Source organism: Falco biarmicus, chromosome Z (genome assembly GCF_023638135.1).
Source record: "Falco biarmicus isolate bFalBia1 chromosome Z, bFalBia1.pri, whole genome shotgun sequence".
In the NCBI taxonomy this organism is placed as follows: Eukaryota; Metazoa; Chordata; class Aves; order Falconiformes; family Falconidae; genus Falco; species Falco biarmicus.
This window is the reverse complement of record NC_079311.1, coordinates 27,842,065-28,130,422: the sequence shown is the minus strand read 5'-3', so window position 1 is coordinate 28,130,422 and position 288,358 is coordinate 27,842,065. Positions and strand designations below refer to the sequence as shown.

The 288,358-nt window shown below is 38.9% G+C and overlaps 3 protein-coding genes across 32 annotated transcripts; 2 read left to right on the top strand and 1 right to left on the bottom strand.

Annotated features, from left to right (window-relative positions):
* The first annotated feature begins 56,267 nt into the window (after positions 1-56,267).
* Positions 56,268-208,826, top strand: PAM (peptidylglycine alpha-amidating monooxygenase). Of its 5 annotated transcripts, none has more exons than XM_056324481.1 (26): positions 56,268-56,407; positions 125,361-125,882; positions 126,960-127,080; positions 137,573-137,630; positions 144,274-144,361; positions 151,696-151,781; positions 153,491-153,574; positions 163,948-163,996; positions 164,477-164,544; positions 166,119-166,199; positions 166,315-166,391; positions 166,720-166,823; positions 171,342-171,529; positions 172,196-172,267; positions 184,605-184,910; positions 190,172-190,301; positions 195,683-195,799; positions 196,305-196,377; positions 196,957-197,164; positions 197,834-198,034; positions 200,760-200,878; positions 201,864-201,963; positions 203,336-203,389; positions 205,698-205,901; positions 207,419-207,475; positions 208,010-208,826. In XM_056324481.1, the coding sequence occupies exons 2-26, from the start codon at positions 125,791-125,793 to the stop codon at positions 208,183-208,185; spliced, it is 2,913 nt and encodes a 970-aa protein (XP_056180456.1). In that variant the 5' UTR covers positions 56,268-56,407; positions 125,361-125,790; the 3' UTR covers positions 208,186-208,826. The 5 variants fall into 5 exon arrangements, with proteins under 5 accessions (XP_056180456.1, XP_056180457.1, XP_056180455.1 ...); XM_056324480.1 differs by having other exon boundaries at positions 56,269-56,407; positions 196,957-197,170; XM_056324482.1 differs by lacking the exon at positions 203,336-203,389 and having other exon boundaries at positions 196,957-197,170.
* A 9,701-nt stretch (positions 208,827-218,527) lies between these two features.
* Positions 218,528-231,675, bottom strand: GIN1 (gypsy retrotransposon integrase 1). Of its 17 annotated transcripts, none has more exons than XM_056325683.1 (9): positions 231,174-231,376; positions 228,834-228,908; positions 227,582-227,727; positions 226,519-226,712; positions 225,159-225,464; positions 224,280-224,468; positions 224,017-224,184; positions 223,267-223,555; positions 218,528-220,281 (listed from the first exon to the last, which is right to left on the bottom strand). In XM_056325683.1, exons 3-9 carry the CDS (start codon positions 227,718-227,720, stop codon positions 219,983-219,985), a joined length of 1,584 nt encoding a protein of 527 aa, XP_056181658.1. In that variant the 5' UTR covers positions 227,721-227,727; positions 228,834-228,908; positions 231,174-231,376; the 3' UTR covers positions 218,528-219,982. The 17 variants fall into 17 exon arrangements, with proteins under 17 accessions (XP_056181658.1, XP_056181660.1, XP_056181663.1 ...); XM_056325685.1 differs by having other exon boundaries at positions 227,582-227,722; XM_056325688.1 differs by having other exon boundaries at positions 231,248-231,372.
* Positions 231,676-242,486: 10,811 nt separating this feature from the next.
* On the top strand, positions 242,487-284,880 carry PPIP5K2 (diphosphoinositol pentakisphosphate kinase 2). Of its 10 annotated transcripts, none has more exons than XM_056325666.1 (30): positions 242,487-242,877; positions 244,992-245,187; positions 245,897-245,987; positions 246,870-246,955; positions 248,376-248,530; positions 248,932-249,033; positions 250,765-250,926; positions 252,052-252,173; positions 253,648-253,749; positions 254,301-254,387; positions 255,275-255,350; positions 255,436-255,545; positions 256,574-256,659; positions 257,319-257,444; positions 257,539-257,660; positions 261,085-261,267; positions 263,869-264,010; positions 265,091-265,314; positions 266,863-266,990; positions 267,180-267,294; positions 268,606-268,713; positions 268,800-268,916; positions 269,622-269,795; positions 272,163-272,336; positions 273,572-273,641; positions 275,660-275,779; positions 276,663-276,725; positions 280,625-280,756; positions 282,299-282,427; positions 283,089-284,880. In XM_056325666.1, exons 1-30 carry the CDS (start codon positions 242,734-242,736, stop codon positions 283,184-283,186), a joined length of 3,744 nt encoding a protein of 1,247 aa, XP_056181641.1. In that variant the 5' UTR covers positions 242,487-242,733; the 3' UTR covers positions 283,187-284,880. The 10 variants fall into 10 exon arrangements, with proteins under 10 accessions (XP_056181641.1, XP_056181645.1, XP_056181647.1 ...); XM_056325670.1 differs by having other exon boundaries at positions 280,625-280,772; XM_056325672.1 differs by lacking the exon at positions 272,163-272,336.
* The last annotated feature ends 3,478 nt before the right edge of the window (positions 284,881-288,358 follow it).

The following is a 288,358-nucleotide window of genomic DNA, read 5'->3' as shown; positions in this document are numbered from 1 at the left end:
TGTTGTGTGTTGCATGCAATTTCAGATCATAGATTCACACTGTGCCGCTTGTCTGTCTTTACAGAGAGTGGAAACCAAGAGGAGCAGTTACTTTCACAGAGACAGAATGGTCCACAGAATTACAGAAGGAAGAGATCTTGTACCTTACGGAGCCTCATGAGACGCAGAGCATGCTGAGCTTGGCAGTGGGGAGGATTCTGTGTTATTCCCCGTGCCCCTGCCTTGGACCCTTGACTGAAGAAAAGCTTTTCCACTGATTTTCTCTGTGGAGGTGCTGGTATTAGAAAAATATTGAGAGCAGCCGGAGGCCTGTATATTACCCCCATGTCACAACACCCCTACAAGAGTTTATAAAAGAAAGAGCATGATGCAGAGCTTGTCTTTTCTACTGCTACTCTGGAATAGCAGGGTGCATCTTTAAAGGGATTTCCTGGGAACAGCTAGGCGATTATTTGATACTGAAATTTGATTAAAGGGAAACACTCAAGATTAAAAAGCTGAAAATACATAACCAAAGAGTGTCACAAGCCTGCCCCCAGAAGGTCCAGGCTTTCTGTATTACATACAGATATTCGGGTGTGGGAATTTTACTTGCAACTATCCCATAGATAATCCTCAATACGATATTGTCCCATAGATTTACTATGGAAAGAAATAGTGTAGCCTAGGATAAGGGTCTTCATGACATTTCTGAGTCTTGCAAGCTCCCAGAAATTCCTTAAAAGAAACATAAATTCTTTTACTACCTATTTATTATTTTACTAGTTACCTCATTACAAGAATATCACCAAAAGGATGGACAATGAAAAGCATCAGGGTGGAATTCTGACAATGTGATGACACAGGGGCACTCAACTCCATTTTGGAATGCCTGTGAATCACAGATGAAAAGTAGATTTCACTGCATTCTAGAAATGTTTCTAATCAGTTCAGGGTGGCAGTTGGGGAGCACTGCAAACTGCAGTGATGAAACCATGTCATAGCTGGGATGGCCAGTGACATAAGAATTCTAAGGAAAAAAGTTCTCAACCTCATCTTGATATGAAGCTGGAAGTCAAAGATCACTAGAAATGCCAATTAATATCAAAGTACTTCCACTGAAAATCTAGCATGTGTCTCTGGGCCAAGTGTGTTAGCACAGTGATGCCTACATCAAACGGAACCTTTGCATAATTTTGCTTTTAGCTTACAAGTGTCAACGAAGCAAGCTACAGCTCAGCCTAGTTTCATAAACTTAACTGTTTTCTCTGTATTTCCCTGATTTTAATTTTATCATTATAGATATTGCAGATTGTTCTTTTTCTGTATTTGCTTAAATTATGGTTTTAATGTAACGTTTTTCAACTGTATCAGTATTTCTTGAGAGCTGAAGTAGACTTTGAACTGTAGCAAAATGGCATACACGGAGAGGTAGAGAAAAAGCAAGAGAAGAAAAAAGGAATATCTGACGCACGATTATACAGGATGTGACAAAGAATGCGGGTTGGTTTTGTATTTTCTTCACTTACCACAAGATGGCATCAAGTAGTTTTTACTAGCTAGAAACTCAACAAAGAATTTTGCGGTCCACAGGTTTGGGGAATGTATTAAAAGGGGGAAGTTGTGTGTGTTTTCCTGATAAAGTGCAAAAACTCCCAAAATATATTTTATATTTAACAATGTAATATGAAGAAAATTATTAAACAAACTACTTTGAAAGCTCTTGTATGTAAACTGGTTCCAAAAATGTGAGTACAAGAACCCTGATGTTAAAGGTTTTCAGGTTTGTACTGCTTCAGGTATCAGTACTGCCTTAAGTGTTACGTTACTGGATATGGCTAAACTTTTAAATGACACTCAGGAGCAAAAGGTGTTATATTATCTTGCTTCACAACAAGGTGACCAAAATTTTAGACATATTATGTGTATGCATGTGTGTATGTATGTGTATATATATATATATATGTATTTCTCTGGCTTATCTTCACGTAGTTTTCATTTAAAAGTGTAAATTTCTTTCAGTACACCTTGCTTAGCCTAGAGGTACACACCTATAACTTAACGAACTCTCACAGACCACGAGCAATGGATATAGAGGAAAGATTTTCAGAGTAATATCTACCTGAAAGGTCTTTTCTTTGAGGGCTGTATTAGGAAAGCATAAATCTTGATGTAAGCATAAAAGAAATAAATAGCAAGAAAACTATTAGAAGTCAAGGAGCAGGAAGGAAATGCAAACAAAGAAAGGAGAAGTGAAAGGAGTCTCTGAGCAACAGAAACTATTTCAGTTGGTTTAAGTAACTGTATTGAAATTTCATAGTTTATCCAAACCTCAAGACTTGGGACTGCCCCCATATAACACTCAAATTGTATTGTCCAAACTGTTGCAAAATGTTAGCAGGGACTGACCATCAACGAAACTCTTGGTTTTTACTCTGCCTACAAACATGTAACAGAGGTGAAGAAACTATTCTGTTAACACAGAAGTAACATGTGGAATCGTTACTCCCATTATGAAAGGGAATGATAAGGGAACTCCCCTAGAAATATCTTTATAAACTTTAAATAGCAGGGTTCTTTTGGAGGGGGAAGGACAGTTATTAATAAATCAGGCATCTAAAAGCAGATATCTGGACATTGTAAGCTGCATTAGCTGGTCCTGGAACAGGCTTTATCATCTCATATCTTTTACAACTGCTAGAGCTACTATAATTGTACAATATTGGGATGCTGTGCTTCTCCTTAACTGTGTGAGACAGTGATTCTGGTCTCTTTGTCTTGTCAACTGCATTAATGAAAAATGTGAATATCTCACTTGAAGTCAGTATTGTTGTAGTGATACAGAAGTGAAAGGAAACTTTGGACTATTAACAGCCAGTATCTGAGAGCTCTTCAGTACCTCTTCTTAGACAAAACAAGGATTTACCAATAATTGCCCCATGATTATTTTAGATGCTTCCATACTTTATGAGTATAATCTTTATGAAGACTTAGAAGTATTATTATTATTTTGGGAATAAGAGAACTTTGTTTAATCTCAGGTTAAACCTTTGGACAGCACCAACTGCTGTAAACTGGCTCCAGTTTGAGAAGCCTGCCTGTAGTTCTGAAATCCAGCACCACCTCTTCTATTGAATATTACAGATTAAGGACAGGAGAGGCTTCAAATAACAGATCCATCTGCTGCACAGTATCTCAGAAGAAGCCCTCAAAATTGGTATCTTGGATTAGAGAATGAAATGGCTCATGCTGCAAAAAATATTTCTGGCTGATTCTTTGGATATCTACTGAAGAACAAAAGGCTCAGCATGAGAAGTAGGAGAAAAGAAGAAAATCCAGGAGACTGACAGAAGATTCAGGAGGCTTCTGATGCCTGTGACTAACATAACTGTGTAATTTTCAGTTGAACTAATGCACATATCTTCTATTTTTAGACAGCCTTATATACTAAATGGCATCACAGAATTACATTTATTTACTGACTATCAGTGCACTTACAAGTATCTCTGCATGACTAAGCAAATGTCTTTCTCAAAATTGCTTAAATCTTTGGAGAAATATAACTACAGCATTTCACCACTGGAATTTACGTTTCTTTCAGCAAGGAAGAAGGGATTCTAAGTGGGAAACAGAGACAGAACGAGAGAGGGAAATTAATGTCTGACATTTATACCTAACTTTTGAATGAAAATCACCTTCAGCTGTAGGTCTATTCTGAAGTTAATCAGTGTTAAAGATTCTGTAAAATGTTTTTCTGAAAATTTCAGAATATTCTGAAAATATTTTCCCTTGCTCTTGGATGGTAACATGTTGCATAACTAGCCTTAGATTTAGAACAAGTAGGGAAATCTATACTACAAATAAAGACCATTTTTATCTCATGGGTCAAAGTAAATGATGCAGCTAGTTAGATCATGCGAACTCCCATATCACCGAATGTGTAATAAATATTGTGTTACCTGGTTTGTTTAATATGACAAGAACATAACTGTCAGTTAAAGTCCCAATGAAAATAGAAAAGCTAACTGCAATTCTTTTAATCAAATCGTTGGCAGAATGCAATGCCTTTGTTCTTTATAGATGAGTGAGATCAATAGATTGCTATTGTTCTGGCAAAATGTATTATCAAAAGCAATATAAAATGAAAAACAAGCGCAAAACATGGTCACTCTATTTGTACAGAGTATTCAGTTCCTGTATATTGGATTTGGCTCTTTTCCTTGTAAAGCTGGAAGAAGTATTTCCACTGCTTTTGGTAAAACCAGGACGGGGTCCACAGTGATAGTCAATGACAACATGCCAAGAGAAAAGCAGATATTTTTGACATGCAGAGGCTGCCACTTTGAATTACAGGGTCATTCATGCAGTTTAGCTTGAAAATAGGACAGACATTTACCATTAGAGTCCATGCAATATTTTAATTAAGGGATAATGTAATTTGCATACAATTCGGTCCCAGGATAACAGTCTCCTGTTGCTGGATGGAAGCCAAGAAACCAAGACAGTTACTGAACATAAACATTGAGATGGAAATATTTCTAAAGGGTAGACATTTATCCTTGGGATATCATTTCATTTCAACTATTTCTGTTATAGCAGGTGGTTAAAAAATGAAATAGATCAGTGAACATGACTACATCAGAATGACAATTGTTTACTGCTAACCAGACTATGCCCACAGAAAGGAGATTCCTCCATATTATTTGTTGCAGAGAGAGGCTTTTCTTCTTCAAATAGAGCTAACAGGTTCTGACCCTAGGCCTCCAGATGTCCTGAAGACTGCCTTGCTTTGACAAAAGCTTCTGTCATTTTCTTAGGGCTATTTGCAGCTCTGATCTACAGCCTCACAACATAGCTGCATACTGCATCTCTCCGTCGGCTTTAACCATTTAAAATGACACCACACGGGCCTGCTTGATTATTTACATCGCTCTGACACTTAGGCTCCAGTGTAAACAGGAGCCCAACTGCATTACAATTACATTGCAGTAAGTTTCCAGAGTTTGTTCTCTATGTAACGTAACTGTTTGCTAAATGTCTGTACGTTTCCATATGATTTATAGTTTGTATTGCTATGTCTCTACTGAAACCTAGATCTCAAATTTATAAATAGGTAAGCCTGATATTCAAGAATCTGGGCATTAGTTATGAATTACATTACTAAATCTCCTTGCTTGAATAATGAATTTTGAAAACTGCCATGAAAGCAAACTATAGAGCTGAAGACATACTTCTTCATAGGCATATGAAGAAGCAATAAAAATGTTTGTTTCAAAGCATATAAATAGGAAGTGGGTATCTAGATCTTTCAGGCTTTCTTCAAAAAATCTCTGAGACTTCATATTTCTGTAAATAATCAGTAACAATAGCCTGGCATTAAACAATCCCTTAAAAGGACTGGAAGTTAAATATTTTAATGTGGCTGTAAGTAAAACATAGGCTGTCTCATTGGAAAAAATTTCCTTGTCAGAAGACTTGCAAGACTGTGGAACAATATCTCCATATGAAAGTGATGCAACATTATTTTATGTTAGATGCCTCCAGTTAAACTGAACAGATGTCTGATAAATATAACTACATGAAACAAGCTTTGTTTGGAAGAAGTGCTTGTAATCTGGTTATGAATTCAGTGGAAGATTTGCACAGTTTTCAGTGGACCCAGGTTCACATCTTTAGTGTAGTCAACTTACCAATCACAATTGTAAGGATAAGAGGTTATTTTTATACACTAAAACAAGGGATTTCCTTTTTGTACCCATTTTCACTGCATAAACTGTTCCTAGTGCCAGAAATTCATGTGCAACATGAGTAAAGTGGAAAGCTGAACTATGAAATTTTTACTTGACATAATTACAGATGCTTTTTAAAGGATGTCATTCAGTTTGAAAACACTGAAAGTGTTTTTAATAGCTTTGAAAACACATTTTTATAGCCTTCTTTTAGAATTCTTATAAAATATGAGATTTGATATTTGGAAAGAAAAAGTAACTGATGAGAACATTTTCCCCTTCTTATTTATGATTGCTTTGAAAGATACAAACAAGATGTCTAGAAACCCCACTGGCTTTGAGTTTTCAATTGCATACGACCTTTTCCATCATACTGACAGTGCACAAGCCCTTTAAAATGGAAATAAGTTAACAGACTGGCTCAAAAGGTTCTTGATGTAAATGAAAATCAGGTTTACTAAGTTCAAAGAAAGCTGAGGAAAATTAACCCTGGAATAAAAAAAGCTAAATGCATTCTCCTGGAATAAATGGTAATTACACAGAGGAGAGAAGGTTTAAATGAGACCCTGATTCTCAATGCACAGGAAGCCAAACGCGGGCACAGGCAAGTATCACTGCAACATAGAGGTTACTCTAAAACAGACAAGCAGTCCCCAGTCCCCTAGCTATGTCTATTGATTTTACTGCAACAGATTTTTGGTTGTTGTTGTACCATATTTTGGTGCTTTTTTCATTTCATAGAAATTATCAAAATTTTCTTCTGAATCCTATCTACTATCCTAAGAGTATTCAACTCACTGAGGCATTAAATGCATTCCTGACTGCATTGTTCAGAAAATTGTAACCTTACCAGACAATCTTAACAGGGGAAGCATACACTAAGTTCAAGATGACACTTCTTTTTTCTTTCTGTGAAAGTGCAAGTGGTAAGTGTTATTAGTTCTCTGAGTGTTCATTGACTCTTGGGGAAGAAATACAGTCCAGGATTATGGAGAATTTATTGAGAACTTTACCACTAGACCAAATAATAATCAGCAAGTGTCCAAGAAACACAGTACAAAAACAGACACAATTTTCAAGAATTTCTTAAGGAAATGTTACAGAGGTTGACAGGCATATTATTTGTTGCAAATAAATTGACTGTCTTACCTCTGAATTTGGACTGCCCTTTTCACTTAAGCTGATATGCTTCAAGTATCAGAAGGAAGAAATATTAGATAGTAATTAAAAGTAAAATATTATCAATAACTGTGGGAGAAACTAAAAATATTAAAAAACTCAGTAAGCTTGACCTAAAACCAAACCATCAAGATTTATTAACATACTTTTTTTTTTTCTCCTTTATAAAAGTTATATATACAAATATAACTTAAACCTCTATAAAGCCCCTGGAAATAGACCCAAAAAATCACTGAACTATACTTTGGCAGACCTTAGCTTTCCAAATAAACAACAATTAGAGCATTATCATTGGAAGTTTGATTTCTGCTGTGTGATTTAACTGCATACATTCATATAGATGTGTGGCTGGGAAAGGTCTACCAAGAGTAATAGCAAAGACATTCAGAACCGTTTATTCAAGGAAATTTTTCCAACCATTTCAAAAAGTACTTCATATTCCTAGCAACAGCATTCTGTATTTCTGGAAACATCTTGGACTCTGCTCCCCACTTAGGAAATCAGAGCAGGAGTCCTTTTTGAGGCCTATGGTATGCATTCTCAAACAGGTAACAGGATTTTATTACTAATTTGTTTTTACCACCTCCTTGGTGATGCTAAGCTATGTAATAAGCTATTCAGTACTTGCCAGGAGTTAAATAAATCATTCATGCTCTCAAAATTAATTTTGATGGTATAAAAATAGTAGTTTAGTAATATCAGAGCTGAAATGAAAGGCATGTTTCAGTATTACAATCTGCCTGTCTTAAAGGGGCGCCACCTGTGTATGTATTTGTAACAGGAAAAGAGAATTTAAGATTAAAGTTTAAAGAGAAATCTCAGAATAATCACCTGAAAGTTCCCTGATCAGACAGATGATTTAAGTAGTAATACAGTACAAAAAGATACAATATTATACGGCATTTTGTGGGGGACCCTGTCAGTATTTACTACAAGACCGGGCTAATATTAAGGAACTGGTTCTCTCAAGGAGAGGAGGGACCCAACAAATAGAGTTCATCAATTGAGCAGTCAGCTATTGTGAAGTTCAAAATAAAGTTCTGTGCTATGGAAGGTGTTAATTGCTGTGATAACTAAATCCGTGTTTGTGTAGGAACACACCCTTATGACTCTACAGCTTTGCTGTGAGCTCTGTGATACTTACTGCTTACTGAAGTGAAAAGAAAAATCCTCTCAGTAATCCAGGATGAGAAGACTCTATTTCACTTCTGGTTTGAATCAAGCAGTCTACAAAATGAAGTCACTTATAAGACTGTAATTGTTCCATCAGTGACAGATGACAATAGCTTTTCCTATAACAGCCTTTCTTCTTTGAAGCTCGTTACACAAGATTTAACATAATGAGTGGCAGCATACTCATTAAGAAGTAGAGGTGTTGGGAAGACTTAGTCCAGATGAGGAAAGTCTGCAGCCATTAACATTCTTGTACAAAATGTTGCAATGCAAATCCCCACAGGAGCCTTAGATTCAGATTTGTTGTCTCTGCTGGGTTATTAATGAATGTGTGTGACTGGTGCAAATGAGTCATGCAGAGCTGCAGCAAGATTCCTGTTTTCTAAAATATCTCATTACAGTATGTGTCAACAGCAAGGTTACAACTGCTAGGCACACAGAGACACCGACAGACAGTAACATCTGAATTTCAGCAGTAATTTTTAAAGCCCTAAATATTAATCAGTGTTTTCCACACAGAAATGAAACAGAATCTGAGCAGCATGCTTTATTGCAGTGTAAAGTGTTTCACTATGTAAGATTCAATATTTAGAAGACAGTTGTTCAAATTGAACTGGGATTTTTTTAAGATTTCCAGAATAAATAATAAAAACTAAGGCTTTGAGTGCCTAGAAAAGCACTCACTTTACTGCTTTCAAAATGTTGTTTTTTAAGATACTTGCATTTTCATAAAGGGTCACATTTTGTTCACATGCATTATGAAATCATTAAATAATCTTTTCAACATAAAATAAAACTGAAATGTAGCTCTTTCAAAGTACCGTTTCAGCATTAGTCCTATGAGAAGTGTACTGTACTACAGAAACCATAAGGAATGAAATATGAAAGAACTACCTGTATCAGAAGGTTAAACGATGGAATTTTTTAAAAATGTCAATAGTGTTATGCAAAACAGTCATTGACATTCTCCTGCTCTGAGGAACCCTACACAATGCTGTACAACACAAGCTATTCTTTTTCATTAGACATATAAGAGGATAGATTAGGCTGTGAGAGACTGAATTTACAAATATCAAGAGAAAAAATAATTTTGTTATACCTGCTGGAACAATCCATACCTCTCTTACCACATGCGCTTAACCTCTTTTCTTACCTCTCTTTAGGACCACGGGTATCCCAAGGGTTCTCACACATGATATGCTCTTTTTCCCTTAAATATATACATAGCTGTGTTTTACAGATTTTTTTCATAAAGGATAATGGAATAAAATTAGACCTAAGTTAGCCGTTTTCATGGAAGCGTGACAACACTGCAAAAGAACTAGGAAATCTGAAGAAATCATGAATACTAACATTTCACTCGGTTAGCCCAACATGCAGATTTGAAAGCATTGAAACTATAACCTGAAAGCACAAGAATTCAAAGCATAGAATGGTTAAAATGGGTCATTTATATTATTTGGAAAGTATAGTTCCACAAGAAATGGAGGAACAATTTTCCATACATATATTATTTAAGTTCAATTTATTGAATTCTGCAAGTAAAACTAGTAATTAGCTGAATATCAATGCATTTTTAATGCTATTTCAAATATAGCTTTTTTTTTACCACAATAAATCCAAGGAAAAGAAAGATTTTTTTAAAGAGAATAAAATGTTTCAAGATGCTATGACTTTAAATTAATTTATGTTGAACACAGTGGGTACCAGAGCCAATTCCTGTTGCCATGGCAACAGACACTGAAAATTTAAACATCCAGTGACAGGCTGAATTCCCTGCAAAGAAGCTATTCTGCATTAAAATGTTATCCTAGTGAAACATTAAACAGATCTACATGCAAACTATTTATTTTAAGCAGACAGTTTGATTATAGGTTATAAAAAATAGTTATTCAGACACTAAGTTTATTATTTCAGCTTAAATTTCTCTAAGATTTAAATAGTGACCTGAAGACCAGTAGGTAAAAAGATCAAGTAGCTGATTAATGAAGACCCTTGAAGGAAGACAATTTTTTTTTTTTTTAGGAATGCAATTCCTTTATCTGTCTGTCATATACATTTGATTAAATCATCTCTGCAATATATCTCATTCTACACACAAAATGAAGCCTATACATACAGCAGGCTGTACTTTGCGTATTCACTGTATGTACAGCACTTGGAAGCCTGATAATGCATAGCTATTTCTCAGAAGGTTCTTTAACAAGTTATAAAATTGCTGGATTTGAGAGTGAATATGCTCTACTTACACCCACTAGAGTTTTTATATTAACCAGGCTCATGTATTCTAAATGCAGCAGAATTTTTTATATCTGAGCAGAAAGTTTCAAGCTATAGGTATAAGCTAAATGGAGGGGAAAGCATTTTACTATCTACCAAACTTTCTAATAAAATGATCCAGGAAAAAAAGCACAACATGAAAACACTACAATTTAAACTCTGAAAAAATCACAATTTGACAGTATATGGAGCAGAAGAGGCTGCTTCTGAGCTGGTGGGTAGAACCCCTCCCAGAGTATGACATCTTCCTTTAAGTGGCTGTCCTTAAAAGAATCACATTAGTGCAGGTCACTATCAGAGCTGCATCTGTTTTTGTAAAAAAAACCAAATTGGAAGTAGCTCTAACCTAAAAGGATTTTATTAACTGTTCCTGCTTCGTGGTGTATTTACTTCATACATTAATGCTATGAAAATGTTAGCATTATTTATGTCTGATTTTTAATTTCGTTCTTAGCATTCCTCAAATAGTCCTTTTTAGTTCATGACACTCCCAGTCTTCTGCCATCTGTGAGACTGGACAGGACGTTCAGACCTTTGATAAATCCATCTTAGAGAATTCCAAACATTTATGAAAATGATGATGTAATCCTTCTAAATATCAATGTATTAAGACATTCATAAATGGACTCCTTGCATACTACCTTCGTCATTGCTGAAGCACAACATGTGGAGAAACACTAATGCTCACTTGTTGGCCTCCAGTGCACCAACAGGGTCTGCAACCTCCTTTTACCCATCCATCTCCTGTCCTCCATGTCTGCTAAGACCAGCTCTGACATTGTGCAGTTTGCTCATGCAGCTCTGCTCTCAGCATGAGGAGCTTAAGGAAGCCTCATGGGGGACTGTCCCTGCTTCCCCTGGGAGCTGCATCAAGCTCTAGCTCAAGACCCTGGCCCTGGCTTAAGCTATGCCACACAGATATCCCTGTGCTCCTGTACCCAACCCTGACCCACCAGTTTAACTTCCCAGCTTCAACTGGGACCTGCCTCATCACCATGTGACTATCAGACTTCCTGGCTGTCACCAGCTACTGTCACAGCACCTTGCTTTCCCCTACCCCGGCACCATGGGGATGTGCCCAGCCCCCTGCCTGCTTCACTGCCACCTGTTATGGCACAAACAAACTAGTAGGCTGCAACTAGGCTTTACTGTTGGTCAGATTCTACTGTCTGTGCTGTTCCTCCTTCCTCCAGAAATCAGACCACACTGCTCCCCCTGCATCCAACCCCCTCTCCCACACTCCTCAGGGCTATTTAACCACTTAGCAGGAACGAGCTAGAGCTGCACATTGTCCATGTCAATCAACCCACTGCCGTCTAAGCAAGGCCACAGCTGCATGTTATCAATGCCAATCAACCCACTGCCTTCATTCCTCTACAGCCACCCTCAGCACCAGGCTCTCCAGCCCTTGTACAGCCACCCCCTCCTACTTCTCCCTTATAACACCCTTATAACTGCTGAACTGAGCTTTTGCTGCTTAAGTTTCTTGCGTTGCTTAAAGAAGAAAACACTGTTTTTTATTGACATGGGCTTCTGTAGGAGCACAAGGAAGAAATGAAGCATGAACAAAAACATTGCACAGTTACTAGATTCAGTTATCCAGCTGAATCTTGCACATGCCAGCACATGCTTAGCCGAGGTGTCTTCCTAATGCTCATGAAGGACTCTGGGTGCTGTGCCCAGTAACGGCACAGTAACACCACTTCACTGCTATGAAAAATCCAGAATAATATGCTTTCCCAGTTGTAACAGAGATTTGGGGTTTGCAGCTTCTTTCACAAGTCAGTCAAACTTCTGATTGCCTTGTGGACTGCTTTCCTGGATGGTGTGAGCAAGGTCTTTGAGGAAAGGCCATCTTTGTTACCTTGCTGTGCTGCTGCTGGTACAATATAGTGGGGTTTTTTCCAATAATTCATCCCTAGTTATGCAGCATGGACAAGGTGGTAGCCAACTACCTCTTCAGGGCTTTCAGCAAACAGAACTTGAAGAGAGAGATATGCCTGTGCAGAACCACTATGTGTTAGTGGTGACCTTTTGGGAACACATTGAGCAGATGAGAAAATGGAAGCATTTTAGCAGCAAAACGGTGCAGCTCTGTGCAGAAGCAAAGTAAGGCAGCAGATCGCCTGGCGTAGGAAAACATCTGGTGCCCTTCGGTGCTCCTGCCAAAGGAGAGGTCAAGACTGGTAGGGTACCCATGGGGATATGAAACAGGAGCTAGAGCGCCCATTCTCAGAAACAGACGCTCTGATTGTTCTTTAGAAACTACTTCAGGAATGGCAGTGAAATTAAGTTCCATTTCCTACCATTCTGCTGGCCAGTTCCACCTCTTCTAACTACTGTCTCCTGCCCCACCTCCAGGACAGAAATGCACCATTGAGAAGCCTTCAGCAGGCAGAGCCTTCAGAAGATAAGGACCTGTCTTCACCTCCTCTGACCTGCTGTGGAGAGGAAATTGACAACACAGGGTGTTCCGACTTAACCTTATCAAATGACTCTCCCTTTTTTCCCGAAAACGAAAGACACCTTAAAATACAGACCCTGCCAATATATCTGTTTGACCTGCTGGAGCAGCACATGGATGGGTGGCTCCCGGGAGGCTGCGGGCCGGGAGCACCGGGGGCTGCCCTGGCAGCCAGGGCCGGTGCCATGGCCCCCGCCAGCGGTGGGGCGGGCGGCCCGCAGGGGCAGCCCCAGCCCTGGGCGCCGAGCACCTCCCTGGGAACAGGCCGAGGCTGGGCCAGGGTAGGCCCATGGGCGGACGGACCCAGCTCGGTGGGGTGCATGGGCCATCAGGGCAGGGCTGCAGGGAGCTGGGGATGGGCCCGGCTGGGGCGTTGCTGGAGCAGGGGCTGACACCCTCCGCGGGGCTCAGATGGGGTCCTGGGCTGTGGGCAAGTGAGGGATGTCCCAGGGGCGCTGGGTAAGGACAGTCAGGGCTGTCAGTGCCCTCAGGGCCGTGGCAGCAGTGACTAGCATAGCCTGCCATTTCTGAACAAACTTGTCTGCTATACGTTCTTGCCGAGGAAAAGCAAGGTTGTCCAATGAATTTTACACCAGTTTCCTACTTATATTTAGACACAACATTTTTTTTGTCATTAACAGTTCAAATTTTCCTGAAGACAATTCGTGCCATTCAAAAAATCTTAAAGTTATAGTGTCCTCAGCAAAAAACACCAGTCCTGCTGCTCCTTTTCTAGACTGCTCATCAAAGGTATAATGACTGACAAATACAAGCCTTCTTTTCATATGGGTCATGCCTGAAATTTCATTCAGGGTTTACTGTGGCAAAAATCTAGTCTGCCAATGCTTTTTATTTTTTAATTACCCTACAAACATTGCTATATAACTCTCTTAATAGTGTAGTGACATCAAGTTCTTTAGCAAGCTCGCACATTCTTATGTCTTTAAAAAACCTGTTTACTAAGCCAGTAAATCAACATCGATATTCTTCCTTTGCTTTCAGATGATGAACAAGGCTGCCATTTACCATGACAGTTACTTATGCCATGAAATATCTCATAATAACATTGGATGGCACACAAAGAACAGCAGGGATGACTTTTAATTAAGATAAAAAGATGAGTTGTGTAATGCGGTAATAAAAGTTGTATCTCAGAAATTAAACATCCGTCAGCCAGTGTTGCTGTAAGTTTTCAAGGCTGTTGTAGGAATACTAAGTTAAATAAATTCTCTCTTACAGTAAGTACATTAACCTTAAAGACTTCAGGAGATTTTGGGACCCTTATTGGCTACTTTAACCAGCAAAGTTTTGGATTATTTCCTGTTCTGAAGCTGGCACAATCTTTCAGAACTGCTGAGTAATACAGCAAAGTACACATTGATAAAACGCTTTTCCTGAAGTTAGATTTTTAAGAGTCTTCAACATAAAACGGTCCAAATTCATGAATTCCAGTAACTGTAAAATTAACCCAATAGTTTTAAAATTGAATATATTTTTTCTTCTGATTTCGTGGAAGAGTTCCGTATTTTCTGCATTACAAAGGAATGAATCCATCCGATGACTAAGAGATGAAACACCAGCTTTGGTGATTCATTCTAGCTCCAGAATAAGCATGAGCAAAAGAAAACAACAACAAAAATAGAGCATTTTCTCAGTACAGATTTCTGGAGATCTACTTTATAGCAACAAAAGCATGTCACTCAGGATAGGCCTGCGTCAAAGCACAAGTAATAACAGCATTGCCTATTTTTTACCTTTCCTATGACTAAAGTAATGTGCATTTTTCAGGGATTACTTACTCTCTACTGAAACGTAGCTGCTTCAGGGACATAGCATATTATTGCAATGTCCCTTGGTGCAACAGCAAAAGTAAAAAGTTTTTCAAAAGTAAAAGTGCTTTCAATGAAACAAAAATAAAATAGTGAAAAATCACAGAATCACAGAATCACAGAATAGTCAGGGCTGGAAGGGACTTCTGGAGATCATCCAGTCCAACCCCATGCTAAAGCAGGTTCACCTACAGCAGGTTGCACAGAGTCACATCCAGGCAGGTTTTGAATGTCTCCAGAGAAGGAGACCCCACAACCTCCCTGGGCAGCCTGTTCCAGTGCTCTCTCACCCTCAAAGGAGAGTTTTTCCTCATGTTCAGGCAGAACTCCCTGTGTTGCAGTTTGTGCGTGTTGCCCCTTGTCCTTTCTCTGGGCACCACTGAAAAGAGCCTGGCCCCATCCTCTTGACACTTGCCCTTAATATATTTGTAGGCACTGATAAGATCCCCTCTCAGTCATCTCTTCTCCAGGCTAAACAGGCCCAACTCACTCAGCCTTCCCTCATAAGGGTGATGCTCCAGTCCCCTCATCATTTTCATAATATTACAATGCAGACAGAAAATATGAAATTACTGCTCCACTGGTGTAGTGGAAGGTGAAGTCATATATTTTCTCAAAATCAAATGTAATCTACATTTATGTAGATTTTTGGGGAAACGACTCAATTTCTATATAAAATCAAAGTTTGATATTTTTCTCTATTTTATACTTTTGCCTAATGCCATCCTGCCAATACTGTGGACAGCTACAGAGATATCTAAGATGGCCTTCAGAAATTCTTTTATTAAGACATGGAAGATGGCATCAAAAACCAGTGTCAAATTTTGTGACCCTTATACTAAAATACCTCACCAACAGAGGCTTCCTTTGTATTCATGTCTTTCTATATGCAGCATTGCACTTTGACCTATGACTGAGAGCAAATGCCTCAGACAATAATGTTTCTTAATCAGCCAGAAAGCTTGCAATTAACCCAAGAATGACACTCCCTCCCCTGCTTTTCCTAGGGCTGTATGCACTGCATCTGATGAACTACCAATCTGCAGCTCACACAGTTTTCTTCTATACTGTTAAAAATGGCTATTGGCATAGACTGTTTTCACAGGATGATTCAAAGTATTTCTGAGCAATGTTTGTAGGAAGGCAAGTCAAGATGCTGCTGTCTAAGCTGCAGACGCTGAGGGTATGACAATTTTCAATTGCATTTTTGGATCATGGAGGTAGAACATGCATTTCTTTGTACTTGCTGAAATGAACATTTATTATGGGGATCCATGCAGAATTTAATAGTCATAGTGTTGATCTAAATCTTTGTAAACCATGTAGAAACTAAATATATTCTTGTCATTTTGTAAACTGTGCTCATTGTGGGATCACTCTGATTTTCTTTTTAATGTGTATTTCTATTATAGTATAGATAAATTATGGTAGGGTGCTAAACGTGAAATAAATGGTGTGAACAGGACACCAGACTGTTAAATTAAATAAGTGGTGCTAGCCAACCTCATAAAATTCCTGACTTACCCAATATGCATCTGACAATATATGTTCATCCACTGCGTTTTAGGCATGCATGCCTGTAGAACACAGCAGACAGAAAACCAATGCCAAAGTGAACTAAAACGACATCTATTACTCTACCACAGAGAGGCAGCATTTTATGTATACATCTTCAAGTTCTCTGCTATAGTAACTTAGCATTATAAATCTCACTGGCATAACAAGTTTGGAAATTTTGATTAATTTATATGAAGGCACTGTGTTCCAGAGGAGAGCACATGGCCTGACACACCAGAGAAGCACCTTTTGATGCAGGGGGCATCACAAGCACATTCAACATGAATCAAGGCTTCTACCACTTGAGCTAACATGAGATAGCACCATAGAATGTCACAGGACCTCACAGAATGGGCAGGATCTGTGTTTTAAAGACATAGTCCAGAATTTTGGCCACAAGCTACAAAATACTATACACAAGTTTTGAATGTGCGACAGTGAGTGAATGAAAGAGCCATGTGTCTTACCTTGGAAACAGAAATAAGACTAGAATTCTTCCATAATCACTGTTAATTCATTGTGACTATGTTAAATACTAATTTTATCACCTAGCCTTTTTGGATTTTTACTTGTCAGAATAGAAAGAGACACTAGCTGAAGTTACTCTCAGCATGTCATGAGTAATAGGAATGCAGCAATTTGGAGCTGTCCACAGATTAACTTGTCAAAAGAAGAAAAAAATAGAAAGCAGAGGCTAGAATGTAAATTTTTCATTTGTTCTTCTGCAGAAAGAGAAAAAAAATGGTGAAGGCAATTCTCCTAGCTAAGGATGTTTTTCTTTAAAAATACCTTAGCTGGGTAGAAGGCTTGAGGTGGTTAGTTTTCATAATATTACAATGCAGACAGAAAATATGAAATTACTGTTCCACTGGTGTAGTGGCAGCCTTTAGCAATTTATATATATTAGCACTAATTTGAACAGATCTCTAGAAACCTCAGCTACAGCTAGACACTAGAATCAGAATCTTACTGGTAGTTTTAAATCTTTTCAGATACACGTAACAATGACAATGTTGATCCTTAATACAGAAACACCAAATGCTAAAAGAAATGTAGTGGTAGGGATAGATGTAGGCATGGAAATCCCTAAGACCAGTTCCTCTTTTTTCCTTATCAGACAGTCCAGCGATGGTCCACGATGTATGTCATCCTTGTACTGATGAACCACCTCTCCAGGCTAAAAGATAATTCACTTTCCATACTGTATTATCAAAAAGAAGCTGACAAGTTGTTCAAAGTCAGATCTGGATCAGGTTTTAAGCTGAAGCTTAGTGTATGGGCTTAAGGACAGATCATGCTATGGTTCATATTCAGAGACAGGAATCTGATGAGCTCTTCTCCTGAGGTATCAGCTAAGAATGACATCCATTTGAAATAATGGAAAACTCACAATATCTGCCAGTTCTGCTGCATGTGGGTTATATTCCTACCCTCAGAACAACACAGAGGTTGAAGCTCATGGATAGAACTTTGGCCCCAGCTCAGCAAAATACATTTAGTACAGGCTATCCCTAATCAAAAAAGCATAAACTGAAGCACATGTTTATACTTAGACATTTCTAAAGTACTTTCCTGAACCAGGGCCTGATTCTGGGAAATAAGGTTCTGGCAGAACCACTTCATTTGCTTTGTCTATTTCAGTCAAAATATTGCTTTTTTAACAGAGGATTTGGATTATGAACAACAAATAATTATCACAACAATTTATGCAAGGAAATTGAGTGCATGTATAACAGGTTAATTTTAACAATATCTAACAACAAAGCAAACTGAAAGAACTGTGTACAGTATAAAGCTTGTATTTTAGCTTGTGGCTAATACTGATATTATTTCCAATATAATCTCTTAGCATATGGTGTATGCTCTTTACAGCATATGATGGCTATTTACATTTTCTCTGAAGTTGCTGCTACCATTTCAGAAGAATGGGTAACACTCATGCCACCAGATTTAAAGACTCAGCTGGATGAGGGAAAGTAATACTCCATGACTCCAGTCACAATATTTGTGTATTAATGATTTGCTAATTTAACATCTAGAACTCATATTTCAGTTCCAAACTTATTCAAAACCAAGGAGTGTTTAGATCTAGTGCTTTAGATTAGCTCATTATCTATTTGTATTTGTGTCTTTACTGTTGAAGATCTGTCCTTGATTAAATTTTAGTTTCTTCTCTAGTTTAAAAGTCAGTCACCTTCTTGTTTGGGGTATATATATATAGAGAGAGAGAGAGAGAGAGAGAGAGAGAGAGAGAGTATATATATATATGTATATATACTGTACAGTATGCTCTATAAGTTTATCCTGCGAAAGAGATTAATTATTCTTGTGTTTCATAGATGCAGTAGCAACAAAGTCTCATACCTCACTTCTATGGAAAGTAAAGAAAGAAGAAATAGAGAAAGCAGGGGCCAAGAGTAAGTTATATTTTTAACAGCAAGGAAAAGGCATGGTCATGGCTGTATATGATTTCTTCAAAGTAATACAAGGACATACACTTCTGTAGAACAATTGGAAAAAAATACTTTAAATACAGTAAAAACGTTACTTAGGGGACTTTCATACAGAACAAATTATGTTGAATATGGGAGAGGAAAAATGAAGAACTGTCATGGCAGGGGGCTGTGCTGATTAGGAAGTGGGCAATTTAATTTCTTCAGAAGCATGAAACTCCAGCATGAATTAATTTGCTTCATGCAGAGTCCTGCTGTTTTCTCTTCTTTCCTCAATCACTGTTTACTACATACAGTCACACCTCGCCTATCTTCTTTGATTGTTTAATTTTAGCAGGATTTTCTTTTATTGGCACTGTTTGTAGAGCTAAGCTTTACTCTGCATGTAATACATAAACACATTACTTTGGGCCACAGGATCACTGAGGCTATTTCAAGTTTGAAAAAATATTGTTCCAATATTTTGCTTTCAGCAAATCATTTCACTGAATTTTATAAGGTATCAAAGGCATAATCCAATGTTACTTTTGCAACAACTCCTACCTTCTTTAGTGGATGTCCTGGATTTCTAATGAATAAATTAACTCCAAAAGAAAGGCAGGCAGATCAGTTCAGTAAGAAAGATTCACCTCCACTGAGCTAGTAGGACTATGTTTAGGATGTAACTGGAGAAATCCAATAGGACTGATCATGTTTATAGGAATAGAACAACAGAGAGATTTAGAAAGGCTTTGGAAATGTTTGAAGAATACAAATTACTTAGTGAAAAGTGATGAGCTTTTGAACGGTAGGCACCCAGAGGGTTAATAAGTTTTGACCATGTATTCAAAAGTTAATAATTTTTCCTGTTTTGGACCATTTACAGGAAGATCTATAAGAACAGACCTATAGTCTGCCAGAATAGAGTGACCTTTCCTACAGAGCCCAAATAGCCAAAAGTTTACACATTTGCTGCTTTCATTAGTTTATTAACTTAACTAAATATATAAGCAAAAGTATAAAACACAATACATTCTTGACAAATTAAATGAGAAATTACTTATGGTCAATCAAAATTAAACTAATTAGTAGGATTATTATACTTTTTATTAGGCTAGATTTCATAAATTAAAAATTCCTTTAAAAGCTGTTGTCATGACAGCAGTTTACATATCAGTCCACAAAGTACCACAGAATTTTCTTCCCAAAGTATTAAAAGAAAGTGAGCCCTAGATATATGGAGTTTGGCCCTACATTACTGAAAGATGCTTGTAAATTCCCCTTTTCTGTCACCAAATAGTTCCAACACAGCCCAAACTGTGGGAAGGCTGGCCTTCAAACTGGTCAAGTAGAAATTCCCCTTCACAATATTGGGATCATTTTTTTTATACAAAGCCCTGTCTCAGAGATGCCTGTCATTGCAAGAAGACCTTACGTGCCTTTTCCCAGACCACTAGCTGTAAAACGACTGTTATCCTTGCATAGTTTTAACTTAGCATCTGAGAGGATTTCCACTGTATGCCTGCTTAAAATAGGTCTCAGTCAGTCCTGTCATTAGTAATGTTAAAAAAAAATACTGTGCTTGGCCTCTGAAGAAAATGAAGTTACTTGTTTCCTTCACCTTTCTGAATAGCCACCCTCACCAGTAATGGAAAATGACCAGATATAAGCATCCATTTCTTCCCTTGCAATCTGGCATCAACATTCTGAAGGTGGGAGATGCTATTAATGAGTGGAGGTAGAGAGGAAATTATATTCATGAACAAACAGGAAAATTGTAAGAGGAACTCCCAAGAACACAGTCTGATTTCTATCTGCAGAAGTTTGGCCTCCTAATTCCTCCTAACAGAGAGAGGAAAACCAGCAGGAAGTTTCTACAGTAGGTTTATCTGATAGTCTGGGAGTAGCTGTAAATGTAATACCATGTTCAACTCAGTCACCTGGGCTAGGATGCAACAAGGTAACTTTGCCAAATCCTGCATTTTGCTATCTCTCAAGTGACAAATGTTCCCCTGGGAGCAACATATCACTCACATATTCACAGCAGTCTCTGGGCTCCTGGAAAGGCTGGATTTATTCTGAAGATTAGCACTGATGAGAGAATCATTGAAGCAGGTTTCTGGAAGCTTTCAACTTCATTACCACTGGACACTACAAAAACATCTGGCCTGAAGCACTTTATGTCTGATTTGTGAATGAATGACAAGATATTTTCAGACTAACCTCTGAACTGATGTGAAGGACAATGCCTGCTGGAACAGAAGTTGAGCACAACCATCGTGGCACCTTCTAGTGTGGCATCTTATCATAATTTTCATTTATTCCCCAAAGAGAATCAGCAATTCCTGAGGTTAGTGGAGAGAAGTGGTAAAAAACATATTTCTACAAAAGGGCCAACCATACTCTGGGGTGCATTAAGCACAGTGTAGCTTAATGTGCATGTAAGCACAGTCACAAGTGATTGTCCCACTACACCCGCTGCGGTCATGGTCTCACCTCAAGTACTGTGTGCAGTTTTGGGCGCCACAAAATAAGAAGGATATAAAAATATTAGAATGTGTCCCTTTAAAGGAGTGCAACAAAGATGGTGAAAGGTCTAGAGAGCATGGCTTATGAGAATCGGCTGAGTGTACTAGGTTTGTTCAGCTTAGAGGAGACTGAGGGATCACCTATTGCTAATCATACCTTCCTCATGAGGGGGAGTGGGAAGGGAGATGATCTTTTCTTTCTGGTGTCCGATGACAGGACACAAAAGAATGATTTAAAGCTGTGTCAGGGAAGGTTCAGATTGGGTATTATGGAAAAAGTTCTTTACTGAGAGGGTGGCCAAGCACTCAAACAAGCTCCCCAGGAAAGTGATCGTGGCCCCAAGACTGTTGTTCAAGAATCATTTGGACACCACATGGTTTAATTTTTAGGTTACCATGTGTGGCGTCAGGAGTTGGACTTGATGATCTTTATGAGTTCGTTCCAATTCAGGACATTCCATGATAAGATGATTCTAAGAGCTCTCCCACTCTTCAAAGAAAAGAAAGATCCATATAAGTGCAAAATAGCTGTGTTCCTACCACTCTAAGTAAGAGTATCTCTGTTGTTTTCCAACATTTTTCCATGTGCGTAAGTAAATCTGGTCACGTCAGTAAAAACAGTATCACAGTGAATATACCAAAAATAATCTAATTCTGATATTTCCTACATTTCCAGTGATTCAAGTGAAAACTCATTCCTGTTAAATGAATCACCTTTTTCTATACTGGGTTTTTTTCAATAATTGTTTAGTATAATAGACATTAGCATTTTAAATATTCATATATTTGAGGAAAAATTAATTATCTGCTAGGACCACTTTTGATTCTCTGCAGGGAAGTTTATTTTCGAGTTCAAAATACTTTCCCTGCAAACAACTGTAGCCCTTATGATGGATGCCCTTTCTGAACACATAAAATGAGGTTTACGTATCAGACGCTCACTCTGAAACTATGACATCAGCCCAGACGTATTCTTGTTCTTTGATCACCTTGCTTGCTGCAATCTTAGCATAGAAAGGGAAGGAAATTATTTGTATGGCAATGATTTGCAGCCTTTAAAAGATGTAGAGCAGGCACTCAAAAAGGATTGACAAATGACTATGAATTATTTCTATCTGTTTGAAAGAGTCCTTATAGAAGCAACACATGATGTTCCTGACTGATTCTGAAGAGCTGGTGGGCTTCTTCCTGCCATCTGCTTTATTTCTAGGTCAAGAGCCCTTGAGGCAGTCACTAGTGCAACAGTAGGCTAATGAACAATTATGGACATTAATCAAGAATTGCATGAGGAGACATGAATTATTTTGCACAGGTTTATGGTGTGCAATCTGTTTTGTGGCTTCAGAGTGTCAGGCCTTACCTGCTGTAGAGTAGAGACCTGCTAGCTGAGTAACATTTTTTTCTGTTTGCTTTGCAAAGTAAGTATTTAGCAGTTATGTCTTCATTTCAACAGGTGTTTAATGTTCAAGCCAAGGGAAAAAAAAGAGCACATTAGGACTTACTTCCTCTTTTGTATTAGAATTGACTGAAAAAGGGCAGGAAGGATGAGTTTCAGCTTAACTGATGCAACTGCCAGAAACTTTTTTTCATGTAGTAACCAGAATTTCAAATATGCCCATCTTGGGTAAAACAGAAGATAAGTTGCATGTTTTTTTCAAGAGTGGACCTGGTCTGTTCTTTGTGACAGATATGGTCCTTTTGTTCCTTCCTCTGAATCACTGCAGGGAGATCTGCAAAGGAGAGAAGGGATACTCAGAAGGCACTAGTGACTGGCTTATCATCTATCTCCTTATGCTTCACGGCTCCTGCAAAGACTTAAGGCAGGATACTGCCCCAGATAGCTGTGTTCCCAAATTGCTCTTACATCCTAATTTACTCCTGAAGTGCATCTGATTTCTAGAGAACTCAGTGAAATACACTGAACATGTATCAGAATCATTATTCTCATATGCAGATGAGTGGTTTACAGCTGCCTGCAGTAGCTGGCATGGTAATAGACTTCTGACATGAATTGCCTTTAATAAAAAATACAGAATTCAACACAGAACTCATCAAATTTTCAGTAATGCCCAAGGGAAAAAATATCTTAGTTCTGACCAGAACTTTGTAAGCTAGAGAATATGGACAGCTAATATATCAGCCTTGGAGAGAAGAAGATTAGAACAATATTATTTTAATCCCACATATCCTGGGACAAACAGTTTAATGACCTCCATTTGCATTGCCTGTGAAATGGGGATAAATAATACTTACTTTACAAAGCCACTGAGGTATATTAAAGTACCTTTACTGGAAATTATTTATGCAAAATCATACTTCACTAGCATTTGCCTATTAGCATGAAATTGGTTCTCAAGCTGTTCTTGGCTTTTGCGTGAACTTGTTTTTGAGCCAAAGAAACATATTGTTTTTTCTTCTGTTTGATTTGCCTTTGCCTATTTACTTTAAGGCTTGCTCTTCTGGATGAAGTTTTAGTCGGGAGCTGCATGAAAATGCATATGTTTCTTATTTGCTGTCTGTGATACAGTTAGCTGTGCAAACTGAATGTTATGCCAGTAGGCACTTTGCCACTCAGTGTGGCTGGATGCTATGTATTTGGCTTCATTTATTTAGTGTGGATGTTGTCTTTCTCCTTACAACACTATCACATTAAAGCATAAACATCACAGACAGAAATACAGAATTTCAAAGAACGACAGTCAAATTTTTAGTTCTGTGTAATTTAGCATGTGCTTTTATCTGTAATCCCTATAGTTACTCTTCTAGCACATTTCAAGAACATGATATATTAAGGAAATAAATTCCTCAGACTGACCTCACTCTCCTGAGTAGGGCATTGGGACGAAGATATTTCAAATATTGGGCTTATGCATAGGCCTGACTTGCTCTGAGTTTAATCTAGACTATCAAAAGAAAATGTTACCCTGGGAGAGACTCCGAGTATCCAGAGCTGGAAGAGCACTTACACGAACATACCCTTTTATAAATCATCAAGCTTTTACAATGGCTTGATATGCTCCTGGCATGTATTTGTGATGGAAGCTAGGACAGTACAGAGGAGACCCATTTATGTATTCTGCCTAGCATTACACTTCAGAGATGTTTCTAATGAATGTACTAGCCTTCTGAACCTGTCTGTTTCACTGAAATTCATTAAATAGAGTCCAGAGCTGATGTTTTAAAATCCTGCTCAGCCCTTTTTTACATCATTACTTTTTTGCTCTTTCACTATCACTGTGGGAGTTTTTGTACATAGACCTAGTCATGTTACTGTATTTGTTGAGACAGTAGCTCTTGGAAAAAGATTTTGAAATTAGCATTTAAATGCTATCAAAGTAAACAAAACCACTTCAGAATTATACAGTTGTAACCAAGGACAAAATTGTCCTTATCTAAGTAATATTTAAACTCTTCTACCAGATTAGGCATCCACTGCAACATATGCAGTTTATGAAGTAGAATCACTGTGATGCTAAAAATATACAGATGTCAAAAATATGTATTGTGTACTACATATGCATAGCACTCAAATTCAAGTATATTTGAAATAGTGAGCTTACAGATTTAATGAAAATGGTAATTCTCAAGTATGCAGTCCTGCAAAACATTAGCATTAATTTACCTTTAAATTAGGCATTGAATTTACCTTTAAATGTCATGTGATGACCAATTTGCAGCATAGTGGCCTAAAAATATCTGCATTGAGTTCTAAAGACAGGAAGAATTCATTTTTAATTATTTGTAAAATAAATCCTGAAATCAGTGTTTTTTTCATTTCTAATTTAAATGTTAAGAAGTGATTAAATCCTTAATGCTATCTTAGCCTTTTTCTTTTGTTGCTCATGAAGGAGAGGAAGCAGTGAGGTTAGATGAAGCTGATATTACATGTGATCTTCCAGTTATCTTGCAGATGTATGTCAAAGCATCTTAGGGATGATTTATGCTCACTGCTGCCCTAGGCTTGAGAAAGGATTAGCAGTCATGCTAGCCTACATAGTGGTTTTCTTTTACTGACAAGTCTCCATTAGGTATTAAATTAAAATGCTCATTTATTTCATTTGCTGGCCTGAGGAAGTATTGAATTATGGTTACTGCTACCACTGTGTCAGAGGACAGACTTCTCATCACAGTTCTCTTTATGCCACACTCAGTAATGTAGCCAGCCGTTTTAGTCAGGTGTGGATACAACATAATATTATTTTGTCAACCACAAAGAACTGTTGCAAAGTATAATTATTTATAACTATATTTTTAAAGATACCTTTTTAACCATAGTGTGTTGTTGCAGAATGGCTGTGTGATCATGGCCACGACTCCCTTAAAGATCTTTGTGAAACAAAGTTAGCGTAAGTTAGCTGAAGCAGGCCTTGCAGCTGTGCTGAGGCATGCTGATAAGGAAACTGAGAAAAACACTGACCTTGTGCCTAATGTTGTAAATAACTTTGAGGAATTCGCGTAGACAAGAGAGGAAAAAAAAATATGTAGCTAGCTATCTGCAGAAACCGCAAGTAGGAGGACGTATGAAAATGTAACCCTTTAGAGCTTAGCCAATCAGCAGATGACTAGTAGGCATAATTAACTGGAACTGTATATAAGACATAATCGCGCCGTAATAAATCGAAGCTTGCTTTATCACTCATATTGAGTCGGCCGCGTGCTTCCCCTCGCTCGTCAGTGTGTAAACGTGGGTTTCTCAGAACACAGAAACATTTGTAATATTTAGATATAAAATCTGGAGGGCTGGGTGTGGAGAGGTGTGTGGGGGAGATGCATTCACTCTGTATGGAGACACTTTCTGCTGCCTGACTAGCTGCCATAAAAAGGTTTTTCTCACATTGTTTGTATGTTCTTATCCTAGACAACTACCACCAAAACTTGTATTGCTCTTGAAAAGAAATCCTAATTATAGAATGAAAAGAGTTTTGTTTAAATTATGTCACAGACTACTCCCTTCTAAGGTTTCATCTTTAAAAAAGCATTTCATTCAGATTGACCTACATTGTTACTGCATGAGTGTGTCGTCTCGATGCAGCTAAAATTCTTGCATCAGTGTCTGTGATTCAGTACATAAAGCAGTCTCCACTAAACTTTCCTACACTTTGTTTTCTTTTTGGCAGGTAGAAAAATGGAGAACAGACAACAGGTGAGATAAACTTGTGTTTCTTCTAGTGTGGCAAAACTGTTTGTTGCTAGACAACAAATTTCAGCTCAAGGCAGGAGAAGGAAGCTGCCCAGCCACAGCATCAGGATTCCAAACTCTTCGAAGGCTGTAAACAAATCACCATGCAGAGGAATGATCAGTTATGAGGGGAAAATACCCCAAACACCTCAACCTTCCTTTACCCAGGATCCTGTGACATTCAGAAAAAAGAAGACAAAATAAAAAAGGTGGGGGGTGGGGAAGAGATGTTTTAACAAGGCTTACACACCACACCTTTGACCACAATTAGGAGAACAGAGATATAAACATAAATTTCTCTGCCTGCTTACCCCATTACCCCATAGTCATCTCATCCTTCCTTGAGACTGAATACCCAAAGATAAGCATGTGCACAGTAAAAGTGTACCTATTCACCTGTTTTGAAAATCCCTGTCTGTGTCCCCAGCCAGCTCTCTACCTGATTATTTATCTTCAGATAAGCTTTTGAAAATGTTGCCCTTAATCTTTGTGAAATAATTCCATATTTTGGACACAAGTACTTACTGTCTAAGTGCTTACCTGCACAGTATTTGAACCAAGGTTGGTTGTTTGTTTTTTTGAACCAGATGTTGTCAAATGTTGCTGGTCCTTTATATTTTCTAACCTCTAACAAAAACACTCTCCTGAAATGGAAGTGTCAAAACCAGGTCCCTGCCTTAAAGTGTTGATCCCTGAAAAACGTGGTGGATAATAGATTTCATAACATATCCCCCTAAGCAGAGATCTGCTACTAGGTATCTATAGAATAGCCTCTGTTGGGTGAAATTATCAAACCAATGCCACTGGACCTCTACTCATTTGCACTCAGTAGTTTTGCTGCTTCATTACATCCCAATCCCTCCATCAGCTGAGTGATCTTCTGTTTCAAACATTAGATGTTCGTATTTGTGCTACTGGTTTCTGTAAATGCCAGGAAGGAGAAACATGAGCACAGTCCTATTTTATTTGCAGATTTACCTCAAGAAATCCCCTGTGATTTGTGCTGCAGAGCCTGGGACTGCTGTGATTTATCCTTGTGTACAGGTGGCTTTTACAGTAGCTGTAGGTGATATAGTATGTATTTAAATGGGGGGTGGGGGGGTGGGTTGGGGACTCTTACGGGTAAGGAGACAACTTGTAATCCTGAAGCACATAGCTGAATGCCAGACTTTCATTTGTCTAATCTTCTTACATAGCCTATTCACTGTGATTCTTCTGTTTCTGCCTCCTTTATGTGACATGACAGCCATAATGGGTTTGGAGTAGTAAATACGTGCTATCAATGCTTAAGGAATTTTTTTCCTGTTATCATCATATTTATCAGTCTAAATGTGATGCCAGATATATTCCTCTTCCTAGGCAGATAACATTAGCGCAGCAGCACAAATGTCACATGCCATCCCCTCTGTCTCCAGGGACAATCCTGTAGTAGATTTGGCATTTTAAAAATTTGCTTCATATGGCTCAATGAGTTCAAGTGCGTTCTATAATGTGAAGCAGTGGCTTGGGTAACAGCTGCAGTATATGGCTTACATACAGGAGCAGTATTCTCTGATGTTTTTTGTATTGAACTGAAAAGAAAAATAGCTCTTTTTCTTCACTTGCTACTACTAAGTAAGCTCATTGTAGGAATTAAACTAGGCAGGTTTGTTGAGTGCAGACTGTATGAGAAAGCAGCTTCTCTTCCCCTGGAGACATAAAAAGCAAATGCAAGAGAAAGGAGCAATTCCATGGACTGGAAAGCAGTTCCGGACAGAACTTTCCTAATTTCAACAAGAAAAATAGTAATTGTTAAAAATAGTGATAATTTCTCCCCTTTGTTGTATAAAATCACCTACCTGATATTCTGGATTAATATAAATTGCTGACCACTGCATTTACATTGCCTTTCACAAAGTTCTGCTTCTGGTATTGCAAAATAAAAGTATAGCCCTGAAGACATAGGACAAGTCTTACTGGAGGACTAAAATTCCTGCTCAGGGTCACACAGTTATTTAGTAGATCTAGAAAGAGAAAGTCCAGTGCCTTTACCACAAAACAATGCTTCCTTCCTTAAACGTATTGCCTAAGTTCACCACATTACAAATTGCCGTGTTGGTCACCAAGATAACGGCATTTCAGAAACTGTGAATTAAATAATTAATGTGTTGTGTGAATTTAATAAGAAAAAAATAGAATTGTATCATTTCTACAGAAGTGGAAACATGATCATATTTCACACATTCTCATTAATTCTGCCTTCCAGCGTGGCTCATTTCTGTGGCTTCTCCCCCCAAAAAGGCACAAACCCACTCACACCATTGTCTGAGTGAGCCTGGGGCTGTTTGCATTTGCTCGGGTGTTCTGATGTAGGGATGTGACTGCTTGTGAGCCTGGAGCTCTACCATCTCCTGGGAGCACTGGGCTGCTGTGGCTGGTTTGGGCACCAGTGAAGCCTGGCACAGCCTTGCAGCAATACCTGTTCCAAACCCCTAAAACTGGAAAAACATACAGTCATTCACATATCTCCAACCTTCTCCTTTATCTCCATCTCAGTGTATAGCTGTATTTTTTTTATTCTACTTTATCTGCTTTAAAAAGCAGAAGTCCAATTTTGCATTACATAAATATCGACATTTTGTAATCCCTTTTCTTGAGCAGAAGAAAAACTGTGGAAAGAAACCGCAGATGAGGTCTTAACTTCCATCTAACAGCTTTTATTTCAACATAGATGCTTTTATGAGTGCAATGTGTACTGGAAAGCAAGGTTCTGTGCAGGGTAGCTAGAACTCAGCATTTTCTGCACTTGCCTGCCAGAGGCTGCCAGGAATAGCAAACAAAAAGAGGTGTTTCCAGGGCAGCTGAGCTCCTGAAGGTTGTTTTCAATGATCTGCTTTAAAATATTTATTTCACTGAAATAGGAATGTGACTACAGTGTCTGTCTGCTGCAATACTATTACTTAATTTTTCATTATTTCTTTGAAAGTACTTTGCAAAATACTTGAATTTGCAGTCAGTGTCCTGCTGATATATTCATCTGCAAGACTCATGTCTTTTCCTCCTTTCCTTTCATCTCAGCTCTTTAAATTCAATCCTCTGCATCCTCTGGTACCATCGCCGATTTTTTCTACACTGCAGAGACAGCCAGATGGTGTTTTGGGCTTGCTCCTAGAACACAGATCTCATTAAGCCAGGAGTCAGCAGCTTAACAGGTCTTTATCCATGTTACCTTACGATAAAGACAGCAAAGCCAGATCAAATATCTTAACCCAGTCAGAAGCTGCTCTTCAAGAAAGCTTTGCAATTTTGCCTCATTTCTTCAGATAATAATGTAATACATCTGATACGTGTGTCTGTATGCTTGTGCACATATGCCTGCTTTCATGCCTTTTTCCTTGTGAATGCAATTTTAACTTTCCGTTTATTCTATTGAGGTACAAACCGCTTTAGCCAGCTGTCATATTACTTGCTCAGATGGAAAATACAGATGAGTGAATTATATAACAATGTATATCAAATTTTTTTTGGTTTTCTGAATATTACTAAATTAATTATAGACTGTAGGTACCAACATCACCCTTTCCTAATTTTTTTTCAGCACATACAAAGTAACAACAAGAAGGCAGGCAAATAACTCAAAACATTATTCTTAGTGGTAACTAAATTTGGTCTACTTATTTTTACTGCTCTAAAAATTCTTGAAAAAATTGGGAGTATGCTCTTTTATTCTTTAGTGTTTTCTACTTGAGGCATAAGGTTTAAAAAAGAGCTAGGTTTCACATGTAAAATAATAGTTTTCAAACATGGTTGAAAATCTAACACAGAATTTTTATTAATCTGTGCCCCTGTGGATCATTTCTTTAGTCTGTAATATACGATGACACTCGTGTTGCTGTCCAAAGCTAAATTGTGCCTTAACATAAGCAGTCAGTCTCCTGCTCGTAGAGGCAAGAAAGCAAAAAACAAACAAAAAAAAACCCACAAAAAAAAGAAGAGGTCTGTCTCCACTGATGTAGCATTTGTCTGCAACAAACTCCTACTATGTATTTGATGAGGAGTTGCAACAATGAAAAGACAATGGATGAGAATGTTCCCCATATTAGTAACGACATCATAAACCACAGAATAAATAATTATCCCCCTTCCCCCAAAAAAAGTGTTTTACCCTTTATTTTCACCCTTTATACCATAGCATAAATTGTCTTTAGTAAGACATGGCTGCATAGACACCATTTTTTTTCAAGATCATGGAGTAAGATACTGCATTCTGCATCAGTGTATTATTAAAACAATTTTCATGTATTCAACAACCATCTGGTGAAGGGAGCTAGATCAACAGGAGTCAGTTTTTTGCATTTGCATAGCATCCACTTGCAGAGGAAAGCTTAAAGGGCTGTGGACATACATGCCTATTTCAATCCATCATACTGCAGTGAGCACTTTACGATGACATTGCAGTAGAGGAGGGAAAGCAATGCAAGGAAAGGAAGAAAATAAGAAGTGAAACAGGACATAGCAGAATATATTGCTAACTTACTGCATCTCCTTCTTAGGACTCTTATTCAGCATCCTGAATCATGTAATTAATATACAACTATGCAACAGTTTCAGTAACATGGCTGTTGTACCGTTGTAGTCAAAGTGGTAGGACAGAACTGCAAGTCTATGAAAGACCTCCAGCATGTATCTAATGTGGTACCAGATGATACCATTCAAGACATCCATGCTGGCATACACTAGCAAGAGCCATGTGGACTTGGGGGAAGTGTGAACTCATTCTGCTCATGACCTGCACTACACATGGGAAAGGGAGTAGACGTGACTGAGGAAGGATGAGGAGAGAGGAAGGGCTCCAGAGAAGTAAGCAAGGCTGAAAGTGAACAAAAAAATGTAATCTTGCTGGTTTTGGCCCAGTGTGTCTCTTTACCCATGTGTTTATGCGAGGTGCCTCCATGCAGAACAAACCTAGGACTGTGATGTAAATATAAAATAGGCTCCTCCTTCAGCATCCATCATGAGTGATTTTTGCATTAGCCTTTTTGACTAGACTAAATGGATGACCTAACGATTCAGTCAAATATCATGTTTCATCAACCCAGAGATAATGGCCTTTAGATATTTCCCTAGATTGTTTAAAAATAAGTAAATTCTGGAAGTGGGTGAAATGGTCCACTTTTTCCCTGCTGTTCTGAAACTGAACAGAACAACTTGGAAGTGAATCACATACTGGATAGGAACAGACCAACTCATGCATTCATAGCACTCCTGAGTCATTTCCCCCTCAATTTCAGAAAAGCATCAGGGCATCAGAACAAAACATACAGAATGCAACTGTGACAATAAAATTAAAATGAGAACATAATAACAGCAGGTAAGAATGCACACATGCAGCCTGGTCATTTAACGAGAAATGTGCTTTCCCTCATGACTCATTCACCTGTGTCTCCAAATGACTTTGAAATAGATGGGCTAGTTAGCTCTGTGCTTTGTACCACATGTCTTGTAGGACCAGCAGACTAGCTGCAAATCTGTTGTGATTGCAGGGAGATGTATGCCTGCACCAGACTTCTTCATCCACAGATTCAAATATCTGCTCCTTTCTGATGCAAAGGAAGCCAGCACTAAGGTTCTTAATTTTACATTGTAATCAATTTTTGAAAATGTTAAAAACGGATTATCCTTTCTGCAGGAGACTTCCTCCCCATCACTGCCAGCGTAATGTCATAAACACCTGATCTCATATGATGGACACCAGGATGGCCTCTCAAAAAAGGACTGGCAGCTGGCACATCAGGTAGTGGGTCCACTGATGCTGCACAGAGGGTGGACATCTATTTACACAGAGTAAGTAGGAAACTTGAAAAGTCAGATTTCCTTTTATTTATCTGCGGTCTATCATGCTCATTGAAGCTGAAATACTTGGCAGGTATTTTATCACATTCAAAGTAGTGTAGTCAGTATTTAAGTTAAACTTCTCTCCATAATTTTTGATGGTTGTTTCCCCTTCTTACCTCCTGTCTTTTCTTTGGATTCCTTAAGATAGTACCCAGAACTCCCCAAAAAGGAAACAAATCACTCTTAAGTTAATTCTTACGTTTTGCATTCTTTTCAAACAATTAAAACAATTAGATCTGTTGTTCCACCTTTCAATACCCTAAAACAAATCCCAAAGCAAAAGAAACAAGTCAGCTACAGCTTTTCTCATTTCCTCGCTTATAGCCACTAAGACTTACGGAATCATGCCATCAGGGCAGCATGCTTTGTCTGCATTAAGTGGATTTAAGCTTTTTCTTATTCTCTAATCTGTACATGATCTAGTTCATTCTTTGTCCTTACTTGTAAACTGATCTCTGGCTTGAACTGATCTCTGTGTTTCTCTGTAAAGAGAGATGCTGAGTAAGTGTTTAACAATGCTGCCACTGTTACAGTTTCTCCTGCTTATAAACTGTCCAGTATCAATTTGAAGTGGCCCAGCGTTTTGTTTAATCCTTTCATTAGATCTTTCCAGGATAACATTTCAAAAGGTAGCAAAGGTCATATCATTTACTTAGAGGTACATGTGCTGTGCAATGTTTGTTCTTGCTCCAGCCCAACATAAAAAGCAGGCAGCTTCATGTACAAATGGATGCATGCAAAATACCTTGTTCCGCAGAACTGATGCTGTTTTCCTGCACATTGATTTTACTGCTGTGTAAGCCTCAGACATCCATTTTGAAATATTATGAGAGTATTTGAGAGCTGCAACAGGCAACATCTCAAAACCTTTTTTTCTTAAAAACTACTGCTTTAGTTGTATGCATACATCACGGATTTTTTTGAAAAGGAATATTGGATTCAAATTTAAAATTTTAAAAAATGCTACTACAACACATTACGTACTTGTCATACAGGGTTGTCTCACATGGATGGGAGAGGCTGCACAGCTGCTCTGCTGAGGTGTAATCGGGTACACTTAGTGCACCAGGAGGCAGGGCAGACAAAACAATAGCATCATTAATACCTTGGATAAATCTAGTTCTGCTTGTTCTTCATGCCCTTTTGGTTGTACAGGGGGTAGAGAAGAGATTCAGACTGATGTCTGTGTTTTTAAGAGGGATTTGACTTGCTGTGCTTGACCTGCAGATGACTTGATTGTCCTGCCAAGAAAATCACAGTGACTGTAACCAAAGCTCTGAAAGAATGAAGGAAAGAAATATCAAACTTTCCATTTATTTCTCAAACAGAATTGATACTGCTTAAGAGGTAATCATAAAAGTCAGAGTACTTCATTTTTTAATGTTTTTTATTAACTAAGTAGCAGCAATTTTCTCTGAGCTTGTATGAAACAAACACCAAGATCTCAAAAAGGTAATATATAGATGACATGCACAAGAGTAAATATACTGTGAGAACAAGAGGATCAAGCTGCTTTAGACATGGAATTTTCACTGAGTCATATGCTTGTGAAAGAGACTCATTTTCTTCATTCACTACCTTCACTATGGAGTAAGCTGGATCAAATGTTTCTCTTCTCTGTTTAGAAGCTTCTCTTGGACTAAAATGAACATGTATGAGTTTTCAATAGACAACCTGTCTGCTGGAAAGTGTCTGAATCCCTAAGTCTTCTCAATGAGCATAGCTATGAAGCAGTTTCAAAACCTGATCGTGTTTAATTCCAGTTGGTATTTAATATGCTTTTCTGATTTTTAAGTCTTTTCCTTGGGTTTTTAAAAAGTACATGCTTTCTGTTCTTCTTCATCAGCTATTTTGTGCCTACTGGGTGCCTGGTATTTTACAAGTTTCTTCGATAGCTCTGCCACTGAGAAGGAAAAACTGGAATATTTGTGTTATAATATTTTTTTCTAAAGCAGAGTGACATTGTTGTAGATATGCTGTTAAATTCCTTGCTGGTCACTGGCTTTATGTCTTGAAATTGGCATGTAGAGTGGTTTTAGTAAAATGTTATCTTCTTGTATTGCAAACAACTAATTTAATGTTTAAGTTCTACACTTCTGCTGTTCTTGCTATACTTTTGTATATTATTTCTAATACATGCCAGATTTGCTTTCTGCATATTATAAAGCTGAGATCTCGTATTTGCTTCTGTATCATATAGCATGTTCCCCTGTAAACCATGTGTCAAAATACAGGAAATATTTCATTGTGTTATAATTTAGTAGAGTGAGTAGTATTTAATATTGTCTTATAAACCACTGTGTCACTTTACTGAAACAACTCTTACTAGCATTTACAGGTAACAGTCCTATGTTTCTCAAGTTTACACGAGGTTTCTACATGTCTTGTCTCATCCAGGTTCTGTGCTCCATTATGACATCCTATGCGAAATATAGCAAGAGTGGTAGAAGAAAATCAGCTTTCAAGGATTCAGATTCTCTTTATCTAGTCTAGTCTGCTTCAAGTCAAATGTCTACCCTTGTAAAGCAGTCCAAAAGGCATGTGTTTAGGATGGATGTTTGAATGTTTGAGAACAGAAGGTAAAAAAGATTCTTTGTATCTGCCAACAAATGAAGACCCACATTCAACATAATACTGAGGGTGAGTCAAACCTGAACCTTCATGGAGTGTCCTAGAAGTGGACTATGAAGGAACATGATTCAGCTTACATGAGGAAGTTTATGAAAGGATAAGGTGATGTGGTTGCTTTTGATAGCAGTTGTTTTTGAAGCATCTTTAAATGAAGAAAACCCTTCTAAATTTAAAGACAACCTGTGGAATAAACTACTAAACTGCTTAGGAAAAAAAAAAAAGCAGACTAATAGAAACAAATTGTGATTATGGGGAAAGATTCTAGAACAAATGAGCTCAGTTTCTTGAATAGCATGCAGAAACTCTTACATGCTGAGGCAGAGGTAAGAGGTACATTTCTGCTGCAGAAAAGAACCAGCAATGGGAACACTACAAATTAAGTAAGTTAAATAACAGCAGGATGATTAAGGTGCTTGTGGATTCTTGTTTCAAAGAGGAAAAACTGCAGCTCTGTCCTCTGGAGTCATAACACAAAGTAACTGAGTAATGTAAATTAGAAAGGGATTGGTAGAAAGAATTTCACAAGACTGAAAGTCTGCCTCTCAAAATTCTTCTCCCTCATGTCCACATACACCAGTACAATGAATTGGTTCTAGCAAATTCTGCACACTTAGCACATGAAGAAAAAGCTGATCAGTTTGATGTGCTGTAACTACCTACAGTCCTCCTTTTTCTTTTTACATGCTCTTCCTTTCCTTTAACCCACACAACCCAATCAGAGTGTCAAGTCACAAATTAATCCCGACTCCAAGCAGTGCTAGAAATGTTGAGCTTAAATGGCATATCAATCATGCAAGGTCTCAGCTCATATTTCAGCCTTAAAATAAGCTGTTTTAATACAGTTAATAAATGCTATACAGGCATTTTATAAGAAGTCACTGTTGCAGTCTCCAGTCCCATCTTAATTCTTTCTCTCTCTTCCTCCTAAATTGCAGCAATTCAGATTGCAAATGAGACCAAATAAGGGATGAATGTGGAACACCAGCAGGAAATGGGGCAATGTATTCCTTTATTGCCATGAGGAATTACTGCAATGCTTAGTGATGATTATTTAAACATCATCATTACCAGCTATTGCACTGTGGGTTTTTTCCTGGTGACCAATGCTTCACTCTGGTGGAAGTAGCTGGGTTTTGGGGAGGAATGCTATCATGTTTCCACTCCCTACACAAAAAGAAGCACTTTGCAACACTGGACATAGGAATAGAAGTAACTCGAAGGAAAAGCAAGTTGATGTAGTGCACGAAGTCCATAGTACACAAACAGCTATAGCTGCCCTATATCCTCCAAGTTCAAGCATTTTCTTATTTTTGGCAACTCATTCAGACAGATTACTGTGCAGAACCTGAAAAAGTTCTACACTTTCCCCACCAGTCTCACCCAAACCTCTTTCCATTTCTTCTGTAGAAGCAGTTTGAATTTGGATAGAAACTGATGAGTTTTTTGCTGTCTTTGGGAAAAGTCTATACCCTTCCTCTTCAAGGGTCTTCTTTAAGCTCTTACAAGCCCTTTTTAGAGGAAGTAAATACATATAGACAAACTGCATTGAGAGAAAAGCTGTGAGCACTGCAAACAATTTGAAAGCTCTTACTCATTGTTTAACTCTGGCCATCTGGAAAAAAGTATATTTTTCATTAGTTAACACATGTTGTTAAGAACCCTTTATAGCCAACACCTTAGCATAAGTGAGATGTTATTGCAACCTCATGACACAGCCTTGCAATTTCCTTGGTATTTCCACTGTACAACAACTAAATATGGTAACTGATGTTCCAGAAGATGCTGCCACCACACATACAGTTCCTGACACTGACCAACGAGCATTATTAAATGCAAACTGGAAACAAGAGGCTATTGTCAAAAACAATCCAGTGAAGATTAATTCACATACACATACTTCTTTCTGCCTACATCAGCATTGTAGCAGTAAATAAAACAGAAAGAACTGACTAGCACAAAAGTCTACATGAGATGAATTTACTGTAAAATAATTTTGACCTTTAACAAAAGGATTCACAGTGTCGTTTGCTGTGTTCTTTTCAGTAACTGAAACAATCCTAAGAATCAAAATAGAAGAAAATGTGTCTGGCCAGAAAAACCTAATCTACGCTATAATAAATCTCAATGATTCTTGGAAATGCTTTTCATATGTTTCAAGCTACAGTCTTCCGTTAGTGCTCAGACATGAGAAAAATACTGAACTCTTATGTGGATCCTAGACAAATCTTGTGGATTTCTGGAAACAGAGCTACAGGAGAGGGTGTGCATGGAAGAGTGGCTTTCTGTTTTGGAAGTAGGGAAAAATGCTGATATTCACTATCAAGACATATGTGGGGAATAAAGCAGTACCTCCTTAATTAAACAGAAAAAATGAGGGTAGATTATAAAGCAGAAGTCAGGGAGGATGAGCTGGAAAACAAGCTCAAAAAACTAAACTTAGAATGGTTTCCTTAATTTAGTTTGAAATGTTGGTAAAACTGCATGGAGAATAATGTAACTGTGATTCTATGCAGCAATATGTTATTTTTAGGTCACTCAAGCTGTGAACAAAGCAAGAACCCCTGGGGAGACCTTTCATTTGTAGACCTGGCCTTCTGCTAAAATATTTTAGTTCATCTGTGGTGACATGGGCTTTCTACAGGCCTCTGTATTAGTTCCATTTACTCTCTCAGAAAATAATTCATTTTAAATACGGATATGGGAGTAGACACAGTGCTTACAGCATCTCAGGGAAAGAGAGAGAATGAGCTGAAGACTGGGCAAAATCCTGTTCTGGAAGTGACCAATTAAAAATATTCTAAGTCATAAAAGGGAAAATCTGTCTTATCTCTGATCTTGCAGCACTTTTAGTTTTGGTGAAATATCATACACATTGCGTGTATAACTAGCATGATGTCCAGCTGTATTATCCTTGAATTTTTTTCACAATGGTAGTTGATGGTCTAATTTTTTCCTACTTGTGGAATTTTCCTTTAACTTCAATTTTGCAAACCAAGCAAGATTTTACTGTTGTTATTATTATTAAAATGGAGGGGATAACTGTAAGGTTAATTTATCTGCCTTATCCACAGCTGTATTTCAAAAAATGTTCAAATTAGGACAGGACAGGACAGGACAGGACAGGACTGAATACAAAGCTAGAAAATTAAGATGCTAGAATTGCTTGCCTCCTCTGCCCCAAACACCTAAGATGTGAGAACGCTCAGCAGTACATGTTTGCGTATAGGCTGGGCAAAAATAACTGGGGAGGACAGCTACATAAGGGGTTTGACCAAAAGGGAGTTTTTTGATGCCAATTTATGAAGCCTGCAGGCAGATTTGTATGAAATGCTTGAACAAAGTAACTCCATTTTTGAGACAATGAAATCCACACTTTGTTGGCCAGCTAACTAGTTTTAGAGTTAATGCTCAATCTACACACAGGAATATAATTTATTCTCTGAATGTATGTTTTGCTTGCTATACCTGGCAGCACACACAATTGCAGGTTGCTAGGAGAAACCTTCTTCAACCCTGGAATTATTGACACAACTGAACAGATTTTTTTTAAGTTTTTAATTTAGGTACATTTTATTCATACACACACATACACAGAGATGCATACACATACAATGAGATGCAGAGCATCAGAAGTATTTCCGTAGAAAATCTCATCCACCTGATTTTCTGTGTCCACCATTTATCCAGGAATATCCCCAATATGCCAACATCAACCCACCTAGGATCTAATACATGAACAAACCAGCTCGCACAAACCCCTTGCACTTAAAAGAATGGGATTTAGGATGTTTTCTTCTCTTAGGTCATTTATTTTGAAACAGGTTGAGATGAGGAGGAAGAAGGAAAGAAAGAGATAGAAATATGAATGTGGTCTCCCTAGAACATTGCTCTCCCCTCTTGAAAGCACTGCTGCAAGTCAGAATCCCCATGGCACGAACCAGGCATGCAGTGCCCTGCAGAGGTCAGAGGTGGGCCCTGCCCCTGTCCCCAGTGACTGGGCAGGTTCACCATTCCAGCTGCATCTCCCCGGGGTATGGGCAATCATCAGGCATCAGTGATAGGGCATCTTCCTCAGCTCCTGTTGGCATGACACAGTCCTGCACTGCAGTCTAGTCACAGCAGAGACACTGCACTACACCAGTTTATGTGCAGGGAGTGGCAAAAAGCAAAACAGCACCAACTCCACAACCCTGAGAACAAACTCATGACATGACTGCCAGCTGACACTGTACTCTCCATTTCATCCCTGTACCATAAGCACTCCTACCTAATTCTCATTCCTTTTATCAAAGCTTCACTTCTGTGTTATTATTCTTCATGCTTTATGTCCTTTACTTCCCCTCCTTTCTTCCCTTTTGAAGAATCTGTGCTTTGTTCATAACAGCATGTGGTTAAGCCTGATCCCTGGAAGCAATGTACCAGTATGAGTCTCACCGACAGTTTCCAAAAGGAAGAAGGATGCCTTATTGCTCGGTGGAGGGATATTTGCAATGCTCTTGAGGGCACACTTTCTCATTTTGGCCATAATCTCTAGCTTTGTTGCCATCGTGGGCTATGCCCCTCCAAGAGTAAGTCTATTTGACGGATGAAGCGAGGAATTAGTTTGCTCTTCAGCATCAGCCTATACAGGGTGAGTTTAACGGCAAGGTTGAATTTAGCTCTCAATCACAGAGACTGAGAGGGTATCAGAGATTTTTATGATGTTCAGTCGTTTTTCATGCATAAGCATGCCAGCAATATAACAGACATAATTACATGGAAGTGTTTGTTACACAAGACACTTTTCTAGACTATTAGTTATATTCCCACTACAAAAGTCTCTTAAACAAATATGAAATAAAAACAATTAAATTTTTATATAACTAGAAGCCTCATGTAGTAAATTATGTAATATAATTACTGAACTAGTGCCTAATCTGTTAAATGAACCAAAATCCTAAATGAGTAAATCTGCTGGGTATTTATATATTCCAAGGCAAATAACTTGTGATTATATCATTAAAGTTGAGAATACATTGTCCTTAAATTGGTGTTAACAGAATGTTTGTTAAGTTGCACTACAAATTTCCAAGGCATCAAGAATCACATTACTATGCCAGTGTCAATTTTAAATGCATCCTCATGTTCTCTTCTGCCTTACATCATCAGGAAACCCACGGCATGCACATCTGCAAGACAGACGAACAATGGTAGTGTTGTTCCTGACCTGCCATTTTCTCCTGAGCTGGAAATTGTGTGCTATACATCAAGGATGTAAACAGCTATGGCAAAATTCTGTTGATTTGATGCAGTCTGCCTAACCACACCATGAAACAAGCTACAAGTGCTCAGAGAGGTAGCTATGGAATATAGCTTTCCTGTCAGCTTTCCCTGGGAAATCTGGCACACTTTGTAAGTCAGGTAACTCACTTCCCTCAGTCTTCATTGTGGAAGAAGAAGGATTCATACAAGCACTATGCTGCTGCCCGTATAAACACAGGACATTTCTGGCGGTACTAAAATCTCTGAATTTTCCAAATATGTCTAAATAATCTATAATATAACATGAAATGTGATGAAGACTCAGTTACTACTCTTCAAAACTACAAAACACTGGTTATGATTCAGTTTATGAAGTTCAAAAAGATGTAGTATATTTTGAGTACAGTGGATAGACAGCTGTGGCATTAAGTAATTTTATAGATCTTCAAACATGTCCCGCTATTCTGCATCAGGTTATGAAGGAAGAACACCTTTCTCTGTTTTGCCCATGTAAGTTACCATAACTGAGTACTACAGTTCCAGTAAAACTGTACTTCCAACAAATATTTTACATTAAGGAAAAATCACTACTGGTGGCTGCACAATTAGGATGTTTCAATTTCAGCTATATGCCCTTTGCTAAAGGGAAGGCCACATCTAACTGTGGTCCTTACACTTGGAACAGGAGCTGGAACCGTATCAGGCATCAGAGATAAACACAGGAACCTTATCATGTGGATCATTAGTAAACAAATCCAGTTAACCTGCATTTAGAAACATGGTATGTGATTTTCAGTATCCTAATCAAAGTCAAAAAAGTGCAAAGGGCTGTCTTAGTGCCTCATTTGCTATCACCTATCAGTGAAAAAAAATAAGAAAAGTATATATAATGTTCAGGCTTCAACATTGCAGTTCTACACCAATATAGAATACAGCGGTATACTTCTAGCCGCTGAGATGTAAAAAAAAATAATAATAAAAAAAAATGGAACATTTTCATATTGCCTGTTGGTACACTGTCAACAAAAAAGTTAATGGAATGATTAATAAATGTGTATTACAGTCATAGTAATTTAAAAAAATGGCTTTTTTCCAAAATCACTTATTTTGAAGGAAGATGATAATGGCTATTTTGATATTCTGATAGTTGCTAGATGTAGGTTACAGAAGATAAACATGGGCCTTTCAAAAATAAATGTGCATGATTTCCAATAGATATACATGTCAACTACAACTGCTGTAAGCTGGAAAATCACTAAAAAAACTACAAAAAGTTTTGTACAGCTACTCACCCACTAACACCCTGCATAGTAGAAATTACTTCTTGGCTAACAGAGCTGTTTGTGTGAAACTGGCAGAGCACTTAAAAGCAGAAACATTCGCAGTTTTTAAGTTGCATAGTTCATATTCCCAACTAGTTTAAATTTTGGTCTTGTACTTTAAATATTCTGCCTGAATCAAGGTACATTCCTTTTCTTAAATGCTGCAGTGAATCTAACCAGCCACTGAAGCTTCCAGCTATGTTCTTTTTAATGATTTGGTCTTTTTTTGACTTTTCTAGCAAACTCAGCTTCCCAAATATAAATATATATGTATATTGAACAGTAGATAATAGATTATAATTTCTAGCTGTGCAAACAGGATTGGAAATGGTGGTCTTTCTTCATGCAGTGGTCTGTCTTTGTGCAGTGGTCTTTATCACTAATGTTGCTTTCACACTTCAGCTGATCAAGCCAGACTTCAAAGCCTTTGGGACAAGGTAGAAGGGAGGTCCAGGTTTGCTGCAGCTCATTTGCTGTAGCTTGTTTCTTTCCCCTAAGAACAGTTACTGCCCTTTTCTGTCCCTGTCAGCTACTGCGACCTGGCAATTGTTTAAGTTTTTCCTCTTTTCAGGCAGTCAAGCCTCTGACTTCCTACACCTGCATATTAGGAATTGTGTTAGTGTTGCAGCCTGTCAGTAGACAGGGATGACAAAATCTGTTTCAGTCAGTCTTTCCTCTTATGAATTAAAATAAATAAATAAAGTTGTAACTAGCAGACAAAACTGCCTGAAATTCTCCTATATGTCTCCTAAATTGTCTCAGAGTAGGACCTCAGGCTAAGGCTGATGATACCCGAAAGAACAGACAGAAAAAATCATATTTAAAAAGAAAACACCTTGGAAAATAAGAAGCAGATACAAAGTACCTCCAAAAGGTTCATTTTTCTCTGCTAACAAAGATTATGGCAGAGGTCTCCTTTTTTTCTTTTGAAAAATCATGTGGTTTTGAGATTTTTATCACTTTTAATGAATTTACTAGGGATTTCATCACCTAATTAAACTTTTAAAATAATCCTAATTTTTCATTGCTGTATGTTTCTACAGCAATCCACACATTAAGCAGCCTGGAATTGCTTCCTGATTTTTGATCTAGAAGCTTAGCTTTGTGCACAACTTCCCACACATTATGTTTGTTTTGATATAAGATCTACCACTGGGAATGTGGCGCTGCAGACAGGTCTCCAGTCTAGGCGATCACAGGCGAATCTTGGGATGCACCACAAGGCTCCTCAGCAGGTTATCTGGACACCAGTGTTCTGCACTATTTCAGGTATGAACATTCATTCAAGGCATAGTTGGTGGTTTCATTCTTTCCCATCAGTGAAGAGAAGCCAATCTAATGAACTGAAAATTATATTTTTGTTTGTCTAGGCCCCTGCCAGCTGCTGTTTCTAAGTATTGAAATTTTGTATTTGTTTTTCTTTCTTTGTCTATGGCAAAACAAAGTATCTTCTGATAGATTGTGATGTACATCTGTTAAGATCACTTATTAATATGCCATTTTATATCTGGTGAGGATTATCCTAAATCATGAAAGTTTTATCAGTTGCAAATTCTTTTGTGAAGTTCAGAGCATTAAAGCAGGATGTTTGAACACTATTTACTTACAATTTATAAATAATATTGAGTATTTACTTAACTACCAGTTAAAATCTTCAGAAGTATTGAAATGAAAAAGTATTCATTTCAGGCATAGTCACCCCACCCTGAGGCAGTGTAATGGAACAGGTGACTTTCTGGGCTGTCTTTCACTCCACAATTCTACATGAATAAAGGTTTCACAACCAAGACATTAAGATTTTACTGAGGAATTACTATTCCTGCTACTAATTTTGTTATCTTTGTACTACCTTATGTCTGTACTGACAGATGTGTCTCTAGGATATACATAAACTCAGGACCCTCTGCTCAATATTTCAGCTACAAATGCCAAAAAATATGGAAAGAAGATGGTTTAAAAATACATTTGGAATCTGATGGATTTTCTTTTTGTTGACTGTCTTCATCCCATGATATCAGAGGGATGCTTGAAGAAATCTGTCCAGCTGATATCCAGAGAAAGTAAAAAGTATAATTTAAAATCCATATAGCACAGCAGTATAACCACATAGGTTCACACAGAATTTTGTGATAGGATTCTGGAATCAAATTCTCCAGCATGGGTTATACCCATATATACCCATATATATGACGACATAGCAAAAACTGAGTGACAATGGGCATACGTATTTTAGATATGTCGGTAACCTTATAAGTTTGATCCAAAGCCTGTACTAGTGAATCCTCTTGTCCCAGCAATATTTCCTCTCAAGACAGTTTGCTCCAGCTAAGTGTAGCTGACCTTGTGGATAACTCACTAATGGTAGTCTGAGCTGGCCTCAGCCACCCTTCAGCCCCTTCTAAGCTTAAAGAAAACCTGGCTGTTTATCCTGCACATTCATTAGTCCATTAATGTTACTTAATTAAAAGAGTTTCAATTTACTTTCATGAAAGGACCTGGCTATGAACAAATACGAGACATCCCACTTATCTTTAACAAGGTAATGCTACAGTGCTCCAAGGAACTTCTAAGGAAGAGCAATGCTATTGAAATGAGACACATTTCTAACAACTTTTAATTTCATAAAAGCAAATATCAACAAATTTTTTTTTTTGCAAAAATTAATAGAAGCCAGCACTGACAGTGTTAGTACAGTCTAGGAGACACAGACATGGAAGTGAATGGACAGTTATCTGCAAAATCATGGCATTCATTGGCATTCATAGTGTTGAAATCAGATATGTTATCACAAACTCTTTTTCTCTGTTTCAAGAGTCTTTACCACAGAAGGCTTGTTGGCAGAAATAAGTCCGGGTTCATAACACGTCAAGTGCAATGCTTGTGTGTTTTCAGGGAGTAAGACTAGGTTTACTTCAAATCTTTTTAATGTGTGAACAGAACTACTTATTTCACTTTAAGGAAAATCCATTACAATAAAACAGAAAGACATAAATTCTTCAGGAGTTTTTTTCTTCCAGAACAGTGGGGAAAAAATAAGTGGCCACCCATTAGGGAACACTTAGAAGTCTTCAAATGCATTTTCAGAGTATTTGATGAAATGTTAAAGCATTTCTGAGTTCTTACAGAGTTTCATCTGTGTTTGGCTTGTTTGGGTTGATGTTTTTGAGAAATCAATCAGCAATTTTATCAATAGGAATGCTGCTTCAGAAAATGAGTATTTGCTTTCTTATTCAATGAAGCCTGCACGTTATGTACTATATATACTATACTATACTATACACTTCTCTTGTGACACTTTTATTTCTTATACAAAGGCCATACTAATAGCCACACTAATTCACAGTTAGGAATAAAATAACTTTCTACAGTGTTATTTCCACTGCCCTCTCCCCTATGTTTAAAATGAAGTATTTAATGGTAGGTTGTCTGAATTACACAACCCAACCCCTGCTGTTGATAGAGTTTAATGATAATGTAGCTACTTCATTTTATGACCTACAGTATAAAGTTCACAGAGACTGTGTTAGTGTTTTGTCACTCTGCCATCCTAAACAAGAGGTCCACTATTAGAAACTGTGGTTTAATAGAACTAATATTTTCTTTCCTAAAAATGTGATTACACCTGTAGTATAAAGGGAAGTTCAAGTAAGGGAAGGCTGGCTGAAAATAGCCTGTACAAATGTAGTATTTTACAGGTTTAGGACTAGATCAAGCAGTTAAGTGCAGCACTTCACTTAATGGAATTAAAAACTCAGGATTAGGGTTAGCTTCCTGAGCTCCATATATAACGTGGTGAAAGAGTCAAGTGTCCTAAAAAAACTATAGTGAAATAATGACCTGAAACATATACATACTGAACACAAAATTCTCTAAATTTAACCTACAGGAAATACAAGGAAAGGAGGAAAGAAGGGCAGACATCTTGAACCTTGAAGTTCTTCAAGGCTTATATACCAGAATCAGGGCTGAAGGCCCATCTTTATACTTAAGGATACAGAGGTGGGAATCTTCTCAAAAGGATAGTGTATCTTTTTTTTTTTTTTCTTTTTTTTTTCTTTAATTAATAAATCATGACACAACTTTCTATCAAACATACATGCTGGGATGTTGTTGTCATATTCAGTGGTAATACAACTTCCCCAAAGACCTCTGACCTGGAGATCATTACTACAGCATCACCTGGACATAGAGAAGCTTCAATTGTACCATACTTTGATCAGAAGACAGATGCTACATAAGCGTTTCACTGAACTTCTACTTTAACTGTCAGCTCCTGAATGGAAGAAAAATAGTAGAACAGCAGTTTTCATCCACAGGCATTTTTTTCTCCCCCTCACTTGCTTCCATAAGAACCAAAAGATCTTCTTAAGCACATGTAATTCTTCCACTGATCAACTTGCATGATTCACTAACCTTGCACTTAGTGCTATTGGCCTTGCTCTGTCTCCTCTGTTATTTTTCTGGGGTGTCTGAGCAAGTATCACTGTAGCTTCTATACTCAGAGCAGTCCAGAACCATGGCAGACTCATCCCCCAGCACACTTTCCAATGCCTCAGTAAAAACACTACAATCAGCAAAAGAGGACTGACTTGGATGGCTGCAGAGGAACTATCTAGGTTCCTTCTAAAACAGTTCATGACATGGAAGAGATTTAATAAGACTGTGACAAGTATTTCTCACCTACCTTTGAAAAAAAAGACGAAGCTACAAGAATTACTTAGTTGTTCTGACAGCTCAGGCAATTATAGCCTGTCATCAGCGGTCTACCTCCACTTGATGACTGTGGCTCCTGCTTGAACTTTACATCCATAATAATTAGCTGCCATGATGGAAGTTTTGAAATCTCTGCTGCATTAGGTTGACTTAAGATGTGTTTTGTTTGAAAGCAAGCCAATACCATTTTGACACGGAGACTGAAGAACTTAGTACAAACATTTATACAAACATCTGCTCTGAATGCACAGAATATTTACATATAAAAGCACTGCTTAAACATTCCCACATTTACATTGTTTGTTCACTTTTAGGAATTTGTACCAAATGCACAAGGAAATTCAAGTAACTGACATAATATGGTACTTCAAATAGCAGTTTTGTTTGGATAGATGTTCCAGGTCTTCATTGCCATGTGAATGTGCTCATACAATACAGCAGATTTTTCACCAGTCTGTTAATGAATTGGATATAATTTCTCAATTTATAAAATGTAAGGAAGGTAATTTGATAGCAAATCTTGCAAAAAAGAAACAGTACTATTTCCAAGATGACTAGAAAAAAACAGAGACGAAAATACTGAAATCTACAAGACAAGGATAGGGTCAAGGGATAGGTATCTTGATTTCATGTCATTAAAAAAAACAACAAAACACCAAAACCAAAACCTCAGTTTGATTATGGTTGAAAAATGATATTGTATGTTTGACCATGACAGGCATTAAAAGCACTAACTGCATTTTTGTTGATATTTAGTCTAGTATTTCCCAATGGAAACAGGCAATTTATAATCAGGTTTATGTTTACATTAGAGTTAAAATGGATTGCAAAATGGAGTTAAACCTCTTTGTTTATGGTTAGAGGACTCCAGATACATAATATGAATGGCTACATCTGCCACAATGTTAGAAACTAAAACTGATGAAAAACAACTTAGTTGGCTTTAGCAATCCTATGTTCAATTATTTCGGAAGAATCATGTATCAAGGTAAAAATGTAGTCTCATATGTTATTATCTGCTCTGTTGCAGGATCAAGAGAAAGGATTCCATTTCTGGAAACCTGGGTTCACTGACCACAGAAACAAGCACACCATGCATGAGGGAATCTCAAGTAATCTCACCTCCCTTGCTTAACTTTCTGCATGTGAGCCAGCAGTAAAAAAATGGTTTTGGTGGCATGCTGTTGGAGTCATATCCCTGGCATATTCCAGATTCACTCAGTGGCTTGCTGTCTCTCTCTGTAGGTGATCATTGTTCACTTGAGGGACAATGACCTCTGCAAAGAAATATCTAATCATTAACCTAAATGCCAGATCTCAGCACTTTCTGCTGCTGCTTTCTTAAGCTGGTTGGAGGACTTCCAGGAGGAATCCTATGGCAAGTAAATAGCAATCAGATATAAATGAAGTGAACTGAAAAAAGAGCAAATAGATTACAAGAAAGTGAAAGATGGTTCATGTTTTAAGGAATAAATGCATTTCTAAGGCTCTGTTTAGAGAGAATGGAGTAAATCCATCTGAAAAAATGGTTAGTTATCTTTCTTTAGAGAACTCAACCTCAAACAACCAATGGATGTGTTTCCTCGTTAGATTTCAGAGTGAAAATGGATGTCTAAACTGGTTGCTCTCTTTCAAGAAAGAGCAATTTCACATCATCTTCAAACATTTCATGTTGGTGGGATCCTGCCTCCTTCATTCTGGAAAAAGGTGATAATTTAATTTGAGACCTGTGCTTTCTGACATGTTTCATAGTGACTCTTTTGATCTCTAAGGGACAAATAAATTGTGGGTTAATGAGGAATAAGACAAGTAAGTTAATAAAGTCTTAAAATAATCAAATCATAAAATCCTGGAATCATAGAATCACAAAATGGTTTGGCTTGGAAGGAACCTTTAAAGGTCATCTAGTCAACTACCACCACCATCCTGTCATGGGCAGGGACATGTTCCACTAGATCAGGTTGCTCAAAGACCAATCCATCTTAACTTTTAACACTTTCCTGCGTTAAAACATCCACAACTTCCCTGGGAAACCTGTTCCATTATCTCACCACCCTCATCATAAAGAATTTTGTCCTTGTATCTGATCTAACTTGTCTCTCTTTCAGTTTAAAACAGTTTCCCCTTGACCTGTCACTACAGGCCCTGGTAAAAAAGGCCTTTGTCTTTCTTATAAGCCCCCTTTAAATACTGAAAGGCCACAATAAAGTCTGCTTGGAGCCTTTTCTTCCTCCAGGCTGAACAAACACAACTTTCCCAGCCTTTCTTTGTAGGAGAGGTGTTCCAGCCCTCTGACTATTTTTCATGGCCTTGCTCTGGACCTATTCAACAACCTCCATGTCTTTCTTGTACTGGGGACCACAGAGCTGGGCTTAGCATTCCAGGTGGGGTCTCATAAGAATGGAGTAGAGGGGGAGAATCACCTCCCTTGATCTGCCAGCCACACTTCTCTTATACAGCCCAGGATTCAGTTGGCTTTCTGGGCTGCAAGCGCACATCATCAGCTCTTGTCCAGTTTTTCATCCATCAGTATCCCCAAGTCCTTCTCTGCAAGGATGCTCTCAATCCATTCATTCCCTAGTCTGTATCAATATTGGGGGTTGCCGTGAACCACCTGCAGGACCTTGCAATTGGTCTTGTTGAACTTCATGAGGTTCACATAGGCCCACTTCTCAAGTCAGTCAAGGTGCTGGATGGCCTCCCATCCCTCAGACATGTCAACTGCACCACTCAGCTTTCTGTCAGCCGCAAACCTGCTGAGGGTACATTCAATCCCACTATGTTGTTGATGAAGATATTAAAAACTATTGGTCCCAGTACAGACCCTTGAGTGACACCATTCCCTATGGGTTTCCACTTGGGCATTGAGCTATTGATTGTAACTCTTCAGATGCAGCCATACAGCCAATTCCTTATCCATAAAATCTGTATCTCCAGTTTAGAGGTAAGAATGTTGTTGGGGACAGTATCAAAAGCCTTAGAGAAGTCCAGGTAGATACATGGATACGTGGGCTCTTCCCTTGCCCACTGATGCAGTCACTCCATTGCAGAAGGCTACCAGATTAGTCTGACATGATTTGCCCTTGGTGAAGCCATGTTGATTGTCTCAGCATCAACCCCTGTCTTCCGTACGCTTCAACATAATTTTCAGGAGGATCTGTTCCTTGTCTTACTGGGCACTGAGGTGAGGCTGACTGGTTGGTAGTTCCCAGGGTCCTCCTTTTCACCCTTTTTAAAAATGGATGTGACATTTCCTTTTCTCCAGTCACTGGGGACTTCACCTGGCTGCCATGACTGTTCAAATATGATGGAGACTGGCTTAGCAACTATGTCTGCAAATTTTCTAAGGACCCTAGGATGCATTTCATTGAATCCCATAGACTTGTATATCTTCAGGTTCCTCAGGTGGTTTCAAACCTGATCTTCTCTTAAGATGGGAAGGACTTTGTTCGCCCAGTCCCTGTGAACTTTGAGGTTCAGGGACTTAAGAGATGTAGGAATAATGATTGTCAGTGAAAAATGAGGCAAAAAATCTGAATACCTCAGCCTTCTCCCTGTCACCTGTCACTTGTTCTCCTGTCTTATTTTGCACAGTGGGGGGTGGGTAGTTTCTTTATATTCTTTCTGAACAATGTACCTATAGAAGTCCTTCTTATTGTTCATCATATTCCTTGCCAAATAGTGTTCCCGATCCCGCCCACACACTTCCATGCAGTGTTCCTACATTATTCCCAGGTTACATGTCCCTGGTTCCACTGCTCAAGCATTTCATTCTTACACTTTGACCAGGAGGTTCTCACTCAGCCATGCTGGTTTACTGCTTTCCTTGCCTGATGTCTTACACATGGAAATCAAAACCACTTGTGCTCTAAGAAAGACATAGCTGCCAGCTCTGTCCTGCTCTTGTATCCCTGAAGGCAATTTCCCAGGGGTCTCATCCACTAATTCCTTGAAGAACTGAAAGTTCACTCCTCTAAAATTCAGCGTCTTATTGAGTGATAATTCAATAAAGGTGCAATACTATGGTGAATTTGGCAGATTATCTAATTAGTTCTATATCCACAATTGGATATCTTTATTTTTAGTCTTAGAGAAATAAAGAGTTTACCAGATTCCATGGAACATGGTAGAAATAGGGGGGAAATGCCTTATTTTCTTTACACTGCTGTTGCAAAGCTCAGTTAGTTAGTATTTAAATACTTTGTAATAAACCTAAAGTACTAAGTAAATATTAAATAGAACCATTTCATTTCTCTCACTGACTCTCTTACCAGTTCTGTAACTTCATTCTTTTTCTTTAATTTTGAACAGATGATTGATTTTACTGAGTGAAGCAAAGCAAGAGCTGTTTGTTGCGGCACACACACTCTTGGTCATGCTATATATTTGTGGCTGAATAATCTCCACCAACGTTCATTCTAAGGCTACAGTCTTGTCCAGAATATTAAATTTTGTGATATTTTGCACTGCCTGTGTGTAATAATCATCTTGTAAGGAACCCACCATGAGTTAGCCCATGACAAATCCAGCTATCTGGATTTTCAAAAGGTGTGGATACATGACTCAACCTTTAAAAAAGTGCTTTAAGCAGGGCACAACACTGGCAAATTTACCTCTCGATAAATGATGGCTAAATGTTGCCACTTTTTCAACTAGTTATTTTTCAGTGTTTGTTTCCCACACTTTAAAACATAAATCTGCTTATTTATACACAGCTGCTACAGCATGATTTGCTCTGGCTCAAAATGTTACTTGATGCATTTACCCTTAAAAGTCAATGTTAGCATAGAACAAATGGCCTCTAAAAGTTAGTTAAACAATTGTTCTTTGTTCAGTAGAATTTCCTGGCAGATTTTGTCTTGTTCTAGGCAAACAATCATTTATATGTATAGTCAATTAGGGATGTATATGCAAAGGACAATTTGGCATTGCTACTCTTCTCCCTTTCTCTTCTTTCATCTCCGCTGTCTACAGCTATTCTTCTTTAAAGGTTTCATAATGCAAAAAAACACCTGCTTTCCCTTCTTTTCAGTGTGCCTATGGTTAGTTTTCTGAAATCTGGGATTATTTTGTAGTTTTGTTTTGAAATCGAGTCATGGAAGTACTTCTTAAATACTTATAATGCAATGCAGCAACAGCCCACCCCTCCACAAAGCTGAAAGAACTACTGTAGACTTTCCCAAAACATTTTAAAACTGAGTTATTTTTCTGTAAACAAGTATTCTTGCCCTAGGGAAAAAATAACCTTTTAGAGTGATGTATCTGACTAGAGACCACATATGAAGCTTACTCATCAGGTCTCTCAGTAAATATAGCAGAATTTAGTGGTGAACCAGGACATACCCTCAGTCACTGCTAATACAATTAAGTTCAAACAGTGAATGTCAAACCACTGTTTTCCTACACCAAATTTTTAGAAGACAATTTAAAAATTAAGTCTATGCTCTAGTTCAAATCTACTTAACATTTTTTGCAAGTCTCCTTTCATTATTACCATGGACATCTGATAATTTTTTTCTCAGAACAAATAAAAAATGGCAAGTACATGAAAAAACCCAACCTTTTGGTGAGACCTACACAGACATCCCAGAGGCAAAGGGGCAAGAGTAGTGTTATTTAAAGACAAACAAAAGGCCCTAGGAGAAACACAGATAATTTTCCAAGGATGGTTATTTAAGTTGGCATATGCAGATTAATGACAACTGACTGAATTACTTGCACCAGAGCACCAGTAATGACTCGTACATGTATTCAGCCATATCAGACTTCTCTTAACGATCTAAAAGCTAGTGTATACGTAGGATCACAACACACAAATAGATGAGATATAGGTACAACAATAAATATTCTCTGTTCTGAAACTGTATCTTATTAGAAACCATTCTTAATGGTATGTAAAATATAGCAACACTCTAGGTAATACAGTGTTATGAATAATTAGTCTTCAAAACATTGATATGATTTATTGGTTTATTCTTTAAGTAGCAGAGCTCAAGATTAACATCTTTTGTTCATGGAAAAGGCATTATATAAGCAGCAGTGCCCCAAAAAGCTTACCTTACCTGCAGTCTGCAGGGATCATTTATTGCACACAGGAGTTAAAATTTTAAGTGTGGTAGCTGAAATAACAGGTTCTGTGGCATATTTCTGTTCATATGGATAAAATTAAGCCTTCAACATAAAGGTTGAAGTTCTCTAGTATTTTTGCATTATACTGAGGTATAAAAAGTGCATCAACTATAGCTATGTTACATATCTATATCATATATATCCAGCTAACTGGCACTCTCTTTCAAATTGGAATTCATCTTTGTGAGCATTTGACAAAAAAATCTTGGAAATACGAGATTCCAGCCTGAAGGGGATCATGGGCTGATTTCTATCCTCAAAAGAGCCCTTCAAAGACTTTCATCCTTTACGCTGCCAGCATGCTGCTCCATTTGCAAAGCAAAATCTCCATACAGCTCTCCAGTGTCTGATGCAGTCTTGTGCTAGACAATAGAAGGACGAGCGATATTTTGTTTTGACTAACAGAAAAAAGGAAGTAAGTATCTGTGGCAAAAAGAGAGTAAATGGTGCTCAAAGCAAGGAGCTCAAAACCTGGCATTAATCAATCTATCTAAAATACTTCATCGTGCTACTGAACTTTATGATTTAATATTTATTATAGCTGTTTTCCAGTAACAATATTACTGTGTTACGGAAGTATAAGCAAGCGGACTGCATGACTCAAAAGCTTTCTGGACACATTCAAACCGTACTTTCTCATGTATCTATAAATGGCAGGTAATAATTGCCTGCATAGCTGAGGCACAGATAGTGAAAATCTTCAAGATATGTTTGCCACAATGCAAGAACTCAGGACATTAAAATAAGTTTATTCCTGCACACAAGGAAACCCAAGTACATTATCATGAGATCATAACCACAGATCAAACAAATATTTTGATGCAACTTTTATGTCAAAGGTCTAAATTTAGTTGCTTTATCATGTACGCGATTTCCAAATGCTTAAAGTCCTTGCTGAATTGGGACCAAATGCACAAATCTGTAGATTCAAAGAAAGGATTTTCAAGGCAAAGAAAATGCCACAGTTTTATTTCCCACAAAAATGTCAAAATTACAGTGATCTTTCATTAAAAAAGAACATTCAGAATATCTTTGCTTTAATCAGGAAGTCATTAAACCAAAAGTAGACACCCAATCACGCAAGATGAGAAATACTTTTTCAGCTCAGTGAAGTCAGTCTTACAGGAAAGCCTAGTTAGTGCTTCGGAGGATCTACTGTGTTGTTTATTTTTCTGCACTTCACACTAGGAGGCTACAACATAAGTCACAAAATAAAGTTTAAAAGTAATTTCATTTTCCTATGATAATAAATCTCATATTGGAAAAAAAGGACAATGTAAGTCTAGCCTCAGATTTCAGAAGAGGAGGAGGCAAAAGTTAAACACCACATTTTAATGTATTCATTTGCGTTCGTGAAGCAATATGAAATCACTTGGCACAGAGATGAGCAGGTGGGTAATATAAATGAAATTAAAGTTAAAAAGCATTCAAACAACACTGAAAGTAATGAAAGCAGTATGAGCAAATGGAGGAAAATAAAGTAGAATTATTTAAAGAGCCATTAAATGTGAAGTCCAAAGTAGATTGCCTTATGTTTATGATAATGAAAAATAAGATTTTACTCAGGTTAATGACTTCAATACAAAGTACTTGGAGAATGATGAAAATACCTTTTATTTAATTTTGAAGAAAAAACTTCTAAAAATCAGAAACACCACTTCAAAGAGTATTCTCTTAGTAGGCCCCGTTTGCTGTATTTCCCAATTACTTTTCAAAGAGTTAATAATTCCTCAATGCTTTTCTCTTTTTTTTTAATACTTTGATTTGTTTTATTAATACCTGTAAGCCAGATGTTGTACACTTACAAAAAAGACTGTCTTTGTAAGACTCCCCTATTCTCATAGAACAGGACCTTCTAATTCAGGGAACATTCACATGCTGAGGAATATTTTGAGCTCGTTCTCCAAATTCTTTTCCATAGGTTCCTTTACAAAGATTGCTTTCAGACTATAAATTAACCTACACCAGTTAAAGAATTTGCATAAAAGCAGCTAGATGTAGCCTAGCTAGCATGTAGCAAGTAAGAAACTGTGAAGTTGCACGCTTCTGTATGCCACACCACCCCAGCTAGAATGAAAGGTGAGGGCAGTCCTTTGGGATGCTTCTGCCTAGGGACATCAGCTTGTCCTTTCACAAAAGCACCACTGAATCGCTTTGCTCAGGGTAAGGTCTGAAATCCTTAGGCCAGGCCTTTGCAATTACTCTGTTCAGTTTCACGAGACAGATCAATAATGTAAGGGAAGCCTGGCACAAAGTTGCATGAGTGCTTGGTAGGACAAAGAGCTCTAGAAAGAAATGCTGGCGTGACTCTGCAAATCAACTGCAGCCGGTAAGTCACCATTTCTGTTCAACAGCTAATATTTCCTGTCATCAAAGAACGAAAACATCTTTGGGACACATTAATCACTAATCGCTTGCTATGCACTATACCCCCACAAAACCAGGTTTTCACTTTCTGAGGAAAATGGACCAGGCATCTAAAACCAAACCAAAAATCCACTGATGTGTTTTAATTGGGAAACGTTAATTGGCTTCCAAAGAATTAATTCATTAAGTCTGTGTATCTTGCATTTTATATGAACAAGGAAAATCCTTCATCATGATAATACATCTAGTCTTTGCAGAAACACTGAAACATCCAGCAAAGGTCCAATTACCCGAATTTGTTTTCATAAAGTCTGTAGATCTACATGTAAAACAAGGTATTACTTCAACCTGAAGGTGGCACAATCGTGTCTTACCATACATGTTTTTGTATTTTAGAGCAGCGTCAAGACAGCCCCATTTAACAAAGGAATGCTTAATTACAACACCCCTGAAATACAGTACAGATCTGGGTCCCAATTCTTCCAGCTGACCTATGCAGATGGATGTCCTGAACGCCTCCTGCACAACCAGTTCAGCCGGAGATGCCGAGCCATGCTCTCACGCGGTGGGTATGTGCTGTAAGGTACAGCTCAGTGTCAGACATGCCCAAGCTTCAGCTTGCTATTATGTTACGAATTCCACGGAAATCATCATCTCACTCAAGTACAGTAGAGTTCAACAAGCTTCTAACAACAACCAGCATGTCTGCCTTTCGTTACAGTAACTGGCTGTGCCGCTCCCGGCACCCACCCTCGGAGGCTGCCCTTCTTCTGGCTCCCCGTCGCCCTGAGTCAGTGACTCCCGGGGGTCAGCCGGGGGCTGTCGCAGCTCCTCTGCCGAAACCGCCTCGGCTCTAGACGGGGCGAACTTTCTCACCCGAAGCAAAGGCCCGAGCTCGCCCCGGTTCCTGCCGCTGCTCCCGCCGGGCTCCGTTACTGCCCGCCGAAGGCACCCGGCGCACAAGCCCCGCGTCCCTGGGCCTTGCGGGTCGCCTTTGAACCCCTCCGGTGTGGCAGTGGGCGTTTGCTGAGCGCTCCCCCCGCCGCGCCTGACACGGCCTGCGGCCCCGCGGCCCCCGCCTCCTCGGCCCGGCGCGACGGGACGGCGCTGCTCCGGGACCGACGGCTGGTGGGCCCACGGGCCCCTGACCCACAGGCGCGGCCCCTGCGAGCGCGGCCAGCCCCGAACGCCCCGGGCTGCCCCGGCCCGCAGAGGGATCCCCGCTCGCCCCTGCGACCCACCCGCAGGGAAACCAGTGGCTTTCCGGCAAGAGCCGCGACTCTTCCCCGGTCGTCTGAGCCCAGACCGGCGGCCAGGCGGGGTCGGCGCCGCCGCCAAGTCGGGCGGCCAGCCGAGCCTCCCGCACCGCCAGGGGACGGTGCGGTTCGTTCCCTCCGCCCTGGGCTCGCACAGCGAGGACCCTGCCAGGCTGACCCCAAGACCCTTCCCGGCGTCACCCCGCCGCGCCGTCGGACGGGAGCGCCCCGTCGCCCCCGCCCGCGCCGAACGGAGCCGCTGAGGGGACGCGCAGCGCCCCCCGCGCCGCTTCCCCGGAGAAATGCGCAGGCAGACGTGAGCGGCGCCGCGTCCCCCGCGCCGGGCGGGGTGGGGCGGGGCCGCGGCCGAGGGGCGGGGCGCCAGGGGCGGGCGGTCCCGTGGGGGCGGGGCAGGCGAGGCGGCAGGAAGGGGGGTCGCGGCGACGGCGCTTGGCAGACCCCGGTGCTGGCGGTGCCGCCGGTGCTGGCAGCGCGGAGGCGGCTCGGCCGGGAGCTGGTGGCGCGGCGCGGCTCGCCTTTCTCCCGTGAGTTTCACGCGCTCCGCGGTAGCCCTGGGGCGGGGGGAGATGGAGTTGGAGTTGTGGTGCTTTGCCGTAGCCCCGTACCCGGAGCCGGTCTCTTCTCGGGTGGAGGGGCCCTGCGCTCCGGCTGGCGCCCTGCTGCTCGCCTCCCCGGGCTGCGATGCCCCTTCCCGGGCACACGTGTGGCGGCACCGCGCTGCTCCGGGCGGCCCGCCCTGCTCGCGGGAGGGCGCCTCCCCGCGGGCGCCTGAGGGAGGGCACCTGGCCGCGGCGCGGGGGGGGCGGCCCGGGGGCCGCTGGAACCCGCCGGGGCCCGCGGCTGTCGCGCTGCCGGGTGCGGCTCTCCCGCGGCGGGCTGCGGGCCTGCGGCGGGGGGAGCACGGTCCTGCCCGCTGCGGGCTCGGGGGCGGCGGGGCTCCGCTGCTGCCTGACAGGGTGGGCGCGTCGAGGTCTCCGGGCGCCCCCCCCGCCCCCCGCCGGGGCGCCGTGCCGCCTGTGAGGCGGGCGGGGGGAGCCCACCGGAGGGGGCGGCCGGCGCGCGGCGCGCTCCCCTCCCGCCAAAGTTTCCTGCGGCGCTGGGCGCCGCCGGCCCTTGCAGCGCCGGGCGGGGGGAGCGGGGCGGCCGCCCGGGGGCCGGTTCCTCCCGCTGGTCATGGGCTGCGGCTTAAAGGGACAGCGCAGCTCGGGAGCGGTGCGCCGGGGTGGCATCCCGGCCGCCTGCCGCGGTGATGGGGAAGATGGCTGAACGCGGGAGAGCCGGAGCTCCCTCGGACTTCGGCGCGGTTCTGTTGGCGCCGTCATTTCCTCACCTGTAGGTGTCCCGCCGTGGAAGGCAGTCAGGTGTTGGCGTTTTAAGTCTCGACGTCCAGCTGGTTGGAGCTGCGGTGGTGTGGTTTCCATTAGTCCCTGGGAGTGGCTTTTTTTTTTTTTTTTTCTTTGTAAGCCTCCGCTGCTTATGCATAGTTTTGAAAGGTGCAAGTGTTGTGTGTCAGTATCTCACAGTTTCGATTTACTCGTCTTTTGAGTATCTGATAACTGTTCACTTGCCAGCCTGCTTGCCACAGGCTGTGCTGTGAGAAGTGGTGTACGAACGAGTGGATCCCAGGCCCTTCTGGGACTGTAAACCGACTGTCAGTTTTCAGACTTTGTTGTGGACCACCAGCAGGGAGGTGTGGCATTGGCAAGTTGGTATGTTTTACCTTAGACTGTTTTCCAATTCCCTACTGTAGGCTTGCAGATGCGTGTTCTTAACAGGTTCCAATAAAAAAGAAGAATCACTGTCATTAATTAGAATTTTTAAGTTACTTATTAAAGACTAAATGTTTGGCACAGAAAAAGACAGGCATTTTAATATTCAGAGTCTCTTTGTGATATGCCCCTTGATATGAATAAGGCCTTTCGTTTCCTTTTTGATTTGAGGTGCTCCTTCTCTGTCTTTACAGGTTCCAGCATTAAAAGCATCAGTAATAATTCTAGCTTTCAGAAAATTACAGTTTAATCCCAAAATCTTAACCAAACTTAATTTTTTTTAGATGATTTATGTGTTAGACTCTTATGTTTCTGTCTTGTACTGTAGGTCTGAAATCAGGAGTCTGTCTTGTACTGTAGATCTGAAACCAGGAGATAGTTTTTAAAAATAACCTTATGGGAAGAGTGATGCATGTTTGCCAGCTAGTGCTGATAGAAAAAATGGAAAGGAGGTTGAATTTAATCCTTATGTCCTCAGCTGGTATCTTTTTTATAGTGATGCCATCACTGGTGCAGGTGAAAATAAGAAGTGTAGGAAGTAAGAGCTAACAAGTTAGCCAGAAGCAGATACAGAACGCACAACCCTTCCTTTAACAAATGGAGGTAGAGGTCTGCACAGGCGTGTATGCAAGCAGGCTCAAAATTATCTCGGAGATCTAATCCAAAATACAAACCCACCATTTCAATTCCTGCTTCCATGTCAAGTGAGATAACCTTCAGGCTGCTTGGTGTCAAATAAAAAAAGATATAATTGAATTTGCTCTTCTGGAAGTTACTTCCCTCCATGTAGCTGATACCACAAAATACTTGCTTTGAGAGGAGTTTTCTTCTTTATTCCTTACATACAAATCCTAAGGAACTGTGGTGCAAAATGCATACATGTTGAAGACAAACTTACTCCGTTTTACGTGTAGTCATGGCTCAAAGGCAGCCAAGAGCTTGGGATTTGTTCTGCCATCCTCATTTTACAGAAGTATCAGTGTTGCTTACTCAAGAACGACATCACGAACAATGAAATGAAAAGTATATTTAAAAGTCACTTTATAACTTTCCATTTAACACAGCTGGATTTCACCATTACTGATGATGTTTGAGATGAATAAATCTCCTGGGGTGCTCATACATGTAATAGTACTATCCAAAATTACAGCTGTTAGTGCAAACAAAGATTTGAAAAGTATCACAAATCAAGCCAAACAAGCTAGAAAAATTATCTTTTGTTGGACGTTCTCTGACTAGTAAGCCTAGTTGAAGTTCTAGTTGTTCATGCTGCAGAACTTGAATACAGGGTGGGTTTTTTTCCCAAGGCACAACTAAATATTTTCTGACTAGATAAAACTGTAGTTTGGAAGGAGGTGGAAACATTGAGACATGCAATATTTGAAGGATACTGCATGGTAGCTTTACTACCTCCCTGCCAAAGAACAGTAAGTTTCAAAAGCCAGCACAAGCCATGAATTTTGCTTCCCGTTTATATCTACACTACTTTTCTTTGTCAGTACTAGCATAATCTTAACATACCAAAGGGTGGGGGCAAGCAGGGGAAAACAAAATTCATGGTTAGTGCTGGCTTTTGAAACTTACTGCTCCTCGGATGTGCATTTCAATTTTTGCTTTTATTATTATATTTGAGAAACAGGTTGCATAGGGAATTTTATTCATCTCTATGTGAGAATGTAAATGAAATGTAAAAGTAGCTTTTGAAAGGATACACGCAGATTATATATGAAGAAATGCCAAAAGAAAGCAAGCAAGCTTTTCTGATTTAGTTAATAGAAACAAGCTACCCGACCTCTAAGGAAGACACTTTGCAGTCGTGAGTTGGAAGAGTTCTGTTGTAGCAGCACTCCATGCACTGTGAACGCTTACCGTACTTTGTAAGTAACAGGTTTTCTTGCTTTCTTCTACCCATCAATGTGTTGTATTATTTTTATTGAAACCACTGAAATTAGAGGAATCTGTAATTTTACACAAAGGAAAAAAAAAAGTCTTTTGCTGAAACTGAAAGACCGTAAACAATAACCTAGGCTGTTACCGCTGCGGTGATGAACTAGCTACATTTTATGCAACAGATGTCACTTGGCAAATGGTCTGTTTTAAGATACTGTGGTTCTGCAACAGCCAAACAGGATGTGTAAACAGATGAACTGAAAGAGTTTAAAGTGCAGCAGCTCACAATGGATCACTGGATAAAAGGAAAAACTACTTTTATTTTGGACAAAACAAGTTTCAGTAACTTGTTATCTCACAGATTTCGTTCATCCTTCATATCCATGCTTTTGCAGTCCTACGTTGATGAAGACCAGGACAGATGTGTATCTCATCAGTCTGGCCAGGTTTACGTGCAGTTACAAGTAGAGCAAGGGATGCTGGCTATCAAGTCCTCATCATGTCTTTTGGGTTATTCTTGAGTATTAATGATGTTGCATGATCTTTGCTGTGTTTATGTTCCCTTTTGGCAAAGAGTGCCAAGAGTCATGTTGAGTCTTACAGCATATTTGTGGTTCCATGTATGTGATACAGTCTCACACACCACCAGTGCCTGCCAGTTCCTTTCTGTTACCAGTATTCTTTCTTTCATGTTTCATGATTCCACTTGATTCCACTTGATCTCTTTATTTGCAGCAGGTGTGCCATTGTTCCCACTCCTGCTCTGCTGTTTTAATCTGTGCTGTTGTACATTCATTGTCCTGGTGTACTAATACAATATTTAGTCTATAAATCTCTACAGAGGAAGGGTATCTCAAAAGTTTATAATTTTTTTTTTAATCATCTCTTTCTCTGTCATGGTCCCTAGTGTGTAGGTTTAATTGAGGCTTAAATAACTTCTAAAAAAAAAAAAAAAGCTTGCTTCTAACACTCCCATTGGATGTTGCAGGTAGCCTACTCCTTTTCAGTCTTCTGTGGTAGTGTATGCCTCAGGTCTTTCATACTGAGGAACAAAAAGGGATTATTAGTCTTTCATACTTGGGAACAAAAGGGGATTATGAAGAAATGTTCACGTTGAACTTTATTGGCTGTATGTTTGCTTTCTGTTGCAGGCTTATAAATAATGTCTTTCAATCCATGTGACAAAACAATTATTCATCTTAAAATTGGTGATCCACAGCATACCCTCTCTGGCTTGTTTCAAAAATGTCCTTCTAATTTCCAGCCTAAATTATACACAGCCTTCATATACTCATTTGTTCTCATTTAGTATCATTCAGTAGCTTAATTCTTAGTTCTTTTCCTGTGGTTGGTATATACTTGGGTTTATTTATAGCGAGCAATCATGTTTACTTTTAGACTTTACGTTGCTAGGCTGAACAATCCAGGCTGGCTTTGTTTCATTACATACTGGGAAAATTAAGAGCTTGTTGGGCTTAGCTTAGAGAAGAGAAGGCTACAGGGTGACCTCATTGCAGTCTACAGCTTCTTCAGGAGGGGCAGTGGAGGAGGAGGTGCTGATCTCTTTCCAGTGACCAGCAACAGGACACAGAGAAATAGAATGAAGCTGTGTTGGGGGAAGCTCAGACTGGACATTAGGAAAAGGTTCTTCACTGAATGGGTGGTTGGTCCCTGGAACAGGCTCCCCAGGGAACTGGATATGGCACCAAGCCTGTCAGAGTTCAAGGAGCATCTGGGTGACTCTCTTAGTTGTATGGTCTTAGTTTTAGGTAGTCCTATGAGGAGCAGGGAGTTGGACTTAGTGATTCTTATAGGTCCCTTCCAACTTGAAGGTATTCTGTAATTCTGTGATTCCAGTATCCCTTTTTCCTACTGCCTACAATTTGAATACATCTTTCTTGTGTGTATTGACTGGGACTGCACTTGATTAAGACAGTAACTCTAGTATAAGCAGATCTGCAATGGAGAGAAGTTTAAATTACAAAATACCCCTTAAAGTTGCTTTTTATTGTTGCTGTTCATTACTTGTGAGAACATCATAGTAGCTGTGATCATTAATCACCTGGTACACCTGTTCTTTCCAGCTGATAAACTGGTGGGTAAGAGTAGACAGTCCTGAAGTGTTTGACATAAAAGCAGATGTTAAAAAAAAGATACTTTTGTTGTTTTCATTCTCAAAATTACCCATTTATTTTTTTATGGTACTCTGATCTCCCTGTGAATGAGTAGTACCTCCTCAGCCCTGCTTCAGCAGGTCCTCTATGTTCTCTCCTATATTTTGTGCCAGTTTCCTTTATGCAAATACTAAGGCTATAGTTTAGAAACACTTCTAGTTAATGAAACGCTATCACTTCACGCTTGTTCTGATGCTAGTTTCAGTTGTCTTTGTTTAACTAGTCATACTGATTTTTAATCTATTTATTTTATTTTATTATTACATCTACTAATCCAGTTTCTTCGTGTTTACTAATTTTCCATGTTGTGGTATGGATGAAAATATTCTGAATTCCCCCCTGTCCCTCAGACCAGCTCTACTGCATTTTCTTTTATCTGGGGGAAGGATCTTGTATTTCATCAGAGAGATGGTATAATCTGCCAAGATAATGTGAGTAAGTTCATATTTCATTTCTTCTGACACTCCATTTTTCATTTCCCTCTGTCTCTGTTCTTTATGTCAGAATCTGTTCCATTTCGCCACCTCTCTGATTCTGTTTTATTAAGAGCACTTTTAGTGAAACTAATTCATCTACAGGTACATAGATGTTAAATAGAAGTAGCTTCAAGGTGCATTTCTAAACTGCAGGATGATGGTCAGCCTTGTATACTTAAAAAGGCTGTCTGATGCTTCCCACAAGTTTCTGAGGTCTGTATCTTATAATATTGACAACTTAAGTATTGGTGGTGAAGTCTTCAATGTCAGGGTTGAGGTGTTGCTTTGCTGTGAAGAGAATAGAGAATCAAGAAGCTGGTATTAGAAGAGAGCTTGAGGAGAAGTAGGTGGACTGAGGAGAAGAGGAGGAGTTGAGAGGAAGGTAAGTCTGTTGAAGCAAGCCCGTGTGGAGAGAAAAGTAGCATCTGTAGATACTGTTGGGCCCGTGACCCAGTGGGGATGTACAGCCAGGAGAAGGAGAAATCCTGTGAAGTCTGGGGATGGGCTAACAAGGATGTGCATCAGGTGAGGAACTGGAAGGCTGGAATAGGAGGAGAGCTTATATGAACTATTGACCAAAACAATTGAGGTGAAAAATTGGAAGATTGAAGATTAGGGTAATGTGAAGCGGGGTAGAGAAGGAGAAGAGAGGAGACAGGAAAGATGGACTGAACTGGGTCATCTCTATAGCCTGTGTTGCAGCAAATGTGTTACTCCTCATGTCTTTGTTAACAGGCATTTTAAAGATTACATCAGTAATTATTGAATATAGCTGGGTGCTTTGTTCTGTGAGGTTCATTAATGTGCGTTCATAATCCAGCATCAGTGATACACAGTTATACTTACCTTCTTCATCCACATCTTTCTAGGAAGCTATAGCCTTTTTTTTTTAGAAGCAGATAACTGTGTGTGTCATCTATGATTCCTCCCTGTACCCCTTGCCAGTTAAGTCAACTCTTTGTGAAACCACACTTTTACATCTGTTCAGGTACTGAGGTTGGTTATAATCCAGTGTTTTGTCCACAACAACAGTGCTTATTGCTTTGGGACTATTTTTGATTCTGGAATGCCAGTGTTTATTTTGCTTTACAAGTCATCTTCTTTTAATGGAGTTCTTTTCTCCTTGAACCTCATTTGTGGGCCTTTAAGGTGGGTATTTTCAGCAGCGAAGAAAAGGAACTTGAAAACTGATGAAGTTAGCCATGCATGCTTACAGCAGTCCATTTAAAGAGGAGAAAAAAAATTATGAAAACTACTGTTCATTTTAAGTTAGCAGTGCTCCTTTGTAGTCTTCTATCTATATTCTTTAGTTTTCCATGGATTATTTATATTCAGACTGACTACATTCGGTTGGTTGTAATTCCTTTCACAAGCATGTTGTACCCTGTACTCAAGTTAAGGAGCTGGATTGCATGGTACTAAGAATACAGATCTCATTATAGAAGAGATTAAGGATTTCTGGTGGATTTTAATGTATCTTTTTTATCCTGACTTAAAACAGCTTTTGCTTTCTGCTTGTTTACTGGTGTTTGTATTGAAACAGTGTTAATGCATTTTGATCACAAAATTATTAGTTTAAGTATGTTAAATTAATGTAGTTCTTTCAGAAGAACTTTCTGTGATACATAGCCGTTCCTGTAAAAGCTATTTGTATATAACAACTTTTATTTATTTTATTTATTACATGTGAAAGTGATTTCTAGTTTTGTTTCTTTTTGACAGCGAAAATGCCCTTGCTAACCCTTTTTTAATATTTTTTTTTCTTTGACTGTCTCTCTTGTCTTTCTTCCTGTGAGATTAATACAGAATCACAGGATGGTTGAGGTGGGAAGGAGCCTTTGGCGATCACACAGTGTAACACACAACCCCACCCACCCCCAGTTAGGCAGGGTCAGCTAGATCAGGTTGCCCAGGACTGTGTTCAGCCAGGTTTTGAGCCATGAATGGAGGCTCCACAGCTTTTCTGGGCAGCTTTTCCCCATGTTTGACCACCCTTGTAGTAAGCAGGTGTTTTCTTTTGTTCAGACAGAATTTCTTGCGATTCAGTTTATGGCCATTGCCTCGTCGTGTCAGTGGGCACCACTGAGAAAAGTCTGGCACTCTTTTTTTGCTTTCACCCCATGCTGATAAATCTGGTATTTATATGTAATGATAAAGTTTCAGCCCCTCCCCAGCAAGCCTCTTTCTCTTCAGGCTATGAACAGTCCCACCTCTCCTCACACGGCAGATGCTCTAATCCCACAGTCATCTTTGTGGCCCTTTTCTGGACTTGTGTCAGTATGTCTATGTCTCTTTTGTGTTGGGTTGTCCACAACTGGACACAGCACTTCAGGTGTGGCCTCACCATTGCTGACTGAAGGCTGAGGGATCGCCTGTCTCAACCTGCTGGCGATGCTGTTAATCGAGCTGCCCAGGATGCCCCTGGCTGCCTTTTCCATGAGTGCGTATTGCTGGCTCCTATTCACCTTGTCTTGCATGGCCTTTACTGCAAAACCGCTTGCCAGCTGGTCACCCTCCAGCCTGTACTAGTGCATGGGCTTGCCCCTGCCATATGCAGAACTTCACGTTTTCCTTGCTTGAATTTCATGAGGTTCATGTTGGCGCCTTTCTCCAGCCTGTCCAGGCCCTTCTGAATGGCTGCATGACCCTCTGCTGTATTGGCCACTCCTCCCCACTTGGAGTTATCTGCAAACTTGCCGAGGGTGGACTTTACCCCACCACCCAGATCATTAATGGAAATGTTGAACAGGATTGGAGCCAGCATTTACTCCTGGGATACACTACTAGTGACTGGCCTCCACGTGGACTTTGTGCCACTGCTTGCTACAGTTCAGCCAGTCCACCTGATTGTTTTTCTAGACCGTATTTCACCAGTTTCTCTGTAAGGATGTTACAAGAGACTGTAAAATACACATACTTGGATCACTAAGTCTGTTTAGTTAAAGTAACAGTTCTCCAAACTTGTGTTAAATGAGTGTTCTGGAGATTCACAGAGAAGAGAAGAGAAAAGCTCCTCTGGGGGTTCTGAGTCAACCTGTTGATACATGGTAAGGGTCCAACTCTAGCAATGGCTTGAGGCTGTTTTTGCTGACAGTAGCATTGCAGGCCTGAAAATGTGTTTCTTCAGGATGTGATCTCAAAATCTAGAGTAGGCTTAAATTCTTAGTTAATAAGACGGAGTGATTTGTTTGAAAATACCTTTTAATTCCCATAAGAAATTGCCTTTATAATTTACTTGGGAAGGACAATTATCTACCATATTTTCCATGTGTCACAAGCTGTGATGGTAGTGACAGTGAATTATTATGGTCTTTCTTTTGTGGAATGGACCTTAATAACTCTATCACGCCAAAGATGTTTTAACATAGTAGTTTGTATGAAAGAAAGATAGTTGCTCTTACTGGTGAGAATAATCTGTATTTCTCTCTGTAAGAGGTAGCAGTACATAGCATTAGTTAATAAAGTGATCTGCAAGGATCATCAAGGCGTGGGGTTTTCACAAACACACACATTTCCAAGGCTCCCTTTCTTGGCATCCTTGGATGTTGACCAGCACAGACATTTCATAAAATGGGCCTTTTGATTCCCAGCAGAGTGTCCATTGTGCCCAGAAATACACTGGGCAGGTGGGACTTGCATCATCCCTGTAACCCGCAGGGTGCCAACAGGTAGTGCTGCAGGCTAGTGCAGTGCTGAAACTTCCTGGGAGGCATATCTGTATCTGCTTTCTGCAAAACACAAGGGATGTACAACTTTTTTATGAGATGTATGTTGCAGATCATATTAAAGGAGTATAGGTTGAGTGTTCTGACATTGAGAATGTAGCCCCCAGCACCCGGGCTGGTGTCTTGGCAGGGATCACTATAAGCAGGATTGTCTATCTAGTGCCAAGATACAGCCCTCTTCAGTTTCGGACAGGAACCTGATGTGCATTGCTGCATGGTGATGGCCTAATGATAGTTTGTAAGTGTTGTAGCCTGGGACTCCTGCCCTGTTACTTGGATTTATTAATGCTTGTGCTAACACTCTTGGCTAATTCCGCCAGAGTGTGGGTGGGTGGGTGGAAGGAGTCAGTTATTGGGTTTTTTTTGGTAAGGCGTTAGTATGCTTTACTAAACTGGCTTCACAAGGTTGACGGGATATCTGATAGACCAGGGGTCCTCAGACTACGGCCCGCGGGCTGGATACGGCCCCCCAGCGTCCTCAATCCGGCCCCTGGTATTTACAGAGCCCCCTGCTCCCACCACCGGGGCTTGGGGGGGGAAACCAAGCAGCCGCAGATGGCTGCCTGCCACTGCATCCGCGCCGGCCCCTGGTTAAAAAGTGTGAGGACCCCTGTGATAGACCATGCTACCTCGTTTTCACCACCCCACTGCTGGACCATTGGTTCTGGAAATGACAACCATTATGATTTAATACAAGTAGGAATACCTGACCATTGGCTTAAAAAGTGAAGGCCTTTCATAGTGGCCTTCTGGTTGGCCTGGGAAGAAGGCAGTACAGCCAGGTGATTGTACATGTATCAGCCATCACCACTTGATTACAAAGCCTGGCCTTTTGGACATGGCCCAATGTAATGTCCTTTAGCGTGTGCTCTGTCTTTCCATAAGGCTGTTGTGGTGGTTTTCTTGCTTCTGTTAATATGCCCACCTGCTATTCTTGAAAGGCATTTTGAATGGCCTCTCTGGTGCAAGGAAAGCCTATGTTTTGTCCCCATTTGTAGGTAGCAGCTATCCCTTAATGACCTGACTTTTTATGAGCCTGCTCAGCTAGTGCTTCCTCACTGGGGGGATATTGCAGAAGTATGTACCTTAGATGCCTGATCAGCAACAGCACTGTGTTTCTACTCTGGCTCACCATGATGTGAAGTGTAGGCATCTACATGTCTTACCCAGAGAGCAATGGTTTTGCATTGCTCTCTAGTCTTAACGAAATTCTGCCACCAAGGAAGTTTACCGTGTATCATCCAGTCATCTGGTTGTCATTTACTAGCCCACAGTTTGAGACCTTTACGTACTGCCTGAGTCAGTATAAATGTTTCTGAACCTGGTGGTTCTTCCAGCGCCATAGTTGCACCCATCAGTTCAACCTGCTGGCTGCTGCCCCCTTCCCTTGATGGATTAGGAAGGTTTGCCCGGCCATTTCAAAGGCTGCTGCTTTCCACTGCATTGTCTTTCTTGTATCTTGCTGATCCATTGGTGAGCCATATATTCTGCTCTTGGGTTAATTGCTTCTCTGGTGGGGCCTTCTGTGCCCAAGATAGAGGCAGTCCATGTGGTAGAGGCACACCATCATTGTCCATGCTAATTTGTGTCGTTTTCTCCTGTAAGGCACTTACCTCTCCCAGCCCAAACAAAGTTAAGTGTAGAAATGGATCACTTCCATTTCACAATGCTAGTCTGTTGTGTCTTCCCGCTTTACTGACTGGAGTAATTTTACAGTATCCACTGTAAAATAGGGAGCCCTGCTGTCAGTAACCTTTGTCTCTTGGGTGATTGTTTCTGTTCCAGCTGGCGCTGAACAAGCAGCCCAAAGTTGTAGTTTTGCACAGATGGGGGCAACCTCTGAGACAAAAAGCCTGGCAGTATGTGTCACCTGTCCCCATGCTGCCAGAGACTTCAGTAAGCCATGTCCTCATCCAATACTAGGGCTTTATGCTTGAAAGGCTTATTAGTAGTTTTAGCCTAAAACTGCTGCATGGGAAACTACTTTTTTTGCTTGTTCAGAAATGGCTCTTATCTTTTCTTCTGGAAAGAACAGGTATCTTTTTTTGCCGCCCCACCCCCTTCTTACTGTATTATATAATGAACTCGGTATCTGGGCCAGATATAGTATAAATTGTCTTTGAAACCCATAAAGACCAATAATCTTCTGTGTTTCTACTTTGCTCTGCATTTCTACCATATAAAGTATGATTTGTTTAGCTGATTCAGGCATCGCTTTGTGAAGTCCCTGCCAAGTTTTTCTGCCAAATTTTACTTCTGTGGCAGCTCTCTAATTTTCTTGGGATTAGTTTCCCGACCGTGATTTTGCATTGCCTTTTGCAATGCCTACATTACTTGACGCTTTTCCCACTTCTTGATCAATGGGACCAGCGGTCCCCTCAGTGATACGGATAACGTCATCCGCGTAGCTGAGTGATTTACAGTGTGGGGAAGTAACATAAGCCATTTCCTCATCCAATACTAGGGCTTTGAGCTTGAAAGGCTTATAAGTAGCTTTTAGCCTAAAAATACCGCATGGGACAGCCCATGGCAAATCATGGGGCTGTGTGGATACATCTGAGGCAGTACTGTGAAGGTGTACTGCTGACCCCAGCATGAGCATGCAGGTTGCTTCTGTGGTTCATAAGCAGCTGGAATGCCAAAGAAAGCCTTCACTGGATCCCATGCAACATGCCGCAGCTCCACATACATCTTGCTGGAGGAGTCATAATACTGGGTACTGCAGCTCTGACTGTGGGGCAGCCTTGTTCAGTAATCGTTAACCAGCTGTCATTCCCTGGGACCTGTCAGGCATTTTCGCTGACCAGATGGGGCTGTTGAAGGGGGGAATGGGTTCTCTGAATAACTCCAGCCTCTAAAAGCTGTAATCATCTGGGTGATCTCTATGTCACCTCTAGGCAGCCTGTACTGTTTGCATGCAACTCATTTTGAAGCAGTGATAGTATGAACCCCAAAAGAATATTTTTCCCGTGTTATCATCAGAGTTTTGCTTGTCAATAAGTCATACCCAGAGATGTAGTCATGTACTGTAACTACCTGCACTTTTGCCATAAAAGCAGGTAGGAGCTCAGTTGTAATAAGCAAAGAGATTTAACAAGCAGGTGGTTCTACCTCCCACCCCACCCCCCCCCCCCAAAGATTAATTTTAATCAGTTTATTTTTCAGATATAAGGATAGGTCACTGTGATCTCAGGCCTGTAACCATTAGAGCGGTCAACTGCTGCTGTTTATGACTGCTCCAGTGTTTTGTCGGTGGAAGATAATAAGGTTTGTTACCTCCCTATGGGACCCAGTCCCTGATGTGTCTTGAGGGGGGAAGATCCAAATCTAGTCAATTGATAGGGGTTTTGTATGTGAGCCACCAGACTGGGGTAACTAATTGGTCCTGGTATACTCTCCCTTTCACCGGTTGAATGGGGGAGCAGAGCATGTAACGAGTCTACCCACTGTCTTGATTTTTTTATTTTTTTTGTGGTCTATTTTTTCCTTTCACTTGTTTATATTCTTCCCTTAAATAGATGGTGGTTTCCTATTAGTTTTGTTTTTTAGGACTCTGGACCACAGTAAAAGTAAAAATGTCTTCTTTTGGGTAACTTTTTTTTATTGCAGAGGATATATCCATGGAATGTATACCATATACCTTCCACTGACAAGCAGGTTGTGTTGTTGGTGATACCCACCAGTGTGCAGGACAAGCCAGCACGGGGCATTCCAGCAGTTTTCCTTCAGCAGCAGCCCATACCAACATACAGGCTTCCCATGCCTTAAGTACAGGGCCTGATAGAGCAGATGTGGTTTGCCCAAGATGACTAACTCAAATGCAGTGTCTTCCACAGGGCTACAAATACACCTCATGGTTTGTTGAATTTGAAATGATTGGGCCAGAATTTGGAGAGGGGGTAATGAACAGAACATTTCAGAGCAGGCTTCTTTTTAGTGTAAAAAAAAAAAAAAAAAAGTCTTTTTCAGGCATATAGCCATATCGCTTTTGAAAGCAGAAGTGCGCATAACGAGTGTTTGTACATTGATGTTCTATGGTGATAAAGCTGAGACTTTATCTGACCTGAAACAAAATCAGGAATGAAGAAATATCGTGAAAAAGAGCATGTTGCAGTGAAACTATCTCACCTTTCTTTCTGAAAAGAGTTGATCAAACCAAAGGACACTGTATTTGTCTGTCTCGGGTTTGGACCATGTTCTGCTTCAATTCCGGAAAGTTTGATAGTGGCTTTTTTCCCCCAGGGAATATAGAGTGCTCGTTGCTTCTTTTTAACTGCGTTTATCTAATGTGATCCATTTCATCTTCAGGAGAAATAGAATTGAACAAAAAGAATAACTACCACATCTTGTGTTTTGCTTGTGGCAAAGAAAAAAAAATAATATTCAGAGCTGCATTTAGAGACTCATTACTGGTTTTATGTGGTCTTCAAAAGACATCTCTGATTTGGAGTTTGGTTTTCTGGCAGAGATGCAGTGTCATGTGATACTTGGCTTTTTATTCCTGAGGGGGTGTGAGGATAATACAGATAGAAAACAGATACAATAATATAGATAACATAGTATTGTGTTAATGTACTGTTGTTGCACTCAGGATACTTATCAGTAGAAATGTTGGGCATGCATAGAGAATTGGTGGCGACTGCAGTTCTTCCACTTGCCTTAGTTGGCTTTTGAATCCAGTCGGACTGTGAGCAAAATTGTGTACTTTTTTTTTTTTTTTTTTTAATGGACATCAGAGCTAGCAACATGTTGAGTTGGAGTGGGGTTTGGCCACTTGCAGTAGTTACATCAGCTTGTTGGATATACTTCTACCATTGTGATAACCTTGTGGGTCTTGTTTGTTTATTGTAACAATGATCCTTTTTGATACTGTGTGTTTACTGTCTTTTCTCATGGTAAATGTATTTCATAGTAAGCTAATTAGCATGGAGTTGTCTGTTCATTTGATTACTTATGACTATTTCTTGCAGTAGCTGCTGGTTCAGAAATGAATTGCAAGCATGCTTTTGATTGATCAGAAGCAATCTATTTTGGAAAACTTGTTTTGAAGTGATGTAGCTTTCTTCAGATGTCTGTGCTTAGTGTCAGACAACTGCTTCATCGTGGGAAAGGATCTTTGATCTGCAGAGATGTTGATCTTTTTTGTTTTCCCAGGGCTATACTCTGGCTTGTACTGAGGTTTGTCTTTATCCAGGTTTTGCTGCTTGGGACTAAATAATTAGCTTCTAGCACCAGTTCTCTTACTTTTTAGATAATAAAGTAGTAGAAAACTTGCTGGTATTCTTAGTGGATTCATTATGCAAATGTTTTATTCTTACCATATTGTGTTTTGTGGCCTTGAGGCTCAGGAAGATGCCTAAAACGTTGACTTTCATTTGCTGCTTTTCCATAAGTGTCTAAATACAAATAAATATTTCTATGTAACTAATCTTTGGCTTTACTGGAAATACCCTTTTACTTTAAGAGAGGATTTCTTTGCATTGCTGGTGATGTAAAACTTACTAACTGTGCAACACTTGGAGGTGAGCTCATAACTGTAGTGTTAGAGTGCATTGTTGTTGGGAGGTTTGGTAGTGTATTTTGAGCAAGTATGTCATCAAGGCTGTGTGAACTGGTTTTTTTTAAGCTCACATGGGATTTAAATGATTATCAGGGCTTAAAAAGAAGCATATCTGTATGTTATAACATGTAGAACTGTCAGTCTGTAAGTTCTGTTTAAAATGTATTTAAATTGAACTAAAAGTTCGTGTAAATATAAGGGGGTTTTTTGTTTGCAACTTTTTTTTTTTCTTGTTTCAGGGTAGTGTTGTTGTAGTTGTCCAGCACTGTCCTGCCCTTCCCCCTGTCCCCCAATTTTAATTTATTTTTGAAGTGGCCTTGCTCTAGATCCTACATAGCCACAGTTTCTGGAAATGGATTAACAGACCCAAGTATGACTGTCCTTTAGGGAAGTCAATTTTCAATTAGAAGTGATTCCTTTGTTGCCATCTCTGATACTTGAATTATATAAAATTAAAATTGGAAACATATACCACTAAGAACAGTGGCACTGGTGTTCCATCTCAAAGATAAAGTGAAATAAAGCTTCAGCATAGTGTAGCAATATTAAGCAAGTGCCCTCAGGTCAACATTGGTGCTGAAGACGTCTTAGAAAATCTGCACTGGGCCTTTTACAGTCGCCATGTCAACACTCCCCACTGAGAACTGGAAGATTGTTTTTGCATGAGGAAAGTACCTCTAGGTGAGGTTAGCAGTAGTTTGTAGCATCTAGTGTTACAGACTAACAGTCTGAATCAAAAGCCGCTGGCCTTGGGCAAGCATACTCCATTGGTTATTAGTTTTGGGAGACCTTCCTCCTAGTGCTTTGTAGGCTAACACCTTTTGCTTTTTTCAGGATCCTGTATGAAAGTAAGGAGTTAAAGGTGATGTCAAGGTTTTAAAATGAGTTCACATTGGAAAGTAAGCTTTTACAAAAAAAATCAAAAAAAAGCTTCAGAAACTGCAAACTAAGTATTTTTCTTCTGAATACAGAAACAATGTCAAAGTTTTGAAGGTGGCTTGTATAAAATATTGCACATACAGTACTATCCTAATGTCAAGCTGAAGTGTTTTCTGAAAATAACTTGGAAACACAAAGGATTAATGATTTAATTAATCTCAAACCCAACTGTCTTTATTTGCATAAGTGCAGTTTCCTGTCGTCTTCAGGCAATTCACAGGTTTTCACTGCTGAAGTGTTCTCATTATTTAATTACTCTATTTGACCTCTTCTATTCAGATTCTGTTTGACTATCCATTTAGTGGACATGTTTGTACTAAATACATTTGCAAAATAGACTATAATTTATGATCTTGTTATACTTAAGTGCTTTTTTGAAGAATTTGTATTCGCTGTGAAATAACATACAAAAATTTTTCAAGGTTCATGTTTCTTGAGATGTTGGCAGTTTCAGCTATGAGATACCATCTGTAGTGAATGAGGCTTGCCAGTAATCTTTATGGGTAAATATGTGCCAGAAAAAAGGGGTAACCATGGATTAAAGCCACCTTTGTCATTGTATTTCTTGATGCTGCCAAGATTTTCTGTACACAAGTTAATGGACACTTCTGGCTGTGGGCAGATCTGCTTGCCACTCCTGAAGCCATGGGGACAGGAAGTAACAGGCAGATCCCCACTGTTCCCATTAATTTCTTTGTCCCTTGCTCTGGTCAGGCAGTCTCTGATTTGAAATTTTTGCATTTATCGTTTGTTACAATAGCAAGGAAGTTGGGAAAGAGGGGAAATTCATGGAAAGGTAGTTTTCCTGCTTTTAGTTCTGGTAACTGGATCTGTAACCTGGCCTTGTCTTGTCAAAACCCTTTATGTCTGGGCCGGGGAGGAGTGCTATTTTGACAATATTGTCCACAACTATGAAAATGTTAGAGCTGTTATGGTTGGTGCTTGCAGTCTTCTTGGCTTGTTTTGCCTCTTTCTACCAGTCCCATTTAGAACATGTGCTTATCAACAAATACTATTAGTGGAGGATAATCTCATGCATTTGCCACATTTCTGAGAGCTTTCTCTTTCCCTCTTTTTTTGTTCCACCAGCATTTATTTTTTGAGACTCTCAGCTCTATAGTTATGTCTTCAAAATATGAATTCCAAACAGTTTTTTACCTATAATTGGCTTTTCGAAATTAGACTGATTTTCTGTAGTTGTTTTGTATATCTGTTCTGTTTATATTTCATTAGTTTTGTGCTCTCTTTGGAATTTGATTTACTTCTGTCATGTGGGATTTTCATCTAACACTGAGTGCCTTTTTCCTTGAACAGCTGACCTGAGGAAACCAATACAGAGTTACTACTTCATTGAAATTTAGAAGGCCACTGTTGAAAACTTCTTTATTCAGACTGACCTTAACTTTTGAACTTGTGTTCTTATTAGATACTTTCAGGAGCAAATATTTCCAAAGAATGGAATATGTTTTCTAGCAATATGTGAGATTTTTTTTCTGTCGGTCAGTGTTAAAAACCTGTATGTTTGCAACAGGGCTCTGTCTCCCTGTAGTTACTGTGGTTTTCAGTAAGCACTAGTTTTTCTTTGGATGATGTTCAAATCATGAATGTCTCCTGTGTCTTATTTAATCTTTCATCCCTGTCAAGACAACTTGTCCTACATACAACTACAGCAGTTTGCTTAGGAAAAGTTTTTGAGTTACAGTGTATGTGATCATATATTAATTGAATATATAATCTCTTTTCAATTGTAATAACATATATTAAGTTATTAATAATGAACTGACACTTAGACCATGTCCTTGAAATTTATCTTTGAAGTAAGGTCTTTGTCAAGCATTTCAATATCTGGATATTAGCTTTATTTGAAGTTGAGGGGGTGTTTTGTTGGTGGTGTTTTGGTTTGGTTTTTTTTGTTTTAAATGAATGGGTAGTAGTTGTCAAGGGCAGAAATTATCGCTTGCTGACTTTATTCAGCACTGCAAGTTGAAATTTTACTTGGGGCTAGATTGGCATAGTCACATCTAAAAGTGACTTGCTTTGTTTCACAGCTGCATTACTACTTCAGTGAAATCAGTCTGAACAGTTGTGTCCATCACTTATTGTGAGTCTGGCCTGTTTCTTTTAAATCTTCATTCCTTAAGTCCTTGAGCATCTCTCCCGTGATTGATGAAAGATTATCAAGAGTGGTCTTGCAGTGACATCAGCCAGCTCCTTCAGCCCTCATAAGGGCATCCCGTAAGGGCCCATGGACTTATATATGTCCAATTGGCTTAAGTGTTCCCTGATGTGGTCTTCCTTGCTCTAGAGTTTCCTTGTGGTGTCCTTGACTGGGATGAGATAATGAGGTGATGTGTATGACATTTCCCCTCATTTTCTAACATTAAAAGAGGCTAAGAGACTGATTCAAGTAAGGTCCATTATTCATCTCTATGTGGACATTTTATGCAGTAATTCAATAGGGGTTTTTTATTTTGGTGGTGGTTGTTCCTGCTGTTAGCAGTATCAGCTCCTGCTCTGGGTTAGCTTTCATCTAGTATGTGAGAGAATATAGCTGCAGTCAGCTCTCTGCCTTGGAGCAGTCTTGTCTGTCTGTCAGCCCGGTGTTGAAAGCAAAGGATGTGCTCTTAATGAAAATGTAGTTACTTAGGCCAAGGCACATGCATTAGACAGGTGAATGGGCACTTACTTCAACCCCTGCAGTTCTTGTCAGCTGCACTTTTACACAGGTAACTGAGGTGCTCCTTGCCTGCTCTTTGATTTCAAACATGAGCTTTGGTTTTGTGTACTCACAGAATGTCTTCTGGGGCCAATAAGAACAAATATTATTACAGTCAGGATTTTTGTCTTTGATGTAACATAGCTGCCCAAAAAAGGAGGTACCACAGACTTTGTAAAGAGCAAACTAGTTCTCATCTTAAAAGCAATTCTAGTATCTTGCAAATCTGAATATTCTAAGGTAGTTTCCCTTGCTATGTGTGAGCTATCAGGTAGATGTTTTGGGTGGGTTTTGGTTTTTTTTTTTCTTACTGTTAATCTTTGAGGTGTCTGTAGCAGATCTTGAATATACATGGTCCTAACTTTCAATGAACTATACCCTGGTTATTTCCTTCTTTGAAGGGAGAATTAGGGAAAATTAGATTGTTTCAGCTTGGTTGCACAATATCAGGTGAAATTAGGTCTGGCATATCCAGGTATGTGACTCCTAACTCATTTGGCACAACTTTCTTTCAGAAGTTATGCCTATCATGGATCCACATTTAGAAAAATAACTTATTGATTGGTAATACAATGAAACTTCAACAGTTACGTAAAATACAAAACAATTATGCTGCGTTGTGGATGAAGAATGACACACCTAGTAGGTGAATACTGTGATGGTATTTTGACATGAATCTTTCATTTCTGTCAAATTCTTAAGTCAGTTTGTCCTCTGGAAGTTCTTGTGAGCTGTGTCAAACTGTCTTTTCTTTGATTTTATCTATCTATCAGATTTATCTATCTATCTAGTCTTTCTTGAGGTTCATTTTGTAGATGTTTTGTACAGCAGCTGCATGGGAGGTATCCTATGGTTTTGGGCCTCCCTTAAGTGCTGTGTTGACATGGCAGCGTAAGTCATAAATACAAATGCGGAGACTTCTGGGGGTGAGATTTTGGGTGTTGGTGTGGTGCATGCTGCTTGAAGGAATGCCTCAAGCATCCTCCTCCTTTTCATTCTGGGAGCTAGTGAGAGCACGTTTTGTGAAGTTCTGTCTCTGCTGCCGGCAGTAGTTCGTGGTACTACCTGACAGTACTACTCTTCTCTAAAACAAAACCAAAATATCATTTACTTGATTAGCTCTGCTGGCTTATGTTGTATGTTTTGTTAGCTCATTGTGTTGCTTTCCAAACAGTCTGTGATTCCTGATAATTTTTAGGAGTGTTAGCATCATATCCTTTGTTTCTATTTTTGTTAGAGCTGTTTGGCCTTTGAAATTCAAACTGATTGTTACAGGAAGTATTTGTATTTTTTTTTAATTGTTGTTAAGGACAAGAATTGCGTATGTTACCAGTCGATATGGGTTTAGAATTATAATAGTGTGTGGGTTTTGTTGTGTTTGAAGGAGAGCTAATACATTGGAGGGATCTTTTAACAGACTTGCTTACATGCAAGTCAACGAAAAGGTGCTTTGTTTGAAGGTCTTTTAAAGTCACTCTTTTCTTAGCCTGCTCTGTCTTTCCAATTTACTTTAAAGAAAATGTTTTCTCTGTTTACTTAGTTTTCTGCACATTGCCAAAGCAAGTTCCAGTTAAATAACGAATCCTCATCAAAAACAATTTTCTGCACATTTTGTACTCTGACAAGGAATTAGAAATTTGCATTCTTTATGCCTTTGTAGGAGTATTATGCATAGGACAAAGAAATAAATTAGTAATAAAACATGATGCAGTAGCCATGCATTCTGTTTTCTTTCTATATCTGTGCTTTTCTTGTTTATATGTGAAACCTTCTTGGAGAAAACATTATAACTCTAGATATTGTTGTGACTGTTTTGTGGAAATTATCACCGTAAGTCACATTTCACTATCCATGGTAAAAATCCTTTATTGTAATTGACTAAATCGGGCATGTCTGTTTCTTGCAATAAATATGGCCACATTGAGTCATCTCTAAATAAAAAAAAAAAGCTTTCCATCAAAATTTGTATTTGCTCATCTGTAGGGCCAAGATAAAAAAACCAAAAACTAGCAGTGTAAGGTGCTCATTTCACTGTAAAGGCTGTCTCAGCTGAGCTAATTCAGTGAGTGTGGTTTGCCTTACTCCACTTGCTTACCAGATGTTCTGCAAGGCATTCTCTTGTCCCAGTTAAATATTAAAGGTTCCTTGACCAAAATTTACCTTTTATATTTCTGTATAAAAGCTAGACAGGAGCTACTGGAAGAAACAGAAGACACATTGTATGTAAAATATCCAGTGTAGAGATTATGTGTTGTAAAGCAATATGAAACTGTAAATCACTTCAGCATGAAAACAAAGTGTGATAATCTAATCCTTCTGGAACGTTCCACTCTTGGACTTTTTCATGGTTACATGAGAGGGATTGTAGCCACAATGTTAAATTACATCATTTTTCTGTTCAGATGGAAGTTGCTTATCTGGGGGCGGTGGGTCTTTTATTCGTCTAATAGTGGTAGATTTAAAGGCTTGAAACATATATGGCAAGTAATTTACTTTTGTGCCATAAGGAAGGTCAGGTCTTTTCATTACTCATTTTGCTATAATAAAAGCTAGGGGCATCATAAAGTGTGGTACTGTGGTAAACTCCTTCTAGAGATGAATTTCTGACTGGGGAAAACAAGGTATCCACGTATCCCTGAGAACTTTTGAAGATCTGGAAGCAGTGTAAACACCTTACCAGCTTTGTTGCCCTTCTTTGGGCACTCCATCACCTCTGTGTCCCTCTTGAAGCGAGGAGCCCAAAACTGAATCACCAGGGCCAAGTACAGGCAAACAGGGGAACAACCACTTCCATGGTCCTGCTGGCCACACTGCTTCTGATACAGGCCAGGGTGCTGCTGGCCACCTGGGCCCCCTGGCCACACTGCTGGCTCCTGCCCAGCCGGGCCGTCACCCAGCACCCCCAGGCCCTTTCCCACCAGTCCCTTTCCAGCCGCTCTGCCCCAGCCTGTAGCGCTGCGTGGGGCTGGTGTGACCCAAGGGCAGGACCCGGCACTGAGCCCTGCTGAACCTCATACAACTGGCCTGGGCCCATCGGTCCAGCCTGCCCAGATCCCTCTGCAGAGCCTCCTGTCCTCAGGCAGATCAACACTCTTGCCCAACTTGGTGTGGTCTGCAAACTCACCGAGAGCACAGTCAATCCCGTCATCCAGACCACTGATTAAAGACATTAAACAGAACTGGCCCCAGTACCGAGCCCTGGGGAACACCACTTGTGACCAGCCACCAACCGGATTTAACTCTGCTCACCACCTCTCTTAGGACTCGGCCAACCAGCCAGTTTTTTATCCTGCAAAGAGTATGGCCGTCCAAGCCATGAGCAGCCAATTTCTCCAGGAGAAGGCTGTGGGAGACTGTCCAAGGTCAGGTAGACAACAGCCACAGCTCCACTAAGTGGGTCACCCTGTCATAGAAGATCACATTAGTCAAGCAGAACCTGCCTTTCATCAGCCCATGATGACCGGGCCTGATCGCCTGGTTGTCAGCCAGGACTGCTGACAAACGATGGAGAGTGGCCTGGTGAGAGCACTTCCACCAGCTCCCTCAGTACCCTCGGGTGGATCCCATCTGGCCCCATAAACTTGTGCCCGTCTAAGTAGTGTAGCAGGTCACTGACCATTTCTCCTTGGATTACGGGGGCGTTGTTCTGCTCCCTGTCCCTGTCTTCCAGCTCAGGGCACTGGGTACCTTGAGAACAACTGGTTTTACCATTAAAGACCAAGGCAAAGAAAGCACAAAGTACCTCAGTCTATTCCTCATCCTTTGTCACTAGGTTTTCCCCCCACAGCCAATAGAGGATGGAGATTCTCCTTAGCCCTCCTTTTGTTGGGAATGCATTTACAGAACCATTTTGAATTGTCTTGTTATGGCAGTGGCTACGTGAAGGTCTAGCAGGGCTTTGCCCCTACTAATTTTCTCTCTGCATAACCTCACAACATCCTTGTAGTCCTCCAGAGTTGCCTGACACTTCTTCCAAAAGTGCTAAGTTCTGTCTTACCCCCTCCACAAGTTCCAGCAAAAGCTCTCTGTTTAGCCAGGCCAGTCTTCCTCCCACCAGTTGATCTTTCAGCATTTGGGCACAAACTGCTCCTGCAACTTTAAGATTTCTTTCTTTAAGAATGTGCAACTTCCTGAATTCCTTGGCCCTTCACTACTGACTCCCAAGTACTCTGTCAGCCTGGGTCCTAAACAGGCTAAAGTAAGTTGTACTAGCAAGTACAAGGTAGCCGTTCTGCTAACTGCCCCTCATTACTTCTCCAAGAATCAAAAACTCTTATCGATAATTCATGATTGCTATGTTCAAGACAGCCTCCCACCATCCCATCATCCCACAAGTCTTTGGACACTTCTTCCAAAAGTGCTATGTTCTATCCCTGCCCCCACCCCCCGCCCTGAGTTCCAGCAAAAGCTCTCTCTTTAGTCAGTAGAGAAATAGTGGCAGTCAATGACTGAAGGATAACCCTGTTTTATGGCAAAGCAGGAAATTTTCCTGTAAGAACTGAATGAAAACCTGTGTGGTTGTTCCATTGGCAGAGCTGCAGAAGGTATCTGGTAATTTAATGTTCGTCTAAAAGCAAAGGGGGTGGAAGGAGGTTAATGTCTATTTCTTTTTCAGTGTCTCTGTGATGAGCAGCTGGACAGAGTAAGGCTAATGTATTTTTCGATGATGGGAAGTTGAGTTTTACTTCAGAATTACTGTCTGCAGTGCTGAAATGTGGCATGAAATGAAGTTTGAACCATAGAGACAGGAGTCTTGGCAAGTGCCTCATTTTTTGCTCTCAAACAGGATGTGAAATGCTCTGCCCTTATAAATAAAAGTACCAACTATTGTGCGTAGATATTCCTTTTAAAGAAATGTGTCAAGAGTTATGAGAAGTTTTGTTTTCTACAAAAAAAACCTGCTTGCGTGTTTCAAGGATACATGTTTATAAGCATTAATTGCATGTGGGTGCATTGTGGTACATTGTTATGTGTAGACGTTAACCTTCAGAGCTATGCTTGAACTGTAGGAAAGACCTGCAGAGCCTTTTTACATTTTTTTCAAATGTGAACATATCAATACAAGTGCCTAGGTACATGCTGTTTGTAAATACATTACACTGTAAGCATTTCAGAAATGGTAGCATAGTGCCTGTGTATCATATATGGTAAAACTTGCTCAGATTTTCTGTTCAGAACTCTAATTAAAGGGGTGTATAGACTTAGAGAAAGAGGGTGTGTTTCATGCGCTTAAGTGGAAAAGTGATGTTTAGATAGAGACAGACAGAATCACCTGTTTACAACAGTTGTGCTGCTGCCTCCTCCCAGCCCTTCCCTCGAAGAGTGTCCTTGAAGAGATTGGTTGTGGTGATCTTTCCAGAAGTATGTGCACATGTTGGTCCCCTCCACCAGCATTACAGCACTGGAAAAGATGTTTGTTGTGAAGATACGTGCAGGAATAAACAACATCTGCAAAAACAAAGTTGTGTTAATGCTGCTTCTGTGAAAGCCTTCTAGGACTGTCTGGTCTATGATACGCTTGCAGTGGGGACTGGTGCCAAGTAAGAGCCAGATCTGCATAGGTTTGGTAATAGAACCGCATGAAGTATTTAAAATACTTTGCTTGGCCTGTAACAGCTGTATATTTATGTGTGTGTGCTCTGTGATATGACCAAGTTCAGGAATTGATGCTATAGAGTAAGGAGCTGATACTTTTCCCTTTTTTTTGCCGCTAGAGTTGGTGGCATAAGAATTGTAGCTCTGTTTTGGCAACATAGTACATAGAAAATTGGAGAAACTCTTCAGCTGGAGATGTACATATATGAAATAAAACACAGTGATCTCCTAATTCAAAATGTTTTCTAATTGAATTTGGTACTCATAATCCCTTACATTCCATCATACTAACAGTATATTTTTTGTGTGTAATACCAGCTACTATTTCCTGCTTTGATAATTAATCATCTGATTATTTTCAGCTATATTCTAACATGTGGTAAATGTTCACCACTTTATAAGGTGGTACTCTTATAGCTTGTCCTGTATCTACCTGTTTAACAGTTACTGATTTATGCCCAAATTTCAATATGAATGAGGGATAAAAGTTGCTGAAAATGTGCTGGGAAGCAGCGGTAAAATTTGTGTGTGTATTCTTGATCTCTTCCCCACCCAGAATTTCTGTGAAAGAGATCTGCGAAAGAAATGTGAATAAGTAGTTTGGAATGTCTCTTATTAAGAACAGAACTTCAAAACATGCTGTCATGATTGCTTGAGCTACTCTCATTCTTTCTGTTGCTGTAGGAGTTAGATTCTCAGAAGATTACGGAGTCTTAGTCTAATAGCCTTAGAAGCTTAGGCATATGAGGCAACCGTTACATGTGCCTGCAAAAACAAATTCGATATTGTTCTTCTCCATACCCACATTAATATTTTCAGTAGTTGACTTTTTGACCTTAAGACGAACTTTGTGCACTGTTTGCATCTTTATTTGCAATCCCATTCCAATCTATGCTGATATCCTAACCTTGTGCTTGTCTACAGTCATTAAACAATAACATCACTGGGTTTTTTCCGCCTCTTGGAACCCACACTTTATTCAGCTCAAATGGAAACCCTAAGAAGAATGCAAAACTGCCATTTGTCATTCCCACCCACCACCCTGCCTTTTTCATTGATGCTTGTATCGCACCTAAATTGGTTGGGTTTCTGTGAGGGATTCCCAAAGGGGCATGGTATATACGGACCCTCTTGGCTGACAGTATTAACTTTCCATACCAAATTAAGTTACTGTTCAAGGAATGAACAAGGTAGTCTTTTATTTTTACTTAGTTTTTAAAGCAGTCGAGGGAGCTTGAGATGGAAGAGGAAGTTGTATAATTTGCCCAGAGAAATACTTCCACATGATATTCTAGTTTGAAAAAAACTGAGACAGTCACTTAGCTACTAAATCTACATCTCTGTGGTGATGGATTTATTGGATTTATTTATTATTACATCCTCTGAAGGGCTGGATGTAATTTACTAGATGGGCCAGAATACTGTCTGTTCCTCCTCATCCCAAAACAGAAAGGAGATTGTGGAAAAGGTGTTTTGGATAAATGCCACTTTAAAAGCTGTATGTGTCACCTAGTAACTTAAGATTCTTTACATTTTCATTTTTACCCTTTGTAACTACATTTTCGATTTAGTGCTTCAATTCTAAATGAAGCTTTTATATTTGGCTTCAGACTGCTCTATTTAGGTTTAGGGGTTTTTGGTTTGTTTTGTTTTTAATTATTCACTTGAGAATTAATTGGAGATGCTTAAACACGTTTGTATCTTTTGGAAAAGATTGCTTTAGAAGTATTATTGTTCATATTGCTATGGTCCTTCTGGCTTTTGGGCTTCCTAACAAGTGCTAACTAGCTTGTGTCCATCTCTGAAGGTGGAGTTGGAGGGAATAGAGTGGATAAACTTTTCTGCTTTTGTTGAGCTACTATTTTGAGCTGCTGTTTGTCTCTGTATCTATGAATTTGCATAGATGAGTGCTGTTAGTATCCTTTAGGGAATTAATACATGTCTCAACAGAGCATCAACAAAAAAATGTTAGTTGTGGTTTTTTCATTGCTGCTGTTAGAGGGAACTTACTTTGTTGTGTATGCAACTTAGGATAAATACAATTCTCCAACTGTTTTTGACTTATGTTCTCTACCTTTTTGCTGAAGTGTCCATAGTGTTACATGCATAAAGCGAAAGAAACTCTGGTGGGAGACCAGTATACTTCTTTGTACCTTACTTAGATCGATGCTTTTGAAACGAGGAGTGTGTGCAGAAAGTTTGCTATGAAAAGCATTCTATATATGTGAACTGTCTGAAGCATTTTGCACTTGTATTTGAAAATGGGTCCACAAAGTGTGCTTTAAAAAAAAAAAAAAAAAAAGATGCAAAATTTAGTCTGCAAGATTTGTCATGTTGAATGACAACTAACGTGGAAGTGGTTAGCCCAGTAGCATTCTTAATCTATAACCTCCTGATCAGAATTTTAATCTAATTGTTTGAGGCACAGCTTCTTTGCAAGGATTTGATTGATGTTAGAATTGGAACAATGATATACATATAAAAAACAGTTTACAGCAGCTCTTCCAGATACTCAGAGTGGGAGAGTCCTATTATGTGTTGAGAATCCCTGTGCGTTGGTAGGAAGCTGACGTCAGCCTCCTGCATAGGTGTGTTGATGTCCTTAGAAAGAAATAGATGTTTTTGCATTGGCAGGCTGCAGTTCAAACACAACTATGCACACTTTAGTCAGGTTGCACACAACTGTGCACACAAGGAGGTCAGGTTGCAGGCTGTGCAGTTCAGCATAATACACTGTGTTCTTGTCCCACAGATAGAGTATGAACTGACTGTCTCAGCTATGATGTTAAAGAACTTGTATAATGAATCATCCTATGAACTATCTTTTTTCTTTGGAATGGGTTTTCTGATGACTTTTTAGACTTCTAAGTATCATAGAAATTAATGAAAGCACTGTAGCGTTACTCTTGTAAAATTTAATCTAGTGATACATTGACAAACACCTTTGGTTTTTAGTTGGCTTGGGGTTTTTTTGGTTGGTTTGTTGTTTATTTTTGTTGGGGTTTTTTAAGTAACAGTTGGGGGGGGTGTTAGGATGAGATTGGAATAGAAACTGTCAAAGATTACCCAATAATCTGATCTTTAAAGGAAAAATAAAACTAATTTCAGGATTCCAACTTGCAGCTTTGAGCCAAACCTGACAGATAAAGAGATCGATTCTGTCTTTTCTGGGGAATAGTACGCTTTCTAAAGGAAGAACTGTTAACATATTGTACTGCTCAGACAGAGCAGGAGCTGGGGGAATGACCAGTAAGGGGAACCTGAGTGCCTAGAGAATTCAAAACTGGAGTGTTTGCATCATTGTTCTCTAACTTGTACCGTATTCGTATTAAAGCAGTGAACCTGATTTCACAATAACCCTGTCATAGTTAAGCCAGACGTACAGACAGCAGTTTCCTCCCCCACATACCCTTAAGAATTGAGAACCAGATTTTGGATCTAAAAACTAACACCAATGTGACTTGGAAGTTTCTTTTGTCCTTTTTTTCCCTCCATCCCCTATGCTTCCATTTTGGTTTTGTGTAATCATTAGTCACATAGTAATTCTTTTAATTTTGAAAAACTGGGTAAAACCTCACTGAGCTATTTGTATGCAAAATGAAGAGGTAATACTGTAGTTTTCTGGAAAGCTTAGCCAAAACTTCTTATTCAGCTCTCTGTTGGCTGTATCATGTCACCGCTGGTAATATTTACTAGAGCTTTGTCCTTCATAGATGATAGATTGGCAGATGGTCACTGAAGTTGAGAGACGTGATAGCAGGGTAAATACTTCATTTGACGGCATATCTGTCTGTACCTGAGCCTTAGTATTAGAACTTTAAGTTCTGTGATTAGTCTTTGACCCTCTGGTACAGAAGAACACTATGCTGGGACTTGAAGAAGAGAATGTCTCAATGTGATGCTATCAATGTGTGCATATAGAGAAAAAAACACAAATGCTTGTAAAATTGCTACCTGACAGTATTACTTGACCTGTGACTCCTGGCAGATCTTGCAGACATCAGAAAATTTCAGTGATGGATTCAGGCTATGACACTTGTCATTTAAAAAGTCACATCACAATTAATAGATTCAGGATTCAGTGGGGTTTTTTTTCTGTGCAGTGTCACACTCATTGCCTCTGTGACAACCTTCATTTCCTTCTGAGCAAATGGAAACCCAGTAGCATGAGCCTCAGGAAATCGTTAAAGCAATTAAAGGCTTCTCTTTTTCATCACATTGCATGGTTACCATAGTATCCTTTGCCTCCAAGTCTTCACTGATGATGTCAGTATGCATACAGGGGGCTATTCACAGCATCTACATGAAGATGATTCAGCCCTTGCTAAAGATCTTAAGCATTTCTCTATATGCTCTGTTATGTAGTGTAATTTTAGGAATTCATGGTACTGGAAGGTAAGTGGCTTTTACTTCATATTGCATAATTTTTATGTATCCTTACACAGTGAGGTGTCAGTATTCTCTGTTGCATTGTTCACTAAATGCACAAAGTGTGTTTTAGCTGAACCAGTTGAATAGCTTGTGTAATTTAAACTTGGCAAAGTCTAGCTAATCTTCATAAATATGAAAAAAAAAAAGGTAAATTAATAAACCAGTTTTTAACTTCAGAAATGTTTAAGTAATTAGAGGGTTTTTAACAATTAAAATTGCCAGAGTTTTATTTTAATCATAAGAAGAGAACACAAATAATGCAATGGGAGCATAACCTAAAAAATGTTCAAGCTTTTTTTATTAAAATAAACTACCACCAACAAAAACCAACTCCCAAGTCACATTACCTTTTCTTTTTTTCTTGTCATTTATGCAAATATTCTAACAGTGATGAACAGAGTCTCATGCAACTATTCTGCGTGCAATTTTGTTTGTATAAGGGAATGTGAATTGTTACTGAAACCTACTGTTAATCTTCAGGAAAGCAGAGGTTCTGTTGTTTTATCTTGAACAGTGGAAAAATATAATAAAACACTGAAGGAGTTGATTTTTTGAAAAACTGAGAGGACTTCTGCACATTTGGACTTGCAAGCTAAGTTATTTGTAAACATGAGATGCTAAGCTGTTAACTGTTTGGTTTCATAGTTGGAATTTTTTCTGTCTCCCAGTCCACTTTCTGCATTGCTTTAGATTATCGTGATTGCAAACGGCCATGCCCACTATGTAAATTGTCTGATTCTGTCTTTTACCAAAAACCAGTACCCTACCTCAAAACAAAAACCCCAACCCTGCAGGAGCTAAGCTGCAGAGTTATAGTAAATGTAGGGTTTTTTTTTTAAAAACTCTTCTTTTAATACCTTTGAACTTTGTTTTGGATTTATTGTATTTTTATTTCTGTGCCCTGAAAACTGTGGGGTTTTACTTATGAAACAGTGTATGTATTCAATACTTAAAAGCAGAAGAATTTTGGGATGAGGGTGGGGTGTGGGGAAGGAAAGTGGAAAGGATCTTGTAAAAATGGAGTTTGGTGTTGCAGGAAGTTATACATTAAGTTTATATGTTTAATGCAAGCCTACCAATTTACCCCTCCCCCCTCCTATTAAGTTTACAATATGTGTATTTTTCTTTCCCCTCTACCTGTTTTGTTTTATGTTTTATAATTATAGCATCCATTGATTTATTCAGACAATAAGTCTTTTTTGAGAATGGGGTCATCTACTGACATTTCTTAAAGTGCTTACAATGCATAAACTAATGGGACAGCCAATCTAATGCTACACAAAAGATTAAATGTGGAAATACTATTAATCACAATAGATGTGGTGCATTAGAAGAAAGAGAAAGATAGTGCAGTGGCAGTATTACAGAGTTTTGTGGATATTTTTAAGTGCATGTAGACTGAGGATTTTTTGCTTTCTAGCACAAAGATATGTGCTATTTTTTTTCCTCTACTTGACTGCCCAGCTCTTGGTTTCAATATGAATATAGAGAAGATTATTTTAGGTAAACCGAAGAAGTCAGCTCCCCTTCAAATGCTGATAACTATCAACTTTCATATTTGATATTTAAAAAGAAAAAATGTATTTGTATATTAAAAGCAATCAGTGTACTCGTTATTTTATGGCTTTAGGTGTTATGCATCTTTTCTAGTTTAATCTGTAAGGTTACGTAGTAAGCAAAGACAACAAGATGCATACAGTCTTCAGGAATAGAGTATTTAGCTATAATAACCCTATTAAACTATTAGAATTTGAATTATTTTAAAGTTGATTTCCAAGATTTTTGAGGAAAATAACGCCAACTTGGAGGGTTCTATATCAGAGCTTTGAAACTGCTTTGGTTAAATGTCAAAAGTTTTATGTAATTGTGCAGAAGAAATTAAGACTAAAGATTCATTCGTAATTTCCCCTCCTGAAATCTCTGGAAAAAGAGCTGATTCTGGGGATTCTTGTCATCTTTCTATTGAACTTCATTTGAGCAGTTCTATATTATGTGAGTAAGGAAACGCGTTTCAAGTTGCATATATATGTTGGTTGTCTCATGTAGCTTCTCATGAAGTTGAGAAGGTTGATGCTGGGTGTAAATACAAATAAGAGTATGATCCCAAATATTAGGAACAGTATTTTTTTAAGCCAGAAACTGTTGAAGACAACAGGTGAAGATTTCAGTTAGGAAAAAACCCGCATATCTAGAATATGTAAATGGTGCAGACTGTGTATACAGGTGTATGGTTTTCATGTATTTGTAAATTGTTAAACAATTATCTGTGTACTTCTAGCTTGTTTTTTCCAATGAGCCAAAGTGAACCTATACATACAGAGGTGATTTGCAAGTGAGCTTACATATATGGACAAATGAAATGCTTTGAGAAGATTAAATTCTTATTCTTCAAAACAAAATCATATTCTAAATTTATTGTAAGGCAGTATAATTGTCACTTTGAAGGTAAAAATTAATATGGTCTTTTATCATAGGAAGTATAACTCATTCATCTTTCTTGAATAAGCACTTTAAATTTGCAAAAAGAAAGAAAAGCTTTACATACAAACATAAATACTTGATCATTGGTAGTGCAGTTACTAACATTGAATACTAGCTATATTTAAATGTAAATGGGTCCTGTTCCAGCCAGAATTGGAAGTTGAATATAATAACATTTTGGAAAGTTATTAGAATGAGTTATTACTTCAAAATAACTTACTCTGATATAAATGGAATTTTTAATTCTACCCTATTGAATCCAGATATTAATAATTACTGTTGTAGCATATTTGACCCCTGAAATGCAATTAGCAGTTTCAGGTGTTGTGGGTGTTTTTTCTTGTAGTATGTGCTAGCAGCAATGACTTTTTAATAAACTTTAGGATTGTATTTCTTGTCCTAGAAAATACAATCATAAAAAAGGTAAGTTAATACAATGTTGTCTTCTATCAAGCATGTGCATTTGATTTTAGCTATTGTCACAGTTAAAAGCAGCATACTACAAATCTTCTTAAAAGTTGTTAAAATGACAGTTAGCTATTGATTTCTGCCTCCTAAGTTTGCTTTTAAACTGGTTTTGTTGTTATTTTGTGGATGCAAACAATGTTACATGGTTATCACTGAAGGGAAACAAAGGTGGTGGTTTTATTAAAAAAAAAAAAAAAAGTACTAATTTGGGCATTGTAGAGAAATTGGTTAAGAATGTTATCCTGAAGGCTAATGATCTGACTGCAGATCATGTTGACAGTTTGCTGATGATTTGCATATATAGATGGAGATTAAGTTTCAGTTCTAGTTCATTTTAGTTCTGCATAATTGTGTACTGAGCAGTTCTTTAAGTAACTTTAAAAAAACAAGGAAAAGTAAGCTGTGTTCAACTGGTGGCAGACACCTTGCAGTTCCTGTATGGGAGGAAGCCAGGGTTTGTTGTTTTTTCGGTTTTTTTTAAGTAATTATTTTTCTCTTCAGCAGTTCTTCCTGCTTTGTATCCTGGCATATGAAGAAGAATGAAATTCTGTATCCAGTGAAATCTATTTAGTATTGGTTTGGGGGAGCAGTTGTAAGAATTTTTTTTTGTTGTTGTTACTTTGGCGGGTCAGACACAACCATCCAGTAAGTAATACACATAGCAAAGGAAAAGCATTTGTCCAAGGTTTCTTTAGTGACTCTTTCTGTGTAATGATATAGCAGTAGTTTGGCGTTGGGGGCTTTTTCTTCTTTGTTTACAGGTGGTGTTTTCTCCCACCAGAGTTTTTTGACCCTGTGTTCAGATGTCACATTCTAAGAGTTCATTACAGAAAAAAGACTTCTGTTTGTTCTTCCACTACAATTCTGTTAGGTCATTTATAGGGGTGCATGTTTTGGCATACTCTGATTGTGTTGTAATACTTGTAGAAGTACTTGAGATCTTCTGTTACAGTGGTGTCATTAATCATTGGCATGTTTTCTGCAGTCTGAGCAGGAAACAAGTGGGATTATAGCAGGACTGAGAGAAAGAATAAAGACTACTTTAAGAAACTTTTTTTTCAAATCTGTAGTACTGGCCATACAGATGGACAGTACAGAATTAGAGGGAGTTTCAAAAGGATATTGAGAATGAAGGGGTGGGTGTAATTACCTTAAAAATGGACTGAAGGAGACATTCGTAAAGAAAAAAAAAGGCTTGAACAGGGTAAGTTGGGAACCCTTGGTGTTTCTGTTACATAATAAGAGAACAAGATTATTTAAACTGATGCTAATAAATTCTGATGATGTTAAGTCAATTCAGTGTCTGGCTACCGCTGAGAAGAGTAGTTTAGCTCTTATTTTCCTTGGCCTCACTCTCCTGGTGCTCTTCTCTCCCTACAGCAGTTGTAGGATGTGTTCATCAAGCTGGCTGAGGTGACAGAAACCTAATCTGTAACAAAACAAATGGATTTTCCACCAAATTAGTCATATGAACCTATTCCACTTGAAGCTATGGACTCACAAAGTCTGTCACAGTATAGAAGACATGAATAACTGCCCCATGCAGCATGAGCTTTGAGCACACCCTGCTTTATTACCTCAGCCATAAAGTAGAACCATAATCCAAAATTACAGTCAGGTTTTATGGTTTGAAAATCTCTCTGTAAATGCAACTGTGAAATAGAAGAGCTGTTTGGCACAGGAGATTTCAGTTGACTTAGTTAATTTAAATTGACAGTTTCTGAATGTTTTCCCTAAAATTTAGGAAGGTTACTGTTCAGATAGAAATCTTAGAGACATTTTTGACCTTGTTTGAGCAAGAGATTTCATTTCAAGCTCTGACAGGAGGAGTGTGCCATTTTTAAACGGTAACACACACACCCCACCAACAATTCAAGCAAGGGTGAGGTAGAAGATCACTGTAGCAAGATTAACACTAATATGTAATTTCTGTTAAATTAAATTTAAAATCTGAAGTGTTAGGTAATGTGATAAAAGCTGGTCTGCAGACCCGCAAAGGAGCAGAGAGACAGTGCTAGGTGGGGGAACCCAAATAACATTCTGCCCTGGCTGTGCCCAGGCCCTTTGAAGGAGCCATTAGCACATTGAAGGCCTGGTCTCCACAAACCAGAAGAGCACAAAGGTAGCCCCTGGGGGGGACCTCAAATTAGGAATTCACAGGAGGGTTACAACCTGTCTGGGACCCTCCCAGGATTGTCCTGGCAGTCTCAGCTTGTGCCCAGCCATGAAGCCCATCAAGGTGAATGGACATGGGAACACCTTTTGGACTGAGGGGAGTTGCTGCCCAGTAGTATGGGACACAGTATGGGACGCAGGCATTTCGGGTTTGCACAAGACTGCTTATGGGATGTGTGTGGGAGGAACTGAAGGCAGGGAAACGGATGGAGTGAGGTGATCTGAGGATGAACAAGAGTGGGAAAATAGAGGGGTGAGTAGTTAAAAAAGGGCCAGTCACGTGCAGATAGCGTGCTGGTCAATATGCTTGTCTGGCCATGACCCCCACCTGGTCAGTGCACTCTGTCCTGTCTACTTGTTAAATTCCTTTCTAGCACTTTCCCCAGTGTGGGCTCTGTTCTGTGTGCATGGAGTCCAAGTGCAGCCATTGTGAGGGTCTCACTGTGGGTTGGAGTTACTCTGTGTTGATGGTGCAGTGACTGCAGACACCAGAGTGAGTGGCTTTAAGTGGCAGTAACTGGCGCGGGACCTTGGGTCATGGGGGCCTGTATGTCTGTGGCACCAGCAACTGGAGCAAGTATGGGTATGCAAGTGGCTAATGAAGGTAAAGCCAGACTAGCTGGTGAGTAGGTGAAGTCTTTTAAAGTGGGCTTTATAGTCCATCAGAACAAACGCGACCATTCAAAGTTTCCTTGAGGTTCCCCTAGAGTATCCTAACCCAGATCTGAAGAGTTGTGAAGTACTCTGTTAGAGGTATGCCATCCCTCTGTTTCCTACTTGGAAACAGGGACACTTGGGTTCATTGGCTGACAGCTTTGAGATTGGCCTCACTGCCATCTCAGAGTAATCACTGCTATAGACATTTTGGATATGATGACTGTTTAGTGAATGACCAGAGTGGGATGGGCTGCTATTTTACGCTCCCTGGCTCCCCTTGCAGCTGAATTTACTAAATAATCTTGAAACAGCTCATTTGGCTGAGTATGAAGGTATATCGGTGCAGATTTGCAAAACTGATAATAACCGTACCTGGTTCACTCTTCTAAATTGACCAGTTTCTTAAGGAGCATTGGCCTTACAGAGGAGGTAGAAGGCTGACTCAGTTCCCTCTTCAGTCTGAAGGTCATCTGGCATCCTCGAAGAAAAATGGGAACCCAAACAGCAAAGCATGCCATCAGTTCTGTAACAGACACAACGGGAGAAAGACAGTTTGTCCCTAATTTGTGATGTCAGGAAATCTTGGGAAGATGACTGTCTCGTATCATAGAATCATTTAGGTTGGAAAAGACCTTTGAGATCATAGAGTCCAACTGTTAACCCAGGATTGTCAAATCCATCACTAAACCATGTTCCTAGGCACCACATCTATGCATTTCTTAAATACCTCCAGGGATGGCGATTCCACCGCCTCCCTGGGCAGCCTGTTCCAATGCTTCACAACCTTTTCAGTGAAGAAATTTTTCCTAATGTCTAATCTAAACCTCCCCTGGCGCAACTTGAGGGGATTTCCTCTTGTCCTGTCACTTGTTATCTTGGGGAAGAGACCTACCCTCACCAGCCATAACCTCTTTTCAAGCAGTTGTAGAGAGCAGTAAGATTCCCCCCTGAGTTTTCTTTTCTCCAGACAAAGCAACCCCAGCTCCCTCAGCTGCTTCTCATAAGACTAGTGCTCCAGACCCTTCACCACTGTCGTTGCCTTTCTCTGGACACACTCCAGCACCTCTACATCCCTCTTGAAGTGAGTGGTCCAAAATTGAAGACACTGTTTGAGGTGCAGCCTCACCGGTGCCGAGTACAGGGGGACAATCACTTCCATGGTCCTGCTGGCCACACTGTTTCTGATACAGGCCAGGATGTTATTTAGCCGTCTTGGCCCCCTGGGCACACTGCTGGCTCCTGCCCAGCTGGCCGTCACCCAGCACCCCCAGGCCCTTTCCCACCAGGCACTTTCCAGCCGCTCTGCCCCAGCCTGTAGCGCTGCGTGGGGCTGGTGTGACCCAAGGGCAGGACCCGGCACTGAGCCCTGCTGAACCTCATACAACTGGCCTGGGCCCATCGCTCCAGCCTGCCCAGGTCCCTCTGCAGAGCTGTCTTGCCCTCAGGCAGATCAACACTCTTGCCCAACTTGGTGTGGTCTGCAAACTCACCGAGAGCACAGTCAATCCCGTCATCCAGACCACTGATTAAAGACATTAAACAGAACTGGCCCCAGTACCGAGCCCTGGGGAACACCACTTGTGACCAGCCACCAACCGGATTTAACTCTGCTCACCACCTCTCTTAGGACTCGGCCAACCAGCCAGTTTTTTATCCTGCAAAGAGTATGGCCGTCCAAGCCATGAGCAGCCAATTTCTCCAGGAGAAGGCTGTGGGAGACTGTGTCAAAAGCTTAGTAAAGTTCAGCCTTTCCCTCATCTGCTGAGCAGGTCATCTTTTCATAAGAAGATGATTGGTTTTGTCAAACAAGACAATTTCATGTGTGTTTGTGTCAAACAGAAAATTCTGTGTCCTGGAAGATGAGAGTTGCAAGGTCACGAACTTGTTCGTAGAAGAATTTGAGTCTGCTTTTTTCACCCCAAGATGGGGATACTTGGCAATTTCCTTTCTTTGGAAAAAAACTTGAATTTGATTTGATGCAAAACTGTCTTTGTTTTTCAATTCATCAACCTAAAAAGCAGAATCGCTTTAAGATTTCTTTTATGAGATCTAATGAGGTTTTCTAAATCTATACTCTTTCAAGGAATTAAGCATGCAGTGTGCATTTTATTTTATTTGTTGATTACAGTAGCTCACCAGTAATAGAAGTTCCCATGTAAAAATTATGAATGGTAAGTATTTTATTTCTGTTTGTTTGTAATGAAAATGTGACACTGTAATAGGAAAATGCTGTACCTGCCACTCAACTCCAATATAAACTTTTAAAAATGTCCCATTTAATTGTGCCATACACTAGCTTTGGTGAGTTTTAATGAGGGCAGCCTGACTTAACAAGAACTGGTGTCATGATTTGTTGTGAACAGTGTTCTGGCATGGGTGGACTTGATTTTAGCTCTTGGCTTGGTCCCAAGGTGCCTTGCATGAATTTATGCTTCAGTTCCCAGTCTGCGTAGTGAATTAGCTACTTCCTCGTATTATGGAAGTACTAGGAGCAGAATTTAGTAACACTCGTGTATTAGTCTCTTAGGTAAACCTGTTGAGATATCCACACACATACAGAAGTACCAAAAGAAATAGTTTTTGTGACCATTTCATACTCTTCATCCTCAGTATTCTTTAAGAATGATTTTGTGACTCAGTAGTATAATTTTTTTTCTTGGCATTATTTGCTGTTTCAGTGTTCCATAGTATATGTGCTTTACTTCTCCAAAATGAATTTAACAGACATAGGCTACATCTTCTATGTTTTACTTTTTTGTTCTGTTTATGTGGAACAACAGAGTATGAAATTCTTTGGTGTTAATGTAGTCTTAAAAGCTTTATGGTGGATTTTAGATAAGAATATTGCAAAAATGAAAAGGAAAGCAAATACCCAAACATGTTATTTTCTTCTGTACCTGAGTGCAAACTAAAGTGTAAAACTTGCATTTTTATTTTGTGAGTGAATGAGAGTTTATTTAAGTACATATTTTCAACATACACTTTAACAGAAAACTGTTTTCAGGAAGTTGTTAAGCTTTAGGTATATTACAATATTTTAACCTTTTTTCTCTGCAAATAGTGTGCAGTGGCTACTCATGGGTAACGTCCTTTAGTTAAAAGGGTTTATCGTCTAATGTTACCAAACTGTGAAGCTGTTGGAGATGTAATGTATATTCTTGCTGCAGGAATTGAAACACAGATGGAGTTCATAGGTGGTGTGTTTGAGTGGCAGTCAGCATTACTTGGTGCTTGAACGGTGTGCCTATGAGAATCTTTTTGTGATTATCATGAGGTAATTTTAACTTCTGTGCTTAGCAAAATGTCTGTGTCCTGCCTGAAGATACTAAAGATATTTGGAAAATAAACCTACGCTGTTGAGTAAGACAGAAATTTTAGGTTTGTAATATTTACTAAAGTGACAATTATTAATTGATGTCAGTGATCAGTAACTTGTTTTGAGCATTTAGTGTCCACTGTTCCATCTAGTAAATGGAGAGTTTGTAATACGATAAATTAGCAACAAGAGTGTTACCAGTTTTAAGCAACACCGTGGACCACTTCTTGTAGACTTTTCTTTAACAGCTTTTTTTGTTTTGCAGATAATATATCGTAACATTCAGAATCTATCTGCAGAAGAGAAACTTTTCTGGGTTTTTGAGATAATTTAAGATCAAGTGAAGACCGATGAAAAAAATCTGTATAAACATTTATTTGGTTTTTGTTGGTGTTGTGTCCCCCCCCTCCCGGTAGGGAACTGTTAGTTTTCTTTAAACTTACCCCTTGACAGGTTTTTTTCTTAATTTCTCATGTAGTCAAATCTCAAGTTTTGTTTTATTTTGTAATATAAAACCTTTCTGCCCCTCTTGTGTTTTTCTGGGTATCCTTAAGAACAGGTGTCAAGTAGAAACAGTTCAGTCATCTACTAGAGCTGACAGCCTGAGACAAAAGATCAAAGACAACAGTGAAGTGTTCATGCCTTTCAGTTCAAGGAAATACTGAATTAACTCTGAAGTACAGTGTTTTAAACTTCAAGAGTAACAATGTCCTTGCCGATCAAAGCGGATGCAAACTAGTTGCTGTAGACAAAGTTTCAAACAGTTGGGCTGCAGTTTCCCATCTGAAATGCAGTTCGTTGTATGGTTTTTAGCTTGTAAGAGTTGTCTGCTCTATGGGCTGAGAAGCCAGACCTGTCTGCTCAGGCAGCTGGATTTTCTTAATTCAAAGAATGTTCATTACCATCACAAGCTGTGGAAATTAAAGCAGCTTTTACTGTTACTAGTCTTCATTTTTACAGTGTAGTTCGGTTTTCAAAATGGGCTGAACTTAAAGTAGTGATGTACTTAACTAGAAAAATCCTTCACTCTGTGCTATAAAGATCAGGTGACTTCTTAAAATTGCTACTTGGAGTTTTTGGCAAGTTTTAGTTTGGGCTTGTTGAGTCTGCTGACAGATTGCATTTAGATGCAATCTATGTTTTCTCATTTCAGTCACTGCTTTATTGGAATTTACCTCTTTCCTGTGCTGCCAAGGTAGATTAAGAGCTCTGTAGAACTGCGAAAAAACTTGCCAGAGTCTGAACAAACTACTGCTTAAAAACAGACAAATGAAAACAACCAAATAACCGCTTCAGTGAATGCAACAGGCTTTAACAAAGATGAAGATGTTCTCGTTATGCATTATCTCAGAGGTGCCATACACAAACATTTAATTTGTTATTGGTGAAGTACTACAGGGCATGGAAATGTGAGATTTCTGTGTTCTCTGACTTCTAGTGGGAATAGTTATGGCTATCAGTGAAATACACTTTTGAAAAAGTTTATTCTGGTAAGATTGTTTTGAACAAGAAAAGAACTTTGCCCTTTATATTTTAGAAAGAGGTCTTTGCATCACTTGTTTAAATAGGTAAACTTTTATGAATAACTGGCAGATTTGCATTATAAATCTGTGCTTTAAAAGGAAAAGAGTTGTCAGTTTTTAATTTGTCAATTTACTTTTATGGGCTTTAGTATTTATTTTCTGATTCTTAGTTTGTACAGCATTATCACTGACAAAACTGGAGTTATGTCTGCTATGAATACCTGGTTTCCCACTGTGTTTAATAATGGATTTTTAGGACTACTTTATTTCCTGTCTTTAAAACCAACAAGTGCTGTTAACAGGAAAGCAAGCTTCAGATACAGACTGCATCTATTTTCAGAGCAGTATCTTGGAAGGGCAGTGGTAGTTGATGGCTTTTTGCTTAACTCTAAAACTGCATGGTAGGAAAGCACATGGTACAGGTATTCTTCAATGTAAATCTGTTGTCTGCAGCATGTCAGCAATAGCTGCTGAAGCCTCCTGGAGAGAGCTGTCAGGCTTTCTGTTTGGTACTGCCAGTGTTGTGGTGAAAGAGAGCAGTACTGGGTTTTATTTGTGCAGTGCTAAATATAGCTTGTATTAACACAGCTGTAAGTTTTGGGGTTTGGGGTTTTTGGCTTTTTTCCTCCCCAAAAGCAGCACAAAGATCATCAAATTGTCAGGCCTCTAACTGCTAAATAACTTAAAAATATAGAAAATGCTTTTCTTTGTAGCCTGATGCAGAATCTGATTTTATTCTCTTAAGTCAAAGTACAGCACCAAGACTGATAAATGATGCAGCTGTTTAGTCATCTGATACAAAACACCTATAGAAGTACTTGATAAATAATTAGAGATTAAATGGAATTGCGTGTTTTGGGAAAGGGATGAACAGGAAAATACAAACCTGTGGGAAAGCAAGAAGCAACATCGGAACCAATTGTACCTGTTCTTACTAGAGAATGTTTGCAGCATCCTGTTTCTGTCTTCACCTTTAAAATGGCAATTTCTTCAAAAGTATTAAAATCTGTTAAAACTGAAAACAAATTTGTTCTGTAAAGTTTTTCCATGTGGTGGGAATGTGGCAAGGAAACGAGGATCACCTTCCATCTAGCAGTGATGCTAAAGAAGTGTGAAGAGTACGTGTAAACTAAATAGCATTAGGTTTGGGGTTTTTTTGCTGTGCCACATTTATTCTGCCTACATGTTCTTCCTCTGCACTGCTCATCTCCTTCACTTCTGTAGAAGCTAAGTTCTGTTTGCAGCTGTCTCCTTGTTTAACTGCCTTTAAAAGGAGATGGAGGCTGAGTAAATAATAAAGCAGTCAAAGCAGTCTGTGGCCTTTGTGAGGACTCTGGTTGCAGATGTAATAGTGATGCTGGTGCCTGCTGCTTCAAAATTGCTTTTTTCCACTTGGTCGGGGTAGTTTGTTATACTTCAGCAGGTTGCCTGTGGGAAGCTATAGCTGGGTGACACATTGTGAGATTTTGTTGATCTATTTTATACAGTTACAGCACTAATAAATAAAGTCTTTAGCTGTGATTGAAATCCATGCAAATACAGCGCAACTGTCTAGCTTGGGCTTCCTGGCAGCCTACTGCAGTTTGTCTCATGGTGCTTGTGTAGCTTGCATGCACACTGCTGTTAGAAAACAAACTTTATCATTCCTGTTGCTTCAGGTAGCTTAAGTGGAAGAGGCAAGCACTGCCTGCATACAGTCCCAACCTGAGAGTTAAACTTCTAGGTATGCTATGATGGGCTTACTCAGGGTGTGGCACTATGCACTTGAGTGGTAAAGACAGTTGTGTTTTTCCGTGAGTGAGTATTCAGTTCATTTACTATTTCTGCAGACTTCCTCAAGGAATAAATAAGGTGTGCAGACTTTAAGGCAATTAATTTCCAGCAGGAGCTTTACTCATTTGTATAGCTGTCTTCAAGAGAAGAGTAACATCACTGTTTTTGTTAAAGCAATTACTTTTATTGTCCTGGGAAGGAAGAAGATTTTGGAACTGTTAACTTATCTACACAGTGCATCTACCACCTCAGAGAAAAACTAGCATGCATTAGATTACTCTTTGTAAAGCAATGACCCAGTTGATACTCAAACCACCATATAGTTTCATCTTTAATGATGTTGCAGTTCATCTTGCTTATTTTCAGGTTAGGGTACCAAACATGTCTGTAGTGGGTTTTCTTGGTGTTTGGTTTTGTTTGTTTGCTTCTAATTAATATTTTAAAATGGCAGTTTCAGCTTCATATGTTTAAGGTGGCTTTTACCTTCACAATAATGGAATCCATCTACATAAAACTCTATAAATCTGACTAAAAACTTTTAGTCTTTCTTTGTTTGGTAGTGACATGTAGTCGTTGCAGAATGCAATAAAGTTTTAAGGATAGTACCATACAAAAAGAAAAGCTTAGGTTATTTGTTAGCAAGGCACTGCTAGCAATATAAGAACATTCAGTTGCTACATGCTGGGAAACTGAAAAACCCAAACAGATTGCACCAGGTAACCATTTGATGCAATATGTCACAGGTTTCCAAAGACTTGTGAGATGATGGGATGGTGGGAGGCTGTCTTGAACATAGCGATCATGAATTATCGATAAGAGTTTTTGATTCTTGGAGAAGTAATGAGGGGCAGTTAGCAGAACGGCTACCTTGTACTTGCTAGTACAACTTACTTTAGCCTGTTTAGGACCCAGGCTGACAGAGTACTTGGGAGTCAGTAGTGAAGGGCCAAGGAATTCAGGAAGTTGCACATTCTTAAAGAAAGAAGTCTTAAAGTTGCAGGAGCAGTTTGTGCCCAAATGCTGAAAGATCAACTGGTGGGAGGAAGACTGGCCTGGCTAAACAGAGAGCTTTTGCTGGAACTTGTGGAGGGGGTAAGACAGAACTTAGCACTTTTGGAAGAAGTGTCAGGCAACTCTGGAGGACTACAAGGATGTTGTGAGGTTATGCAGAGAGAAAATTAGTAGGGGCAAAGCCCTGCTAGACCTTCACGTAGCCACTGCCATAACAAGACAATTCAAAATGGTTCTGTAAATGCATTCCCAACAAAAGGAGGGCTAAGGAGAATCTCCATCCTCTATTGGCTGTGGGGGGAAAACCTAGTGACAAAGGATGAGGAATAGACTGAGGTACTTTGTGCTTTCTTTGCCTTGGTCTTTAATGGTAAAACCAGTTGTTCTCAAGGTACCCAGTGCCCTGAGCTGGAAGACAGGGACAGGGAGCAGAACAACGCCCCCGTAATCCAAGGAGAAATGGTCAGTGACCTGCTACACTACTTAGACGGGCACAAGTTTATGGGGCCAGATGGGATCCACCCGAGGGTACTGAGGGAGCTGGTGGAAGTGCTCTCACCAGGCCACTCTCCATCGTTTGTCAGCAGTCCTGGCTGACAACCAGGCGATCAGGCCCGGTCATCATGGGCTGATGAAAGGCAGGTTCTGCTTGACTAATGTGATCTTCTATGACAGGGTGACCCACTTAGTGGAGCTGTGGCTGTTGTCTACCTGACCTTGGACAGTCTCCCACAGCCTTCTCCTGGAGAAATTGGCTGCTCATGGCTTGGACGGCCATACTCTTTGCAGGATAAAAAGCTGGCTGGTTGGCCGAGTCCTAAGAGAGGTGGTGAGTGGAGTTAAATCTGGTTGGTGGCTGGTCACAAGTGGTGTTCCCCAGGGCTCGGTACTGGGGCCAGTTCTGTTTAATGTCTTTAATCAGTGGTCTGGATGACGGGATTGACTGTGCTCTCAGTGAGTTTGCAGACCACACCAAGTTGGGCAAGAGTGTTGATCTGCCTGAGGACAGGAAGGCTCTGCAGAGGGACCTGGGCAGGCTGGACCGATGCCAACTGTATGAGGTTCCACAAGAAGTGCTGGATCCTGCCCTTGGGTCACACCAGCCCCACGCAGCGCTACAGGCTGGGGCAGAGCGGCCGGAAAGGGCCTGGTGGGAAAGGGCCTGGGGGTGCTGGGTGACGGCCGGCTGGGCAGGAGCCAGCAGTGTGCCCAGGGGGCCCAGGTGGCCAGCAGCACCCTGGCCTGTATCAGAAGCAGTGTGGCCAGCAGGACCATGGAAGTGGTTGTTCCCCTGTTCGCCTGTACTTGGCCCTGGTGATTCAGTTTTGGGCTTCTCACTTCAAGAGGGACACAGAGGTGATGGAGTGCCCAAAGAAGGGCAACAAAGCTGGTAAGAGGTCTAGAGAAAAGTCCTGTAGGGAGCAGCTGAGGGAACTGGGGTTGTTTAGCCTGAAGAAAATGAGGCTGAGGGGAGATGTTATCGCTTTCCACAATGACCTGAGAGGAAGCTGTAGGCAGGTGGGGGTCGGTCTCTTCTCTTACACAACAAGCGCCAAACAAGATGAAACAGCCTCAAGTTGTACCAGGGGAGATTTAGATTGGATATTAAGAAAATTTTCTTCACTGAAAGGGTGGTGAAGCATTGGAACCAGCTGCCCAGAGAAGTAGTTGAGTTACCATCCCTGGAGGTATTTAAGATATACGTAGATATATACTGGAGGCCATGGCTTAGTGGTGGCCTTGGTAGTGTTAGGTTGACACTTGGACTCAATGATCTTACAGGGGTGTTTTTCCAACCTGAATGATTCTGTGATTCTATGATTTTGTTTGCCACTTCCTAATGTCTGTTTCTGTCTGGTGCCTGCACATGACTCTTTAAGTTGAGGGGGTTGGTAATACCTGCGTTGGGAGATAGTTATGGCAGTAACTTAGACTGAATGTGGGAAGGAAGAGGCATAACATTGAAGAAAGTTACTAGGTCCATTACAGGGCTGGTTTTTCCCACTCCTTTCAGTATTTTCTTGCTAATTAATAGTTTTATTTCATTATATAAACATCATACATAAGCATCTCCTAAACTTCTTTGTTCGACAAGTTCACAAAAGAAGTCAACTATCAGGTTTTCTGATGAGATGCCAAGCTTTTACAAAATGGTTGAGTCACCTCTACTTAATTCTTACTTCAGGTGGTAGATGTGAGCTCTTTGCTCATCAAACAGCAAACTATTTTTCCCTTGAAGGCGTTAGCTAGAATTTGCATTTATTCACTGCGGAGAGTCAGTGTTCTGTGATAAATCTGTATTCATCACAAACAATTTGAATTTCAATAAACCATTACACAGCCCAACAAAGTTGGTTGTAAAAAGTGTATTACTAAAGGAAACGGAGTGCTTACTGGGCTAGCCTGAGTAGCTGTTACCATAATCAAGTTTTGAGTAGAGAAAATTGACATTGAGTTCTGAAGCCTAATTTCAAAAGACTGTGTATATCTAAAATTAATAGTCTTAATTCACAAACAGTTTGCAATGGCCCAATCATTGGATACAAAGTGCAGTTTAGACCACAGAGTTTCAGTGGTGAAGTCTCCTGTGCCCCACTTGCCAGCTTCCCCTCTAGTATCTCGGACACATATTTGTAGTTTGTCATCACACAGCAATTACCGCTCCAACTTTCTTTTTCTTAGCTTTATAACATCCAAATCTGTGTTTTTCTTGACCTCAGTGAATCGTTGAGACAGAAGAATGTGAACCTCAATACTCATGATGCTGTGCGTGCAACCCTCTTGAACAGGCATGTTGCCGGTGTACACTGGCACTTTATGGATGCCATGCCAGGTTACATCTTTATGCAGAGATGCCCCTGGTATTACAAAAAAATCTGCTGAGATTTTTGAAAGGCAGCCTAAAAGCCAGGTTTGTCATCTGGCTTTTTGTGACAGTAAGGTTTTACTGATTCGATTAAAAAGTAAGAAAGATAATTCTGCTTTTGATGCAAAGTAGAAAATGTAACAACTTTACAGGTGCTACCAAAACCCTACCAAAATTGCTCTGAATAACAAAAGTATTGCTTTTATCCTTTTCCACTGCTAAAGTTTGAATTGGAAGATAGAAGCCCACTTCTGGAGAATAAGGGAAGACAGAAATACAAAGTTAGAGCATTGGAGTCACTAAGGCTGTCATCTTTGATGAGAGCAAACAGACGTATTTGAAAAGAGCTGCACGTCATCAGACCTGCAGTGCTTCTTCTGGAAGAGTCATGAAGTCATGCCAACATTCCTACAATGAGTGAGCCTTCTCATGAGTAATCCAGCTGAGTTCATGGGATTAGACTTGCACTCATGTGGACAAACCATGTCTCTGCTGTTTTAGTCTCAACAGGCTATATTTTTAAGAATATTCAGTATTCAATATGATGATTGCCTTGGAGAATCTGGCATAAAGGAATTGTGAGCCTTCCTGAAACTTGGCGTGTCAATATTTGTGCAGACAGCTTAAATCTCCTTCTGCATACTGGTTAGTTTGAACAACAAGCAGACTGTCAATCTTATGTTTCCTTTTTTGGCTAACTGAAAAACTTGCACAAAGAACAAAGCATCTCATCTGTAAATAAGAGATGTTTGTGATACTTCATGGGTTTTTTACATCGGAGCAATGAGTCTATGTGCTGCAGTAGCTCTGATACCCTTTCATGGGTTGTGATTACATTGTTGGGTTTTTTATTTTTTAGAAGGCACTCAGTTGGTCTTAATCTTGTTAGTTTGTCCCTGTCATCTCTTGACAAGCCCAGAAACGTGGTGGATCTGATTGCTTCTTACGTAGGACTTATGACCAGTAGTACCCGTTGGTTCCCTCTGTTCTGTTTTGGCTAGGAATTTATGTTCTGGCCATAAGGCCAAGCATTTCTGCCACATCTAAAAATGTCTTGCGTGTCAGGGTAAATTGTTTTTTATATAGGAGATTAAAAATCAATAGGACTGAAGACATTCTGATTAGAAATAACCCTGTAAATGGTGAAGAAAAAAATAGGCTGAATGGTTTTCCTCTCATGATTAGTTTTATTTAAAACTTGAACAGGTAAGACCTGCAAAATAGTGCAAGTGGATGTCCAGGTAAAGGAGTGCTACCTTTCCTTCTGACACTTGTCAGACTCTGACACTGTCCTCAGGATTCTGTTAGAGCTAACTAATGGAAGCAAAACCAGAAAAAAAACAAACCAAAACAAAAATTACGGTATTTCATTACTACTTTCTAGGCAGATTACCTTCTTCTTCAGGAAAAAATGATGATTTTAACTAAGCAGCAGTGCTGCTCAACGGAAAACTTGAGAACTGTTGGAACATTTTTCAGACAGTCTTTGGAAAAGCTTGCACGTGGCTTGTTCACCAGCTTTCATGTCCCTGTTTTGTGAATGCCTCTTGTTTCCTGTTAGTATGTGTCCAGAACTTTTAAGCCAGGTCTATAGCTGTGAACATCAGAATAACATGCCCTCGCTTCCTCTGACTTTGTATCTGTCCTTACCTAACACTAGACAGACCTTGATCACCTGCCTGCTCAGGGCCTTCATTTTCCTTGCCCCAAAAAACTTCCCATCAGTGTCCCAGAGCTCATGAGACTGTCCCCTCACCGCTGCCTGTGTGAGAGTCAGGACCTGGTAATCACAGGGCTCAACTGGCAGAAGGGTTTGAGCTGGAGGCCAGGCAGAGCAGTTCTGCAGCCCATCCCTCGGTGGGGCAAAGGACCGAGTTGTCCTCTCCTGGTCATTGGCCATACTGGAGAATTTTGAAGCTACTTACAGTTTGTCTTAATTTCAGACAAACTTGGAGTGGGTTGATAAAATGATGCACAATGCCACTGCATCAACCTTTCTCTTAACCAGGTTAAAAATTTTCACTGTTGCAATCTCATGGTAGTAAGCATAAGAATTATATGGTTTCAGTTCCTGTATTTAAAATTCTAGCTTTATATTAGTTTTCAGCAGGCAGAATTCCTCTAAGGGGAAAGAGTCATCTGTGGCTATGTATGGGTAACTTGTCTGACTTCAGGTATGAGTTGTTAGCAGGTTCTAAGTTTAGCTTCTTGGAGTGTTGGCAGTATCACTGAGGCTGTAAAATTTAGCCTTCAAAATGGGGAAAATGCTGAAATAAAATACGTAAATTGGTTCTTTCTATCCATTGCACTCCTTTTCAATTTTCAATTAACTGCTGTTCTTGCCCTAGTTTTATTATTGCTCTGTGTCTGAGTCAGAGTTGAACTTTTACTCTAGAGTTCTTTTGTAATGCTGGACAATTACCTGATCAAACAGTCTTTGTTGTCTCTAATGAGCTTTTCCTAGCTGCAAACATTATGTTCTGATATTTGGAAGTGCTGAACACCATTTTTAGTCCTAAGAAACTATGCTTTAAATTCATACAATATTCTAAAAGGGGGGGTGGGGAGTCGGGGGGGGGGGGGGGGGGGGGAGGTGTGGTGTGAAAATCATCTGTTCTTTTTTATTCCCACCTCTGCTTTTAGAGCATGGTGTTCCTGATTGACAGGTGGTAAATATTCAGAATTAATTATATTTGGGAAGAGGTTTGGCACGTTTTTTATCAGCCGCCTTTTCATCATGTAGAATTGTTTACTTCAAATTAGTAGAGTAGTATTATTACAGCTCCGACATATGTCTTGTGGTTGAGTTGGTATATTAATAGTTGCTGTTTTGATCTGTTGCTCTGTGCACTGGCAATTTATTGTGTGCTGAACAATTTCAACCTAAATATGTTGCTGCAAGATAGACTCATTAAACAATTTGTAATTACTCTGTCATTCATTCTCCTTAAGGGTAAAGACTAACTTAACTGTTGTGAGATTTTTATACACATAAGTATTTATTAATTTTAGAGATTTTATGAATCACATCTATCTTGTTCAATTATCAGAGTAAATATTAAATGCCTCTTATTAAAATGAGTTGTTCATTTCTAGACTCTTACTCTGTTTTACAAAAGGCACTGCATTTGAAGTTTTGTTCTAGTTGTGTATTAATTGACACTTTATTTGGATCATTAGAAAAATAAAGCCGTAACATGTGGAACAGCAATAAGTGTGGCTTTGGAGAGCGTGGCTCAGGAAATCATCTATGGGATTTGAAGGAATTGATGAAGGATGGATGAGGAACAGGGTAGGCTTTTGTTTAAAAGTACAAAGCTGTTTCCCTGAGGTGTGTTTTTTGCGGGGGTTTGTACTGTGAAGTCTGCTCTGCACTACAAAACCAGGAATAATTTGTTTGCATTTATGAGATTATTCTGTGGTTTTGTTACTTCAGTAAACTGGAAAAGGGGTGTGTTTTAAAGCATATGTGGAAAAATGAGTTACAGTAAGTCTGCAAGCAAATGTTCTTCCCCTCACACCCTACTTTTTTGAAGTATTTGACCTTGTAATCTTAATATTTTACTAAAAGCCTGACTCAACACCAATATTGGCTTTCTTACATTGTGACCTTTCTAATTAGATACAAACAGGGAAATTTTACTCTTCAGTGTCTGATGGCTTGCAGTTGCTCTTGATTCTCTGGAATCTGTTTTGGAGAGAGAGTTGAGAGTTAAAAGTTTCTTGGTCTGTCCCTGCCCTGCTTCAGGTAGGGGATTCAAGTATACTTTGTCATCTGTCTCAACAAGCTTTTTGTTACTACTTTTAGAATTTGTTGGGAGTAGCAAAATAACTTGGGTACAATAAAAGATCTTGAAAATTTGGAGCTCAAAAGATATTTTTTTAAATTAGTGCTATTTTGGAGAGGTGAGTTTTCTCTTAGTGTCATTTTTCTTAGAGGTTAGTATATGGTGTATCTGTTTGGATTAAGTTATTATTGTTAAATAAATACTAGAATACTGTTAAGTAAACTAATAGAAAGATTGGGAAAAGATCCTGAAAGTATAGATTTCTGTCTTGCTACTTTTATTCTGGATTTGATTACTGACAAAGGACAATAAAATATGTCCAGTTAGAAGAGTAGACTATTCTGGGGAAAGGTAAAATGGACAAGTGAAGGTGCATCATAAAAATTTATTGTAGCCTGTAAGCTGTATTGTCTGGGCTGTTCTTAACTTTTTTCCCTAAAATCAATTTTCTAAATAGAATGCTATCAGAGAAAACGTTGTAGGGTTTCTGTTCAAGACGTGGCCTGTAGTTAAAATGACCTTTGAAACTTTAAAGACTTGCTTCCTGTGATGTTTAGTTTGTTGCCATTGTCCGTCCAACCACCCTGTCCCCTGCTCCAATAGTGGATTGATTTCTGATAAATTCTGTGTTTCAAAGTCAGTTTTGGGTCATTTGCATCTTTTATAGGAGCTGTTACTTAACAAACACCATTCAGAGCAGTATAAATCTGTTACATGGTGCTTAACAGAAGATTGTTTTGGCATGACAAGTCACTGATAAAAACAGCCTTTTTAATTGTTGCCCTTTCAGAGAATCAAAGTAGTCACCTGACAGATGGACTAGGACAGGAGAGAGACTGTGTTATGAAAAAAAAGGCAAACAATGCAAAATACGTAAAATAATTAGCACTTACATCTTTTACTTAATTACAGACACACACACACCCAATTGATTAAACTTTGCACTAAAATACCTACCTACGCTTTTACCACTGTTGCATTGAGTGTGGGGAGGTGGGGGAAAATCACTTGCAATACCAAGTACTCTGTAACAGTGGTCATAAGCAATGAGTCAAATACGGAACCAAAGAACTGAGTCCTTTCTTTAAAACTGAAGAGATCGCATAACAGCTCTTGAGTTACCTTCCATTTCCGTCCCCGTAGTAGAATTTGAAGGTCCAGAGGTCAGTGGGACTCAGTGTACTCAGATTAGGAAAAGTAACCAATTTTTGCTGTTTCCTAAGGGATGTTTCTGGTACATCTTAATTTATTTTAATTTTCAGTAAGCAGTGATTGTACTTTGACAGCAAAGAAAGCCTGACTGTGTCCCACCATATTTCATTTTCTCTTGCCAGGTGTCTGCAGATCTTAGCAAGGGAGCTTCTGTAGTAAAATGTAAAGCTTACATTTTTTGCTTTCAGATATACAGGGAAGGGATTAGATCAGAATTCTTAGGTTCTGTCCAAACTAAGTATTCCACAAATGCTTTTCAACTAATTTGTTGAATTTAGTTAACCTAAGGACAGGCTAAGTCCTGTCCTTAGTTTTCATTTTATCAGAGGAGATTAAGGTTCTTCCTTATTCTTAAATCACAGCCATCATGCAGGATCATGCAGGAATCAGAAAACATAAAGTTTGGGAATTTTGTAGAGTGGTGTAGGAAGGGCAGTATGATGACCAGTTTTATATCCATATCTGTCAGCGTTTTGTGGAAAATAGTGATAAACCAGTATCAAGCACAGCTGTTGTTGTTGCTTCATGTATTAAGGTTCTCATACATTTTGTGCAAGGTTCTCTATAAAGCAAAAAAAAAACCCCAACCCTTAGCAGACATAGTTGGGATATCACATACATATATACTTTTTCAGTTACTTTGCAATTTTTTTAAAAAAAACTAAGATGTAGGAAATATTTGCCTGAAAAGATGTTCTTTTCATCGAGCGCAGCTGTTATGAGGCATGCAGGTGCCTATTCATATTTGTATTCAAAGCAAGATAAAAAAGTAGTCTCGGTGAATGCTATTCCCAAGTTCAGTACAGAAGTGAGTGGTTGAGGTATACTGCTGTGCTAGGAATGGGAACAGGCGAGCTTGCGTATCTTTATGACCTGATGTAGTAGCCACATACAAGCTATGTTTTGTATGTGTATGCTTTAAATTATATCATTATAGAGCTGACATGAGATCTGATTCTACCTAGTCCTGAAGAACTTTTTTAACAAGTTTCACTGCACACAAAACTTCATTGTTGTTTCATTGGTTTTGTTGGTGCTCTTAACTTTTGTGTGTATAAATATATTAAAGTTGAATTGTAAGTGTATGTGAAATTAAATCAGTCTTGAACATTTCAAACAGGAGTGCACGATACAGCTGGGTGTGTGCAATCTGCATTGTTCCCTCTTTACTGCAGTTTCTGTGTTCTCAAACATGTGTAGTTGTCTGTCACATACTCTTAGCATTTATCCATTGGGAGTTGAATTTGGATAGCCATGATAATTTTTTTATGGTTTATAATTTAACAGAATGAATGTGTATCAACAGGTTTCTTATAAAAAATGTTTTAATTTTGCAATAAGGAAAGTAGTACAGCTTTTAAACTTAGGGTATTTTCTTACATAGCGCTTCCACAGTTTATCTGTCTAATACAGGTCAGATCTTTAAAAGACAGAGTACATATTTAACGTTGGCACTTGTAAAGACCTCCTTTTGTAGCATAAAATTGTTACTTCAGTGATAACCTCTCATTCCTTCTCTTCTGTTCAAAGTTACCTGATTTCTGTTCATTTCGTTCATGGATAGGTCAGATTTTAAACTGTGTGCTCTTGAGTATTGCTGACAATAATGAATTTACTTAAGGTAACCTAAAATTAAGGTAACTTGTAAACTTTGAAACTACTGAACAAAGTCTGGAAGAGGAAAAAATGTGTATCACAGAATGGTCAGGGCTGGAAGGGACCTCTGGAAACCATCCAGTCCAACCCCCTGCTAAAGCAGGGTCACCTACAGCAGGTTACACAGAGTTGCATCCAGGCAGGTTTTGAATGTCTCCAGAGAAGGAGACTCCGCAACCTGGGCAGCCTGTTCCAGCGCTCTCTCACTCTCAAAGGAGAGAAGTTTTTCCTCATGTTCAGGCAGAACACCCTGTGTTGCAGTTTGTGCCTGTTGCCCCTTGTCCTTTCTCTGGGCACCACTGAAAAGAGCCTGGCCCCATCCTTGACACTTGCCCTTAAGATACTTGTAGACATTGATAAGGTCCCTTCTCAGTTGTCTGTTCTCCAGGCCAAACAGCCCCAGCTCTCTCAGTCTTTCCTCATCAGGGAGATGCTCCAGTTCCCTCAACATTTTTGTAGCCCTCAGCTGGACCCTCTCCAGCAGTTCCCTGTCTCTCCTGAACTGGGGAGCCCAGCATGGACACAGCACTCCAGATGTGCCCCACCAGGGCAGAGCAGAGGGGGAGGATCACCTCCCTCGACCTGGTGGCCATGCTCCTCCTAATGCCCCCCAGGATCCCACTGGTCTTCGTGGCCACCAGGGCACTCTGCTGGCCCATGGGCAACTTGCTGCCCACCAGCACTCCCAGGTCCTTCTCCGCAGAGCTGCCTTCCAGCAGGTCACCCCAGCCTGTGCTGGTGCCTGGGGCTGTCCCTCCCCAGGGGCAGGACCCTGCACTTGCCTTTGTTGAGCTCCGTGAGGTCCCTCTCCCCCAGCTCTCCTGTCCAGGTCTTGCTGAATGGCAGCGCAGCCTCTGGTGCATCAGCCGCTCCTCCCGGTTCTGCACCATCAGCAACGTGCTGAGGGGACACCCTGCCCCTTCACCCAGGTCACTGGTGAACAAGCTGAACAGGACTGGGCCCAGCACTGACCCCTGGGGAGCACCGTGAGCCACAGGCCTCCAGCCAGGCTCTGCAGCGCTGATCACAACCCTCTGAGCTCTGCTACCAGCCAGTTCTCAGTCCACCCCCCATCCACTCACCTGACCCACACTGCCTGAGCTCACCTGTGAGGGTGTTACAGGAGATAGTGTCAACAGCCTTGCTGAGGTCAAGGTAGACACATCCACTGCTCTCCCTTTTTCTACCCAGCCAGTCATTCCATCACAGAGGGCTATTGGATTGGCATGATTTCCCATTGGTGAATCCATGTTGACTACTCCCAATAACCTTTTCTTCCACATGCTTTGAGATGACCTCCAGGATGACCTGTTCCACCACCTTTCCAGGGATGGAGGTGAGGCTGACCAGATTGTGGTTTCCTGAGTCCTTGTTTGCCCTTTTTGATGATTGGAGTGACACTGGCTTTTCTCTGGAGTCCTCGGGCACCTCTCCTGTCCTCCATGACCTTTCAAAGATGAGGCAGAATGGCTTAGCAATAACATCTGCCAGCTCCTTCGGCACTCTGGGGTGCATCCTGTAGGGTCCCATGGATTTGTGGCTGTCAGGCTTGCTTAAATGATCTCCAACATGATCCTCGTAGAACTAAGGTCTTCCTTCCTTCAGACCTCCTCTCTTGCCTCCAGGGTCTGGGAAACTGGAGGGCCAGTCTTGACAGTAAAGACTGCCTCCTGCCGCTTCCCAGCAGGAGTGAGGGAGGACTGACTCAGATTTGCTAACTTTCTTGGTTGGAATAGGGTATACACAAGACCAGAGGTCCATAGGTAAACAAAGACTTTTATTTCATAGTTACGCTCATTGGTAATAATTGGGTAGCAGAAATGCTTATTACTTGCCATGTGTATACGATTTTATGCCTTGGATTACTTGCTAGAAAAAGGTAAAAGAGTAAGCAAAAAACAGTGAGGGGCGGGAAGAGAAAAAAAAAGAGAGATCACCAGTTCTAGATCCCAGCGTTGGGCCTGCTGATGCGGGGGTTGCTTGTAGGAGCGCTCATCCAGAAGTCCATTCTTCTTTTATTCTTGTTCCCCCCCTAAAATGGCATTTGCGTTCCTCTTTTATTCTTATCCTTCAGTATGGACCACCTCTTATTAAAATCAGCCTTGCTTGCCCTGTACATTAGCATGCGTGCTCCTTACAAGCATAGGGGGGCAAGTCTTCTTGGTCTTGAATTGAGTCTGCGCTTGCAATGTCCCCCTGCCACATTTACCTTTCCCCCAGTTACTGCAGATTCCGGCTGACTCTGCTGCTTCTTGGGCCCTTATTCACCCATTGGCAGGTTGTTCCCTCTTACCAGTCTTCAGTTTATACAAATTAATGTTTTGTTTGGTCTTGTAAGTGTTTGAGACCTTACTCAGACAGGCTCAGGGGATCTCCACCCCCTGTCCCGGTTATGAGTTTCATGTGCTTTTGTTTGCAGCTGCCAAGCTTTCCTTGGTGTTAGATTGGTTGTTTTTCCAGTTAGTCTCCTACATCTTCTCTGTATCCTTTGTCACCAGGGCACCCACCCCATTCAGCAGTGGGCCCACATTTTCCCCGGTCATTCTTTTTGTACTGATGTACTTGAAGAAGCTCTTCTTGTTGTCCTTGAGCTCCCTCGCCAGATTTAATTCCAAGTGGACCTTAGCCTTCCTTGTTGCTTCCCTGTGTGTTCTGACAACATTCCTATATTCTTCCCAAGTGGCCTATTCCTTTTTCATATCCCATAAATTTCCTTCTGTTTGAGGTTTGCCAGAAGCTCATTGGTTATCTGTGCAGTTCTCCTGCTCCCACCACTTGATTTCTTAATGGAAATCAATCTTAATGCATTGATCTTGAGCTTGTAGGAAGTGATGCTTGAACATTAGCCAGCTCTGTTGGACACCCCCACCCCCGTTCTAGAGCCCTAACCCATGGGATTCCTCCTGGTAGGTTCTTGAAAGGGCCAGGTTAGCTCTCCTGAAGTCCAGGGTTGCAATCCTACTTATTGCCCTGCTCCTTCCACATGAGGCCCTGAACTCCACCATCTCATGGTTACTGAAGCCAAGGCTTCCCCCAGCCTTCAAACCCCCAACTAGTCCTTCATTGTGAGTACAAGGTCTAGCAGCATGCCTCACCTCGTTGGTCCCTCCACCACCTGCATCAAAAAGTTATCATCAGTGCTTTTCAGGAACCTCCTGGACTGTGTGAGCCTAGCTGTATTGTCTTTTCAGCAGGTACCAGGGAGGTTGAAGTCCTCGATGAAAACCAGGGCCTGTGATTGTGAGGCTGCCTCCAGCTGTCTGTAGAAGGCCTCATCAACTTCCTCTTCCTGATCAGGTGGCCTGTAGCAAGGACCCACAACAGTGTCCCCCATGTTGGCCTGCCCCTTAATTCTTGCCCATAAACTCTTGACTCCTTCTGCGTCCACCTTCAGGTGAGTAGGGAGAACTCAATACGTTCCAGCTGCTCCCTCACATAAAGAGCACATCCACCACCTCTCCTTGCTGGCCTGCCTCTCATAAAATGTACGTAGCCATCCATGACAGCATTCGGGACATGTGAGCTGTCCCATTGTGTGTCTCTAATTACAATGAGATCATGGCACACAGATCTCTGATTCTTCCTGTTTATTCCCCATGCTACATGTGCTGGGCTACCAGCATTTCAGAGAGGTGGCTGCACGCAGATGTTTCCCGGGAGGGATGCAAGAGGATCCACCATGGTAATGCACACCCTTGAGGTGGCTGGCCTTCTGGTACTTGTCTTGGGACATGTATCGTTGCTCTGGTTGGCCTGACTTATTCCCCAGTTGGATTTGATGGCATGGGCATTGCCACATTGGACCCTCCCCCCCAAGTCCTTCAGTTTAAAGGTCACCTCACCAAGCTGGCCAGCCCACTGCCAGAGATTCCCTTTTCTAGACAGATGGTTCCCATCTATCCCTTACAGGCTATAGTCAAAGAATGTCCCATTGTGAGGGGAAGCCAAACCCCTCACAATGGCACCACCTGCAAAGCTGGAAGTTGATGTACATTACATGTCCATTTCTGGCTGCCTCTCCTCTTACTGGTAAAATGGAAAAATTCCCTAACTTGGGCACCAAAATTTGTCACCTGTGACCCATGGCTGTTGGCCAAAGTTCTAACTTTTTAATGTCAGCCAAGATTTTCAGAATGAATAAAACCTAACATTAGTGATGAACAAGAGCAACCAGGATTTTGGTATTTTAAAATGTGCCATATATCTCACAAGTGTATGATAACTAATTGTTTAAATAGTTTTATTGTGCTGAGGAAGAAGGTATTGTAGATTTTATACATATCTCCCCTGTTACTCATATATCTTTTTGTCTGAACGGGTAAAGGAAATAAAAGAAATGTGAAGTTAAGATGTCCTTCTTCATAAGTCAAACATGGGTTATGTTTGCCTGCGGGAGCCAAAACAGACAGTAGAGTTACTGGAAGTCTTGGATTTAAAGGTTTTTCTGCCCCTGCAGTTTGTGGAGAAGGAGGTTAATCATCATTTGAACTGCCTAAATTTGGAAAACAACTTTGCCAACCTTGGACAGATCCAATTTCATATCCTTTTCCCTACAAATATTGTATTTTTTGTCAGTAATACCATTTATTTGGGCACTGAGTCTAAAATTCATATGTGGGGGTGGAGCTGGAAACCCTATTTTCATATATCATCCTTCTAGGCCTACTGGTGTATAGTTGAGTAGCATTTTCCAGGCAAGAATGTTTGATTAGCTCTACTCTGGAAATGAACAAGCTTAAGTGAATTGGAAATGCTTTACAGACGTGTCCCGGAATCACCCATCATAACTCCAGGGACCAGGGTAAGGCACATTTCTACAAGGAAGTTTTATTTGGAGACTGGAGCTGGCAGTTGTAGAAGGGAGGGGACATGTCCAGAGTAGTTTAGATACTAATCCTGATTATTTGTTTTCCCTGTCATGCTTATTTCTTTTCTGGCTTGCTTTGCTTTACAGACATTGCAAATGTAACAGAACTAATTGTGGAGTGCAGGTGGGCAGTGCAGTGCCACACAGCCCCTCTCCTACCACCCCCCCAGGGGGATGGAGAAGACAGTTGCGAGGCTGAAGATGAGAAAAGTTGTGGGTTGAGATAAAAACCAGTTAACAGGTAAAGCGAAAGCTGCATGCACAAACAAAGCAAGATAAGGAGTTTATTCACTCCTTCCGATCTGCAGGAGGGTGTTCAGCCATCTCCAGGAAGGCAGGGCTCCTGGAGATAACACATAACGATGCTGCATAGCAGGGATTGCTCAAAGGCGGCTCACTTAAGCTGTCATATTTATGAAATAAAGTGGTTGACTTTTAGTCAGACTACATGGGATGGGAAAGGTATGCAGGAGACTCCTTGTACCCACAACTTCATAGGTAAATGAGTATTGGAAAAGCCACCAGCTAATCATGTGTTAATTGCATAATCAGTGTTCCAAGCTCATGTATCAATGCTTACTGTGTCACTCTGCTCCTTTGTGCAGAGAGCAGATTGAAAATGGAGTTCTTGGTCCATTAATGGCTCAGGTCTTTAACTCCTTTGAAGCCTCTACCAAACTATCACTAGTTTGCTTAAGGGGTTGAGTGTATCCATCACAATGGGTACCTCTCCACAGGCCACAGCTCCTACCAGGAGCCTGGGCTGCTGTAGGATCTCCAAGGGCTGCAGCTTCCTTCCAGCACATTGACCTGCTCTGGTGTGGGGTTCTTCCTACTGACTTCTGACATGGGGTTGCACGTTTTGTACAGAGTAGTAGGTTGTAGTGTGTTCTTAGCATTTGTTTCTTGTATTGGTTTTGGTTTCTGCTTTTTTTCCCCTACTCTTCCTTTTCCAGTGTGCTCTGGTTTTCTTCCATTTTCTCCTGTAAACTACTCTTATTTTTCCGTATGTAACAGACTTCTAGGAAAGAAACTTCAGCTGCTTCTTGATTATCTATCTATGTCCTATATACTCCATATATGTAAACACTTTTCTAGAAAACCTAGTGCCAGTGTAATCACAGGCAATTGTGTTGTACTTATCCTTTTACTTTGTAAAAATTCCACTTAAGACTTGTTCTGCTGAAATACTGGTCTGTTATGTTGTGTTTGGCTACTTGAGTATTAGCATTGTTGCATTTTGTGATTTGAACATATGGATCTCTTTCTAGAGATGTTAGACTTCTAGCATATTTTTTTTTATGTTTATAGAATCATTACTTTCATGGATACTAGTTTTGAAAAAGTACAATATTCAACTAGAAGAAAGTTTTTCATAAAAAGAGCTATAATAGCTGAATTCATTTATCTGCTTTTAGTATGGGTTTTATATGGCTCAATTGTTAACTAACACTAAATTCAATTAGAATCAATGACTTAGTTTTCATCAACTCATTATCTTTTCTTTAATTGAGAAGTGTTGTCTGAAACATTTAGAACAAGAAAAGACTGCAACATAAATTTTGTAATGAACTCTGACAAACCTGTTGAATTATTTTCATCTAGTGAAGTTGTTTGTGATTTTATGAAGCTACAATACTGTAAATCTCAGTTGAACTACATCACTTAGGCTGAATCTGTGGGAGGATATTTCCAATTTTAATCTGGAATGGCTCTTAAGAGTGTCCCAGTTAAGAGTGTTGTACTACATACATACAACTCAAGGAAAAAAAAAGTTCGGGTTTGTGGAGTTTTTTTCTGTGTGTGCATGTGAGGTAGAATACCAACAATCCTCTCCTTTACCTTTCTCTCAAAATCTTCTGCTAGAAGATTGACCACTTGTAACAAAATTGTAACATAAGCATTTTTCTTATTTTTTTTTTCTGGCACCCATACCTTTTTTTATTTGATAAGGTTAAGTTATTTTCAAAGTATATTCCCAGATAATAGTAATCCTGTTTACTGACAATAGTTCCCTTTATCTCATTCATCTAATGGTATGCTCCTCTTGAAGAAAATGTGTTTAGGTGGGTTTTTCCAGGGTGTGTATGTGGGATGCGTGTGTCTTGGATAGTGTTTGGATTGACAGGACATTCCAGCATCCTATTCAGGTGTTAAGCAAATAGGAACTGTGGAAGTAATTACAGCAGTGTACTCAGAAATAAGTTGTTCTAAACCAGGAATCTTGCACCATGCTTAAAGGTGCATTACAATCACATGACCAAGCAGAGCTAGAAGCTTGCTAGCATTAGAAGTTGTTCCCACACCTGCTGCTGTCCTCACTCCTAGCTACATATTGCTGTTTCTTTCTTTTTTCCAGCGCTTACGTTCATCCAGTACCTTTGTGAACCAGCTCACTAACCTGACAGAAAACTAGCCTAGGTTAAACCCCCCTGTGGTGGCCAGGGACAGGAAAAAAGAAAAGAAAGGAATGTCCTGTTTGATGAAAGTGAGCAACTTGCATGGCTCCGCAGTCTCACCAGCAGTGTAGTAGGGCTGTGCTCACAGGTACTCTGAGCAGTAGCTGTGCTACATCTCCTGTTGCCTGTGCTCTGTGAATTCGGCTGCTCACCCAGTCACTCCCAGATGCATTTTCTTTTGAATTAACCAGTCTAAAATAGCCATATGTGGTGGGTTGACCTTGACAGGCCACCAAGAGCCCACCAAGCTCCTCTATCACTCCTCCTCCATCAACAAGGACATGGGTCAAGATAAGGACAGGGACATTACTTGCCAGCTACTGTCACTAGCTTTAGGGAAATCAGTTTACTTTATTGCCAATTAAACAGAGTAGGATAATGAGAAATAAGAACAAATCTACAAATACCTATCCCTCTGCCCCTTTTTCCCAGGCTCAACTTCAGTCCCAACTCCTTTATCATCCCTCTGAGCAGTGCAGAGGGATGGGGAATGGAGGTTGCAGTCACTTCATAACACTTTTATCTGCTGCTCCTTCCTCCTCAGGTCCCTGCTGTATCATGGGATCCCATCCGTGGGAGACAGTTCTTCACAAACTGCTCCAGCATGGGTCCTCTTCCAGGGTTCAGTCCTTCAGGAATGGAGTGCTCCAGCATGGGCTCCTCTTCATGGGCTGCAGCTCCTCATAGGAACTTGCTCCAGTGTGGGCTCCGCACGAACTGCAGCTTCCTTCAGGGTACATCCACCTGCTCCAGTTTGGTGTCCTCCACAGGCTGCAGGGTGGATGTTTGCTCCACTGTGGTCCTCCAGGGGCTGCAGGGGGACAAACTGCTTCACCGTGGTCTTCTCCATGGGCTGCAGATGTATCTCTTCTCCCAGCACGTGGAGCATCTCCTCTCTCTCCTTCTCTGACTTTGGTGTCTGCAGAGTTGTTTCTGTCATGTTTTTCTCACGCATGGCTTCCAGCTGCTGTTAGTGTTTTGTCATTTCTTAAATACCTTAGTCATGGAGGCACCACCAGTGTTGCTGATGGGCTCAGCTTTGGGCAGCAGTAGATCCATCTTGGAGCCAGCTGAAACTGGCTCTCTCCCACATGGGGGCAGCTTCTGGTGTCTTCATAAGGAAGCCACCCCTGCAGCAGGACCCTTGCTACCAAAACCTTGCCATGTGAAGGCAGTACACCATATTAATAAAGTTCTACACATTGTGACTGGAAAAAAAAAAAAAGTGCTTTGCTCTTGTATGTGTATGTACCTTGGTGCATAAGGAATTCAGGGAGCCTGATTCAAAAGTCCTTCTCAGTGAAGGAACATGTGATGAATTTAATTCATAGATCATATGTAATGTGTAATTGAACTTAAATGTTTTAAATTATCTCGCATTTGCTTTATCCTTGGAGACTAATCCTCACTCTATAATACAGCTTCCCTTTATTATTTTCTGCTTTTGCATAACAAAGGGAAAAACAAAGGGCATCCTTATTACCTTGTGCCAGATTACTAATTACCAGATAGTGATCTGGATATTAAAATGAAAGTGGAGGCTTCTCATGTGTTTTCCCTTTTAAGCAAGTAATTGGTACCATCCAACTTGTTCATTTTCTCAGAATACAAATTAGCAGTTTGGTAAGATGTTGTCTTCAGTGAAAAGTGTTGATCTTCCCTGACAAGAGAATTTTACCTGTTTTGATACCTGGTCAAAGCAGAAGGATAACAAGGTGATGTGAATAAAATGTTTTTCAAATGCTATTAAAATGCAGAATGCAAGAACTAACACATGCTCTCTCTGGTCTTCAGACTTCTGAAAACTCTGTGACTCCCACAAGAAGAAAAAGAGATTTGGCACTTTACTGTTTTAATAGGGAGTGTTTTCAAGCAGTTTCATGAGTTTGTTTCATAATTATAAAAGATTGGATGTACACAAATGAAAAATCAGGTTATAAAAGTGATTTTCTGCTTGAAATATTCTGATGTTTTAGTAACACAAGCACATTGATACGGGAGCAGGAAATGATTTTTTGTGGTAGCCTGCATATTTCTGTTCTGTCAAAAGAAGTACAATCCTCATTCTTAAACAAGTTTATACCTGGTAGTTTACAGTACAATGATGGAGAAAATGAATAAAATTCTTACCTGGAATTGTAAAAATTTGAATATTGAAAATCTTAGCTTAGAATTCAGAAATTTATTTAACTTCCAGAATTTCCAAGATTAGTTTTAATTTGGTCTGAATCATACCAGCATGTATCTCTAGTTTATGTAGTATTCAATTTCCATCTTTTTCAGATACTTCTTTGTCTCACAGCTGAGTGTGCATTATTTTGAGAGTGGTATTTGTAATACTTCCTTTAGTAAAGGGGAGAAAATACAACTGAAGAGATAGTCCTAGGACAGCTCTACTTGTTAAATAAGCCAGTCTTAACATAGGCTACTTGGTAAGATCGCAGTGCAAGGCAGCAGTTAAAACTTTTTGCATCATTTTTCTTGTACGTTTTCTTCTCTTTTCACTGGTTAGAAAATTAACTGTCCTAGAAGTTGATCTGACAAAATCAGGTCTGCTTAGGCTTTGAAGTTTGCCCCTTTCAGTCATCTTGGAGGCGCTGAGGACAACAGCTATGGGCAGAGATTGGAGCCTGGGGTGACAGTGATTCTGGCACCTTGAGTTGTGCTTTTTGTGCTTCTGTTGGTTCTTCTGTTTTCCTTATGCATTTCCTGATGTGCACAAAAGAACTCTGAGGCTGATTTTAATTTCTATTTATTCTATAAATTAGGAGAGGATAATAAAATTCTTTTTTGTGTAATGCCTCTATAAATAATATCTTTGTTCTGTCTTTGCATAAACACATGTCATAATCTGTTTTCTTGCATCCTTTTGTTTCTGATTTCCATGACGGCTATTGCTGTATGAGTTGCCTACTAAGTATGATTCAAATGTTTCCTTTACTGTTCAGTGAACAGGGTTTGTTTATGGCTTGGGGTGATAGGGTTTATGATCTCTTTGCAATTCTCACTCCTTATCGCAGTTAGGAACCTGCAAGTCATGTTGTGAACCTGTTGATCTCAAAGAGGAAAAGGCAGAGTGTAAATGACAGCTCTTCATCCTCTTTGTCTTTGCTGTATAAAACTTGAGTTGAATTCAAAAGAAAGCTGTCTAGTAGGTAAAACTCTCCGTACCTGCTGAACTGGCAGAGTGTTCGAAGGATTTTGCTTTATTGATTTTTCTAGGTACAGATAGTCTGTCTTCACATAGGAAGCAGAATTCACTTTCCCGGTAGGACACCCATAAAAACTGCTTCATCTAACAAGGAGCACATACATTGTTAACAGGTCAGCAAAGTCCTTCAAAGTAAGTTTAGATATTCAGCTGTGCAGCTTTTTTCATAAATTGTGTTGCCCTTATAAACCATCCTTTTAAGCACTGCTTAATGTGAATTTTCATTTACTACTTCTAGTCAAATAGGAAATAAGTACACATTGTCCAACTTGAATATATTTGGAAAGCATGCAAAGAGTAAATCCATTTAGAAAGTATTCAATTTCACTGCTGTAATACACACAAGAAAATTAAAGAAGTTTGTAATTCAGTGCATAAATACTGTGCTTCCTCTGATGGAGTGGACAATAGGTTTCTTGTCATGAAATATTTCTTTTAAAAATATGCAGTGTACTTATGCTCAGCAGATCAAATTCTAGAGAAGGTTGTTCATGAAAACAGCAACAAGAGCAATCTTATTTTTGTTTTTTTCCTTTGGTATCCATATCTGGAAGAGTAGCAGAAGATAAAAATTTGTGAAATCTAAATTAAACCAAGAGGCAAACTATATTTGACAACTTAAAATTCTCATTTTAAAATAGTATCCTTTACTATTACACCATATCCACTGTGGATTGCTACCAAAACAGGGGATTCCTTTCAGCCCCAGGTGGATGCTCACACCACTTCTGTTGTGATAGAAGTACAGCAGCTGCCTGCTGGCATACTGACCAGTTGATCTGATGGAAATTTAACACATTGCTGCAGTGAGCAGGGAGGAGGGTGTCATTTCACAGAGCAAAAGGAGGAAAATACAAGACAGCCTACAATTTACAGTGGGTTTGGTATATGGAGAAAATTTTTCATTTTGGAGTAACAGTCCACGGAAGTCTAGTTCAAGGCAACTTCTTCTACTCTAAAAAAAACCTCATTAGTTCTGGGGTGACTTATAATCATGTTCTAAGTGTTTTTCTGTAAAACTATGCAAAAAAAAAAAAAAATTGCTTCAAGTAAAGTAAAGAGTTCTCCACAAACAATGTAACAAAGCTTTAAGGAAGAATTTTCTAAAATGATAAATCTATTATTTAATACAAAAAGTTTGGTAAAAACATGACACAGAAGTCAGGATGTTTTTTGATACTTAGTTAAAAATAAAAACCAGATCTCTAAATACTGGGTTGCATTTGTTTGACCATACGTTGCATTAAAAGTTGTGTAGGCCCTGTGTTTTCTGTGATCATGGTTTCATTGGTGTCCAAACGATGTTAAGCTGTAAAGGAGCTTACCGGAGGAGAATTTTCTTGGCTTTCCTGGCATTTTCTTATCCATTCGTTGTCCTGCATGGGTAGTGGAGTTGTAAAAGTAGCCAACAAACCTAACTTGGGAAACAAAGTTTTCATCATCTGCTCACACAATACAAAGGGAAAATCCTTTGTATCATCTGTCCTTGGTGCCTTTTAGCTTCTCCATATCATGGGGAATGCTAGAACTTGCATGGTTGTAACCCCTGATCCACATCATCTGGCATCAGTTTCTCTGAGATTGGTTTGCTACTTTTAAATGACATACTGAAGTGGTCATATATAGATAACTTCTAAAGGTTGAAAGATTTTATTGCCACAGACTTAGAGAATGCTTGAGGTTGGAAGGGGACCTCTGGAGGTCTTCTGGTCCAACACACTGTTCAGACAAGGCCACCTAAAGCCAAGGGCCCATGACCATGGCCAGGTGGGTCCTGAGTACTTCTAAGGATGGAGACTCTGTGACCTCTCTGGTCAACCCATGCCAGTGCTCAGTCACCATCAAAATGAAAAAGTCTTTCCTGGTGCCTGGAGGAAGCCTCCAGTATTTCAATTTGTGCCCATTGACTCTGGTCCTATTATAGTATAGAAGAGAATCACAGAATCATTCAGGTTGGAAAAAGAAAACCTGTAAGATCATTGAGTCCAAGTGTTAACCTAACACTACCAAGGCCACCGCTAAGCCATGGCCCTCAGAACCATATCTACGTATATCCCTCCAGGGATGGTAACTCAACTACTTCTCTGGGCAGCTGGTTCCAATGCTTCACCACCCTTTCGGTGAAAAAATTTTTCTTAATATCCAATCTAAATCTCCCCTGGTACAACTTGAGGCTGTTTCATCTTGTTTGGCGCTTGTTGTGTAAGAGAAGAGACCGACCCCCACCTGCCTACAGCTTCCTCTCAGGTCATTGTGGAAAGCGATAACATCTCCCCTCAGCCTCATTTTCTTCAGGCTAAACAACCCCAGTTCCCTCAGCTGCTTCCCTACAGGACTTTTCTCTAGACCTCTTACCAGCTTTGTTGCCCTTCTTTGGGCACTCCATCACCTCTGTGTCCCTCTTGAAGCGAGGAGCCCAAAACTGAATCACCAGGGCCAAGTACAGGCGAACAGGGGAACAACCACTTCCATGGTCCTGCTGGCCACACTGCTTCTGATACAGGCCAGGGTGCTGCTGGCCACCTGGGCCCCCTGGGCACACTGCTGGCTCCTGCCCAGCCGGCCGTCACCCAGCACCCCCAGGCCCTTTCCCACCAGGCACTTTCCAGCCGCTCTGCCCCAGCCTGTAGCGCTGCGTGGGGCTGGTGTGACCCAAGGGCAGGACCCAGCACTTCTCCTTGTTGAACCTCATACAGTTGGCCTTGGCCCATCAGTGCAGCCTGTCCAGATCCCTCTGCAGAGCCTTCCTGTCCTCAAGCAGATCAACACTCCCTGCCCGCGCCCCCCCCCCCCAAGCTTGGTGTCATCTGGGTGGCCTCAATTTCCTCAGCCAGATCGTTGACAAAGATATTGAACGAGCTGTCAACTGGCTTCATACCTTTTGCACACTACCTTCAAGTATTTATATATGTTGAGCTTTTCCTTCTCTAGGCTCAACTGTCCAAGCTTATTCAGCCTTTCCTCAGAGGAGAGGTGCTGCAGTCCCTTCATGGCTATTCCTTGGACCCTCGCCAGTATGTCCATGTCTCTCTCGTACTGGGAAGCCCAGCACTGGACACAGGACTTGAGGTGTGGTCTCACCAGGGCTGAGTAGAGGGGAAGGATCGTCTCTCCTGACCTGCTGGCAATACTTTGGCTAATGCAGCCAAGGATACCATTAGCCTTCTTTGCAGCAAGGGCACATTGATGGCTCATGTTCAGTTTGGTGTCTACAAGGACCCCCAAGGCCTTTTCTGCCAAGCTGCTTTCCAGCTGCTTTCCTCCAGCACGTACTGGTGGCTGCAGTTGTTCCTTCTCAGGTGCAGGACTTTGCACTTTCTCCTCCTTGTTGAACTTCAGGAGGTTGCTGTCAGCCCATTTCTCCAGCCTGTCAAGGTCTCTCTGCGTGGCAGCAAGCCCGCATGTCCTATCAGCTATTCCTTCCAGTCCGGTAGCATCACTGTTATACATCTGTGTTTCTGATAACTGTTCTCCCAACCTTTAGATACCTAGCTGTTTTGTGAGATGTTTTTTATTGATGTTGAGACTTAAGAGGTTGTCTAGTTTGACAGCTTCTTGCCAAAAGCTTTTTGTGTTTATCTTTGACCAAAGTGTCATAAGTAGCTATATTTAGCGTGTTAATGAATCCCTAAGCTGATCCCACAACATATTGATTTTCCTGTGTTATTAAGAAGCAAAGTGCTTCAACTTGGAGGCCTAGCTGCAGTTCATATGTTGAACTGGCTATTGTTTATATACCTGATCGTTGCTTAAGCTTAAAGTTTTGTCCAAGATGACCTGTGGACTCTCTGCTCTAGCTGAAGACAGAGCTCAAGTAATCCTTGATTTCAATGTATGAGAAACAACAAAAAAGAGATTAAACTATGATAAATTATAATTTGTGATAGACTTTCATATGAGTCTGTAAGCTTTGACCATCTTATTTGTTTTTTCTTTGAAGGTAGTAGTGGTTGAAGGTGAGGTACATGCTTCTGGCTTGTTCACTTGGTAATGTATATAAAATGTTCTAGTGACTAAACTGAAAACAAGAAATTATTACAATTATTACTTTATGAACTTGTGGTTAATACAAGTAGTTTGGAAAATGATCATTTAATTGCTACTCTTTTAAAAGACTCACTGTTTAATTTGTATCACATCATATTGAAATATTTTTTACTTTATGTTACATGCCACTTTGAACTGTATTTTGAATTTCAGCTTCTTGGCCACTTTTTTTCTTTTTTTTTTTTTTTTCCTCTTGTCCTGTTCAGTAAGAATCTTTGTGCTAGTTGTTGTTGGCTGTTTTGTTTTTCTTTACTCCCTTGTTTTATATATTTGTTTTCTCCTGTGTCTGGGTGGGGCATGTGATATAAACTAACATGTTTACGTTGCCCAATGTAATTTTCATCTCCCTTTCTCACCTTTTACTCTAGTCTTTGTCATTAATTACATCTTTTTCACTTCACTTCTTCTGTTCCCTTGGGATCTCCTACCCCAAATTGAAAGCAAAACAGTAGTATCAAGATGTCCACATAATGAACTAAGTAACTGTGTAATCTTATTATTGAATCTCCCATGCTCACATTTTTCCCTTGTTATCTGGTATTCTTGTATATTGCATCACATCTAAAATTACATTGAAATCTCTTCAGGATAGTGCTGCCCTTGTTTGTTTTCCTTCTTCTCTCCCATGTGTAAAATTTGGTGCAGCGATCTAATCTTAAGTACCAGGTGAATTAAACTTTTATCCGTTTCATATCCACGCGTCTGGTAAAACTGTAGTAAAAAAAAAGCTTGTGGATGAAATTGGCCCATTTTTTCAGTAGAATGTACAGATGTTAGGCATACATGTATTGATCTTACTACAAATTTGATTTCTTTGCTTTTTTAGATAATTTCAGTTTATTATTCTTTGGGTTTTTTCCTCTTTTTTTCTGGTCAGCATTCTAAAAGCCATGAATCTTCAGGCAGTTGTCAGTAACATTAGGAGGTGTCCTGGTGATTTTTACTATCACCATGCTTAACTCGACAGTGAGAACTGAAAGCTGCTGTAAATAAACTGTTATATTTCAAATTGGGAGGGACTACTAATGATGGGGTTTCTCAGTGGCTTTCTTTTATTAATTTGTATACCAGGTAGATATTTTGAACAGGCTTTGTGTAACTAACCTCAGACTTCAGGTGGCTTACAAAGATGCTGAACAGTTACTGTCACATAATTGTACCTTAAAGAGTAAAAGTAATGAAGCTTTCTGGTTTTGTAGTTGTCTCAACTTTTTCATGAATCATATTACACTTGTGGGGTTATTTTTAATGATTTTTAGTTTTCATCATAGTACAGTCTTTCATATGTGTTGCAGCTTTCCATAGTTCACTAGTGAAGACAATTTAAATCACAGATGTGAAGCCATGCTATTTTATATTTAAAAAAAAAAAAAAAAAAAAGAATTAGACTTGTATCATTGCTTGCATGAATGGACAGCTTAGGTATGTTTTGGGCAAGCTGAAAACTAAGATGAAGTCTAATTTTAGTTGTTTGTGACTGAATCACTTATTTCATCCTTCAATGAATAAAATGTGCATGTTTAATGATGATTTATATAGTCAGTTTTTTTAATAGTTCAGTGCAAACCTAGCATAATGGCTAAACAACAAGCAGGTTGCTAACATGGTTTCCTAGTCTATGCATAAGCATTTTGTTTCATAAGAGGCCTTTTCGATACATGTGCCCTGAGATGGAAGTGATTTTTCGTAAAACCCATGAATTTTAATTGTGTTTCATGTTAGAATCCTTCTTTTCTATATCATCCTTATAGCAGTATTTTAACTATATCTTCCAGGGGCTGGGAGATAGTTGGTTTGGGTGGGTTTTGCCTATTAATATTTATCTTAAAAGCATTACTCCAGTATTAATTTTAAAGATCTGATTTTTATTATGACTTGAAATTTTTTTGTCTGCCAGAATTGGAATGCTCAATAAAAATACTAGTATATGTCTTCAGTAATACACAGTGTGATTTTCTAGCATAGTTGTAAAAACACTTAAAATTTTGAAATTAAAATGTTGCATCAACTAAAATGGGAAAGTAAGAACAGTTAAAGCAATAAGGAGAGTAATGGTTTATGCTGATACAGCCTTGATATATGAAAGGGTAGAAAACTGTTCAACTAATACAGTTTGATCTCAATAGTTCTTGATGCAGTATTTCCAAAAATAATTTCTAAGTATCAGTTTTCTGAAATGGATATAAAAAGTAGCAAGAGTACATAAGAAACAAATACCTTAATGACATTATGGTGTATTACAGGTTGTATTAGAAGTAAAATGTTCTCCCAGCCTGCAGTATGTGTAAAAATATTTAACAATAGTAGCTAAAATTTACAAACCTTGATTCTTGCCGTGTCAGCATTTGGCTTTTTTTTGCTGCTTGTAGAACACATTACAGTAGTGTTTCTGTGTGTAAAATACTCCATGTTTTACATTTTCCATATTGAAGTTTTTTTTCTATTTCTTCCTATCATGTGAAATGTGTTCGAGGGTGTGTTTTGTGTATCAATATGAAATGTGTTGATTTCTGACCCTGTATCGATGGGAGAGGAGGAAAAGGAGGAATCAACAGACTTCATGCAATCTTCACTGGGCTGGGCTAGAGCTTGTGAAAGAATTTACTAATGTATTAAAATGCCTCAACAGGGATTTGCTGAGAACTAATGCTGTAATGTGTTAGTCATCCTTTATCTGCTTCTGTTTTTACAGGTTCTGAAGGATGACTGACGCTGGTTTCAGCGATGCCGCTTGGAGTCTCCAGCACTGTGGATTGATAAGTAACATGCAGATTTAACTGCACAACCTGGGGAGAAAGCATAAGGAGTGCTACTGCTTTTCAGGTCCTTAAGTGGACAGAAGCACGGTGTCATCTATCTGCAAGGGAAAATTCTTCAACAGATTTTTACAGCTAATAATAAAGACGACATAGCATCATCCACCTTCTTGATTTACAGCACATCACCTTCCAAGACAGATGGTCTGTCAGAAGCTGGGGGATGCCTGTGGAGCACATAATAATGAAGTCGTGAATTGATGCTGCTGCTGCTGCTGCTGCCGCCTAATTGTCAGGATCACAGCCGATAGAACTGCCCTGCCCTTTTTCTGCTCGCTTAATCAGGCCAGGAACAGCAGGGTGGACATGGCTGGCCTCATTAACAACCTGCTAATACTATTTCTTGTTTTTCAAAACATCTGTTTGGGTTTTAGAAGCCCACTTTCTGTCTTTAAGAGGTGGGTTATGTGGGAAGATCTTATGTGTTGAATGCATGCAGTATGAAGTATGAAAAAGCATGTCCTAGATAAAAACATGTGTGGTATTTGTTCAGTTTTGCTCACTTGCTCTAAACTATCTTACTGCAATTTTGAAATGGTGCTCTTGTCACGTTGAAGACAGAAACTCTTGTTTTATCCATAGGTTGCTCTATAAAATGTGAGGTTAGAATGATAAAACAAATTAATAGATTTTTTTAGGTAACGCCACAGATATGTTTGAGACTACACAGGGAGTAAATATATTTCAGCTGCTCAAGTTAGCTTGCAGTATAACATAGTGTTTTAACAAGAAAGTATCAATTAGCTTGAAACGGGGCAATTGTGGAAACCTGGAGGGGATTTGGATGCAAAATTGCATAAGTAAACTTTATTGTGGACAAGGGAAGTAGCCTCTTAATTCTCAAAAGAAGTGTTCTATTGTTTGTCAGGTATGTTGGGCACTGGAGTTGTTACCACATCACTTTATATTTATATATATACATGAGTATACATACTCAAAGTCTGTATCAGTGTAGTAGCATGTTTCAGATGTCTCATCATTTAGTTCTTTACAGTGCTCTACATTTTTTTTTACAATTTGCTTATATATTGCATTCAATACAGACTTTGATATTTACATGAAGTTGTAAAACCATTTTACTTCATTACTTATAATGGGAGTTGCTGTAAATGTTGTGATGTTGGAATTAAAAGTTCCCCCGTTACCATTGTGAATGATTAACAGTACTTGACATTTTCTAGTGAATTATTTTTCTATCTGCACGTCATGTACCTCAGATAATTGTTTAGATGAGTTGACAGGTTACGTTTTCAGGAATATTTTTCCAAACCAGTCAGCCTGATTGCTCAAAGGAACTACTTCAGTATCTTGGTAACTAAGAGGTTTTCATCGGCTCATGAAGGACTGAAATTTCCAGATCAATCCTGGAGCTATTCAGCATTGTTAAACGTCTTTACTAGTTCTGAAAACCTTTCTATTTAGAAAGACAGAACAAAAATGAGGTTTTTTTAAAATCTTTCTCCTTCTTTTTAAAGGTATAAAGATACCACCAGATCTCTTTCCAGTGAATGCCTTGGAAGTGACCAGACAGTGATTTCACTTGGTCTGTCAGATTTTGCATTGGACATTCGCATGCCTGGTGTGACACCTAAGCAGGTGAGAGAAATGTAGTTTTTCTTTTTGCCACTTACTTTTTTTTTTTTATAAGCTAGGAAAATAAAGCCTTGCCTACAATATCACTCCCATAAAGTGAACAAAAAAAAAGGGTAACAGGTACATGTATGTCCAAAGAAAAGTAGGAAACAGAAAAATATTCTTAAATGAGAGAAAAATCTTTTCATTCGATTAATTTTGTTTGTAAATTCTTGGTTTCACAAACTGAATTGCTGAAGTTGGAGAAATAGGAGTTGTATTAAAGTGAAATATTTACAGCTGTGCTAGTAAGACATACATTTATTTAGAGCTGCAGTTTACACCAAATCTCAGATGATGCTACAGTGACTTCAGTTACTTTAAGTTGAATATTGCTGCAAGTTTAGCAGTTGTTGAGAGGAAACAACCAAAAAGCATTTTATAAGGGTAATCCCTTTGAGTCATTATTTTAAACCCTTAAAATACTACAGGAGAACTACTGTAAACAAGTTACAATGGTATATACTCTTTCAGGTTTGAAGTTGTTTGTCTTCTACTGAGCCAAGTGAGTAAAAATGAAGACAAAAGTAAAGATTTTTAGCATTAGCATTTTTAAGATTCACATAGAAGAGATTCTGCATTCATCTTCACACGTAGTTTCATTAAGCAGGATAAACAATGATTAATGGGGTCTTTTTGAAGTGAGGCAACATGATTTATATATGCCATTAAAAGACCCTACGTCTCTTTTAGAGGTCTGCAGATGCTTGGAAAGAGCAGGATGTTGTGCTGCAGTAGATGATGACTCATTGTTGCAGATAGCACTTTCTAAAAATACTGAAGGGAAATGACATTTTCAGTTATTGAGGAGCACCTCTTTCAAACATGTAGTTTAGAGCAAGTGGTTTCATTCCAGTGAGTGCAAAATAAATACAGTTCCTGCTAGATCTTATTTGTCTGCAACAAAATATTAAACTTTTCTTTTAGGAGTGAAAAATAGTCTCATTTCATCCAGGTGCACATTTGAAATTATGTTTCATTGATTTTTACCTGAGGAGCCATTAGTTGAAGAGCTAGGGAACCCATATGAAGGGGTCAGTCACTTCAGATTCCTATTAAAAAAAAAAACCCAACCAAACCCCAACACAAACAACAAAAGGTGTGACAATTAATAGAGAGGACATTATACTTTTCATATTTGTGTGTACCTATACCAAACAGCCTTTATGTACACAATAAACTGAAATGCTACAGTCTAGTGTATATTTGGGGGAAGGATGGGGGGAAAACAGCAACAGAAAGCAACTTACCACATTAATTCCTGAAAAGGTAAGTGAAAATAATCAATAACTAGCCTTACGTATTTTTAAGTCTAGCTTTTATTTTCCTTTCTCAGTCTTGCCTACCCTTCTCATTTCACTTCCTTCTTCCACAGTGTCCCACACTAACTGTACAGGAAATGTGGTTCCCATTTAGAGCAACTTAAACACCGATACGCTCAGCAAGAAGCAATGGCAGAAAAGACAATCTTCATTTTCTTGCAGTTCACAGAAGGAGATACCCAACAGGTTCATAGTTCTAGTGCTGTTAGTTCATTTTTGTGGCAGAAAGAACATGAAATGGAAGGATCCTCTTTAGAAAGTAAATTCTTCTGTAGTGGCTTCCTTGTACCTCACTATCTTCTTCACGTGCCTCTTGGCCCTAAATGTGGGCAGATGTTTTTAGTGACCCTGGATCTGCTATGAGTTGAAGTTGTCCATGCTGATTTATATATAAGAGCATAAGTTGGCAGTTGAACTCAGTGATCCTTGTGGGTCCCTTCCAACTTGATATATTCTATGATTGTATGGTATACAGGTTTCTGCTTTCAGGGTCTATCTGCAAGTTTATCTCTACTCATGAAAGGTGCAAAAATAAACCAAAGAGCAAGAATCATAGAATGGTTTGGGTTGGAAGGGACCTAAAACTTCATCTAGTTTCAACACCCCTGCCATGAGCAGGGACACCTGCCTCTAGACCAGGTTGCTCAAGGCCCCATCCAACCTGGCCTTGAACACTCCCAGGGACAGGACATCCACAACTTCTCTGGGTAACCTGTTCCAGGGTCTCACCACCCTCACAGTAAGTAATTTCTTCCTAATATGTACTCCAAATATACCCTCTTTTAGTTTAAAACCATTACTCGCTGTTCGATCGCTACAGGCGCTGCTAAACAAGTCTGTCCCCATCTTTCTTTATAAGCCAATGTTAAGTATTGAAAGGCTGCTATAAGGTCTCCCTGAAGCCTTCTCTTCTTCAGGCTGAACACCACCAACCTTCTCAGCCTGTCCTCATAGGAGAGGTGTTCCAGCCCTCCGACCATCTTTGTGGCCCCCCTCTGGACTCGCTCCAACAGGTCCATGTCCTTCTTATGCTGGGGGCTCCAGACTTGACCGCAGTACTCTGGGTGAGGTCTCACGAGAGCAGAGTAGAGGGACAGAATCACCTCCCTTGACCTGCTGGCCGCACTTCTTTTGATGCAGCCCGGGATTTGGCTGGCTTTCTGGGCTGCAAGCGCACATCGTCAGGCCGTGTTGAGCTTTTTGTCCACCAGCACCCCCAAGTCCTTCTCCTCAGGGCTGCTGTCAATCCATCCTCTGCCCAGCCTGTACTGATACTGGGCGTTGCACCAACCCAGGTGCAGGACTTGTTGACCTGCATGAGGCTCACTCTGTCCCACCTCTGAAGCCTGTCAAGGTCCGTCTTGGTGGCATCCCTTCCCTCCAGCATGTCAACCGCATCACACAGCTTGGTGTCATTGGCAAACTTGCTGAGGGTGCACTCGATCTCGCTGTCTGTGTCGCCGGCAAAGATGTTGAACAGCACCATCCCAGTATGGACCCCTGAGGAATGCCACTCATCACCAGTCTCCACTTGAACGTCAAGGTGTTGACCACAACTTTCTGAGTGTAACCGTTGCAAGTGGTCCACCTGGCAAATCCATGTCTTTCCAGTTAAAGACAAAGTCATGTGGGACCATGTCAAAAGGTTTGCACAAGTCCAGGTAGATAGCATCAGTCACTCTTACCTCATCCATCAACACTGTAACACCGTCATAGAAAGCCAGCAGATTTGTCAGGCATGATTTGCCCTTGGTGAAGCCATGTTCATTTTCAGCAATCACCTCCTTATTTTCCATGTCCCTTACCATAGGTTCCAGAAGGGTCTACTCCATGATCTGGTCAGGCACCAAGGCAAGAGTAACGGGCCTGTAGTTTCCTGGGTCTTCCATATTTCCCTTTTTAAAAATGAAGGTTATGTTTCCCCTTTTCCAGCCCATGAGAACTTCACCAGACTGCCATGACTGCTGAAATATGATGAATAGTGGCTTAGCCACTTCATTTGCCAGTTCCTGCAGGCCTTGCTTATGCATCTCATCGGGTCCCATGGACTTATGCACCTTCGCATTCCTTCGATGGCCTTGAACCCAGTTGCCGCCTATAGCAAGCAGTTCGTCATTTGCCCAATCCCTGTCTTTTTGTTCTGCAGCTTGGGCGGTGTGCCTGGAGCACTTGTCAGTGAAGACCAAGGCAAAAAAGTTACTGAGTACCTCAGCCTTCTCTATGTCCTGGTTAACCAGGTGTCCTGTTCCCTTGCAGAGAGGGCCCATGTTTTCCCTAGTCTTTCTTTTATCACTGTCTTACCTATAGAAGCTTTTCTTGTTGCCCTTGATGTCCCTGGCCAGATTTAATTTTACCAGGGCTTTAGCTTTCCTAACTGATCCTGGGCTGCTCAGACAGTTTCTCTGAAGAGGACAAGTGCAATTGCTAAAATGCTTTAAGGGCTTTCTGGAGGTATATCACTATTGTGCCTATGACCAATTGCAGTTCCTGAGTTGTCAAGCATAACAATTTATATGGGAAAGGCAGGAAAAAAAAACCGAGGAGGAGCAGAAATTACTAGAGAACGGAAGAGTACCTTTAGAGCAACACTGCTATGTTCTGTGCTCTCTCTTCTTTGTCATGCATTTTTTTGAAGAGAAAATCTTGTTTCAGCTGGATTGTTATGAATTCTGAATTCGCTGTTTGGCCACAGCTTAGTGCTTTCAGGAGACTTCGCAAACTGAATTCTTCTGGCCTCTTTCTTGCTTTGTGGTATGCACATGACAGCTTTATCTGGAGTCTCAGCTAACTAACAGAAAGGTGTCTAATGGAACTAACCAGTTCTTTGTTTACAGTTTATGACCAGCATGACCTGCAGTAAAGGTACAATCAGAAGGTTCATGTAACATAAGAATTGTTTGGAAGGGCTGGAGTCGTTGGTTATTTAGTCAAAAATATCTCCAAGCTGGAAAAAGAAGGGGAACTTCTGAAATAGTACTGCTGATGAGTTTTTCCATAGCATCACTGTAGACAGTTTTATTTAATTTTATTTTCCAAGGTTCTTGATACTCCAGCTTCCCAGATAATTCTTACTGAAAACAGATACTGAGAATTAATGTCTTTGGATTCTAAGAAGTCTAACCATCAGCATGTATTCCCTGAAACTGCAATGAATTTTTGGTACTACCAGTAAGGTTGTACCTAGATTATGAGCATTCACATTGTTGTTTTGGAATAATTACTGTAGGAGTCATTGCATTTTCTTAATGTAGGGGCATTCAGCTAACACACAGGTTAAGCTCTGTAAAATAAGTGCCTGGTTCATGGAGGAAACACATACACATTTCCAAATAGGATAAGGAGGGAGAAGAAACCCCAAACGATTTTGTATCATTTGCATAAGTAATGCCTTAGAATTGTGGAGGCTGTATAATTCTTGGTGGAAGGATTTGCAAATGGCTGGAGCCAAGTTTAATGTCTGGCCTTGTATTGGTAGCTTAGTGGCATAAAAATTCAGTCTTTCTATCTGGTGTTGTCAAGACTGTGGGAAGACTGTGGTTGCCAAAAACCTTGCATCTTTTTTTCCAATTAGTTACTAGACTCATAGTGACTTTGGGGGTTTGGCAGGGTGGGGAGAGGGTCAGGTTGCCTTACATTCTGTAGCTGCAGCTGCCCCGTGGGTGAACATGAGAACCAACCCGTTACACAGCTTAGGAGTGCACTAACTGTGCAGATCTGCCCCTGGGTTGTGCATTCTTTCAGCACAAGTACTGAACATGAACATTCATGTGAAACTGTTCCAAGCACTCCTTATGAACAGGGCCACTGAAGTGTATATTCAAGCGTACAAATGTGGAAATCGGCGTGGTAGGATAGTTCTCCAGCCCAGTTAATAAATGTGGTTTATATTTGTTGACGCTTTTGAACAATACTATCTCTTGTAAGTGGGGGAAAAAATATCAGTACTTCCTTTTTTTTTCTTAATAGTTATTCCAGTTACACAGTAGGGAAAAATGCAAGTAAGATATCATGTGAAGAATAATTTTGGTGTGCTGCTGAAGGGTGGAGGACACTAAGAGCTGTGGAGACAAGACTGAAGGGCTTCTTCAGTTTTGAGGGAAATATTCTATAATCATTCTTTATACTTACGATAATTATAAGAAAACTATCCCTCTGCACAGTAAATTAATATTATGTTAGGACTGCTGTATGTTTTACCTTCCAAGAAGGGTTGGGATCAGCTCATTTTGAAAACTAAATTTCAGATAAAAACACAGTATTACTAAGCAAATTGAAGGTTATTTTGTGAAAACAGCATTATAAACATAGGGTAAATATGTTTACTCTGCCTTTAACACAGTTTTCCTGCTGTGAATATCTGTTGTTGCTACAAATCAAATAAGAAACATTGATAAAAAATTATAGTACAATTAAAACTGTATCTCGGGTAAGTTTTTTCATAGTTTATTTGGATTTTTTAATTAATTACTGCTATGTTTGAGGCTGAATAAACCTTTCATTGGTACATTAATTTTGGTACAGCATTGGCTGAGTTCTTAAATATACACTTGAAACTTCATAAATATTGACAAAGACACAAAAAAGTGGCAAAAGATGTTATTTTCCGGGGAATTGTTAGTGTGGAGGGGTTCTAGTCTAGTGGATGTTGCAAGATTTTTGTGGGGTTTGGGTTAAAAATAAAGATAAAAATACATAAAATGAGAAGGAGATTTGATTTTTCGGTACCCATGAATTACTGGCACCTCTTCTGTACTACTGCTACAACAACCAAGTTGAGATCTTGACCTAAGTTCCCCCAAGACTTGGTGTGACTCCGGATAAAGTTGTGTGAATGACTTATTACTTGGTGTGAAATTCTGTAAAAAGTAGAATTTAGTTACTTATATGAATCTGGACCCTGGATCAGTGAAATTTAATGACAGAGATTTGTGAGAAGCGATGCAATTATTAGTTAGTAATGGCCCTTATTAATAACAAAGATTCTTCCTTTAAAGAAAAGGAAGAGGGGGCAAGAGATGAGAGGGGAAAGTGTGGGGGCTTTCTCTTCCCTCATCCCCAGTATGCTTTGGAAAGGCAGCCTGTTGCACTTTGGAATTCTATTCATCTCATCTTTTCACTTTTTTTGGAAACATCTGAATTGTTGGGCTTGTGCATAGTGGAGCAATCTCACATTTTCCCCCCTGCTTGTTTCTTATTCAAGTTGAAGTCTACATAATAATTTTCTTCTGAATAAGATCAAATGTTCACCTTCATGCTTGCAGAGCTTCTTATGATGAAGTAGAGCAAACAGGACAGAATTATTGTGGATTCTGCAATGTGCCTTTTGTAATGCTTTTAGTGTCACAAATTCCTGTTCTTCATGTGTTTGAACTCTGGAACATTGCCAATGGCAGATAAGCAACCAAAATCTGTTTTGTTGAATCCAATAATTGTTTTTCATTTGTTCATTTTATCTAATTAGCTAAATACAGCCTGGCTAGTAAGTCAGAAACAAAGTTGAAGAGTCCCATCCTTGGGACTATGCCAGGATGAGTTTTCATGCCAGTAATGGAAAAGACTTCAGAACGACCACATTGATTGACTGCATTATCCATTTGGCCAAGCAATCTCTTCTCTGACTACACCTGATAGCACTTATTTATGGAAAGACCATAAGAGGTAGGATAGCGGAGTAGTAATGCAGAAACTAGAACATACACTCCCTGTTTACAGTAAGAATGAGAAGTTGCTGGCTTGGAGTTTTAGTCCAGACTATCATATTAAACAGATGGTGATAGTTCTGTATTTCATTAATTGGTGGAATAGATTTTAACTCATAGATGATCTTGGATATGTATTTTTTTTCCAGATATGTTTCGTTCCTTTTAAGAAGTTATTAGAAGCATTTTGAAAAGGGTTGTATTTTGGGTAATTTTGTGGGTTTGTTCCCTTGTTTCTCTGCTTTTGAAAAATACATTTTGATAAGGAAGAAGGGGAGATAAACTTTTTTAAGACAATGTGTGTAATAGGATGGAATAGTAGGAAATGTTAAGGGGTATGAGACTACACCATGAGTAATAAGGAGTGTTTACAATCCAGTGCTTTGCCTGTACTGATACCTATAAGCATGTCATGTTAAAGTAACTGCTGGCCAGGATCTTTCATTTATAAAAGGGAGTCACTTCAGATTACTTTGGAGGACAACCTGAAGATGATTAATGTAAGGCAATACAAACAATTAATGAACAGATGTAAAGTAAAAAACTTTGAATATTCCCTTTCTTCTCCCTGCTCTCCACTACCCTGTTTCTTCTCCAAAGCAGTGGGTCTCATTAGTTACTTTTTTTAATTTTTGTTTTGCTCTTAAAGAAAACTTTGCTCTTTCTTAGGATTAAAGTCCAAAAGGCACATCAGATTACCAAAGAACCTGTCTCTAAACTGTCCAGTGTAGAGTAGATTGGAATTGAAGAGAGATGACAAAGAACATGGAAGAGGGATGTTTAACTAGGACAGTTGCTACTCGTAGATGTGTTATAACATTGACTCAGAGAGACATGACCGAGTTCTGCAACAGCTCAGTTATATGAGTAGCATAATACGATTTTAATACATCTGTAATTTCCAGTTAACACTCTTAATTTAAAAATAGAGCCAAAATTATTAGTACATGTAGACTTCTAATAATTTTTGTAGATGTTATGAAGTTACAAAATCTTAGCCATTGCATCCATGATAGGTCCTAATATTCTTTTCTTAACTAATTTAATGCTTCATTGGGTAAATGATACTTTTTTAATAAAGTAATTATAAATTATTAAAAAAATCAAAGAAAACATGTCATACTTATTTTTAGTCCATGCTGTTTCTAAATTCAATTTGTATTTAAAGACGAAATATCTACTCTTTACTACAGTGTGAAGCATTGCTGCCATCGGATTTCAAAGTTTGGGTATAAGGTTGTAAATGAAGGATGGTTTCTTTTTTTAAAATCTACTTCTGAACCCAGGTTAAATTGAAAAGGTAGAATATTTCCTTTTCTATTTCTAGAAGGCTTTAGTATGTTCACTCTGTAAATGCATGTAACTGAAGTACACAAAGACATTCATATCAGTTGTATCAGGTGACCGCTGTTAATCCTTCCCAACTTCTAGCAAAACCACCACAAATGATTTCTTACCTGTGCATATCACTGCTTTGTGTAACCACATACTGTTATCACCACTGTACTGGTCCTTACTTCTCAGTTACATTTAATTGTTTACAACTATTTGCAGTGTCTTCTTTTAAATTAGGTTTGAAGCTTTTCATAGCAGGAATTTTATCTTTCTCTGTTTAGTATAGTCCTTATGAAAGTCCTGTCAGATTTTGAGTTCATAGGTGCGGTGAAAGTCCAGTAGCTGACATCTTTCCTTTCTTAAACAGCCTTAAAAACTAAAAAAAAAAAAAAGGTTTAAAATAGTTAATCAACCTAACAGCCACATTTCTGACCTTATAGCCTCTCTGTTACGTGTAAATAAACCATAGCAATAATTTTTTTTCTTACAATAGTAATCTAAATGTCCTATGTCATTGTTGGCCAAATATATCAGTAAAGCAGATGGTGGGGGTTTTAGATGCTGTTTTTGTAGGATCTGCCTTTCCTCTAGCTGACAAAGATGAGACTGACTTCATTTTTTGTGTAGGTCACATGCCTTTAAAAAAAGTAATTTTTTCTGTTCAAATAATTTACTGACTGGTCTTTTGATGTACAAGTAATAGCCTTCCTTTCAATAGGATTGCCATATTTAGGTTTTCCTGTTCTCAAGGACTTCATTTTATATTCAAGTTCTTTCATAGTTATCCAAGGTGCTTGTCAATGGAAAACCTGGCATTTGTTTGTGACCATGGCTCTGAATTTACTGTGTTTGCAATTTAAATGGTTCATATTTTGATCCAGGAATACTTCCAAGACTTACATACTGAGCATTTTAAACTCAAATGAAAAGTCTTTCAGGCAACAATGGCAACTGTAGCACCATGAAGAGGGCATTTTTGATAAATTTTCTGCCTGGAGTGCCTGTTACACTGTGTCTTGTGCAGATTGTTCATCCAGTTGCTCCAGGAAGTCTTTACAGTGCTTTAGCAAGAAAATCATGTATCAGATTGTTTCTTTTTAAATTGATTCTCTTCTTTTTCTTTGTTTTAAAGGACATGTGTTATTTGTCAGAATGCCCAGGGAAGAGTATTCTCATTGATCACAATAGAATTAGCTGCATGAATAAACCGTAAATGTATTTCTGTGCTTGCTTCTCCAGTGGCACTGCATTTTTACACCTTGTGGTCCAGTTATATAAATCTTGTAACAGGGTGAATTACTGCTATAGGTAGAAATCTATTTAGTTATGGATTCTTAGAATCATAGAATATCTCAAGTTGGAAGGGAGCCATAAGGATTGTTGAGTGCAACTCCCTGCTCCATGCAGGACTACCTAAAACTAAACCATATGACAAAGAGCCTCATCCATATGCTCTTTAAACTCTTGACAGGCTTGGTACCATGACCACTTCCCTGGGGAGCCTGTGCCAGTGACCTACACCCTCTTAGTGAAGAACCTTTCCCTAACATCCAACTTGAACTTCCTCTGACACAGCTTCATACCGTTTCCTCATGTCCTATCACTGGGCACCAGAGAGGGGAGATCAGCACCTCCCCCTCCACTCAAGTGCTGATTCTTAGATTATACTAACTTTATAATTACTGAGAAAGTACTGCATACCAAGAACACAGTGAATCAGAAGCTCAATAATTCTTCACTTTATGTAGCACACTTACTGCTTCATGCTGTTTATGTGGACATCAGAAGGGTACTGATACCCTTTCAAATTTTAAGTGGCCAGGGAGGGGACGGTGTTTGTTAACCACTGCAAGTAAATTCAGTACTAAAGCTTATAAGTATGTATCTTTTATATATTACTTTGTTCAGTATTCTCGCATTCATCTTCAGAAAGTGCAGATTTTGGTGCTTTGTTTCTATTCTTTTAATTCTAGATAATCATTCTGGTTCTTGTTCTAAATATTCATAATAAATATTTATCATAAATTAATATTCCAATCAATATTTCATTCTAAATATTCCCAATTTAAAGGAAATTTCTGTTCTTTTGTCTTTTAATAGTCTGATACCTACCTCTGCATGTCAGTACCCCTGCCAGTGGATGATGAAGCCTATGTAGGTGAGTACTGTTGGACTGGAAGAAACTAAGCAAGCCATTTTGAAGAACCTCAGCATTTTCTGTTTTCTTCTTTGACTCTTATTGACTTAATCTTTGGCTGTGAGAGTTTCCAAAATGCATTCATCATTTCTAATGCAGAAACAAACTAGAGAGAGCTACTTAAAGTCAAGATAACAAACTGTATTTGGAGAGATTCATGAGTAATAGTAGTTAAGGAGCTGCATGCAGATGCCTCTGGCAATCAGTACCAAAGAGTCCCATTTGTAAAGTATTGGCTTTCTGTCTCTGGCTGGATACTTAACTCTGCTCCACTGAGCAGACTGTTTATTTACCTGCTGGTACAGGCTGTAAATTCTTTGCACTTACAGTCAGTGTTGGCTGCAGTAAGATTTTACTTTTCCTGGGGAAAAAAACAAAACCAACCAACCACTCTTCCCATATTTTTTGTTTGTTTTGGGGTTGTTTGTTTGTTTGTTTGTTTTAATTTTTTAAAATATCATGGCATAAGTAAGATGGCAGACAAATAAAAGGAAGTACTATAATAGTGTACAAATTCTGTGATCATATCGATCAGCAAAACACCACCATCTGTTCAGAAGATCTTTAGGGTACTTTTATTTTGCCTTGCTCATGAACATACAGTTGTTCGGGTAGAGAGAAAGTTTGCTGGTTTGTCTGCAGATAGTTTCAATATCAGAACATGCTATAAACAGATATAAAGGAAAACAATAGGAAGTTAAAATGTCTGTATTTTTCTTTCTGTATCCTTTTGTTGCATTTTAGGATATCTGCACTTACAGTAAATACAGTGGGAATCATACGTAGGTTTTGTTGTAGTATATTATGAGACTGTTTGTTCCATGTGGATTTTCTTGTGGAAATTCTTCAGCAATAGGATATTGTGTTTAGATTTTCATGTTGTATTATAGCAAGTAACTAAAAATCTGAGTAAATTTGCTTCAGTGATTTCTCTGCATATGTGCTTTGTAAAGAAGTCAGCGTGTGACCTCACGTTTTGACTGCAGGTTTGACCCCAGAAAGAAAAATGAGTGTAAAAGGGAGTGAGTGTTCATTCTGTGATAAACTATACTTGCTGTGCAGTGCATGCAATAGGGTCTTCCACTTTCAAGTGATTCATAGAAAGGCATACTACTAACCTTCTGCTTAAGCAACTTTTATTTAGTGCTACACCGAGTTGTAAAATTGCTTAGTTCAATTCTTAGATTGCTGCACATGTAGTTTTGTCATTTGGTGTTTACATGTATTAAAGCCACATACACTTCTTTCAGTGGTGTATAGTTTAAAAGGACATAGCTAAAAGAATTTGCTTGAAAGTGGCATTTATGCAAAGTCTCAATGTGAGTCATGCAAGGCAACCCATTTCTTTCTCTGAAGACTGAGAAACTTCTAGGTGTTTACATGTTCTTTGCCAGATTTTTATGGGATTTGGTCACCTTTCTAGTCATCACAGTGCCTGAGTATATGTCATTACAAAGCAGAATAAGGTCTGGACAAAGAAACCATTGGAGTTGTCAGTTGGAGCTTTGAAGAGGAAGAGGAACTTGATCAAATTTAAAAACAAAAAAACCAAAAAACAAAAAACAAAACAAAAAAACCCAACAAACCCCAACTTGTTCTGTCGACATAGTTTTCCCATGATAGCATTCCTTACATCCTCTTATATTTGAATGCCTTGAAAATGAAACAAAATTGCTTGCTTTTTTTTTTTTTTCTCTTTGGGCCCTTCTACCAAAATGGATAGGCATGTGGTCTCTTAAGCATGTGATCAGTTCCATCAGTTCATCTCGGTTCATCCAGTGACAGTAAAGTCACTGGAAAGTGTTTCAGTGGAAAAGATTTGTCTGATTGGAGTCTTCACAATCGACGGAAGTTACCTAATCATTAGAAAGAGTAGACTCAAAACATAACCAATTGCGGAGGATAGAAAGAATTCCAACTGACTTATCTTATAATATACCTGGATAGCAAATTAAATCTTCTCAGGAAAGAGATTTTTACAATGGTTATCACCATCTAAGAAACAAGATGCTTGGTGAAATTTTCCTTAAATACTTCTTAATACCCTTAAGTGTTGTGAAGCAAAGTATTGACTTACTTGGATGCATCTATTTTGTGTTGCTTAAATAAGCACGGAAGATTGACACATAGAGAATGAAATACATCTTTAAAGGATAGTGTTTACATTTTTATGGTTTAAGCAGAATCTGCCTTCATTGCATTGACAATAAGTGGTGTAATTAACTTTCATTAATTACTCTTACTTTGTGATAGAAGAATCTAAAAACTGACATAGAAACTGTCACTCAGGGTTGCTTTTCAGTGTTTTATTGAGAAGACAGTGTGTGTTCTGAAGAGCTTCAACATAAAGAGGTGTGAATACACAGAATTAAAACAATAACCTGAGTTTCTGAGATGGTACGTGGTGGTAAAGCTGAAGCCAGAACCTACATGTTCTGCCCCCAGTTCAATTTATTTGCACATAATACTGCCAAATTAATTCCTTCTCTTTTGTGTGGGATTATTTTTTTTTTTTTTACACTTCAAAAGGACACAGTTACGGCCAAGTGTCCTTATGCTTACACCAAGAATCACTTTTTATTCCTTTTTTACCTTGTTTTCCTATACCCCCTTTTCTTCCCTCCTCCAAGACAGCATGGGGGAGAGGAGGTTCTGTTGCAGGACCTGCAGCAAGACAGTTTTGTTGCATGTTGGTGAAATATAAGGGCCTCAGAAGAGAGAACGTTTTTAGTGTTGTATGCAGACGGTACATTTGTTGGTATGTACAAGATAATATTCTGTAACTTTTTTCAGTATTTTTTTTTTAATTTGTATTTTAAGACCTTGAATTCAGACTTCAGCTTTGCTATTCCCCTGAAGATTTAAAACCAGTGGACAGTCATGCTTGCACAAGGACAGTGTGTAAAACTCTGTACTGCAAAGCTGGGAGAATACTGTACCAGAATTATCAACCTTTTCGGAGTCTGTTCTCAGATGTTATCAAAAGAAGGAACTGATCAAACTTGCTTATGAAATGTTGCCAACTAGAAGGAGGAGGAGAGCCCAAGTTTTGCCCTAGAGGTCTTTTTCACATCCATGTATTTTTGCAGGTGCTATTAGTTTTCTGTATGATATTCTTTAGTGGAAGGTCAGATTGTCAAGGCCGAGATAGGTGTTTAAACCAGTTGTTTCTCTGTCCCAAAGGGCTGCAAATGATGATAAATTGCAGTGTGGGGAGTGTTTGTGAGGTGCGTTGGTTTACATTTAGGTTAGTGTTAGGAACATACCTTTTGCTCCTGTAAAATGAAATGGCTGTAAGGTTTATATGTAAAAGGTATTAATGAGGGAGATTAATATATAATTTTTCAAGAAATAAATTTTAAAAACATATTGCAGTTTTCTTCTTCTGCCTCATGTTTGATTAATGTTTTGAATAAGTAGCCAAACCAGAAACTAGATTGAGTCTTTAATGATGCAGGCATTGATAAAAATCATTTTTGACTGCTGAGCTGTAGCGATAGCTGAAGGGTGCTCTGCAGATACTCCTAAGAATTGAGTCTGCCAGCAAGCGACTCAGCTGAGAAATTTGACTGTCATCTTCTCCTCCTTACATTCATTCACATGGGTGACCAATAAATAAATGTGTCTTTTTCTTACTGACTCATGTTAAGTCTCTCTGTCAGTTTGTGCTGTAGAAATGAGACGGAGCCTATTAAGTTCAGCAACACAAATTGAAATAATTAGGTAATTTATTACTTTTCATCCATACATGACTCTGAGACTCTGTGGGTTTGTTATTCTAATATGGCACATATAAACTTCCCTATTACCAAGTAATGATGACTTTACTTACTGGAGGCCCCTAATGTCTCCCTGATCTGCCAAATTGTGAACACAGTTAAATTGATACATTTCTTTAAGGGTAATTCCATTATAGAGGAGACAGCAATTATTTTTTTAAAAAAGGAGATCAACTTCATATCACTGAATTGTTATTTATAAGGTGAACTTAGAAAATATTTTTTTTCATACATACCTTAGCTAGACACTGTTAAGATTAAACTGATGTCATGTTCTCTTCATTCCTGTTTCTCCTGGAGTTCATAATTTAAAGTAGTACTTGGTCAAGAAAGTAAGTCAGACTTTATTCAGATTTAGTATATGTACCAAAACTGTCAACGGTTATTTTAGTAATCATTTTGTAGCACTTCTCCACATATAAAAAATATTTAACTAGTGAGTAATCTTCTTTTCATTATTGTAAAATATGGGGGCTGTCAACTAGCAATATAAGACTTTTGTCTGATATTTGTTAAGCTTTTGGTGGTACTTTACTTAGGTACTGCCTTTGGCTTGAATCTCATGCTAATTTGTATGGCTTCTACAACATAGGAATTTTTAAATTACGGGTTTTTTACCCCTCTGTTTGGAAGGGTGTAAGCCTGGGTGTGCTGCTAAGAAAGTAACTACACAGGAACAGAGTAACCAACTGTACAAAGCTCTCTTAAGCTCACAAGCAGACTAAGAGTTTTTTCAGTTCTTCATTCAGAAACAAATCAATGAGATATGCCAGCTAAAATAGCGTATGCAAGTGGCTCATGCAGAAATCTGATTTTGCTTTGTTATCTGTATTGCATTATTTTCTATTATGAAAAGTGGTATTTATTAAGTTATTTGTAACAAGCTTAATCATAGGGCTTAAAAACTCCTGTCTATGCACTATAACACCATTGTAATTGGCACTACATAGAGGGAATACAAGACTTCCTGACACACACATTAGAGTGAATACACAAGATGTGAGAGCAGTAGAGGACAGTAGAAAGAAACAGTGAGACAGTATTAACCAGTAGGACAGGTGGTGGCTTTAGCAGACAAAAGGCCTAACCTTTAATTTTACCTTTATTGAAGGCTGTCCTTCTAGGTGTTATAGTGCATTTTGTACAAGTGTCAGGTTCAGCAATAAAGCTCGTTAAATTTCACATTTGTGAACTGCTTATAAACTCCTCCAGAAATCTAGTCTCTCATTTATATTAGTAACAGCGTCTTAAAACACCTGAAACACCTGAAAACTAAGGTAGGAAGTCCCCATAAAATGACACATTGTCTGTCCCATGTGAGAGTTAACCATAATTTCACTATGAATTATTACTGATAAAAAATCAAAACAAAAGGTGTTTCTGTAATGCAGATTAGGTTTTTCGATATGAAATGAGTACTGTTTGCTTGTAGGAAAAGGAAGATGTCTTTAGACTTTCATCGTGCTGGCAAGTTTAGCACTTCTGAATCAGTATCTGGTACTTGAAGTACCTTCCCAGGGCATGTGAGTGCATCTCTTCCCAAATCAAGCTGTCAGCTCTGGAGTGCTCATTTTCTTACAATCTGACTGCATGTCTTATGTCTTCAAGCTGGAATTTGACTTGCATGCCTTAACTTTTGGCTCTTTTTCCTCACTTTTCACAGCAGACCTCAGCTCCCAAGAGCAGGGCTAGAAGCTACTTGATTATTATTTTTTTTCCCCTCATGAAACTGGGACAATAATCCACATCATCATTCACTTCAGAAACCCTGCCTCAGCTGCATGTTAACGTACTGAGTTCAGAGGGCAGATAAGTCCACAAACTTTGGGAACAGAATAGTGTTTCAGTTCATAGGGCAGCTTCACCATCTGTCCATGGTAAGACTCTTTGAAGAGCTGAAAGACACTTGAAGGCTCCACAGTGACGTATAGGCAGGAGTGACTCGGTTTTGGCATTTCTGCTGTAGGATAACATTAAAAACCCTCCAAGCTCCTACTGTGTCCTACATGAAGAAAAATTCCATTGCATCTGACAGATCATTTCAGTAGTAATGAAGTTAAATAACATAGCTTGCTTTATTTCTAGAAATGCCATCGTTGTACATTCATGGTCAATATTAATACAGTGTATTATTTGTGGCGTGGGATACAGAACAGACATTGAGTGCTGAACATTCACCTTTGTCTAAGTTTCTAATGATGACAAATGTTTGGGCAATGAGATTGTGTTGACTTAAACAATCTTATTTTCCATTCCAAAGGTTTGATATTAGTGAGAATAAACCACAATTTTTTCTTGGAACTGTTGTACCAAGAAAGATGCAGCAAAAATGTAAACCAGGTGAAACACTGGACAAAAGTATCACTAATATATGTTAGTTGTTCTTAACAGTAACTTACTGTTCGTATTTTTGATTAAAAAGTACAAAAGAAGTAGAAAAGTATTATTAAGTAACAGGTGTGAATTTTGAAGCTAGGTTGAAATTAGACTGGTTAAAGTAAAATTTTGTGGTTTGGGATATCTTGGTATGTTTACTAAGTGTCATATCTAACTTTTGGAGAAAAACAGTAGTTTTAAGTGGGAACTGGGAATTTCTTTTTGTTAATGACTAAGTGAAGTACAGTGGTTTAGCTTGGGAGACACGCTGTTGAATGGGGATGTAAGTAAAGCTTGTAAGTGGAATGCAGAAAGTAAATAAATGAACAGGAACATGCGCACCTTGTTTATAGTATTACAGAGAAAAAACGTAGCACAAAATGTTCTTGCTTATGTAACTTATGGTGAGACTAAGGATAGCTTATTTGTTTTATCATTTTGTTTTTCAGTTGACTTTAAGCCTCATGCCAGCATGGACACTGTCCATCACATGTTACTCTTTGGGTGTAATGAACCCTCATCTACTGAAAATTACTGGTAAGAGTTGCAACTTCCTTTTGTACATAACTTTTGTTCTGTTAATTGCTTCCACATAAACCTTTTACTGTGTTGCAATTCCTTGGAAGAGTAGAAAAATTTGGAAGGAAGAAGAAATGTGTAACATTGCAGTCTTTCCACACTTGAAGTGTTCGTTTTTTTTAACTAATTGCTCTATAAGGTGGAGAAGAAAGATCTGTTTTCTGATTCTTCGTGACTGACTGTCTCCAAGGAGATGATAGGAGCTATAGTGGGCAGGGTGCCATTGGATTCCAAGAAATCTAGGCTTCCTCTGTAGTTCTCTGTGTATGGATAAATGTATCAGATGTCCAGAAGGAAACGGAATGAAGGGTGAGCTGAAGAAGATTGTCTCTGTCAAGTGGTTTGGTAGTTAACTTGCCCTTCAAAATGACTAAGCAGTGATGGCAGAGGAAGGCTTTCAATGCCACTAAAACAGGTGCAGTGAGCCAAAGGGAAGAGAATGAAGGTGGGTGGAATTTAATGGTCTGTCCAATAATTTTGCAAGTTTTCTCCAGGTATTCAAGAGAGAGCAGATGAGGTAGATTTGCTGATGCTGCAAAGCATATATAATTACTCTGATCTGTGGAACAATTTTAGTATAGATTTTCTGATAGAGTTGTGTAATCACAATTTATGTTTTAAGCGTTTACCAAAAAGCTAACTAGAGATGGAATTTGGAGCTAATAGTATAGTATAATATAGTATAATATATTTTTCACTAAAAATATTGATCTAGCATTTTGAACAATCTCTGCATATTTTGCGGAGATTATTTGATTAGTATTTTGAATGTACAACAAACTTTCATTGTGGTGGGTTGATACTGGCTGGAGGCCAGGTGCCCGCCAAGCTGCTCTATCACTCCTCCCCTCAGCAGGACGTAGGCGGAGAAAATAGGATGGAAAAAAACCTCATGGGTCAAGACAGAGACAGTTTAATAAAGCAATGACAAAGGCCATGCACAGAAACAAAGGAAAACAAAAGATTTATCACTTCCCCGTATAGCAGGTAATGTCTAGCCATGGCTATCTCCAAGGCTAGAAAGACAATCACATCTATTCTACACAAAACAAGCTTTAGACATCTGTATTTTGTGCCTGTTTGACACTTAGATAAGCTTGTATAAATGGCTGTATATATCCGTGTGTGCATATAATTAATGTAATAGTGTATGAACAGACACATACGTGTGTATACATATGTATGTATATCTATAAATGTCTGTTGTAAGTTATGTTAACTTAAATGTCCAAATATGTAAAAACTGTTGCACATTTTTGTAAGTCATTGCAGAAAGTAAGTATAATTTAAAAGCAAGTGTTTTCTACTTTACTAGTTTAAATTTGCTAGAGGCTTCCCAACCACTGGAACTAATTTTGTTAAAGTAATTGTGATGACTGTGTATTAATGATGAGATGTCCTTGTTATTTTTGGTTTGGTTTGTTATTTGTTATTCTTTTTATTACTTGCAGACTGGTAAGTGATGATTTTGCTGCTTTTCCATCTATTAGGGTAAAGAACAGTTGTTTAAGAACTGACATTTGAGGACACTACTGTAAGACTTGTTTAGCAAGGATCCTTCCCTTACTGTTTACATGGTCAACGTTTTTATATAGCCAGGTTTTATTCAATTAAGATATACCACATTGATCTTTTGCTTTATTTCTTCATCAAATTTCTGGGCCAACATTAGATAGATCATTTGTAATCAGTTGTAAGAACATTAAAACATAGTGAGTCAAGAGCTATTTTTTATACCATCATGATGTGGACTAGGGGTATGATGGAAAGTTAAGTCTTTTAGGAGCTTCAGTATGCAAGGACAAAATCCATTTCCCTGGGGCATGAAGTTTTATTTGGGCCAGTTTTGAGTATGGAGGCTTGGGAGAGGGGAAGATACAACATTCATATAACTGTTGGGATTAGCTGCCCTGTGGCCATAGCAGTGCTGGGCCAAAATCTGTGAGCCATTCTGGCCTGCTGTCTTTTCTGGTGATTTGATGCTATTCATGCAAATGCCCCTGCTTCTGAAAGTCTGTCTATGGTGTGGGACCTCTGCTCGTTCTGCAGAGTGACATGTTCCCTGCAACATGGTAGAATCTTTATCTGAACAAACACTAAAGGGGTGCACAGGTTTTTCTCCCTTCTTGAAATACCAAGGCCTTTCCACAGAAATAAAGTAGGCTCCCAGGGCTCATTCACTCAGGTTTTGCTCAGTGCACCAAAAAAAAGGTGTAGCTGCTCCTGTTTCTTGATTGCAATTGGCCCTGAAAACACTTCAGCTGTGATAACAAGAAGTTCTGCCTAGCCTGATAAACTGCTGGAATCAAAGTAGCATCCCTCCACTGATTCCTCAAAAGTTAAGATTCTCCAGAGATAACCAAGAATACAGTTGCATGATTCAAAAGAACGTGGAATTATTCAGAACTTCCGAGTCTGTCCTGGCAAGACAGGTCTCATGCTGCATCAAACCTAACACTTAAATGAACTCCCATGAATAAGATGATTCATAGACATAGCCTTTATTTTGAGGTCACTGGGGCTACTTTACATAGTTATCTAATCTGAACAGATGCATAAGTACAGGTCATCAATCCACCACCCAGTAATTCCTCCGTCAGAATGGCTGTTTCTATTGGCAGGAGAACATGGTTTTGGAGGCTTTTGACATAAGTAGTTCAGTACAGGTTGCAAAAGATCATTCTAATTCAGTGAAATATTTGTATTTCACTGCTTAGGGTGGAGTGGGAACAACACAAAGACTTCTATTTCTGAGTCTAGTTTCTTGCCATTGTCACTGCCCCAGAATGTTCTGCACCATTCAGCTCAAGAACTAAAAATGATCATTTTTCTTAGTCAGTCATGTCAATTATCTTTTTTTAGAAATCTTTGTTAGAATCAAGGAATAGAGTATAACAGAAAAGGAAATAAAAAGAGTTACTGGTTTTGTGTAAACATTGCAAATATCCTAAAAGGATAGCCAAATACTGGTCTTGCTGACATAGTGAAATATTTTGCTTTCAGTCTACGTAATCAGTCAAAACCCATCTCCTGAGCTTACCCAAGATTGAGGAGAATGCTTTTGGAATGTCCAGGAGAGTTAGCAAAAAACAAAGATCTGAGAAGCAGTCAGTAAGCTCTATTTCCATGCCTTCCCCTACCCTCCTCAGCCCCAACTTTTGACCACAGTCAAAATTAAGTTGTTGTTACAATCCTGTATAGTGTGCAGTTACAGTCCATTTTTAAGGTATTCTGTGACATTGGTTCTGTTCAGAATCTCATGATTTTTTTGCATGTGAAGTAGCTATGAATTTCAGTGGTGGGTTAACTTTTTTTTACTTGTTTGTAAATTTACAATTTTTATTAGCTTCTTGCTTTAAAATCTGTTTACCAATTATCTTAACTCTTCTTTGAAATCTGAAGTTTTTTTCTGAAAACTTGATGTTTCAAGATCAGCATTGACAGCTAAATGAGAGGGTTGGCCATTTTTTACGCGTAATGAAAGAGCAGTGTGTGTATTTCATCATTCTCCCCTGCAGACTTCCCCTTCCATTGGTGCTGTGGTTTAAACCCAGCCAGTAGCTAAGTACCACACAGCCACTCACTGACTCCCTCTTTTTATAATTGAAGTAAAATAAAATAAAACAAAAAATTAATAATAATTATAATGGTTATAATGAAAAGGAGGGAGAAGGGGTGAGGAATGAAATCCAAAAGGAAGGGAAAAAAGGGAACAAGTGATGCACAATACAGTTGCTCACCACTTGCTGACTGGTGCCCAGCCAGTCTCCAAGCAGTGATCAGCAGGCCCTGGCTAATTCCCCTGAGTTTATATACCACATATGACATCCCACGGTATGGAATATCCCTTTGGGCAGCCCAGGCCAGCTGTCCCGGCTGTGTCCTCTCCCAGCTCCCCGTGCCCCCCCAGCCCTCTCGCTGGCCGGGCCTGAGACACTGAGAAGTCCCTGACTGAGGATAGACACCACCCGGGCACAGCCAAACCCACCCGTGTGCTGTCAGCATTGCTCGCACAGCACAGCCACAGCACAGCTGCACCCACTGCGGAGAAGTGAGTTAACCCTGTCTCAGCTGAAACCAGGGCAATTGGCCATTGTCTCAGGCGAAAAGTTTGGAACAGCCTATGTAGTCATTTTTACCGAGCTAATGTGGTCCTAAAAAGTATTGTGGTTTAAAGAGAGGCTAGCTGGCCCAGAGTGTGGTGGTGAAGCTGCAACTGTGCTTGTGGTTTCTGCTGCTATTCCTCCTGACCAGTCTCTGCAACGCATTTCCAAATGATGCAACTCAATACCTGGTCAGATCCCTGAAATCTTGTGGGTTTTTTTAGATTGTAGTGAAGGCAAGCTCTGCAGGTTTACCTGCAGCTGTATGAATTGTTAGTTGTGAAACATTACACTTATCCCCAGATAAGTTTTGCTTTTCCATTAGGACATGCTGGAAGTGGGACATGACCAGACTAGTAGGTGTGAAGGTCTAGAAATATGTGTTAAGAGCAAAATTGATGAACAGGAGGAAGTGGTATGTTCCCTTTTCTCTTGGTAGTCTGGTGATCACAGCAATGCTTTCTGTCAGAAGAAAACACAACTATGTTGCAGTATGGCTCTCTGGGATCACAGAAACCTGTAATGTCCTGCTGAGGTGGTTTTCCCTAGGTACCAGAAGAACTGGTTATCCCTGGGAAAGCAGGCTGGAAAGCGTAATTGTCATTTGTTCTGAAAGGTGGCATACGTTGCTCAGGCATCCTGAACAGAAACATTACAGAGCTAAAAGTCCTGGTCTTTTATGCTTTTATACTCTTCCTCACACTGTGTGAGACTATTTCTCCTGCTATTTAAGGCGGCTGAAATCGTGCTTTATGTGTACGAACATTTTCCCAGGTCTCATTTTACCAGCAGTAATAAACAAAAAAGGGGCTGTACCATTTTTTTGTGGATTGAAACTTTGGCATGGGTATCAACCTTCATCGCACCTGGCTTGGATCAGTTGCTGTAGTCTGAATAGTTTCAGGTTGAGGGTTTCTAAAAGTCATACCCATGTATGCTGCACTGGTGGAATGAGTTCTACACTCTGTGTTCAGTGCTGTGATGCTTTGCCACTGAAAAAGTGTTGGGGGCTGACTTTGGCTGGACACCAGGTGCCCACCAGAGCTGCTCCATCACTCCCCTCCTCAGCTGGACAGGGTAGAAGAAAATACAATGAAAAATTCGTGTGTTAAGACAAGGACAGGGAGATCGCTCAGATGTTAGCATCATGGGCAAAACAGACTTGACTTGGGGAAATTAATTTAATTTATTACCATTCAAATCAAAGTAGAATAATGAGAAATAAAAGCAAAACTTAAAAACACCTTCCCTTCACCCCTCCCTGCTTCCTGGGATTAACTTTACTCTCAAATTCTCTACCCCTTCCCCCTGCCCCCCGCGGCCCGGAGAATGGGAGTTATGGTCAGTTCACCACATGCTGTCTCTGCTGCTCCTTCCTCTTCAGGGGGAGGGTCCTCACATTCCTCCCCTGCTCCTATGCAGGGTCCCTCCCACAGGAGACAGTTCTCCATGAACTTCTCCAATGTGGGTCCTTCTCACCGGCCGCAGTACTTCACAAACTGCTCCAACGTGGGTCCCTTCCACGGGGTGTAGCCCTTCAGGCACAGGCTGCTCTAGCATGGGTCCCCTGCGGGGCCACAAGCCCTGCCAGCAAACAGACTTCTCTCTCCACGGGGCCACAGGCCCTGCTAGGAGCCTGCTCCAGCATGGGCTGCCCACAGGGTCACAGCCTCGTTTGGACATCTGCCTGCTCCGATGTGGGGTCCTCCATGGGCTGCAGGTGGATATCTGCTCCACCATTAACCTCCATGGGCTGCAGAGGGACAGCCTGCCTCGCTGTGGTCTTCACTATGGGATGCCAGGGAATCTGCTCCAGCGCCTGGAGCACCTCCTGCCTCTCCTGTGCTCCAGGGTGTCTGCAGGGTTATTTCTCTCAAATATTCTCACTCCCTTATCCCACTACAATTTGTTGCACAGGGTTTTTTTTCCCCTTCTTAAATACGTTAGCCCAGAGGCACCACCGCCATCGCTGATGGGCTCGGCCTTGGCCAGCAGCAGGTTCGTCTTGGAGGTGGCTGGCATTGGCTCCATCGGACATGGGGGAAGCTTCTACAGCTTCTCATAGAAGCCACTCCCACACTACCAAAACCGTGCCACACAAACCCAGTACAAGAAGGTACAAATACGTTGTGTAAATAATCCTTTTCTCTAATAGAGGATCAAGAAGGGAAAGTGGCTTCTAGGTAGGTGTTTGTAAAGCCTCTCAGCGTCCCTTGTTTGTTTATGCATGTATATCACCTATATATAGCAGTGATCACCCTCACTGGCACGGTCCAGGCACATTGTGCAGTCTATACAACTGTGTCTGGCTGGCCTTTGGCAGATTTGGTAGTGTCTGTGCCTTGAGTTTGTCAGTTCTTGCAGATCCAAGGTATCTACAGCTTATTAGTCTTTGGGAGTCTTTTACACTCCACCCTTAGTGTTGCCAGCTTGTTAGCTGCAGAGCCTACGGGCAACTGGAGAGCTCTACTACTGTATTTGTGAACTGTTTGTGATCTGTAACTTGGCAAACACTTCTTTTTTCTTTCTTTCTTTCTTTCTTTCTTTCTTTCTTTTTTTTTCTGGTGTGTGATTTTTCTGTCTATGAACAATTTGTTGTGCAGTGAAATAAAAATTAAAGCAGTGAGCTTGCATTAAGTACAGGGAGGAGCATGAGGGCCTCTTACCTGTTGGGTCACATACAGCTTCCTATCACCTTTTCTTTGTCAATGATTTTGAAAGGAATTTGATATAGCAATTTTGAGTTAAAGCTCTGTTGTCATGTAGAGGGGGGGGGTCTGCTGTGTGCAAGAGCCCTTGGCCCTCTGTGTAAATTTGGCAGCCATTGTCATCTTGTGGCACTTCAGCAAATAGTGCTAGAAGTTTTCATATAGTTCATGCTCACAGAAGGTTCCTTTATTATTTTCATCACCAGCTTCTAGGCTGGCAGGGACTACCAGAAGTGTCTATGGTTTTCATTGTGTTTGTCTAACCCGATCTTAAGGCAGAGGGAGGAAAAAAAGAACATGGAGGATCTAATGATATCTGGGAAAGTAGTCTACGTTAGAAGAACTGTCTTTAAGTAACATACCTCCAAAAACAACTTCATAGATCTTAAAATTAGTGGTTTAAAATATAATTCACCTGCCCTTCTCTGATTTCAAAATTAAGAAATTGTATTCCCTTTTGGTTTTTTCCTCATATTTTTAGGGACTGCGATGAAGGAACATGCAAAGACAAATCTAACATTCTGTATGCTTGGGCAAGAAATGCTCCACCCACTAGGCTACCCAAAGGTATTGTGCCTTTAACATGAAGTTCTTGTGTACAGGGGCAAGGGAGAGAAGAAGATGTGGAAGTAAGAACCTGACAGATATAGGAACCTCTTATGGTATTTTTTTGTGTGTCTAGTAGATGGGAACTTTATAAATAAACATCAACCTCAAAAACTGTGAATATATTATGCTAGCTATATACTGGGGGGGTGGTGGTGTTATCCTGTTTGCTCTAACATTATGGGTTTCAGTAATGGGGGAAAAAAGACTTGAGACATTACAGTCATAATATAATGCTTCATTCTTATATAGCATTAATCTTACCTTTCCTACTGTACACTATTGGAAGCGCATTATTTGTACCTTCTAGTAGCACGTAAACTGCATTAAAATATTTTTGTGTGTTTGGGAAAGCACAGGCAAGTTCAATCTAAACAGTGAATTTTTTCTGTGTCTTAAGTATACTTGACGATTTAGTGTGCTTTTAATTTGTTAATGCTTTGATTCAATAGGGCAACGTGTTTATATGCCCATTTTCTTGTATGGTAAGTGACCTTGCTGAATTAAATCAAAAAAATTTAAGCTACTTGGCCTGTGTCTGGAAGACAAGGAGAGATGGTTTTCTAATAACCACTAAGGGTCCTAGAAATATCTGCCATCTATATAGGCGCAGTCTGAAAATACCTTGAAATCTAAAAATTTTTTACTTTATCTTTTACTGCCTTTTTTCATAACCAGGAGCAGTGCACAGTATCATGAAGAGGCTTATTTTTAATAATCCATTTACACACTTAATCATCAGGAATGTTATTTGATTTGGCTATCGGAATGTCAAGTTAAAAAAAGGTTGCTTGGGGGATTCTATGGAAGCCTGGTATTTGCTTTGCTGTTAAGCCCCAGCTAGTAGTAATTTTCCTGTCTCTAGGTTGTCCATAAATACAAGATTTGTGGAGAAGGTTCATAATGACACTACATTTGTGCAGAGAGGCTGCAGTTCTCTTTACAAGTAGGCTTTGCCATGGTTAGTGTGATTCACTGACCAAATAGGAAGAAATTGCTTTCTCTGCTTATTTTGAAGAGTGTTCATTGTAGAATTGGTTTAGAGAAATCTTTTTGGTGATGGTGATATTTTGCATTGTTATTATTTCAAATTATTTAAAATTCCTCCATTTTTTATTGTACCTGTGCTTACTTCTGTCAACAAGTAACAGAGCTTCATAATTTCCACAAGATTTTTTCCACATACAATATTAATTTACATCTCAAAATATTTTACTGCAGATCTTTTTATCTTTTCATTCTCAGTGTGGATTTAGTACTTCAATGTTAATCAGCTTCTATCATTCGCAGGTTTTATGAGAAATGAAAGTTCTACCAAATCCTACAAGGGTAGCAAAACTTGATTATTATTTTTTTAATTTAGTTATACATATCTATATATCAAATCTGCATTCATATTCCTGGACTGAGAGAATCCTCTTCTTAAAGCAGATATCTGCTCATTAATAACTAGGTTATGGTCCTAGCTTTTTAGTCTATTTGGGAACAAGTGTTGTGATGGTTGTTTCTCCATTTTTCAGAACATTGCTTTCTTCACTAGTGTTTCAGTGAAATTTCCTACCCCTTTACTCCAAGCCATTATAGTGATTTGTATTTTCAGATACGGTCAGCAATGCTGAACCATATTACATTTTACTTTTTCTGAAAACAATGCATTTTCCTTCTCCTAGGTGTTGGATTCAGAGTTGGAGGGGAAACAGGTGGCAGATTTTTTGTGCTCCAGGTACACTATGGGGATATTAGTGCTTTTAGAGGTATGTATTTTGAAATTTTTTTCTGCAAGTTGTATCAATTACAGCATCAAAAATACTTGCATTACCTGCAGAAAATAATTTTGCTGTTGGTGTCACTCACAAAAGTAAAGGTCAGTCAACATATTTGTAATAAAGTTTGTATATTAGCTTGACTTCTTTATAAACTTGCTTTATCTCTGTAAATTTTTGAAAGGTGAACAGATCTTTTTTTCTTAAAAAAATACAGAACAAATGACTTAAAGTAATGAAGAGGCAGATTAGTAATTTTAAGTGTAGGGAGAAACTTTGTTTTCCCTGTATAATTCAGTGTTTTCTCGAAGAAAGCTAAAACAAATACCTGTGAACACCCTTAACCTGTCACCTTACTTAACAGGTGGGGACCGTCTTTTCTTCTTTCTTTTTCTTTTTTTAAAGGTGAAGCACTCATTTCAAGCATGGCAATATGCCTATTGTTGTCAGTGAGTGTTTCACAGAATAGCCTCTGGAGGTCCTCTGGTCCATCCCCTGCTGCTCAAGTAGGGGTAGCTACAACTGGTTTCCCAGGACCATGTCCAGATGGCTTTTGGGTATTTCCAAGGTTGGTGACTCCACAACCTCTCCAGGCAACCTGTGCCAGTGCTCAGTGACCTTCACAGTGAAAAAGTGTTTCCCAGTCTTCAGAGGGAGCCTCCTGTGTTTCAGTTTGTGTCCCTTGCCTCTGGCCCTGTCACTGGGCACCACTGAAAAAAGCCTGGCTATGTCCTGTTTGCACCCTCCCTTCAGGTATTTTTGTACATGGGTGAGATCCACCCCCTGATCCTTTTCTTTTCCAGCTTCAACAATCCCAGCTCTCTCAGCCTTTCCTCAGAGGAGAGGTGCTGCAGTCCCTTCATGGCTATTCCTTGGACCCTCGCCAGTATGTCCATGTCTCTCTCGTACTGGGAAGCCCAGCACTGGACACAGGACTTGAGGTGTGGTCTCACCAGGGCTGAGTAGAGGGGAAGGATCATCTCTCCTGACCTGCTGGCAATACTTTGGCTAATGCAGCCAAGGATACCATTAGCCTTCTTTGCAGCAAGGGCACATTGATGGCTCATGTTCAGTTTGGTGTCTACAAGGACCCCCAAGGCCTTTTCTGCCAAGCTGCTTTCCAGCTGCTTTCCTCCAGCACGTACTGGTGGCTGCAGTTGTTCCTTCTCAGGTGCAGGACTTTGCACTTTCTCCTCCTTGTTGAACTTCAGGAGGTTGCTGTCAGCCCATTTCTCCAGCCTGTCAAGGTCTCTCTGGGTGGCAGCAAGGCCCTCTGTCCCATTAGCCACTATGTCCTGTCTCGTGTCATCAGCAAACATGCTGAGGGTACACTCTGCCCCATCATCCGGCTCATTAACAGAATAAGTTGAACAGGACTGGACCCGGTGTTGACCCCTGGGATACACTGCTAGTTACCATCTTCCAACTAGACTTCAGATCTCTGATCACCACTCTCTGGGCCTAGGCATTTCGTCCTGTTTTCAGTCCACCTCACCATCTGCTCATCTAGACCAGACAGTCTAAGCTTGGATTAATGAAATTTGGATCTCATTAATGTACATCGAGATATTGGTGATCTGAGATTTTATGGCACAAGGTTAATTATTTTTTTTATTTATTTATATTCCATGTTGTAGTTTGTTTTTTAAACCTGAAATGCCTTGTTCTGACATGTTTAAAGTGCATGAATTCTTATTTTTGCTCTGAGAATCATGTCCTGTGTGGAATTTTTGGTTGAAGGCCTCTCTGGCCTTCAAGAACAAAAAATCTATGGGTCATCATTCTCTTGGATCTTGGCCACGACACATCACTGCATAGGATTTAAACAAAGATGTGAAGATCCTCATGGGCTAAGTGATAAAATGCTGGACTTGGAAGGAGGAAGGGGAAGTAAGCTGAATAATAGCAAAAAATTAAGGGAGGAATATGCAGTACACCAGTGGTTTGAGCTGTGCCTGTGGCCTCTGAATCTGGTAAATGATCCACAAGTTGTACTTGGTTTTGAACAGAGGAGTTACCCCGTAGCTGACAGCTTCCCAGCGCCCTGCAGCCTCTCTTCTGTACACCTGGCAAGTTTTGGGCAATACTCATCTGGAATTTTCAGCAGCACTGTCTGAAGCTGAAGGTTGGATTTCTATGTGACATGAAGATACAATGTAGCATAATGACAATAACGGTGACTTAGGAGGAGGAGCAGGAGGAGGAAGGAATAAACTGAGTGTGCCAGCATTGTGTACAGCCCATGAGATTCTTTGCTGCTAAAATCACGAATAATTAAAGTTACAAACCTCAAAAGAGAGTGTGTTAGTTCAGAGCCAGCTCTTCATTATTGCTTGGGGACAGTGAGAGTTACCATTCATTTTCACTCTTACATATAATTTATGTGTATGTAGTTACTTAAAAAAAAAGAAGAAACCAATGAGATCAGTAATCGCCACTGCACATTATTTGAGGATGTGTATGGAAATTTTTATTAGTAAATTAACTTGGCAGTCAAAGCTTCTACTCAAGAAATCTGAGAAACTATAGTGAAATAAATTAGCACCTGAAATTAAAAGTTAAGTTTACACCAACACACACCCCCACTGCAGACTTCTTTATTTTTTGTCTAAAATATCTGTGCAGGACTCAGAATAATCAATGTTAAAGATGTAAGACTGCAGAATTAGGAAAGTTTAAGAAGTGTGAACTGATACCTTTCCTGCCATTTATGTGAGAAAAAAGTGTTTTTAATGTAGTCTTCCTGTGAAAATTCCAGTAGAGAAAAACTCAAATGTCCTAAACCTTGATTGTGGTGTTCACGGATATTCAATGCATAACCTTCAACTAATTTTACAGGTATTTTTAAACTTCAAGAATGACTTAAAGGGAGCTTTTCCTTATGAATTGAGATGTCTGTTGATAACCGTGGCTTGTCAACAGTATAAGAATACAGTCATTACAGTTTGCATGTAAACGCATCCAGTCACAGTTCAGAACAGAGGACGAATGATGAAATATACTCAGTTAACTTGTTAGGCTTTCAGTAGCATATCAAAGATTCAGAAGCGCTGTTAAGATTTTAATTTTCTGTGTTACAAGTTGTTGGAAATGTAAAATATTTGACTTGGGGTAGTAATTATGTATTAGCACTCAATTCTACTTCCTATCAGTTTTGGAAGAAAAATGTCATAGGTATAATTTATCTAGTCTCATTTTCAACTCCTTGTAAAAAGAGCATTTCTTCATTTCACTAACGAGTCATTAATTCTGCTTTCCATCCCTCCTTAGCTATAACCCAGAGCTAAGTGGTCATATTTAGATACGCGCTTTATGCTCAAATATCAAAATAAAGTGTATTGTATCTTGTCTAAAATACACATAATTAAAAAATTAGCTGGAAAACCAAAAATAATTTCTACCAAAAAATTGGAGGTATGTGCAAAGAGCCATCTTAGAAAAATAGTAATTGCTCTGTTTGACTTCATTTACTTTTTATATTGTAAAAAGCAAAGGTTATTTTGGTTTGGAATTATACTTGATAGTATATATATATACTATATATACAGTTATATAACAAAAAGTTCCCAGAAATTTGTCTTATCTTTTTTATATATGCATACATGTTTAGGGTTCAGATTGAAATAAAAGTCAATCTAGCCATCTTTAGATCTATAAAGGCACGCAGTCAACTATCAGTTTGGGCTGTAGGGATATGCAATGCAGTTGTTAAACTGTTCTTGATTTATTCTTCCATATAAGTGCCTTCAGATCTGACTTTTAAAAATGTGGGCTGTTTTTCCAATCCACAGAATTTCTTTTTGCCTGCCCTCCCTATAATAAAGACTAATGTTTCTAACCCACCATGCTGCTATCTTAGTCCTTTCCAGCACATGTCAGAATTTAGAAGTTATCCCCAAGAACCAAAGTAATTAAAAGTTATGTATAATGATCTCTTTTAACTTGTTCTTTATGAGAGATAATCACATTCTATCATTTTCTATGTGTGTAACTATTGCATTGTTTGAAGCAATTAATAATTTTTCTCACTATGTTTGGAGCAAACTTTTGTTCAACTTCGGCTCTTTTCTTATTCCCTTTCTTGTTCCATCTCTTTGCTAGCACGAGGCATGCATAATATTTGCATTCTCAGCTGCTTCTCCTAACCCAGTTCTTCACTGAGAATAATTTATTTCTTCCAGCTATCATTCCCTACAAGAATTATGTTACTCACATTACATATAATATCACATACCTGTTTTTGTGAGGGGGATGTGGGGTTCTTAATGTTGGATTTGGTTTGGGGCTTTTTTGATTGGGGAGAATAATTAATTTTGGCCACCAAGCTGGTAGATGTCTTGAAAGTAACTGTTTTCTTCACAGGCATGTGAACTGTGTGGTGTCATTTGAGTTCTAGTCTTATTTTGAACACTGGATTCAGTGTGCTTCAATTTGATAACCAGAAAGCCTAACATTGGTGTCTTGAATAAAATTAATTTTACGTATTCCCAAATACTCATACCTATGATATGATGTCCTTCCAGCAAATCAGTCATCTGTGACCTTTACAAGGTATTTGTTTGATAAAAGTTTATACTGAACCAGGATCAACAATCAGTTTTCTCTTCTATTTGGAAAATAAATTATGAAAATGGCACTGTGGGAGTCTGAGCTTGCATTTTGTTTCTCACAGACTCGTTAAAGTAGAGTTTCTTTCTGCATGTTACTAAACTTGTAAAAAGGATTTTGTTGTATTAATTTTGGATGAGTGAACAGATCAGCAAGATAGAACACCTTGACTCTCATGAATAAAAAGGAACTCTGCTGGTGTTCTTTATGTGTCAAGTATTAGGTATCAGTATTGAGTACAACATACCGGATTTGTCTCTTTCTTTACCAAGACTTCAAGTTCGGTTTTGTGCTGCATGTCTTTGTCTTTTTAAATATAACTTGTACAAAGTTACTTCCCAGTGGGTATTAGCCTTGGAATTGCCATGCTCAGAGGTTGTGCTCTAGCTTTGAGATTACTTCTTATCTTTAATAAAGCAAAGCCAATTCTGAGACTAAATGTGGAGTTTCTGGTAGAAATCAAAGGGCTGATTTTGCAATAACAAAGGGTTTGAAGCTGCATAAAAAGTACTGCTCTGTTGCAGTGAAAAGTTTTGAGTATTCTAGTAGCCATGTATGAGTACTATACTGTTACTATTAAATATTAGAAATAGAGCAATGAAGAAGCTGAATAAATAGTTTGAACAATGTGCTCTATAATTTATAATCCGTGTACTCAGAGTGCAAAGAAAACAGGTTTTGAAGACTTTTATTTTTCTAACTCTGACTAAAGAACCACAAATTTTTAAGTATCTAGGAACCCCTGGAAGTCTCAGCTTCTGTGGCAGATTATCATACATGTAACTAAAGAATTCAGGACTGTATCTGGGTAGACAGACTAGCAGGAAGCCTGTCAGACTTGCATTGGAAGTTTTATCAAAATCAGCCTTCAAAAAGGGAGAATTTCTGTTTAGGGTAATTTGACTTCTCAGTTATGAATGTTTTGCTTGACAAACTGTATTTCTGGTATTTGAGATATTTCTCTTAGAAAACATGGTTAACAGCAGTAGCATAGGTGATTCTTTTTAACCAATTTAAGCATTTTTTGGCAGTTAAGCTTGGAATGACAACATTACAAAGTTGTCATGTCCAGTTTTTAGAAATGATGTATTTATGTGGTGGTTTGACTCTGGCTTAATGCCAGGTGCCCACCAGCTCCCTTCCTGAGCTGGACAGAGGAGAGAAAATACAAGGAAAGGCTTGTGGGTCGAGGTAAGGACACAGACATCACTCAGCAATTACTGTCACGGACAAACCAGACTTGATTTGGGGAAATTAGTTTAATTTATTACCATTCACATCAGAAAAACACCTTCCCCCCACCCTTCCCTTCTTCCTTAACTACTGTCGTAATTCCTGATTTCTGTACATCCTCCCCCTTAGCAGCAGAGGGGAACCAGGAGTGGGAGTTACAGTCAGTTCATCACACTTGGTGTCTGCCATTTCTTCCTCACGCTCTTCCCCTGCTCCAGCGTGGGGTCCCTCCCATGGGAGACAGTTCTCCACACACATCTCCAGCATGAGTCCTTCCCTCAGGCTGCAGTTCTTCACACAGTGCTCCAGAGTGTGTCCCTTCCATAGGGTGCAGCCCTTCAGGAATGGACTGCTCCAGTGTGGGTCCCCTGCGGGGTCACAAGTCCTGCCAGGAGCCTGCTCCAGCACTGGCATTCCATGGGGTCACAGCCTCCTTTAAGTGCATCCACCTGCCCTGGTGTGGGGTCCTCCGTGGGCTGCAGGTGGATATCTGCCCCACTATGGACCTCCATGGGCTGAGGGGCGCGGCCTGCCTCACCGTGGGCTTCACCACAGGCTGCAGGGCAATCTCTGCTCTGGCACCCGGAGCCCCCTCACCCCTCCTGCAGTGCTGGCCTGGGGGGCTGCAGGGCTGCTCCGCTCACATGGTCTCACTCTCTTCCACTGGCACAGATTTATTTTTTTTTTTCCCCTTCTTAAATACATTATCCCAGAGGTGCTACCACCATTGCTGATGGGCTCACCCTTGGCCAGCAGCAGTTTCATCTGCCAGCTGGCACTGGTGGCTCCATCAGACATGGGGGAAGCTTCTGGCATCTCACAGAAGCCACCCCTGTAGCTCCTGGCTATCAAAACCTTGCCAGTGGGCAAACCCACCACAATTTGGAATTTGAAGCCAGTTTTAGGCTTTAACAGGCACCAGTGTTTGACATGGGTAAATAAAACCAAGGAATATTTAATTTGATTGTGTTATAATTGCACACCACACAGAGCCCAGTCATAAGTACAGCTTCTAGTTTCATTTGAGTTGAAAACTGCATGAACAATTGGCTTTCATTTGAACCTATTTCTGAGGTATCTAAAAATGTATTTTCCAGTCTTTGGCATGTGACAAATAGAAACTAGTAGTTACTTTGTCCCACAGTACTACATATTTACTGAATAGCTGAAACAAAGAAATCTAAGTAGTTATATAAGCTGGACTGATGGGCTGGAAAGGTGAATTCAGGATTTTGTTTGGTTTGTTCATTGTTTAAGGATATTTTTGCTTAGGTCACACATCAAAGCTTGAGAAGAGTTTGCACTGGGAGTCAGCATGGCCTCACTACAGTCAGCGTTCTTGGGTGAAGGGTTCAGCAGCTTTGAGTGTTTCAAGGAGGTGAGCTGTGGGGGAGGAGAGGCAAGGGAACAGCATCTCCAGCATGCCTCTGTAGTTAGAAAAATGTTTAACTCGGGCATGGCTAAATATAACCACAGAACAAATCATAACATGCTGTAGGAATTCCTTAAAAGACTATACCAATGTGTCCGTCCATTGTTTTACACTTGACACAGCACTGTAAATCAGCTTCTTGTGCCAGAAGTTAATTTATGTTTCTCCTGATACTGATTAATATGATTGCCTGGTACGGTATCAGTAGTAACTTTTCCGCTCTCTTCAGTTCATTTTGAAATTGCTCAGTTTAGATGAAAATACTGAATGAAATTTTTTTTCAATACTGTGAAAATTTAAGTAGTGTGAAAAAATTTTAATATTGGCAAACTGAAGTAAATTGTTTCCCTTCTCCCATCATGCTATTTTTAAAAGAGACACTATGATGTAGTAGGGGTTATATTTTTCAAACGTGACTCCTCTGGCATATGACAGGTTTGGGTTTATTGTTTTGATACAGGTTTTTGGCAGTATTTAAAGGACAGGATGGTGAGGTTTTCAACTGCAGATTGCAAAACTGAGACACACAAAGCTACCAATTGCATTTTTAATTTTATTACTTCAGGTAATAAAGTAAAACATTTTGAGAGGAAGCAGTCATTTCCCAGCTTCCATTGAAATTGGTGTAGTGCAACTTTCTAGCAATGTTAAACTTGCAAAAGCTGAGTTCTGTAGCATCAGCTGTGTTACTTGAATAGACAAAAATGTAGTCAAAAAATTTAATTTGAAATGAGGAAGGTAGGACAAAGAGATTTCACAAAGGCCTTTATAGCAAACATAGAGGTATTGAGACTGTAAGTGAAGCTCCTTATAGCAGAGTAGATGAACAGTATATACATATCTTGAACTTTTTCTGAAACCATGGTCAAAGAATTTAATTTCTCCTTTTCTTGAATGTCTTCTTATCATTCCCTTGCTTTTCTCCTAATAGCTTAAGTCTTTCTGGTGCTCTTGGATTGATGAGTTGGCCATTTGGAAGCAACATTTGTTATCTGTGATTGAAAATTAGTGCTTATTCTGGTATGGCATAACTTCAGTTTTTCTGTCCTTCTTTTGCCAGTGCTGACCATATCTTGACTTTTCCCCTTATCTGCTTTAACTTAGTCTTTTATTTGGTCCTGGTCCCTTCTCTCTCATTCAACCTTTTCTCCTCTTTCTTTACCTCTCTCTGCCAACCACTGCAACCATGTGTTAAAGGTATTTATGGAAAGATTTTTTCCCCCCAAATTTAAGAAGTAAATTTAAAAAAACCATTTAAAGACTATACTGTACTTTACATTTTTATCCTAGATTTTAGATTAATTTTTCAGTGTCTACTATTTTCTGTACAAACATGCATGTTTGCATAAGAATGTATGTTGTTATACTGAAAATCTCTGTTTTCTACAATATATTGTTTATTTGGCTGTTTTGGAGAACAGAGAAGATGCAGGTGATACAACAGCAATATCTGGCTGACTAGCTTTGTGGTTTTGTGCATATGTATGTAGTCTGAAAATTATTCTACTGTAATTGCAAGTGAACTTTGTCAGTACTCTGCCAAACACATATTCAATCCTTTATGCAGATTATAGTTACTGAACTCTGTATTTGAGGCAATACTATACGTAGCTTGACACAAACAGTCAGAAATTACATCTGCATTGAGTTGGTGTGCTTTTGTTTCTGGATTACCAATTGAATTTACAGCTGCTTTCCTTCTGACTCATCACACTTTGTTTCAAAAATTCTCATGAGCCCTGCTTTCCAAACATTCAATGCAAGAACAGTAGTGGGTAGTCTTGATGGAAGAGCTACTGTTCTCGTTTTTATTTTGCATATACAGTGAAGGCTTTCCTTTTTTATTACTTGTAAAGGTACAACTGTGATTTCCTGATTCGTATTTTCAAATACAGAAGTGTTTGTTGGGACACACAAAGCTGGAGAATACTCAGATGCCGTGGTGATGAGCATTATATGAAACTAGTGAAATTGCATTAGCAACTTTATCACTCACTTGCATAATCTATGTACTGATTTATACATTTTGTAAAAAATAAGTGATATTCTACTTTGTGAGCATACTGAAAGTAAGTTCTAGTATCAATGGTGATAAAACCCAAACTGAATATTATTCCTTAGTAATGAAATGTGGTGTGATAAAAATAGCTAACATTTGCTAGATTGATACTTTTTAATATGCAAAGTCTCCCTGTTTTGTCCAGCTCTAGTCATTATCCTTTCTTCTGTTGAAATGCACTTTTTTTTCAGTTTGGAAACTAGCCACTGATGGGAGGAAAATCTCTCCCAAGTTACCACTTGTCAGCAGATCATCTGGTCTATTTCTTACCTGAAGCATATACTGTTAGAGGGTGTTTTATTCAGGATTTTCTGTTTACTTGCTTTGGAGTTACATCCATCTTCTAACTATAGCTATTTTTGGTATAAACATAAGAAAAGGAAACTTCCTTGAAAAGGAGCCAAGATTAAACTCCCAGATCATCCACTAAAGTTGAGTAACTGTTCAGACAATGGTATTCTAAATGAAAATGTCAAACCTATTTAGTGGTACTGATACAGCACATTAACAAATGAATTAACTGTGTTTACTGTCCTTCTAGGATACCCGATATTAAGCAGAACCACTGTCTGTATTGGTATCTCAAGTTCACCTGTTGACTTTATGACAAGGATTTCTGGCTGTTTTATTATTAATGGCTAAAATAATTGCTTTTGCACAAATCTTCCATTTTTCTAATTTATGTCAAAGTACAAATTTATTTGAAGCAAACCAACTTCTGCTGCTGCTGTAAAAATGTAAAAAAATAGTTCATAAAGGTTTGCAATTTCTAGTGCCAAAGAAGCAGATAGTTTTTCATGCACCAGAGTTTTGCTCTATATTTGGATTTTGCTACAAATGCATTACTTGATATTCAGCTTCATGCAAATTTGAGTAATGTTTCCATAACATGTAAGTTTTACTGCAAACAGTAAGATTAAAACTTATTTTGTCTTCTGGTATTTTTTTATACCACAGAAGAACTTTATTAGTATGGAATAATATCACATGGGCTCAGTTGCTAATGATTAAACTGTTTCATGATTCCTACAGATAAACACAAGGACTGCTCTGGTGTAACTTTACATCTGACACATCAGAAGTAAGTTATCATTTAAAATACTTACTATGATTTTTTTATCAAAACAGAAGGAATGGAAACCTCTCCTTTAGATTCCTTTGAAAACGTGAAATAAAAATAACACATGCTACACAATATTAAGAATTTTGAAGCTTTGTGTCATCTGTTGGCAAAAACTTCATGGAACAGTGCTATCAGTGCTGCGTTAATCCACTTTAAAAGCTTAATATTTAGAAATCTGGGACAAGGACAGCAATTATGTAGATGATCATTTTGTCCTATTTCACATACTTGGCAGAAGATGCTTTAAAAATCATAGCTCTAACAAAAAAAATGGAGAGAAAGGGAAGTGCTGTGTAACAGCTTCTTTGTCAGTAGACCAGTTTCAGACGTAATCCAACACTTAGAAATTAGTGGTGTTGAATGGTATTGTATATCATGTCACCTGCAGTCTGGTTTTACTAAGGACTTGTTTAGCACAGCTTGGGTTTTGAATTGCAGGCAACCTTTGATTGCTGGAATGTATCTTATGATGTCTGTGAACACTGTAATACCACCAGGCGAAAAAGGTGAGTTGTAATTCTACGAAGTGATTATATAATTTAAAGTATCTGATTTATTCTACCAGTATTGAGGAAGAAAATGTAGCAGAGACTTGCTGAGTAATAGATGGAGAATCATGAAAAAATGTTGTAAGTTTAAAATTCTATCATATTTCCTGGTGACTGCATTCGCAAAAGCGATCAATGTTGTACAAAAAAGTAATTATCTGTGTAATATTGAAGTTTCTAGGATTCTTGAGAGTATTTCTTCAATTTATTTTCTTCTTAATATTTTACCAAAAAAAACCCTACCTATTTTCTTATTCTCTCCTTCCCCCCAAAAAACCCAATTATTTTATTTTTATTCTTCTTCATCTACATTTGTCATTCATGCAATTTTTGATTTACTAAGAATTCAGTTTTAATAAATGCATTTCTACCAGTGAGGATGTGCTCTTTAAAAATTTTATTCGTTCCTACCCAGTTGGTTAAAAGGTCAAAATGCTGAAAAAACATGGTTAAACGAAATTTCTACTCCAAACAGTAGGATTCTATTCAGAATTCTGCTCAGTGGATTTTATCTGAAATTCAGCTTCAATAGTCCCAATATAATTTCTTCAAGTTAGCGTGGAATGTTCCGTTTTAAGGAAGTTGAACACTGGCTTTACATTTCCCTATGCTATACTAGAATTCTAAGTCAGGTATCCACGAACACCATTTGTCCCATTACAGTTAGCTGCCTGAGTGGGGTGAGGTGGTCAAATGCTCAGCTGTCTCCAGCTGTTTGGTGAATACAGCAAGTTGAAGTCTTTTTTTTTTTTTTTTTGTCAAACAAATACCACCATCCCCAAATTTACTTTTTCACCTTTCACTGGAGGGATGAGGGAAACGTGAATAAAACAAGTTCTGTGCCTGCTGGTAGCTGCCTTCTTAGGTTCAATCAGATTTTCAGTTCTTAAGTAAAGCGTGAAGTTTGTTGTAATAGGAAAGATGCAGCCAATCCCCAGATAACTTCCTGGAGAGGCATTGGCAGAGGTGTTTCTCTGTAGGCTCTTCACCACTCTTGCTGCACCTAACACAAGTACTGGCCTGCAGACATGATCTGTACAGCACTTCTCTGCCAAAGTCTGCACCAAACCCTAAATCTCTAAGACTGGGCCTAGAACTGTGAGATCTTAAAATCAAGCCTTCTTTATAAATTGTATCAGTTTAGAATTGTATCATTTTTTTTTCTCCCAAGTAGACTATTTACCATAGCTATATGTGTCTCTCATCAAAGTCTGTAAGCAGATGTATTACTTTACTTCATTAAATAGCAGTATTATACACTGGAAAAAAATACTAAGTTTCAGCCCCGTTTTATATTTGCATCATCAGAGAAAGTAATTTTCAAGTGATTTTTACTGTATTTTATTAGTTTTTCTTTACGTATGTCTTGATATAGACACTGCAGAAATGTGAGATTTTATCCAGTACCTTTGGAAATTGTTGATGTAGGCATACCTTTTGTAAACCATACTGATGAAGTACAGTGGGTGTAACTTTTGTCTGTTAGATAAATAATGTGGTTTTCTTTGTTTATTGCCATCATATTTTAACAGTGGTTGATGCAGACATTGCCTGCCATTACAAAAGGTTTCCAATGCACCTTTTTGCCTACAGAGTTCATACACACAGACTAGGTAAGAGTTTTATTTCAACATAGGAATATCAAATACTTAACAGAAAACTGTTGACACTACAGCGTATTTTTTTAGAGGTATATCTCATGTTCACATACATATTGGTATGTTATAGGTAAAGTAGTGAGTGGATACAGAGTGAGAAATGGTCAATGGACATTGATTGGTAGACAGAGTCCACAACTACCACAGGTTGGTTGGTTTTTTAATTCTAACTGTAAATTTTAATTATTTTTATTTAAATTTGAGAAGCTGAACTGGCAGTCACGTACCCACAGATTTACATCATGTGTTTTCCACCAGTACATGTTGTGGTACTGGAGGTGAATACTGTGAAGTATAATCATGATCACATTATGATTGTAATGTAATCATTATAATCATGATTACATTATGATGCAAAAACAGTTCTGAAATTACTTTTCAGATGTGTAGCACTTTTCATTTTCATGTGTATGTATATTGATGTAAATGATACGAGACTCTTTCACCGATAATGTTGAATCATCCTCTCTTTCAGGCATTCTATCCAGTAGAACGTCCTGTAGATATCAGCTATGATGATATCCTAGCAGCTAGATGTGTGTTCAGTGGTGAAGGCAGAACTACAGAGACACATATAGGGTAAATTTTCTCTATTTGCTCCCTTTCCTAACCACTTTTTCCCAAGGTATTGGTTATGTGTAGAAATGTATTCTCCAAGATAATTCTAACAAACAGATCCTGCCAGAACGGTCTCTTTGTCTGTCTAGTCTGCTAAAGATTTAACTCTACACAATGTTCATTGCCTTTACTTATGTGAATAATCACTTGGATGAAGTGTTCAGAATATTTCTCAGGTGAAGCTGTGCTGCCAGACAGTCAGATATTGGGCTGTTCTGCGCATAGAGGAGGATTCAGAATATCAATTCTAAATAATGAGGTTTTTTGAAGAAGTTGAAGTTATTGACTGTTTAAAACAAAATAATAAAGCTTCACAATTATTCATTATTCCAGAAAGAAAATTTATGACAGCTTATAAAATTTTGATAAATTTTGACCCATCGTAAAATCTAACCTTAAAAACTTGGAATAATATACCAGTTACCTTTTTTTCCAATGTAAAAATATACAGTTTTTTATAAAAAACAATAAAAAGATAAATGACTATTAATGATAAATGGGAAAATCTGAACTGTGTTTGTTAGTGGTCCTATTCAGCCAGAGATGACAGACAGAGCTTTATAAGGTCAAGTTGACAAATATAACTAAAAATAGATGCGGTATTAATATTCTCTTAACTGGCTCCAGTTCTTTGAACTGTAATTTACTGCATATGTAGAGCTATGAAGATTCCTGCAGAAATCTTGTCATTCTGGATGTGTCTTCTGCAGCACCCCAAGGGGTGAATTTTTTAGTGCACTGAGCACTCTTAAGATTGCATCTGAGTAGAAGGTTAAGGATTCGGCACAAATTTATCACATTTCTGTGAGTAGTTAAGCTGCTGATTAGTAGCAGCTGAAACAAAATTAATTATTTGGGAAGAGGTTTTTACAAAGGTTGGAACACTAGCAAAATTATATCCAAAACCTTAATTTAATTGTAGATCTTTTTTTCGCAAGTTCTGAAAGTTTCTGCCACATTACCATAACTTTCCCCAAAGTAATTCCTGTTTGTTGAATAATCCTTACAGTTTAAGAAACAGTCCTAGGACAGTTATGGTCTTTTCTTTCAATGTACTGGTGTGCTTTCAATGGGGAAGTAATAGGAACAGAAATTAAAGAAAGAAGCAGACCTTCACATTTTCATTACATAATTTCTACCTATGGATTTTGAGAAACAGCACATAAGCATTTTAAGAAAATAATTAAACTTTTTCACAAAAACTGATGCATAATATGGAAGTATATATTACTGAAAAATAATGATCACCGTGATAAATGAATGGATGAAAAGGAATGTGTTCACAACAATGCTGGGTATATGGAAAGATATGCAGCTAAAATAAGTAAAGTGAAAGTTGTTTAGATCTTGTAATTGTTATCCTGATGTTGCAGTTGTCTTGCTCCCATTAAGAATGACTCGATTCAAAGGAAATATTTAAAAAAAAACACTTTTGAGTTCCAAATATAAACACTGAAAAAATGGGAAATGCAAACATGAAAGGAAAACCGTGAAATAATACAAATCCAAAAAGCATCAAGTCAAGTCTGCACGTTCACTTTCCCAGTCCCTGTATTTAGTTTTCTGCCTGTGTTTTTGCTTTTTCTTAAACTATCTAAAAAAAATCACCATCTTAAATTCCATATGTGATTTATCTTTTATATAGAAAGCAGGGCTAAAACAAACTCAGAGTTCATGTTGTCCATTTGCCTTTTCAAAGCTGATCGGTTAATCTTAACCATACATAATATGTGCTAATGTGGTTAAAACATGACATATTCCCAATATTGTCCATTCCTGACTGTGCAGTAATTTCTGCACTAGTCAACTGGTCCTTTTCATGTGAGTGAGGTGGTGTTTTTGGCCAAGTCTGTTACTTAGTGTCAGACTTGGAGACGGAGGACAGATATTCTTGTGTTGTATTTATACCTTCCTTAGGGTGCTGTTTGGTTTCTTTATAGACATTTGTTCTTGGTTTTTTAATGCATTTCTTTAGTTACTCCTAACTGCTTTTCATTATCTTACTTGATCTCATGACCCTCATGGTTCACAGTAACCTTTTTCATCCTGCTTCCTCTCCTAGTCTGAGAAATTAAATTAGGTATTGAGGCATGCCTTTTAAATTTGTAGAGACTGGCAGAAGTGAAACCTGATTTTGCTTGTGCAATTGACTATGTACAAGTTCAGGGTAATTACAGGACCACAGACTTCATGTCTCTGGTGTAAAGAGGTAAGGCAGGAGACATCTCTTCAAAAGTTTCATAAATCATCCATTTCAGTTAGCTGGATTTCTCCTTAAGCTCAAACTTATGCAAATTAAAGGGTTGAAGTACGCTTTGTCAAATAAGGACATCAACTATTCTTTATTTATAAAGCAAGTTTTCTTCTTTTTGCTGCAGACTGATAAGTACTCCATGCAAGCAGCTACTGCAGTTTTATAACAGATAATGATGTTTCAGAATAAACATTAGAGTTGATATAGTGTCAGGTAGTATATAGCTTACCAGTCTGAGAGATATGAAAAAACTGGAGCCCATTCAGTGTGAAGATCATATCCTTGTAAAGGAAAGTGGCATTGGTCATGGTGGCTGCTTGTTTTTCCAGTTGCAATGTAACATATTGTTAAAAACTCTTCACAGACAGAAAAAAGTGCAACCTGTATCTTTCCGTTTCAGAATATGTTTAGCAGTTATTAGATCATTCAAGAGAAGGTTTATGTGACTGTAGCAAAATGTTCCCATTCAGTATTTGAGATTCTTTAACTGCATTATCTTGCTTTTTGGTGCTAAATCCTCCCATTTCATTATGCTTCACTGTGTACTGTTAATATACTAAGATCTAGATGTGGTTCTAGATATCTGTGGCAGTAGTGTGAAGGTGGTTAGCAGAAATTTTTGTATTTTATTTCTTTTTAACTTGTGCATCAGCATTGCCACTCATTAAACTCATTCACAAAACAGGGTTTCTCAGGAGTTCAGATATCTAGGAAAAGGATTCTGGGGTTTCTGTGATTTTACTAGAACTGTTGACAAAGTATTTTTCTTCTTTTTTCAAACTGTAAATATTTTAAATTATCAACTTCGAAATGTTTAGACATAGTAATTTATCAGATGAACCAGAGTTCATGTGTGTTCCACATCCCCTTCTCTACTGGGGTTTTAAAGAGGAGGCAATTACAGTGACAAATACTGGGAGTCCAACAGTGAAGTTAATGTTTTCTAAAAGCTTAAGCAGAGCTTGCCAAGTCAGAGTCTGATTCTTGTGGTCTCCAAGGGATGCTAAATTTTCAATGCATGGAAAAATACCAGTTCCCCTTTTGAAACAGTCTCTTCTCCCATGTTCCTCCTGTCTTCCCTCTGGCGGGTGTCTTTTATTGTTGCTATGGTGAATAAATGAATGCAGCAGGATGCTGCTGGAAAAGTCAGCACTGATGTCTTTTGCAAGCCGCTAATAGGCCACCCCCATATCTTTTTATGAGTGCGGGCTCACTGGTTAATTGTGAGAGCTAATTAAAAAATCTTAACATAAAATCCTTTATATTGTGCACCTTTCTTTATAAGTCCTAGCTTCTTTCATTGTCAGGATTGTAGCTGTAAATAAAAGATATCAACCTATATGGCAAAGGAGAAAACCAGAAACAGAGCACAGCTGCAAACAGGCTCTTTATTGTCTGCCTCATAAAGTAATATTTTTCAGAAAAAAATATTACTTGTACCAGCTATTTTTTCTATTGGAAAGAGGATTATGTAGCAGTACAGAAGAACCTCTTCTGTTTCAAATACATGCACAACATTTATCAAAGAACGTAATTTTGCTGGTGTTTTTCCTCTTGCACTCGTGTTTCTTTATAGAAGCTTGTGATAAAGTTATTCTTGAGATGGCAGTGTTACCTTCTCTTTTAAGAGATATTTATGGTGTCTTAATGTGTAATGAAATTAAGTTTTGCTGCATTAGAACTAGTGTGATTGCCCAGTAAATGGTGCACTTGAACATGGTGGAGGGAAAACTGTCATAAAAGATAGCTGCTGAAGTGAAACATAGTCGTTCTTTGCAATTATTTTAAATCATGTTTCCCCACGTTGACAGAGAAGTATACAAATGGTGATGTAATGAATGATGCAGTTCTGTCATATTTCATCAGAACATGTGCATAGTTGATGACACACTGGGTACTGTGAGGAATATACTGGGGAGATGAGAAGGAAAAGCAGTTTAAGTAGTTGATGCAATTTTCTGTAGAATCAAAACCAAATTGTTAGGCATTTCCCTGGGGAGTTTATGCAAACTGGTGTTCTTTGGTATAAACTGAAAGAAACTTTTGATGTTGACTGCAACGAAGCTATTTAATGTTTAGTGTGGGACTTCTAAACATTTAATTGCAAATTGTTAATATTCTGTAGAACAAGTTAGATAAATTGAATAACAGCTATATTCAAATTGAATAACAGCTATATTCAGTTCATTTTTTCCTAATTGCTGCATCTTTTCTGTGTGGTGTAGGGGAACAGCCAATGATGAAATGTGTAACTTCTACATTATGTACTATATGGAAGCCAAGCATGCTGTCTCATATATGACCTGCACACAGAATGCAAACCCTGAGATGTTCAGAAATATACCGCAGGAGGCAAATATTCCTATTCCAGTCAAGTCTGATATGTTAAAGATGACGCATGGACATCATGAAGGTGAAAAAAACCTGTAATCCATTTTATTCAAGTCTTTTTGTGCTCACTGATTGTCTGTGTTGCTTTGAAATCTAACTTTTCAGAAAAAGGAAATGCAATTCTGAACAAAATTCAAACCACTAATTATAGAACATCATGAGATCCCACTTTTGTTTTAGGTGGAAATGTCTGCCATAGTCTTCTGTCCATTTCTTCCTATTGTCATCATTCAATTTTCAACTCATTTTTATAGCTACATGAGCTGTGTACCCAAAAAATTGACCTCATTTCTAAGCCAAATTTAAGTACCTTATATTAACAGTTTCTTAATATTTGCTTTATCTTCTGTCTATTTCCTACAAAGTTGAATCATAACATTTCCATAGTTTTCTGGATCCTACTGCCTTGTTATGGAAGGAATTAGATTTTTCTGTTGAACACTAATAGGCATATAAGTTGCAGGAGCAGTATTATCCAGAAGTAATCTGACTGATATGTCTGTGTAGTAAAGTACAAATCTTAATTTTTTTATTCCCTTTGTTTTACTGCTGCAGTGTTTGGTACAACTACTATAGATAGATAAAAATACCAAATGTTCATTTCAGAATATTTTGTTTCTTGAGTAGGAAGATACTCAGTTCCGTTCACATGCAGAGGTTAACATCATATCCTAAATCCATTTTTCAGAAACCAAGGATACTGATAAAAGTTCTTTGCTGCAGCAGGCCAAAAAAGAAGAGGAAGAGATTTTGGGTCAGGGTATGTATTTGTCGTATTTCTATGCTAAGTAAAGGACTCACTAATGCAAAATACCGATAAATTATATCCTGATTGTTAACAAGTTACAAAACTTTTAATCTGTTAATCTTTAATTGATACAATTTGCAATGTACAGCTAATACGATTGAATACTGTATAACAAATAGTAGTAAAAAAATAAGCCTCCCACTGTTCTCTAGCCTTGTAGGTAAAATTTATTAGTGCATTTTAATCTCATTAGTTTTTCCTGTTCTTGGTTTAATTTGCTAAAGGTTGTAATTTATCTCTTAAGTGCAATCCTAAAGAATCAACACAAAGAAATAGTCCTATAGCATGTAACTATTCTGTAGTCTATATGTAACTATCTGCTGTTAGGTCCTGGTGTATTTCTCAGTTTGTATTGTTATGTAGGTATTAGGGAATAATATGTTTTTGTGCTTCAACACTGGTTGTACATGCAGTGGGTTGAGTGCAGCTAGTATTTAGTACTGAATTATTTTTCACTATATTTGTGTATACGTGCATATTTGCATAAGAACTCTTGCAAAAATGTGTGCAATACTTAGTTGCAGGAAAAAATCCCTGACGATTATAAAGCTTCTAGAAATACGCTGAATGTTATTTATGCTTCAGAGATATATTAAAAGAAGACTGTACTTTTAAAGTTCCTGGGGATCATATGCTATTAGATAAACATTGGTTCAGCCTCAAGACTTTTCTTCACACTAAGAAGACCTCATCAGCTACATTTTCATATTGTCTTCATTGAGCAATGTGAGGTTCAAGGACTAAATAAATTAGAAGCAAATTTCCTTTTGTCTTTAATGAGTGCAAAGATGAGGCCAGTGCTTAAAGGTTTTGCTAACATCTCCCAAAGGGGTTAGATTTTCTATATACTCTTCCATTTTGCAGAGTTAACTCAAATAATTAAGTTACAGTTACATAAAAACTAGCTTCTAGAGTGTAAGAGTGTCTTAACTGGAAGCACCTTAAACTACTGGAGACAATATTTACAGTTCCGTATCTGAAACTTAATTTAGTCAAATCAAGATGGATTTTTTTTTTACAAAGAAATACAATTCTAGGTTTTTTAAACCTATTCCAGAGCAGAATGAGCTAGCTGCTTACAAATTTATATCAAGATTTATGCTGACAAGCTGCTTCACCCTTATGTTACTAAGAAGTGCATTAGCATTTGGTTGAAGATCTTATCTGTGTGTTTTATTGAATTTGTTAATGTTTGAAACAAAATGTTGAAAAAAGGTCCTGTTTTAAAAATCTTTTCCACTTGTATTTGAAATGTATTTCAAAGCTACATTTCTGCAATGCAGTCTCATTTGTTGAGACCACTATTTAGCGTACATCCTTATCTAACATGTTTCTATGGAAACACACTGCACAGGTTTGTCCATTTGAAATTAGTTTGGTTCATGATGTGAAATATCAAAACACAGTAGCTGCCATGAGAGAATTTTGTTTCATGTTCTTACTTGTTAGTTTAAGATAAATTCTCCTATCATTTACAGGAAATTAGCTTCAATTTTACACTGATACAGCTCAAACTTCAGTTGAATTATGTACGTGTAAGCAAAAAAGGCAAAAGGAAAAATTGGATCAGGTTTGATTTTATATTTGTCTCCAAAGAGGGCAAGTTGGGTGGCTGTTCTAGGAAGTGGGTTTTTGGTCCTACAAGCACATGAACACCTATTAAGATGCATTGGGAAAGCCACCAGCTGAAGATGATCTGTTAAAATGTGCCTATAAAAACTACTACAGACTGGGAGTCCAGTTTTGTGGGGCAAAGTAGTTTTACGTACATGTGTTGCCAATTTGTCCATCTCCTCCAGTAACTTTAGTGAGTTAGCCAGGATCAGCCAAATTTGAATAAGGGCTTAACTACAGCAAGATGCTACTGTTTGGAGGTAGGGGGCAGTGGACTCCCAAACTGCACCAAACAAATACATACTTTCACTGATGTAAAAGTTACAATGTATTTTTTCCCTTTATGGTCTGGCATGACATACTTTATATGATAAGTTTATCTACAAAACACAGATGCACCAAAACGCAGGGTTTGATTAGTTTTTGTTGCTGCTGAGCTGTTGCTCAGTAAATTCAGCCTTTGATTTGCTCTGAAGATAGTACTTCAACAATTTTTCTATAATTCTGTCTTTTATCTTGAATAGTTTTTTCTCAATGACTCATTATGTTGTGGTAATTTAATTTTCCCCTCCTTATTTTCAAGTAACTGAAGTAAACACAGTTTTTTCTTCTTCTTCTTCTTCACCAAAACTGAAATGATTGTTAAATTGTTATATTATCCCTGAGATATTTACAAATCTGGGTGTGGAGGCACGGTCAGAGTCAAATTCTGGTGTGAGTAGTGTTATATCTAAGCATTTGCCTCAAAGGGGGAAAACAAAGAAACTTGCCACGTGATAGTATCTGCCTGCTAATAATGTGTGTATCACGATTGCCTGGGCATAGATTTAGAAGGTGCAGTTCCTACTACACACAGGCAGTTCATTATATCAGCACCTGAAGGACTTACCATTGCTTTTACATTAAATTTTCAATTTCATCAACTCACTTGTCAGAAGGACATTAATAAACAATGTAAATATATTGAAATAAGTAGTAAACATCACAAAGTGAACATGGTGACAAAGCTAAATCCCTGTAGCGTTAAAATAAAACTGAACTTACCTTAATGAAACTGACCTCATTAGATTGTTTCTGAAACAGCACTGTCACTGTTTGGTGAAGATAAACTGTTCATAGGAAGTTAATTATTGTAGGAAATGCAGTTGATTTAGACATTTGTGCATATTGGAGAATTTCCTCTTCCTACTGAAGCACAAAGTCCCTAGCAAAAATAAAAAATATTTATGTTTATTTTTTGTTCATCAAGAGAAGTTTGATTAAGTTTTATTCAGTAAATACAGTAATGAAAAAAATAGTATCTGTTCATAGCATTCACCATGTCTGCTAGATGTCTCTTCTTTCCTTGTGGAAAAAAGGCCTAAATGTGTCTGATTCTGTTTGTCCAACACTTTCCTGGCTGTAGTCTGTGCTGTAATATAATATAGTTTAAGTTTGTTACGGTATGCAAGTGGTGAAGCAGTCTTTACTATTGAGAAAGTCAGCTGCTGCTGTACCTGAAAGCTGTATAAATACAGCAGCAGTAGTTTCTTAATAACAAGGAAGGAATATACAGGCGATGGTTAATCAGGTATGAAGTATTTAATTTGTTGATGTGTGGCTCGTAATTTGATGTCTCATTTTTTGTGCATTAGATATAATCATAATTTTTATTTTGAAGCAGAAGGAGCAATTTTTTTCCTATTAAAGTCAATATAAGTATGTTTAAATGGTTTAAAAAAGAAGTATTCAAGGCTGGCTTGAACTGAAAATTCACTTGCAGCATATAAACCAAAATTAGATTTGATTTTTTTTTGTTTTAAAAGAGCACGTGTATACACGTGTATACATTCCTTACACATAAACGGGAGAGAAAAGACATGAGATTTTCAATTTACTTCTGGTGTTAATGTTTAAGTAAAAAAAAACCAAACAACAAAAACCACAAACCATATTCCCTAAACTACTGCTTAGGGAATTCAGAAATTAGTACAAAAACAGTAATGCGTTTTTACCTCTGATGACAGAATCTGAAGTGAGAGCCTTTTTGCTTTCAGTATTGGTCAGCTGTACTGCCAGTATTCTCTCATCCCCCGTTATTTCATGGTAATGATGAGCACAAATTATTCCAGGAGCTTGAATAGTGAAGCTCAATCCAAGTGAATTTAAGCTCTCTCTTCTTGCATGTCCCAGCTAGACTCATATGAGGTCCCTTTTTCACAGCTGAGTGTCTTTACTGAAATCCCATTAAACCTCCTACATTGAAATAGTATTACAGCTTGAATCCAGCATTTAGAAGTTAGCTTTTATAAAGCTGGGCTTTAGGTCTGCAATCATAGAATTGCTGTCCTGGTGGTGAGATAGGTTGCACAGAAAAACACCTCACTGGACTTTAGCCTCATTGTTTTAGAGATTAGAATGCATATAGTGAGTTAAATAGAAAACAACATAAAGAGAAGAATATGACTTCATCGTCTAAGGATATCTGAGGCTCTCCAGTTGAAAATGTGTTTTACTCTAGACACTGAGCAGTCTTGCTGAATTGTTCTATGTTGCTGGGTACCTTTGTGAAGTTTGATTTCCTGATCTGTTTTCCTAATCTTTGAGAACTGACAAAACAAAGAACTGAAGCTGTCTTCCATATACACAGCTCCTACTGAAACTGACTGGAAGTGTGGCTTAGATGTAAGATGTGAAATACAATGCTAAGTAGCCTGTAAAATCACATTTTGGGATGTTTCTAGGTGGGCATCCAAATCAAATGGATGCTAAATGACAGGCTGTGGTTTTGAAGTGTTTTATTGTGTTTCATAAACAGAGATGACAGAATAGAAATTAAGAGAAGTCTTTCTGTCCAGTTAGAACACTTGTTCAGGAGTGCTTGCAGGGGAATTCTTTGGATGAGGTTAAATATAAATATATAGTGATGACCCATTGAGGAGGGGTTTTTTAAAAAAAAATTAACATTAGATTTCATACCAAATGGGGGATGAATTGAGATCATACATAATTCTGCTATTTATTACCTGTTGGATGCCTAACCCATCTTTTAATTCTTTTCAGTTGTTATATGCTATATTTGCACGTAAGTGTGCACACACACGCACCCACACAGATTAATACTTTTGCACAACATGTTTGATACACTGCTGGAAATATTTTGATAGGTTGTAGCTGAATCTGTGAGTTGAGAAACTGAAATGTCTGTTCGGTGTTGTATATTTTGTTGCTTGTGCATTTCTGTGCAAATGTACTGAACAGGCTTTTGTATCTGGGATATACATTTCTGATTGACTTAAGAAGGGGGTGTAACTCCTTCTCTTTCTGCTTTATCTCTCTTTTGTTTCCCTCTTTAAAGAAAAAGAAGGAAAGGGGAAATGTGAAGGGAGGCCTACAATTTCTTGTGGGACAGGTGTTGAAAGGAAGAGGAAAGGAGAATCATCATGCAAGCAGGTCCTTGATTTTTTAGGTAACGAAGTAGTCTCTTTCTGTGGTAATATTACATGGCAAACCTATGGCAGCAGTCAGACAGTAAGACTTGATGTATTTTTATGCTAGCAAATGTAGGCATGAGTTACCTTCCTTTCTAAAACAAATTTTTCATAGTTTACCTTTGCTAGTTTGTGTGTGGTTGTAAGAAAAGAGGAGGTCAGTTTGGTAGGTGGTTAAAATTCTTAGGTTGAGGAGAAAGGATGAGGCTTGAAACAGAAGACAAATTGACTTTCCGGTATTGGTGTGCAATGTCTAGAATGAAGTGTTATGTGGCCTTTTTAGTTTAAGGCCAGACGTGAGAAAATCCTCAGATGTTTTCAGGCTTGGAGGCATGTTTGGTGCTCAGAGATGGTATAACCTCCATTAAACTTAAGAGTACAAAAGTGAGAGAAAAGTGACTGAATTAAACCTTGGAAGAAAGTGCTACTGAAGGGTAAAAGGTGTTAAGAGCAATGTTTACAATTTAAGAAGTATAATTAGGAAGATTCAAAATTGCAGAGGATTTGCTTGGTGTTTCAACACAGGAACGATGTTACTTGAAGTCGTAAATGAAAGGTAAGCCTTTGATTGGGTTAGAATAAGGTGATTCATAATCTTTACAGAAGCATCTTCAGCAGAGTGAGAAAGGAGCATCAGATCTAAGAAAAAAATTGCAGTTGTTATAGGTTGTATACCTAAGCAAGAAAAGAATATAAGAACATGGAAAGAAGCCATTTTAAACTTAATATTTTAATCTTTACTGTTTGACACCTGGTTTATGTTCTCTGATTCTTAAAATTTCAAAGGGATTTCCCCTAGTTATTTTCTGTAATGTGAAAGAGTACTTATCAATCAACAACTGCAAAAACTGCTTTTGATATCATTAGCATGTCTGAAGAAATGGAAAGTGGACATTGTGTTAGTACAGGAAGAGTTCAGAGAAATTATGAAGTCATAGCACAAGTATGAAACTCACAAAAAATATTTTTATTATTATTTTTTATTATTATGGGAAAAATGTTTTCATTTCTTAAAAAGTTCGTGTCTTTTTTTTAAACTAGTGCATGATGATGCTTAAAAGAACTGCTCTTTAATAAACATGGTCTCGTATTTATCATTTTGTGAGAAGAAATGTATTCACAAGTATGTACTACATGAAATAGAAATTTGAGGTGGAACGGGCACACTGTGTGCCTGAATTACAAATGTGTGTTATATACCTGAATGAGCACAGGAAAGTCCTATGTAGTAAAACCAGTATTTATTTAGCAGTAGCTGCTAAGAATTTTATTGTAGTAAAATGATTGGTGGTTGTCAGGAACTTAGTACTGATCAGAAAGGAAAGGAAAGAATAGGGCAATTAGCAAGCTATGACCAGCTTGCGTTTTGAGTCTCAGGTTCTGAGACTAACAAAATGTAATTCTCGGTGAAGATTGTTTCATCTTCTTTCGTATTTTCTCTTACTTTTAACACTGTCCTTCCCAGTTACAACCTCCTTTAACCTAGTGATTATGTAAAGTACTCTTGGACTCTCAAAACATTTGTAGATTAAAACATTTTGACAGTTGAAGAAAAAAAAAAAGAATTAATTACAAACAAAGCGCGTTTACATTGCAATAGTAGTAAAATGTCCCCTTCTTAGGGACCTGCAAACACAAAAAAAACCCAAACCAGCTAATGATTTTATTTTCTTTTAACCTTTTCTTGCATCTTGTTTTAGCTCTGTAAGCTGATCAGAAATGCCTCGAGAGCTGTTCCTGTTCTTCAAACATGTCAGTTTGGCTATGCTATAAGTGCACATTACTTATGGCACAGTGATGGTGACCAAGAATCTCTAGAGCAGCTTAACTCCATTCGTTTCCTCATATCTGTGGCTCCTTCCTCCAGCTCCTCAAATCCCTTCAAAAAGAAAACAGCCTTACTTAATATTTCTTAGTTCTCAGGAATCTTTCCAATGCTTTCATTGAAGCAACAGATTAGATCGGTATGGTAGGACTTGCATGAAAAATAATAGCAGACTAGAAGCTATATTGAAAGTTTTTTTGGCCTGTTACATCAAACTGTACAATGTCACTCCAAATAAATAGACATTAGATTTTGTTCACTTCTGCAATGTCTTTACTCACCTTTCTCCCTTTTTCTACCATCAGTGTTATCTTATGTATGCCTGTTAGAATAAGCTTAGTAGCTTTATATAGGAGCCAAAGAAAGCAAACTAAACTTTTCGTTTTGATAGATGTTTATTTAGAAGGCATTTATTCATGACAGTACAGTCTTGAAGGTGATACTTTCAGCCAGATTTCCGTATCTTCATCAGTAAGATAGTTCTTCAGCTGAAATACACATTCTGTTATATGACTTGATATAGTACATAAACATTACCTGAGATTTAAGAACAGGTGAAGTGATGGTTGGGGTCTATATCATTTAAAGCCTGATTTCAGCACTTAAGGAAAGGCAAAGCACTGACTATTTTTGTCAGCTGAACATACTAAACAGAAGTACTTCCTAGTAAGAGAGAAACACGAGTCTCAGAATACACTCCATTTTATTCAGAGATAATTAGGAAACCCAAAGTCAGCTATGAAAACTTGTCTCTTACTACGGTCATGAGATAGATAAGGCTGAGACATGAGTTTGGAAGGACCAGCATACTGGCTCCATGTCAGATCAGATAAGCTCAAGAAGAGGAAACTTCCAATACAAGCATTCACACCAACGGAGCTGCAGCAACACACAGATAAACTTTGCAACACCAGGCCTCTGTCAGCACAGAGGAATGCTTCATAGATTTTTACTCTTAATCCCTCAGTTCTGATTATTTCCTGGTAAGACATTATTTTTTAGAAGGCTGCAGTAGTGGCTTTGTGTTAGAAATCCTGTTCAGTGTGATTCCTGACAGAAGTTTGGAACACCAGTAACAGATTGGGAAGCCTATCTGAACTATCTCAGTGAAACTGTACAGGCATTATGACACAAATACAAATTCTGGAGATGAGAATTCTCAGACACCACGAGGGTGTTCTTGCATTTTTTCTAAAATGCAGTACAATGAGTTTTCACGTACGTTTCTTAACAGCTATATGTTCAAGCTCTCTGGACAGACTTACTAGGGCTGAAGTTCCCATGTGTCTCATAGCTCAGTCGTGCAGCACCATGGCTGGGTAGTTTGCCTGGGCTGGAAGTCGGCGCGTGTAGCAACATAGTGGTGTGCTGCATCGGGACCATGGATGGCGGCTGAGAGCCAGGACCTCATGCTCTAGCACTGGGAACTAGGGACGGTATTCAGACATGGATAGTTCAGCACCACTGGGATTCAACCCAGATGCTGGTCATCAACGAACAGAAGTGTTTTATTGACCTTAGACTAATCTGGTCTTCTATTGAGATCAGGTGATGTTCAGCTCACAGTATGCAGTGAATTCACCAATGTTATTATTTTATTTGTTGATATGACTGTTTTCCAAAACACTGGTCTGTAAAAGAATTTTGTAGTGTAGAACTGCAGGATTAATTAAGTTTAAACTTACTGGAATATGGTTGTGCATCTTTTCATTCTGGGGATGTTGGTCTTGAGAGCTGTCACTTCTTCCAAAATAGAATAAACTGTAGGTATTTGTTGCCAATCATCTTTTACTGTATTACACAGAGGGAAGTGTCCTGATAGCTTACACATAAGAAGTGTGTGTAAGTATCCTCTGTGAAAATAACATAATCAGTCAGCATCCCTGAGACTGCGCTGCTAGGCTTCAGATATTTCAACAAGAGCAAGTCATTCATTCACTCATGCTTTATTCTGGTCATACCCAGGCGTTCAAAAGGCCAGGCTGTCTCATTTCAAACAAGACCGAAAAGTAACATTGTGTCTCTTGCTGGTGTTCCTTTTCCATTGAGCATCTTCAAGCAAACTACAGTCTTCAGCTGTGCGAGCTAGTACAAGACAGCTGTAAAGCAGCAACATGAGATTGTGCTTTCATGTTTGCAGAGCACAACTGTTAATCAGAAACAACTTGAGTCTGGACTTCGCTAGTTATCTGTAGTAAATTCTGAACTACTTCTTAAAAATATGCTGCTTACAGATTTATTGGAATCTGCCTGGGGTTCACAAACAAAGCTGAAAAAAGTTGTCCCCAAATAGTATGGGACCTCCATTCAATGTGCAGAGTTTAGGGAGCAGTTGCATATATTGAATAATTAGGAAGCTTCAATTCATCCCTTTCACATCTGCACACATCTTTTCTGCTTTCTACTTACAGTTGTGTCAAGGTGCCAAGAAATTGATAGAAGACTTCAGCCTTCTGTTTGTGTATGGGTGGAGGTGCTGGGCATGTATGGAGGTGCTGGGCTTTAAGGTGTAGAGAATTCATATTCATTTTCTCAAACACACTTTCCTAAGGTAAAGATCACAGTTTCAGAGCAGCTACAGGCCACTTTCACTCTGAGGCACACCCTTCTTCATACATTCAGACAGTTCCTAAATGTTCTTAACTGTTGTTATTACAGCAACCCTGCCCAACAAAAGCACGAATAGGAGAGGTTCAATTTGGAAAATTTTTCATCTATAGCCACTGATACACCTTTATATACTATAACCACCTTACTCTCTACTCCACTGTTTGAAAGTTCCTTCTGTATCTTAAGATCATAGGCTCAGTGCTAGGAGAGAACCAAAACTGATCAGCTTCCTTGGAGGTGAGTCACTGGTTAATAGTTCCCATAAAGACCACTGGAATTTTCTGTGAAAGCACCTTCTCCTGAAAATTGTTCCCTGGGCTTTGGTTGTTTTTAAGTTGAATTCTTCTGGTCTCTTTTCTTCTTGTCCTCCACTGAGTCCTATCTCGTAGCAGATTATTTTGTAGTAAGAGAAGCAAATTTCAGGACAGGTAAATGGAAGCACTTTTTTGTTTGTTTTCTAAATCAACACACAATACCTTTTTTATAGGGTGAGTTAATTATTCTGTGGCAACCATTGTTCAGCAGAGGTAGAATGCAATGTCTTTGCCTGAAGCAGGAAGTCAGCAAAGTTCTTTGTTCAAATACAATGAGCATATGAGTTGCCAGTTAGGGATCTGAAACTTTTTTACGAACTGTAGCATGTTGTTATTCTTTTTGTGACCAAGAATTACAAGTAAATTGATCAGACTGATGATACAAAACTAGAAAAGAGTGAACTGGGCAAGGGCCATTAAACTTGCTTTAAAAAAGTCTGTAGTTTGAAAGTGCACCAGGCTTGTTGGGTTAGGGAGACTTTCCAGTTACATTAGGCAGAACACCTTTTACCATTGAGACCTCTCTGTTGGACGTGATTGCATGTAGTGAAATCAGCGAGCTTTGCTCATCTGCGGGTCTCTGGCCATGGATAAACCCAAAACATTAGTACATATGAATTAGTTTAATTTTAAAATTGTTTTTTTAAACCAATTTTTTAAATGGTGCAAAAATATAATAAAGGCCAATAGAGTGTATTTTAATACCATGTGTTTCCTAAACAAAGGAAATTTCAGACGTGTTTCTACATTGGCACCAGTTCCTGGATGCTTTAAGTATAGACTACTGAACCTGATTAACATGATCATAAACCTTTCTCAGAATAACTATGGTTTGTATCCAAAACTTCTATTATATCATACTTTTGGAATATTTGGATTCATTCTGAGTCAATAGTTGAACTAGTTGAATGGCAGTGTTAGGACTATGAAGCATTCTAGCTTCAAAATTGTATTTGAAGCAAATAATATACAGTTATATAGTTTAACAGTTTTCTCTCTGATCTAATTTGCTTTGTTTGTTTCATTGAAATTGGCCCTGTTACTTCAGTGATTACTTTATAATGGAGATTTCATCTGGGATGTTTCATTTCCAAGGGCAAGGAATGGAATCCTGCTCAAAATCATTGAACTAGGACTGTTTATAAAAATGACAGATCCTCTTGGGTGATTTCCAAAACACTTAATTTCCTCTGTCCCAGGCTGCAAATGATGGTTTCTGCTTCTGGATGGGTTTATTTCCTGAAAGCGTCATTAGTTATTGTTTTGCTTTTCTAAAAAATGTCTTGTGTAGCCTGTAATAAATTATTATTTTTTTTTTAATTATGAGTGATTTGTACTTAAAATGAAATAGAAGTATACCTACTTGCATAAAATCTTAAAGCATATTGGATGTCTCTTTCCAGTCAAATGTGCAGTTTTATTTAATAGAACTGAAAGTAGTTTCAGGTAGCCAAGATATTTTGTTAACAAATTCTAACAAGTTGGTTACATGCTGGTTAGCAGAGAATTCCAGGAGAGGGATGTACTTGTCATCATGCCGTCACTGTATATAATCCAAGGAATTTAACATTGACTTCATCAAAACCTGTTAAATGGTTTGAATATTTTGTGAAGAGAGTTGTGGTTCTGGAATTTGCATACCTAATTTTCGATTGTTTACTATGAGCTATTGTTCTGGAATTTACTGAAATGCTTCTTGGTATCTAAGAAAGCTATAGTGATAACTGTGTTGCTAGCAAGTAGCTGGAGAAAATATACTACTGTTCCTTGCATTGCCAGGTGATCTTGGGACTAAGGGGAGTTACTGTTTGGAGGAAGAGGAAGGACAGGACCCAGAGAGAATAAGTGAAAATTAATGGATCCCTCTGTTTTACTAGTGTGTCTTCTTTCTACAGTATGCTGTATGGACTGTGTTTGCAAATGTGAAAGTCTTGTTTTCTTACAGCCTAAGCTTCTTACACAATGACAGATTTCAAAGAAATATATTTTGAAATGAACATGACTGTCTATTGTCTCTGTAAGTGAACAAATTTATAAAACTATAGAATTTTTACTTTGTTCTGTAAAAATAAAATTAAGTCGGCAGCAGTCTGGCAAATCCATGTAATTCAATCATAAATATTCTTTTACTGAAACTTGCACACTTTTTTCATTTTTCTCCTTGTTTCCAAGAACATCTATGCAGAGGTGATGATTTTTTGATGCTAGAGTGTCAGGTAAAAGTGGACATTGTTATGTAAATTGAAGTTGATAAAGATTGGACATTATCTTTTTGTACCAGAGAGTTGGTTCATTCAATTCCTGAGGCTGAAACAGTTCCCTCTTACACTACTTTTGACAATGACTGTTTATATAACTTTGTTACAGTATACTTTGCTGAAGCTTTCTAAAACTACACAATTTGTTATAATTGTTTTTTCCCTCCTTTCCTCTTATCTTTTCTCTTTTCTGTACAGGTGATTTCTATTCACTCCTTTCCAAGCTGCTAGGAGAAAGGGAAGATGTTGTACATGTGCATAAGCATAACCCTACAGAAAAGGCAGAATCAGATCTTGTAGCTGAGATTGCTAATGTAGTCCAAAAGAAGGATCTTGCCAGAGAGATCACAAATCATGATGAGAGGGACAATACTATTCTTGTCAGAGACAGAATTCACAAATTTCACAGACTAGAGTCTACCTTGAGGCCACCAGAGAACAGACATTTCTCTTTACAACAGTCTAAACATGGTGAGGGAAGCTGGGAAAAAGAACATACAGGAGGTGGGTTAGGGGTTAATTTTATACAATGAAATGCAATGTAAGAGCTGTGATCCACATTAGCAAAATCTGAAGGGAATATCAATTGATGTGTAGGAGTATTTTATGTGACGGTTTTCCTAATTATGGAAATGTTTTCCCTCTTATTTTAGAAGTGTTTCAGCGGGGTTTTTTCCCTCTCCATGTGTGAAGAAAGAATGTATACCAATGGTACAATACCGGTACTTTTCGGAACACAGAGCATTTTTTCTACTCTGAAGACTTTTACTTAATGATTCGATATCAATTATGCTAAAACAAGGTTAAGGCAGGGTATGGTAGTCATGGGAAGTGAAGAATTTTCTTAATACAAATAACTTATCAACACATTTTATGAGTTTTCTGATTACCTTGGTTTGTCAGATACAGAATTTTATAAAATTCATTGCAGTAATTCTATTGCACATTTTCTCTCTCGTTCAGAAAGAGTGGTATTTAATCCTGAAAAATTTTTGAGAAGTAAAATTTTCCACATATTTATTTCAAATTGGGCTTGGATATCCAAACGTTATTGAAGAGGCTGTTTTATTATGCAAAGATTATAATTCATTCCCTTCAGGTTTCTATGACAGCAGAAACCATGAAAGTATCGTGTTTGTTTTACTTGCATTTTAGTCTCTGTGATATTTATTGTGCTTAGTCTTACTTGCTAATGTGGAAAGCTAGATAATGCAGCATGTGACGAGTATCTCATAAAAGAAACTGGTATGTATGCATGAAAGTCATCTGTATGCATAAGCTGTAGCAGCACATGCTTGCTTTTATGTTGCAGCCAGCCAGCTTGATGTTTCTGAGTATTGTTGTACACAAGTATACATCGTTCATTATCCATTTGATTTTTATTTCAGTTCAAAATGTTAACATGTATTGTCTCTGCTTATGTAAGTTTCTGTTACAGTATTCAAATTCAGTGTAATTCTAGGTTTGTATTTAACAGAAAACCAAAGATGAGGTCTTTCCAATGTTAGGTTATGCCAGTCAGTTAAATGAGAGCCTGTCTAGTTGGTCAATTAGGGGCAAAAACCAGGTGGTATGTTACTGTGTGCCTGACATAACTGTAAATAAATCATAAATACTTCCATAAGTGACACTGGAATTAAATGCTTGGAAGAGTGATGTCTGTAGCATTTCTGGAAAAGCAGTTTGTACTGTTCAGACTAATAGCATGTGGTGTGTAAGGGAAAAAAAGAAATTTCCTTTCTGTTTTAACTGATCCAGAAGAGGGAGTGTCAGTGAACTGAATAAATGGCTTAGCTGGCACGCCATATGGCATGAATTCTAACTACAGAAAGCATTTGCTCGGCTACTTTAGTAGCTGTATATTCATTCTGGGGGAAGTTGTTGGTGGAGGACTAATTAATAAACGGACTTTCAAATGATGCAATTTTGAGTTACAGCAAAAAGGAAAACGGAAATTATCTTAATTAGAATTGATTTTATTTTTATATTTTTTTGTGCTTGAGATAAGTCTTAACTACAGAAGTTCTGAACTGCAGAAGCTATTAGCGCCATCTTTCGGCAAAAGAACACGTTTATAGCAATAAAATCCTTAAGCACATGTTTAGTTTCCGTTTTGGGAAGTATTTATGTATTAGAAGAAAAAAACTTTCCATAACAGGATTTTCCTCTTCAGAGGAAGGAGAGGAAGAAAAACTGTTTTAACTTATCTTGATTTAATAAAAAAAATTGCACCCTTCATAAAATTATTTGCTGTATTACTTTTAAAAAAATTCAGTGTTTCTTATGACAAGACTCTGGTTGCTTTTAAATTAACTGTTATTAAATAATTTATTATTTTTAAAATTTATTTTTAATTATTTTTATTACATTTAATTTTATAAAAAATTATATTAATTTATCTCTATAATATAACTTTATATTAATTTAATAGATTAATAAAATGAATTATATTAATTTAATTAATTTAATATAACTGTATTAAGAAACTGTTCTTAAATAAATTAATTAATAAATTAAATTAACTTTCATTTAACTGTTTAGAAGTTACTGGAGTTAAAATAGATTAGTATTTTGTCTTGCAAATATTCCAATTTTAAACATGTAACCGGCCTGAAATAGCAAGTGACCGATATGTGAAGTAACATTGTTATAAATAACTTTATGCTATTACTCTTACTGCTGTTACCTTACTTCCCTGAGACTGGTCACTAATTAGTCTGGTTGTTCAACGTCACTGCAACCAGTACAATTATACCTCCTAATAAAGGCAAACAGTCTAATTTTCCAATTTTTAAAACTCTTATGCTGTGCTTACTTATATCTGTCAAGATTTAAATGACTACATCCCTCTGATGGCAGGGAGTAAATGCAACATGACTAGAATTTGTAATGTTAAAAGCAGGAGCTTCCAGGGGTTTCTGGACAGTAAATTGCAGTTTTGCCGATAAATAGGGATTTATTCTTTTACTTGTAGAGAGATCAGAAGCTGATTTGCATGTTCAAAATCTGTGTAATTCTTTATGGTTTCATTGATGAAAAGAGCTACTCTATACTGCATGGTAAATCTGGTATTTAGTTTAGAAATCTCATTTACAACAAAACTGGTGATTATATAATTTAAAAGTAGTTTTAAAATATTTTAATGGGGAAAAGTAATTTTCTTTGGTTTCGTGTGTAACTTTTCCATGGACCACTTAGTTTTGTAGGAAAATAATACTAAGTCTTAGATAAATGAAATCTAAATTTATTAAGTATGGTTTGAGTAAAAAAAAGGTAGTTGCCTTAAGATGAGTCTGTGTCAAAAGACTTTCAGTATGGGACTTGCAAAAGGAAAAGAAAAGATAACAATAATAAATCACCTCTGGAAAAGTGTGAGTTTATCTAAGGGTTGTGTGGAAGTTGGAGTTCATGTGTTTAGAGTGTATTTCACTGTACATTCATTTTATTGTTTTGATCTATCAGAAATCTTTTCGTTCTTTAAGTGTAAGCATAAACATCTTGTATAGTACATGCCTTTTGAGAGACTGAATTTTACAGAGGCCAAAATTTAGGCTTTCTGTGTTTAGCCTTCTGATTTTTCTAGCATTGTTGGAAAAGGGTCAGAGGCTAAGAGACACTGTAACATTGAACATACACAAGTTTTCTGCAAGTTAACTTACACTGACATGGGATGAGCAAGTGAGGAAATAGACACTGGATTTCTGTCCTTTTATGCCTTTCAAAATCTGAACGTCCATGAAAATAATCTGGTACTGCACCTGCTGTGACCAGAATTTGCACTGCAAAGAATTTCTTGCTTCAGAAGTTTCTGATTACTGTCTTGGATTCACTGCAGTTGCTGATTGTCTTAGGTCTGTCTTAGGTTTGTGTTAGCCTGAAGAGTTTCCCTGTCACCTACTCTAGCAATGTTATCTAGAACTACAAAGGTAAAATACCTCCTAATCTGTGGAAGGTTTTCAGCACTGGGTTTTCCTTCCCCCTGTGTAGATTGTAGAGAATGGTTTTCTCTCCACCCCATCCTTGCTGTTACTCTCAGACTATATCTCTTCCAAGTGAAATCGGGGGGGGGGGGGGGGGCGGGGGGCGGGGAATGGGGGATATGCTTATCAGATCAGCTAGATTGCACAGGTGACCTGAAGATTTTGGACATTGTTTTCCATTTCATTTTTCCTTTCATTAGAAGATCACTTCCAGCTGAACCCTCTCAGACTTCTTGGGTGCTGTGTCTTAAGGTCTGTGAACTGCCTTGTTTCAGAGCATTGATGCTCTGGCACTCTGTGAATGGGGATCTGTGTTTCACCTGCCTAGATGGTAGCGCAGTGACCAGTGTTCAGGATCAACAGCAAAACATGCAGGCTTTGGGTGAACTGAAAGTTGTGAAGTAGAGCATGATGCTGTCAAACACATTGAACACTAGTGAAACAGCTCCAGTTTCACGTAACTGCAAAGAAATTGCTTTCTATTCACCTTCAGTTTGTCTATACTTACCTACATACAAAGTCTACATATTAGAAATACCTGAGTTATGCCAAACAAATTAATTTCTGAAAGGAAGGAGTGATGGCTTTTCTAATATGCAGAAGGCATTTTAGGATTTGGTTGCGGGTTTTTTTCTTTTATCAGAGTTACTGACATTTGCCTTGCCATTACTTTTTTATTTTGGGGAATATTGTTCAGTTGTCTTTTAGTACTGCCAGAGCAGCCCAGACTAACCTCTTCCAAATAGCATTTAAGCAGTTTGTGAGGAATTAATCCTAGCAGCCAACACTCTGCAACTTTTCCAAACTGTGTACTGTTGTGCCTTTAATCAGTGCAAGTCTGTTAGTACATAAAACAAAGAAGATTGAAGTAAACATCTTTTTATATTTTTAATTTTAATCTGTAAGTTGAAACTAAATTTGTCTCCCTTGAGGAGTTTTATGATTTAAGACAAACACAAGAAGCATCTCACTTCTTAGCCATGTTTCACTTGCTAAGTCCTGTGCTGTTGATTTAGTGTGAAAATCAGACTTGTGTTATTAAAAAACTATCCAGTATTTATTCTTTAAAACAGTGTATTACAGCATAAACAATGACAGATATTCTACCCTTCTTCATCTCTTTCATCAGATTTAGACATCTATTTCCCATTCATGCTGATAATATTTGGATTAAGATACGGACACGAACACTATCCAGAACTAACGCATATGTTGGGAGTAAGAAACGTCATAGGCAAACGTCACAGAATTAGTTTTATTTGCTTCTCATTGCTTTTTTCTTCCTTCCCTGTGTCTTTTTTTCTTAGTGTTAAAAGCTTTTTTGAAAAAAAGTCATGAATCAACCACTTCTGATATGTAGTTGGTTTAGTGATTCATAGTCTTACTTACGCATTTTTTAATAAAATACTGACAGGTTAATATTTAAATTTGCCTGCTGATTTTGGATAGTAGTTGTATATTTCTGTAATCTTTTAATGTAGAAAGTATTCAGAGAGCTCCTAAAACTTCTAGAGTACCTGTATCCTTATAAAATGGAGTAAAGAATGGAGTCAAAGGCAATTTTGAAGTTTCTGTCATCCTAGATGTAGCAGGATGCCAGTGCTTGTGCATGCTTTACTGTAATAAAACTGTGCTTGGAATTAATTGCAATGCATTAATGGAAATACTGCATGTAAGAAAATGTCCATATAATTCCCAACAGTACCAAATGCCAGTTAACCATGGGTTTTTTTATAAATATGCTACATGAATGTCTGTCTTTTGTTTATTTGTTTCTTTGTTCAGATTTCCACATAGAAGAGGCTGTGGAGTGGCCTGGGTTAGACCTCAAACTAGGCCAGGTTTCTGGGCTGGCTCTGGACCCTGAACATAACCTAGTGATCTTCCACAGAGGTGATCATGTCTGGGATGAAAAGTAAGTAGATACTCTGCCCAGTGCCATGTTTGGAAGGTCAAATTGTTGTGTGCTGTTTGCGTGTCTTCTCAAGAAAAGACAAGACAGATTACAGTTCCTTTTCCATTTAAAACTCAGTTCTTTGGCTGAAAGTGCCTTTGGGAGATGCAGAATGGAAGTGGTGACTGACAGTTCAAGACGATGGGGTTACTGGGTCTTCAGATGGTCAGAATGTGTCTCCAGAGAAAAAGGACATAGTACATTAGGTCCTTAAACTTCATGACCATGTTAGTATAATAGTCACTGAAATTAGTTATCCCTGCTTCTCCATGTTTTTAGCAAGACTGATTAGCTTGGGAGAATCATGTTTTAGTGTGGCGTATTACTATTAGCAGTTTGATTTAAGACATGCAAATATAGCTCTAGTGTATCTTCATTCTTTTTTGGTTTTATGTCCACTGAACAAAGTTGGATTGTTACAAGGTATTCCCTCAAAACAGGCTTTGTTCTACTCATTTGGTAAAATTTACTACACTTAGTGTCACTCAAAACAAACAAAAAAAAAGTCCAAACTTTATAATGGCCATTTTTCTAGTGTTTGTAAAGTAATATACTCAAAGTTACATTATTTTAAGAACAGAACATTCCAAATAAAGTATAGTGCCTTTATTTATACGGTGTCCTTATGTCCTTGAGCTTTAAAATAGTATGGCTGTTTAAAAGGACACTTCGGGAAAAAGATCCATGAAATTGTAACAGAACACTGGGAGGAAATAGTATTAGCCTGTAACAGAATATGATGTAGTACCCTTTTTAAATGTGCTTTTTTTTTCACTTCTAAGCATCGGTTTTCCGATGAACAGTAAAAATAACTGAACAGTATTTTTTTCCCAGCTCCAGGTAGATTCATTTTAAGACAACATAGCTTCTGAAAATTACAGGGGGCAGCTTTCTCAAACTTGTAATAACAAATTATTCTTATAATACCGTTTTATGAAGGAAAGTAAGTTCTTTGGGTTTTTAGTGAAATAACATAATCCAGCAGATAAGGCAATCATTTATACCGCATGCATTGTATCAGTGATCTCTCCAGCTCAAGTGTACATAGTACAGGCTATAAAATTTGAAAGGATGATGCATGCTGCGATTTGCATTACTCGAGCTTCAAGTAAAAGCTGATGTTGATTTGGGTTTTTTCATCCTACGCATAAACATAAGTGCTATTCTTTGTGTCATTGAAGAAACAATTGAAAAAAATATTCAGAAATAGGCTGGCAGTTGTATTCATTTCTTACTTCTGATGTATATTTCTGAGTGTCTGACAACTGAGGTATATACACAACCCAGGGCACAAAACTGGAGTTTGAGGCCAAGAAGTATTTGGAGAGCCTACAGATTTTAAACAAAAGAAAACAAAAAAAAATTAACGTTCCCTAAAATAGCAAGCAAGCATAATGACTCAACCATGTTCAGAGAGATACTGAACTTCAGCTTTCTTATTGTGTGGGTCCAAAAGGTTGGAGCTGTTGTCTGGGGTCTGGAAATCCACATACTTACCATCTGTGCTGGGTAACACTGCAGGTTCACCTAACTCAGCCCTGTCCTTGACAGCAGCCATTGTTCATATTCTGAGTGTTTCTAGCCTGTGCTTATCAGACTTCCCAGAAAAATGCTTTATGTTATGTTTAGTATTAGTAGTGCTAATCTGCAGATATCAGTCCTGTGTGAGGATATTGCCCTATCTGCCATCATCGGGAATTGAAGTTGGACCAGAGTAAAACTGCCTGGCCTTGTAAATATTATCAGAACATTTCCGTCCCAGATACGTAACCAAGATGTAAGATGAGCTGCTGTTAACTGAACCTGGTTATGGGCCTTCCGTAAAGATAACCATGTATTAAATCCTTATTCATTTCAGAGGGGTTTTGTTCACAAGTTTTGTGATTTTTTTTCTTCTTCTTGTGGAGCATGGTTAATCAATGTATAGGAAAGCTGGTATTGGTAGGAACCCTTAAATAGGATAGGCTAAAATGGTTATAGACTATTGCAACTTTAAAACAATATATTTGGAAAACATACCTGTGGTTAAGCTGTTGTTCCATGCCTCGTGGCACAGAGAAGCATCACACAAAAGTGTGCTCAGCCAGTCAGCCTTCCTTTTTTATCTTTGGGTACCTCATGAGCATACAAAATAGCCTTGGGGACCCTTTCATGAGTTGTGCTGAAGAGAAAGAAGTGTATGTGTTCTCATTTTTCAGTAAAAAGGAATAAAAAATGAGTATTTGAAAGGAGTTTATCATGACTGTTGTATGGGGAAGGGATAAGAAATTATCAAACTTGTAAGTTGATGTTTATCATTAGCTGCAAATACACAATATATTGTATATTGAGTATAATATTTCTTACCAAATCATAAACGTGATGAATCAGTCAAGCCTGGACACCCAGAATTTATTTTCTCTTGTTTCATTGCTTCAACAGCACAGTATAGAAACAAACTAAATAAATACAATATGTGTTGTTAGGCCACGGACAAATGTTTCCAATGCATTAATAATATAAGAAGTAGAAGCTGGATCCCCAGGCAGCTAAATACAGCTGGGTGAATGGTCTGTGCTGTTTTATCTGGCAGCTTCAGTCTGCTTTAGAACACAACAGCAGTTATGCAAGCCCTGTAATAAAGTAGCAGCTTTTCAGTGGCTGTAGCATTCCTTCTGTGCATGATTTAAAAACACAAGAGAAAAAATTCCTTTTAAATAAGTCAGGCTTGTCTCCTCGGTTTCAGAACTGTCTTTGCTATATGCAGCATGTGCTGTTCAGAATGAAAAAAACTGGAACTATTCAGCTGGCTAAGGAATGAATCAGTTGACAGTTTACATTTTGTGATGTAAAATGTATACTATTCATGCAATTTATAAAAGACATAATAAAGAATATAAACTGTATTCTTGTTACTGCATTCTTAACAAGCTAGGCAGGTTAATTCAGGCTGAGCACGGTACCACAGTTGTGGTGGATATTGATCGAGAATAGAACTCAGGGTTATGCCTTCAGGGGTTATGAGATCAGGTGGTCTGTCTAAATTTAATATGTAGCCCACCAGAAGGATGTTACCTTTAGAAATAAATTCTTTGTATTAGTGTAAAGTGGCCAGCTGAGAAGTAGAAAAATAGCTGTGGAATCACACCGGGGTTTGAAATTAGCAATAATGACATGCAGCATATTTTGGTTGTCCTTTGATATCAAACTGCAGAACTTATTACAAAACCATGCTGCAAAGCAATATGACATATAATAGTAAGATATTAATTTATTTTGGCTGCTTGATTTTGGTCTTGCTTCTTTTAAGCTAGCAATAGTCAGCATTGTTTGTGTCTTCATTTATCAGTTGAAACAAAGGAACATTGGCTGCCTGGGAAATTGGTCTCAAACACTGGGAAGGGAAGAGTGACTGATTCTGTAGCATGCCAGTCTTATTCCTAGAAAAGGAAATTTGACAGGGAGAAGATGCATGGAAGATCAGTGCCATAAACTCATTTCAAAGTTCACTAGGCTTTCTTTGCATAAAATACCATATAATCTCTTATTTACGCTGAAAGCACTCCGTTCCCAGAAGAACCAGGTAGTTGCTAGCAGGGAATACTTCAAAGTCTGGACAGCGCTGTTACTAAGAACCAAAATCATAAGGAAAGCCAGTCATGTTTTAAGGTTTCTTTCTAGTTAGTGAGATCTCCAGAGATACAACCTTGTTTTCTGTGGATTTTTTTGTACAATACCTATTCTGTTGTATGTTCAGCTGTGCTGATCAGTAACAACGTTAGTAACATCAGCTCAGTCTGTCCAGTGTGGGTTCTTCAGTTGTGGTCATCCATACCTAGAGGAAGTCCTCTAGAAGTATTAGCCTCCTTTTTAAATAAAACTGTTTAAAGCCAAGAGAACTTGTCACAGAAGATTGCTGCCAGTAATGGTAAAGAATAAAACCACACCTGCTGAACCATGGCTAAACAAGAAGATACACATCAGCGGGCCATTCTCTGTCGGTACTGTTTACCCTGTCTCCCTATAGCACCACAGCACAGTTTTAGAAGGGGTCAGTATAGAGTTTTAGTAACTATCACCTTGTGCTTAACTATTTGTAGTGAAAACTATTTACTGATTATATGACAAATCAAATAAATAGTCACAGGTAGTTACCATACACAGCAGTAGTATCTAAATATTTTTTAATTATAGCCTATGCAGAAACTTAAACACATCCTGTCACACAGATTTTTCTGGCTATATATGAAGCCAGTACTGCTTTTCCACATTGAAAATTCTAGACATATAAATGTTTAATGTTATGAAGAGGTCATGCTGCTAGGGCTGTGCAATATGAAGTTTTAATAGCTTTATTCATAGCCTTCTCTGTGTCTACAGAGTATATTCTTGTTTACAAAGTAGCATCAATCATAGCTGTGTTTCTCTTAGGATTAACAAATGGATTTAAAAATACAAGGTGGGAGTGGGGGAGTATGTCTTATGTTCACGCTTTTTTCATCCACAGTCAAATACCATTTTCTAAATTTGTTCAAAAAATTTTACACTAATTACGTTCACTAAATGCTGAACGTATATTTCAACAGGTTTGAGTAATATGGCCAACTTCTCTTTACGGGTACAGACAACTATATTTTATGCTTTGTTAAGCATATGATAATTTTATGCCTAGTAATTGTCTTCTGGAATGTTGTTAATGTCTGAAATAATGACATTTTAAAATGTTCTTGATTAATATATTACATGTACCCTGAAAATTGACTGTAGAGTTGTGGGGATAGGAGAAATACACATCGTATCCTATAGTCTCCTGCAAGCACACTCTGAAAAGGATAAGAACCATAAGACCTGAACCTTACAATAGTAAGCTCTAGCAAAACATTGAGTTGTGTTTGAAAAAATCAAAAATGAAAGACACTCAAACACACACACACACACACTGCCTTAGACAGTACAAAGTATAACTTTTTACAGGCAGTTATGCCCTGGTGATTAGGTGTATTTTTACTTGGGCTTCGTTGTTTGATTTTCCATTTCTGATTTGCCATGGCAAAGAAAACAAACAAAAAAAAAAAAAAGAAGAGTATTTTACTTGCTTGCTTGCTTTAGGATTATATTAATTGTTGCTGTGTTCATTTGGTGTTCTTTTAGTTTGGAAGTCTTAACCTCAGTAGGAGATACAGACATCCAACACTGTAACTCCTGCAGTCATATAGTAATGTAATAAGGCTTATTTAAAGAAAAAGAAAAGCTGATAACCCCACACTGGCGTTAAACTACAAAACTCAGCTAAAAGTTGCATGTGTGTTGTTCATCAGGTGAGCGTTCTAATGGTTGCTTTCTACTCCATTATTTTTGTGTAGCTCTTTTGATAGCAAATTTGTTTATCAGCAAAGAGGACTTGGACCAATTGAACAGAACACAATTCTTGTCCTGAATCCAAGTAATGCAAAACTGCTTCATTCCATGGGCAAAAGTCTGTAAGTTATTTTTGCTTTTATTATTTGAACTAACATTTCTGTATATTTTCCTCAAAAAAAACCCAAACCCATTTTCACGTGTTTTATATTACATTGTGTGATTGTAGCTTCTGAGTTTATTTAAATTAATACATAAAGAATAAATACAAAATCAACAACTATTAAAGGTAGTTTGCCATCTTTATTGTCTCTGCTTTCTAGCAATTAGTACAATTTAATCTACCAGCTAGATTAACAGAAATGCCGAGCTCATGAGTGTTGTGTATTGTCCTTAAAGATACCAAATATTAGCCTGAGTGAGATACCAGAGATCAACTGGGTTTCTGAGCTGAGACACACCTGTTAAGAAAATTCTGTCCTGTAAAGCTACTTTTTTCATTAAATACAGCAGGTAGTTATTATCTACAGCATTTGTTGATCTGTAGATAGAAAGTGAAACTTCACATCTCCATCATTCTTCCAAAAAGAAATTTTCAACTTGATTCTTCTACATTTATGCTTGCAGATTTTATTTACCACATGGTCTGAGTATAGATAAAAATGGTAACTACTGGGTCACTGATGTAGCTCTCCATCAGGTATGTTTTTGAAGTTTTAAGACCAGGACCTTAATATTTTGCTAAAAAATGTTTTTATTTTCCTAGAGATTTGACATAAATCATTTATCTAGGCCTGTTAAGATAAACATTAAGAACAGAGTAAGTAAACATAGATAAACATTAAGAACAGAAATTGACCCCTGTTGGCCATCATGGAATGTAGTTGTGTTTAACAATTTGCTACGTGGACATAGTATTCAGAAATAAAAGTATCTGTTTTAAAACAATTATTCTTTTGAAAAGAACAGTTTTTTTCTGTTACATCTTTGCTTCTCAATTCTCCTATATACTTAAGTCCAGAATGTGAAACCAATTCATTTGCTGTAATCACAGGAAATTTATATTTTAGGCAGACATTTCCTAGAATCAACATTATAAAAAACCCAATAATAGGTGTCATAGTCAATATATTAAGATTATGTTTGGTACATAAATTTGTTTTATACACCATATAAGTCTATTTTAATAATAGGTATTTTTCGATAGGCAGTCATCCCTTTTATATTTTACCTTCCATAACTGAAACGTCTTCTCTTTTCCCATTGACTGACAAAAAAGGTTTTCAAACTGGGAGCAGATGACAAAGAACCATTACTGATCTTAGGAGTAGCTTTGCAACCAGGCAGTGACAGAAATCATTTCTGTCAACCAACTGATGTGGCTGTGGATCCGATCACTGGCAGCATTTATGTTTCTGATGGCTACTGTAACAGTCGAATCATTCAGTTCTCTCCAAATGGATTGTACGTGATGCAGTGGGGAGAAGGTACAGGTCAGAGCTCTTGGTACTTTACCCATACTGCTGTTATCATGAACCATGAGATTGCTGATGTTACTATTACTTTTATTTATAAATTTCTATTACTGAAATACCTTCCAGGCCCTAGCTGAAGTTCAGCTTTGTCACTGGATTCCAATTTTCTCTCTTCTGTTCATACAGCTACTTGTAGTAGTTTTCTGTTCACTAAAAATAAAAAATGGGAATTTTTTAGCATGCTTTCAGTACAAGTGTTGGCGTGTCCTGTCATCCAGAAAATGTTCTGACTTTCACAAAAATCTTGGGTTTTTTTCTTAAACATTTGATCAAATTGTGTAAACCTTTACCATTTTCGCAAGATTTATGCCATGATCCCATCTATTTTAAGTTTTATGAATAATTAGATTTCTGCCTGACTCAGATTTATGTATCAGGCATTAAACTATGCCAAATATTATAGGGAAATACCGAATTCATAAGTTCAGGATTTACAAAGTCAATGCAGAAGACTACCACAGTTTACCTACCTAAACAAGTAAAACTGCTAGGAGAAGCAAGCAAGCTGACTTTATTCTTTTGCCAGTGTTACACTGTGTTATGTGACATACTGCTGTTTCTAAATAAAACTGATAGTTTCAGTGTGTACTTTAACACAAACCGGGATATTTTGTATTGCAGAGACTTCTTCAGGCAGAGCCAGACCTGGACAGTTTCATATCCCTCACAGCTTAGCCCTGATCCCTGACTTCAATCAGCTGTGTGTTGCAGACAGGGAAAATGGTCGAATTCAGTGCTTCAGGTTAGAGACTGGGGAGTTCCTAAGAGAGATCAAGCACAAATCATTTGGAAGAGAGTTGTTTGCAGTTTCATACGTTCCAGGTAATCTTTTTTCCTGTTCTTCAGATTTCAAGTAGTTGTTTTGTGCCAGTATGTCACAGTAAACAGTGTTATTTCAAGAATGCTATTGTGTTATCTTAAGCTAGGTATTTATTATCTTGCAAAGTAGAGCTGATGTAATGGAAAATTTTAGAACTATCCTGTTTCCCTAATTGTGGGATGAGAGAAGCTTGCATGTAGTCTCTTTTCTGAGAAACGACTGATTAGACTCCCTAAATGTGATGTCAACAAGTGGATAATTTGTTTACTTCCTAGTGACTGCAGTGTCAGTAATTAGTTAATAGCATTTTAAAGTACTCATTTCAAGCTCCATTGAAGAGAGCAAAATAAAGAGGTTCCAAACTATCAAGAAAAAAAATAGAAGTTTTGGGGTTTATAAAACAAAAAATCTGAAAGCAAACATTTTGAAAAAGTTGTGGTTTTTACTATCACAGTCTGGTTAACAATTACTGTATTGAGTTCTGGGGTTAGATTTTTAGTGCTGATACTAAAGGTAATGTAAATGTCAAGAACTGGACAAGGAATTTTGGCATGTCAGGCTCCTGACTCAGTATTTTATATCAGATTTAATACCAAGGTTCTCTCTCTTGCATCTGACAAGAACATAAGAAATGCTGTACTGGATGAGTTACTTGACACCTATAGCTCTGTCTCTGACAGCGGCAGCAAGAGGCACTCTAAGGAGACTCTGTAAGCCTGGCTGCATTTTCTGGTCTGTTCCTCTCCTGCTCTGTGTGCATCCGCATGCACTTTATTTAAGGGTGTTAGGAGGTAGCTTCTGACTTCTTTGTAGTATCTTTCTATAGACCAGTTGACCATAAGTTTTCCTAATCCCATTTTGAACTGGCTTGTACTGTCTGTCTCCTTAACCTCCTGCAGGTACAGGGTCCAGAAATACATTACCCACTTTATTTTTTTAATTTAAAAAAGTGACATACTTTCATCGAGTGTTTCTTCATCCTAGTATTTTGGGAATTGGTGAATAATAGTTCCACATTCCCCATATCTGCTCCTTCTTAGCCTTCTCCTCCCCAAGGAGAACCCCAGCCCCTTTAGTCTCTCCCCATAAGCCATTAAATTGCTTCAGCCCCTTGATTGTTGTAGTTCTTGCCTTTCTTCTCTAGCATCTTTAACTGTGTTAGGACCCTCTTGAGATGCAGAGTAAAAAAGCACTCAGTACTCAAGATGTGGGCATGCTAGTGGCAGAACTATCCCCTCCATTCCTAATCCTTTTCCTGATGATGCCCAACATTCTGTTGAACTTTTGGCTGTCACTGTACATGGAGCCAAAGATTTCAGAGACCTTCCAGTAATGGCTTGGAGATGTCTCTCCTGAGTTGTAGCTGCCACTTCCAAGCTAAACATCACTTTGGCATGATCTAGATTATTTTTTTGCAGAAACATCGATCTATATTTGTCTTTGCTGAAGCAGTTCTGCCATCTGTCTGAAACTCATTCTTATAAAAAGTCTTTCTGGACTTTCTCAGTATCATCAAGCTTTTGACTACTCTATAGAACTCGGTGCCTTCCTCAGACAGGGAGATTTCACTGTTGGCTCCATTTTTCAGGTCACTGATGAAGACTGTTGAATGAAATTGTTTCTGGCTGTGATCTCTGCAGGGTTCAGGAGTTCATTGCACTACTCAGACTTCTCTATCCTGAAAAATTATAAGCTCTGCCCTTAAGTGCTGCTTTTTGCTTCCTGTTCACTGATGGATCTTTCATTCAGCCCTATGACAACTCACATTCTTTAATAAACTGTGATGCGCAACCTTGTCAAATATTTTCTGAAAATCCAGGCATGTCTACAGAATCTCCTTTACCTGTGTGCTTTTTCTCCTTGTTCAGGAGGAGAGGGCACAATTTCACCTTAAAGAAGCCATACCAACTTGTTTCCAACAGGCCACACTTCCCATGTATTTCTCTTCATTATGGATTCTACCATCTCACTGGGGATGGAAGCCAGAATTGTTGACCTGTAGTTCCCCAGGACTCTTTTGAGCCCTTCTTGTAGGTGGGCATTACTTTGACAGCCTGCAAGTCTTCTGGAGGAGTGGCTGTTTACAGTGCTAGGTTACTCAGCTTGGCGTGAGGTCTGTAATTTCACATTTGAATTCCTTCTGAACTTGGGTGAATGTCTTCCAAACCTGGTGAATTATTAACCTCCAACTTGTCTACCACGTTTAGAGTACCTCCTTCCAGCTGAGCTGGCTCCTCTGACCTCTTTGCTATGAAAAAAATTGAGTGTCAGAATATCTGCAACATAGCCAACAGAAAAAACTGACAAAAACTGAAGATCTCCGAGTCCCCCTTTCGCACCTTTTCCTCTTGTGGTCCCACTGATTCCCTAGCTGACTTTCTGCTGTTGATGCATTTAAAGAACTTTTCATTATTAGATCAAGGCATCCTTAGCAAAGCATTCTTCAGCTTATTTTTCTTAGTGCTTTTTGTTTTCGCATTTAACCAATCTGTAAAATACTGCCTTACTTGTTCTCATTTGGACAAAGTGTGCATCTCTTAAATGCCAAACATTCACCTGTTTTACGTTACTTAACTATCCTATCCTGTTGTGATTTAGGTTCCTATTGAGTTACATTTCTCTCCATCTGTTTCTTTCAGACAGCCTTTTTCATCTAAACCTTTACAGTTCATCTTCACTGCAGTTTGCTATGTGTAGGTTCTTAAAGCATATTTAATGTTGTTGCAGGTGGTCTCCTCTTTGCAGTTAATGGAATGCCTTATCCTGGAGAGACAGAACCAGTGCAAGGATTTGTGATGAACTTCTCCACTGGAGAAATAATTTCTACTTTTATTCCGCTTAGAAAGGTAGAGTATTGCACAGAGTGCCTGGTGCATATAATTAGATATATATGAGAATGTTGGTAACATCCTACTTCTCCAATTTTTGTCAGACTGTTACAGGAAATAAGATGTTTTATAGTGTAAGGTATTCAAAAGGAATTATTTACAATATTAACTTAATAAAGACACTACAGTTTTGGGTCCCAGTTTCTACATGTGGAACACATTTGAAAATTATACTAGCTTCAAGATGATTCCTACCAATAATACCTTCAGTCAGAATAAGCTTACTTTTTTGCCGACAGACAGTTCTTAGAAGCTAATGTAAAAGAGTGAATGACTTGAAATATTCATATATCTGTATGTTACAAATTTGTCAAAAAATAGAGTATATCCCTAAGCAGAAATAATACTCAACTATATAGTTGCATCCCTTCCTTACAGAAGAGTAGTGTGGAAGTTAAGGCTAAATGATTTTCATACCGTATTGTACATAAAAATTATGTTTGTTTAAAAAAAAGTTTCCATAGATTGTATTAGACTAAAGAATGAATGTTAAGATTCCTGTTCCTGGGTAACACATATACTCTGTTATTTGCAGTCCAGTTTAAAATTATATTAAGGGTTACTTTTTTCTGAGTATAGCAAATAGCTGTGTTGCATATAAACTCAGGAAAAATAAATATGTGGGCCTCAAACCAAGATTCATGATAATTTTAGTTTATATTTCACTGGATAAAACTGAATGCAAGAATAGGAATTTAAGTGTTATAAATGCAAAACCTGTTTAGCATGAATACGTCAAATAGTCTCCTTGTTACCCCTGGAGAAGGCAAACATCCAATAGAAATGGAATTTCTCTCCCTTCACTCATGTTAGGCATTCACACCAGCACCTGCTGCATTTTCCACTCTAAGGACTGAATATGACCAATCTCAAGTTCAAGGTTAAGGAGGCCTCGTGGATGTGCCAAGACTTTAGAGTAACCTGTACCTGCTTATCTTCACAGAGCTTTGAGATGCCACATGATGTTGTCGCCTCTGAAGATAAAACAGTATACGTTGGAGATGTTCTTGCAAGAGCAGTGTGGAAGTTTGTGTCCACAGAAAGTATGTTATTTTTGTTCTCAACGTCACAAGTTCACATTTTGTATCCTCGATCAGTACCACTTATCTGGTAGCACTGGCCAGCAACCTGGTAGCTTAATGACAATGATTTAAATACACTACAAGCTCTGCCTGCAGAAGTTGTGTGCTGCTGCTCAGTTTTCATTAAAAGGCCATTCTTTAGCATGGCTACATGCTTTGTCAAACAAAAGTCCTGAAAGCATGAGTTTGTTTGTCACAGGAGGAATCAAAATGCATTTGCCTCATGGTAGATCTATCCCTTGTCATGTCAGTACCTGCTTAAACTAACGTATGACTCTTTAGCATCTTAGTTAATTCTAATGTATCATTTGCTGAGAAATCAACTGCTTCTTTTGAGGTTATCATACAGGAAACCCCCAGGGGCTGAAGTAAAAAGACAAGTCAATTTAAAATTTATATTAATTTCATTGGGAATATTTATCATTAGAAAATGAATCTAGTATAATTTGAAGTCCCATTTCCATGAAGTGGAAACACTTCCTCATTTTAATCTAGTAACCCCCAAGGCAGGCATCTTGGCTTCAGGGAGAGGGACCTGATTATTCAGACATCAATTTAGAAGAATTCAGAAAGAGATTAAATATTTTACATGAATAAAAATATAATCCACTGTTACATTATGTTGGATAAAAAATGTATGAGACAGATGAAGCCTCAGGCTTCAGCGTGTTAGTCATCCCAGTTAGAGTCTGCTGTTATAAATTAACTTCTGACTAAACTAGTTATTCCGTATTTGTCTGTTTATAATTCATGAATTTTCCTTTGGGGCATCTGGTATTAGGTGCTCTAACAGGAGACTGGACTAGATAAATTTTACTTCTCACTGGATATGGATTTTTCTGCATATAGTAACATGAACAAGAACACTCCTAGGCTTTTATTCAAAGAAATATGAGGGGGGGGAAATGGAATTATTGATCACTTACAGATTAGTTAAGGAAAGCCCTTGCATATAATTTTCTCTTTAGCTTTTGCTGCAGTATAAAACTGCAGTAGCTAAGGAGCCCTGATTTAGCCAGCCTTTAATCCGTTGTGATTTTGATTATAATTAACAGGGGTTTTTTTGTGGGACTCCCTGAGCCTTTACACATGCCCGTAAAATCTCTGCGGCATGAGTTAATTATTGCAAACACCCTTCATGAATTAAGTTTTCTTTTTGCCATGGCCTTGTAAGCTTGTAATGGTTTGTATTGACTCTCCTTGTTGAAGTTCAGGTGCTGACGGGATTGTTTACTGTAGGATTGTACTGTACACTTGAGAAAGCTAACAGGAAAATGTCACCAGATGTCTTTCTGAAATGTCAGTTGTCCTGAAGGGTCATTTTGTTTTACAGAAATGGAACATCGGTCAGTTAAAAAGGCTGGTATTGAGGTACAGGAAATAAAAGGTTAGTCCGATTTGTAATGGAAATGAAGGAACCAGTATTTTCACATGGACTAGGACTGCTTCTGCAAAGTTGGAAGGAAAAATGCTAACTAATTTGATTGTTTTGTTTTTCACCATCATTTCATAGAGAGAAAATGAGCCAGCATAGGAAGCACTAGAAAGCAGCTTATAACCCTGTTACTTAGTAGACACTATTTTGCAGCCAATCTAAACATTTCATTAGCACTGATGACAGCTGCTTCACAGACACTAAGATAAAAACGTAACTAGTGGATTAATTCCGTACCACTATCTGGTATGGTCCAGATTGGTATCTCTGTGGGATGCAGAAATAGCTCTGAAATACAACTGTGATTGTTACTCCCCAGCACCCTTCCCCCTGCTCCACAACCCTCAACCACCAAAAAAGGGGTGTTTCAAACGGCAATTGGTTTGTCTTTCTGTATAGTCTTTCAGTACATAGCCTTGCCAGTCACACCGTATGGCAACAATTACTTTTTTTCTATTTAGATTTATTTCCCTAATTCTACAGCTTTTTTTTTTTTCAATTTATTGCATGAAAATGAAAAAAAAAAAACAGAAAATGAAAACATGTAGAAACTTAATATAAGGAGATAAATGTACGTAGAGAGATTAAAGGGGTAAAATAGCAATTTGGGAAGATTAAAAGTAATTTTAACCATTTGTATTCAGTTAAGTAGGTTGAAAAGGAAAAGTTAGTTTCCTTTACCGAAAAACAGTACCACGTTACCAAGACGCATTTATAAAATGTTCAGATGTTCTTAACTGTTTTTCTTTGGTTGAATTCAGAGGTTGTGAGGTTTGCTTTAGGCATGGATATGCAGACAAAGGAAAATACCAAAAGATCCCAACTGCCAGTTCCAGGCATACAGAATAAAGTAGAATAAAGGAGACTGACATTATAAAACAATGAAATCCTTATTGCTGAAACTGTTACCCTTTTATTTTATCTTTTATTCTGAAGCACTCAAAAGGGAGGAGGTGACATTACAGCATCCACAGTGCAACAAATCTAGGGATATATTAATGCATTTTGATTTTCTTTAGGAAGATAGAATGCTAGCTCACACTTCTAATGTTAGAGAAAAATGCAATAGTATCAGCAGGGTAAGAAACAGTTTTTAAGTAACAATCTGTAAACTGCTTAGGGTAGGTAAGCAGAAATTAACATCTTTCAACTCCACCTGAAGAAAACAGATAACCAATGGACTTTGTGTCATCTTCTGCTTAATAAACAGACAGGAGTGGCCTGTACTTCCTCAGCCTCCTGGTAACGAGCTGTTACTATCACTTACACTGCTGTGAAGCCAGGGAAAGCATGTGGAGAACTATAGCTTTGCCCAGAGGTGGGCAAGACGGTGGAGGAAAATTGCTCTTGGCTATAACTACTACTTGAACAGACAGCATGTTATCATTGTATCATTTTTATCATTGTATTAGTGATAACAATGATATCATTGTTATCATCGTATTAGTGTTAAGTGTAAGCTGCAGCATTTGCTGTTCTTTCAGAACAGAACATCATATTAAGTTTGACACAGAATCAAAACAGAGTTGATCCAGAGTAGTTCTGATGCAGTTACTTCTTAAGACATGTAGTTAAGTCAGACTATATATATATATGGTTTTACTCATTAAAAGTTAGCACAAAGCATGTGATCCTTTCTCCACACAGAGAACAGCATGGAGAATTTTACTGAAATTATTTTTCTCCATGTAGGTGGAGAGGTAACAAATTAGTCAGGAATGATTGGATGCAGTTTTCAAAAGCTCTCCAGATTTACAGAGCCAGAGTTCCTTCACAGGATGTAGCAGTTCTGAAAATTTAACCCTTGTCACAAGTTTATTAAAAGGAACTTTAAATGCTTTCCTTTTTGTTTATGATAATACAGCACATGCTGGATTTCTATATTCTTCTGGAAGTGTTATTATCAAAAGTATATTTTTGTTTGATACCACATCACACACCTGTTTCAAAAATAGATCTTTTGAGGATTTTCCTATATTTTAAATTACAGATACTTTTCAAGACAAAACTGCCTGACACCTCTTCTTTCTCCATTCTAGGAAAGGGGAGGGCATCTTTGTTAGTCAGTGATACCGTTCAGACTCTCTCTGCCTTACATTTGGGGTAGCATCAGCAAGAGCTAAAAATGTCTCTCCATAAATGCTTGTCTTTTGTTTCCTTGCTACTCAACGCTTCACATATTCTAACTTGTTCTCTAATGCCATGTTCTGTGTTGCTTGATGCATATGGATTGCATACTGAAATTGTCTTCTTTTTAAAGAGTCAGAAGCAATTGTAGAAGCCAGATTGAAAAGCAAACCGGAATCGACAGACCCTGTAAAGAAGCAGGAAAAACAACATTCGGTGCAACAGGCCAGCACTGGAGTGCCCTTTGTTCTTATTACAACTCTTCTAATTATCCCTGTTGTTGTCCTGCTGGCAATTTTAGTATTTATTCGGTGGAGGAAGACAACTGTCTATGGAGGTAACTGAGAGTAACTCTAAGAGAACAGGCTTTTATTATTCCAGTTCAAAATGTCACTGAACAGTGAGGGATGAGAATATGAAGGGAGAGGTTTACCATCCCTTTAGCTTTCTGAACAGTTACTGTGACACTGCATGAAAACTGCAAATCAGCATGCACACAGCAACTGCATCCCCCAATGTTTTTGATACTGCATCTCAAAGCCACTACCTTTGAAAAGTGAACATGTATCTAAAACTTCAATTGGTGTCAAGCTGAAAATTTGTATCTCAGAAACAACTAGAATACATTCATGTTAGTTTTTAGAATACACAAGTTTTCATACTCTGGGCATAGTTTGATTTTCAGCTTGGGATCTTTAGATTGTTGTGAACAATAGACTCTATGGGTATTACGAAGGTATAAGCAAAATGCAAATAACATTTACAAGAGATTATATGTTACTTTTCACTACTACCTCGTGCATTTTGTGACTCAGATATGTTTCCATAATGCACCTCCATCCATTGCTGTGAGAGCTTTAATTGGTGCTTAACAATGCTATGTATATTTTTTCTTAATTCCTATTATATAATAACATTACTTTTGAGAAACTGGTAGCATGCAGTAGGAGTTTGTTATTTTGTATTGCATAAATATTTTTCATCAAAATATTCTCATGAAAAGAAGAAAATTTACATGGAACAGATAAATAACACATTCTGCCACTGACTAGGACATACTAGGACAGAGGAGGTAACTCAGTGATCTAATATTGCTGTGCAACTTAGCTGGATGTATTTTATTTGAAGATTTCAGTGTGCAGCTTCCCGACTCTTTGTGTTCAAACGTGTTTAGCACATCACATGTGCTAATACTGTAGACTACAGCAGTACTGCTTCTAATGGATATGCTCCACAATAGTATCCGTGCGTTCCACTTGGATTCAAGCAGCGCTTGAATTTACTGTGTCAAAGAGCAAAGTAAACTTCTTGCATGGATTTATGGGAACTGACTAGTATATAGGAAAAGACAGTTTAGTCGTGGCATTTAATTTGTCTTAGGACAAAGGACAGAAAGAGATGCCAGGGAGGAGGATATAGTTTGTGAGGGCTGGGGGGAAAGTTCATCCGAAAGCCAGTCTTGTCTGAAGGGAATCTATACCATTTCAAATGTCAAGCTATATTTTGCAGTGTGCTAGAATGAAGTTCTGCACATTATAAATTATGAAGTTCTTGTCCTTCCTGTAAACTCTTCACAGTAACATCAGTGAACAGTTGAGGGAATGAAAATCTCAGAAATAACTTACATTCAAATCTTCTTAATGGCTGAATTGTCATGAACTGAACATCTATGGTATGATAATTTTATTAGGAAGTATAATTTCACTTTAATCAAGAAGCTGAAAAGTACCAGTTTTGTTTCTTAGAGCTGATGATCAATTTGTTGAATGTACTTTGTATCAGAAAATACAGATCATTATTTAATTATGGAATGTGATTTTTTTAGCTTATTTCTGAAATTACCTTATTTTTCAGCTGATGGGGAACACAAACTTGATTCAAGTTCAGGGAGAATTTTAGGCAGACTTAGAGGTAAGTCTGAGTCGCTGGAGGTTTTTTAAGAATGCAGTAACTGGAGGCTTTTTTCTGTATTCACTTCTAGTTGAGTAACAGATTTGATGGAACTTTCTCAGAAGAAGGATTGGGGGCATACCTCAGGTTTTTTGTGGAAATATCTTTTATGATACTTTTCATCCATTATTATCTGCCTGCTGAAAAGGATGTGTCACTACCAGTGGGAAAGCAGTAATAATGTGTTATCTGTGGATCTGGTGAATGCAGTGAAGCACTTTGAGACAAAGGGCAAATGGGTAGGCACACAGATAGCCTTTCTAAAGACTTAATGAAACAGTGGGTGCTGAAAAAAGTAGTTTGGGGCTTCTGCTTCAAAGATGACTTGCCTTCTTTCCTATAAACTTAGCTTTTGTGGCTCATGTGCTGATGTTTAAGAACAGTTTCTGGAAGGAAACTCAAAATAAGCTCCACTGTACCACTGAATGAGCAGATAGATTTTTATTCCCCTCGTACAGTAAAGCAAACTGTATGACAAGCCTTGCCTTTCCACAGGGAAAGGCGGCGGTGGCCTCAACCTTGGAAACTTCTTTGCAAGTCACAAAGGCTACAGCCGAAAAGGCTTTGACCGACTGAGCACTGAAGGAAGTGATCAAGAAAAAGATGAAGATGATGGCACAGATTCAGAGGAAGAGTGTTCAGCACCTCCACCAGCACCTTCATCATCCTGAAACCAGCCTTTGAGTTCTCCATTATACAATTCAACCCAGAATGTCAGATTCCTTTTCCCTTAAGCACGTTGAAGATTTTGTGTATTTAATAGTAAACTGTACTAGTCTGTGTGGGGCTGTACACTGGTTCCTTTGACTTTTGTTTGTTTTTGAGTTCTGTTTTTTAAATGGAGGAGTGTATGGAAGTTCCATTTCAGTGCCATTGTTTTTTATGTGAACACCTTAATAAAGCATACAGTCTTATAATTGCAGCACTGATTTAAAGCAGTAGTAGTTTCTCATCACAATTTGGGGATCCTGTAAATAAGTCTTACTATCTGCTTCATCAAAGTATTTTTCCCATAGCTATTCAGTTGCCAGTTTCTGTTGTGTGCCTTTCCTCTTCAATGTCCTTAACCTGTTGCAGTACAGAGAAAATACAGTGCCACAAGAAAATGAAGCTGCTAAATCTTCTTCTATTTTTTTAAAATCACTAACATTATATTGCATTGAAGGAAATAAAAAAGTCTCTATTTAATTTTTTTTCTTCTTCCTAACTTGCTGTGTTTCTGGGATGTCTTATTTTTAGATGCTATCACTGTTAGAACACTATTTTCAGAAGCTGAATGTAATTTGTGTAATAAAGTATTCGCAGAGCATTAGCTGTCGGAGTGTACTTTGGAATTTTTGCATACTTTTAAGTTTTTTGTATATAACTTTTGTAAGTGTTACACAGACCACTTAATACAGTAAAAAACTTGATGTCTTCTACCAGCAGAGAGAAAGTACTGTTTTGTATGGAAGATGGAAAAATATTTTGCTATGTCAGAAGCTTTTTTTTTTAAAGACTAATAATTTACATACATGTACAAAGTCAAGCTTAAACATTTGAAGAGGAATTTTACTTGTATAATAAAATTGCAGGCTATTTAATAAAACATGGTCACAGCTAAGAGGAAACCTGTGTCTCAAATTAACTATGCAAATTAGTCAGGGTAGGCATCTAATTCTGATTTGTAGTACTGATTTTCTTGTTTCTCCACACTTCCTTTTTCATACATACAACAGGAGTCCTCAATCCCATAATGTGTTTACTCATTGAACATGAGACCTGTAGAAGACCTGCTAGGTGATGATCCTGGCTGTATGAGTCATCTGAAGTGTGAATCATTGTGTGACGTCATCATAATTTATGAGTCTAGTTTGAGGATCAGAGCGTGATTAATCTCCTTTTAAAACATGTATTATAAGTAGAGTGTACACAGCTGTAATTGCCACAGGGTTTCATGAAACAGCTTTCTTTATCATCATTGCGGTGTTGTAATAGCTATTGCTGGTGCTGAGCTTGAAAAATAGGCTCCTTGTGGCACAGGTTTTGCCAGATGTTTTTTGCAGGAATAAGGGTGATAGTGGAGAAGAAGACAAGATTTCCTCCCTCAGCAAGATTTTATAAATCTCCTTTTTCAGCAACCAAAACTTAAAATCCTTGACAGGTCATTTTTTCTCCAGTATAGAGAAATCTCCAGGATGGCTTTCTAAAATACTGAGTACAAGGCTCAGTTTCATGTTGTATGTATTTGGTGCATCCTCTTAAGTTGCTTCCTCTCCTGCTAATTTCTGTTTTCCTAATGTTACAAGGAAACAGTCTGTTTCTGCCTGTTATTTTTAGCTGTGGCCTTGATCTCCCTGTATATGATTAAAAATAAATAAGGTAGTTGGGAAGGATCTTCTAAAGCTGTCTGCAAAGATAACAGGTAGTTTACAGGAAGTTTTTAAGGAGACCGGTTAAGAAAGGTGTGGGGGCACCACTATCACAGGTGATTATGTGGCATCAGTTCTGAAAGTTCACAGGCTTTTCTCAAAAGTGATCAGTAAAGGTATATTTTCTAACATTTAGATAGCTCATTTATGTCCATCTGATGTGGGGTGTTCTCTGCCTCCATGGTGTTAGGTCGATGCAGATAATATGCAGCTGCCTGCTTGCTCCTTTCCTTTATTTGATCCTTATCTCCCGTTAAAAAGTTGCTTTGTTAAGGGGGAGTAGCTGAACTGTAATTGTTGGGGTTTTTTTAAGTTTTTTAACGTTTTAAAAGTAATTGCAAGTACCAGCTAAAACGGATTAATTCAACATTTGCAATACTCTCTGCTCTCTGGAATTCAGAGGTGGGTCTCTACCAAAAATCCTGGGCTGCATAAGGAGAAGTATGTTGAGGGAAGAGATTCTTCCCCTCTGCTCTGCTCTCTTGAAGTCCCACTTGCACACAGCTCTGGGGTCTCCAGCACAAGAAGGACATTGACCTCTTGTGGATCCAGAAGAGGGCCACAAAAATGATCAGAGGGATGGAACACCCCTCCTTTGGAGAGAGGCTGAGAGTTGGGGTTATTCAGCCTGGAGAAGAGAAGGTTCCGAGAAGAGCTTATTTCGGCCTTTCAGTACTTAAAGCAGGCTTGTAAGAGACAGACCTTTTACCAAGGCCTGTAGGGATAGGACAAGGGACAATGGTTTTAAACTAGAAGCGGGTACATTTAGAATGGATATTAGGAAGAATTTGTTTACTTTATGGTTGGTGAGACTCGAACAGGTTTCCCAGAGAAGCTGTGGATGCCCCATCCTTGGAAGTGTCGGAGGCCAGGTTGGATGGGGCTTTGAGCAACCTGGTCTAGTGGAAGGTGTCCCTGCCCATGCAGGGAGGGTGGAACTAGATGAGCAGAGTCACTTCCAACTCAAATCATTCTGTGATTCTTTGATGCCTGCGTTGACAGGCAACAAACTACTTGACAGCAGCAAGCAAACTTCAGCACCTCAAGTTGCATGCTTTAATTTCATACAGGTGCACTGGCAGAAAATCTGAACCTGCCTGAAGGCACGGAATGTTCTTTAGTTCTTATTAACACTGCATCTTATGAAAACAATGTACCAGAGATGTTATAGAAAATTCATGTAAAAAGAAAAGAAGACATATGCTTTCTGTAATCATAACTCTCACGTTTAATAAGCCAGCAGACCTCCATCCTAGCAGGTTCTATGTGCTAATATTACTAGGTATATATTAAATATTGAATACTGGTTATTCAATCTCAGCTAGTGGATTTGGACTCTATGTTGTTAATAGTTTCAGCAATTGTCTGAGTTAAGACTGCTTTTTAATAAACGACATGGAATTGCACATTTTAAGACTTCAAAGACATGACACTAACTATCATGAATTGCTGATTAATCTTTTCTTAAGCCTTTTTAAGATGGAGGAATCCCAGCTGTTGTAGAGACTGAATATTTTCATTAAAATTAGGCTGATGAAGTAGCTAATCACGTTTCCCTGTGGTAGTACAGTATCAAGCATCTCCCTGTTTTGAATAGTCTGACATACTGGCAGTCCTTCAGTGATGGCAAGGTGGCCACTCTCCACTGGCAAGCAGCATCAGATTTTCAGTAGCTCGCTGTGAACCAGCTGTGAGGGCAGAACAGGGCAACTGCAAGCTGCCATGAGGAGGATGCACTGAACTGTAACATGCAGGTTGTCAGCCAAGTCACTGGAAGGTGTCCCAGTTAAATGAAATTACCATCCCAATTAAGCAGCTGTCCTTGCCACAAGTATCATTAGGTGTAAATTGATTCCTTGGGAAGCACCTTGATTAAGTAGAGTTTGCTAATTAGTAGTGCACTGTAGTTGTTAATGAAGATTTATAGATCAATGAAGTAAATTGCAACAGCTTCTTTATTGCCAGAGCATTTATTTGTATTTTATCAGAACTTTTAGGTCAGTAATGTCTGTTATGCTGCAGAGGCTTAGGATTGTGTGGGTCATGGTACATGATTTTTATCTTGCCATTGAAACACGTGGGAAGTTGTTTGAAAGACTGTGTATGCATTAGCAATACAAGTTGAGAGCAGGTCACTGCTGAGCAATTCAAAAGCAATTTTATGATTTAATTGCATGTTAGGACATATATTTAAATGTGAAAGACTGTGTTACAATGTAGTGCAGTTTGTGTGGATTCATGTAATGTACTAATAAAAAAAACCCCTAGAACCAAATGTCCAGGTCAATTAAAATTTAGAGCTGCAATCAGGCCATGGTATTTTCTGTGTAAACCAGATGCTAGTAAAGCCTCAAGTTTTAGCACCTTGGTTTGCCTTTACCTGTTCTTTTAATTCTTAAATGTGAAAGTATTTTTTCTCCATTTTATCAGAATTGGTTAGCAAAATCTACACTATAACTGCTCATCGAACTCCAATACCTGTGAAAAATTTAAATTCATCCGCATAGCTAAACATTAATGGCAGAAGAAAAGAGGGGACTAAGTGTAGAGGTGGGTTTAAAATCTCCAGTGGCAGCTATTTATCCAAGCAAATCCTGCAGACTTCTTGCTGTTTTCTCGACATGGTGGCTGGAAAACCTAAAGGGACATCCAGCTGGCTTTGTTACAGCATATTTGGAGAGGTCCCAGGGAGAGCTGCATGGGAGTCAACTTGGAAGCGACTTCTAAATTTTCTAAATTTTGCAGGTCATGAAGGCACATTTGCTGAACTGCTCCTTTCTTTAGCTCCTTTCTGCTAGTGGTTCTTATTAATTAGTTGCACGTAAAGCACAGCAACCTGCAAGTGAAGCTCTGTCTGATTTTATTGTACAGCTTTTAAAAAAATGTGCAGATGATGCAGAGGCATTTTTTTTTTTCCTGGGGAACTGTACCAAAAGTACCATTTTAAAGATGCAGTGGAGCAATCTGTTCCTAACAAATAGTCAGTGGTAACAGGTCAACAAACTAGGGAAATTATTAATTACAAACTATGTTTTCAAACTGAAACATATAGGCAACCTAAATCTTCTACTCTTTTTTTTTTTTTTTAGTTAGATTTTAAGAATTTTGTCAGAATGGGGATGAAGCAACCTACATATGCAGCTGTAACAGGCTGAAGTTGGTGCTACTTGCCATGTAGGTCTTAAGAGCTGAACCCTGCCCTGGCCATTGCACTGTTCCTCAGTGGTGCGATACCCTCCCCACCATGTTTGTTACTGCTTTCTTCAGTCACCGAACATCCTAAAACTGCAGCTCGAGAGATTACTTGCATTAAAAAGGACTGAATCCCACAATTCTGCTATGTGTCATTGAGCTAGATTTTAGGTCACACACTGTGCTACACATAAGGAACTGGAGGGATGGCCTTTTTCCAAGCATTTTGTATGTGAAATCCTGCTTACAGCAACCATGGTTTAACAGGTACCAAAAGGTGCCCAGTTTTTGGGGAGCTGCAAAATTTTATTGACCGTTTCCCAGTTTACCTAATGCACTGCACAACCAGATTATTCTTCTACTCTAACTAACTTCCATGAAAGGTCAGTCATGCAGCCTTCATGCAGTGCAGGTCACATTGTTCTCAGACATTTATTTATGCTTCCATAATTACCATCTGCTTAAAAAATACAGTTTTCGCTGTAACCCGATGATAGATTTGCTGAGCATGCAGGAAAGAAGACTCAGAGGAGCAATCGGTTGTGCAGCAGTTTTCACACGCACGGTGTGGGGACAGGCTGCAGCGGGGACGGGCTGCGGCGGGGACAGGGGACAGGCTGCCACCGCGGCGGGGACAGGCACAGGGACAGGCACAGGCACAGGGACAGGGACAGGCACAGGCACAGGCACAGGCACAGGGACAGGCACAGGCACAGGCACAGGGACAGGGACAGGGACAGGCACAGGGACAGGCACAGGCACAGGGACAGGGACAGGCACAGGGACAGGGACAGGGACAGGGACAGGCACAGGGACAGGGACAGGGACAGGGACAGGGACAGGGACAGGGACAGGCACAGGGACGGGGACAGGGACAGGGACAGGCACAGGCACAGGCACAGGGACAGGGACAGGGACAGGGACAGGCACAGGGACAGGGACAGGCACAGGGACAGGGACAGGCACAGGGACGGGGACAGGCACAGGCACAGGGACGGGGACAGGGACGGGGACGGGGACAGGCACAGGGACAGGGACAGGGACAGGGCCAGGCTGCCACCGTGCGGCCGTGCGCGCAGCGAGGCACGGAGCCACGGCGCGAGCGCACGCGGTACCAGTCCGCAGCGGCCGCGGGGCCCAGCGCAGGGAGCTGAGGCTCTAACAAACCGCCTTTGCCAGTGCCACAGCGTATCCGTGCGCTGCGCCCAGCCCAGCTCCTGCCTGGCCTGCTCAGCTCTCCTCGGTCTGTAATCGCTGGGAGCGGTAGATGATGCCTCTGGCCAGACAAACATTCAAATTCAGTCCGGTGGGGAACCCCATGTATTATTTACTGTGTATCACGGAAATTCTGCACCAAACATAGAACTCGGGTGTTTTTAGTCTTTTCTGTTGGGGCTTTCATCACTATGCCTGCCAGCTTTGTGAAGAGGCATGAATATTTTTTTCAGGATGTCTGGGAACTGACATGGTGCTATTTGCTTTGTACAGAAGGGGGAAGTGAGGCATAAAGAGATTAAAGGCATAAATTTTGAAAAAACATCAACTAATTTTAAGCACCGAGTTTGTGAAATCTGATTTATTCCCTTTTAACCCACTTCTTACGTAACACTTTATTCAAGGCACTGCTGCTTGCCACCAGGTGCTGCTCTGAATACCCCAGCTCTGCTGATGAAAGCGGAGATGCTTGTCAAGCATCCAGAAAAGCTGGATGTAAAATATGGAAGTAACAACTGTTCAGTGACAGAAAATTGTATCCGAGTGACCTGTGGACCATTGCACTAGCAACCTGCAGCTGGGCAGCACTGCCTGGCAGGCTGGGAACGCCGTTATTTCCTACGACCTGCCTTGTTTACCAGTGCAGCAGGGCTCCTGCAGATGCCTCGTCACGGTAACGCTTTGCACAGTGCCATGGTAAGAGGGACTGCACACAGCTGCAGCCAGGAGCCCCGTGGGAAGATAAAGTGTCCTCAGAATCTGCAGCAATGCCTGCTACAATGGGACAAACAAGCAGACAGCTCAGGCAGCCTGACTGCACCTGTATTTGCAAACGTGGTCTTTTGTGTGCCAATAGGGAGGAAGAAAGAACTGACTGGGGAATGCATCTCTCAGGATTAACAGTTCCTGAATCAAATGTTTTAAAATCAAGTTAGTCTGGTTACTTCTATCTGGGAGAGCCTTCCTTTGCAAAGTAAAGCTTTTTGTGTACTGCTTTTCATCCCAAATGAATATACAGTTTGATTACCAATGTTTAAACAGTAGGCCAACAGGTCTTCTAGTATGTGTAGAAAGAGTGCAATACCCATTTCCTGAAGACACTGCCAAATCCTGTTTATTTGTGTTAATTTTAGCTTTCTGATCTAAAACTGTGCCTGGTCTTGATGATTTCTAACATGGCATTTCCTTCTGTTGAATTCACAGATGGGCTGGGCTGTATACTTCCAGGCCAACAGACGACGACACTGCTGATGAGCCTTGCTGAGTGTTCGCCACTTGATGAGACTCTACAGCTCATGTGTTTAATCTGTAGCTAGTCCACTAAATTAACTGAAAGCATCCACTCCATTCCAACCCAAAAAAATATTCCATTACATATTTTGGAAATACCAAGAAGGTTACTATGCAAAGATTTTGATGCTAGGTCATTACCGTATGGATTGTCTGCTGTAAAAGGTCACCTATACAGATGCTGCACCCAAGCAGGTGAGTAAAAGAAACTTATCTTGTTCTCAAAAGTAGAGAAAGCAAGAACACCTTAACACAGAATGGGCAAATGCCATACCAAAGTTCAGGAAGTATTCAAACAAGAGATTAAAGGTTTTCATTCCACTATAAAACACTCTGTTTGTACCCAGTCTTTCCACTAACAAGTTTTTTATGGTGTTTTTCATCAAACTGAGCTGGTAGTTAGCACTGTTAGCAAAATTAATGGATAAATGTTCACAGTTGTGTGCTGGGAGGTATGAGGAAATGTACACTTTTTGTCATGCTGGACTCCCTTCTCTTCCTCCTCTCTAAACAACTTGCCACAAGGGGTCACAAACTCTATTACAAACAATTTCTAAGAATTTTGTTATGAAATAGTCTTTTACTATTTTCCTGTTATAAATCAAACCTGTGCACCAGGGAAGAAATGTACAGATGGACATTCGTGTATTTGTCCAAGATGGTTAAGATACAAACCAAAAGTAGGCAGGTCACAACTCACTGTGGTCACATTTGCTATGCCAAGGGTGCAAGTGGTTCCTCCCCAAGCACAGCATACTGCTTGCACTGTCTCAGGTTTCCTGTTGGGGTTTTTTCAGTTTCCATTATTGTTTTCCATGTCATTAGTTTGAAACACCTGTATTTTATTTCAGTGAACCTCCCACATGCAGACGAGGCCCCATTTAGGTGCACTGAAGAGGCAGTAACGCTTGCTTGTTAATAGAGTAGATCAAAATTACCAGGAAACCTGAATGATCAGCATCACCTAGTATGTTAAATGTTTCCTAGCCTTCCCATTCCCGTCACTGTAGCATCCCCTTTCTAGTGTAGCTGTTACAAGTACACAGCACTTGTGTTGCCCCAGAGCTCCCCCAGAAAACAGCCCTGCTGTACTGTCTGCAAATAAGGAACTGACCAGTTGAAGTGAAAAAAAAAAAAAAAATAAAAGGGGGGTGGGGGGATGGGGGGTCTCTGGTTTTCTTTTGTACCAAAAAAAGCAGAAAGAAAACTTGCAGACAGTGCCTTTACCTTCCGATTGTATCTCTGACACCAGTTTTTGGTTTTGCACACGCTATATATATACATGCATATTGCATGCGTGCACACACACAGTGTATCTAACAATATAACAAATCCATCCTAGCAGAAGGTGTCCCTTATGTCACTTTACAGTCAATAATCAGTTGAAGAAACAAAGGTATATACAGAGGAGGGGCTGGCTTAAAGAGCCTGGGCCTCTGTTAAGGATTAGCATAGGAACAATTTAGGCTGCCACATCATTATCATGACATAAATCTCCAGTGCCCTCAGCACAAAGCACCCAAACAACATTATTGTCTTGAAACTACTACTTCTGGGGAAAAAATGCTGTATGACCAGTTTGCTAATTACTGGGGGACAAAAATTAAAAATAAAACCACTGTTCATGATACTGATTGTCGTATTTACATGTGGGGTTTTTTTCTGCTGTCACTACTGTGACAGGATTTCCTAGCTTTTTTTTTTTTTTAACAAGACCAATGTCTTTCACCAAGCCCACTTTCTTTACTTCCTTGACAGCATCAGACTGATGACTAAAGAGTCAGGTGTCCTCAGGAGACAGCACAGCTTGGGGGTAAGAGCAGCCAACAGAAAGATGGGCTGTTTGTCAATGCCAACACAAAGCTTGTTAATCTCCAAGTGCTCCACGCAGCTGGTATAGAGGAGGATCCTGTTAAGCCAGCACTCCCAACTGCCTCCCTGTGCCCTCTTTCTGGAAGTGTTGTTACAGAAAAAGTAGATACACAGGACTGGATTTTCAGAAGACATAAAATACTTTCTCAGTCAATATTAACTAGTTGCACATCCTTATCACCAATCTGGGTGAGGGGATCAAGTGCACCCTCAGTAAATTTGCAGGCAAGTGAGGCAAGAGTGTTGATCTGCCTGAGGGCAGGAGGCTCTGCAGAGGGACCTGGGCAGGCTGGACCGATGGGCACAGGCCAGTTGTATGAGGTTCAGCAGGGCTCAGTGCCGGGTCCTGCCCTTGGGTCACACCAGCCCCACGCAGCGCTACAGGCTGGGGCAGAGCGGCTGGAAAGGGCCTGGTGGGAAAGGGCCTGGGGGTGCTGGGTGACGGCCGGCTGGGCAGGAGCCAGCAGTGTGCCCAGGGGGCCCAGGCGGCCAGCAGCACCCTGGCCTGTGTCAGAAATAGCGTCCTCAGCAGGGCTAGGAGTGATCACACACACACCACACACACACACACCCCCCCATACGCAGCACTGGTGAGGCTGTACCTGAAATTCTGTGTTCAGTTTTGGGCCCCTCACTTCAAGAGGGACCTGGAGGTGCTGGTGCGTGTCCAGAGACAGGCAAAGAAAAGAAGGTGGTGAAGTGTCTGGAGCACAAGTCTTATGAGGAGCAGCTGAGGGAATGGGGTTGTTTACCCTGGAGAAAAGGAGACTGGGCGCGGGGTGGGGTGGGAAGTGGGCTTAATACTTTCTACAGCAACCTGAAAGGAGGCTGTAGGCAGGCAGGCGTCAGTCTCTTCTCCCAGACAAGAAGCAATAGGACAAGAGGAAACTGCCTCGAGCTGTATCAGGGGAGGTTTAGATTGGTATTAGAAAAAATTTCTTCACTGAAGGGTGTCAATCATTGGAAGAGGCTGCCCTGGGAGGTGGTAGAATCACCATCCCTGGAGGTATTTGAAGAACACGTGGATGCAGTATCCAAGTACACCGTTTACTGGTGGACTTGGCAGTCCTGGGTTAACAGTTGAACTTGATGATCTTGAGGTTAGTCTTTTCCAACCTACATGATTCTGTGAGCATTTCTCATTTGAATTTTAACATAGAATCCTGTCATGGTGCTGAGCTCTCTTCTTGCACAGCTGACATACTATACATGAGGTATGAATTTCTGTATGAGTTACCTCATAAACCTTGAGGACCACATCTTATTACCTCAGGTTAACTGAAAACTCTTAATAAATAGTACTTTCCTCCACCCGTGTTACAAGTCAGAAGCAGAGGGGGAATGCACATGTTCAGAGAGTGAGACAAGCAACTCTTCCAAAGTATCAGACAGAAGTTGCTGAATTACTAAATTCAGTTTTCTGCTAGTTTTCTTCCTCTTTGTGTCAGTCCCCCATAAAAAGAACTGACTTGCACTCATCAGTTCTCCACATGAAGTAATTCCTGTTCAGGTGACTTTGCAATACAGTCTTCTCAGCAGGAAGTCCAGACCAGTAATAAATCACTCAGGAATTCAGAAAGTAAGTAATACCAGTGCTTCACCTTTCCTACACCACTGCCAGTGGAAATCTCCAAACCTGTACTGATTCTGGAAAGATGTAACCATAAGGGAAACCATATATTTGTCAAGAAAACACAAATGAATACTCTTAAGATTTTGACATGCCTGAGAAATCGACACTGCTCACCCTAGCAGAGTTTTGGTGAGCGGGGAGTAGCTGAAGGCCTCATTGTTTCATGTGCAGAACACTACACGTACTCAATTTTGGCAGCATTACTGTTTTGTGAGATCTTAGAGCTGTGGGTTAGATATAAATTAAAAGCTGTAAAAGTCTGAGTCTGCAACTTCTCAGAAAGAATAGGAAACTGTTATACAACAGGAAAAGGACATGAGGTTCCCTACAGCAGACGCAAAATCCACGTCAAATTGCTTAGATTATATTCATTCCACAGTACTTCTGCACATGAAGGAGTCATCTAAGGATTAATGAAAAGATCATTACAGTGAAGTAATGCATTGTGTCCTGAGAGGATAACAGTAAGGTGCGGCCACACTGCCATTCTATCAACAAAATCTGAAATTCCAGTGTACAATGTGAAAATGTGCTTTTACTAGGTTGTACTCATACTTTTGGTCACCAAGTGAGCGCTTCTCAAGGCCCACATAAATTAATCAGCAGACACCTACAACATCCTTGCAAGTCATACAATAGTAGAACATGTGCATTTACTAGGTTTTGCCTAAGTTTTTGGTAACAGAGCAATTCTTTCTTAAAGCCCATACAAATTAACCAGTGGAAACCTACTCTTACATTCATAAAGTAGTAAAGTGGATTTGGCTAAGGAAGTTGGAGCTAATTACATATTTTTTTCAGTCTGCCACAGAAGTTCCCCACTGTTTAGCAATGCAGTGTGACATAGGGCTACACTTAAGTATCCTCCATCTTGGTCTGAAGTGTCCAACAAGGTGAAGACCATTGCTCTGACTTTGCAGTGTTCGATTCAATGCAATGATCCTCTGTCAGCTCAGAATGATGTTTACCATCTGTTGATTCTTGGTCTTTGCAGGCTGCAGGTAGCATTTGTATAGCAGGCATGACATCTCTTGTGTAGGCATTTATTTCGCCTTCAGCAACGGTCTCTTGTTGACTTGGATTATAGGATCTTTCAGATAAGCCAATATAGTCATGGTCAACAACTACTGCACCTTGTAAAAAGTACCGATTGTCTGTAAAAGAAAAGCAGCCATTAAACCAGATCCTTCAAGCCATACTGTGTGAGGTATTAACTTACTTTTGAAAACATTTTCCATATGAGAACAAGAATGTTTGAGTGCCATCAGTGTGATAATGTGAATTTCCTAATTTCACTGAGTACCAAATGTTTGGCTGCATCTCATTATATCCACAAAATAATGCCTGCGATACTCCACATTCAGAGTTTTTCTTTGCTAGGTCAATGACCAGCTTTACATCTGTCATAGCCACCTACTGAACTAGTACCACCTTAACTGAATGGACACACAGATTCTTGCATTTTGTACACTCCAAGAGAAGTGTGGCTACTCCAAGCTTTTGCTGGGAAGTCTTACAAATGCCTGTTGTGTTGCATTAAGTAGTAGAAAAAAGAAATAAAAAAAGTTTATAGAATTTAAAGACAGTAATGGTGATTGCTACTGTATAGTACTATTGAGCTTTTCTTCGATCCGATATATGGTTACAGTGTTTGTATTTTACAAATGAATTCAAGTAAAATGAAAACAGTCTGACCAGACAAGTTAGAAGTGTACTTGTCAACATGGCATTAATATTTGATGATCAGGTTAGTGTGAGCAAGAAGATGGGCCCTAAGACACTAGTGTGAAATTAAGCGTTCTGTTAAATCAGAAGAGCCATTCAACAATTACGTATCTCTGCATGGGGGGCTACAAATTCCTTTGCAAGACGTAGGTTCAAAGTGGGATCTTTGTGGGAGTTACTGCGGAGGTGAAACTACTTTTCTTGTCATGTTTCTGAAGAGATCTGTCCTAAATCACCTATTTACACTCATGCATCCTTTCTGCACTGGGCCCAAAGGCATTCCCTTGAGTTTAATATTTAAACCAGACTACACTCAAACAAGGAAAACAGAACAGTGCATACATACACTTACCTGTCTGAACCAACGAGTGTCCTGGAAACTCTGGCTGGCTGTAAAGACAGCCAGGAAGCAAGCAATCCAGGTACACCCAGACTGCAAATATGCGATGCCTGTACCTAGGGCTCTGTCAGTGCACTGACTCAGGATTTATCTTTAGACCAAGAGTGACCAAGGTTAGGGAAAAATACGTTGCTTCCGATTGCCCATTCTTACCTGTAGAAGATTTTACCCTCACAAAAGAAAAAGTGAGTACTGCATTTTCAGACTTTCCACTTTAAAACTCCCAAACTCACACATCTGAAGTGCGATACAGACAAGATAACACCTCAGATTTTCAGAGTAAGGTAAGCAAAACACTTAGTAATACAAAGTTGGTAGGCAAGGCCACAAATATCCTCACCTAAGATGTACTTTTTCCACATTTATTCCACAGAGAACACTGAAAATGCTTTGCTCCCACCCAAGGTTATGGCACCAGTCTGGTGGGAGAGCCACCAGACTTAACACCACAGCAGCTGCCAATAAAAAAAGTCCACCCCTGCTAATAAAGAGAAGTCCTTTGCTACAAGGATTTCATCCATACGTTTATGGATGAAAAAGATGTCATTCACTGCCCGGTTTCACTGCTCTTACCCAATTGAAAAAATATGCTTTCTTGATTGCTGTTAGGCTGTTTGATAAAGGCTGGTAATTATTTTGGCAAAGCCTGGTCTACTTCTCTAAGCAATGTAAATATGTATTAATATCAGCCTGTAATTTTAAGATTCATAAGCACTCATAATCCATTGATTTTTTTGCCTGTATCAGTCGCTTCCTGGGAAAGGGAAGAAACTGTTTATGTACTGTTTCTGCAGCAAACACAACTACACTTAACTTCTTGTATTGTAACATAATTTAGCAAAGTCATTGTAATAGCTGGAGATTCTCTGCATGCTTGACATGCATGTGACTTGCTGCTTATGGATCAGCAATTTAAAGAGGAACTGGAAGCCACACAGTGATTGACAGAAAGAGAGATGTGACATGGAATCAGTATGTTGGTTATAAAATCTGTAACTAACAACTGGCATAAATATCAGCTTCTCACACAGAATTCCAGACTTAGTTTCAGCTTTGCAAATCCCTTAGTTTTAAGGGGTGATGGAAGGAATTACCACCTCAATGCAGTTAATGCAGTTTCAAGAACCAAATCTTAACCACACATGCAAATAGGGTGGGAATCATTTTACTTTTCAAGAACCCTGAACCAAAAAGCAGCCTGTTTTGTAACAGAAGTCTTCTAAAAACAGAGTATTCATTTCCCTCAAAATGTCTGTGGTGACTCAAAGTCAGCAGCAACAGAAAAGAAACAGCTGCCACTGTTCGATTAACCCAGCAGCACTGCAAAAGGACACACTGAGTGTTTAAGAGCAAGACTGGTGGTTGATTACCCAAGTCTTTGGGAATTTCTAGTCCTACGGCAGAGCATGACAATTTATTTGCTCTGGTAAGAGAAACACATTTACTACTTCAATAGCAGTTTTATTTTAAAATAAGCTCTCCAAACAAATCTGTTTGGAAAGTCATTTTTTCTGTTTTAAGGCTTAGAGGGCACTTTTGCCGTTGTACCATCTGCACCAGTCAGACTAAGTAAAAAAAAAAAGTCAGGTTTCCACTGCACAAGCAAAATAAATGTGAATCCTGTCTACATCAAAACAGAAACAGTCAGAAAGTGCTCTTTGAAGTTCAGCCTGATCATACTTCTAGCATGTTTTCACCAGCCAGCACGAACAGGGCCAAACCACAGATTAGAAGCAATTTTAAAACAGACTTAAAGCATGATTCATTAGCTGTGTTCCATGCTCCACATAGGTATGAAGCCACTCACATGCACTGTTCTCCTCACTGAAAACTGCAGTTATTACAACTCAGTGTTAATTTATTTCATGCTGGTAAATCAGTATTCTTTCACTCTGATAATCTAACCTAACACCAAGACATACCAAAAAGTAAAAAAAAAAACCCACAAACTTTGTAGAGTATATATATTAGGTTTTTATATATATATATATATATTAAAAATACACACACATACCTTTTTCACTGGACCCTCTTACATATGGCTTAAGGTGAGACATCTTGATGGGTCTTTTCAACCTGGATCCTGTGACATCTCTTAATATTGCACAGCCATTATCTGTGATATATTCTATAATACAAGGACCAACCCATTCTGACTGGAAACGACCATCTTTCCACCAGTTTTTTCTTCGCCTGAGGACTTCATGACCAACTTTAAGTCGAAGGGTACTTAATTGCTTTGGCTTCCTTTTGACAGTGATTTTGTTTCTAATATTTTGCTCACCTGAAGTGTTTTTCTCCACCTGCAGAAAGATACACATAAATTACATTTTCCTTTTCCAAAAGTGATTATATATTTTTGTAACACTGCTTAATAATGCAGAAGCATAACAAAGTGGTTTCAGATGTGTGTAATTCGTAATATGTAGGGCTGGAGAGTTCTAAAGGAATTTATTTTGTCTTCGTAAATCAATAGTCCATAGGCAATGGATTTCAGCTTCTGTAGATACGCAGCCCTCTAAGTCAGATATGAATCTTTGGCAATAGGTCTCTTAAGGTTACTCCCTCCAAATACATACAGGAATTGTTACACTGGAATCCAGGGATCATAGGCAAAGAAAAAAAAAAAAAAAGCAACTGAAACCCCAAGATCCCCACAAACCCCTACATTGCTTTAAAAGGCTAGTTATACTTTACATTTCAAGCCTTTCCATCATTTTCTATCTTCAGTCTTACTAGTAAAATCTGAATATGTAACATTTACCTGGCAATCTGAGGTTTTTTGTTCTTCCAGTGCTTGACTAGCTTTTTTAGTTGCTTCAAATATTTTGGCAAACATACTGTATTCTCCTTCCACACATATATTCATTGGCTCAACAACATATGGGTTGCGATTAAACATTTGGAAATATGGGGTGTTTTGATGTGGCTCCTGTTTAAATGTGGAGCAAAAAGCAAGGAATTTAGCATACAGCTTTGCAGATATTTTGGGGAACTTCAGTCAGAACAGGAAGAACCTTCACATACCAAATTTGTCAAATTGAAAGCATAGGCAATAGCAGACAAATGTTCATCCCAGTCATTTGGATGGTTGGTGCAGTATTTGTTAATAAAAGCTTTGATTGTCTTACACGTTCTTTCATTTGCATCATCTGTCTGAGGATAAGACAACACAATTTGTTTCATTCCAAACAGTGCAAACAGCTCTTCATTTATCTTCAAAATAAAAAGAACACAATTACTAAAGGTTCCCTTCTTCTGTACACACAGTTTAAGTAAACAAACTCAGTTTTCTATCCTTTTTGTTGCTATGATGGTGATAGAAGTCTTACATACATATTTCCACCAAACATTCGAGGGTTGAGAGTGAGAGCTAAAGGAACCAGTAGAGCTTAGGAGCCAGTAACTGATGGTTTCTAACCACATTTCTCCCACTAATTCAATCTGTCATTTCCTCCATATCAGTTTTATGATTCCATCATCTCTGAGAGGATCAAAGTGTGAAGAGCTCTTCATAATCACTATAGGCCAATGTCAAAACTACCCTTCATTATCTGCTGTACTGGACAATATGGATGAATGAAATATGGCATTCTGGAGTGTGAAAGTGTGTCAGTTCAACTGACTGACAAAACCTGCACTATGACTGCCAGAAAATCATTTTGCTTTGTTCTTTAGCCAAAGAATAAAACCCTGGTAAATATTGCATAATGTTATAACTGCAAGTAACTGGTTTATAATTTTCTGTATGTGCTAACTTCTATATTTTTTTAATTAAAATATTTACAGTCTTTTCCAAGAATGGTCTGAAATTCAAATTTAATACAGAGGAAATTTATTTTTTTTCTTGGGGGCGGGGCGGGGGGGAGTGTGGCAATAAAAGAAGCCAGTCATGTAAATACATACCTGATAAACAAGCTCCTTCCCTTGATCAATAGGCATTTTTTGAGGTGGCCCATATAAGTAAAACACATTTATGATTGCCTTTGCAATTTCAGCTGCTGAAGTGTCGTGCAGCGGCAAGATAACAGTCCATCTTGTAAACAAGTCTGTCATAATTATGATGTAGTTGTGGCTTCTGTTGGTAACATTAAAAGGTCCCATTAGATCTATAGTGACAGCTGTCCATGGGTCCTCTGCTTTGATAGGGTCTATTTTGGATGGTGTGGTGGTTGTATTCTTTGTCACTTGGCAATGCTGGCAAGCATACACCTAGTGCAAAAATCAGGGAGGATGCTATCAATAAAAAGCGATGGTGAAGGTTTAAGACAATCAGCAGGAACATAAATCTCCACTATTCCTCTAAGTTAGGTCAGACTAGGCAATGCAAAACAAATTCATTTTATCATCTTACTTATTTTTTACCCTTAGATTTTTCAGCCTCAGCACAAAACCAAACCAAAACCAAACAGCAGTGAAGGCCGGGAGAAGAACTTGTGCAGAAATTCATAGCTGAACTCTCCCATCCTGAAAGCACAGTGTGCTCTTTCAAGTCCACAGTACAAATTTTAATACCCACTTCCACCTATAAATACTAAAGGAAGTATGAAGCAGCCAGTCTTAATCACTCCCCTTTTGGTTCTACTGTGTACGCTGTTGCTGAAAAACACTGGTAACATATGTAACATTACATGCATAATACAAGTCACAGGCCTCTTTGTCCAAGTCTGAACTGAAAGCAAAGATGCACTTTCAGTTCATGTTACAGTTGCACATAAATATTCAGGTGATGCAGCAAGCCAATAACAACAGTAATTTGGCTGTAAGGGACATTTACATACAGTTTCTTCAGGGATCCCATCCAAGTATCTTTGGGTGAAGGAGGAGAAGGAACTTTCCTAAGCAGTGATTTGTTTTAACTATATACCTAATTGCATGGCAGAGGCACCATTTTTCATAATCTTATCTGCCAGCAGCCACTCTGGCTACATCACCTTAGGATGGCACAATGCATTCTAACAAAGATACATAAGAGGCCTTGCAAAAGAAACCTCTTCTCAAAGACTGTATGTGCCCTGTGTATTTAAAGGCAGTATGGCTCCTCAACACTGGGTAACATCCAGCAATATGCAAGCCATGTGGTCAGCAGTAGAAAAAAAAAAAAAAGAAACACTGTGCTTTGCCAAGACGACCATTTACTGTTTAATTGTAAACTTATGCTTCCTCATCATGAAGCAGTACAGGTGCTTGCTGTATCAAAGCCATATTATCACAAAACGCTTGTAAGACTACATTAAAAAAGTATCCTGTAGCTATGAGACCATACCCACTGCTTGACATCATTTGTTACAGAGGTCCAGTAGTAATTAGATTCCACTAAAGTCAGCGTTCTTGATATGCCATGATGACTGCCAGCAGCATTCTTGTGGCACTTCTCAAGTACCTTTTTCTTCTCTTCATCTGAAACAATTACCAGGCGCATTTGTTTCCCGTCTTTTCCAACATAGAACAATTCATTTTCTGAAAGAAGAAAAGTACCAGCAAATTACATGCAAGTGCTCTGTCTTTTGCTTAGTTTACCAAACTACTGGGCATAATTTAGTACAGAATTTTTAAATCAACTTCAATTCACTTCTGTGTAAATGTGGCTTTTTGTTTACAAGTAATTTCTTCTTCCAAAAAGCCAATTGTTTACCTGTGTTTGTTAATCTGGACATGAGGCATTACAAGGGCAAGTCAGAATGCAAACATTTCCACAGCAAGTTTGACTGAAACACAAGCTAATGCAGAGGGTGGGAAGGGGAAGTAGGACCTGTTTATGAGACTTCCAGTCTGTCTGCCAGCAACCTGACACCGTGATTTGCAGCTTTAACTCCTCCTTGCCTTCTCTCTACACAAACTTGACAGATAGGATTGAGACAGCACAGCACCCTAAAAAGGCTCATACACCTCCTCATAGGGATGAAATAAAGCTGGGAAGGGCTGGGAGGCTCTAGGGTGACAGATGGCTTGCACTTCTGCCCAGTCACACACAGCACCCTCCAGACCAGACCAACCATTCCTTGTCTACAGCTGCAGATCTGGATTTCCCTTTCTTTAGTCCTTTGAATTATGGATTGCAATGGCTACGTACTTCCACAGTATCTAGAACAAGTTCTGGGTTTTAGTTAGATATATAAATCCCTCCTGGAATGGACTAAGGCAGACTGAATTTCTGTAAACATCCTATTACACATTAACAAGGGTTAAGTAGAGTGTCTGTGTCATAGAGAATGTATATTAAAATCACCGTATGCTGCAAAGCAAGATCCTACTTCCTTTTTTTTATTTCATCAGCAAATGTTCACCTAAAAAACTATTTTCAGAGTAGTTTGAAGTAACATTTTTACCTTTGAAAACAAATTTTTTGGCTGCTCTCCTGATTCCACTTCTTTCACTTGATAATGTTGTGGGATGATACTCCCCTGTTTGCTTGTAGTAGGCAATCTGCTTCAGGTGGAGCCCACCATTTTTTCCACTACGGACCATTGCTACACTGAACAAAATGCACAGATTCATTAGATGGAGCAACTGTCACATGAGCACATCTTCAGTTGTTACTGATTCCTTTGTAGTTCAGAGGTACCCTGATAATGTAGCATCTAAGATGTTACACCAGCCAGTGCGCTGCTCTTGCTATGCCCTTGTTACCAGCTTTAGCAGTAAGAAATACTGCATAAGACACTAATTTTGTTCTATGCAAAGTTTTGGTTGTTTTTTGCCAACCTCTATTTTATTCTTCCAAACAGCGGATACTTCAACTATATTCACTGGACAAGAGGGGAAAATGAGAGCAAAGAAAAAGAAGTTGCAATTCTCATTCTTAAACATTTTGACAGCTCTTCAGTGCAAGTGCGCTGGAAACTAGATGTGTCCAAAGAGCCACCCTAGTTGGAAAAAAGCACATAGGTAAATAGGAAAAAACAACTCCCTCAAGGAAACTGACAGAAATTTATTTTGTTCATTACTTCATCTGACAATTAGATTCTGACCTCCCAAACCAGACTGCATAAAAGGTAACATTTCTTTCCCTCACACTGGCTACTTCCCTGATCTTATTAATACACTAAAGTGGCATTAGTAAAATGTGTCATTGGTACAAGAAGAAATTGGGTCTAGGAAAAACAGCATCAAAATAATTCACAAATAATGACAAGCAAATACACTCACAGACAGAAATATTCATGCAGGCACTATGTGATTTCAGTCACTTCCACCCCCCACCCCCAATCTGTTCCAGTAGCAATGAAGATTTGTATGGAACAGCAGTTGATCCTGCTTTAATTGATGTCTACAAAAGCAGGATCAGGCTTGGGGCCTGCCATGTCATAATTTCTTAATTTACGCTGGTTACCCACAGTATTAAGCAAATTTCTTCCTCATCCTGACAGTTCCCAAGACTAGACACTGTGATAACGCATAGCCTGCTAGAAAGAGTAATCAGTTTGTCTGCCATATTTGCTAAGCAGCATATAATTATGGGAAAGCGACAGTATCCAGTCACTCTGGAATCCATACTATATCATTATATGGTGATATTATTTGAAAGCCAAATGTGTAAGTCAGGATGTTTATTTTGTCAATTTACAGATTCTCACCTACCTTTAATATACCAGGGGTGGAAAAGAGGTAAAGAGCTCTAAAGAATAACTATGTCTGCTTTTATCCACTCCATTCCTGCCAGAAAATAAAATACTCTACATGATTTATAGAATATCTATATATATATGATATTCTACATCATACAACTGGGCTAAACATTGCAGTGTTATCAACGTCAAACGCATGCCAGGAATTTCCCATTCAAACAGTGATAAGACCACCACTCCACTGAATACTTCATTTTGCACAACCTAGAGCCAGGTTTCAGTAACAGCCAAGTCTCTTTGTCATCAGCGTTAATGTTTCAAAGCAAAATTCTCACACCTCAGAGAACTAGCAGAGATAAAACTTTTCACTGCTGCAATCCTGCCTGTGAGGAAACATGGTGTTTTAGAACAGGAAAGGAGTACAGCCAGAACAGAGTACTGTTTTAGTGATCTTGGCTGGCACAGCAGTTTCATGTAAATTTACATCTGACAATACAAGCCACAGCAACTCACTGAGCTGGTAAATTGGATAACTAACAGCCACAAAGAAGGTGAGGCTACCATGATAAAATCTGTGTTTCTGTTGTTTTAAATAAGTCATTAGCATTTCTGACAGTAAAAGAATACTCATGAAGAGCAACTAAAATATCCTATCTGCCAGAGGCATGCATTCAAGCTTCATTCAGGGTTCTCCTGAAAGCCAGTCCTGCAGTTAGCTAAGCATCACTAAGTCAGAACTAGCCAGGTATGATTTATTATTTAACTGCTAGGATGACGGACCATTTTGGCTTGATGCAGACTTTCACACATGGCAAGAAAATATGTTCCAGAACAATATCTATTCTTCCAGTACTTTTTGTTTATGAAATTCTTGCCCAAGACAGTGAATATTCTCCATGCAGTACACTGTTATCGACTCTAACAAAATTAAGCTGCACAGCAGTAAGATGCATCTGAGCAGGACCACAGCTTACATGTCAGCTAAACAGAAATTCTATCATACATATGCCAATGAAGAAATAATGCATTGCATAGTATCCACACATATTTAATGTATTTAGTAGGATCCTGATCCAACAAACTAAGTTAAGTGCTCTCAATAGTCTGCTGGATGACTGCATAAGAGGACAGCAGTACCTAAGTTTCCTTCCTTGATATTTAGTTTCCTGTGTCCCTACTCACTTTCCCCCCCAGTATCTAATTTACTTCATTTGGCCTAATCTTAAAAAAAAAGCACCTGAAAATAATAAATTATAAGATCTTCTGGTTCTGTTATTTAGAATAAATCATATTACTTTGGATAATTCATATGCTATCTTTATCAATAGTCATAATACATCCGGTAGTCCATAAAACCCAAAGACTTTTACAATCAGTAATAAATACCTTTGAAGCTGGAAAAAAATACACTGCTTTACAGTCAAGGAAAGTATTTCAGCAAAGAGAATGAAACTTCCATATAACCAGGGCTCCTTCTGCACTCGTGTCTTGGCCAAAACAGTTGCACCTGCTAAACCTTAAACATTTTACTCTCCAGTGCCTGTTTTTCCCACACAAAGCTCACTGCAAAACTGCTTTTTCAGTCCAGCTTTCGAGTACTTCCCTTGCCTCCATCTGCAATCCCTATCAGGAACGGGAATTCCCCGTGGAGCCCTGAAGCCTAACCAAAGTGCTTCCAGCAACCTGTAAGTAAGACTGACACGTTTGCCTACATCCTTCCCTGGCTTTCGCAAGCCTGAGCCACGTTTGACAGCGCCCCCCGCCACACCAGAACACCCTCACTTCTGAGGTGCCTCCGCGCCCGACACCCCCGGACGGGCCGCGGGCACCACGGCGCCAGGCACAGGCCTGGGTCGGGACAGCAGCTGTGCCGCAGCCAAGTGCTGCCTTCGAGGCACGGGCAAGTAAATCGACCCACGGCCCCAGCCCACCACGGCGCAAACACTCCTTTATCGTTTGCTGCGGCCGCCACACGGGGCCAGGAGCGGGAGCAGGCGCAGCCTCCGCCGGGCTGGCGGGGCGGCGGGGCGGGGGCAGCAGGGCCCAGAGGGCAGGTACGCTGAGCCAAGGGTTTATCGCCCTAGGCAGCGCCGGCCGTACCTCCCAGAAGCGTCTCCTCCAGGGCAGGAGTCCCGCCCGCCCTCAGCATGCACCGGCGCGGCGCCGCCACCGCGCCAAAGACCCCAGTCCCGCTCCCGCCCGACGCCAAGCCCGCCACCCCCGGCCCGCGCAGGGCACGCTGGGAGCGGTAGTCCCGAGTCGCCGCTGCCCAGCGCGCAGGCCTCACGCATGCGAGGAGCGACGTCGACGCGATCTTTTTCCTTCTCCCCTCCCCGCCGCCGATCCCCACCACCTGCTCTCGGCTCCGCGGCGAGGTCGTGGGCACGTCGGGCGCCGCGGCGAGCTGCCGAGGCCCTGGGCACGCACCTACTCCAGCAGAGGTATCGGCGCGGCCTGTCTCAAGGGGCGCGGCCCGCTTAACACCACCTCTCCCGGGCCCGGCAACCAGAACGGCGGCCCTTGCGCCCCGAGACTTATGTGGCGCCCCCGGAAGTGGAGGCAGGCGCGGGGGGGTGCGGGTGGGGGCGGGCCGCCGCGAGGGGCGGGGCGGCTCGCGCGGTGGCGGGCGGCGGTGGCGGCACCTTAATGGTCCGGGGGGGCGCGGGCGGCACCAGGCGCAGGTGAGGCGGCTTCTCCCCGGTGCTGCTCGCGGCGCTCCCTCCTTCCCCTCCGCCATTCCCCGCCACCCCGGGGATGCGGGGAGCGTCAGCTGGATCGACGACGGGGGGCGGTGGCGGGCGGCAGTGGGGCAGGTCGTCCCCTCGGGCTGCGGCCTGGGGGCCGGCAGTGGTGGCCGCTGCCCCGCTCCCCCCTCCCGCCGTGAGGAGCCGGCGCCCGGTCCCGCCCTGGCGCGGCGGCTGCCCCGGTAGCGGGCCGGAGGGGCGGTGCCCGGGGCCAGCCGCGCTGAGGGTTGTTGCCCGGGCTCCCCGGGGCTGTATCGGCCTCGCCTCGGGGCTCGGCGGCTCCGGCGGCAGCGGGAGGTGCCGTGAGGAGCGGAGCCGGGTCAGCGGGCAGCTTACTGCTGTGGTGGGCAGCTGGCCGGGTCCGCCCCCCTTACCTGAGCGCAGCACGGGCAGCACCCTCCTGTGCTCTTTGTCTTCCGCGCAGACCTAAGTCGTGCTGTTCGGTAAGCTGCGATCATCAGTAAAACGTGGTGGCTATGGCCAATAAGCGTATCGAGTGTTTTGTCTGGTTTTGTGGTCTGTTCTGGTTTTAGTAGCAGCTTTGCTGAAAAGGCAGGAATGTGAGTTTGCAGCGCGGTGTGCTGTCGGAAGGCAGGCGAAGCTTTTTGGTATAAAGAAGTACATGGGGTGAAAGGCAGCATTCCTAAACGGGGTGGGGTGCTGGTGGTGTGATGTCTCTTAAACCGCTGGATTTGGGGCACTGTTAATATCCCCAAAACCGATGATAAATTCGGTGCAAAATTCCTTGGGGCAAGGGAGGTTGCTTTCTGCATTGTAATCAAGCTGGGAAAGAAAGTAACTTACATACAGTACTCAGATAATAACCAGTCAGGTGCTTAGGTAGGAGAGGTGTATAGATAGAGCAGCCTTCTGGTTTTTTGGCGCTTTTGTTGTTGCCTTGTAGTAGTTGATTTTGTAGTTACCTGCTCTCCTCAGAAGAAAGAAGACTAGGGGAGATCGGTATCACAACCACAGTGAAATATGTGGTTTCCTTTCTCATCCAAACCACTTCTATCTGGTGCCCTAAGCTGAAAAGCTACTCTTTGCAGTTGTTTGTTATAGTAATTTTGCATTATGTTGCATCTTTCTAAGTGTTCTTTCCCTTAATCTAAGCTGTGCCATTTCCATCATTTCTGCATCCCTTCTGCTTCATTTTTCTACTCTAGTGGCAAGCCAAACTTTTTTTTTTCTTCACCTGGGGTATCAAATTTCAAATAGAATCTTGTTTTGGTGAACAAGTTTTGATTCAACCAATAACAAAACTACTGCTTATGTAGAACTGGTTTTGGCATAAGGATTTGACTGATGTAGTGTGCCTCTTTTATGGTTCAGTATGTGAGAAATACAAATTTTTGTATTGGTTGGCTTGTCTTGGTTGTCTGATTGTTCTGCGAAATAGATTTTCATCCTTCTGGCATTTGTGGTTAGAACAGATCAGGCCTCCAGAGGCTGAGCCAAATGAACTTTAGTTCAGAATTATTTTGCAGAAAGGTTCTCATCTCTACAAAGCTGAAGTAACAATTCTTTGGGAGAATATGGAAAAGCTGTTTTGACATCTCTGAGGGGGATCTCTAAAAGTTTGGAGGCCAGCCTTTCTTGAAACATTCAACCTTGCCCCAAACATAAATGTCTTTATGTGATGTTTTTGACAAGGTTTGATTTAGAAAGGAACTTGGAGGTTAATTGATGTGAAGGTTATCTATTCTGTGGCTGTGCAGGAGACACTTGCAACATGCCACATGTCAGTTTGTAGTAGTGTTTGCCAGTTAAAAAAAAATACTGCCTTTCGGTCTTGAAGGGAGAATAGTGATATTTACCAGACAGCTTCAAGGCTCTTCTGACACTCCTGTTGAAAGACTGTAATGGTTTATTTTGCAGTTTATAACTGCTGAAAAGTTGAATGATGCCCTGTGATAGTGCAGTGTTTGGGGCTAAAACTCAAGAGTTTTAGCAGGTGTCATTGCATGTGCTGAAAAAGTCACATTTTTACTGGTGAGGTATTGGGGGGAAATAAGTTGTGCAAGGAAAGAATTTTGTAAGGGTAAGTAAGATGCACTGAAAAGTTACTTCACTTTAAGTTTGGTAATTCTAAATGACTGGAAATACTTTGCTGTATAATTACTAGGAAAGAAAGCAAACATGGGGAAATCAGCCAAGTAATTACTGTTTGAAAGCTGTAACAGTTGTGTTTACTAGAAATCTCATTCGTCAGCAACCTAAAAGGCATGTCTTTCCTTGCTGCAAAGCTGGCTTCTTAACAGAATTCTGGTTCACATGGCCCAGTACAACTCTTAAGTTTTTAGGCCACTGGGCTAAGCTACTGTAGTGTGAATGGTCAGACTGAAATCTTATTTCAGGCAGAAATAATTCAGTGGTGCAGTGGAAAATAATTCAGGTGCCTGGTTAGGCAACTGCAGTTAGTTAGCTAGCCTAGGTGTACAGCATTTCAAAAAATGTAAGTGCCTCTGTGAATAACACTGACAGGAATTGTTTCCAGTAGGAAATGCTAGTAAGGTGGGTATTTCTGGATTCCTGTTGTTTGAGTGGTTTGATTTTACACATTAGGCACCAGGCCTGTGCTTGGAATCCAGAGCAGCATACTCTCTTCCCTAAAAAGAAACCTAGTGGCCACCTTTAAGGAAAATTAGTGGTATATAAGGAAAGTGAAATTGGATTGCAGTAGTGTAACTGTTTGAACCATTGAATGGAATAGGACAAATACTGTTTCTGTTCCTTCCTGTCTCAGTGGTTTCAAGTTCCTCTTTTCTGTTTATCAGAAAAATGTTCTAACCACCAAGCTGAAGAAAGTGTGGGTAAAAGCACCTGTATGTATCCTTTACTGCTGGAGTGCAGGTAACAGTGCAATAGTGTTTTGCCCATGAAATGCATTTGGAGCACTGTGCTGGGTTGACATTGGCTACCAACCAGGTGCCTACTAAGCCATGGTATTACTGCTTTTCCGTCAATAGGGTGGGGGAAAAATGACGAAAGCTTGTCGGCTGAGATGAAGACAAGGAGCTCACTCACCAGCTACTGTCATGGGCAAAACAGAACCCAATTTGGGGAAATAAATTAATTTCAAATTAAATAGGGTAGGATAATGAGAAATAAGAAAAAATCTAAAACCACCTTTCCCTCACCCTTCTTTATTTCCAGGCTCAACTTTACTCCCAGCCCTTCTTTCTGTCCCCTGCCAAGCAGTGCAGGGAGATGGAGAACGAGGACTATGGTCAGTTCATAATTCTTCTGTTTCTGCTACTCCTTCTTCTTCATGCTCTTCCCCTGCTCCAGCATGGGGTCCCTTCCATGGGAGACAGTCCTTCATGAACTGCTCCAGTGTGAGTCCTTTCTACAGACTGCAGTTCTTTAGAATGAAATAGAGTATTTCAATTGGAGAGGACCTACAACAATCATCTAGTCCAACTGATTGACATTCAGGGCTGACCAAAAGTGACAGCATGTTATTAAGGGCTTTGTCTATATGCCTCTCAAACGCTGACAGGCTTGGGGCATTGACCACCTCTTCAGGAAGCCTGTTCCAGGCCACCCTCTTAGTAAGGAAATGCTTCCTAATGTCAAGCCTGAACCTCCAATGATGTGGCTTTAAACAATTCCCTGTTGTCTTATCACTGGGTCCCAGGGAGAAGAGATAGCACCAGCACCTCCCTCTGCACTACCCAGGTCACAAGAATGGTAATCTCGCACAATACCACTACAAGCAGTTCTTGACAAACTACTCCAGCATAGGGTCCCTTCCACGGGGTGCAGTCCTTCAGGAAGAGACTGCTCCAGTGTGGGTCCTCTGTGGGGTCACAGGTCCTGCCAGAAAACTTGCTCCTGCATGGGGTCCTCAGCACAGGCCACAGCTCCTGCTGGGAACTCCAGTGTGAGCTTTCCACAGGCTGCAGCTTCCTTCAGGCCACATTCACCTGCTCTGGCATGGAGTCATCTGGGCTGCAGAGTGGCTGTCTGCTGCACTGGACCTCCATGGGCTGCAGGGGGACAACCTGCTTCACCATGATCTCCGCAGGCTGCTTGGGAATCTAGTGCTTGGAGCGCTTCCTCCCCCTTCTTCTTCACTGAGCTTGGCATCTGCAGGTTTGTTTCTCGTAACATTTTCTCACATCTTTTTCTCAGCTGCTGTGCAGTGTTTTTTATTCTTTATTAAATACGTTATCAGAAAGGCACCACCCACATCACTGATGGGCTCAGTTCTGGGCAGCAGCAGTTTCATCTTTGAGCCAGCTGAAACTGGCGCTGTCCAACCTGGGGGCAGCTTCTGGTGTCTTCTCATAGAAGCCACCCTTGCAGTCTCCCCTGCTACCAAAACCTTGCCATGTAAACTCAATACAAGCAGTTGCCTGGCAAGGAAGACTCACAGCTCCCCTTCATTCTTCAGAATGTTTCTTCAGGTCTTAGTAGTGAAACTGAAAGGTGAGTAGTCTGTTTTGGAATGGGAGGTGGTACAATTTTTCTGGTGGAGTAATGCATGAAGTACTACATCGTATTGCTTTTAGAACACTGTACAAAATATTTGCAGTGTTCTTGCAAACAGAAAGAACTTTGCATGTTCCCATTTGTTATTTGTCATAGATTATGGCCTTCATTTGACAGTCTGAGAGCTGTGTTTGGCTTGTATGCACAACCAAGTGGCTGGCTAAAAGCCTCAAATAAAGGCTGTTCATCTTCTCTTTTGGGAGGTTTTTGACAGATTTTGGAGACTCCTGCCCCATTGCCTGTAATGGAGGAGATTGGGACTAGCAGGTAGAGGTAGTAGTGGTGACACATTGGACGGGGAGTCTAGACAGGATGAGAAGGCGCAGGATTCTTGGTATGGAGCAAGGAAAGTAGTCAAGGTGTGACCACCCCTGTGCTGGGGTGCAGTGGAGCAAGTTACGGTGGAGTCCTGGGAGAGTCTGCAAGTTGCAGGCAGGGTGCAGCGTCCTGGTTGGAGTGCATAAAGTCAGCTGCTTTTGAATAGAATAGAGAGAGATAATAGGATTGTTTATATTTAATGAATACCTGTGTGGGTGCCTACCACGTTTTGTCCATGCCATGCTGCCTGCCAGTGGAGAGGGGAATGTACAATGGTCTGCCCTCCCTTCTAATACTTTGCAGATTGCCTGTTGATTTAGGTGGGGGAAAGCAGGCTAATCTGTGAAAGTACTAACAGAATGAAAAAGAAATTTTGGAAAAGCTTGTCTTGATGTGTGGATTACATATGACGGGGGAATATGTTAGTGTATTGTGAAATGTAGAGCTTGATGTTAGTTTAATGCAAGATTGTAGCAAGTGATTTAGTTCAGTGTAATGTAACCTTTATAATTGCATCTTTTTCCTTTGCTACCTTTTAACCTGTTTCTTGTCTGTTGTACATCAGTACAATCCCTTGTGTTGTGTTACTCGGCAGATACGAGTTGTAGAAGATGGCAATAAACTTCTTAAGGCTGTTGAAGTGTGTATTCAAGTGATGAGAGCCAAAGGCTTTTCTCAGTTTCATGTTTCTTAATCAGCCTATTACACCACTAGACCTTGTAAATTCCAGTAATTATTGGAAACCTTTATATCCCTTTGCATTTTCTGTGATTGGTTGGGTTTGGTTTTTCTTTTTGTTACTTTGCACAAAGTAGTATCAGGCTAAAACTGTAACATCCTTTGTGGTTCGGGGATACTGGGGTAGAGCTGCTTTACATCTTTTCTTTAGATGTAACATATCTCAGTAATGGGCTGACAGCTGCTACTCGCCACCTCACAGCATGTGTGGTAGAACAGAACAATGTGTGTAAATATTTATGTTTTCTATTACTGTGTGACACAGCAGACATCGAATATTTAAGTAAATTGGAGAAGATATGTATCTTTTGCTGTGTAAGGTACAGTAATAAACAAGACACGTATGATTTGCTCATGGTGGTGTACTCCGCAGCTTCTGGTCTTGACATCCTTTCCATCTTTTTTTCTCTTGTGCCTGTCCTGTTTCCTTTCTCTTCCTGGTCATCTGTCACACTTGAGGAGATGCTGTTCTTGAGCATAGGTTTTGTTAGTCGTTCTGGAGCCTCACATTTAAATCTGAAGTATTACCAGGTTTCTTTGAATCATTTGTAGAAATATGTCACACATCCATAGAAGTACTCAGCATTGCAGTCACTGCTGTCACCTCTCGCAGAGTTCAAACTCTGCTGATTTTTTCTTCTCGTCTCCCCTCTGCCTCCCCCTTGCCCCTCGCCATACTTTCTGCTCCACCAGCAACCCAACAAATTGGCTCTTTACTGATTTGTTACACCATACATCATACTGCAGAACTGGAATTTTAAAAACTGGCAAAATGCCTCGGGAAGATTGAAGCAAACATTTGTTCAGTGTAGTGTTAACGAAATGTTAGGTATAGCAGTTCTAGCAGGAAGATGTTGAAAGCTTTCTGTCATCTCACTGAGACTACCTGAAAAACTGCTGTTGAAGTCATGTGAGTTTTAAATACTTAATTTGAATTGGAGGAAGCTGGTAATGGACATAGTTTGAATATGCCTACACCAGTAAGAGTGGAAGCTTTAAAAGGAGCCATACAGGGGGAGGGTGCAGGGGAATGGGCTGTTTTATTGCTGTTGTGTATATATATATTTACAGAATCATGTAACAGATGAGGACCACTTATGCTTCATGTACAGTTACATGTTTGTTAAATTTCACAATGTAAATGTCACAAAGTATTTTGCAGTTGTTTTATTATAATGGCATTTCCAAAAGGTGTTTTCCTTAGTGATTTGTGGTTCAGAGATGTTTTATAGCTATTTAATGTATGATGTGTTGGGGTTTTTTCTTGAGATAATAGATGAGAAGCATTTTTTACTCTAGTTTTGTTCCATTCATTTCCATCAGAGTGCAGTAGAGGCAGTGTGTATTTCTGATAGCTGTAGCAACACAGAAGAAAAGCTGGTGAAATGCTTGTTCATATATAGGAGTTGTATATGGTTTTATTAGTATTTGGAACGTGGCTGTTAGAACTTCGAGCCCCTTTCACATGACTGTTCAGACCACTGCTGATGAACAGATCACCACTCTTGAGCTGATAAGTTGCTGACAGTTACTGGAATACTAATCTTTATGGTCTGAGTGAATATGGGAAACACCAGGGCTGGATTGCTGAGCTGCTGAAACACGTGCAATGGGGACAGGAATACTTTGTGGGGTATCTGTTAACACTTACTGAAGACTATGTTTTTACTTACTCTTTTGGAGTATACTTGTGGAAGTAGAGAAATGTTCTGTTAGGAGAAAAGTCTGTAGTGCACTGCTGGAGTAAACACTGGAATTGTCGTGCTTAGCATGCTACCAAAATCTGTGATTCAAATACAGCCCTATTGGTACGTTAATGTTAAGTTAGTCTGTGTGTTATTTTAAGTATTTAGAATGTTATTTTGTATACCTTCCACTAGTAAGTGATAATAATACCAGTTAAACTTAAGGATTTTTACTTCTTCTTTACAGTATGCGATTTTAGTGCCATCTAACTTGTTAAGGAAAAACTGAGATGAGTTTATTTTAAGTTGAGAATGTAAAATTAGCAGATTTACTGTTTTCTTTAAACATTTTTTTTTCCTCTTTTTTGGCCAAGAATTGTCATGTCGTGGTCATGAATAGGAAGTTTTGGGACAGGTGGAACTGGTAATAGAAACATTTGGTTGGAAGTCCTTTTAAGAAACATAGTTAGTTAAATTGTGTTTTTCAAAATCAGTGGAGGGTTTTTTATCTGTATGCTGTAAAACAGAAGCCTTGTGTAACAGCTGAGGCTGGAAGGGAACATAGTCTAATTAGTTTTACCTGGAAAGGTCATTGCACGGAAGGGGATTGTTGCCTGGATGTTCTTTTTGGAAATGGGTCAGTGTGTACTCCAACATGGAACTTTGGGGTTTGGCTTGCTTACACTGCGGTCTTGCATGGTTGAGGCATGCATGTAATCTTCTAATCTTCACTGTCTGATGAGGCTTATGCTTATGCACTAAGTACAAGAGGATCACACGTAGAGCATTTTGGGCCCTGTATTGCTGCTGCTGCTCACTTCTTAATACAAAAAAATGGCACTGGGAAAACTCCTGCCTGCTTCAGGGGCAGCAAGATGGAATTGTGCACAGGGCACCATGTGTTAGAGGTTTCCTCCCTTAGTTTTGACAGTACTTCTGGGACAGAAAGGCGGCTCTATCTTCTGTCTCTGCCAGTTATTATTTCTCCTTGGTGTGCAGCTTGAGAACCACATTTTTATGCAAGCATGAACTTACTGGGTGTTCTAGGAGACTTCTGTAAGTTGTTCACTGTAGTTGCAGTCACTTACTCTTGTATTTCTCTTTCCATGTCTCTTGGACTCTTTTTATTGCACTCACCACAAGAAAGGGATTCCTCAATTTTTACAGTAGCCAAACCATTTGAAGGGGAAGGAATTTTAATTCCCACCTCTGAAAGCATTTATTCTAAAAAATACATAATTTATTCATTATATCCTGACTCAAATTTGTGCTAATGACAGTAGTTAAGAGCATCTGCGGTCTGGAAGATAAGCTGGTGGTAATCATCAGCAGTCAGAATGCCAATTTATATGCAGTTCAGTGAGTCTATGCAGTAGTTTACAAGCCTGAAAACTGCCAGTGTCTTCTCTTGGTCCTGTGTCTTTGGTGTTACTTTAACAAACTATCTGAAAACTGGGGCTCATGTTTTCATGTGGCTCATGAAATGACGCCAGTAGCATGGTGTCACAATCTTAATAATTCATCCATCATCAGATGGGTGAACAAAGTAATAAATCTTGCAGAAAATAATATGTTAACTTGAAGCAGACTATGTGACTGTTGAGTCTGTTTTCCACAAGCGAAGCTCCACTTGACAGGTCAGGTTGCCACCAGTATTGTCAATGCTGTCCAGATTCTTGAGTTAGAAATGTAGAAAAACACTGAGGTAGGCTTGTTAGGGAATCAAACCTTGTCAGGTTGTATCTTTGTGTCATTTGTAGATAAAATATGTTGTGCTTTTCATTCAGCCTTTATTTGTATGGTTTCTACTTGCTTTGAGAAGAAACCACTCTGGATTAGAGAGACCTCATGAAATCATGAAATAACTAGTTGGTAATTGCACACAAACTTCACAACTGCTGCTGCTGTCACAAAGTTCACTACGGGAATAGATACGGGAAAGCAAGCTCAAAAAAACGCTTTGGATGACTTCCAGCTTATCTGCTTCAAGCGATTGCTTTTCCTTCTTTATGGGAAAACCTTAGGTTTTAAAAAGCTGTTAAGACACTTGTTTCCAGTTTACAGAATTTGGGTGGTAGGAGGGGAAGCTGATGCAAGAGGAACTGTTAAAACTTCATTTTCATGCTTTACATGGTTTTGGGGCTCTTTTTTTGGTTTTGATACCATTTCAAAATTCTTTATTAGTTGCCAGTATATGTGGGCAATAACCTGCCTTTCTGGAACTTGGTAGAAATAGGATTTGAAAAGCTCACTTTCTTAACCCTGTAATAAACAGGATTGATTTATCTCAATGCCTCATTTCTAACTCTCACGAGAGCAAGATAAATCAGGTGTTTGAATTTCATTTTGTTCTTGTTGCTTGAAGAATAAATGGCTACAGTTTCACATTCTAAAGGAAAGTAATTTTCTATTGGAATTGAAGATGAATGCATACATAACAAGTAAGTTTAAGAAAATAACCTTTTTAATCTTCTGCTGTCACTCCAGGATCCATATGTGTCTGTTGTTCAGACATCAGCTTCAGCTTCTGGATCTGAACAGCTGTATTATTTACACACACTTAACCTATTGCTCTCTGACGGCAGATTCTTTCTGGGTAACTTTTGCTCTGTTTACCATCCTCTTTCACAGGAAGCTGAATGGTTGATCACAATTGGGAATTTATTATTGCTTCACTTTGTTCATAGAGCAACCAAAGTAATTTTCACAGATACTTAAAAACAAATTTAAGTTCTGCTGAGACATCATTGTTGAATGGCATTTACGTAATGATCTGACTAATAAACAACCTAACCTAAACTGTTTGATCAGATGAGCTTCTATAACAACTGCTTATTCATTTTCTAAGTAGTAGTAATAGATTATAATTAATGGTAAAAAGCCATGTACAACTTCAGAGCAAGAACAGTTATCTACTTAAAACAACAGAACACTCAGTCTCTGTTTCCATATTCAAGTTGTTTGGCCAAGATTCTATTTTCACGTGACTGGTTAAAAGGGTACAGTATGTGTTCACTTCACTGGTACATTAGTGCATAGAAGTACTTTTGACAGAAGCCAGTGCTAGTGTACATCTCTAAATACTAATTTTTCAGTGTGAAAATAAAGCAGTCCTTTCTTGGAAATAAACAAGCAAACATCAAGCTGGCACGTACATTTTGCTTTCACACTGAAGATTCGCTCAGTTTTTGAAAGAATATGTTTCTGTTTAAGATTGATCCTAATGGAGGCTTTGTAGTTTCCAGCAGTGTTTTGTCTCTTTGCTGTTGCCATTTGATCAGGAAGCTTTTTGGGAAAATCCCTGATGACAGGGATGGTGAGTTAATTATTGCAAATATTGGAGAAGATTTATGTTGATTTATTTTTATATAAAAGATATGCTCCGAACGTTGCCTTCTTAAATTTATAGGAAAGAAGTGCATTTAACAGTTTTTACTTTTGGGGGTCATATTGTCTGTTTGTAAAATGTCTGCGTCAGTAGTTTGAAAATATCTTGAAATTATTCCCCCTGCTCGTAAACATACATGTAAAATGTAGACTGTATGTAGTGTGCATGGTTTTATTTCCGATGCTTGTCCAGAGGTATGTAAATGTCCAGACACTGTCTAAATGAGAAGGTGTTTTTTTTATGGGCCTTTATCAACTGTATTTTTTCTTTGTTGTTTGTTTGGATATTTCTTTTAGGTTAAAAAGTGTATCATCTCAGGAAGCCTATTGTGGATTTCTTGGAGCAGCAATTCAAACCAATAATGAACAGATGATACCAGTTAAACAGTGCCTGGCAGACAACGTGGTCACAGTGGCAACACCGCACAAGCAACATCAAAGAGCAGGGGACTTTTGTGTTCCCGAGTCAGTGGGAAACATGCCCAGTATCTCAGCTGCCAAAGTGGCTGCAGTTTCTACATAGATCTCTGTAGATCTTGTAACCATGTCTGTTAGTGCAACAGAGAATGATCCTCCTAGATTCTTCGTGGGAGGAGAAGATGGAGAAGGGTTGTTGGACTCGGCCAGATCAGCAGATTATGAGCACTTCTATGACCATGGGGAAGAAGAAGAGGAAGAGTATGATTCTGTATGTACTGTAGGGACATGTGTGTACTATTCTGTATGTTCTGTAGCATTGTTTTACTTTAAAATTATATTAAATCACACAACTGTAATACTGAAATGGTGTTCTGAGTTGGGAAGTCGGTCATATTCAGATAATGATCTGTCAGTTATGTTTGGAAATGCAGCACACTTGAAAAGTAAGTATACCTAGATCTTTGAAGTAGATGTGCTAGACCTTAATAGAGAGTTTCAGAGCAGCTGAGATTCATGTGCCAGCTTTGCAGACTTGACGTGGATTCTGGAATGAACCTGATGCATTAAGTCTTAATTTTATTTATTTGGATAACTAGTACCAAAAAATGAGGTTTTCTTTCTTGTGTGTTGTCTTTTACTTTTTCAGTTTGAACGGACTCAACATTTCTTTTTTTCATCTTAATGTTGCTTTCATTAAGATCTGACATGTTTTCATTCTTCTCTTCGTGTATACACAGTGCATGCTAAATTAATCTGTTATGCCTTGGTTTATTATCCTTGCAGAGTGTTCTGAATGGTATTTTAGCACTGTGCTTAACAAATTTTTAGTTTTAGACATTTTTGGTTTTTTAAAAAAATTAAATTTAAAATAAATTTTAAAAAATTAATTTTTTTAAAACTAAAATTTAGTTTTAGAATTTTAGACAAACTCTTGATTTTAATATGCATAATTAGTCATGTTATCTTTTTAGCTGTGTTTTGCTGTTCTCTTAGTCTGTGACATTTAACTTCAGGGAATAAATTAGATATTCACTGATTGCAAGCATGTCTAAAAAATGGTAATGCAAGGAAGTGTTAATAGAACATTTTACCATTAAATGCAACTTGGAAATGCAGAGTAGTGGTGCAAAATCAGCAGCTCAGCTCAATTCAGTCAGTGTGTTTTAGCAAAGGAAGGTAATTGGCTCAGTTTTAAAAGAACAGCAAGTTGAAATAAAGGATTGTTCTGGGGTTTTTTTGTTTGTTTCTTTTTAAATGGAGTAGGAGGTTGGCTGTGGCACTTAGGAATACCATTGGGGGAAAGAGTTTTTAAAGGCTTATAACATGGAAGGCAATACAGAGTATACAGAAGAAAAATGAAACTGTCTATGCACAAAATAACTCAGAAATCTAGAATAGTGTTTTCTGGTTAATTAGTTCGCCTTTTCATAATTCAGTTGTGTTGGAAGAAGGGTTCGCCGGAGTCAAGAAGATGCTCAATATGAGTTATGCATCTTGCTCCACTTTATTAGTTTCTAACACTACTTATATAGAACCGATACACATGCATATTCGTAAAGCAGAAATATAATTGGTTAGTAGTCTCTAAACGCGCACGGTTCTCACACCCCTAATTATCATGACTAAAATAAGCATTCTATCCATGTAGCTAATTGTGTTGCTGTGCTTCAGCCTTGTAGTTTGTTACTCCCTATTTTCCTATACCAGTCCCCATCTTTCTTGGCCCTGCACCTGCTGTCCCAGCAGCTGTAGCTTGTTACAGCCACGGCCTGTTGGCACAACATAATTACTTGGTCTCAGGATTCAAGAATAGCTCAAGGCTGCCTTTCTTGTTAACTTCAGCACAGCAACTTCAGTACAATTCTGATTACAGGCCTGTTCTAATACCAGGCCTGTTCTAATACCAGGCCTGGATTGTGCAGATCTTCAGAGATTCTAAGGCCACGCTTCTGCAGCCATTCTTCTACACAGTTGTAATATTAGGTAATAAGATGAGAAGCCTTGTGACTACTGAGTAGATGTAGGAAAATTAAATAGATTAAAAATTAATTGCTGGTTAATTTCAGAGTAAGCTGCAAGAATTATTTCATTCAGATTTCACATTTCTGATTTAGGTTTTGATCCTGTGTATTATTCCTGATGCAATACTCATAAAAATTAGTGTAGAGCTATTAAATAGTTTAATTTTTTGAGGCATTTTTATCAGGCTGCAGTGTGGTGTGCTGTCACGCTGCATTTTGTTACCTCCTAGCAATTTACTAAATTAAAGGTAGCATGTGAGTTTTACCAGAAAACAGTCTGCTCTACTATTGGGCTGCTAAAACCCTGTTGTGTTCTGAGAAAATGTAAAAATAATAATTGTTTTTTTCTCACCCTCTTCAGCCACCAGAAAGACAAATCGCAGTTGGGATTTGTTCAATGGCGAAGAAATCTAAGTCCAAACCAATGAAAGAAATTCTTGAACGCCTCTCCATGTTTAAGTACATTACTGTGGTAATATTTGAAGAGGATGTTATTTTGAATGAGCCAGTAGAAAACTGGCCTTTATGTGACTGTCTCATTTCTTTTCATTCTAAAGGTACATCTTCCAATAATAACATAAGTATTTTTGACATCTGAATACTTTAACCAGTTCGAGGATCTTTTTATTTTTTTGTCTTGTAGTTTTATTAGATTTTCCTAGGAAGAGGTTCATTTGTCTTGTTTAATATAATACAACTAACTTTTAAAATAAAATTTTTAAATGATACTGTTTTTATTGCCTGAGAAAGTCCTGTCTGACATAGTGTTTAAAATAGCTATTCCATTGGTAAATATTTGTGGAGCTAGGGAAAATGGTGACTAACACTTTTGGTCCAATAACTGTGAAGGCATGCTACTTTCTCAGTGGGAGTGTTGGGTCCCTGGCCACTGTCGTGTATCTCTGCTAACATCTAGGTTTCTTTGTGGGGTTGGGCAGCGAACCAAAGAGGAGTAGGCTGAAGTTAAAAATCGTGTTTTGGGACAGAGGCAATAAAAGCCTTAATTCTAGCCCTACGGAAATGGAGGGCATGTGGAGTGAGGAGAAGAGAACTGGAGACAGGACCACTATTTTTGGCAGCCCATACTGAAATTAGGCTGCACTTTCATGGTGGTCTTAAGTTGATGTTATGTGTCTATAGTTGACAGAGCATCTTCCCACTTAAGTCACATCTCCGGTTATACTCTAAAGCTTGAATATGAGGGTTCCAGGCTATTTACTGGTGGTGTGTCTTGTAGTTTTAATTTACTTGCCTTAAATATTTTAGGATTTCCACTGGACAAAGCAGTTGCCTATGCAAAACTCAGGAATCCATTCATAATCAATGACTTGAATATGCAGTATCACATACAAGATAGGTAAGTAACACAAATTACCTGCAAACAGCAAATTACTTTCAAGTCGGTGACATGAGAATCTGTTGTTATTGCATATCAATAGTTCCAGTGTATTGTACAGTAGTATAAATAAAATTGCAGTGAATGCTGTGTTTTATTAATGTATGCATAGTTTTGTGGGATGTGCCTGTAGCTGTGTTTTTTTCTTTTACTGCTTTTATATCGATACATCTGAACATTTACCAAGGTAGAAATTTGGTGATACATTTGTCTAAAGCATAACAAATAAAAGAGTTTGAACTCTGAAAAGAGGTATAGCATAGGTATGTATAGCAACTGTACAACATCCTATAATTGTGAATTCATATGACTTATTAAAGGTCTTTTTTCTGTCAAGTGGATACTTAACAGAAATTGGTATTCAAAGATCATGTGGTTATTCAAAGTGAATTTTCTTTTGGAGCTGCAATCATGCATAACAAATTAAAAAAACAGTAATGAGCAAAAATAAGCATTGGAGCCTTCTGAACAGTGAGCAGACTTGCTCTTTTAGATGCCTTCACTTTTTCAACTCTTCATGTTAATAATCTCCTTTAACAAGAGTATTGTTCTATGTAAATTGCTGTTGCACTGCCAGAGTGGTAAGGACAGGAGTGGCATAGCAAATTACGTTTTTATTGATCTTGATGAGATCACTGTAAAGGTACAGCTGTGTCAGTGACCTTAAAAGCACGGTATTTATAGAGTATTATATGTGTAGTCTTATCCTGTGTAACTGGGGGGGGGGGGGGCGGGGGAGCAACATTTGTATGTATTTTTCTTCTCCCTTACTCATGGACTGTAAAATACAAATATTGGCAGGATTTGCTGTCTTACTGTGCAACTTCTGTTCTCTTCTTCTAGGAGAGAAGTATATGGCATTCTTAAAGCTGAAGGCATTTTACTTCCTCGCTATGCAGTTCTGAACCGTGATCCAAACAATCCCCAGGGTAAAAACTGTTAACTAAAATATCAACCATTACCATTGCTTTGTTCTCCAATGGAGAATACTACATACATAGTGGAAAGCTAATTTTCACTTGCTAGACAATTAATTCTTTTCTGCAGAGGTTGATTTCTCCTCCAGTATTTAAATTATTGTTGTGGGTTAACCCCTACTGGCTGTGGGGACAGTATGTGAAACAGAAAAGACTGTTGAGGCTTGTAAGCACTGCTGAGCAACAACTAAAACATAAAGACTGGTTTGGTCACAAACTCAAAACATAACGGCATACCAGCTGCTGTGAAGAAAACTTAATTCCATCCCAGCCATTGGCAGTACAGTATGCATCTGAAAAGCATGATTCTGAAGCCTGGGGTCACAATTATCTTACCACCATCACAGACCAACTAGAGTATAAGGGCCTCCAAACTCAAAACTGTGATTCTAATATGTCGCTGAGGAGAGCAGCATTGATGATGTTACATTACCAACAATGATTAGTAATTTTGCTTAGGAAAGTAATATTGACAGAAACAAGTCAGGCTATTGAATACTTTCCTTTCTAAATACAAGCAACCAGGTAAGGGAAATCTAGTTTGGACAGATCTGCAGATGATATACTCTGAATATAAACTGGAATTAATTTTTCCTATATCTCATAACAAACTTAACAGCTTTTTCTACTGAAGTGGAAACTTAGAGCAACAGTGGGAGATTGCAATGACACAGGACAGGTCAAGACACAAGAGTAAGAGAGAAAGAAAACTGAAGTATTACTGTGGTGTAGGGAGGTAGGGAATTTTAGATTAGTATGTCTACAGCTAAAGCCACAGCCCTAGATGACTGGTGTGATTTAACCCCAGCTGGCAACTAAGTACCATATAGGTAGGGGGAAAAGGACTCATTTATGCTAAAAAAGTCAAATTAAAGCAGCCGCATGCTGCCAACCAGTTGTGAAGAGATTCCAAATTCCAGAGGACCTGTGCCCAGTCCATCAATGACACAGTATGAGACAGTTCTCAGCCTGCTGTCGTTGCAGAGTATTAGTGCATCTGAGACCACACCATGTTCGCTCTCCATGAATGGCATTGAAGAGTGAGTCAAACAGCTCTAGCCCCATCTTCAAAACATTTCAAAAAGAATACACACATGCAAGTTTATGCTTCTGTAGGAGATGGTGTGCTGTCTGACACTGAGGGAATCAACAGAAATCTTGGAACATAAGATTAAAATTAACATAATACAGACTTGCTACAGCAGACATGTTTAGCACATGACCATCGATTCTTCAGGCAGTCAGTAACAAATCACTGAACCAAAACTGTGATATAATTTTTTACTTCATCCTATAAAATTGCCTCAAATTTCTAATAATTTCATTCCATGAATAAATTATTACATTTCTGTTGTTCACACTGTTTCTTCAGAATGCAACTTGATTGAAGGAGAAGATCATGTGGAAGTGAATGGAGAAATCTTCCAAAAGCCTTTTGTAGAAAAGCCAGTTAGTGCTGAGGACCACAATGTTTACATTTATTATCCAACATCTGCTGGGGGTGGAAGCCAGAGGCTCTTTCGAAAGGTGAGGGTATCATACTAAAGCTGTTGAAGCAATTGTAGATGTCTAACAGAACTGTGGAGCAATTCTGTCCTATCCATATGTTAGCAGGGACCTTTTTTGTCATGTCCTCCTTGTGTAGGAGTAGTGGCAGATCAGAGAAAGTAATTTCAGGAAAACATGTAGATTGGATGAAGACCCTTGTTCTTTGCAGTGGGTTGTCAGCCCACTGCAGATTCTTATAGGTAAAAGAAGCATACACTATCATAGCACTTTTAGAATCTTAAACTTTTGGGAATCATCAAAACCTGCTTGCTTCATTTTGTACAGGAAGTGTTTTCTCAGTAGGTGCATTGTTTTAAGGAGTTTTAAAGTTTCTCAGGCAGTAGCCTATGAATTTATTAATAGAAAAATATTCATTTCAGATTGGCAGCAGAAGCAGTGTTTATTCTCCTGAAAGCAGTGTGAGAAAAACAGGCTCCTATATTTATGAGGAATTCATGCCTACAGATGGCACTGATGTGAAGGTATGACAATAGCACATGCTTATTTATATTTAGAACTATCAAGTGCTCCAAGAACTTGTCAGTTTTAAAGATGAAAGTATATCTTTGTGTCAAATGAAGTTTTGATATAGTTCATAAGTAAAGAACATAATTCTTATTCTAGTGAAATACAGAACTTGTAGAGCAGCTTTGCTTATGTTGTTAGAATCAAGTATTATTACTCAACACATTTTCTTCCTTTTTGTATTGTGTTAGTGCCAGAACAGCATATACATTCCTGTGTAAACAGATGCTGCCTAGATACTTTGTCTGAAGGTTACAAAGAAATCTGTAATTGAAATAGATTTTACCAACTATCCTAGTATTCTAATTAATATACAAAAGTTACTTACTAAAATGATATGAAGTTGCAGAAAATAATACAATGACTTTATCTGTAATTATTTTCACTCTTGTTCATTTATTATCCTAACAGATGTAATGATCAGGTGTCATAAAAGAATGCTAAAACAACATTAACAAAATAAGTATTAAGCCAGCCCCTTATGGAGATTGCTTTCTTTCCCTTTGTGTTAGTTCTGGCTATTTTAAGCCCATCACAAAACATGTAAAGTAAATGTTTTACAAGTGGCCTGAGGATCACTGTTTTTAGACAAAAAGCAGAGGTTTAGAGCATGTGAGATCTAATCCAGTGTTAGGCCAAAGAGCCCTTTTATCAGTTGCAATCAGTTTCTTCCACTTGGTCATACGTGAGAGCTATGGTCATTTTATGTTCTTAGACAAATTCCCCATTCTTTAAGTTGCTATGTTTTCATGAGCTATACTCCTCAGATGGTTATACTGTGCCATACTTTGCAATAGGTTGACAGACGTCTCTGTAAGACTTTTACATCCCGTTTGCAAAAAGAGAAGTGTCTTGCAAACTGAAGAGATTGAAATTACTTGCGTGGTGGGGACTGTTTTGACTACTTGTAGTGCGTATCAGGCAGCAGCAGTGGACTTCTAACACCCTAAATAAACAATGGATTTTCTGCAAGTAACAAGATTGTGACCTTTATATTAGGCAGCTTATCCCAACTCACCCTATTGCCTGAATTGTCTAAATTGGATAGCTGAATGGCTTTTTATCACAGCTTAAGAGTTTTCTTTTTAATTAAAGTGGCAGTAGCCCATCTTTGTGAGCTGCTGACAAGTCTCCTGTAGCATATGCCCCAGTCCTTTCAGTAACTGTGGCAGAGTAGATTGCACAATCATTCTCTCAAGCCCTGGCCTTGTCATGCTAAAACTGGGCAGATCTTTACTTTGTTTAGTCTTGCCTAAAATATGAAAATATTTTTTAGTAAAGAGAACCACTTAGCCCTGCAGCCAGATTTCATAATCAGGTAAGCTGAAATGATTATTGAATTAAACTTCTCATCAAGTTCTGCAGATGTTTTGGAGAGGAAAACATTATTCTTTACCTCTTTATCACCATAATTTTTATTCATCACGTTTTATAATTATTCTTTTTCTTTACCTGTGGTCCAGCTATTCCTCGTCTTGCTTTATCCTAGGTTGTCAGTAAATGATGAGTGTTCTGAGAATGCAGAGAATGGCATTGAGGAAGGTACTTCAGAGTAATCTTTTCAATGATGAAAGCAGCTAGTATCTTTTGAATTTGTTATAACATTTGAGATAAATTTAGCGAACTGTATGCTTATATGGAATGTAATTTAATTACACTGAATCAAGAGTTCCTGTTCTTCGATAAAGGTGTACACAGTAGGTCCAGACTATGCTCATGCTGAAGCACGGAAGTCTCCAGCATTGGATGGCAAAGTAGAACGAGACAGTGAAGGAAAAGAAGTGAGGTATCCAGTCATCCTGAATGCAAGAGAGAAGTTAATTGCTTGGAAAGTATGCCTTGCCTTTAAAGTAAGCAGATTACTTTCCTATCTGATCAAACGTTTACTGTTAAATAATTGTTTATTACATGAAACTTCTGTAGGGTTTTAACACACAGAGCCAGCAGTGATAAGTGCTGCAGAACTCCTAGGAAGGTGGAATGTTAAACTTCCATATTCACATCTTTTTAATCTAGAAGAATTATTCCTTTAGTGCATTGAAAAGTTCTGAATGGGTAGCTTAAGTTGTGTAAGTTTCCTGAATTCACATGATGCTATTGTGCTTTGCTAGTCCACAGTGTATCTGTTCTGTGCATATGTTCCCACATTTTGTTAATGGTTTCTGAGTTAGCAAAACACAATTTCAGTAGTTAAGTGTTTGTAACTTTTGTTACCTAATAACTATGTTGGGCCCAATTAAATGTTGATTTGGTACTGACTAGGTCCTTATTTGGAGTATCCAATAGTTTCAATTTGTTTTATAGTTTTAAGATTCTTATGTTCAAAACTTCATTCGATCTCTTACCCTCCTTTCACCTGTCTTTTTAAAAGGCTGTTTTCCAGTCTGTCTCATTATCTGTCTGTAACTATGATGGCATTCTGGAGCCTGTAGGATGTGAAATGTCACCCAGCAAAGTGGGCTTTTGAGATCTAAAGAAGTAATTTGATGAAATAACATCTAGTGTTCTGTACTAATAACGTCAATGTTACGTCAGTGTCAAAAACTATACTGTCAAATTTAAATTTAGGAAAAATTATTTTATCGATATTTTGTCATTTCTTGCCTGCCAACATAGTTTAAAAACTATGTGTAGAGGGAGGGAAACCACTGTCAGAAAGGGGAATTTGTAGGCCCACCATTGCTTATGCTGTAAAGCGTGAAGTTCGTGCATGTGTGAACTTGACCTTCAATACTGATACTGCTAGGGATGTGTAGGAAGGGTAAAATCAAGTTGGGGATATAAAATTAAAAATAGGAGGGTGTTTGCATGGCATGAGTGAACCTAACATGGAACTGACAAAGGCACTACATATAAAATCTATCATATTTTTGTCATGTTTTCAGATGAATACCATGTTAAAATATAAAGTTTATTTAGAACAAGCAGTCCTAAGGAAGATGATCAATGACTTGAACTTTTATTCTTAAAAACAGCAAACAGTTTGTGGCTTTGATTTGCTGCGTGCTAATGGACAGTCCTATGTCTGTGATGTGAATGGCTTCAGTTTTGTGAAAAATTCCATGAAATACTATGATGATTGTGCTAAGATACTGGGGTAAGGGTTCACTGATCTTTTTCAGGAATTTTGCCTATTCATTCTGTTGTATGTGACTATATTTTATGTACTAGTTATTTTTGTTATTCCTAAAGTAAGAATTTAAAATGAAGTCTCACATAAAATAAGTCATTAAATTAAATAATAAAGTACTTTAAAACATCCTAAATAAATTACTTATTCCTGAAATCATGCAAAACAACTGAATCTGAGTGTTTTGTGAACACTTAAAGCTAACTGAATAAGTATTTTGAAAGCTGGATTAAATTCTTAAAGGTAGTTGAGATTTTTTTTTCAAGTAGAGAAACGCCACTGGATGGTTATGTTTGCTGCTGTTTAGTATGTGCCCAAATTAATGTGCCTTGTCCTTGATCTGAAGCTGCTGTATACTTGTGCATTTTGTGGAGTTCATACTGATAAATCCAAACGGATGTAATATCAAGGTGTTTTCTGTCACATAATCTTTTCTTTACTGCTGGTAGGAAAAAAAAGTGTAACAAGGGATTGGATAGTGAACTCTATGCCAATGAAATGTTGCCCTCAAAGTAGGCTGATCCCATTTTGGCCAGTTAAACTGGCTTTACAGTAAGATTGCACTGATGAGATACAACATGACTTTCTGCATTATCAAATGGTCTGGGATCTTACTAAACAGAGGAAGAGCTAAGCTGAAATTCTAGGTAACAACTGTAGTCCTGTTGTTTTCGGCCATTTCTTGAGTTAGAGTTACAATTCTCAGATCTGTTTTGATTTCTCCCTTTTCAAATTTCTGTAGCTGCTGAATTCTCTGAAAAAAGTTACCATTTTTTCCTTATGCTTTATTCCTTAAAGTAATATATTGCAGTGTTAAGTAACAGCAAATTTTTTTCAAGCTTTTCAGAAATTAAATTTTGGCTTATTCTACTTTAAGATGCACAGGTTTTTTCCTTCATGTTACATGCTTCTTATGTAGATATTAATCTGAAGTTCAGTATGTTTTGATGACATACCTGGTAAACAGAGCATTAGCAAGGTGAACAACGTTCTGTAGGGGAGGCAGTGTTGTCATTTTGTAGTTATGACCAGAGTCTTTCCAGTGCTCTTTACTCTTTGATGAGAATGGCTTGCTGATTATCAGAGACTTTCAGTTAGGCAATGGAATACAGTGTCTAAATATTTGTATGAACAAGTCTCAGTCATTTTCAAGGAACTTTTTTAGGAATTGGAGTGCAAAACCTGAGGATTCTTACAAATCCAGGGCCGTTAGTATAATGTACCTGTAGAAGTTGTAGTAGGTTTAAATTCTTAAGTCGGGTTTTATTATACAAGTAGAAGAAACATATGTATCTAGAATCTCATGACTACTAGTACTCTAAAACCACATTGATAAAAATGCATGTATCTATTACCTGTTTGGTTTGGGGTTTGTATATATTGTATAAGCTGTGCTTTAAACTTAATGATGTGGGTTTTTTTCTTTTTAACCCCTTTTTAGAAATATCATAATGAGAGAACTTGCTCCCCAGTTTCAGATACCATGGTCGATTCCCCTGGAAGCTGAAGACATCCCTATTGTGCCAACTACCTCTGGAACAATGTAAGAAAATAGTAGCTACACCTGAACTGTGCAAATTTCTAATGTAACTTTTGTGTGAATTTTTTTTCTCTTCACAAGGTGTGCCCACTTTGGCCTATGAGCGCTTGTTTTGTGTGATGAAAACAAGGAAGGAATCACAATTGCTATGCCAGCAATCAGTTTCTGACCCTTAGTCAAGCTGAGTATAGAACAGCAGATTTTCAAGTGTAGCATCTTTTTTGCATAGCTTCCTTCACTGCTAATTATTGTTCCAGCACCAACTTAATATGCACTTCTAATAAACATGCTCTCTCATTTAATGAACCTCAAAATCATTTTAAAAACTACTTAAAATAGATATTCTGTAGTTGCTCAAGTCTTAAAATCAATATTTGTATTTTAAACCTTACATCATTTTCAGTTAACCTTAAATTCTTCCATATCCTTCCATCACTTCTGTAGTTATGTCAGATAACTACGACTTTGTCAATTATCTTGATTTGTGATGGTTTTAATATCAAATAGAACATCCCCATACATAGAATTGTGAAATATAACTATTGAAATTTCAGGATGGAGCTTAGATGTGTTATAGCTGTAATACGCCATGGGGACCGAACACCAAAACAAAAAATGAAAATGGAAGTAAAACATCAGAGGTAAGTAAAATCTTGGTAAAAATCAGTTTATATGCTTTAGAGCAGAGTTCAGTTCGTGGGGATATGCAAGCAATGAATTGAGCAGGAATTGCGTCATACAAGGGTTTTTTTGTTTTCTCTTAAGTCTGACTGATGTTGCAGCTAATTAACAGGACTGTCAAATTACTTATGCAGAATTCCTCTCATCACATGCTATGCCCTGTGAATAGTCCTGCTTGATCTTAATGAAAATGCATTTATTGCTATAGACACCTTTATCCAAAATAATGCAGCAGAGAATTTCTGGTTCACCATTTGACCATGACTTCTGCCTTTCTGTTTATCATAAATGTTCTCGTGTGAGCTGTCAGCTTGCAGAACCCTTCTGTCTTTTACTTTTGTCAAAGTTTGTTGACTCTAAACTTCAGGTAGATACCATATTTATGTTAACATTCATAAAGTGCGTTACATAATTGGCCTGGAATTAGGTGCAGTTTCAGTAAAAAGTAATTATTTGTTTTGGGACTGGATTCTTGCATTCAAAGATACATCGTGTAAAAGTGTAGGACTGCTCATTTGGTATTTTTGGTCCCTACTTCTCTTTAGAATTATTCTTGAAGATTAAGAATTGACATTAGAATATCTTCCCTTTTTTTCTTTCTAACACTTAGCAAGTCAGTAAGAGAACTTTTTCAGTGCTCTTATTTTTCTAATGTGCTGTGCTGAAGACTTCCTCAGGAAATGAGATTTGGATAAAGGTTGGTTTGACCTGCTGTGCAGATTTAACATGCTTTTCAAATAGTGTAAGGGTGCTAATTTCAGACCACTTTAGGCTTAAAAGCCACTTGTGCAAGTAATATTTTAACTTCCTAACTGCATTTTTTAAATCAATGTTCTTTCTCTTAAAGATTTTTTGATCTCTTTGAAAAATGCGATGGATATAAATCTGGAAAACTAAAACTGAAAAAACCAAAACAGTTGCAGGCAAGTTTGTCTTTATTTTCTTGTAGTGGTATTTTGTAAGTAGAAGATTATTTATTTAAGTAAGTCCTATGTTTCATTTCTTTAGGAAGTGCTTGATATAGCAAGGCAACTCCTTGTAGAACTTGGGCAAAACAATGATTCTGAAATTGAAGAAAGTAAAGCAAAACTTGAACAGCTAAAGACTGTATTAGAAATGTAAGTGATTAATTTTCAGTCTGCATAGCAATGAAGTTTTGTTCTGCTGTTTTGACTTGTTTGACCAGGTATTGCTTGGCTTGCAAGGATTGTCGAATATGTAATGATGTATTAATTGAAGCACAGGTGTTATCAACAGAGAATGTGACCTTTGACATACAAAGAACTGGGCCATCTCTCTGTTTTTTCTTCCTTATCTTTTTAATTGAATTTTTCCTGCACTATATAGTGTCTCAGTGTACTTTCTACATGAAAAACTTGGGGGTTTGATCTCAAATTTTATACTTTGTGTGTTTTTAAAATGGAAGTATTTGAGTACAGGGTCTGCTCCTTGCAATGTGTGACATAATGAAGTCTGATAGAGCCAGTAGGAAGTTTCTCCATGTGTCCTGTCTGCTTACAGTGAACTTAGAGCATATCAAATAAATAAGGCATTGTATATTAAGCCTGAATTATGTAATAACAAAAAAAAAAAAAAAAGCAAAGAAAAACCTATGGCTTTAAGGTTTGTTAAACATCTGGGGTCTCAGAACTCTAAATGGTAGTAGATAACATTAATTTAAAAAAAATCAGGGCAAAGACACTTACTGAAATTTATGACAACTGTTTGAAATGCTAAGTTCTGCTTGAGAACTTAGTTGTGTAACAGATAGTAGCCATCTACACTGCCAGATCAGATTCTGGATACTGATAGCCACTGTAGTTGTGGAACTGAATAGATAAGTTAGTCATGCAATCTGCAAATGTTGTGGGTTTTTTCCAGATTTATTTCCATGTTGTAAAAAAAAGTAGTAGACAGTATTGCTAAATGTTTCAGTATAGAATGGTTGATACTTCTGTAGACATTCTGTGCTTGTTGAATTAGGTTTGTTCTAAGCACTGCCTCAATAAATGGTGATCAAATACACAAATCAGTGACCAGCATAGATTTATTAGATCCTGTTACAGGAGCATAGCAGGTTTGGAGGAAAACATTTAAAATACTCCTCTCCCTCTTCCCCTCTCACTTTCCCCTGTTCTTACTTCAGGTATGGGCATTTTTCAGGCATAAACCGCAAAGTTCAGCTAACATATCTTCCTCATGGTTGCCCAAAGACTTCCAGTGAAGAGGAAGGTATTGTATTACTTTTGCACCTAATCACTTAATATGTGTATTTAAATAGTCATGGCCTTGATAACATGTCTTGATGTTAAGAAGAAGGAATATGTTGTTTTGAATGAATGTTTGTATTGTTGGCAGATATTCAGAGTCTCTTAATCTGCTGAATTGTAAAAAGCTATGTAGTAAATTTGTATTAACAGAGCTTTTTTGTAACAGAAAAGTGGGGTGAAAAGAAGCTTCAGTGATTCACCAAAAACAGTGGTTTTGGGGACAGTATAAGAAAATTGGACTCAACATTTACTGCCGTCTTTAGAATTTTCATAAGCTTTTCTGGTCTTTGACCCTTGGTTATTAACTGAAATAACTGTAGGGTATTTAGCATCTAATTTGGTTTAATTTTTCTGTCTCGGTTTACTTCAGAATTCATGCTACATATTCTTGACTTAAATTTTCTCTGTAGTTTAACTACTTCAGGTTTCTCTGTTTAGGTATCTGTTTAGTTCCCCAGTTCAGTATTTTCTTAATGTTAGAATGTTACTAAGGTTTCATAATGTTGAAGAGATTCTTTACTGAAGCCCTGCGTAATCCAAATATTTTTGTTCATTTGCAAAAAAAAAAAAGAAATGTAGAATATACTCCACTACTAAACTCCTTTCTCTGTGTACAATTAGATAATAGAAGAAATGAGCCATCCCTGCTTCTGGTTCTGAAATGGGGAGGAGAATTGACTCCTGCAGGCAGGGTTCAAGCAGAGGAGCTTGGAAGGGCTTTCAGGTGTATGTATCCAGGTGGACAAGGTAAAAAAAATTGAAAAAGTGTTCAATGGCATAAATCCCTTTTGAAGTTAATTAAGTATAAAATGAGAGTTTGAGCAAAATGTTTTTTTGCTAGGAGATTATGCTGGATTTCCTGGATGTGGTTTACTTAGATTACATAGCACTTACCGACACGATCTCAAAATCTACGCTTCTGATGAAGGACGAGTTCAGATGACTGCAGCAGCTTTTGCTAAGGTACAATGTGAAGTTGTATTTTCAATTGTAAAAATTCTGATGTTCTTAAGTTTGTTTTTTGAAAACTGGGGAGATTTGTGGTTTATTAGAGTCCCCATTATATAATGAGGCTGTGTTTTACCCAAAATGCATTTTCAAAGAGTATTTATTTCAGTGACAAAAAGTATCCAATTCATATGCCAAGTATTTGAAGTTCTTTGAGCAGATGCAGACACGTTTTAATTATCCAGCCCTAGCAATATACCTTAGTCCTTTCCAGTAACAACCTCCAGAATCGTACAATGCTTTGGGCTGGAAGGGACCTTAAAGACCATCTAGTTCCAACCCCACTGCCATGGGCAAGGACACCTTCCACTGGACCAGGTTGCTCAAAACCACATCCAACCTGGACTTGAACACTTCAGGGAAGGGGCATCCACAGCTTCTCTGGGCAACCTGTTCCAGTGTCTTGCCACCCTCACAGTAAATAATTTCTTCCTAATAATGAATCTAAATCTACCCTCTTTCAGTTTAAAACCATTACTCCTTGTCCTATCACTACACTCCCTGGTAAAGTATCCCTCCCTATCTTTCCTGTAGGCCCTCTTCAAGTACTGGGAGACTGCTATAAGGTCTGTCCAGAGTCTTCTCTAGGCTAAAAACCCCAAATTCTCAGCCTGTCCTCATAGGGAAGGTGCTCCAGCCCCTGGTCATCTTCGTGACTCTCCTCTGGACCCCCTCGAGAAGGTCCATGTCTTTCTTTTACTGTGGGCCCTGGAGCTGAACACAGTGCTCCAGGTTGGGTCTCATGAGAGTGGAAAGAGGGGAACAATTACTTCCCTCAACACGCTGACCACACTTGATGCAGCCCAGGATGAGATTGGCAATGTTTTTATTCTGCACCTTGCTTGTTTGTTTAGGGCTTACTCTCCTCAAATTTTTTCAGATTTCTGTGGCAGACTCTGTATGTGTGTTGGTTAAAGCACAGATACTGGAATAGATTTGAGGTAATGTAATCATTTTACATGAGCAAAAATTGCTTATTTGGACCAAAAGATTTTGAGTACAAAAGGCAACACATCACTGAAACCAGGTTCATTAATTTCTAACTTTAAAGAGGAAATTAGAGGGTTTGACACTATTAGAAATGTGGAATTAATAAACCGCTTTGCATATATTTTAATGGGAAATTGTACAGACCATACGTTCATGCTTTTTTTCGAATTCATAGAAGTAGTTTCTTAAAGTTCTTGCAAGAGGCTTTTTACTTTGGGCCTGTCAGAATCAATATCTAATAAGTAAGATGTGATAGCAGTACTGCATCTTGGCACTTCATAGAAATATTTTTTTACGCATATTTTTTGAGGTGAAATTACAAAAATTTTGTGGTGATATTTAAAAAGCATGCATTTTTTTTCATTACAAATGTGGATTCATAGCAACTATTAATATAAAACACAGAATTCAGAACTTCCTATAATAACTTGCCAAATATTCGTTTACCCCTCTTCATGCTAGGCAGATTCCTCTTTTGCTTCTCCTCCTACTACTGAGTAGCCCTTTGCAGGCATAGTAATTCCACTTGTTAATAATTAACTAATTTCCTCATTTCAGTGATACAGATCTTTTAATTGTGTGAGAGGACACAGTACAAGTGTTCCATAAATACTTCTTAGGTGAATGAGTTACAGTAATCATACAGAATCATAGAGAGGTTTAGGTTTCAAGGGGACTCAGTATGACATCCAGTCCAACTCCACACATCACAAGGCCAGTTTGGATGAGGTTGCTCAGAACCTCATCAAGTCAAGTTCTGAGTATCTCCAGGAATGGAGATTCCACAATCTCTCTAGGTTTTTAATACCATCAGTCATTTTCAGGTTGTTTCTCTGTTCCTCCCAAGTAGCCCATCCCTGCTTCCACCTTCTGTGCATTCCTTTTATATCCATGCTGACCTTCAGTGTGACTTCCCATACATCAGAGTGGACTGCTCTTGTGCTTTGAAGAGGTTGTCTTTGGAGATCATTCAGCTGTCCCAGACACCTTTGTCCTCCAGGACACCCCTCCATAGAATTCCATGAACAAGCTGAAGTCTGCTTATTTGAAGTCCAGGGCTCTAATGCAATTATTTCTCGTTTACTGCTCCAAGAATCTGTCATAATATCAGGTTTCAGTTACCAAGGCTGCCGATGACCTCCACATTCCTGACACTTCTGAATAACAGGTCCAGAGGAATGCCTCTGCTTAACTGTCCATCAGTAACATGTGTCAAAGAATTGTCCTGGGTGTTTTCCAGAAATCTGGATTGCTTGTCCCCTGCAATGTTACCCATGCATGAGGTACCCAGAGCAAAGGGCACCTATGAAAAACAGAGCCTGCAGTCAGGAGGCTTTCTCCAGTTGTGTTAACAAGCCTTCATCTATTTCCTCTTTTAAATCAGGTGGTCTGTAGCAGAGGCCCACCATGATGTTGCCCTGTGCTTGTTTGTCCTCTGATTCTTAAAAATAGGATCTCAACTTGATTGTCACTGGTTTGAAAGCAAAAGTCCCAGTGTTCAAGCTACTCCTTTATATAGAGCCCAAATCTGCCTCCTTGCCTTCCTGGCTTCCAAAAGGCCCTGTATCTAGCTATGGAAAAACTCCGTTCATGTGAAGTATTCCAACACATCTCTGTAATCTGAATAAATGCAAAGCTCTATAAGTGTTAAGACTTTTAATTTCTTGTGTTTGTTTCCATGCTGCATGTGTTGATGCAGAATTATTTCAGCAATAATGGTCAACAAGGAGACACACACACACCCCTTTCCTTCCTTATCCCAGAGCCCTTCTGTTACCAGGAAAGGCACAGAAGTTTCTGGCCCTCTCTGTTTTGGAAGTCTGTTCACCTGTTGTTCAATGGTAGCTTTTGATTATCCTTCTGTGCTACACAGGGTTTGGACTTTTGCCTCAGTAGGGTCTCTGCAAAGACCCTGTCTATCTCCCATTTGTCCTCCCAGATGTTCCTTGGTTTGCTAATTTTTTCTGTAGCTGCTATCTAGTGATTCAGTGCCCCGAGAAAAGCATGTCCCCCACAAGTCAGGCTGCTGTTGCTGCCAGCCTCAGGGAGAAGGCATGGTGCACTCCCTGCAACCCAAGACCTCAACAGCTGTGGCCTCCAAGGAGCAGTGCTGGCACTACTGAGATGCTAGGGTCACTTCAGCTGGTGCTGGGGACCATGCTTTATGACTTGTCACCATCACTGTTGCAGCAACTGTAGCAATGCTGCACACCAAGTCAATGTTTTGGGGGCCATTTCTGTGTAAATATCTGTATTGTCTGCCAAGTCCCTGTTTATCTAACAGGCAAGTGATAAAATCTCGAATTTAAATTAGTGTTTGGAGTGGGGGTTTTTAAGATGCTCATATTCTCATCCTTGTTTGCCTGATTAATTGTATTATTTGTTTCAGGGACTACTGGCCTTAGAGGGAGAACTGACTCCTATTCTTGTCCAGATGGTGAAAAGTGCTAATATGAATGGTCTTTTGGACAGTGACAGTGATTCTTTAAGCAGCTGTCAGCATCGCGTTAAAGCAAGACTCCATGAAATTCTCCAGCGAGACAGAGAATTTACTGCTGATGACTATGATAAGGTTAGCATATGATTGGTTTCCTATGAAATGAAATAAATATCCCCACACATTCTTGTGTAGAAGTAATGAGCAGTGATTTTTATGTATCTCTTTTGAAAAACTATTTATGTGCTTGCTAACAGTTTGAACTGCAAAGGAAACTCCACTAAATGTCATAGTAGATATTTTGAACTATCTTGCAATTTAAGTACTCGGAATAGCTACAGACTTCGAAATAGGAGTATATAGGGGATAGGGACCTCATGCGTAGGTCTTTTTCACTGTTCCATTAAAAAAAATTTAATTATTAATGAACTGAAACTGTATTGTTTACACTTTCTGTTATCTTTACTTTGGCAGTGGGTGGTATTACAAAATGTGCTGCCTGCCTACTGCAGCTGTTTTAATGTTTAATCTGCTACAAGGCTTTTTGTTTTAATTTTAAGAATGCTAAGACACTGAAAACCAGTAGTTTCCAATCAGTGAAAGAAAATGTCTCATTAACATGCTAAATTAGTACACATTAACATAGTTTATGCTGACTTAGTACAGAATAACATGATTGTTCCTGGTTTTAAATGTAAGTAATGTTTGTTACTGTTAAGACACTTCTCATTCAATTGCACTTACTCTGTCTGGTATAACAACTAAATACAAGTCCTCAAATGATGTTTAAGCTAAAATGCTATTTTTGAAAAGGTATTGAGAGCAAATGATTGAAAAATAATTTTATTACACTGTATGATCCACTTCACGTGGATTTTTTTTTTTAAACAGTAATTAAAAGTACCATCCAAACCACTGCTAGCAGTGGATTCAGCAGTACTTGGGGGGAAAAAGCGAGACGGTACAAGGTCTCAAGGATTTATTCATTTTCCCCCATTTTACTAGACAGTCACTGACAATAACTAACCTTTGGGATTGTAAAGTGACAATAACTCTTCTGGTTTGGATATTTTTGGGGTTTTTTTAACTTACTTGCTACTTGGGAAAACAATCTGTATGGTTTTTTTCTGTGCCAGAGCACCTTTCCTATCACTTTACTTGGTCATAATAGGGAGGTAGGAACTGCTTACTCTTAGACAAAGGCTAAAACAGGGGTCCTCAAACTACGGCGCGCGGGCTGGATAGGGCCCCCAGGGTCCTCAATCTGGCCCCTGGTATTTACAGACCCCCCCTGCCCCCACCGCCAGGGGTTGGGGGGGGAAACCAAGCAGCCGCAGATGGCTGCCTGCCACTGCATCCGCGCCGGCCCCTGGTTAAAAAGTGTGAGGACCCCTGGGCTAAAAAATCTAAATTATCCTATGCATTTGAGGAAACTGGGGAAAGTGCAAATAGATATGTGAAATGTATGTCAATTGTTGTTTGATATCGTAATTTGCTTATGTTGTTGTTTTAACCCTAGCCAGCAGCTAAGCACCACACAGCCACTCACTCACTCTCCCGGGTGGGATGGGAAACAGAATTGGAAGAGTTAAAGTGAGAAAACTTGTGCATTGAGATATAGACAGTTTAATAAGTAAAGCAAAAGCCACGCATGCAAGCAAAGCAAAACAAGTTCATTCACTGCTTTCCGTTGTCAGGCAGGTATTCAGCCATCTCCAGGAGAGTTTATGTGCTGAGAATGATGTCATGTGATAAGGAATATCCCTTTAGTCAGTTGGGGTCAGCTGTCCTGGCTGCGTCTCCTCCCAGTTTCTTGTGCCCCCCAGCCTACTCACTGGTGGGGCAGAGTGAGAAGCTGAGAAGTCTCTGACTTAGTGTAAACACTGCTTAAAAAGAACTAAAACATCTGTGTATTACCAACACTGTTTTCAGCACAGAACCAAAACACAGCACTATACCAGCTACTAGAAAGAGAACTAAGTCTATCCTGGCCAAAAGCAGGAGAGCTTCCTTTGGATAGTGCAGACTTCTCTGAAAAAATGAGGCTGAGTCTCACTTACATGGATATTGACTGTATTGTTTTAGTGACACTCAACTTGATGGTGACAATTTGTAGCTTCTACAATTTCTAAGTCAGCTCTTAAGGACATCTTGTGTGTTCTTGATATATGTGCATTTAAAGGGTTTCTTTTTGTTTGTGTTTGTGTGCTGCAGTCCTATAGAAACAAAAACCTAAACCAGGAAGAGACAAACTTTTTTTCAGGTATCAGTTACTGTTGCAAATCTGGTTCTTCCTTCCAGTTATGCTAAATAAAATTTTTGTGATGTGTGTAGCCTAATGATGACATTTCTTACAGAATTTTTTGTAAGCTTTTGAATACAGTAGTTACTTGAAAGGAAGTTCTGGAAAGTAGCTAAATATGTTCAAAGTTTTCACTGTCTTTCCAGTTTTCCTTTCTTGGAACAAAAAGAGAGTTTTAGGACTCCTGATACTAGTCGTTTTTACTGTACAGAATTAGTTACCCTATGAATTTCTTGTCACCTCTGAACCTCTAGTAAATCTTACTACCTTTTGATGTATTTTCTTTTCTTAATGCCTCAAATAGAGTAGATAATTGAGAAGTGGTTTCAAAACTTAATACCACCCTGCTTGAATGTTTTTCCTCCAATACCTCCCCAGTTCTTTTAAATCTAGTCAGTTTATTTGGATAATGTTGTGTTTATCTCAAATTGCAGCTTACTCCATCTGGAAGCATCTCATTGATAAAATCAATGCAGGTTATTAAAAATCCTGTAAAGACATGTGACAAGGTCTATTCCTTGATCCAGAGCTTGACTTCTCAGATCAGGCAAAGAATGGAAGATCCAAAGTCTGCAGGTACTTAAAACATTTTTGTAGTTCTATTTAGTTCCTCTTGTTTACATCTGAGAGAGAATTGTAACATAACTTCATTAAATACGCTTTTAGCAGAACTTGAATTGAGTTAAGGATTTTCACAGTCTGTTTCCACATGCATAATTTTAAAGTAAAAAGCAGGAGAAACTCATGGTCGTATTACAGGTAAAAGCTTTTTGATGTTCCGAAGTTCAGGGTAGTCCTCAAATGTTTGCATAAATTGTTGTCTTAGTTATTTGAAACTCAGCAGTCCACAAAGGTAATAAGAAAAGCAGATGGTACTAAAGCTAAGTTACATACGTACATCTTTATATTTAAGAATCTTTGGTGAAGATCTGTTGCTTGCTGTAAGATGTGCAGTAGTAATGCATACAGTGATGTTCAGTATTAATGATGGTGAACCAGTGGTGCAGGAAGACTGGAGCATGAAGTGACCACAGTGGTTTTTTGATACTAACTAAATACTGTAATATTTGCTCTCAGTGTTGCCTGCAGTGTATAGTATGCAAACAGCTTCTGTCCTAAGATTGAGCAGTACAAGTGTCACCTGTGCATGGTCTTGGTGGGTTTTGTCTATTGAGTCTAATCCGATGTCCTGGGATGGGGATAATCCATCCTTTCTACCAGTTTCTTGGGTCTTGCTGTTGACACATGCAGGAAAGAGACAAATAAGGTGTGTGGTCTGTTCTGAAACAGAGATGATGGCCTGCTCCTTTTCCTGCCTCCTAGAATTTTCCTACGGCTTTTTTTGTTGTTGTTGCTTTTGTTGCTTTTTTGATCTGTGCTGTGGATGCCTTATTCTTGGTGCTGTAGCTTTGTTTAAAGGGCTGGCGGTGCATTTCTGCAGTGAAGCTTTAAACGAGCTTAATGTAGCTATGTAGCTGTGATGCTTTCAGCAGTAAAATTTACCATATGCACATCTGTTCCCTCTAAGAAGTAACGCAGTTAACTTATTTGATCCCTTTTATCCCTCTGTATTCAACTGTTACTACCATACAATTAAAATTTCCTTTTTGTTACTTGGATGGTCTTGATTACTTATGGAGATACGTGTCTATCCAGATATTCAGCTGTACCACAGTGAAACCCTTGAACTGATGCTGCGTAGGTGGGCCAAGCTGGAAAAAGACTTTAAAACAAAAAATGGAAGATACGATATTAGCAAAATTCCTGATATTTACGACTGTATAAAATATGATGTGCAGCACAATGGCTCCTTAAAATTAGAAAACACAATGGAATTATACAGGCTTTCAAAGGCTTTAGCTGACATTGTGATCCCTCAGGTAAGCATTTTCAGTTATTATATACAATAACTGCTTTTTCAAATTTAATGAAAACATGTACTCTGTCTTTCCTATTGAAGTCTTCTGTATTTTGCAGTAATAGAAGTCTTTAACGTTACTTATTTTCTAGTAGCAAGCTGATCATTTTTTGGTATGAAAAATTTGATTCATCAAACTGTGTTCAAAGAAAATCTTGGTAGCAACTTGAACTGTGTAACATGTCTGCTTCCTTTACTGCAGTGTATTAAAAGTGGTTCATCTCAGCCATTCTTCACAGATTTAAGCGGTGCCTCTGTGCACAGCTGTGTATTCTGAAATGGCATTTAATTTCATTCTTTCTGCTTCCAAAAATTTCATTTTCAGGGTCTTTGCAAATTACATTGTTAATCCCCATCTAATTTCACTTGTCGTAAGCAATTTAAATTTTAAAAGACCTTTCTCCTGCTTCAGGCTGCTAACACTCCCTGATAAAAATGTATACATTAGGTTTCGTAGAATTTCAGGCCAGAAAACAGTACAAGTTACACTTCCATATACCACTCAAGTTAGCTCTAAAATGTTACAGGCTGCAGGACGTGAAATTGTTTTGTGATAACAGGAAAGAACCAGATGAAAGCTTTCCCCAGGTGTCCCTGTGGCTACAGAGCACTGTTGTAAGGGAGGTGTTCTCCATATCGTATTCAGTGAGGGAAATTCTTTCTCTCCCCATTTCTCACAGTCCCTGACAGCAAGGAGGGCAAAACCAGCAATGATACTAAGTATGTGTAGTGTTATGTGGGCCTGTTAAGCTTAAATTTTTTACAGTGTTAGAGAAGAGCAGGTAAAATAGTGAAGGAAGAAACTTCCAACATATAGTGAAGGAAGAAAAACAAAGAAAGCTTGATAAGCCTACATAATGCAAAGGAAAAGTGCGCACTTTGCTTTCTTGGGTAACCAGAAGATCCATCATAATGATGAGAGTGCTTTTATATCACATGCAGCATAACCCATGAAGCTTCTGGAAGAGCAAATTTTTAAATACTGTAGATACTGTAACAGATACATTATTTTCTGGTTGTATTTAACGAACATTTTCAGTATTATTTGAGGAGAATAGGAGATCTGTGGGGTGGTTTATCCCAAATTAAGATAGACATATTAAGTAGGTAATGTGTCTGTTTCTTTAATGACTTAAAAAAAAAATAATTACATGAAATCAGGTGAGATGAAATGCATCATAGATATGTAAATGTGGGGTGGGGAGGAGGAATAGTTCCCTAGATGTTTTGCTTAAGGAAAAGAGCTTCATCATACCAGAAGGTGGATCCACTTTTGTGGTTTGACTAGTGAATTAAAAACTGTTTCTCTGTGTGAAATCAAACAGCAAAAAGGCAAACCACTTGTTACATGAAGAGACATCAGTAATCAAATGTAATAAAAACATTAAACGAAACAGTTTGCAATGAGAGCAAACTAATAGATGACTAATCAGCTTCAATATACAAGCTTTGAATTAGAAGGTATTTTCATTTTTAACTGAATTTTGAAAGTCACTTTGTTCTTACACAGGAGTATGGTATTTCTAAGGCTGAGAAACTAGAGATTGCCAAAGGTTACTGTACTCCCCTCGTTAGAAAAATCCGTTCTGACCTTCAGAGAACTCAAGATGATGATACTGTAAATAAGCTCCACCCTCTGTAAGTCTTTTATTTTTTTACATGGTTACATTAATTTCTGTAATACTTAATGGAAGTATTCCATAGCTTTCATATTTGGAATGTCCTACTAGCTCATAGTAATTTTATAAGTATTATTTGTTGACAGCTTTCTCTAAAATAGGCACACATCTCCTTATGGGATAGTAAGTGGGTTTTTTTTCTTTCAAGTTACTCCAGGGGTGTTATGTCCCCTGAACGCCATGTTCGTACACGGCTGTATTTCACCAGCGAGAGTCATGTCCACTCCCTGTTGTCCACCCTTCGTTATGGTGCCTTATGTGATGTAAGTTGAACACTTTTCCCGTTAAAGCTGTGATATTTTTAAAGGAACCAAAAGGACTCAATCTAACTAAGACTGTATTAATTGGAATCTTAATTTTCTTAAGTGACTTTGAAAACTATCACACTTTTAAACAATTGATTTCCTATTGTATATGCAGAGACATATTTCAAATTGCTGGTGTTCACATTAGTGGAAATCAGCACGGCCTTTGAAGTGATGCTGACTTCCATTGGTGTTATCAGCTGTATATGTTATGGTCTCAAAGAGGCTTTAAAAGGGCAGATAACCCATTCTTTTGTCTTACATTGCCACCTGTAATTCTTGTAACTCTCTTTCCTTCAAGTTATCATTTGGGGTTCTCTTGAATTTACTTTTGAACTGGCTGCTTATTTTTGACCATTGGCATATTGTCAAGACCTGCCTACCTGACCTGAAGAAGGCTCATGTCATGCGAAGTTTCTCCTGTTCAGTGGGTTCTCTTACTTTCCTACATTGTCATAGAATACCTTGAAGGAGGTGCGTTATTCTCCATCTGATTGGCTTTGAAACAAAGGACTAAAAAATACAAGATCTGTAGATTCAGAAATGACCTAACTGAGCTCTTGGAGAGGCTAAACGCAGCACTACAAAGCCTATGCAGCTGCTTCTAAGATAGAGCTGGATTAATATACTAACTTTCTAAGTGGTTGTATTGACGTGCTTTCTTCTGGTAATAGATGACTAAACTCACTGATGGCAAAAAGCATTTTTAATCCTAGACCTCTGTGACATATGCTACAGCAGATACATTCCTAGGTTTAGGCTGATAAACTTTTAAGTTTTCTTTGAAGTATTTTTTCTAGAGCATGAAAATAGGTGAATACTCATTTTAAATAGTTTGGGATGTGATGGTTGTATTTCATCTACATACTAGAAGCTTTCATTTACTCTGTTTGACTGGCAGAGCAATATCTAGAAACATTTTCCACAGTATACTAGCTGAACTGAGTTTATTGCAAGATTAACATTTGCCATCAGGAGAGTTTAAAATAGTGTCTCTGTCTACAAGACATATATCATCATTTGTGAAAGAACATGAAAGGTACATTGAAATAAAGTATGAAAAGTTCTGATCTCAACTTTTCATTCATTTGATAAGTCACTTTTTTTTTCTGGTTGTATCTGTTTTTTCCTTAGCTGTGAAAAGCTTTGTGCTTCTAGTCTGTATGTAAAATCCATGTAAATGGGGAAAAAGGGAAACTAACAGTCTTTTTAAAGAAAATCACTGGTTTTTATTTGTTGCTTTTCCCCTCTTCCCCCCCTCTTCATAAGGAATCAAAAGATGAACAATGGAAACGAGCTATGGATTATTTAAATGTTGTCAATGAACTGAATTACATGACACAGATTGTTATCATGCTTTATGAGGATCCAAACAAGGTATTTAAAATGGATAAATCTCTTCAGAAACAAGTCGTGCTAAGCTGTGTATTAAAGTATAAACCTACTTAATAATTTTCCTTCAGGAACTTTCTTCAGAAGAACGTTTTCATGTAGAGCTGCACTTTAGTCCAGGAGCCAAAGGCTGTGAGGAAGATAAAAATTTACCAGCTGGATATGGATACAGACCTGCCTCCAGAGAGGTAATAATTAGGCCTTTTCTTTAAAGCAGAAGTTCTGGATGCAGACATACCTAAAATAAACACTGGCAATTTTTTTGGTAAAAAATACAAATGTGATTTTTGTCTTGGTAGAAAAATGTTTAGTAAAATATGGGCAGTCCCGATGCATTGTTCCATTTTGAATGGACACTGAGGTAATGCACACAAGTAATTTGGTCCTCCTATGGCTTTGCCAGAGCTTTTGCTAGAAATACGAAATACTCATTGTAAGAAAAGTGGTACCAACATCAGTATCACATCAATGATATCTGGCAACTCAGTTAAAGTAAGGCATTTTGGCATGTTTATGAACACTGATTGTTGAAGAAAGACTTACTTTTCAAAGAGGTATGGGTGGGTCTGTGGAGTTACCACCTCCTTTTTGAGAAATGAATGAAAGCTGAGCTTGACTGGAAATCTTCTATTGACTAGTGGGGCCAGCATTTTATTATATTACTATGCAGCCAGAGCAATGTGGTTAATTAGAACCACACTATCATAATGTGGCAGGTTAGGAGCAAATACACATAGTCTAGAGCAATTTGTTCAGTAATACTTGATTTACATCTTGTATTTTTAACATCAGCTTGCTTTATGTTTTCACAGAAGATTTATTTAACAGCCACTTCTGTCTGCAAGTTGCAAGGTGTGCAGCTAAATTAAAAATTAATCATGTATTGTTTGTAGAATGAAGGCTCAAGGAAAACCTCTCACAGAAATGATAGTGATGAGGAGGCACACGCTCCTAAGAGAGATGAAGCAGATCGGTCAGTAGTGATGTTCAAGCCAATGGTTTCAGACCCAATTCACATACACAGAAAGTCACCCCTTCCAAGATCCAGGAAGATTGGTTCTGTTGAAGTAAGTGTTTATGTTCCAGATAATGTCTTTTCACAGAAAATGACTTTTGCTTACTTTTAATAAAACAAAACCAGATGTAATTCTGCTTTTGATTACACAGAACCAGTATGATGTTATGTCTCACAAAAGGGTTGCTCTTATTCTATGGGAAATCCTCCATGGCAGTAATTTTGTCTGAAGGAATTTTTTTTTCCTAAATGAATTATTATTTTGTGATAAGACTTATTTCCTTTTTTCTTTTTAAGACATTTTAGAAAAGCTGATACCTGAAAATGAAGATTTTTTCAATCTAAACCTACATCTTCAAACTAACTTACATTATTTTGTATTCACCCTTACAAGACAGCTGCTCTTGGGAATTAAACCTTCAGGGTGATCATGCTGAGAGGGAATGTTGGGATTGGGGGTGGTAGGGGAGGTACAGAAGGTGAGAGACATGTCTTCTGCTGTATTTGCTTTCACGTGGAGTGAAAGTAACTCCACTTGTCAAGCATTTGAAGGTAAGAGAATAAACTGGAAGCTTTTTTTTAAGTGGGTGGGGTTTGTGCTTCATTAATTCTTTAGATCACATCTTGAACAGTCTAGTCTCCTCCTGTCTTGAAGGCCATGACATGTAGGTGTGCTTCACAGACACAGCTTTAATGTCACGGGGGTTGCAGGATGCACGGCATTATCACTGATACCATTTCTGTGGTTGAGTGGCAAAGCTTCAGATGGTGCATAGTGGCACTTCTGTGATATTAATGCTAGGAGCAGACTAACAGCTTCTTATTGCCTCATTTTCAGTTGCTTAAAACCATCAGAAATGAAGATTCACACCAAAAGCTTTTCCTTTCATATCTGTGTTGGGAATGGGCTGTTTGTGTGCAATGAAAGTATTACAGATTTGCAAGTAACTTGGTTATTGGTAGTGTGGAGAGAAAAAGATGCATGGTTCCCTTCTATAAGGATATCTGTATAACTTCACATGACTTCCATAAATTAACAGAGATAATAAATGTCAATGTCTTACATTTTCTATTTCCAAGTTTTATCATAAACAAATGCTCACAACATCAGTATTTTTTTATTTTTAAAAGCTGTTTTCACTATGATCATGCAAACTCCCCTCCTAGTTATGAGTTCACATACACACAACTTAATAGTCTATTACTTCAAACTTTTAATCATTTTCATTGTTGTAAATTACATAGAAGTTACTTTCAAAAGGTATCAATAACATGAATAGCTAAATTTTGACTGTATAGCTTTATATTATGTTCAGATAGATGTGTTTTAGCATTCAGTGCTTGTTTATTTGCTGGAAGAAAATAGCTGATACAAAGAAAACATACACTATGAAAGGTTTTTGAAAAAATAAAATTGGAGGTTTCATCTGGCCTACTGAAATCTGCAAAACCAGTATTTGGAATATTTAAACCAAAAGGTATTTTGAAGTGTTTAAAGACAGTCATTACAACTTAAACTGCAACTGCCTTGAACCTTTTTGTTTTGGTTTGGTTTGTTTTCCTATAAGGGAATTTCTCTCTTCACCTGTGTCCATTTACTTGAAAGCACACTGTCAGGTGTGAGATTACATGGAAGTTTTAATCTGGGGCGTAGTCAGCAATATTTGCAGAATAATTGCAACTGATTGAGTCATGAAAATAAAAAAAAAGCAGAGTTCTAACGGTAAAACGTGAAAGTAAGGCTCATTGGCGTTGAAAACCAAATTATGTATTGCTAAAAAACTTGATTGCTAATGATACGTAATGATGTAGGAAATGGGAGACTCTTAGCCTGACACTGTCCTCCCTTGAAGTCTTAATAGGTGTCCACCATCAGATAATTTTTAGGGCTTTTTTGAGGTTGGAAAACTATTACCAGTCAGGTTGGTGCTACTACCAGTGAGTCAGCTGTAAAGTCTGAAAAGCAGTTCTAAAAATGAAGAGTCTTTCAGATAAGGTTATAGGCTAGAAATGAAAACTTTTAAGTAATAAATAGGAAAGTTGAATGTACTTAGAGGGGGAAAACTATTAAACAGTGTGTCAAGGATAACAGATGTTCTGTTTCCAACATGTGAGAAATTCTTAAAATTATAAATCAATTATTGATAAGAATTCCTTATCTCTCATGTCTAATAACTAGTCTACCAGAAATTTGATTAAAGTGTTATATTAAAAGATATAATTGGATGAAAAGATTGAAGTGGAACTATTAAGTTCCTAATATTGTACTATTAATCTTCCCTATTTGCTGTTTAATAGTTTTAAAAGCAGTACATAAAAGGGTGCAAGCAGAGTGGGTTTTTTTCTTTTCTGTTCATTTGGCTCTGTTGAATCTAACTTTGCATGCTTTGCTGTTTTTTGCCCCCTTTCTCACTTCCAGGAAGAGAGCCCCCTGAGTGTGTCTAGCCCAGAGTGTATTGGTACCTGGCTGCATTACACCAGTGGTGTGGGTACTGGGCGTCGAAGACGCAGATCAGGGGAACAAATCACTTCTTCCCCTGTCTCCCCTAAATCATTGGCTTTCACATCCAGTATTTTTGGCTCATGGCAACAGGTTTTTAAACTTTACTTCATTAAACATTATTATGCATTCCAAGCAACAACGAACTGTCTTTAAGGACATCTAATCCCTTGTTATGGATTATGTTTGAAGGAAATTGTCCACTTGTTAAAATCAGTTCCCGAGAATGTTTGGGGGGAAAAAGAGCAAGTGCATGTTTTTCCACTAAATGTGCCATACATTTTCCTAAAAATTTGGTTTCTTTATAGGAATTACAAATGTTATCACAGTAAAAAAGACTTAGTCTACTCTCTAATGAAACAGACTTCTGCTTTGGTTTAGTTGTCCTTTAAGACTTTAAAAACAGCATTGATTAATTTGGTGGTAGGTAAATTGAAAAACTTTTTTTTTTTAATAATTGCAACCAATACCATTTCAAATAATTATTTGGTACTTCATACTGCTATTCAAAACTTGTTTTGCATATATCATATTTTCAGTGGCCTGGTATTAACTATTGCAGGGAAAAAACTCTAGCACTAATAATTCTCGCCTTCTGTATCTGGAGGTATCTGAAACTCCCAACACGGGACATCATCCATTGACTTGTACAATATTTTGAAGATTTTCCTAAATGTTGTGGGGGGAAGGCAGGAAAAAAAAGAAACAGTAAATTTTCTTTTGAAGTACGAGTGAAGTTCTAAAGATTGTTTAGTATGTCAAAATATTGTTTACATGTATAACAATGGATGGTGTTCTGTTAACCATATCCTTTTTCTTTGAAAATTTTCATAATTTCTTTTTATTGTGGAAAATTCTAAAACTATTTACATAGGAAAAGTTTATATCAGTAAAGGCTGTGAGCATCTGAAGATTACACTGATTGAGCCCATGCATGGATCAGTGATTGTATGGTGTCCTCAATAGCTTGTCTGTCTTTCCTTCCCTCCCCTCCTTTTTTCAATACAGGCGCAGTTTAGGAGAGTGCGTTTGGTAAAATGAAATAAAATGTCTCAAATGTCTGTTCTCATATTGGTCTTGGTCTGTGTCCTTTCTCATTCTGAATGCTTGCTTTGCACCACTTCATTGCAAGGAACTCATATGTGAAATGGACTCCCTTCAGAAGGGGATATTGCATGATCTTTCATGTTTCCTTTACATATTTTTACTAACACTTATCATACAGCTTATTAACATTTGTATGTCTGAAACAGGCTGCTGTATCAAGTTAAATGGATGTTTCATGATGCTGTTCTACTTTCCCTTATTTTTCTGTTTTTTATATCCAGGTCCTATCAGAAAGCAATAGTAACTTAAGAACACCGAGAACTATTCTGGAACAAAAGCAGAGTGGTCTAGGTATGTGCCTACAATTGAAATTTTGTTTGATGTTAGCAGCTTTCCACCTGCCCATTGTTCTGTACAGTTGTACGTTCTTTGAATAGCTTTTATGTTAACAAGACCCCGTAGTACATGTTACCAGTAATATATGCCTAGTGTCTGCATATGAACAGGGCAATTTTTCTGCAGCAAAAGTTTAATAGAGAAAACTATTTGACATTGTTCACACTACTGACTCTGTACTGGTCACAACAGGTACACAGGATCATTTTTAACATAAAGTATATTTTTAAGATAATGTAATTCATGTCTGAGCTTTTGGGTTTTGCAAGAGTCTTTGAATTGAAATGGCCTGCACTGGAAACTGTTAAAACACTTTTCTTGAAGATCAACCTTTCCTACTGTGGGCAGTTGATGGAACTGAAGCTGTTTCATCAAGGGGGAGGGGGATGGGGAACAAACCTCAAGTTTCTTGATAATATCAGGGGTTTTGTACACATTCCCTCTCCTAAAATCAGTTTCTTCCTTTCAGCATTGGAATGAATCATGCTATAATTCAATTAATTATTTCAAATTCTTTTAATTCAAGTGGTGCTTTTCTGTTGCTTCTTTGAAACAGGCATACATGTCTTGTATGTAAAAACATGAAATTGTGCACTACTGTAAATCAACATTGCATTTTTTTCTTTTAAGTGTGTCTTTTCATGGGAAAAATGAAGTGTAAAAAATGCATAAGCTACATGCATAGACTTAGAAGTAGCTTTTACTTTCTTTGTAAATATTGTATTTTTTGTATGTCTAATCTTTCTGTGATACTTTTCTCCCTATTATATTTTTCCCTTAGTAAAATGCATACATCAGGTGCTCTTGTTTATATTGTGTGCTTGCTAAAGTTAAATAACTTTTCTTTTGCCAATGTGTGACACAATATGGCTTGTGGAAGTTGTTCTATTTCTGTGTGTAGGTTAAGGTATTACATTTGGCGTGAAAGGCTTTTGCCACAGGCCTGGCACCAATTTATCTTGCCTGTGATTGGTCACATGTGCTACTAATGTTTCCCCTCACTGGGTCATTAAAAGTGATGAAAGGAAGTATCCCTGAAGAGAGAGTTGATTTTCACAAAAAATCTGCTGCTACTTATCTAAAATGTAAAAGATAAGTTCTGAGTGAAAAACCACTTCTCCTTTCAACTAGTAGTCAAAACTAAAGGAAAAAAAATGCAACATTTTTTTCCATTTTGTTCATTGTTGTACGTAAATTTCATTTGTGGTAGATGGCTATAAAAATTATGTTTATATTTCTGTCTGTGGCTTTCAGTGATTCGTTAAAACTCCCATCCTAGTGGCAGGAGTGTATGAGTTGTAACAAAAGTACTCCCACTTTCATGGAGATGTACAAAAGTCTTCTCTGGAAAGGAAGTCAAGCTAAATTTGATGGAACTTTTAGGTATTTTCAACTTACTGTCAATTATGGTAGCTGAAATACGAATATAGTATTTCCAATTTGGGTAACATTTTGTTGGGGTTAGAAGAGGAAGATTTCCATATTAAGGCTCAAGAAATGCATGAGTACTTCATTGCAGTCTGACATTTCAAAAGTTGATTTGGATTAAAGCAATGAGCAGTATTTTTCCAGTTTATATTTGTTTCAGAACCGCTGGTTTTAAAACACACAACTTTCATATCATCTTCATCTTGGTTTTATTTTGTTGTTTTGGTTATGTTTACATTGATGCTAACTGGTAACTTTTCTTTACCAAAAGTGAAAACAGGATAAGGACTCACTTTGTTAAAGCCAGTCCCCTCTTTGCACATGTAGCAAAGGGTGCTGTGTCATGAGTAGAAGCACAATAAATTATGATAGTTTCAGCCTACAAGTACCACTCTGACATTACAAGCATATTGTGAACCTGTCCAAGGCACTGCCAAAAGCTGCCTTTTGTGTGGTAAGAGCCATGTGCTTGCATGCTGCATGCGTCCCCAATGTGAATGGACGAACACCTGGTTGTTGTATGTATTTTCTCTAACTCCCATCAGGGTCTCACTGTGCGGGCCTGTTTAGCACCTCAGTGCTCGGGGGTTCTTCAAGTGCACCTAACCTACAGGATTATGCTCGTACTCATCGTAAAAAGCTGACTTCTTCTGGCTTCATAGATGGTATGTGCACACTCTCGCACATGCGCGCACAAACCCATGTGCCACATTAAACTTCTAAAGATAAGTCCTAGGTTACTGATTTTAATGGAATCCTACAATCCTTTGCCTTAGTATTAATTGAGTTTCTGTTGCTTCTTTATTGCCCGTAGCTTGCTTATATTTAACTTAATAGCATAGTTAATTCGTGTTTCTGTCTTGAAATGAACACTAGAGCTCACAGACTTGTAATGCGTGCCAGGAGATTTCAGGAAGTGCATTTTTTTAAGTAAGCTGAAATTTCAGGTTTTAAATTATTTTTTCATTTTAAACTTCAGGTTTTATCATTACATATTGATCTTGAAATGAAATTAATTACTTGGAGCATATACAAGGAATTAAAGAAATTATAAACTAATAAGTATTGACAATGAAAATTTTAGGATTCCTGACCTTTTTTCCGTGGGGGTTGGATTACAATGGAGCAGGAGATTTTTAGTTTTGGATAATCCAGGGTAGAGAAGGAACTCTCTCACTCGATTTCAGACTGTAAAGATGCCAAAGCACACCTTTATAACTCTGAGGTGAAACAGTATTCATACTGTTTTCCCCCCAGTTCACTACTCAGTGTTCTACTCTAACCTGATATAACCTTGTATGCCAGAATCACCAGCTCATTCTGCTTGTTTTCATACACTTCATTACACATCTAGTAGTTACCAGCAATCCAAAATTTCTTCTTTTTAACCCTTATTTAGATTTTAGCCCTTTTCCTTGGTCCCCTCTGCATGCCACTCAGTTCTAATACCTTCTCATCTTTTCTTTTTTGTTCTTTCTTTCCTTTTTAAAAATGTCCCTCTTTTGGTAGCTGTTACAAATTTCAGGTACCTGTTTTTCTCTTTCTCAGACACCACACGCGGTTCTGCTGTTAAAAGGTTTTCTATCTCATTTGCTCGACACCCAACCAATGGTACGTTTTGCTTTTATTTTAAAAAACAAAAACAAAAACAGAAGGTTCCTTGCTTCATCCCTTTTATTTTTATTTCAAACACGGGGTGTACAGTATCATCCAGCCGTCTGTCGTTCCTAACTTCAAACACAACTCCAAATATATTTGTAATCATTAGATATCCTAAATCCCTTCTTTACCATTCATTAGTATAAATACAACATCAAAATTCATTCCTTAGAAAAATCCTTAAAAAAATTGAAGTTCTACTGTTAGTCATGATCTCTGTAATAAATTATTCTCCCCAATTTCTTGTGTGATCAGAATGTATGGTACAAGATAAAACCAGAATTAAATCTGATCTTTATTGGACATACACTTCTTGATAGCTGCTGCTGCTTCTTTGTCTTGCTCCTGCTGAGCCTCCTGGTTCTAAAATCCTGAGTTTCCCTGAGCCTCCTGATTCTAAAACAAATCAATGAATTGACAACTGGCATTTATGACTATCTTCTTGAAGTGATGCCAAGTTAAAAAACTAAAGCAGAGCTTTGGTTCCATTCCTGCTAAATTGCTATATTTATCATCAGACAATAATTTATTTTACCTTATCGTACTTCTCTGTTCATCAGATGTGCAAATTACTTAAATATTGCACTAAAAATCACAGCAAGATTGCTGCCTGTTGGTTACATTGACCTCTTGAGCTTTAAGAGTGAGAGTTAACTTGTCTTCTGTCTACCATAGTTACAAAAAAGTCTGGTTTAACACACAGGGCAGAGGTATGTCTTTTTCTTCCTTAGCACAATATTTTGTACATACCTTTCTACATGATTAAATAGGCCCAAAATGTATCCTGTTCATGAAAAGTAGACTGTCTTCAGTATCCACCAGATCTTAACATAGCTTTTCCAGATTCCTTAATTGCAGTTTTAAAGTGTATATGACTGCTAGCTGAGTACAGTGATGGTGATATTACTGAAACTGCAGTGGAAATCATCAGCATTTTTGTGTTAGATTCGAAATATATTCGCTTAGAAACAAGGTTAAAAAAAGGGCTGAGTTTTTGTTTGGCTTTGCTGAGAAGCAAAGTAGTCCTTTATTACATTAATTTGGAATCCATAGTGACTTTTTGCACTGCAGTGCTTCTTGAAGGGAAACTGCTATAGTAAAGCTGAATTAATACTATTGAGGCTACACAGTCTTGATCTAAACAGCCAATTCTAGTGTGCTGTTCCAAATAGGGAAGTTAGGAGTCCATTTTTTAATCTTTAGATTCAAACCAAGTATTTCCAAAATATAAAAGGTTAGAAAGTAAGAGCTGCATTTTAGTATCAGCATCTAATATGATTACTTTATGTTCCATTTAGCACTACCTTTTTGTGACTGCATTCTTTAAAAAAGAGTCTAAATTGCTTTTAATGAATGCATTAATTGTTCTGATTGATTTAATACAGTTTTACCACACATCTTTTACAAGATTAATGCATGCTCCTATGAAACCTAAGTATATTTCAGGTTTCCAAGGGTTCTCCACTAACATAAGAACATTGATGTTGTTTTGTCTGTCCTCTGGACTATCATTTTGATTCTCCTTGTCCCTCTCACTCTGTTTTTTCTTGGTTTTTATGTTATTACCACACCCTCTTAACTCATTTCAGACTACCCCCCATCTTTAGTTCAAGGAACATGGTGAAACAAGTATCTTCTGACAGTGCTTTACCTTATTTTCTGGGCCTCTGCAGAACCCACACCTCTTTAGGTGCTGGTCCATTTCCTCTGTGGAATTTCTAGGCTCCAGTGGTATGTCTCTATAGCTTCTAAATGTAAGACAGCAGGGTGGCTTTTTGAGGTGCTGCGTTAACCCTTTCATTGTCTTGCCTTTTGATGAGGACAGTGCTTTAAGAATAAAGATAGCCTAAGCTCAAAGGCTGTTAGTTTACAGAAACAGCTTTTTAAAAGGGATACTGTCAGGCTTCATCATTAATATTCAAATCTATTTCTCATAACATCATAAAATATTTATCATAAAATATTCAAATAAAACACTGCAGATAGATTTCCAGGGTATCTTTTTAGTCATACCCCTTAGATGCAAAGATACTACAACAACATGCTGGGATATGGCTATCTGATGGCAGAATTGTCAAAACTGAACAAAAGCCTATGGAGGGAAAATTCCTGAAAGAAGAAAAATGTTTTCTTTTCTTTTTTTGAAGGGTATGGGTGTATTTTGAAATTCCTTTTTAGTCTCCAGTAAAACTGCACTATAACAGTATTATTAAAAAAGTTAACCTGACATTGTCCCACTATGTTCTTGGCAAAATTAAAAAAATAAATCCTCATTCAAGTGATAGTGACTATTCTGTCACTATTTACTATTTACTAAAGTAAAGAGAAATCTTGTATTTTATTGTAATGCAAAGAAAGGGTTTGCGCTTTGCATGCATGCATAGTTATTTAGGACATTAATATGTATGCCAAACATCTTAGTGCTTACACTGAAGCTTAGCTACTGCCTTTATAGGAAAACAGAAATTAAGTATGTGGTGGTGTTTCTTTTGTACATAAAGACCAAGTCTCCATGAAATGCAACATTTTATTTGTAATGTAAGTGAAGCTGACATAAATACACTTCAGTTGACTGTATATTTGAAGCAACTGTCCCTCAAATTTGAGTATGGCCAAGGTGGTTCCAAGTATACATACAGATATTTGAGGGCTGAAATTCTGTTCAGTTACCTTCTCTATGCAAAACAATAAATGGGGAGTGAATGGGGAACAGTGGATATCACAGGAATATTGATGCTTATTATTTTAGGGGAGGGAACAGTTCACAATCATAATGCTATCTCTAATAAATGTACCTTGAACTGAAATTCTAAACATTATTTCATTCACTATTGTTTCTTCATTTAGAAATCTTAAAATTGTAGCCACTGTAAATTTACAATATTGATTTGCAAAGTTGTAATGTTACAGCTGTATGTTGAAAACACTAATGGATATACTTTCCTCTACTGAAATGCAATTGGATGAAGAGCTTTCCATTGAGTTACCAAACTTGCATCACCTTAGAGAACTGCAGGGGATTTTTTTCCAAGGAGTTTAAATACTTTTTAGTATGTTAGTAATAATTGATATGCATGGTTGGTGTATGATCAATACTAATGCAGAAAAGCAGAGTCCAATAAATTTTTAGATTTTGGGTTGCTGTACTTACCTGTTCTAATATATTAAATTTCTAGTCTTTTAAGTACTGTTTTTAAATGCATAAAGGTAGGTGTAAATCTGTTTTACAAAGTTAAAACATGTAACCTTAAGGTACAGAAGTGCTAACAGCGGTTTTCTTTTGATATTGAAGGCAACAGTTTGTTTTCGCGGAATACTGAAGATGATAGAATGTGGATTCTGCAGTTTATTTCTTGGAATTTGTAGCATTTTTAGCTCTTGTTTGCTAACAGTTGACAATATAGCTATCCTGTTTTACTTGCATGAATGAGTTACCTATTTAGTGCTGTGCAGGTATCAGAATGAGTAGGAGAAATCCTGTCATTTCCTGACTGGTTGTTTTGGGGTGTTTTTTTTAGTGATTTCCTAAGTATGTCTTGGAGGAAAGTTATTTTCATGAACTGATTTGGTAGTAGAGCACAGCTGTAAAGTTTGAAGACCACTTTATGTGTACATGGGATTTGTATCCCATGGTATGTTACATGGTACCTTTAGTTGAGTATGCCCTGAAAATTGGCACATCTTATTCCAACTCCTGGAATATGTGGTGTCCATGATTTCAAGAGTACTATGTCTGCATGTGCTGATTTAAAATAAGTACTTCTAATGATGCTTTAATACTTGTCTATACAATAGCTTAAATCCTGTCTTATGTTTGGAAATCTTTTTTTCTTTTATTATTTTTCTTTCAGGGTTTGAACTATATTCCATGGTGCCTTCTATTTGCCCTTTGGAAACGCTACACAACTCCTTGTCTCTGAAGCAGGTGGATGAATTTCTTGCATCTGTTGCTGCTCCATCAAGGGAAAATCCACAGGAGACATGTACTGATTTTAGTTTGTAATTATTTTCTCTTTAAATTGTTAAATATTGTTTCATTAATCTTTCCAGTATTTTACAGCTAACACGTAAACTAAGAATACTGCTTTTAAAAAAAAGAAAGATGTATATAAACCATAATTTTAACTTTTGCAGTGTGAACACTTTCATGGAATTAACATCTCCAGCTGGGGTAGTAATTAAGGTTTTAATGAAATCGTAATGGGTTTATTTCCTCACATTGAGAATTTATCCATACTGCCCACACTGTGAGCTGAATTACAAGGAATGCTTTTTAGTGGGCATGCAGTATTTTCAGCTTTATACTGTTGTACTGGCAGTAGCCTCAGCAGAGCAGTGTTGCCTTTTACATCTTAGAACGGTTATTTCCTGCTTCTTTCAGTATTACTTGGGCTTTCACCTGTGGAATGCCTTGCAGTTACTTAGTTTTTTAGTAGGTTTTGCTGCATGTGTAATGTTTAAGGGATCTTGAAATGAAATGCAAACTGAATTCTATCCATGTGCGTGTCTCTGGGAAGGTGACTTCAGATTGTGATTCTACTGCTGTGTCTTTGGAAATGGTTTCAGTTAGGTCAGATTTACCACGTAGTAGGATGCTTATAATTCATGTGTCAGGTGACTGAAAATCATTCTTTCTGAGGAAATGTCTAAAGAATCATGCTTTGATCAGAAAATTTATACTTTCTAGTACTGATACAAAGGTTACCTTGCTGTTAGGATTTTTCCTTTTTCTTTCTGTTATCGGATTTTTCCCTTTTCCCCCTGTTACTTTGGTTTTATACAGTTCAGATTTTAATTGGCAGCTAATTTGATAGGATAGGCCTCCTATATCTGAGAAGGAAGATAAACCATTTAAGAAAAGTGATGTTACTGAAAAAAACCTCAAGGAGGCCTACAGGTATTTTAAAGTTCTCAGCTATTTAAAATTATTTGTTACACTGGGTAGGAAGTTTATGTGTTTTCAAAATCAGAATTTAGAGTACACAAGACAAAAAAATACTTCTGAAAAACTCATACTTCTGTGGTGGTCTGGTTGTCGCCTTTCTGCGAAAAAGTGGTTGGAAATTAGACCTGATAGAACTGAGGTCGTAGGTGCTTTACTCTCCTTCTGCTTTCTTACGTTTGGAAGTTATCTAGAGAATAATGTATTTCATGCACTTCCCATAGGCATTTTGGACAAGTGCCTAATCCAGTGCAGTCTTTATAACCTATGAGAACTAATGTTTTTGGTCTTCTGGCAAGGCAGCTGTTACTGAAATTTGGATCAGCTGCCTAATCAGCATGAAGTTACTGTGTCACTTTCTGAGGTAAAAGGGAGATTTTTAGATTTGTGTTTCACGCTTTGAAGTATTGACACTAGAGTCCAGTATCAGCAGCTGAGCTGTAGATTGTGTGAGTGTGGCATCCATATTGCTGGACAGATACACAGTTCTTTGGCTGCTATTTTTGACGTTTTATTCAGGTGAGAGTATTTTTGTTATTCATGATGTGTATCTTTTCTCACCCACCCCCAACCCCCATTTCAGCTTCTCCAACTTACATGATTCCACTGTCAGGAAGAAAAATTTCTTTAAATACATATACCCCTGCAAAAATTCAACCAACACCACTTGAAACTTTGCCTGAAAGGCTAGCAATAGAGAAACCATCCTTATGTAAGTAACTTCTGTCAGACGCAGAATGGCTAACTTGATTACATTATTTCTAGCAGTAGGATCCTTTCTTACATATTACATAATTTCTTAGCACAGCTATTTCTTAATGTTCCCTGTCTATGTAAGTGAAGTCATTTTATGGGTCAACGAGAACTCAATAGCATTCCACAAATAGTTTTAGCAGTAAAACTGTGTTACTAGTTACTTTCTCTTATGCTCTGAAGTGTTTGAAAGAATTTCTATGGCCTGAAAATTCATGGGGTTTTGTTTTGAAGTATGACAGTATTTCCAGCTCTGTCCCACATAAGACAAGCCAAGGAAATTTATTTATTCAAATGGCAGAATTTCCAAGATGTTTTCTGAACATATACCATAGAGTTCTGTGACCAGGTTCTGTCTAAAGCTGCCAGTAACATGATGATGTAGTCAATCATCAGTATATTCAGTCTGAACTGTTGGCCAGCTACGCTGCTTTTGGATGGTTGTGCTGTTTAGAGGGCCTCTAGAAAAAAATCACATGGCGTTTCTGGTTTCATTAGACACAGTGTAACTTTGTGTGTGTTTCTGTGCTAGGTAACTTGCATTCTTCTTGCTTTTGATGCTTTTTAGCATGGATATTCTTAAGTGTAAAACCTAATACTTTTTTTCTTTACCTTTACAGCTGCCCCTGGGTCTTTCGTTTCTAATGTTAAGCTGTCTCTTGAAGAGGTCTCACTAGATGTAGAATTTAGTGGTGAAACTCTTTCGGAAAAGGATTGAAGTTGATAAGACAAAACTGGAAGCAACTTCTTAAACAGTTCATTAGCGTGTGTTCAGCTAAATTACTGAGCTTTCAAAAGCCATTCATGTCTGCAGTTCATAGTGCACGTAAGACTTAAGTTTATACGTGGTTAACTAGTGTGCACACTACATATTTAGGTCAAATATCTTATTTTCTAAAACATTTCAGGAAATATATATATCAATTTGAAATACACACCTTTAGTTGAAAAGCTGCACCTGAACCTCTTCAGTGTCTTCAAATATTTACTGTAAACCTGTACAAAAAGAAAATACCAATGCAGTGGTATGTGTTACAGTGGGTCTGTTGATATTAGTGTAACAAAGGCATTGTCTGTTGTTATTATAAGCTTCTATTTTCAGGAGTTTATAATCTCCCAGTGAATTTCTTTCGTGGGCTGAAATGTAACATGCATCTTGGCTAGAAGCTTTTTTTTTTAGTTTAACTACATTTCCAAAGAGATCACTTTTGCCTGGTTTCGAAGATAAGCAGATATTTTCTGCACTTGAATTATTTTATATCATGTATGCTGCAATAATTAGGCATGATGGAGTGAGTTAATGTATTGTCACTTTTGACTGTTCTTACTTCTATTCTGTGTTTACATCAGACCTGTAACATTCAAATACACCTTCTCTTTTGTTGTTTAGTATACATGCTTGTATACGGGTACCTGTATATCATCCAGTGGATAAAACTGTCTTTTCGATAAAAACATATAACCTTCTTTTGTTTACTAAAAAGACAGTTTTATTTGCCTTGCCATATGTTTCTACAAAAAGGTGATACTAAAAAGCAGGTTTTGTAAAAAGAGAAATGGTTACAGCTGGTCTGCTAGTAAGTTTATCCTAAAAATAATAAATATTCCATCTACGCTTTATTATCATCCCTTCAGAGTAGAGAGAGACTGTGGTCTACCAGAACTCAGTGCTTACTGTTACAAAATACTCAGGATTCATCATAGCCTGGGAATTTTCATACCTCTCTCCTTCCAATCTAGGTGGTTGGCAACAACTCTCATGTGAAATCTTTAATGGTTTTGGTTGGTTTTTTTATAAGAGCTGTGAAAAGCATTATTAAGTCAGTGGAACTCTGAGTTACTGGGTTGTGCAGAGAATCATCCAGTCTCAGCAGTTCTTGTGTTTTTATCTGTGGCATGAAAAATTATTGAATAATCATAATTATCCCAAATCAATGAAAATAATGTCCCCTTTTGTAAGTTCAGGTGGCTGGTTATTAATAACAGATTTCACAAACTACAAGTTGGATAATTCCTTTCACATTTAAATTGCAGAACACATCACTTTCAAGTAATATTTTTAAGTAGGGCTCTTACTCGTCTCCAGAGCCCTTGCAACTATAATGACATTCATTTCTCCATAGGATCTGTTTTCAGTGTTTACCACACATGAAATGGCTTCAGCAGACTTAATTCTAAAAATGCTGGTTAAATACCAAAAATATGAAGGGTTTCACAGCTATATACTTAAAACATTTCATTTTCTGTAGTGTAATTGTGTTATTCACAGTGTTGGTCTTGCGCACAATTGAATGTACTTGTTTACTATTTTTAAAAAAATACTGTTTAAGTATGCACATCATTCCAGTCAACCAAAGCTGTGGCATAATTTTTTTTTAACATGCTCCTAAATAAAAACAAAGTCTCTGGCAACTTCTATCCATTTTCTTTTCTTTTAAGAGTGTGTGAAGTACATGGGGTAGTTCACTCAGTAGACTTAGTGGAAAACAATTTAGAAATAAGCCATGAATATACAAATAACCCAAAATTTATCTTGGTGGTGAAGGACATGACTTAAAAGAAAGGAGGTTTTATCATTTTATGCTGTAATCACTCCTCAAAAGGTAAGTGGTAGCCACACATTCTGCAGTGCTTCCTTCTGTTGCAGAATGGTAACATTAAATACAGAACCACTGTGAGTGTTTTTCAGTTTCCTATTACTAATCTGGCAATGAGGCAGAACGTGGGCTGTACTGAGCTGATTTGAACCTAATTTTAGTCCAATTTCTTTACACAATTGGACTCTGTCTCACATTAAACATTTTGAACTGTACATCCTACTCCAACCAGCTTTCACAGAGGTCAGAGAATCACAGAAAATCAATTGAATATGACTGTAACTCCCAAAATACTACCACCCTGAAACATACTTCAAGTAAACATTTAGCATTTCCTTCAAAAATAAAGCATCATTACCAAACAGACCAAAACTTTTTGTAAAAACTCCTAAAATTATTTTTAAATCTTGTTTTATCTGGTTTATGTTTCCTTATTATAATAAAGACATAAATTTGAGTTCTCTGTATAATTATATGAGCAAGTAAAATTTGTAAAGAGAAAGCAGATGTGCTTTCACAGTTCAGATTTGGAGGAATCCATATCAAGACTATGGAGGTATGAAAACTGGTGTAATAACAAAGCAGTCCAGAGAGAGTATTACTTTGGAAAACAGATTCTGAATGAAAAAAAATAGCCAAACATCTGTAAATAAAGCAATAAAATCCAGCATACTCTAGACCATATGCTGTATTATCTCCATCAGGTTTCTAATTATTCTTTTTTAAATGTTACAGTCCTGTGGTCTAATCAAATACAGTTCCGTCAGGATCAGCAAAGACTCAGTATTCCAGCTCTGAAGTTCCCTGCAAAATAGCTAGTTGGAGGTCTGGCTCAGACTTCAAAGGATGTGCAGTTCTGTCTCTGATTCCTTTTTTTAATGAACAAGCTGAAATACCAAACAATGCAAGAGCCCTGCAAATCATCTGTACTTTGGAGACAAATTCTATTTGCAGTTCATACTGTAGAAAAATCTTGGAGAGATGCAAGTTGTGTGTGTGAGTGGCATCAGATGTAGGCCTTTGAGTAGGAGGAAGAACTAATTATAGAGAACATACCATAAAAAAGATAGAAGCTGGTGTGGAGAAAACCTTACAAGAAGCTTAAAGTCTTCACATTGATACAAAAACAGTTCTAACACATACTTGCTTAAAAAAATAAATACAATGGATTAAAACATTTCTCACCATGGCACATCATGTATGAATGCAGTATGCAGAAATACAGAAATACACTTCCAGTCCAGAGGAGGAAGCAGGGCAATAAGTAGGACTGCAACCCTGGACTTCAGGAGAGCTAATGGCCCCTTCAAGAACCTACTTGGAGGAATCCCATGAGTTATCACTCTAGAAGGTTGGGTGGTCCAAGACAGCTGGCTAATATTCAAGCATCACTTCCTCCAAGCTCAAGATCGGTGCATCCCTACAAGTAAGAAATCAAGCAGTGGGGGCAGGAAGTCTGTATGGAGCAAGGAGCTTCTGGCAAAGCTCAGAAGAAGGAAGTCTATGGAATGTGGAAAAAGGAATGGGCTGCTTGGGGAGGAATGCAGGAATGTTGTCAGAACATTCAGGGAGGCAATGAGGAAAGCTAAGGTCCATTGGGAATTAAATCTGGAGAGGGAGGTCAAGGACAACAAGGGCTTCTTCAACTGTATCAGTAGAAAAAGGATGACTAGGGAAAATGTGAACCTGCTGCTGGATGAGGTGGGTGCCCCGATGACAAAGGACACAGAGAAGATAGAATTACTGAATGTTTTCTTTGCTTCAATCTTTACTGCCAAGACTGGCCCTCCAGTCTCCTAGACCCTGGAGGCAAGAGAGGAGGTCTGGAGGAAGGAAGACCTTTCCTTGGTCAACGAGGATCATGTTGGAGATCATTTAAGTAAGCTTGATAGACACAAGTCCATGGGCTCCTACAGGATGCACCCCAGAGTGCCGAGGGAGCTGGCAGATGTTATTGCTAAGCCATTCTGCCTCATCTTTGAAAGGTCATGGAGGACAGGAGAGGTGCCTGAGGACTGGAGGAAAACTGGTGCCACTCCGGTCTCTAAAAAGGGCAAGAAGGAGGAGGCAGGAAACTATAGGCCAGTAAGTCTCGCCTCCATCCCTGGAAAGGTGATGGTATAGCCCATCCTGCATGTTATGTCTAAGCATGTGGAGCAAAAGAAGGTTATCAGGAGCAGTCAACATGCATTCATCAAGGGGAAATCATGACTGACCAGCCTGATAGCCTTCTATGGTGGACTGACTGCTGGAGTAACTGAGGGGAGAGCAGTGGATGTGTCTACCTTGACCTCAGCAAGGCTGTTGACACTGTCTCCCGTAACTCCCTCACAGGTGAGCTCAGGCAGTGTGGGTCAGGTGAGTGGGTGGGGGGTGGACCGAGAACTGGCTGGTGGCAGAGCTCAGAGGGTTGTGATCAGCGCTGCAGAGCCTGGCTGGAGGCCTGTGGCTCACGGTGCTCCCCAGGGGTCAGTGCTGGGCCCAGTCCTGTTCAGCTTGTTCACCAGTGACCTGGGTGAAGGGGCAGGGTGTCCCCTCAGCACGTTGCTGATGGTGCAGAACCGGGAGGAGCGGCTGATGCACCAGAGGCTGCGCTGCCATTCAGGGAGACCTGGTCAGGAGAGCTGGGGCAGAGGGACCTCATGGAGCTCAACAAAGGCAAGTGCAGGGTCCTGCCCCTGGGGAGGGACAGCCCCAGGCACCAGCACAGGCTGGGGTGACCTGCTGGAAGGCAGCTCTGCGGAGAAGGACCTGGGAGTGCTGGTGGGCAGCAAGGTGCCCGTGGGCCAGCAGTGTGCCCTGGTGGCCACGAAGGCCGGTGGGATCCTGGGGGGCATCAGGAGAAGCGTGGCCAGCAGGCCGAGGGAGGTGATCCTCCCCCTCTGCTCTGCCCTGGTGGGGCACATCTGGAGTGCTGTGTCCATGCTGGGCTCCCCAGTTCAAGAGAGACAGGGAACTACCGGAGAGGGCCCAGCGGAGGGCTACGAAGGTGATGAGGGGACTGAAGCATCTCCCTGATGAGGAATGGCTGAGAGAGCTGGGGCTGTTTGGCCTGGATAAGAGAAGACTGCAAGGCGATCTTATCAACATGGAAATATCTTAAAGGCATGTGCCAAGAGGATGGGGCCAGGCTCTTTTCGGTGGTGCCCAGAGAAAGGACAAGGGGCAACAGGCAAAAACTGCAGCACAGGCAGTTCCATCTGAACATGAGGAAAAACTCTCCTTTGAGGGTTGGAACAGGCTGCCCAGAGGTTTTGGAGTCTCCTTCTCTGGAGACATTCAAAACCTGCCTG

Excerpts from the sequence above, each read along its gene's own strand:
- PAM (XM_056324480.1), top strand. The coding sequence starts at position 125,791 with ATGGCTGGCCTCATTAACAACCTGCTAATACTATTTCTTGTTTTTCAA. Across the intron at positions 153,575-163,947 it reads GGATATTAGTGCTTTTAGAG|ATAAACACAAGGACTGCTCT; the intron begins GTATGTATTTTG and ends TGATTCCTACAG. Across the intron at positions 166,200-166,314 it reads AGTTCATACACACAGACTAG|GTAAAGTAGTGAGTGGATAC; the intron begins GTAAGAGTTTTA and ends GGTATGTTATAG.
- GIN1 (XM_056325677.1), bottom strand. The coding sequence starts at position 231,111 with ATGCGTGAGGCCTGCGCGCTGGGCAGCGGCGACTCGGGACTACCGCTC. Across the intron at positions 226,713-227,581 it reads CAAAAAATTTGTTTTCAAAG|AAAATGAATTGTTCTATGTT; the intron begins GTAAAAATGTTA and ends TTCTTCTTTCAG. Across the intron at positions 224,469-225,158 it reads GGAAGGAGCTTGTTTATCAG|ATAAATGAAGAGCTGTTTGC; the intron begins GTATGTATTTAC and ends TTTATTTTGAAG.
- PPIP5K2 (XM_056325666.1), top strand. The coding sequence starts at position 242,734 with ATGTCTGTTAGTGCAACAGAGAATGATCCTCCTAGATTCTTCGTGGGA. Across the intron at positions 257,661-261,084 it reads CTGCAGCAGCTTTTGCTAAG|GGACTACTGGCCTTAGAGGG; the intron begins GTACAATGTGAA and ends TATTTGTTTCAG. Across the intron at positions 268,714-268,799 it reads TTTATGAGGATCCAAACAAG|GAACTTTCTTCAGAAGAACG; the intron begins GTATTTAAAATG and ends ATTTTCCTTCAG.